The sequence below is a fragment of the Equus asinus genome, chromosome 2, assembly GCF_041296235.1.
Source record: "Equus asinus isolate D_3611 breed Donkey chromosome 2, EquAss-T2T_v2, whole genome shotgun sequence".
In the NCBI taxonomy this organism is placed as follows: Eukaryota; Metazoa; Chordata; class Mammalia; order Perissodactyla; family Equidae; genus Equus; species Equus asinus.
Window position 1 is genome coordinate 5,409,503 of NC_091791.1, and position 245,576 is coordinate 5,655,078.

Here is a 245,576-nt window from a genome sequence, read left to right on the forward strand (position 1 = left end):
TTATCATCTTTTTCTTCTTTCTTTCTTTTTTTTAGTGAGGAAGATTGCCACTGAGCTAACATCAATTGCCAATCTTCCTCTTTTTGCTTGAGGAAGATTATGCCTGAGCTAACATCTGTGTCAGTCTTCCTCTATTTTGTATGTAGGACACCGCCACAGCATGGCTGGATGAGCGGTATGTAGGTTGGCACCTGAGATCTGAACCTTGAACCCCCCGGGCTGCCAAAGTGGAGCGCGTGAACTTAACCACTATGACACCCAGCCACCCCCGGAAAAAACTGAATGCTCATCATTTTTATATTTTAGAAATAAACTTGGTCATTATTTCTAATTGAAATTAGTATCCAATTACAAGGAGACATTGCTAATGAAAAAAGAATATTTCCAAAATTTTAACTATATGTCTATTTATTTTTGTGTGTATGAAGAAGGTTAGCTCTCAGCTAATATCTGTACCAATCCTCCTCTATTTTTTCTATGTGGGTTGTAGGTCTGTGCCAGGAATCCAAACCCACTACCTGGGCCACTGACGGGGAGCATATCAAACTTAACCACTACACCACAGGCCAGCCCCAATGATGTGGTTATTCTAAACATCAAGTACCAAGTGAGATGTTCTGAGTCTCTACGTGCCCATGTCATGCAAATAAAATGCAGGCTTCCCTGCTCTAGTCATGTCCTTGAGCCTGTTCCAAGGCAGGTGTACTCCCTGACAACCCCAATGCTGATGCCAGAGGCTCTGGGTCCTCCTCATCATGTCCTTACTCGCCGGTAGCATGATTATCTTAGCTCCTATTTCGAGTTGTTCCAGAGTATCTTTAACCACTTCATCCACCTGCTTTGTACGTGCCTTAGTGGAGCATCATCCTAACCACAAAAGGGCCTCCTGCCCTTAGAAACACGTGAAGACGGAGGCCCTTTACGCACAGAAGCTGCAGAGAGGGTGTCTGGAGCAGAGGAATCCATGAAAGACCCTCATGTCATCTGCTCTGCTGCAGACTGCTTGTGGGACGTGGACCAAGCCACTCCACTCTCTGAGCTTCAGATTCTCATCTGTGAAATGGGGACGATCCTTCTCCCGTGAGACTGCCGTGAAGGTTAATGAGCTAGTGCATGAAAAAGAGGACTGTCATGCCTGGCTCACAACTGATGGGAGATTTTGCTGCGATTTTCAACATTATTAGCATCATTATTTGTATTAATTATAATGGGAAGTAAAGCTTCAGTCTTTGATAAGTGGCAAGAGGCGAGTGTGGCCTCAGTTGGGAGGTGAGAGGCAAGCAGGGCTGGTGTGTGCAACCAGGCCCTGTTCAGGCTGGCTGCAGAGGCCTTCCCCTGTCGGGGGAGGCTCGGCCCTAAGGCGGCCATTTGGCCGTGGCACCTGAGTCCTGACCCACCATTCCCAGGACAGGCAGGGACTCACGGCTGGTCTTGTCAAGCATTCCCACTGAGAGCTCCTTCTCCGCTGCTTTCTAGCCAAGTAAGCGGCCAATAATTGAGGTATCTGCAAAAAAAAAAAGGCAAATTAGCCTTAAGACAAAATTAATACCGTGGGGCCCAGGGACGCCTAGAGCCATGGAAGAAACCATAGAACTTAGGTGTCAGGAGTAAGGATGCCAGAGTCAGACAAAGCCACAGGGTCATATCTCCACTCAGAAACATCCAAGCTGTGTGATCACAGAAGCATTATTGACCTCTCTGTGCTCTGGTTTCCTCATTTGTAAAATGGGAATCAGGGCCAGATAAGAGAGGCACCAGGGGTGCAAAATTTAAGGAGGTACTCATCAGGGTCATGCAAGTAGAGGATCGGCCCCTGAGAGCCAGGACTTCCTTAAATTTTGCATCCCAGATCCTGGCCTCACCCTGGTCCTAGGTGTGACAGGAAAAACTACAGTATCTAGGGCAGAGGAGAAACAGAGTCTGACACAGGGCAGCCCCTCAATAAAAATTATAGTTACATTAACTAACTCACCACTCAGTAAGCTCATGAAGGAAGATGCTAACTTCCCACGCATCTCTGTCAGTGCAGTCTTTCTCCAGTCTGCCTGACCATCATTTGCAGCAGCACGGAAGTAGAACTTAACCAAATGGGGTTCGTTCCTGTCCATACCCCAGGGTTACATTGTCGTGGTGGTTATTGCAGTCTGATTACTGAGAATTTCCTCTAGATGGCATACTGTCCTATCACTCTAAGTAACACGCGACCGGCTACCATATGCTTCACACCATATCAGTGAGTCTCTTGGGTATTTTCTCCCTGCAGGCTGTGTGCCTGTTGCCAACATGAATTGTCTTATTCATCTTTTTAACACACTGCCTGACATATAGTAGACACTTAATAAATGCTTAAAACACAGCGTGGCTAATTGGGCATATGTCTCAAGCTTCCAAAGCAATATGTTTATAATAAAAGGTTAAAGTTTCCAAATAATAAATTATTATTATTATAGCAGTAGTAAATTAATCAGAAAAATTAGCTCCACGTTGTAATATTGATCCAAAGGTTTCATGAGACGATTAAAGGACATTTCTCCCATGATATTTTGGAAGAGACTTGCACTTAACTTCACTCACAGCTTTTCAGTTGACAATGGCTTATATCCCCATCAATCCTATTCCACAGCACTTGGTTTGGGTTTCGTTTTGAGGAGAAGCCTTGATGAATCCGAGCAGACAGGACCCTCAGTGCCTCCGGGCCCCCTCCTTGGGCACTCTGCAGCCTGCCTGGGGATACGGCGCGGCCGGCGGGTTGGCACAGGCTGCCAGGTCTCCATCCCCTTGGGTCTGCACATCTCTGAAAAGTGCAATGACCTGAGGCACAAACGCCAGATGGAAACCTGGAACTGTCCTCCTTCTAATGTCACATACCCGCGGCCCTGTCTGGTACGTTAGCATCAGTCCCCACGCCGCAGGGCGCAGCTCGGGTCCGCCCCGGTGCTGACCTCAGCACGCTGGCACACCTAGGGAGCGGGCATTTTTACCCGAAGAGCGCGGTGACTCGGCTTGGTCACCAGATGGCGCTGCGGCCCCAGCCATCGCGCTCGGGGTCCGCGTGGGGTCCGCGGGCGGGACCGACGGGGGCGGGGCGGAGCCGAGGACGCTGGCACCTGGGGCCGCTGTGGCTCAGAGCGGTGGGTTCCGGCAGATGGTGGAGTCCGGGCCTGATGAAGGTGGCCTGATCTTTTGCTTTCAAGAGAAGCCAAAAAGCTGGGTTTTTGTTTGAAATGCTAGCAGTTAATATACTTTAAATTTTTAAATAGAAACCCCTTTTCTAAGGAGTAGATAGGGGCGTGGCTTGGCACGTGGTCCATTTGGCTGCGCGGGAGGCTGGCTGGGGACACAACAGGACTGAGGCTGCCAAGGTGCAGGGAGGCACATCCGGGCTGTTGCCCAGAGCCTGAATTTAAGTCGAGAGGACCCAGGAATTACCCGGTCAGGAGGGGGGCGCGTTTCCATTGCCCCCTCTAGGCTTAATACACGCGGATCTCTCTGCATCTCCATGTGACATCTCTGCCTCGCCTGCTCCACTCCCGCCAAAGAGCCCCATTCCCACCCGTGAGATGCTTCATGGTGTTCTTAATGTTAGAAACACTTAATTTTGAAAACTTTTTCTCATGGAAAAGTTAAGCGTATACAGAGTAGAAAGAGTAACATAAAGAACCCCCGTGTACCCATCACCCAGCATCAAAACTTGATATTCATGGCCACCTGGTGTCATCTGCTGCCCCAGGACACTTCCACTGCGCCTCTCACCCCCACTGGGTTGTTTTAAAGCAAATCCCAGATATGGTATCTCTTCCTCCATAAATATTTCAGTATGTATCTGTAACAGATGAGGCTCTTTTTAACATAACATTATCATTGTCACTCTAATAATACTATTATCACACCAGAAATATTTTCTTAATATTATCAAATATTCAGTCAATGCACCAGTATCTCACCTGCCTCATAGAAGCATTGTTAACAGTTGTTTTTTCCAAATTAGGTCCAAAAAAGGCCCATAAATTGCATTTGATTGATTTTAAATGCTTTGTTAACTGAGGTAAACATTTACACGTGGTGAAATGCACAGTTAACGTATAGCTCTAAGAGTCTGATGTGTATGTAGCTTTACAAGGACCTGCCTGTGAGTTTTGCCCCATGGCGGTACTGTTTATGTTCCCACCAGCATGGTTTGAGGGTTCCACTTGCTCCACATCCTCCCCAACATTTGCCGCTCTCTGTCTTTAATTTTAGCCCTTCCTGTGGGTGTGTGAAGCTATCTGGTTACGGTTTTAAATTCGGTTTCCCTTGTGTGTTGGGAATGAGTTCTAGTTCTCTCAGTTTTTACCTGAAAATATCTTTATCTCACCCTTATTTTGATAGGATATTTTCTTTGGCTACAGAAATCGAAGGTGGACAGGTTTTCCTTCCAGTGGCTGTTTCCTGCCTGGCATTGCAGCATCTCGCCCTGGACTTGTGAAATCCAGCCCTTGGCTAAGGACCCGCCGCAGCCTTCAGGCCCATCTCTGCCTGCCCTCCCTTCTCCATGCAGCTCCTCCTGCTTACGGTATCATGCCCCACAGATCCATCTTTCTCAGCAGCCCCAAACTCCGATCTCTGCTCTCTCTGAAGAGTGAGGTCTTTCTGCTTGGTCTCTCCTCCCTGCACCCCCACCGAAATCGGGGGTTGAGGGCGTGGGCACGTGGAGCTTGCATAATGTGCTTCCTTCTCCCAAGGATGCCAGCCTGTGCTGGCTGTAGCTCAATGCCTGCGAAGAGCTGCCTGGCACCTTGTGTCTGCTTTACAATAGTTTGCAGTGGGAGGGTAAGTCTGACACTAGTTACTGCATCATGGCTGACGTCTAAGGCCTTCTGATCTGTTCTTCAACATGTAGCTTCCTTCGCCATCTCTTTTGTTTGCTTACAACGTATTAGAAACCATGCTCATTGTGCTGCAGAGTTGCCCACATCTGGATTTTGCTGACCACATTCCACTAGTGCTGTTTAAGTGGCTCCCCCGTCCCTCGTGTTTCCTATAAACTGGTAGTCCCGTCTAGAAGCTGAATCCCAATCTGGTTGATCTTTTTCCAGACCACTGGGAGGTCCAGGTGCATCTCCCTCAGGCTGCGTGTCATGCTCAGCCTCTTTTTGTGATGTGAACAGCCTTTGATGGTCATTGCCAGGGTTAATTTTTTATTAAAGATTTGCATAGTTATGATATTCTATTACAATTTCCCTTCTCTGTTCATTCACTGAATATATCTGTAAAGAGAAACTTTCCATATTCAGTGGTGTGGTTGCACTGAGGCGAGATTCACACTAGAAAGCCAGACACAGCCTTGATCTTCTCTCCGTCTTTGCCAGGATGGGCTTGTTTCCTGGCATCATGTGAAGAGGTCTAATGAATTTCTTCCCTTTCCTTTTTTAAAGGATCATTGTGAACTTGAGGAATTTAAATGTGTTTCAACTCTCTGTAGCTATTTTTTACTGGAGATCAAAGTTTCCCCACTTTGCACAGAGGGGGTTCTTCCCGGTGGCTCCTGGCCCTTTAGTTGTGGATCCCAGTAGATCTGAAACAGCGTCCCTGCTTTCCAGTGGGACAAAATGTCCCAGGACCATCCTGCACTGTCCTGTCGGTGATATGGAACCTGCTATTTCTATAGAGAAGCTGGGTTTCTTTTCGTGGGAAATGGAATTGAGAGACCACGATGTAGGAGGTAAGGACACTCAACACTTTTGGGTAATTTCAAGGTCTTTTTGGTGACTGTATCAGGAAATTTGTCTTTTCTTTTAAATTTGATAAGAGGTTATACACCATGAGTTCACACTGTTGTTTCTAATTTGGAGTTTACTTAACGTAACAAGGAGTCAGACTCTATTTTTGGATGTTTCACAGCTGACGGTTTTGACCCCCTCCCCTTGCTGCCCCCTCCGCCCCCCATCGGGGTGAGCTGATAAGAAAGCCCAGTGCTCCCTCCTTCACACCAGTGAGCACCTGCCACCACTGACTCTCACGCCGTCACCCCACCTCCTGACCACAGCAGAACCCCAGGCTGTCTCCTTTCCCGGCTCTCTCAAGCCATTTCAGACTTGGGTGAAAGGCTCCCAGAGACCTCAGTTACATGAGTCATGAACCTTCTCATGCCCCCTGAGGGGTGGGGGTGGCCTCATCAGTCTCCACCTGCAAACCAAATTTCGAGTGAGGGTCATTTGCGCCTTTGCAGGTGTAGGGGAGGAGGACATTTCCTCTCCCCAAATGGGGGTTCATCTAGCTGGAGAACGAATTAAATTCACATGAGACAGAATAGCAAGAGAAAATTAAACAAAGCTTTATGAGGAACCATGGCCCGGGGCCTTTCTTCCCGAAGGAAGAAAGGGCACCGAAGAAGTGGGGTGCACAGAGTGGTTATATAGCCCCAAACAGGGTGTTTCACATGTGATTGAAACGTCCCTCCCACAATAGTCACAAGATTGCCCTGTTGGCACAGTGCTTGATGGACACAGCAAATAGTGGTCGGCTGTCTCTGAGGGCATAGCAGGAGGCAAGCCTATGTCTGGAGCTGGGCGGTCACAGGTGAGCGCAGCAGCAATCGGTTCCTAGCCTAAGGAAAGATGCTTAATCCTTAAGGAATGCCAAAGTTGGGAGGGGGAGGGAAGTCGGTTACAGGAGGTTACCAGACTAGCACAATAAAATGCAGATTTTAAGTCATTGCCTTTGGTATTGATTAAGAGTTTTTAGAGAGAAGGTCATCTCCTTTCTTCTTCCTGGTACAGAGAGGGAGGCAGCTTTTACAGATAGAGATTTACCTTACAAATGTAAATGTGTCCTAAGGAAGGGCAAGTTCCATTCCTCAGAGCCTCCTTCCCTGTCCCAGTTTATCAAAAGCAATCAGCCTCAAATAATCCTGATGCCAAAGTGACATATCTTGGGGTGGCCAATTCCAGGTCCCCACACAGGGAAGCCATAGAACATGTCACTCTTTCAATTCATACTTACATCCTTTTTTCTTAGGCTGAAACTTTCTTCCTACTGATGTTCACATAATTACTTATTTGCTTCATCCTCTTATAATATGTAAGTTCAGAATAATGGTATCAATATTACTACCAATGCAATTATTGAAAACTGCTTGATGTTACTTTCAGTTCATTTCATCCTTAGGGAATGAATATTTAGGGATGTACATTAAATTATTGTATTTTAAGTGACTTTAACTTATTATCCTCTGTGTGGCTATGTTGCTGCCTGATATACAGTTAGTTTCACTTTAATTTCTACTTTTAGGGTTTTCTCTTTTTAAAATTTAATTGGTTTTATCCTTATGTAAATATTAATATGGTTCACGAGTCAAATCTATTAAAGAAGGTAGCTTCAGAGAAATCTAGCTTCTCTCCCTGTCCTGCCTCCTTAAGCTTTACAGTGGGTGGCTTATCTTTCTGTTGTTTCTTTTTAATAAAAGCAAATATGATGTATATTCATAAGCCTATTTCTTAGATAAACATAGCATGCTACATACAATTTTTTCCACTTTACCTTTTGCATGTGATAATATTTGGAGGTATCACTCCCTAGCAGTACACAGAAATATTAAGACTTTTGTCTTAATAGGTTAATTAAGGCCACTTAAAGCTATTGAATCAATTGATATGTTGTATTTTTAAAGATATGTAGCTATCGCTACGTGTCTTTCACCATGCTGTCTGTGCTGTCTCTCCTTTCTGTACATTTTGATATTTAAGAGTATTTGTAGTCATGGTCTGGTGGTTACACTTATGGTTATGTCTTTATATAATACCTTAGTCCCTGCTTTGTCAGTCCATTGGTTCCTTAAAATGAATATTCTTGAAAATTAGCCGAAACTTCTGTCACAATATTTGATTTGAAGTAACTTTCTTTTACTCCCGGTTCAAACCTGAAAGGCGATCAGAGAGCTTCGTTTCTGTCCATAAAGGCCCTCCCTCCACTCCCCCTGCCCGCATTGCTGTGGGTTGTGTTATGTCCACACTCTCAGAGCACATCCCCTCTACTCAAGGTACTCTTTTTCTTAACACCACCATTTAGTCTTAGTTGTGCATTTATATTCATATTTAATATTCAACACTGAAACTTACTAGGCACGTCTCAGGCTTTGGTTATTTGAAACCTGACCTCCACTAGTTTCCCAAGTAAGGAGGAAGAACCACCGTCATGGGGTTCTCCCAGGCTCAGGCAGTTTCCCTCCAGCCTTTATTCTTGAAGGTGTCCTTGGGGTCCTATCTTCCTGGTACGTTTTCATTGCTCTCTAGGAAGTTATTCTCTTCATTGTTGTCTCTTATTATGATAAACGTGCAGGACATTCCATTGCAATTTGTTTCTCTATTACCAAGGTGAGGGGGCTTTTCCTACAGTGTTAGGATGGGGGCTTAGGACAGATGGGTTTTTTAGTTTCAGAGTTCTATTCTATTCTTACCAACAAGTGTTCAAGATCAGCCTGTACTTTCTTCAGTTTGCCCCATGCCGTGATTTACATATGGACCCTGTCTTACTTTTGCCCCCGGTGTCCCCGTCCTGCTCAATTTGGATTCTGTCCCCCAAGGGGAACTGTCACACCTGGAAACTTGACTGCTTGTCAGTGAGCTGTGTTTGTAGAGGAAATTTCCAGACCTTGCAAGTTACTAAGTTTTCGGTACCTCACAGAACAAACTTCCTTGACAGGTGGACGTGGTGAAGGATAGTTTGTTGTTTTTTTTCAACTGGCAAAAGAGAAGAGAATCTCAAGGAAAATTACTTTTCCCTACCAAGAAATTTCCAAGGTTTCAAAGGCAAAATTTTAGTTAGGACTCTAATGAGAGCTTTACCAAAGGTAGTAACATGCTTAGAATTGTGTAATCGTCTAATAACTACATATAAATAGTCACTGATCATCTCTAAAGATTTTGTTAAAGTGAAAAACAGTTACTATAGGTTAAAAACTTCTCTGAACTAATTATTAGAGCACTGATCCTTATTGTTGAAATTCTGATCTCGGGCAATTCAGATATCCCAACCTAAACTCATAGATCTTTGTTGTTATTTTGTAAGAACCAGATACTAAAAAACGGTTTGTGAAATCTCCTTTCCAGATGAGTTTCGAATGAGCCACCCCTTACATTAAGGCAGGAGGATCTACAAGATGCTCTCCATGGCCACCCTTGGGCCCTGGGAGTCTGAGAAGTATGAAGACCACAGAATTGAAAGTGTCGGATTGTTAGTCACTCACACATTTGACAATGCAAAGAATGATCTTTTGTATCAGATATCAATTACCTATTGAGTTCAACTGCTCACACAGTATTTACACCTGGAGGTAACAACATTCTCCATTGCATAGCTTCCTTCTCTACCAGTTGCCTGTGGAGCAGCGACTTCATTCAGGATCTTCAGAGTATCCGTATAAGCTGGCAGAGCCCAGTGCTGTCACTTGCCTGTGGATATTGCCAGTGTCCCCCACTTGAAGCAAAGCCATTCCTGCAGAGATTGAGGTGCACCCAACATCCTTTCTAATCTTATTTTACCTTTATTTTCCTGTTTTACACTCAAGTGACCCTTCTCTAGGAGTTTCACTGTGGGCTTTTGGGTTATCTTTGAAGAAGGCTTTTTTGGGGTCCCCACCCCTACTATGTCAGCCACACATAGAATTTTCTTGGAAAGCTGGTGAGCTTTATTCTTTACACACATTTATCCAAGGAATCCAACAAGTGGCTTTAAACATTCTTTGGCTTTATGACTGGGTTTTAAAATTGTACTAACTCTACAGAACAAGGATTTATATATTGTTAAATAAATTGATACAGAAAACTGTAAGAAATTAACAGATAACTAGACAAATGGCACAAAGAGACTATTGTCAAAAAGATGAAAAGTTTGAACGGGTCAGGAAAAGAGTTCAACCTTACTAGTAATTTCAAAATTCAAAATGAAACAATATTCCATCTTTGGCTTATCAAATTAGCAGAGAATTTAAAAGGTGAATGCAAAAAGCTGGTACTGAAAAGGGCATTGGGTATTGAACTGGGCAGGCAAATTGTTACAATCCTTTTGAAAAGCAAGCAATTACATGATATAAAGCAAATATTATTGAACCCAGCAACTAGATTTTGGGAGCTATAAACTAGGAACATTATTATACTAAAAGAAAAGTTTTACCCAAAATGTTCATCTCAGCATTATTAGTAATAATAAAATGTTAGGAAAACACTTAAATGTTCAAACACAGGGAAATACGGTTATCAAAGTGATATTCACCAAAAGTGAACGAGAAAATGCTTATTTTTAAATGCTAAATGAAAGCATAAGAAATAAAACGTGTGTATACACAGGTATGTACTGCTTCTCATGTAAAATAAAGATTATACAGACAAAAATATGATGATTGCTGTGCATCTTTAGGCGACTTTTTCCTCCTTCTACATTTGTATATTTTCCAAATATCCTATAATGAAAATATACAGCATTAGCTTCTGAAATTAAAAAATGTTTTTCAAAATTTCTTTCTTGTTTTTCAATGCCATGTTTGGTTCCAATTTCTTTTTCTAAACTCAGAGAGTGGAGATCAGCGTCCTGGTTCCCCTTTCCTCCAGGCTGTTCTGTCCAGCGTGACCTGCAGGGTTGATGCAGAAACCCCGAGTCACTGCAGGGCCTTCACTGGTCGGACACATCCAGCGTGATTCCGCTGCAGGTGGGGCCTTATGCTACCTGTTCTAGGGCCGATTCATCCAGTCTGCAGAGCTCGTCTCCTCTCCTTGCCCAGAGAAGTGTTCCAGGGGGAGGGAGGGGCAGAAGCAACAGCCCTGAGGCCAGAAGGAACTGGGTGTCTTTGAGGAAGGAAGAAGCTCAGACAGTTGGAGCACAGAGAGAGGACTGAGACCAAGGAGGCCAAGGAGGCAGGAGGCTCAAGGTCATATATGGCCTCATAGGTCCTGGCGGGAGTTTGGATTCTATCCCGAAAGTAATTAGCAGCCCCTGAAAGGTATGAGCCAGGAAGTCACGTGATCCGGGGGCAATTTGAGGCAGCTCAGTCTGTCTCTGGTGATCGCCCTACAGAGAGGCCTGAGTTGAGGTCACAGAGGTCAGTAGGGTTATATCACATCATCTTAAAAGTTGGGATTCAGGGAATGGGGAAGTACTGACAGAATTTGGGGAGGAAGACGGACAGGGAGGGGCATGCCCACAAACCACCTGGTTGCCTCACCTGTGGAACGCTGGCGGAAGAGGAAAGGGAATAGTGGAGAAGGAGTCCAGCATCTGACCTGGGTGAGAGGCCATGGGATCCTGCTCCTGGAGCCCGGAACACAAATTGGAGCGACCCAGGCTTGGGGTTCTGGAAAGCAAGCCCACCTTTGGTGCTGGTGGTTGAAGCCAGGCAGGTATCCTGGGGCCAGGTCGGTGCCTGGGCATCGGGGCTGGACCTGACATCTACCGGGCATCCAGGGGTCTCCAGGGCCTCAGCAATGCTGCTGACCTCCAGGAGGGAGAGCTCGCAGGATCCATTTCAGAAGGACCCCAGCCCCACTCCTGGGCCGCGTTTGCCATCCCCCACCCCCATTTTCAGGCAGTCTCCCCTGATTGGAAAGCTGGGGGGAGGGAAGTGAAGTTGGGAGTCTAGGGGCCTGGCTGATTGGCACCGTGACCCCTACCTGCAACCATCCAAGGGTCCCAGGGCCCGAACGCCTGGCTGGAACCCGAGCATCCTGAGGACTTGGAGCACCTGTCCCGTGCGGGTCCGGGGGTGCCGGGGTCCCTGACTGACCGCATGAGCAGGGGGTGCAATCTGCACAGGAGGGACCCCTGGATGTCCTGCCCGGCGCCTCTCTGACCACCCCTTCTTCCTCACCACCGTTCAGACCCGGTGTCAGGGATTACAGAGTATAATATTTACTGGAACACAGATGAACAGACAACATAAACATTTCAAATGTGATAAATATTTATTAGACACATACGCAATTGATTGGAATACAGCCACGAATCAGATGAATGGGCAAGGGGCTTAACGGATTGTTGAATTGTCCCTGGGGGGGGGGGGTGGGCGGTGCCTGGGGCAATTCCCCGTAGTAAATTTCAGGAGGGTGAGATTGCCAGGGGAGGAGGAAGGGCCGGGAGAAGGAGGCAGGGGCAGGGAACTGTGAGGATCTGGGAACTGGTTCTCTGAAAACCCCCGGGGTCCACATACTGGGGAAAGCCTTTTCTTGCCCGTCCTGGGTCGTTGGTGCTCTAACTACAGGGTCGCTACTCCACGCCCTATTCAAGACTCTGACAGCGCTGGGGAGGAGCCTCAGGTCCAGATGCCAGCCCTGCTGATCGTGCATGGATTCCCCTCCCAGGAGGGAGATCTGTGTTTTAATGACGTCGCAGGCTGTGGGCCAAGCTTCAAATGCAAAAGAAACGGGCTCTGCTAAAGTATATCATTAACGATTTGAAGAGGGTTGTCCCACAGATCTAAGATCCACCGCTTTGACAGTCCCCTGTCTTCCCTTTAACTTCCTGCTCTCTCTTGAGAACTGAACGTATGTGCGGCACAGTGTTTGTAAGATTCTGTGACAGGAAGTCTAGCACCTCCTGGCTCTAAGTAGGGGGCCCGGACCAGGGTCACGGAACAGTCTCCGATAACAAGCGGTAATGAGAGTGGCAAAAGCAGCATTTTATCCGGTTGTTCAGAGATGAGCTTTCTTGGATAGTGTAAAGGGGAAGGAAATGGAAACTAATCCCCTAAAGAAGGTTAATAGTATCCACGCATTTAAATTACATCAGTCTCGTTACGGAGGATTAAGAGTTGGAGATTCTGCACATTCACGCTGTGAAATTCCAGGAGCGTTTCCATCTTCTCAGAGGCAGTCTCTTTCTGAGTTGTTGCTCAGGAGCAGGAAGGCTCAAATTTTGGGCCTCAGGATCCCTTTACGCTCTTAAAAATCATTAAGGACCACTAAGAATTTTTGTTTATGCAGCTTATTAATGAATAATTTTAAAAACTTCATTTGTCAATTCATTTTAAAGCAGTGATGAACCCATTTCATGTTAACATAAAACATATTTTTATGAAATATATTTATATTATCCGAAACAAAAAAAAATAGTGAGAAGAGCAGTATTATTTTATATTTTTGGAAATCTCTGTAATTTAGTAAAAGACAGCTGGATTCTCACATCTGCTTCTGCATTCGGGTAACTCCGCCCTACGCTCAAGAGAAAACAAGGGTGAAAGGGGCAGGAAGGTCTGGCGTTGTTGCAAACATGGCTTTGACCTCATGGACCCCTTGCAAGGAACGACCTCAGATGTCCTTAGGGTCCTCAGGCCGGGTTGTGAGAACCGCAGCAACTGATCAAGGACAGCCGAGCTCCAAGGGGTGGGGGGGGGGGGAGCGGGAGAGAGACGACGTGGAGGGCGGGCATTGCCAGGGCACGTTTCCGCTCCAGCTTCACACCAGGTTGGTCCCCCGAAACCTCCCCGCCCCCCCACCAGGCAGGTGGCTCCAGGGAGGAGTCCTGCGGTTATTTTAGGATTCATCCATTTTGTAATGCACAAGGTGTTTTAACTGGAGTATTTTTTTCTAATAGGAAAACATTGTGAACCTAAATGTATAGCAACAGTAGTGATTAAGTAAATTATATTTTCTAAAGCCGAATACTCTGCAGCCATCAAAAAGAAAGTAAAAAGGGAAGATGTACTCAATATTAATATTCTCAGGGTTTGTTAAACAGAGAACACAAAGTATAGAACGATGTGTATATTATGATCTTTTTTTAGTGTATTTTAGAATAAGACGTGTAACCGGGAAAAGACATAAGAAATTGCCTATGAGGATTGGTTATCTTTGGGCCGATATAGAAATTTTAAAAAATTTAAACCTTCCATGAGGAAGATGGGCACGGATGTTAGCTCAGGGCCAGTCTTCCTCAGAGAAAAAGAGGAGGATTGGCAGATGTTAGCTCAGGGCTAATCTTCCTCGAAAAAAAAAATTTAAACCTTCCAGCACTGAGTAACATATTGTGTACAATTGTATTAGGTCCTTAAAGAAATGGGGACAGGAGAGGTTTCGCGGCGGCGGGAGCAGGTTCTATTTCCGCCCTTTTTGCGCAGTCCTTGGTGGGAACCCCAGGAAGACTTCTGCGGGCGCTCAGACCGCCCCTCTCCGCTGAGCCCGCCGCTTCCTTCCCTCTTGCCCCGCCCACGCCCCGCCCTCGCCCCTTCCCATTGGTCTGCCGCCTCTCCATGGCTTCCAATCGCAGCGGTCAGCGCCAAATTTGAATCGCTGTTTTCATTTGAATCGGGAGAGCGAGGCGGGCGGGCTTTCCGCGCCCGTACCGCTGACGCCGGGCATCTCCCAGACGTAGCTGGGCAGGGCCACCTGGTCATCGGCGAGGGCGGCGGCGGGGGGAGTGGGGACTGCGGCCGCGGCGGAGGGGGGCGCGGGACCGGGCGGAGTCCCGGTTCCTGTAGAGCGTGGCGGGCGGTGGACACAGGTGGACTCGTCGCCGGCTCCTCAAGGTGCGGACTTGGGTTGCGCCTTGACAAGCAGTGGACCCACTGGTGACGGTGCGGGCGACTCGTCCTTGGTGAGCTGCGGCCGGGGCGCCTCCAGGGGGGGCGCGAGGGGCGGCTGTCCGGACGGAGACCGCGGGGACTCCTCCGGGCTCTGCGGGGACCTGCGCTGGGAGCGCGGCATGGGCCGGGCTCATCCCTGTCCCTGTCTCGGTGGGAACTCCCGGGAGACGCGGCGCTAGTGGCCGGCGTCCTGGCCGCGGGTCTTGGGGGACTGTAGGTGCTGGTGGGCAGCCCCCGGGACCTGGCTGGGGCTTCCACAGGGGTCAGGTGAGGTGTGGGCCGGGGCGGCAGAGGCATGGTGAATTGTACAAGCCACCCCAATCCGTCACTTACAAGTGACTTCTTAGCTCTTTGCTTTCAGCATAACCTCCCCCCAACCCACCCCGCCGCGTGTGTTATTCAGTTGTTTAACTCAGTGGCTGTTCCTGCAGTGCAAGAGTGGCTTGTAAGTTTGCTGCAGCAAACCTTTTGATGCCTGACCTTCCCATACGGATTATACTCCAAATCTTGTTTAGAAAATGGGTTCTACAGGACGCCTTGTTACCATCAAAAGGAGCGGGGTCGACGGTCCCCACTTCCCTTTGAGCCTCAGGACCTGCTTGTTTGGAAGGTGAGCCCTGCGCATGTGTGGACAATTCAGTTTAAAAGACTTTAATATCTTCATCACAGATTTAACAGGCTGGAGGCTTGGCTCTAGGAGTATTTCCTGCCTTCAGGTTTTCCTCCAGAGGCCCTATGTATAGTCAACTGGACATAGTTGTTTATTATGAAATAGAAGCTTGGAAACAATGTTTATGTAGTTATTTTTCTAATCAAACACAAATTTTAAAATTGATTTGATAAAGTTCTCTAAATGGAGGAAAATGCAGACGATTCTCAAATCCTGATTCACTTTAGGCAGTCTTTAGAAGACCAGTGTTCATCTGAAATCCCTCCAAACTTGGTCTTCCGTGGCTCTTGGAGGACGCTGTTGAGCAAAGGAAGGAAGGAGGCTCTGCAGATGGTTTGCGGTCTTTTTGGAAAAATTAAAATGGGAGGGAAAGCCCTCCTGCTAGTGTTTTGAGAACTCCTCTTTTGTTGCTTTCCAGGGTTGGTGGCAATACCTGAGGACCCCCAATAACAGGAAACATTGTTAATTGCACCCTCTTTCATTTTCTAACAAATGACAGGTCACTTCCCCCGGAGTCCTGTGTGGTGGGATGCCCCACTCCCTTCTACCCACAAACTGTCTTACCTGCCTCATCCCTACCATGTTTATCCCACCTTAGAAATTCCAAGCTCTTCTCACCTTGGTGCTTTTAGCCAGTTTGAACTTTATGACTGGAATGTTCTCTTTGCCCCCCTGTGTGGGTGATTCCTTTCTAACTTTCAGATATTGGTTTAAACGTTACCTGAAAAGAAGCCTTTAAGGAAAATTGCTCTTGCCTTTCCTGGCACCATACATGGTGAAGAGTCTTTGGTTTGTCTGTCCCACTGCTAAGCTCTCCAAGAACAGGGACTAGCTAGTTAGTAATTATGTACTGAGTGCCTGGTATGGGGTCTAGGAAGTGAGAGGTGATGAATACTTAGTACTCTCTAAGTGTCCGGTAGAAAGGTGGGCTGGATTTGGAATTTGTAGCAGTGGTTCTCAGCCTAGCGCCACTTTGCCCCCCAGGGGACTTTTGGCAAGGTCTGGAGAGGTTTTCCTGAGTCACATGTGGGAGGCTAATGCCACTGGCATCAGTGAGCCAAGATCAGGGATGCAGCTGAATGTCCTACAATGTACAGGCCAGCCCCCACTTCAAAGAATCACCTGGCCTGAAATGTCAACAGAGCGGAGGTTAAGAACCACTGATGTGTAGTGATTCTGTTTGGTAGTTTCCTGCCAAACGAATTCTAAGTTCTAATGAGATAGTCTCTCTCTCTTGCTGGAATGTTCTTATACCTCCAAATCAAATTCTCTTCTTCGTTTTAAAGTCGCTGTTCACTTTCCATAGCTTCTTTTCTCCTCAAAGGAAAAAAATTAAACATTTTGGTATCAAATGGCAGTAATTCTGGTTATTATACAGCAGTGAATAGGTATATTTTTAGGTAAGATTTTGTAATTTAGAAACCCGTTCATAAGAGTATGGTCGGATGACATGGGTGGGAAGAGAGAGTCTCAGACTCGGGAGCTTCCTGCTGAGAACAGAGAGGAGAGTATATAGTTGTTCAAACTTACGGTAACGGGGACACCAGAGACCCGAGGAGCCTCACTGAGGCCTCTTGATTGGTTTCCCTGTGGGTTCGAGTATTCTTCCTTCTGGCGCTTCCTGTTGATGCTCTTCGTGTGCAAAGACAGGTTGAGTCAAACAATGCTTTTTCGTTGCATACAGATTAGTATTTTTAATGCTAGGAGGTTTGTGAATCCGTCCTTTAATATAGTGTAGTTTTAAAACAACAATAAAACCTCACAAGTCATGAGCTTTGACTGTGTGCCAGGCAAATGACAGACACGTATACCTCATTTGATTGTTTGAACAACACCATGGCATGGGTGCTATGTAATCCTCCTTTTGTATATGAAGAAACTGAGGCACAGAGAGATGCCAGCATAAAACACAGCACTTCTGGTGGTGATTAAACCTTTAAACGTTCATAGCATTACAAATAAACATAGATAAACTTTTTTTATAGGGAAAAAGCAGAGTATTAAAAATAATTATCATTATCCAAGCTGATATAAAGTACTCCTTTATTTGGGTCTGATAACCATAGATATTTTAGTAAAAGGCAATTCAATTTTGTATTATATATACAAATACGCAATATATAAAATTTTCTATTATAATTATTTTTAAGTACTCTAAGTTTTAAAGATTTAAAATAGTTGTTTATTCAATACTTGTAAAAATCCTTTGCAAAATGCAAAGATCATTTACATTGCCCAATTTGTTGTCCCTTTATGTCATTATATTTACAGATAAGCATATAGTCAAATGTTGTTTTATTTTGAAATGTTGATGTAATTTTTTAAAAAAATTGCAACAAACTAAAAAAACCTTACTCTTTTCACTTAAGGGGTGTGGAATGTGACATCCGTATCCAGCTTCCTGTAGTGTCAAAGCAGCATTGCAAAATTGAAATCAATAAGCAAGAAGTAAGTGGGCTTTTAGAAATCTATTTTTTAGAACTTTTCATTTCACTTTTTGTCTATTTATTAGTTACATCTTTTTCTCCCTTTTTCTACTTGTAGGCAATATTGTTTAATTTCAGTACCACAAATCCTACACGAGTAAATGGATCTACTTTTGATAAACCTGTACAACTAAAACATGGGGATGTGATAACCATTGTTGATCGATCTTTCAGGTAGGTAAAAACTAATTGGGCTAAAACTAAATGGATCTTTTGATGCACAAAAAGCTAGCCTCGCACATCATCTGTGACCCTTTAACGTTGGTGAATGTCAAAGTGTTTAGGCTGTCCTTCTCAATGGTAATTCTTCATCTGAAATCATACGGATCTAGAAGGAAAGACAGATCGGGCTTATGTGATTCAATTCAAGGATTTGAGTGCACATGACTCTGCCAAAGCGGAGGGACCAGATCCTAAAACAGTTTTATTTTGTTGTGAGTGTTGTGAACCTGCCTACATTTTCTAGTTTCTTTCTTATTTCAAAGTAAAATACGCTCGTGGAGAAAGATACAAAACAAGATGTAAGCCTAATTTACCATGAGGCGAACACCCTTGTGAGTACCACCTGTTATGGACTGAATGGTGCTCTCCCAAAATTCCTATGTTGAGGTCCTAACCCCCCAGTACCCCACAGTATGACTGTTTTTGGAGAGAGGGCCTTTAAAGAGGTGATTAAGTTAAAATGAGGGCGTTGGGCTGGGTCCTAATCCAGTCTGACCCATGTCCTTATAAGAAGAGGAGATGAGGACGCAGAGAGAGAAGCTAGGGGAGCCGGTGCTCAGAGGGACCTCCATGTGAAGAGGTGGCAAGAAGGCGGTCACAGCAAGCCAAGGGGAGAGGCCCAGAGGAGACCAACTTCCCGACACCGTGGCCTCAGCCTTCCAGCCTCCAGAACTGTGAGAAAATGAATTTCTGTTGTGGAAGCCACCAGTGTGTAGTGTTTTGTTATGGCGGCCCTAGGAAACTAACACACCACCCGAACCATAAACAGAACATTTCTAGAGGTTTCTTCCATGAAGTCTTGTAATGACTACTTCTTTCGCTCACCAAGAAACCACTGGTCTGGCTTTTCTGATAGCATCAAAGTCTTCACAGTTTGGCCACCTGAGCACGCATCTCTAACCACTGCCACTTTCTCTGTCCTTATTAAACTCCGTACATTTGAAACGATGAAGTATGGATTTGTAACTGACTCCTGCTCTTAAGGTTGTGAGATTCGAGCATGGATGTTACAGTTTGTTCCTTCTCACTGCATGGGTATTGCATCGAAATAATAGATGCAGTTATATACACAATTATTTGCCATTTATCCATTGTGGATGGACCTTTGAGTAGTTTTCCATTTTCTGAAGTGAGTCAGGGCTTGCTTTATGATCAGATATGGTTAACTTTCTACTCCTCTGTGTGTTGGTGATAAGAAGGTGTATTCTACAGCTGTCGGGTGTGGTGGTCCACCTGTATACGTCCTTTAGATTCAAAATCCTAACTCTAGTATCACAGTAGTTTTTTCCCCTGCTTCTTAGTTACTCAGGCAGGTAAGTTGAAATCGTGCATCGAGGACTTTTTTCTTGTTTTTGTTTCTTAGTTCTGTCAGTTTTTGCTTTATACATTTTGAGCCTATACTTTTCTGTTTAAATTTAGCATTATGTCCTTCCCGTGGCTGAAGCTCTGTCGTTTATCATTTTGACATGCCTTCCACTTTTGGTAATATTTTTGATTAGTGGTTATATACTATAATTTTTCTATCACATTACTTTTAACTTTTCATAATCTGTAAGGTTAAGTTGTCTCTTAGAAGCGGCTGGTAGGTGCACTTTTGTTTATAATTGGTATATCTTGATAGGTTGACCCTTTTGTTCTTATAAAATGTGGCCGGTCTCTGTGAACAATGTTTATCTTCAAGTCTACTGTGTTTGAGGGTAGTGTAGCCTCCTCAGCTCTCTACTGGTTGCTGTTTGCATGGTGTATCTTTTCCCATCCTTTTAACTTCATTCTATTTGTGTCTTTGAATCTAAATTGTGTCTCTTGTAGACAACATATAGTTGGATCAGTTTTTTTCATCCGTTCTGCTAAGTGGAATTCCGCCTTCATTTGTATTAAATGGGTATTTTCTAATGTACTATTTGAACTCCCGGGCCATTTCTTTTACTGTGATTTTTGTTGAGATGCTTTCATTTTTAAAGGATATTTTTATTGAATATAGACTTCTAGGTAGGAAGTATTTGATGTGGAATGGAGACCAGAACTCTCTCTCCAGAAGGAGATGCTGTTCAAACTGGGATTAACTGAGATGATTAAATACCTCCCAGAAAGAACAGCAAATGGCTCTTAGGGGAGGGACTTGAGTCAGAACTCTGCTCCTTGAGAAGCAACTCCAGATGCCTGACTGCTCCACATCTCACTGAGGGGGCACCTAAATTCGAATCAGGCCACCATACTGAGATACCCAAGTTCAGTATACAAAATAAAAGGTTGCTCTGTGAATTGCTACCCGAGGTCTGTTAGACTCTGTTAGAACTGTGTATCTTTCTAAACGTGGCCTTCATGAGATGTGCCTGTCTTTGTTCAGACACACATGGAATAAGTGGGAGACTGGAGAGATCGTAGTAGTCTTAAGTGAAAGGATAGCGATATAGTGTCCCTGTGGTAGGTGACATCACAGAGTGATTAAGGGGTTGGGCACTAACAGGTTTGCTGGTTGATCTTCCAAGCCATCAGATTTTCAGGAACATAAACTAGTGGAAACCCGAGATGGCTCTCACATGCCGTAGGTTCGCACACGGGCGGTGCTCAGGGATGCTGTCGAATCATGCAGGCTGCTCAGTATTCAGAAATTTATCTGGGACCCCAACTTCTAACAACAGCTTTCCAAAAGAAACTTGAGGCAGCTTATCTAGATTTTTAGAGTAAAAACACTTTCCTAACTCTAAATTTATTTCCATAAATAAGGTAATAGTTTGAACAAAGCCTGAAGTTTGTTCTCTGCTCCTTGGGCGTTAACCAGATATGGAGTCTTTACCATCAGTTGCAGATCTTTACTCTAAACATGTATCTCATTCTATGCACTTCAGGTATGAAAATGAAAATGAAAGTCATCAGAATGGAAATGAGTCAACTGAGTTTCCTGGACAAAGATGTGAACAGGTGATGGGGGAAATTCTCTAACTTTGGGCATGACGTGAAATCGTGATGTGCACTTTGATGAATGGATTCTCACAAAGGAAGGGGACTTGGCAGTTTTGGTGGGAAAATGTAACTAAGGTATTAAAACAAGTTGAACTTAGACATATAAAAATAATTTAAAACTATACTTTCTCTTTGTTTTCAAAATGAGAGTACCAAGGCAGCCTTAACACTTTTGGTCCAAAAAGTTCCCAGAGTCTCTCCTGATCTGATCTTCTTGCAAACTTTGGCTCGGACAACTCCAACACATAGAACTGAAATTAGGAACTAAGTTGTCTGTTGGCTCATTTTGTCCCCCAGTCAATCTACTCATCCATCTTTATGCCTCTGAAATAATCATGTCAGAGTTGTGAGTGTCAAAGATGCTTCTCAGTTTTGATATACAGATGACCTGTGACCCTGGAAGAGCCCGTGTTGGGTCCTGTGAGAGAATCTCATCACGTGTGTCTATCAATAGAGAAAACGTGTTCCAAACGGTTCAGCTTATGAAAGCATGATTCTGGGGCCGGCCGGGTGGCGCAGCGGTTAAGTGCGCATGTTCTGCTTTGGTGGCCTGGGGTTCGCTGTTTCAAATCCTGGGTGCGGACATGGCACTGCTTGGCAAAAGCCATGCCGTGGTAGGCGTCCCACGTATGAGGTGGAGGAGGATGGGTAGGGATGGTAGCTCGGGGCCAGTCTTCCTCGGAAAAAAGAGGAGGATTGGCAGCAGTTAGCTCAGGGCTAATCTTCCTCAAAAAAAATAAATAAATTAAAAAGCAGAAAACAAATCCAAATAAATGTTTAAAAAAAAAAACCAAAACATGATTCTGGACCTGTCGTTGGAGATTTAGTAGGATTTAGTAGATTTAAGGTAAATTCTGAGAATTTCTGTCTTTCCTGCTTTTCAGGAAGCTACCCAAGTTAGTCTCAGATGACCAGGTTGGAATTCACTGATTTAGGACAGTCGTCATAGGTACGCCTGAAATTAGCAACAGGCCCTTCAATGGAAGGCCCCTGCTCCCGTTGGATGGTGCTTCTTCCCGGGAGAGTACCCTGCACGTTGACCCTCTGCTCATCAGCTTTGGGGGAAGCTAGCTTTTGAGGTATCCCACACACCAGCCACCGTCCTAACTTGTTAGTAGGTGGAAGCAAACTAACCAAAAAAGCTGCACTGTGGGTTCAGTAAGTGCCACTCAGGGGTTTAGGAACTGCTCGTTATCTGGATTGTGAAAAAGTAAATATTGAAACGGAATGCTTAGAACATAGAGCAATTTGACAATGATTTTTATGGCTATTGAATATAACAGTACAAAAGATATGGGCTTATATTTTGTACATATTTTTTTTCCCTGAGGAATATTAGTCCTAAGCTAACATCCACTGCCAGTCCTCTTTTTGCTGAGGAAGACTGGCCCTGAGCTAACATCCATGCCCATCTTCCTCTACTTTATATGTGGGACGCCTGCCACAGCGTGGCTTGACAAGTGGTGCATAGGTCCACGCCTGGATCTGAACTGGCAAACCCTGGGCTGCTGAGGCAGAACGCGCGAACTTAACCACTGTGCCACTGGGCCGGCCCCTATTTTGTACATATTTAAAAATTTCAATTCATTTTTATTTAGCCATACAATTCTTGGTCAACTTCAGCTTGGAAATTAAAAACTGATCCTTCATGTGGGAAATTTCTGAAGCTAATGAGATAGATACCAAGAAATCTGAAACTGATTTAAATTATTTGCCTTGGCTATATTTTGTGGGTTTTTTCCCCCTGACAATTCAGATATAATTTTCCTCCTTTGAAACAACATTGGACTTTTATGTCTTGCATACGTGTAATTCTGTAGCTCTTCCTTGCCGTCTAAGGTAAGTTCCCTGTGAAACATTGCGAAGGCGCTGTTAACGGCGTGTCGAGGAAGAGTGCTGGGCCTGGTGGCTGTGCTCTACACCGCTGGTGCACTGTTCTGCTTGTGTTAACTTCTGGGTTTTCAGATCTGCCCTCAGTACCTGCCAGCCAAAGAGCCCACGTGCCCAGTGGAGCCTCGGTTCCCGCCCAGGTCCTATAGCCGATTTCCGATACAACTGAGTCTAAAGTCAATGATCCTGGGCCTTTGGTAGGTTAATCGATACTGCGTGTTGTGAGGGTTAATTTTAACTTTGCTGCTTCTTTCATATGGTGACAAGAAAGAAGTTTGAGGAAGTTATAAATACTTAGTGAGCTTCAATTTAAGCAATTGTAAGGTTGAAGTTTGTTTCTTATTCCATCAAATTTTTAAAAATCAGCCGAGAAATACTTGTATTATGACCACTAGCACCTGAACGTCTTGGACTCGCTTCTCAAAGTCTCTAAGAGTCATACAGGAACAGTTTGGTAAAGAAGATCATCAATAGGAAGAATATTTTAATAAATATGACTGTCGGTATTTGAAAAGGCGTCTAAATTGCTATTCTTATTTTGCCAATTCACAGGGATCTCTCCGTCGGGCCTCAAGATCGAGCTTCTCTTCAGACCCTGGTTAGTATTTTGGTTTTGTTATGGGATCCTGGAAGATCAGTTCTCTGTAACATTACAGGAAGGAAGGGACAATGAGAACACAAGTGTTACATATCTAGGCTCACAAAAATTAAGAGGTTGTGTCATTTAATATCACAAATGTAGTCAGACACCTGAGTTAACTTTTCCTAAGTGCTGTATGAGGCACCATGCTTATTGGAGAGTCCACATATAATACATTTTCTTGCTCACTTGTGAGGTTAAATTCTGAATAGATTAATAGGATTTGATGTCTCATACTGGTTATGAGAGGCTAACGTGATTTTCAATTTAGACCAGAAAAATAGTATGAGAATACCATTATTACACGGTTTGGGCATTAAGTAATTTGTAGGCTACGTGAAAAGCTAGGTTATAAGACAATTTGAAACAGTTTTCAAATTTGAATATTGCTCATGTTAATCATTAAGAAAATCTTGAACTTCCGTTTCTTATTTCCTAACTCAACATCAAGACGGGAAAGTTCAAGATTCTGATGCCCGTTCAAAACTCACTGAAGAGGGTGTTTCAGGAAGGGCTCTGGTACGCGTGAAGAATGTCGAAGCAGCTGATACTGTCTCCGATGATTCAGAAGATCATGTTGCCAGGAAAACACCTACTGTTCTTCATTCTTCAGGACTTCCTGGAGACAACTGCAGAAATGCAATGGATCCCCCTCCTGGGGATTTGAAAGAAGATTCCAGTGTGACGTTAGTGAGCCGTAATGGAGAAGTGAAGTCTTTTCTGTCTACACAGTGTCTTAGGAAGAGTGAAAACAATGACTCTCCCTTTAGGAAGCTTTACGAGTCAATGAAGGAAGAGTTAGACGGGAAATCAGAAAAAGAAAATGTTCTGTGGAGTCGTAGAAAATCAGGATCACAGAGTCATTGCCCAGCAGAAAACAAAAGCGCTGGTGGTTTACAGGGCGGGACACGAGTGTTGGTCTCACTTAAATCCAGACCGAAATCGGGTGGGAGCACCCAGATTAAGGCAGACCCTGCTTCGGCAGAACAAGGAAGTAGCCAGACTGAGGAGAAGACAACTTACGAGCAGCCTGTTCAGACTCCCCAGGAGACCACGAGTCCCAGCGGTCCCCACCTGGAGACGCCGGGCACCAAGACCCCGGCACAGCCTTCACACCGGAGTTCCTCACGGAGGCGTCCGAGTGAAGACCGGAGTGTTAGCCAAGGGAGCGAGTCTGTGAATCCGGGTCAGAGGGAAGGCTTCAGGGCAGATAATAAAACCTTTACTCCTCGGAGGTCCTTAACTAGAAATCAGACACCCACTAACGTTGAAAATGCTGGTAATTTTGGAAATACTCCAGAAAAGCTCTTTTCCAAAAAGAGGAAGAGTCTGCCAACAAATGTTGACGTTCTTACTACAGAAACAGAAATTCAAAATCAAACTATTTTAGCTTCATTGCTCGTTCAAGTTGAAGGGAAGATTCAAAACGATGCCCTCCACAAGCCTGAGAAACTGGACACCGCGGCTGGACAGACGCGCTCCGGGTCACCTGACCTTAGTTCAGTCGATGTCGGCAAGTTCGGTGACTCCATTAGTAAGTTTATTTAACTCAATTTATTTTCCCCCAAAAGTTCACACCTACCTTTTATTAGATACGAATGAAGGAGGGCTTCCTTCAGTCAGGAATGATCTGCTCTGTGGTAGAGAATCTAGGAGCTGCTGGGAGTACAATGATGAGACCGCCATATTTGTTGTCTCCTCTGACAGATTCGCACTGAACACCTGGATAATTATAACACGGAGGGACCGAGGAAGTGCAGGTTGTCAGGGAAGAAAACGGAGGAATCTAAGGAGATAGGGTGGTCCCAGAACATGTTTGAGTCTCCTGGTCAATCTCTGGCAAGATAGAAAGGAGAATAATCATAATTGCTTTTCACAGGAGGTTTAATTCTGAACTACAAGCGCCTGTATCCTGTGAGTTTGATCCACTGGATTAAGTCAAGGAGAATCCCTTGGAAATCTTTTAATATAGAGTGGCTCTCAGATATTTCTGCTCTGTTCTCAGGGTCTCCTACGAGCAGTTTCTTACAAACACTGGACTGTCCCCATGGCTTTATGTGCCAGGCGCTGGTCTGCCAGCTTCACAGACATGCACACTTGATCCTCCTGTGGGCAACAGGAGTGCCCACGGGACAGGAATTGTTGTTATCTCCATTTTGCAGACGGAGAAACTGACAACCTAATGTCACACAGTGAGTGGCAGAGATAGGATCCCTGTGGCTGGCTTAGTAGCTCCTGGGCATCCTCCTACCCTTTCAGGGGTCTCCGGGCATTTTCATGCAGTATGCTTACTGTCAAGGCTCTGCTTCTGCAGAGGGCCCATAGTGCAGAGGTGCGTGCTCTCTAAAATTAGATTGGCACGCATCAGTCGCAGGGTGCCTGCGATCTCATACAGGGCACGTCACTTAGACAAGGATTTATGTTGACTAGCAGTTCATAAAGATGTGTAGTGGGGGTGGGACTCATGAGTGGCCTATCAGAATCACCTGGAGAAGGTTTCAAGTTCCTAAGTTCTGCTCACTCGGTAGGTCTGGGTGAGGCCCAAGTATGTGTCTTTTGGAAAAGCTCTCAGGCCACTGGGAAAGCATCCATCTCCGATATGCCCCCGCTTCCGAGTGAGAGCTGCTGCCTCAGACCAGTCCCTTCACTAAGCTTTGCCCACAAAGGACTTTTCTGCATTGTGAAGAAAACCTTTGTTCTGTCAAGTTGGGACTTGGTGTTCTAGTGGTTTGACCCCAGATCCTTCAGGTGCTCTTGAAGCAGCTTTCGCTTTGTCAGCATGACAAAAGAATGAAGCTGTGCGCTGACTAGGTTTCAATGAATTTTACAGTTGGTTTGTCTTCGATTGCAGTTTCAAATAAGTCAGCAGTGTTGGTATAGGTTTTCTCACCGTCCTTTCCACGTGTGTCTTCGTTACTTTAGATAAGGTGGAGGGAGTGTCCTTGAAAAGAAGGAGGGTGTCCTTTGGTGGTCATCTGAGACCTGAACTATTTGATGAAAACTTACCTCCTAATACGCCTCTCAAAAGAGGAGAAACACCGATGAAAAGGAGATCTCTTGCTACCCACACTCCAACTGTCCTGAAGAAAATCATCAAGGTAGGTTTAACAGCTAGTATTCTCCCGCATGTTTAATGATGCACGTCCTTGGTACTTATTCTTACCATAAGCCTCACACTAGTGGAATTGCAATTAAGACCTTTTCCTTTCTAATAAAAAAGTAGAATAAAATCGAAATGAGAGCTCATTCACTTGGGTGTTGGAAAACGAACACCTGGGTTCCTGAGCACATGCCGGGCACAGGTGAGTCCTCAGCACATGTCTTTTTCCTGCTGAGGCCTCCTGCTCACCCGGCTTACAGGGCCAGGTGATTGCTCCAGGGTTACAGTAAAAACCGCCAATTGAAAAGAATCTGGAGACATCATGACACATAACCATAAGGTTTTTTTTTCTTTTAGAATTGTAAGGTGAAAAGGAAAATCTTGGTTGGCAACACACCTATGATTTTCACCATCAGCTATTCAGAACTTTTAACTGGGGCTGGCCTCGTGGCCAAGTGGTTAAGTTCTCTCGCTCCGCTTCGGCGGCCCAGGGTTTTGTCTCTTCGGATCCTGGGCGTGGACATGGCACCGTTCCTCAGGCCATGCTGAGGTGGCATCCCACATGCCACAACTAGAAGGACCCACAACTAAAATATGCAACTATGTACTGGGGGGACATGGGGAGAAAAAGCAGAAAAAAAGCCTCACAAGATTGGCAATAGTTGTTAGCTCAGGTGCCAATCTTTAAAAAAGAAGACTTTTAATCCCCTACGCTAGGTTGTGTTGTCCTGCTAATTTTAAATCCTAGAAAGGCCCCACAGCTCAGCTTCATCACAGGGCCTGGGTCATCTTTAATTTCTTTTCATACCAAAAGGAGTGTAAAGTAGGTCTGGTTCCCTTCCCATTGTACCCAGAAGTGCGATGCCCTCCTCCAGTGTAGACCAAAGGTGGCTAGACTCCCATGGATGGTATTCCCGTGGGTTCCAATCAGAGCACTTGCCTTGCATCAGGAGGTTCCTTCCATCTTTTCACCTGAAATACCTCACTTAAGACTTGTTTGCTGCCGTTTTTCCCTTAAATGAGGGGGGCAGACTCCCATCTCTGCTCGTGACAGAGAGTGGTTGAAACATTTGGGGCTTCAAGATTTAAACAGCTAAAATGCTTAATTGGGGAGGGTTTTTGCATTCATTCAGAGATGTTATATTTGTGGTGAGGTTTCTTATGAACATTTAAATCTTGTCAGGAACAGTCTCAACCATCAAGAAAAGAAGATTCTCCTTCCAAAATCCATTTGGAAGTGACCGCACAAAACGTGGTTAAGAGCTCTCCAGCTCAGAATCCTACCGAAACTTCTCCAGTTGCAAATGATCAGCGCCGTACGTCGTCCAAGGCGTCTTCTGTCTCCAGTGGCAGCAAATCTCCTCGTCAGACAGATACTCCTAAGAGAGGAAGGAGAAGGAGCAGCAGCTTACCTTCAAAGAGAATGTCCACCGATCGCAGCCAACATGAAATCTTACAGATGATTTATTCCAAAAGAAGGAGTGGTGCTTCTGAAGCCAATTTAATTGGTTTGTGTCGTATTAACAAAGATGTTTTGAGGTTAATTTTCTCCGTAATGCTAGTTTTGAAAAGTTTCAACACTTTTTTCCTTTTGACAGTGGCAAAATCGTGGGCAGACGTGGTAAAACTTGGCACCAAACAAACACAAAGTAAAGTCGTTAAACGTGGCCCTCAAAGGCAGCTGAACAAAAGACAGAAAAGGATAAATACTCCACAGGTATGGGTTCCAATAGGAATTGCTCTTGACACATATTACTTAAGATTACATTAAGTGTGGATTTATGCTTTGATGTTTTGTTGATCTCCTAATTTTTTTTCCAGAAGCCTACTGGCAGCATTCACAATCAATTTAGTACAGGCCATGCAAACTCTCCTTGCACCATAGTCATAGGGAAAGCTCACATCGAGAAAGTAAACGTGCCTGCTCGTCCCTACAGAATGCTGAACAACTTTGTCTTCAACAAAAAAATGGACTTTAATGAAGATCTTTCAGGTAAAAACTGTCAACTTAAAAAGCAAATTCGCTAGTTATTTTACCCTGAAAATAAATCTTTTTGGGGAATAGCCAAAAGAGTTACAAATCAGGATGTGGGTGCTATGGTGAACCACAGGCAAATCTGGAGAACAAAGGATAGGAGCTGCTTTTATAGGGAGAAAGGGGGACTAGGGAGGGGCTGTTCCAACCAAAAGTCCATTGTGTGGAGAGTAACAGTTCAGGGTGGCAACAGCTTCTCATTGGCTGAGCTGCAGCATTTCTCATTGGCTGGGCTGTTGCTGGATGGGGAGAGAAATCTTCCCCTGAGTATAGTAGTTGTACTTCCTGTTGGAGATGCAAGCGTCTGTCTCTTCCTGTCTGGAGTAATGTATGATGTATGATAGGGCTGAGAGCTCCCCCTACAGGCCTTTGTGACTCTAATTTAATTGAGGTTTCTTCTATTAATTTCCACAAAACACACTCTTGGCTCTATAAACCATAGTTGTTGATCCTCCTATGTGTGATGGTGTGGATGGCTGCTAGTTTTGTTTATCTTCTGTCAGTGGGACAGGAGAATAAACAATCCTGTCACCTTCCTGGGTCATGATCTTCAAGGAAGAGAAAGCAGGATTGGGGAACAAGGACAGTTCCCCTACATTTGGGGGTCCTGTGTCCTGCATGAAGCGGGTGTGAAAGGTAGGTCCACATCTTTACCTCAGAGAGCAGCATAGGTGGAGAAAACTGGAAGCTGCTTTATGGTGAGGAAAGCAGGCTTGCTCTTAAAATTGCATTTTCCTGCATTTATGCTAATAGATGGCCCCAGACGCGGAGAAATTGGTTTGAGCAGTATTTTGCTTCTTCATGATTTCCTTTACTTCTATGTAGCTTAACTGTTTCTTGAAACAAAGTCTTGTGAAATGGTTTCCTGTAACCATCAATAGATGAGCCAAAGTTGTCATTCTCAGTAAAAGTGTGATGTGACTTGCTTATGGTTGTGCCAGATTAGACTGTGGCAAGAACCCAGGTTTGGATTTTATGTGACATAGTTTGACCAGTGGTTTCCACTTTGAACTCTTTGAAGGGAGGTGAGTCTTGAACCCATTAGGTGGAATCTTGTTTTATTTCCTGGCAGATTTTAAGATGGAAGAATTGTTGTACTCCTCTGTATAACCCATATAAGGTATGCTCTGATTAGAGTCACATTTGAATCAATACATTTAGCTTCCTAAAAAAACAACCACAAAAATGTAGAACAATGGTAGCCAGAATTTTGATAACATGCTCCATGAATAAAAACATTTTGAGCATATACCACTCAATATGCAGATATATGTATACTGTATATCCTTGTAAATTATGTGCATGTCTGAGTGGGCTAGTATATATGTTATGAAGCATGAAAACAAATCCTCAAAGGTATTTTTAAGATGAAATAAATAGAAGTTTAAATACTCAGTCCCCAGGACAGTGGTGTTTCTCAGCCTTCCTTTGAGACCCTTTCCTAGAGAGTCAGCAGTGTCCACCCTTGCTGTGAGTGACTTTCATGACAAAACATCAGTGTGTGCTGAAGACTAAGTCCCGGATATTTTAAGGAAGGTCTCAGCGGCGGCAGAGGGATAAGATTTGTAAGTGAGTTGGCTGGTTTGGCAGCCTTAGGGACAGGCATCCCAGATGCATTGTGCAGGCGGGTGGCAGACTGAAGAGAGCATTTTGATCCACTGATGGCAGAGTGAGAAAAGTAAGGAGAACGTGGGATAATGTAAGTTTTTCACAAAGTTAAATCTTCCATTTAAAGTACTATGTGGTTCTTTCTTTTCTGAGATTATGTTAATACTGCTTTTTGGTGTTAAATGAGAAGATGGTCATATTACCTGACACTACAAAAAATGGGCAGCCCTGTGTCATTTTTAAAATTGGAGGACATTTTATTTCTACTTAAGATGCAGAACTGCATAACTGAGGACTTTCTGAAGGCAGCGTGAGGGCAGTCGGTTTGCTGGATGCCTGGAGGGGAGGCCCTGAGGGCTGCCCCTGTCCTCCGGCCAGTGCTCATGACTGGGGACGGGGACGACTTTGGAAGACTGCAGACACCAACTTCCTTCATTTGATTTTCTTTCCAAGAGGAAAGGTGGAGAAGAGGAGAGATGAATGTAACTTCCCATTGCCCTCTTTTAACAAAACGAGTTCATTACGGATGCATCATTCTCTTCTATGAGATCCTGTCTTCCACGAGGTCTAGAGAGTGACCTGTTGTCCACATGCTGCCATTGCCTTTGTTTTCTGAGGACTGGCGTGGTTGTTTGCATGTATGAACAATATGTTAACTGCTTTTCCAATATCTTCATTTAACAGGGCTCACTGAAATGTTCAAGACTCCAGCAAAAGAGAGGCCACAAAGGAGGAGTGTATGTCCCATCACCTTTTCGAATTCAGAGGATTTGCTTGGAAAAAAGTTTCAAGTACCTAATTCAGAAGAAAATCCTTTGCTATGTGCTTCAGAAAATTTTGGTTGGTTTACTGTTTTTTCCTAGCACTTTGATGTTTTCAACAGGAACTATAGATGCTATTATTTTCTTTACAACAGATATTGTGTTATTTCCTTACAACAGACACTCCTGATAACATACCTTTTCCAGCTTCTCTGTTTTGTGGTTTTAGGGGAAATTCCTGTCAGCAGTTGAACTAGCATTGGCATTCAGTGACTTCCTTAAAAAGGAATACTTGTTTGATAACCATGAACTCCCTGTGTACATTTGCCTCATTTGTTTACTATCAGCAAAGAGGTTGATAAGCAGAAAACTATAATGATTTCTCATCATACTTATATGTAAATTACTCAAACTCAAAATTATTGTAAATTACCAAAGAGAAAGATAGCAGTGTGTACACTGTGCAAGTATTGCCCCTGATCTTCTGGATGGGAGCGTGCCCTAGTTCAAGTGGGAAATGGGACATGTGAGTCTGTCTTGCTCTCTCGTTTGGTACTGGTTGCTGAGTTCCTGTCATAGGGGAAACAGTTTGCCACACTGAAAGTGTATTCTGTGGCTAACGGGTGGCTGTTTCCTGTGTAACATGGACCCTCAGCATCCTAAGTATAGACCATGTAATTGCATTGGTGGTTCAACAGAAAAAACAGCTTGTTTGTTTCTCATGTTTCAAGAAAAAAAATTGCTGTGTTCAGGTCACTGAGACATGGCATGACAGCCTTCAGGAGACCCTTCTTGAGGAATTTTATGTTTTATCTAATCTCTGTAGAGCCTAACCACCACCTCTGTATGACCCCTCTATATATCACCAAATACGTTATTCTTTAGTGTACGCGGCTCATACATAAGACAGGTTTATGGCCACATAAGCAGTGTCATCTCCTTAGTCGGATGGATAGGAGCCTGAATTATTGGCTCTTACACAATATTTCGTGACAATAAAATACCAAGTTGGCATAAAACAGTGAACAGATTATATTTATCGTGTATGTTTTTATGTCTTATAGGAGAGAGTATGTTCCCCAGTACTCAGAATGCACCAAAAGAGCTGTCGGATAAAATTTCTGCAAGCCCTGCCTCCTCCAAACAACAGAATATGAAAGTAAATGAAGATATGGAGAAAACTCCCAGGAACATGCATAAAATGACAGGTGCTGAGATGAAGACTCCAGTATCTGAGGCAGAACCTCTGCAGGCAGTAGCAAGTGCAAACACATCTAGAAGGTCTGTGGGGCTCAGAAATAGACTGACGCCAGGCACAGAGGGTAAGAACCAAGAAATGGAAACTGACAGCACGGGGAACATCTTGGGACGACGTCTGCGGAAAACACCACTACAAGAACAGAAGCTAGAGGGAGAGATGCAGGAGAGTGAGAGATCTTTTGAGATGTGTAAGAAAATCATTGAGTCAAAAGAGAACTCTGAAAAGATGGTAGCTGTGAGGAGATCAAGAAGACCTTCAGAGCTGAAATGGGAACCAACAGCAGACCTGACTGCCCTCAAGAAATTGCAAGAGAGAGAACCGAAGGATGACCTGCTGGACATCCATAGTGTCCTCCAAACCCCAGACCATGCTGTGAAACTCGTGGATGTGGAGATCATAACCACAAAGATGCGCCGCAAATCTCCTAAACCAGAACCAGCCAACACGCCAACAAGGAGAAATATACGGCTCCAGACACCTCCCCACAAAGTGGATGTAGAAGGCCTCTCAGCACTCAGCAAGGCCACACAGACTCCAGGGGAAATTACACACACACACAGAGAACCAGTAGATGATGAAAAAAGCATCAAATTGTTTAAGGAAACTACAAAGCAGGAAGTGGATCCTGCAGCAAATGTAACTGGGAGCAAGAGGCGGCCAAGAACACCTAAGGGAAAGACTCCACCCCTAGAAGACCTGGCTGGCTTCAGAGAGCTCTTCCAAACGCCAGTTCACATCAAGGAACCAATGACTGATGACAAAACCACTAAAATACTCTACCAATCTCCACAACCAGAACCAGTCATCGTATCAACCAGCATGAGCAGACAACTCAAGACACCTCTGCGGAAAGTGGATGTAGAGGAAGAGCTCTCAGCACTCAGGAAGCCCACACAAACACCAGGAGAAAGCTCACTCTCACACAAAGAACCAGTGGGTGGTGACAAAGGCATTGCTGTGTCTGAGGAAGCTCCAGAACAGAAACTGGACCCTGCAGAAAATGTAACTGGAAGCAAGAGGCGAACAAGAACACCCGGGAAGGACACCCAGCATTCCCTGGAAGACCTGCTTGGCTTCACAGAGCTCTTCCAAACCCCAGATCACGCCAAGGAACCAATGAGTGATGACCAAACCACTAAAATATCCCGCAAATCTCCACAAGCAGAACCAGTTGACACACCAACAAGCAGAAAGAGAAGGCTCAAGACACCGTCCCAGAAAGTGGACACAGAGAAAGAGCTCTCAGCACTCAGGAAGCCCACACAAACACCAGGAGAAACTGTGCACACGCACAGAGGACCAGTAGATGATGACAAAGACATCAGATTGTTTAAGGAAACTCCAAAGCTGAGACTAGATTCAGAAGAAAATGTGACTGGAAGCAAAAGGCTGCCAAGAAGACCTAAAGAAAAGGCCCAACCCCTAGAAGACCTGGATGGCCTCAAAATGCTCTTCCAAACACCAGATCACACCAAGGAACCAGTGACTGAGGAGAAAACCACCAGAACACCCAGCAAATCCCCACAAGCAGAACCAGTCAACACACCAACAAGCGGAAGGAGAAAGCTTAGGCCACCTCCCCAGAAGGTGGAAGAGCAGGAACATCTGTCAGCAGGCAAGATGCCCACACAAGCCCTGGGGGAGACAACGTGTTCACACGGAGAAACAGTAGGTGATGGCAAAGACATCAGAGTGTTTAAGGAAAATGCAAAGCAGGAACTCGATCCTGCAGCAAATGTAACTGGAAGCAAGAGGCGGCCAAGAACACCTAAGGGAAAGACTCCACCCCTAGAAGACCTGGCTGGCTTCAGAGAGCTCTTCCAAACGCCAGTTCACATCAAGGAACCAATGACTGATGACAAAACCACTAAAATACTCTACCAGTCTCCACAACCAGAACCAGTCATCGTATCAACCAGCATGAGCAGACAACTCAAGACACCTCTGCGGAAAGTGAACGTAGAGGAAGAGCTCTCAGCACTCAGGAAGCCCACACAAACACCAGGAGAAAGCTCGCTCTCACACAAAGAACCAGTAGGTGCAGTGTCTGAGGAAGCTCCAGAACAGAAACTGGACCCTGCAGAAAATGTAACTGGAAGCAAGAGGTGGCCAAGAACACCTAAGGGAAAGATCTGTTCCCTGGAAGACCTGCTTGGCTTAACAGAGCTCTTCCAAACCCCAGATCACACCAAGGAACCAGTGACTGATGACCAAATCACTAAAATATCCTGCAAATCTCCACAAGCAGAACCAGTTGACACACCAACAAGCAGAAAGAGAAGCCTCAAGACACCTCCCCAGAGAGCAGACACAGAGAAAGAGCTCTCAGCACTCAGGAAGCCCACACAAACACCAGGAGAAACTGTGCACACACACGGAGGACCAGTAGATGAAGATAAAGACATCAAATTGTTTAAGGAAACTCCAAAGCTGAGACTAGACTCAGAAAGAAATGAAACTGGAAGCAAAAGGCTGCCAAGAAAACCTAAAGAAAAGGCCCAACCCTTAGAAGACCTGGATGGCCTCAAAATGCTCTTCCAAACACCAGATCACACCAAGGAACCAGTGACTGAGGAGAAAACCACCAGAACACCCTGCAAATCCCCACAAGCAGAACCAGTCAACACACCAACAAGCGGAAGGAGAAAGCTTAGGCCACCTCCCCAGAAGGTGGAAGAGCAGGAACATCTGTCAGCAGGCAAGATGCCCACACAAGCCCTGGGGGAGACAACGTGTTCACACGGAGAAACAGTAGGTGATGGCAAAGACATCAGAGTGTTTAAGGAAACTGCAGAGCAGGAACTGGAGCCTGCAGCAAATGTAACTGGAAGCAAGAGGCGGCCAAGAACACCTAAGGGAAAGACTCAACCCCTAGAAGACCTGACTGGCTTCAGAGAGCTCTTCCAAACCCCAGATCATGCCAAGGAACCAATGATTGATGACCAAACCACTAAAATATCCTGCAAATCTCCACAAGCAGAACCAGTTGACACACCAACAAGCAGAAGGAGAAGCCTCAAGACACCGTCCCAGAAAGTGGACACAGAGAAAGAGCTCTCAGCACTCAGAAAGCCCACACAAACACCAGGAGAAACTGTGCACACGCACGGAGGACCAGTAGATGATGACAAAGACATCAGATTGTTTAAGGAAACTCCAAAGCTGAGACTAGACTCAGAAGAAAATGTGACTGGAAGCAAAAGGCTGCCAAGAAGACCTAAAGAAAAGGCCCAACCCCTAGAAGACCTGGATGGCCTCAAAATGCTCTTCCAAACACCAGATCACACCAAGGAACCAGTGACTGAGGAGAAAACCACCAGAATACCCAGCAAATCCCCACAAGCAGAACCAGTCAACATACCAACAAGCAGAAAGAGACAGCCTAGGGCACCTCCCCAGAAGGTGAATGAGAAGGAAGATAGATCAGCACGTAGGAAGCCCACACAAACCCTGGGGAGAACGACGCGATCACGCAGAGAACCAGTCAGTGGTGATAAAGACAGCAAAGTGTTTGAGGAGACTGCAAGGCAGGAACAGGGCCCTCCAGCAAGTGTAACTGGAAGCAAGAGGCAGCCAAGAAGAGCTAAGGAAAAGGCCCAGCCACTCAAAGACCTGGATGGCCTCAGAGATGTCATCCAAACACCTGATCACACAGAACATGAGATCAAAATGACTGAGGACAAAACCACAAAAATGCCCTGCAAATCTCTACAAGTGGAGCCGGTCATGGTGCCAACAGGTAGAAAGAGACGGCTCAGGGCACCTGCCCAGAAAGTGGATGTAGAGGATGAGCTCTCAGCACGCAGGAAGCCCACACAAATGCCAGGGGAAACCACACACACATACGGACAGCCAGCAGGTGATGATAAAGACATCAAAGTCTTTAAGGAAACTCCACGGCAGGAATTGGACCCTGACGAAAATGTAACTAGAAGCAAGAAGCAGCCAAGAATCCCTAAGAAAAAGGCCCAGCCCCTCGAAGACCTGAATGGCCTCAAAGAGCTCATCCAAATGCCAGATCACACAGATGAACCAATGACTGAGGACAAAACCACAAAAATGCTCTGCAAATCTCCCCAAGTGGAACTAGTCATGGCGCCACCAAGCAAGAAGAGAAGGCTCAGGGTACCTCCCCAAAACGTGGATGAGCAGGAAGTTCCATCAGCAGGCAGGAAATGCACACAAACCCTGGGGAGAATGACACGCTCACGCAGGGGACCAGTCGGTGGTGATAAAGACATCAAAGTGTTTGAGGAAACTGCAAGGCAGGAATTGGACCCTACAGCTAGTGTAACCGGAAACAAGAGGCAGCTAAGAATCCCTAAGGAAAAGGCCCAGCCACTCGAAGACCTGGCCAGGTGTAAAGAGGTCCTCCAAACAACAGCTCATGCCAAGAAACTGGGAACTGATGCTGAGACCATTAAGGTAACGCCAACGCAAACGCCAGACAGAAGAGAACCTGTGAAAATGTCCAGGAGAGTCCTTAGGGTCCGTAAGACAAAACCCATGGACGACCTGGTGGGCACCAGGGAGCCTGTGCAATCACCAAGGGAAAGCAGAGTTTCCCCGTCCCCCAAGAGGAAAGGTGGGAAACATGGAAGTGTCACAGGAAGGAAGAGGCTGCGCTCCGTGACGACTCCGTCGGAAATGGCAGAAGAGAAGCCACTCCAGAAGAAACAGAGGACAGCTCCCGGAGAGACACTCACACCCTCTGAACCCTCCATAGCAGAGAAGAGAATTCTGAGGATTTTGGCAAAGAGGATTGAACCTGTGGAAGAGCTGCCCAGCAACACGGAAACTGAAAAAAAGGGCCAAAGAGTGGAAGATGCGACCGCTCCAAATAAGGTGATGGTAGATGTTACATAATCATTATATGTCATCTTGAAGGGATGGTCTCCTTTTTGGTATAATATTTGGTACAAATTGTGTATAAACTGAATTTATATGTGGATTACATTTCCCAAAGGAGTCTGCATGCAACACAGGGAGTAACTGCAGACCATGGGAAAGGGTCCTTTTAGGATTTACAGAGACAGTTGGCTAATTTGGGAAAATAGCTAGTCACAATTGTTATTACAAAGTTTGGCAAGAGTTTCTCAGGAACTGAATGAGTTAGGTTCATCTTCGAAGGTGTGAGGCATCGTGCAGAGAAGGGGGCAGCTTGGTCCTGCGTTCCAGACTCTATAGCCAGGAGTGCTGGGTAGAAGCTCTAGATGCTTCAGTATTTAAACAGAATGGTGTACGTGGGAGGGTGTGTTCTGAGAGCAACAGAACTGTCAGATTGTTGGATAGAGAGGTTACTACTGCGTGGAGAGAAGTTTCTAAAATTCCAGAAACCAAGATTTTCCTGTCTGCTTTAGCAATGACTGTTAAAAGACTGGGAATTCATTTCCTGCCTGAATAAAGGGGCATTTTTCTATAATGCCCCTTTCATGCTTGTTATGATCAGATTTGACATTTATGACATCCAGACACTGATTGAAACTTGGATTACTGGCATCATAGAAAATTATTCAATGTAAAATTTTCAAATGAATCCCCCTTTGAGTTCACTTTTGATCGTTTTTCTCTGTGTTGAATTTTGAGATTTGTACGACTCATTGACATGTTGTGGACGTCTTTTGGATTGTTTAGGGAATGTCCCTGCGCTCCAGACGCCCAAATAAAACCGCTGTAGAAGAGCAAAGAACTGAGTTTCTCATATCAGCAGAAAAGATTAAAATAAAGAGGAATGAAAAGAAGCCCATGAATACCTCCCAAGAGATGAAGCTACAAAACCCAGAAGATGGAGCCAAGAATTCTACATCTGGGGGCCAAGTTCATGAGAGTAGAATGGGTTTGAGATCTGGAAGACAGAATAAGATGCCCTTGCCCAATGTAGCAGAGGAGAAAGCCAGGAAGAAAAGGGTGGAAATCCATGTGGAGAGTCAGAAGGAGAAAGAAGCAACAGGACATTCGGACTCCAAGAGTTTGAGATCGAGAAAGATTACAATCCCTCCTAAAGGAAACACTCTAGAGGGTGAATCGGAACAGAGAGTGACTCAGAGGGCCAACAGATGTGCCGAAACCACGAAAACGGCAAGTAAATTACTGTTTTTCTTTCTTTAGGAGCATAGAATGTTTTGATAAAATTTTGCCTCACGTTGCAAAAGCAAACAAAACATTATATGTGATAACACACTGCCAGCTCCCAGTTATACTCACGTACGAAGTGTGACTCTAAATCAGATATTTTGTCTTTGTAGCTATATTTAGTTGTATCTGTCTTGGGAATCTCACTTCAAACAGTAAATTCACAGTATGAAGACATCATTCAGGAAGAACAAGGAATGTATCCAGTCAGCACTTTCTGACTGCTCATGCCGTAGCCCATACTGAAATTATAGGTAGATGTCCTCAGTCCCTCGTTAGCTCAACAAAACTTACTAATGTGAGTGAGGTGGTCCTGTCTGGATTGCAGAGGAGTTCCTTTGGAAATCTAGAATGAAGAAAAGTTGGAGGGGTAGTAAATAGTACCACAGTTATGGGCTGCATAACGACGTTTCAGTCAGTGATGGACCACATAGACCACGGTGGTCCTATAGGATTAGTACCATACGGCCTGGGTGTGCAGTAGGCTGTACCATCTGGGTTTGTGTAGGTGCACTCTGGTGCTCGCACAATAGTGAAATCGCCTAACGACGCATTTCCCAGAACATGTCCCCTTTGTTAAGCAACGCAGGACTGTATTAAAGGTTCGTATTCAGTAGGAAGTGCTTGTGTCCTTTGGCCCTTCCCAAAACAAATAACATCTAAGTTTAAGGACTGTCAGTGCTACGAACGTCATGTCAACTTCAGCAGCGCCATTTGAATGAATCTACGGTGCAGGATTGAATTCACTCGGTGTTCTGGGCAATATGTGATTTTGCTAGTTTGAAGGAAAGAGTGGTTGAACAGTCTCCTTTTTGTGAGTGGTGTAAATTTGCTTCTGAGTGTGCAGTGAGAGCCCGTGAACGCCAGTGCTGTGGGCCATTGCTCTAACACACGTGTGTGAATTTACTGCTTGACAAACAGTTGTCTGATGTGGTGTCAGCTGCAAAAGCAGAAGAGATTTATTTACTGCTTGCTAGAATGATGGTGGGGACACTGGCCTAGGTCCACATCCAGGACCTCAGTGCGTGTCCTGCCACCCTTAGAATCATGAAGGAGCAGCTACAGGGCAGGCCGAGTACATCCTGGGGTCAGCACAGATGGAGCGTGCCCCACGCAGCCCTTCATGAGCTTGTGTTTACCATTCATTCTGTTGTCTGTAATGTGGATGCCACACGTTGCTAGCTCCTGATAGAGCATACGTCTCCAGTTTGGCCTTTTCCTGATATCTCAGTCATTTGATGAACATTTGCGTTGCACTGTAATAAGGCGATAGCTTGGGTCCGAATTCAAGTATTTCAGGTCATTTGCATTCACACTCAGCCTTAGACTTTTTAATTCTTGGCTTTTGTTCTCCTGACTCTTCCCGACCCCAGTCTTAAAGATCACTGGATAAGGTCACTGGTGGGGACTGCTCCTAAAGTATGCTCAACAGACATCACAATTAGCTTTTTCCCATGAGCTGTTGGGTTGGGGGACCGTGTGTAGTAGAAGCACAAACACCTGGCCTCTCACCTGTAAGCACAGCGCAGACACCCAAGGCTCCAGGGCACCGGTTCTGAAGACGCAGAACATCTGCTTCCTTTTAGATTTTCTCGAAGTGTCTGGATGGGTGTGCCTCTTCCCAGCTCCCGCTGGACTGCGCAAAGCAGGTGGTCCTAGGTCACACTCAGGGAGTATTGAGCAATTGTCCGCTTCATACACATAGATTGTTTGGAAGACCCTGAAGATTTCGCCCTGATTGTACATTTGAATTCACTTTTTCTGAGTGGTATTTTTATTTTATTTTTATTTATTTCTTTTCTGCCTTATCTCCCCAATTCCCCCCGGTACATAGTTGTATATCCTAGCTGCACGTCCTTCTAGTTGTGGCATGTGGGACACCGCCTCAACATGGCCTGACGGGCAGTGCCATGTCCGCGCCCAGGATCCAAAGCGGCGAAACCCTGGGCCGCCGCAGCAGATCGCACGGACTTAACCACTCGGCCATGGGGCCAGCCCCTGAGTGGTATTTTTTAATTAGTGAAAAATGCATGTAATAGTGTGGCAATTTTCTTCCTTTTTTTAAACTATGTATTAACTTAAAAATAGGTGACAAGTCTTTCTATCAAAAGACAAAATATATAAGATAAAAAAGCCAAATGGTAAACATGGCTTAGCGGGCCGGCCCCGTGGCCGAGTGGTTAAGTTCGCAAGCTCCGCTTTGGCAGCCTGGGGTTTCGCTGGTTCGGATCCTGGGCGCAGACACGGCACCGCTCATCAGGCCACGCTGAGGCGGCGTCCCACATGGCACAACTAGAAGGACCCACAACTAAAATATAGAACTATGTACTGGAGGGCTTTGGGGAGATGAAGCAAAAATAAAATCTTAACCCAAAAAAACGGCTTAAAGAACAAAAGCAACTTTCCCAAGCTATGTCTTATTAAACCCATTTCCAACCTCAAGATGAATTTTCCAGAACTAAAGACCTGCGTCACACCTAGTAAGAATTGGGTTTTTGCAGAGGAGAGTTGGTTACAAAAATTTCTTTTAAATGACTTAAGAGTTATATTTTTGTTTCCAAACAGGATAATGACAATGTGTGCATCAAGAAAATAAGGACCAGAAGTCGTCGGGACAATGAAGATGTTTAGCTAAGAAGTTTAAAAGGGGTAAAAAAGTAATACATTTAATTTAGTGATAAGTTCTAGTATAATATTTGCTGTAAATTTAAAAGTGAATTCTGTAAATAGTGCTATCTGGTTGTTTAAGAGAAGAAAGCTTAGAAATTTCTAGGTCTGAATTGTCTATTCAAAAACCCCACATGGAGATTATGAAGGGGACAACTGGGTCTCATAAAATGACAAAAATTTAAAACTTGGGGGTGGGAAGTGGGAGTTTGGGCCAAAGGATGCCCTTTAACTCTGCAAATGAAGCCGGGAAGTTTATCCCCCAAGTCGATCCCCAATAACTGTGGGCTCTAGCACTTGCTTTGTACATGCTTCTGTGTTTGTCTGTGTCCTCCATCAGAATGTAAACGGCAGAGGCTTCTATCCTTGTTGTATCCCCCACACCAGGCAGGCACTCAGGAAACGTTCATGAGTGGACGGATGAGTAGATTAATGAAACTTACAAGATCTGTCTTTACAATGGCGGAGACATTTGGTTCATACACTAGGGCTATTTATCATCAGCAGGACAGTCTGATCCTTGGTGTCTTTATCCCTTAAGGGAATGAAATTGTAGATTGGAGGATGGTTTGTGAGCCCATCTTCAGCATAAAGGTGTTACTTTATTTAAGGAATGTCTGGTGGCTTGCCTTTTTCACTTTAAAAATATTTGTCTAAACTGGACTGCTTTCGTCTGAGAAGCCATCCACTCACTAGCTCTTAGGGCCATGGGCCAGAGTGCCCCTCCCTTCCAAACTGTGACACCCCTCTTAGCTTCTCTGCTTTGGCGTCATTTACATCTTCTGAGCTTTCTACTGGATCTGCTCCCACCTGTGCTTTTTCTCACCACACCTGTTGACCTGACTTAGTGCCCAGCATGCCACCTCGTACAGGAAGCGATACAAACTCTCCCCCTAAAGCACAGCCGTTTCTGACAGCGGCAGAGCACGAGGCTTCTTCACCCACGGTTTCCAAATTGCTTACTCGCAAGCAGTTGCCTCCTACATCTCATTTTAAGCCCAGGCTTCTTTCTTCAGTTTCAGACCCATACATCAAACTGCTGGGCATCTCCATTTTTATATTCCACTTGTCCTCCTGTTCTTCTTGCTCTGCTCCCTAAATCAGAAGAGAGCACACCTTCTCTCCAGTCACCTGTCTGGAGGCCTCCCCATTCACCTGCTTTCCAGTTTGAGCTGAGGATGGAAAACAAGAGAGGGCGGCCGTCCCCTAGACTATGAACTGCAATGCCCAGGCCCTGTCTGTCCACTCTTGTATCCCCAAAGTCTGGTGTGGAGCCAGGTGTACACAGTAATAAATATTTGCTGAATAAACATATGAATCTATGCGTGTCCGTCTGCATCAGTGGTAGTTGCTTTTGCTATTTCGGCTGCCATAATAGAGTGCTGGACAGGGTTGTCTAAGATCGTGAGGAAGAATGACAGGTTGAGGGAGGGCTGTAGGATGGAGGAGCCTCCCGACCCAAGTGACAGTCAAGCCGGGCCATAAAGAGTGGGAGCGTGGCAGAGCAGAAGAAATGAGAGGATTTTAGAAAGTGAGGCCCTCATTAGAAAAGGCACTTTATTTGAAGGTGTGAGTCACAAATGTGTCATTTAGATAGGTGAAATTAAAGAAAATGTAAACTAATAGGATTTTTCTCTGATTAAGTTGTTCTGCCAACACTCCAGATTTAGTAGTAATTATGAACCTCAAATAGAGAAAAATTTCAATTAGCCGTATGCCTGGGGAATGAAATATACTGATTAATTAAAAAACCCTTTAGGGTTCAGTTCTAACCAAATATCTTGCTGAAATGTATCAGCGTATTTTCTCACCTTAGGAAGTACCATGTTTCAAGAGCGCAGGGTGGTTCTCCTTCGCCAGGGCTGTAGGTGCTACATTAGAAAAGCTCATTCAAGCAAGTCTTTAAAAAGCTCGTGTCCACGGGATGCCTCTTTCATTTAGTATTTTTGTGACGGAGGGAAGCTTCAGACAGAAATATGAACCATTCAGCTAGGCTAACTATTTGAGAGCAGGGTGCAAGAAATAAATACTCACCTACTGGCTGTGTGGTTTGGTAACTTCTCTGAGCTTCAGATTCCAAGTAACATCCCTCTGATGGAAAATTCTCAATAAACAGAAGCTAGTTTTACTTTTAGCCCCCAGGCCTTTGCGTGACCTGGCTGCCAATCTGTCCTTGAATTTCTTTGCTGTAATTCCGTACCAGCCAACCCTTGCCTTCTTTAGGGAGGACATTCCCCCCACATGCACATAGACAAACACACTCCTGCACACACACACTCATTCATATGCATACGTGCATACACAGACTCTTCTGCACATATTCATACGCACACACAAGCACACACGCATACCCCCTGCTCTCTGCCTGGGAATTTCCCCACCTCTTGCTTCACTAGATGCTTCCCTCCAGGCCTGAGCTCAACTCCAGCGAGGCTCCCTCAAGGAAGCCTAGGTCACCCCCATTCCTGTCTCCCTGGCTGGGTTGGGTCCCCCGTTTCATGCTCTGGAGTCATCCTGTGCTTCTTTGCTGAATGTACTGCAGTGGAAACTAGACCACTGATTGTGTGTCTGCCTCCTCTGCTAGCACCCGGCTTTGTCCAAACGTGAGGGCAGACCATGTATTTACCGGTCACCGTATTCCAGCAAGCAGGTGCAGGAGGTACCCAACCAGGTGTGTGTGAGATGAAGTGATCTTAAAACTCACCATGTTTGTATTAGCGGGAGGGTAGCAGAGAAGAAAACAAACTAAGAGTGGGCAGCGGCAGTCAGGCAGAGGCGGAGGGGCTGGTTCATTGGCCTCCATTTTGACAACTGATGTGGCTGGACAGTTACTTCCTCTCCTGGCCAGTAAGCCGTCACAGTCATGTTGGTCCCTCAGAACGGCCCTCATATTTGGAGAAGGGGACTCCCCAAACCCTGGGTCATGTCCACTTTATCTAGACAGAAGTGATGGGTCCAGGGACAGAGATTTGACCCAGCGCCACCAGATTTAGCAGATGAAAACATGTGTTGCTTCTTTCATCTGGTTGCCCTAACGTGACGGAGATCCTGGGAGAGAACTCACAGGCGAGTCCCAGGCCGGAGCCCGTGGTGCGTCTGTTTGTCCTGAGGAAGAAGTTTTCCCTCAGGCAGAGAAAGGTTTTGGGGTGGTGCATGTTGAGTTCACCACCTGGCGGGGCTGAGGGCGGAAGGAAGGAAGGAAGGCCACCCTCAGTCCTAAACAGTCAAGACAGAGAAGTTTAGGCCTCGACTGACAGGCACGCTCGGTTGTGCTGTTCCAGGTTGTAATGGAGAGACAACATTGCCAAGTCTACTCCATAAAGTAAACTAGCTACTTCATTCAAAACAATTAGACACTATGGCTGGGACTCTACCATATGCTAGACTTTCTAGAAAATTTCTTTAAACCAGCTGCTGGCATCATCTTCCCAGACATGGATCTGGTACTCCAGCCACAGCTCAAAGGACCCTGATTCAGGTGCCGTGCAGACCGCCCGGGCCCCTGAGGCGTCTCCAGGCCTTGGTCACATCTCCTTTTCCTGGTGCCTCCAGCACTGAGTGCCACGCTGGCACCTGAGCATTCAATAGTCTGCAAATTGGGATTTCATCAATCTTGCTCTTCACGAGGGAGCAAGAAGCGCCCTTGATCACATGAAGCCTCTCCTGGTGTCTACGTGATGATTTCAAAGGAACGAAGGTTTGGTATTGCCATGCGCCGCAGAGTGCTCAGCCGTCAGGGTGTGGCAGCCTGTGCTCATAGAGCCATCTACAGACGGGCAAGTCCCAAAGCTCCCTGGACAAGGGACATTAAATAGCCATCAACAACAGTCTTTTATGAAGAACTGACGGGAAATATTTTTAATATGAATACAAAGGATTGTACCTGTGACTTAAAAAGAATTACAATAAACTAATGAGGAAAAATCAGGTAACACAACTAGGAAAGTGGATAAAAAGTATGAATTTGTGCTTCACAGATGAAATACAAATAATAAACATGTGCAGAGATGCTCAACCCACCAGAAGTTAAGGAAATGCAAATTGAAATGAGTCATGATTTTTTTGCCTATCAGTTTTGTAAAAACTAAAAGGCTTGCCAATACCCAGGGTTAGTGGTGTGTGGGGAAGCGGGTGCTGTCTGCACTGTCGGTGGGCAAATGAGTTAGTTGGGAGATCCTTTGAACGGCAACTTGGCAGCTCCTACCTAAATTTAAAATGAGTCTGCCCTTTGACCCAGAAACTCCTCTTCTAGGCAGCTCTCCCATACAAATGCTTTGCACATGGGAACAAATACACACATGCGCAAGTGTATTCATCACAAAGATGCAGTAGAACCTTGCAGGCCAATGGAAATAAGCTGATGTCCATCATGGAGGAATGCCCATCAGAGTTTGTTAGGTTTATACCCGGGAATACCAAGGAGGCTTTAAACAGAAAGGAAGCTGCATGTGTGCTGACAGGGCCAGATTCTAAGGCGGAATGTTGAACAAAAGGGCAATTCGCACAACTGCCCATAGGTGGCATATTTCCTCACTTCTAAGACACAAAGTTTTCACATGTTAACCTCTCTCACATCAGGATGTATCTCAAAATTGATGGCGTCCTACCAGGAATAATTGGCAGTGTGTTTGCTTTCTCAGCAGAACATAAAGTGGACTTGACCATTTTGTCATCCTAGATTTGAAGATATTCTGGCAGTTTGACCCTGACGTTCTTAAAAACAAACAAGCAAATGAATTATTCACGTGTTTATATAACCACACAAGTTTAAACCTGCAGAAGCTGTCTGGAAGGACGTACCCCGGAGTAATCAATGCACTGAGATGAGGGAAGAGTCAGGTGACGGGCCAAGGTCATATATACTCTTTGACATTTCTGTTTGGTTTGAACTTTGACGACAAACCTGGCTCCCTGGGTATTGTTGGGGTACCACCACCCTTCGTGACCAGGGGCTGGCACCCCCAGAGACAACGTCCATCCTGGGGACCAGGAGTGGTGGGTCAACACTCCAGCGTCCTGCCCTTCAGGTAGATTCAGGGATGCCCTCGGGTGTCACGGCAGAGTGGAGTCCCCGAGGATGGTCTCTGTACTGCCCCTCTGGGTGGCTCTTCCTTCCTCCTGCCTCATCTCTCTGCTCCCTCACTCCTGCCTCCTGAGATTGCCTCCCAATTAAACCACAGGCACCGTGTCCTTTGTCAGAGTTTTCTTTTGGATAAACTCAAACTAAGACAGACACCTCTGGCGTAGGGGGCAGGTTGCCAGGGATGCCCTACCAAAGTGCCACAAACTGGGTGGCTCAAACAACAGGATCTTATTGTTTCACAGTTTCAGAGGGCCGAAGTCCCCGTCAGGGTGTAGGCAGGGTTGCTTCCTCCTGCGAGCTGTAGAAGAGAAGCTGCTCTGAGCCTCTCTCCTAGTTCCCTGCAGCCTCGGGAGTTCTTGATTGGCAGAAGCATCACTCCAACGTCTGCCTTCTTTTCCCATGGTGACCTCTTTGTCGTGCACATGTCTATGTCCAAATTCCCTCTTATAAAGACACAGTCCTATTGCGGTAGAGTGGGTCCACCCTCACGGCCCACCGGAATCCAGCATGAACTCAGTTAATTACAGCGGCAATGACCCTATTTCCAAATAAGGTCATAGGCTGAGGAACTGGCAATTAGGGCTTTACCATATTAATTTGGCGGGGGGGAACAATTCAACCCCTAACAGGGGGCCCCCTCTGGCTGGAGGTGGCAGAGTCAGCAGGATGCCCTGTCGGCTGCCTGGCTCTCCTCAAGTATGGAGCCTGGATTTGGGGGCAAGGCCTGTTTCCCTGGTTGGAAGACTCACCCATGAGTCCTCTGGCGTTTGGAAATACCACATAGGCTGCTAAGAGGCACTTCTCTAATCCGTGCCATCCCATCCCAGGGAGGCGCTACCCTCCCTCAGCTGTCGGCTCTCCTGCCCATCTACCCTGAGGTCGGTTAGCATGCGGCATCCTGTTGGTGTGTTTCCATCTGATGTGGGTCCTCTGAGACAGGCCCAGTGTTTCTTTCTTCTCCTAGGCTGTGGGCTCAGTCAGCTTGGTCGAGTCACTTGGTCCCTGATTGGTGATGCCTGCTCATGCCCTCACAGTCCCTCCTCCAAACCTCCTCTTTCTCCCATGCCTCCTCCCCTGTCGGCTGCCTCAGGGCATGTCTGCACCTTCACATCTCCAGTTCCGCATAACCCAGAGGAGGGCCCCCACCATACCCGGAGCAGAAAAGGGACATGCAGACAGACAGACCATAAGGAAACCCAATAACTAAAGGGCCCACAAAAGCAAAAAGCCTTTCATGGCAGGTGATCTGGTTTTTTCGGAGCGGAGAATAAAGGTTTTCAAGTCATCCATTTTAACAAATATAACAAGGCTCATAAAATTTATTAAATAAATACAACAAATGATAAAAAGCATATGTTAACTTCCACATGAGGCCCAGAATGTCTGAAGGAGGAAGCCGGTGTGTGGGGCAGGGAAGGGAGGGGAGGGGGGAAGTGGTGGAGGGAGAGTTGGGGATACCCAGAGACGTAAAGATGTGCAAAAGGAGACCTAATATGGTTTTAGATTTTAGCAGGAACACAACTGTTAGAAGGACTTTCTGATTCCACCTGGCCGTGGACGTCTAGCATGCTGTCATCTTCCCTGGAGATTCCGAGAAACCAGTGCTCATGGCTCAGTGCCCTGTTTGCACTCTAGCGGGAACATGGGCTCCCTGAAGGGGGAGTTATCACTCAGTGCTTCATGCACAGCTCATGCCTTCTGAAGGCCAGCTGAGAGCTGGGGCCAGCCCAGTTGGCCACCATGTCTACTCAAGCCTTAGGGGCTGCTTCTATGCCCGGTATGAGCTAAATTTTAGAGGTCCTAAAATTAATTGTCTCTATAAACCAATGTTTACCGCCTAATGAATGTCTTGTTTAAAAGGACTTAAGACACAGGAATGAAATTAAGAGATTTCACTGAAGAAAGAGAAGCAGGCTGGAAGTCAAAGTAAGATTTATCCTTGCATCAGAATGTTTTAGATCTTGCAATTTGCATATACAAAGAATTCAGCAACATTCACTGGCATTATAATCAGAGCAAGATCAAATTATAAATGTAATAAAAGAAAATGATAGTTGAAACCAGAATACATACATATATTATAAAGATTGCACATAAATTAAACACAACTTAGTTAAACAAAAGTATCAGTAATCATAGATTTAAAAAAATAACATGGACATGTCTCCAAATGCTGAAACAGATGTGTCAGGCTCATTTTAAAAAGTTTTTAAAAACACATAAAAATACCTTTTAAAACACTGGTACGCATTCTTCATTCGTAGAGCACATGGAGAGAAACCATAGAGTCACATAGTGACCAATAAAGCACATAGATCAGAATGGTCGTCTTCCAATCGCTATTTGGCATTTGAATGCAGCTGCATGCAACATAGAAAAATGTGGAAGGAAAAATGACCTTGTACGTGTGGCGCTGTTTTCTTATGTACAATGGACTTTCTTTGACTGAAGGGGAAGAACAGATCAACTTTCTGGGTTGCACAGACAGGATAGTGCGTCCCCGATTGCCCACCGAGACTGTTGGAACTGAGGGAGCCTTGGCAGAGGCCATGAGGCCTGCAATCCAGGACCCTCCTAGAAAGGCAAGTGCTGTGCCCAACTGGGGAGGAGGGGCCGGTGTCCAAGGGACGGTGGCTTCTGCTTTGTTTCTGGACCTGGAGGGCCCAAATCGCATGCCAGGATGCTTGCAGAGGACACTGGTGGACGGCCAAGGCAGCAGAACACACGAATGGGGCACTTTGCCGAGTTCACCCCTGAGAAAGTCTACCTTAATCTCGAGACAAGAGATGCCAGTTAAGACCATTAAAGGGCCTGAAGGATTCTGATGAAGGTCGCCTAAATTCAGACCTAAACCCATGCCCCCTGACTTTGACTTTGACCCCTCAAATAAAGACTAGCTGCCTTCATCACAACGAGTGGCTCTGTTTCTGGATTGCTGCAGAACAAAAGCTCACTTCTCTCTTCTCCTCCAGTCAAAGAAAGGCCTTGGGCTTGGAATTTTAACAATTGAAACAAATGGGACCAACTGGTGCATGTTGCAAAACTCGCTGCATTTTCCTCTTTGACCCAAATGCATACTCATTGTACCGAGAAGGAGAGGGGCACGCATTGCGTGAGTGTGCAGCCCAGGGAAGCAGCTGGCGGGATGGCGGTGGTCACAAAGTTGTGCTTTGTCCTTCCAGCTGGGTGCCTCCTCTTGCCCTTGGGTGGGGCTCAAGGGGTGACAGAAGCTTGATAACCTGCGAGCCTATTAGAACGCAGCCTACCCTGGGGTTGCGTTTGTGCACACTAGACATGAACACAGGATAAACAGTGCAATAGGAGGGTGCAATTGGTTACCAGTGGAAATGTCAAATAAGGCCTTTATATCTCTTTTAAAAAGCAAAAAATGTACCAAAAATGCACAGGTTAGATGCTTTCAGTAAGCAGACCAGATGTTGCCAAAACATTGTGCTCATCTGCTAGGTACCTAGTGGCCATAGAAGGATCACTGTTCTATACTCATCCCTCCCCTCTTTTTGCCCCATAAGCCAATCCTGTCTGGCAGTGGGATTGTTATCATCCAGTGTCAAAAGTCTCAGTAGGACTTCCATTCAAAAATAAGTTAGTCTCTAGATTAAGGATTTCTCTTTCTTTTTCTTTTATTAAATATTGAGGCGTGGGACTTTAAAAAAAAGCTGTATAAATCTAGATTTTAAGATTTCTTTTCTTACAAACAATCTTAGCTTTTACAAGAGATCTTTAAATACCAAAATGCTTCTCAGAAAGTTTAAAGCATAATTGCTGGCGGCTGCCCTTCTGTTTCTACCCAAGCGTGTGCTTCTTGCTCCTGTGTGTGTCAGACGTTCGACTTTATCTGAACATTTGGAATGGGAAGTGGTTTTGTGTTGAGCCTGTAGGCACAGCTCTGGACCAGCACGGGCAGCTGCGGCAGGGTGAAAGGGGAGGGTGAGAAATGCAGCTGGTTTGATTCTCAGAGGGTTATCTGAGTCAGACAGACAGACAGATGGACAGCCAGTGGTGCCGTGGGAGCACAGCTCCAATAGCTAGTTTAGCTGTACCCAAGGCCATGGGCGAACTGGGCCACTGGCATTGACATCTCTTGTCATCTAGCCAAGGTGGCACGGACACGGCCTTGAATATTGCATGTTTAAGTATCACTGTACAGTCACTAACTAGTCTCATCTGTTTCAGACCAGGATTCAGGTTGTAAAGTCTCTGATCTTCAAAATGCAAAGATAAACCACATAGGTTGACACTGAGGACTTTAGAAAATTCCCTGTTTACATTATATCTTCATGAACAGTTTGACTTCAGAAAAAATGCTGCTGCTCAGGGCTATAAAATCAGTGTTAGGAAAGTGAATTTTCAACTGATTTCTGAGTCCTTGACTGTTTTCTTGACAATGAACTTTGTTTAGAATCTTGCATAAGCACACGTGGCATATTAAGATTTGTAACATTTAGAGGAGCTGAATGTGTGAAGTTAAATGATATGAATCTAATGAAAATGAAAATAGTTAGCGATATTAGCAGAAAGACATATTTTATGGGATAGTACTTGACCTTAATACATGATTTCAGTTTTTAAAAGGGGTATTTAAGATTTAATAACTTTATAGCAGGTTGCCTTGAAAGCATAACAAAATATATACAAAGAAATTAGGAAGGATATTAATGTCAACTACGAAATAAATTAACATGATTTTTACAAAATATACTGACCATTAAATTAAAAAATATTTTAAGGCAGGAATTTTCATTTGAAATTAGCATAATCAGAAAATATATCAATAAAATCTTGTACCACTTTGTAGCAGAATTCATACTGTTCCTGAAAAAGAAAACCAAGAGTACATTAAAATGATGTTTAAACAAATATGATTCATTTAATTAGGAGAAACACTTTAAAAAGACATAAAAGAGTCTGACTAGTTATTAAAATATTGTATACTCTTATATACATCAGCTTCTGTTACATAATTTAGTTTTCAGGCACATGAACACTTCCAAATAAAGCTGTTTTCCTACAAAGAAAATAATGTTTAGTTTCAACTTAGCTTATTTTAGAACAGTTTGAGTAAAAGGTCTTTAGTTTTCATATTTAAACTGGAAGACAACTATTTTTGAACTGAAAAGAAATCAGAGTACTTAATATCATATGAACTTCATAATGTAACAAAGACGTAATCTGTGAAAGTTAAATAAGATGAAAATCTAGATTATTTTTAAGTCAAAATTTACTCTACAAAAGGGACATTGTTTTACATAAATTTTATTAGAATTCAAAAGAATAATGCGTTACAGCTGTGTAAGGTCTTGAACTTACTAAAACACTTGCACATTATTTGACTCTTGTCTTCCTAGCGGCTCTTGGAGGTGACTAAGACCAGAGCCAGGTTGGTGGGTTGACAAGGGACCAGCTAGGTGGGACCTGTGGTATCCACCAATAACGGGCATGCAATAGGAAGAAATGAAAGAGATGGAGAAACGGCAATTGCAGGACACTCTGGGAAACCACGTGTGCATAATGGTCAGTGGGCAGGGGAGACGACCGCAAAGGTTTGAGTGACAACAGACGGAGGCTAACCTGCTTCTCAAGTGCAAGGATCTGGTCACTTACAAACTCTGGTAATTTGCTGGCGCAGTGGGGCACGGGAGCTGGGACCTGGGGTGAAGGGTCTGGGAAGCAGGAGGGACCAAGTTTGGCCCCCATCTCCCTCCCCTCCTCTTTCACAACATGTTGGGTTCAGCCACTTCTCTAAATACACATTGAACAAAATTCTAAAGGCTTTTGGGTTGAAAGATGTCAAACAGTAGTCTGCCTGGCCCTGCCAGAGTCTCAGTCTGGCCAGCATGGGATGGAGCTTGGCTTTCCAGTGGGAAAAAAGATGGAGCAGAGGCTTTGGTCCTGAGGACACAGTGAAGTTACTGGGAGAGCCGAGGATGGACTGTAGGGGTCCTCACTTCAGGCCACTAAGATTCCCACCTAACCACCCGGTCCTTGGAAGGAAAAAGAAAGTGAATTTTTGGAGGAAAATGTTAATAAATATATAGGCTACGATGACAGCCGAGGCCCAAGCATCACAGGGACTCATGGCTTATCTTTTACACTTAGCCTCTGGCCAGGCAGGACTAAAGCTATTCACTCTGCCTGGGGGAAGCCTGGAGTGAACTCAGAAACAGTCAACAAAGAAAGTGAAAGAGTCTGGCTCATATCTAAAACCAGAATTTTTTTTTGAGGGAGTTCCTGTTATTATTAATGATTATTATTTTGATCTAGAAAATCTCCTGTAGAGTGGTCTGCCTCTGTTTTTTTCCACACCCAAGGTGGTTCTAGTTCAGATGCTCCTAGGATGTATCGGCTGTCAGGAGGCAGGCATTACCTTGAGGAGGCAGTAACGGACCTCACTAGCATCTTCCCTGAGCCCTAGCAAGAAGGATCATCCGTGCTGGGACCCTGGCTCTAAGGAGAGGTCCCACTGCTTTCAGCTCTTCAGGTGTCCAGCACCGTCACAGCCCAAAGGTGGGTGGGCAGGGGGAGGGGTCTGGGGGAGCCAGCAGGAACCCAGTTTCCTTCCAGTCTGGCGGCTCTCAAACCCATACTCACTTTGGGACCACCTGGGGGGGCTTTACGTATGCTGATGCCTGGGTCCCACCCCCAGAGACTCTGCTTCATTGGTTTGAGGGGCAGCTTGGGCAGGAGGAGGAATGTGAACACTCTCCAGGCCCCTGGAGGATGCAGTCAGGGAGGCCAAGACCTAAGATAGGAAGCCTTGGGAAAATGATGAGTTATAGCAGCCTTTAAAATTGTACTTGCTGGTGTAGAACAATTACCAAGGATGGCGAGGAGGCCTCTCTGGAAAACCAGAAAGTGTACGTTTTCACCACAGAATGAAAGAGAATGTCTGGGGCAACTGTGCATTACGCAGATTTGTTAAGCGTCCTGGACAGTATCTCGAGGTTGAGTGAGACCCAGCCAAGGACCACAGACCAAATGGAATAGTGTAAGGTAAAAAAGCACAAGTTCCAGGATCGTAAGTGTCAGCGCTGCTTTTGAACTTGGTGACAGCACATTTTTTTTCATGCACATTGGAATCTGGTAGACTAGTTCACTATGTCAAAGTTGGTGTCATCAGTTGGACCCCTCTGTCCAAGGGGTCTTATAATTGAAAGTCATGGGTGAGCCCCTCCTGTGTCCTGCCCAGGGGACAGACCCCAGCCAGACTCAAGGAAGGAAGGGTTCTGTAAAGCTTTACTGTGAAAAGTTCCAGTTAGCTCTTTTTCTTGGGAATTTTACCTTATTCCCTCCGCATATATCTGAGCTCCTTTAATGAAACAAACATCAAATTCAACATGAGATAATGCTCGACTCTTCTGGAAACAACCTTATCGTTCAGTTTCTTACCAGGGTTTGCACCATATGTGGCCTCTGAAGTCGTAAACTCTTCACAGCTTGGAATACGTCTAAAAGTCCCTCAGCTTTTACTCGTTCCAGAATGTTGCTGAGTGCTATGAATGTACCTGTTCGCCCAGCTCCAGCACTGTGGAGAAAAAGTGCTTAATGCAGATAACCAAACTCGCCCACGGGGATGGGAAACGGACAACCTACACCAATATCGACACATCAGTACTAAAGCAGCCATCACTGAAAACGACAGGAGTCTGGATTTCTCATGATCACTTATATGTAACTTAGCTTTTGACCAAGACTCAGCAAACATAAAATTCCTAAAACACTTGCCTAATTACAGTAGACAGATTTCTCATGAGTGGATCAGGACCAGCACAAGCTTTTAAGCTGTAACCACTCCCCTGCTTCCTGTGTAGACCGGTGGTTCTCAGAGTATGGTCCCTGGACCAGCAGCATCAGTATCACCTGGGAGCTTGTTAGAAATGCAGACCCTCCCGGTTCAGGTTTAGGGAGAGGTAATCCTGGCCCAGACTCTCCTCACTGTGCCGAGTCAGCCTTCCGAGATGTTGAGACAGAAGACGTACACTGCCAGGAATGGTCAGATATTGGACTCTTCTCAGCAATGAAGATCTGAGTCTACTTCATTTGCTTGACAAACTGAATAAATCCCACAAGAGCAGACTGTCTTAGGGGAGCCCAAGTGAGCAGGCCTAAAGGAGGCAGCCTTGGCGGGCCTCTTCCAGAGAGCCCTCTGGAAATGCAGGGCTGCCCCCTGGGCCCCAGAATCCCCACGCATGGGCTGCAATGACCTGTCCCCATGTCTGCCTTCCCAGGGTGGGAAGCCCCTGTGGGCTCTCACCCACCTTGGCATCCTTAGTGCCCGACACATGTTGAGCTCAGTCTGGGTTTGTGAGGGCAAAGCACAAGGAACTCATTCCTAGTTTATTCTAAACGATGTCTACAAAGGCACCCGGGACTGAAAACACAAGGCACGCTCTCCACCTGCTGGGCAGGCCGCAAGTGTGCCCAGGTGGGCCCCAGGCGAGGGAGGAGTCCCAACGCTCCACGTTAAGTTGGGCTCTGCTGTTTACCAGGGGTGGGGCAAATGGCAGTGACAAAAATGGGAGCCACGCGTGCAGAAAAAGAAACGGAAGTGCAGCTTCAGAAGCAAATTAGCACCTTCCAAGGATAAAAGCATCCCAAACTCCTGCAAGGAAGGCTTTGCCAGCAGGGGGCGCTAGCCAGCTCAGCCGGGCACGGCCAGAACTACACGGGCACAGACAGGAGGGGGACCGGCGCGTCTTTGGATTCGGCCAGATTCACCCTTCTACCCTGGTTAGGCTGCTTATCAAAGTCCTTGTGGGGTGCCCAGCTCTCTCCAGACCTACCCCGGACGTGTCTCTCCGCCCTGGGGCCTGACTGGGAGCCAGCTGAGAGCCTTCAGGATGGCAGGGGCTGCGGGCCTCCCCGTAGTAGCGACCCCTGCCTAGACGTCCAGGAGCAGCTGGAGAGCCCTCCCACCGTGCTCGCGGTCAGCGGGGCCTGCTCCGTGCGTCCACACCCAGGGAGAGGGGTGAGCACCTCAGCCAGAGCCAGAGCACTTTCAAAACGAAGACAAGAAACTTGAAGTGCAGGAGTGGGTTTGTCTGAGCTGTGCTTGGTGGGTTTTTTTTTGGATGACTTAAAAAGCACAAAGAAATGTGTGTGTGAGTCGTGTCCTAACTCCTCCCCACAAAACGCATTCTGCATGTATGATAAGATGACCTTTATGCATTTGTGTAAAGTTACGTGCGTAAGAAAAGGTAAAAAATACAGTCTAGGGAAATGAAGCACCTGGGAGCAGCGAGGCTGGGTGTGGGGTACGGTCCGCCCACAGGAGGGGGCGCCCGGCGGCCGCTCACCTGCAGTGCACGGTGATGGGGTGGTTGCCCGTCTGCTGCTGCTGCTTCTGCACGGCCGCGATGAGGTCGATCATGCCTTTGCCCTCGGCTGGAATCCCGATCTCGGGCCAGCCGTGGAAGTGGAACTGGCGCACCACTCGGGTCTGCTCCTCCTGCCGGGCCATGGGCTGCCAGATAGGGAGGGGTGTCTCAGTGCTGCCTGGTCACCCACCACGCTACCCAGGAACAGGTCCCAGGCCCACCTGCCCTCCCAGGGACTCAGGCCAAGGCTTGGAGCCCTCCTGGGCCTTCAGTGGCGGGCAGAGTCCCTACCTGGCCGGCCCGAGGGTCCTGGTCAGGTTGTGGTCACCCTGAAGCAGAAGGCTAGCAATGTGTCCCTCTGAGTGGGGAGCAAGGCATCCAGAGGACATCTCCTGGAGCCCCCTATAGGGCCCGCCAGACCCCTTTACAGGATCTGCGGCAGCTTTGCTTGAGAGAAGGGGATCATCTCTTTAAGAAGTCAGGACCCCACATGTCCCCTCAAGGCTCAAGATGAGCCAGTGGCCTCAGACTAGAGGCCCTGGTCATTCTGCCACTGGCGTGGAGGAGAACAAGTCTTCGGGTAAGTAGGTTTTCTGCTGTGCTGACCATCTTGAACTCAAAACCAAGTCCCACAGATGAGTCCCTTTTCCCATGGTTGACCCACAGAGTTCCCATTCTTTGCCAGGGAGCAGAACCTAGGACCCAGTGGGGACGGGGGATGGTTGGAGGCTCTGAAAAGGCCCCGGAGAGGCCCCTGTGACTTCATCCATTCCCCTTATTCCTCCTGCCCCGGCCATCATCATTTCTCCTGAGTAGGGAGTGGGTGGTGATGTCTCTTGGAGTTCGCCACTCTGCCCCACCATCCTCATGCTCCAGCAAGGAGGCAGGTGACTGTGGAGGTCCAAATTTTATAGGAGATCTGCCACTTGATAACGTGGCTCCCTATTCACCACGCGGACCACTGATACCAACGTGGTCCCTGGAAAAGGCTACAGGAGCAGGACATTCTGGTACAATGACAAGTGGACTCCGAGTGATGGCCGCAGTGCGTTCCGTCTGCAAGAGTTAAAAGACAACAATACCTGATTGAAAGTGACCAGGAAGTCTCGCACGCTGATGGCTTCAGAAAGGGTATCGTTCTTGATCTCGATCGTTATTTCTCCATGAGTCACTGAGCCCTCTGTTGGCCAATACTGGTAGCATTTATCCTTGGGAGATCAAACAAAATTTTAAGTCTTGTAATAAATAATTTTTTGCTAGCAGTTTTGATGATATGATGCAGAACTGCTCCAACACCATTTAATGCATTTTGTCTGACTAAGAAAACAGCATATGAATACAAATATGAATGTCTATTAATGCCTGTTGACCAGGGAGCAGAATGAAGAGTCCAGAGACAGACACATGTGTATTTGGAATTCTGATATAGGGCAGAAGTGACATGAGAGAAAGGAGAGATTATTCAACAGATGGAGCTGGAAAAATTGATTTTCCATATGGGAAAAATGAACTGGATCCCTAACTCACACCCTACCAGGGCTATTATGAATGCCCCAGCCCCTCCTGGAGTTGGGCAGTGTACAACCTGCACTACGGTATGTGGTAGCCTTGAACCTTAATAGAAACGATCCTAGACAGGTTAAGACTTAAAGTGAAAAACAAAACTGTGAAAGCCTTAGGAGAAGAAAGAACAGAAGGATTTCCTAAACAAGACCCCAAAAGAGCTAACCAACCATGACACTAAAAATTGCAACATCAGATTACAGTAAAATTAACTTCACTTCATCAACGAATGTCATTAAGAGAGTGAAGATAGGCCATCAACTACTACAAGATATTTGCAATACATAAAACCAACATGGGATTAGTATCAAGAACATGTAAAGGAGCCCTATAAATCAAGAAGAAAAACAGGGAGAGGCACGAGCAGGCCCTCTGCACAGAGGAAACATGCCATATGTGAATATATGAAGTGATGCTGACCTCACAGGAACCAGACATGCACATCAAAGCCACAGCGATGACATTAATACCCATTCAGTCAACAAAGATGAGGCCGCCTGGCAACCCTAGCTGTGTCGATGAATGATCTCTCTTACATGGCCAGTGTCCACTTTGGAAACCACAACCAGCCTGGGAAGCAATTCGGAGCTAGCTTGCAAATTCACAATTGCACACGCTCTCCACTGTGGCATTGTGTCTCTTTGGAACACACTGTTCCTCGTTCAGCATGTGACATGTATGAGAATATACTGTCAGCACTGTTTGTAACACAACAGAATGGAATCAACCCAAATGCCCCTGACAGGAGGGGGGACAAGTCAGCAGATGTAGGATGTATAGTCTGTGTAGTGGAACACAACGAAAGAATGAATGAAGCGCGGCTACCGGCAGCAACACAGAAAAGAATCAAAAGCATAATTTTGAGTGGAAAAAGCAAGTCCCAGAAGAGCAGAGACTGTGATGGTACCCTTTATATGAAGTTCAAAAGCAAGCAAAACTGAACATGAGTTTCTTTAGGCACTGATTAATGATATAAAAAGGTTTTTAAAAAAGCAAAGGAAAGATCCGCTAGGATGGCTTTAATCAAAAAGACAAATAATAATAATGTCAGCAAGGAGATGCAGAAATTGGAACCCTTGTACGTGGCTAGTGGGAGCGTAAAATGGGGCAGCCACTTCGGAAAAGAGCCTGGCAGTTCCTCAGAATGTTAAATGCCTTGAGTTTGCAGTGTAGAGTTATGATATGGGCTGGGAATCCCGCTCCTAGGTATCTACCCAAGAGAAATGAAAACATACGTCCAAGCAAAAACTTGAACATGAATGTTCATAACATTATTCATAACAGCTGGAGAGTGGAAACAACTCAGACGTCCATCATCTGATGAGGGGATAAACAAAGTGTGGTCTGTCTATACAGTGGAATATTATTCGTCAAAAAAAAATGAAGAACTTATTCATGTTACAATATGGTCAAACTTTGAAAACATTACACTAAGTGAAAGAACTCAATCACAAAAGTCATGCTGAATGATCCCATTTACATGAAATGTCCGGAACAGGCAAATCCACAGAGCCAGAAAGCAGATTAGTGGTCGCAGGGGCTAGGCGGAGGGAGGAATGGAGAATGATTGCTCGTGGGTGTGGGGTTTCTTTTTGGGGTGATGAAAATGATTTGGAATTAGTGATGATGTTGCACTACTCTGTGAATATACTAAGGACAACTGAATTGTACACTTTAAAAAGATGAATTGTATGGTATGTGAATTATATGTCAATAAAGCTGTTTAAAAAATGCAAAGAAATCAACACACAAATTCAGGGCAGTGCTTACATCTTGGGGAGCACCAAGATCGATGTACAGTATTGGTAAAAGTTTGGTTTTCCAGTTGGATGGTGGGTTCACGAGGACTTATTATGTTATTAAATAAATACAATACCAGAAGGCCATGGATGGATCTCTGGAAAAAGGGAAACATTTAACTCAGTACAACTAGGACAAAATTAATTAGGTACATATATCAATGCCTATGTTTTTATGTCTTGGAAGAAGTGAGTAATGTGTTTTTCTTCAGCAGGTTGTGATCAAATTTGTATTTGTGGCACATAGAAAATGGTGGAATCTCCAGGCAGGTGAAATAAAATGGAGGTTAAGCACAAAAGCCAATGGGTAGTAATGGTTGACCAAAAAGGAAAGAATGGGTGAAACGGAATCTTTTTCATTTCTGAGCTCTCTCCCTCCTCATCGGTTATGGTCCGGCCTCACCAAGGACAGCAGGAGAGATGCTCGCAATGAATGGGTGCAGTCACATCAGGTCAGCTGGACCTCAGTGTGCGCGCACTACCCTGGAGGGCCCGAGCTGGGCGTGCCGCTGACCTGCTCTCTCTCCTGGACCTCCGTCAGCATCACGATCGTGTGGCACTTCCACTCCCACACCATCCTCCAGAAGTCCTCCACCGTGTGTGCCAGGGGCCCCTGGGTGGCGATGAAATAGTCCTTCTGCCGGTAGCCCTTCAAAAGGGGAGCAGAGATTAAGGTCTGACTTCCATCCATCCCGGTCCCACTATAGGACACGTGAGTTTAGCACAGCCTGCGGCAGATCAGGGAAAATATTCTCCAGGCTTCCACAGCCTGAGCCAAGCCCCAGCTGGCACATGCACAGGTGCACACACTCAGGGGCAGGTAAGGACGCCCACTTTATCTCACCTGCAGCACCTGAGCCATCTCTGAATAGGTATTCCAAGGCCACCTGAGAAAGCACCTGGTGGCTTTGATTCTATGGTGTTCCTATGTGTCTCAGCTAAGTTAGCACCCTTGGGGTGCAAAGAGCCTGGGCGTAGAGTTACAGGAAGTGGGTTCAAAGCCCAGTTCCTCCACTTGGGCCCAAGTGACCTTTGGCCCAGTTTTCTCATCTGCAAACAGAAATTCTAGCACAGACTGGGCTGCACTGTTCTCTCCCACCCACCCTTCAGCTACCTGCACCGCACACGGAGACGGCCTGTGACTGCGCCCTGAGCACAGAATCGCACCGTCCGCGCGATACGTGTTACACAAACCACGTGACAGAAAGCACCAATGTACAACTGGTGCCTCACAGAGACATAAAAGAAAAATCACTATGTATTAAAAGCAGAATGAAAAAACAGCAAATTAACCTAGCGGTGGGTCCGTATCCTCTATTCCCAAAGTCCATTACTGTTTGTTAAACCAGTAATTCTCCTCATGCATTGGTTTGGATTTCTGGAGGGATGTCAGTCCTTTGTGATTGTGAAAAGGAGTTAATCAAGAGTCTGTGTGGTCACAGATGAAGGACCCATGCATCCTCGCAAGGCACAGCCGGGGCCCCGTACTCACGTCTATGAAGGACGCGTTGATGTAGTCTGTGTATTCTTGACCCCTTTTCATGGAAAGGATCACGCGGTTGAAATCATCTGCAAAGAGCATGTTCCTTTAGTCAGCACAAACACCGTCTCGCCTTGCAAGCTTGAATCTGTCACTGCAAGCTCCCAGAATATAAAACTTATTAATAAAATCACCAAGGAAAGTCAACTCTGGACGGTTTACTTCATAAGAGAGGTTAATTAAAGTGGCCCAGGGAAGTTGTGTTTTGTTAGGAGGCCTCTGAAAATAATCCAGTTATCATTTTCATTTGTCATGAATTGCAGTAATCCATACCAAAATATAAGCATTAAAAATGCTGCATTTAAGGAGTAAAAGGAGTGTGGCCAGGCAGGCACCCGGAGTAGCCGGCCTGGGACATCACGGCCACAAAACCACCCCGGGTCTGAGGGTGAGGAAGGCTTCGCTCAGCCCCACGCACTGTCTACACACAGTGTGACCACAGAGGCGAGTCTGTGTACGATCACGCTCGTGTGGCAAGCTGGGAGTCCACGGAGAGACGTCTGGAAGGAGGCACTCCCTCTCTCCTGAAGGCGGGGCCCTCCCGCTTCCCTCCGAGGTTCCTCAGGTGCCTGCTTTTGCCTCTGCTCCTCCGTGGCCCTGCCAGGCTGGCCAGCTGTCCCTCACCCAAGACCTCGGGGCAGGCCAGTGTCCCAACTCCACCCCGCCCATTTCTTGCCTGCCCTGGAACCTTTTCCTGGAACGCTCAGCTGAGTTCGTTTCAGGCCCTGCTGCATGGCCTGGCCAGGGCCCCCGCTCTGTGTCAAGGGGGTGCCGTGCCTCCACTCAAGCACAGGGGAGGACTGAATGAGATGCGGATTCAGGAGGCCCTGAGTCATGCCTGACGCCACTCTCTGGTTCCGGGAAGTCCTCCCTCTCCCGCCTCTAAGCCCTTGTCCCACCCTGCTGACCTGACACACACAGGACCGTCTGGGTCAGTCGTTGCCGCAGGTGGATGTTCTCTTCCCAACACTGGACAGAGCCCCCAGGAGCTGTTAGCCAGGGCCCAGAGGGTGCCCTGCCCTTGACCTCTGGTTTACAGCCATGGGTGGTTAATGAATTCTCAGCCACTGAGCCGAAGGGCACTGCCCTGACCCCGCCCTGCCTCGAGGGTTGAATTCCTGTGGTCTGCCTTACACGGGATGATCTGGATGACTCTGGCCTTCTTCATGTTTGCGGGCAAGTTGCCTGTCCTCATGTTCTCCTTCATGATCCGGACGTTCGTCAGCTTCTGCAGCCAAGAAGGACGCAACCACGCAGTTAAAACGCTGCCCCTCCTGAGCAATGGCTCAGCCTTCTAACAGTACTGCTGTCAGGGCACCTGCTACGAGGAAACGTCTGTCTCCATCGCCAGACATTTCCTGAACTGTGGGAAATAGAAATGTATGCACGGCACATTTCCTGCATGGGCTGCTGCAGAGCTCGGAAAGCCACTGATAGCTCTTCCCTGCACAGCCCCAGGCTGGGACAGCTCCCCTGCTTTCTCTGGGGTCGGTCCCTCAAGAGGGGAGCAACCGAAAGCAGCTTCCTTTCAACGGCCGCCCGTCTCCCGTTAGAGCCAGCGGACACTTACCCTGAACTCCTCCTCCAGCCCGATCTTGTCGAAGTGGGTGGCAGTGCTGTGCAGCGTCTGCAGGTGCTTTTCCAGAGAGGACACGTCCAGCTCGGTGTCCCCGTAGAGGTAGTACTCCAGTAAGGCTTGGTAAATGAACGTGTACTGCATCTGCAGGGGACCCAGAGGAGGCAAGGAAAGGCGGTTTGGGGACAGAAGTCAGATGAATGACCATCCAGAATGACCATTTATGGCCCTCAGTAAGCATAACCTTCCAGTTGGCATTACTGAGGATGCTCCCCCCTGCAAGCACCCTCTGGGGGAGAGTCCCGGGGTGGCAGAGGCGTCTGGGTTTGCTTTGCGAAGCTCAGACCAGCGCAAGCGGCTGGGCCAGGGGAAGGCGTTACTCACATCCGTTTGAACCATCTGAGGGCGCTGATTGCGGATTCTTGACACAAACTCGAAGACGTCCACCTTCTGCTCGGTGTGCATCATGTCCATCATGGCATCAATGACTATGAAGGTGCCTGTCCGGCCCACGCCCGCACTTCGGGGAAAGACAAAGATGCCCTGTCGTGAGTCACATCCCCCACAAAGTAAATGACGGGGCCTGACAACATGCGGACACATCACCTAATGCAAACTTTCCTTGGTTAATAAAGGGCAAATCTATAGTGAGGCCACCAGAGGGCACTGCGGTCTTAAAAAAATGATCTCAAATGGCTCCTCTAATAACTGTAGAAACTCTTTAACAGGCACTGCAAAAAGAGCTGTTCTAAGAAGCTTTGAGTGAGACTGTATGGATCGTTTTTCCTCTATTAGCAAATATTGTCTTCTTGTTATCACATAGGTAATGGTTTTTTAAAAAATGTCACACTTACTGTAGCTTTTCCAGATTCTTTCTAAGAAAGGAGGCCCGGCAGCCAGGTGTGCTGGCCCTTGCCCCAAGGTCATGCGGAACTGGAGGCACCAGCTGCTCTCTCTGCAGTCCCAGACCTCACCCCTGAGCTGGCTGAAGCAGCTGGCCCTTAGGTCTCCACTGCGAGGTCTCCTCCCTCGGGAAGCGGCCTCGACGACACTCTGGATTTGGGTTTCCTTCCTCCCAGTGCAGCCCCACGGGGCTTCCAGGACACTGCAGCCCCGCCTGCTGCTCAACTGGGTCTCCAGCAGCCAGTGCGGGCCCTTCACATTTGTCTCCCCCACACCAGGACCCAGCGGCACACAGATGGGCTCAGCAAACATTCGCTGAACGAATTAACCCCTCACGGCCCAAACTCATAGGCACAGCATCTAAAAGACACAGTTGGGGAAGCACGGAGGGCAGTCCGGTCCGGTTGGCTGAACTGAGCTTCCTCCTTCCAGCCCCTGAAGCATGAACCTTTAATTTTTTCTTTGAGGAAGATTGGTCCTGAGCTAACATCTCTGCCCATCTTCCTCTACTTTATATGTGGGACACCTGCCACAGCATGGCTTGATGAGCAGTGGGTAGGTCCACGCCTGGGATCCAAACCAGTGAACCCCAGGCCACCGAAGCAGAGTGCACGAACTTAACCACCACGCCACCAGCATGGGCCTCTTTTAAAAAAAGGAAGTGATCTTTTTAACAAAAAGGCTCACAACTTAATGAATGAAGTCCCCCCAGTTTCCCCTTTTGGGGGGGGAGGGTGGTATCGTTCTTCCCAGCGAGGCTCCAAGCGGTGTGAGGACAGACAGTGAAGACCGTTCCCCTGGGGTGGACTCCCCTGTCATCCCTCCCCTGGGGAGAGCTGGTGACACATGGGAGGCCCTTTGAGGAGTCTTGGTTCTTCACGCTATGACTTGGAGAAAATCCTCAGGGCAGAGCCAGGGAGGACACCCACCCCACAGGCCAGTGAAGGCAGCTAGAACACAACCAGCTGGAAGGCTGTGGGAGCCCAGGAGCTGCTCAGGGACCCCTTTATCCGCCTGGCCCAAGGGCATGTGGGAGAGGGCCTGAGAGGCGGCCCTTGGTGGGGGGTTGGGGGGTGGGGAAGGGAGCCTGTTGGTTCCGCCATGAGAAGTCCAAGGCCAGGTGGCCTTTCCTGCTGGCTGCTGGGTGCTGGTACGGGGGCTCAGAGCTGCAGAGAGAAACCCCACCCTGCTGTTTTTACAGGGACGTCATGGTGTACACTGCAGGCTCTTTTTAAGTGATTGGGAATCAGAAGTGGAGGGCGAGTGTGGCAGCACGGATGGAAATCACAAAGCCAAGGTTCCTAGGCTGTACTTGTCCTTGAGCTGTGGAGATCCTGTGAGGATGAACGTGGAGGGGTGAGGGGGTCAAGTCAGCCCCACCCCCAGTCTTCAGGGGCTCAGCCCACATGAGCCTTCTCCCTAATCCTGGGTGGCTTTGGCTGGCCTGGACTCCTGGTGGGAATTCCTGTCACCACGTGACCCGCCATCAGGCAGTGCCCAGAACCATGCACCTGCCCACAGGGGGCCCGGGCGTCTCAAGAGGGCTCAGCTGGGTGGGGAATGCACACCCAGGAGAGAAGGGCTTTGGGAAGCCTGCGAGGGAGGGTACCACTCCTTCCATTTCCCATACATAAAAACCTGGTGGCAGACAGAAGATAAAAGAAGGAAGGAGAACCCAGGAGCTGCAGGAGCAGCTCTGAAGAAAAACATTACCACCGAGAGGCAGCTTTTGTGTTCAGTGGGAAAGGCTGAGCTTCATGGCCACGGAGGGAGCCAAGGATGAAAAAGGATGAATGGCCAGCGCACCTGCCGCGGGCACCTCTGGTAAGGAGGGGGTAGGCAGGAGGAGAGACAGTGGCCATTCACTAAGATTTCACATGCACCACAGATCTGGAGGGATCAGAACAGAGCTTAACCCGCTCCCTGCAGCCCCCTGACCCACACAGTGGCCACCCCTTTGTCTCTGCCATCCAGAGCTGAGCCAGCTGCCCATGGCAGGGGCCTGAGGCAGGGACAGGCGGGGCTGTGAGGGACTTGCAAAGCCGACAGGAACTGAACACGCAGCTCCCCTGCCAGTAACTCCTCCCGCTGAGGGCAGTTCCGACTCTGCACCCTGATAACATGCTACCCAGGGACGTCTCCACCATCTCAGCTACCGCAGGACCCGATCTTTGAGGGGTCTGACGGAAATCCCTGTGCATGGACTCAGGCCTGCCAGGCACTTCTGTGCAGGGTTGTGTCCGCCTCCTGCCTCTTGAGGGAGGCCCTGCTCACTGGGGTGGCACTTTGATTAGATACTGAGTTTCCAGCTGTACAGATGGGTTTGTTCTGAGCATCTTGGCACCGCCAGGGACAAAAGACACCTGCGCACAGTGACACAAGTGCTTTGAATCTGCCACACAGGTGTTCAGCAGAAGCAACTCGGACACGCTGGCTTTCATAAAGTCTGAGCAAGAACATGAGCTGCCAGCAAGACCTGTGGGCGGGGTGAAGCCCCAACCCCAGCCGGTTCCAATGCAGCTGCTGGGAGGAGTGTGCAGGCCCCGGAAGAGTCATCTTACAGACCTCACTCACTTCATGCGTAGTTACTCCAGCATCTCCCAGCTCCCAAGGGGCAGATCCAGGATCCCATCCCTGGCCAGGATGCCAGGGGCCTCCCCCGCTTTCACCCCCAAACCTCCCTGCCTCTGCAACTAGAGACACAGCAGAAGCCACTGAGGAAAAGGGTCTGGGCTAGGGGTGGAGAAAGGTCCCAGCCAGCGTTTTTGGGTTCTAACCATGCATCTGCAGGAGGACAGGGAGTTCAGCAAGGGGACCCTCCTGGTCTCTGTGTCTTTGTATTAAAAAACAAAACGTGCACAAGCCAGTCAACCAAGCTGAAGTCCAAGGCCTTTTCAGGTACACGATTTTCTGCAGAAGCCAAACTGGGCATTTAGACATGAGCCACAGAGGGGGTTAATGTGCCCTGTCTCTACGGCTCAGAGAGCCCGGAGCAAATAAATCTCAACGTGGAAACAACCCTCCGGTTGACACCAGGGCGTGCACAGGTAGGGGGAGACGTGTTCTGGTAAAAGTGATCGTTTTCAGAACCTGCTTTTCCACAACCTAAGGAATAATCACAGTGGTGGGGGCTTACGAGGGCGCAGTCCTTTCTATCATGGGAAGGCCCCCTAGATGCGAGCCCCAGGCCCTCCGAGGCTGTCCGTCCCATTACAGACCAGGAAACCGCAGCTGAGAGGTGACACTGCAGTGGCCAGGGGCAGCCTGGGCCGCGGACCCAGGCCTCCAGGGCTCCCTGCCCCGATGGCTCTGTGTGGGGCTGCTATTTGCTGTGCCAGGGGTGCGGCCCCCAGCCCCTCTTGAATAAAGACTTAGGGGCTCCCTGTAGAAGCATGGTGTCCATCTTTTCCCGGAGGTGACTTGGGGGGGTCCCCAGGGGCAGTGGAGGGGAGGACACGTGGACCCGCCTAGAGCCCCACCTCCACCATCCACCCGGTCTTCTCTCTCGTCTGCTTTGGCTATTAGGGTCTCCCTCAGCTGCCACTGAAGAAAGAGCTCTGCTCCCACAGAATGGGCTGGATGTCCCTCCAGCTCTCACCCTGTGGGTTCTCTGAGCTGCCACCTAGTAACTGTGGGCTTGTGTTCACAGTGGGCGGGGTGCCGTCACCTCACCCTGTCTGCCCCTCTGCCAACCCCGACATATTGGTCTACTGGTCATTTTCCCACCAGCGGCCAAGTCCTCCCTGGAGGGCCCTGTCCTGTGGCCCCAGCCCGGACGTACCTGCAGTGCACCACCACGGGCCCAGCATGTGCTGGGTTGAGTGTCTTCACCTTTTTCAGGAACTTCAGCATCCCAATGGGGGTGAAAGGCACTCCGAAGTCGGGCCAGCTGGTGAAGTGCAGTTGGGAGACGAGCCTAGGGGCTTTGCAGCCGTCTGGGAGCTGCTGAGGGCATGCGGGGAGACGTGAGTGGGACGGCACGGCCCCACCGCCTCCTCCCCCCAACATCACATTCTGAGGATGCTTGCTCGGGGTCCCCCTCCACCATCTAGGCCATGGGCAGCTGTGAGTACTCTGGCAGGGAGGGGCCCGTGAGGGCAGGATGCCCTGAGCCAGACACAGCACCACAGCTGCCAGGAGGGTCAGCAGAGCAGGGCCCCCCCCACCCCGGGCACTCGTCCCAGGATCAGGTGGGGCAGGTTCTGGGCAGCCAGACACATCCTTAAAGCCAGCCCCAGGGCTCATGGACCCCAGTGGTAAGCAGGGTGGCCACATCCCAGTTTGCCTTGACGGTCCCACTTTACGCCTGTGGTCCTACCTAATTACCAACAGCACATGCTTTCACTCCCAAAAGTGTCTTAATTTGGGGGAAAAAGATGATGTGGTTGGCCGACCTGTAAGAGACCCTCCCCCGACCCTCCCTCAAAGCTTCACTCAGCTTTCATGACCGAGAGCCCATGAGTTTGGTCCTCTGCCCCAGACCATGGAAGGTTATACGGTGTATTTGGAAGTGTGTGTGTGTGCACGTGCGTGGGCACGCGTCTGGGAAGGAGGCAAGAGGGGACACTAAGACTGATACTCTCATCTTCACTTCTTCACTGTGGCTTCTAGGAACCTCAGACTCATATTTTGTGATCTAACCACGCTCATCATTCTACCTTTGATTCCTGATAACATGACTTTCTGTTTTTTCTAGGTTTTTTTTTTTTTTAATCTCTTAAATCTCTATTTCATCTGCCTTGTATACAGGCATCTTTATTGAAGACTGACAAATCCTTTTGGAGGGGGCAACTAGCAGGAAATAAGTGTGAAAAATGAGGAGCTTCCGATATAATTTCGAAACTGTTAAAAAAAACCCCACTTCACTAGTCCAGTGTGTGAAATGATAATGTGCTACTAAGTGGGGACCCCCCCACCCCTTACCCCTCCAACTGACTCGACTTCCTCCCCCAAGAATAGTCCCTGGGAGCCAGGAGCATCCAGCACTGTCTGAAGACTCATGTGCCCCTGTGTCTGGTCCACCTCTGTAGGCCCACGTCCTCGGCCCACTAATGCCTGCTCCTGTGCCCATCTGGCACGTCCTCCAGCCTCAGCTCCCACTCAGCAAGAGCCACTACAATGCTGGAGGGCGAGGCTCTTCACGTTAGAAAATGCAGACATGCGCTTACTCTCGACACTGCACTCTCGACGAAGTGCCATTCCAGAAAGTCAGGAACTTAAAATGCTTACTGATTGGATGCAGAACTTGCGGATGGTATAGTCCACCAGAATCACGCAGTCCTCCACACACACCCGGATGTTGCCGTAGGTCCAGCAGCCCTGGTCCGGCCAGTACTGATAGCACTTCTCCTACAGGGAATAATTTAACAGATTCAATAGCTCTGTGGGTGCCTTTCATCGCCTCATCACCCCGTCCCCGCCACTGACAAGGCTTCACACTCACCAGGTTTGAGTTAAACAGTTCTCGGAAGTGGGACAGTATGTTTTCCATCTTACACATGGGGAAACTGAGGCCACACGACTGGTTAAGGGCAGCCCTGAGACTGTAACCAGAACCCTCTCTGATTTCAACAGCAGTGATGGCTCATTTATTCATCCATTTACGAACCCCACGTATTTATTGAACCATCTTGCTGAGCCCGTTCCTTCCAGAGCCGGGAACCTGACTACAGTGGCCCTCAGGCTGGGGCAGGGCTCACACCAAGGCCCTGAGGACTGTGTGTTCCCCAAACACTTCCCATCGGATTCAGCTGCCTGGGTTTTTCTGCCCAGCTCACTAAGGACAAACTTATTTTGTATCACTCTGGTCCACTGATGAAGAGTAATGAACTTGGGTCAACTTAATGCTCTTCCTTTTCTCCAACAAGGATGAAGCTGATGCAGAGGATGGGCGCAGTGTTACCAAGAGGCTGATTTCTTTCCCTTCCCTCCCTTCAAACTACAAATGGCCCCTACACAAGCTCCCTGAGGGTGAGGACTGGGGCACCACTGCGCCTAACCCATAGTAGGTCCTCCCTGAGCACGGAGTACGTGAATGCACGAGGACCATTGACCGGGGAGGAGGCCTGCTCAACGTGCCTCAGAAGAGGCCCTGGGAGCCCACAAGCCTTCCAGACATCCGACAGTTCATCCTGGAAGCTGCCACGAGTGGCAGAGCCACGGGGTTAGTCACAGGATCAACAACCTCATAAAACAAAAGGCAGCTGGGTGTTTATCAGAGCCCAGCACTCGTGTTATGACACCCACTGGACAACTTTCACAGGACAAATTCCCCTCCTACATCCTGGCTCTGGGTGTCTCTGAAGCACCCAGAGGAGAAGCAAACTCCTAAAGATCCTGGTTTGGGCCAGTCTTGGCCTCCTGGGGACCTTCAAGACCCTCCCAAGATTCCTGCCTTAAAAGACTCTCACTTGGGACCCGAGAGCTGTTTCTGAGGCCCCACAGGGCTTGGTGTTGTTGGCTGTGTTCACAGCCCTGGGCTTCTCGTCTGCACAGCAGACACCGTCCCCTCCCTCCATGTCAGATCATGAGATGCCGGAGCAGCTGCCTTTCACAACCTTGGGCAGGATGTTGAAGCCAAGGAGACCACAACAGAAGTAGAAGCAATCAAGAAAAAGGGAACTCTATTGAGAAATGATTTCATCTGAAATGGTGAAAATCCAGATACAGAAGCAGGCCAGCTCTGAGTCACAGAAATGGAAAAATCCAGTAGGAGGCTTCAGAGACTGATCAGAGAGAAAATGTCACGTAACGTGGCAACAGACTAACTGAAGAGGAAGATGGGGGCGTTCTGGGCCCGCGTCTGTGGCTTCTGCTCTGGTCTCATGTTTGTAAACAAGACCCCTGAGAGGCCAGTCCCAGTGGGCTGTCGGTGCCAGGGAACCCTCGGCCACCGGCGAGGCATCTGCCTCCCCTTTGGGGGCTAGGTCCTGCCACAGCCCCTCCTCCACGGCCCCTCCAGCAAAGGAAGGGTTAAGTGTTCCTGCTGGGAATCCCCTGGCCCCTCCTGTCACTCTTTCCAGTGAGAGAGGACAGCCAGGGCAGGATCACGCAGAGAAGCGAGGCCCTCCCCAGCCCTGTCCCAACTGCCTGGAAAACAAAACAAAAACCTCCCTCCCATCCCTCACCGGAAATGGTGGTTGGAGGTTTTTTCCTGTGCTTTTCAGCGTGGAACAAATTAGTGAAGGTGGCACCACTGGGGGACGAGGGCCCTTCATGACCTGCCCCGCCTGCGGTCCCGGCCTCCCACCTTGCACCCCAGCTGAGCTCCCCACAGCCTGTTACTTCCCCTGCCCTCAAAGGGCGGGGTGGGCCCTCCCCCAAGCTCTAGGCACGCGGCCTGGGCTTCCCCGGGGCAGGCCAGTATCCCACACCAGCGAGTGGCAGCGGGGTGCAGAGGCAGAGAGCAGCACCTCTGTTACCTAGCCTGGTGCCAGCACCGGCAGGCCCCAGGCAGGGACCAACAGGACAGACATCTCCTACCAGGCCCAGCCTTCTTCTTGGCCTGCTGTCCACCACTTTTGTTCTGGCCCTCACGCTAGAACACGAGAGAAGAGTCTCCCCACCTCTGGCGAGTCTACCTCCAGCTCCCAATTCTTCTTCCTTCTGGAGAGTGAGCTTACTTCCTAGGACACAGGGCCCTGCTTACTGCTGGAAAACCCTTCAAGGGTCCCCCACTTCCCAGCCCCCACAGTCCCCATGGGAGCCAGGTCCCCTCTCCACAAAGCACTTCTGGTCATTCTGCCCCCATGTTCTTTCTGGCTGTGTTTAGTAACATTCCTTCTGGTCTTTAAGAGGCAGCACCACCATCACCCTCTAAACAAGCACTCCCACCCCTGTCCTCTCCCAGGGGGCTGCCCTCCCCCACACCTCCAGAACTGCAGTCACACCGTGTCCCAGTTTATTCCATAGGCTCTGTGTCCCTTCAGCTAAAACGTGGATGACTGGAAGGCATGGAAATACCTCTGCATCTCCGCATGCCGAGCTGAGCCCCGTGCCAGGCACACACCAGGCCTTAGCCCGCTGGGCCCTCTGGCATGCCCCTCCTGGACCACCGCTGTCTCTGTTCCTCTCCGTTACTTTCTATGTTACCTCCTGATACAGTCTACATTTCTCTGCTTTGGGTTTGGCGCCTGCCCCTCACTGTGCACTAGAAACGGCAGGAGGTGGGGCTGGCCCGCTGGCTCACTGTGTGCACCCCCACCTGGGGCAGTGCCTGTCCGGGAGAGCAGATGCTCCTGAGTACTGGTCACAGGTAGAAAATGAAGCCGCTTAACTTTCTTCTTTAAAGAGGTTTCAAGTTCTTATAATGTACAAGTATTGCTTTCTGAATTAGAAACAGCTAATTAACTGAATTGGGATGACCGTGCAACGGTCTTTCAAGACAACTTGTTTTTCAAATGCGTTTCTCTAGTCTGGACAACAAGCAGGAAATCATTTTTACTTACAGTCTGAGGCCCACCATGTTATAGGCCCAAAATATACTAAATACAAAACCTAAATTCTGAAATCCATGGTTCCCACCACAAAGGGGGCTGCTAGGCTGGCCAGGGATGACCCTTGGCTGAAAAGAGGAAGCACTTGCATCACTTTTGTGTCACAGTCTGGAAGAGCGAGACATGCGCAACACAGGGAATTTATCTCACAATAAAAATGCTGTGAGCTACCGAGGGTTAGTTTCTCCTTCTGCAGTGACAAGAGGGAGAGAAACAGGAAAAGGAAGTGGTGAGCACGCCCCCAGCGAGCCGTGGCAGCTGGAGGCAAGGCCTCAGTGAGTCAGGCTGGGCTCACCTCTTTCCTTTCTTTCAGGTTTGTCAACATGACGATGGTCGCAGACTTCTGCTCCCAGATCATTCTCCAGAAGTCATTAACCGTTTCCTGTTTAGGGCCTGTAAGCAGAGGATGTTCCCAAAGTTAGACACAAGGGAGTCACTGCGGGTCCCAGCCCCTGTCACCCCGGACTTCGGGCTGTGGGACGGCTGCTCCCCAACTTCTTGGAGGCATGAAAGGGCTGGTTGGCCTATTTCATGCCCCATAGAATTCCAGAATTGAGAGGGCTGGGGGGGACCAGCAGGTCGCCAGCCTCCTCATCCCATCCTGCCACAGTCCCACTCCCCCGCTGCAGCTGGGAAATCCTCTGGAGATAAAGAACTGGACCCAGTCGGGCGATTATATTCACAGGCAATAAAGGGGTGTTCGGACGGGAGCCGGGTCTAAAGCTGTGTGTCAGAGTGGTCTCTGGTCACTCAGGGGCTTGGGAAAGCCTCAGAATATGACCCCGCTCCAGAACTGCTGAATCAGAATGGACATGTGTGTCTGTGCCTGTGTGTGTGACAGACAGGCACCGAGTGCAGGCTGACCGCCTCCCGCTCCACATCTAACCCCCTTCCCTCTGTAACGGTCTGTCTCTCAGCTGCCCTTGCAGATAGATAGTGATAGTTCCTTGCTGTCCAGTGAGATGTGGGCTAAGGTCCCTGGGGAGGGGATCTGAACAAAAGATAAAGTGTCCCTGGAAGAAATTCCTCTGCCCTTTGCTCTCCTTGCTGCCTGAATACAGGCACAGTGCCTGGAGGTGCAGCAGCCATTTTGTGGCCCTGAGGATGACAGCAACATGCTAAGGAGGGTGGAACAGAAAGATAAAGAGGTCCCTTTCCCTTGAGCTGCTGCCCGAGCCCTGGGGTGCTTTCCTCTGGATGTCTGCTTACAAGAGAGAAGAAGATGCTTCTATTTGTGTCAGCTAATGTTTGCCAGGTTTTCTGACATTTACAGTTCATTCCTGATGTACTGGGTGCATGTGCATGTGCATCTCCCTGTCACTCAGGGAATCTGCATTTTTAACAAGCTCCCAGGTGATTTTGATGTACACTGAATTTTAGGACTCATTGCTCTGGAGACTCTTGCCTAAGAGTGAGGAAACCTGGGAAACCTAGTTTTAGGGCCACTGATGCCTGAGTGCCCCAGCACCAAGTCCTGGGGATGACAGCCTCTGGGTGATGGATGATACGCTGGATTGAAGGTACTCAAAAACACAAGGTGATTATATGCAAGGTTAAGGGCATGCTTTCATGTCTAGAGCATCCTCATCGTTATGGCCGCATCTGAAAAGCTACTCACTTCCCCTCCCCCCAAAATACCAACAACTTGGGAAGCACGTGGAGCTCAGCAGCTGAGAGAAATTCGGAGTTATCTAATGCAAGTGGCAACCCTCCGGAATGGCCGACTGTTGGACCACGGGGTGCCCTGAGTTTGAATCATGCCGGTGTGCAAATGGTTATGCGTCTGTTTGTCTGTCTACACATGCACATGGTGTGCATGCAAGTCCAACATGTCTGTTACACCTACACTTGTATACGACAGATGCCCCACACGCTCCTGTCTGCCTGCCGTGACCACAGGAGGGGAAAGATACTCTTGGGGGTTCCAACTCTTCTGCTCTTTTGAAGCCGTGTTCGTAGGATGAGCTTCACCATCTCACACTACGCTGCTTCCCAAACTCTAATGTGCAAAATGACCCGGGAATGCTCGCTAAACTGCTAATTCTGATACGGCACGTCTGGGGTGGGGCTGGAGATTTGCTTTCCTCCCCAGCTCTAGGAGAGGTGCTGCCCCTGGTCAATGAGACAACCTCTCCCAAGGCTCTGTGAGATTCAGGACATCTTTGCATCCCATGGGCTGTGGGGAAGGCTGGATATACTGTGATGAGGCTAAGTGAATGTAGCAGGACACACACACAGAAAGCTGAAAGAAATCCGCTGCATCGCTGCTATCAGACAAGGAAACAGCCATTGCGCCATTCTACCAAAACTATGTTCTGAAAGTAACTTAATAAAAACCTTACCCTGAGCCGCTATGAATTTATTCTTCTCTTTGTAACCCTGGAAAAATAAAATCAGATTTATAATTTTTCAGAATTATCGTGGCTGAAAGGATTTTTTTTTTTTTTGGTGTTTTTAGGAAAGTAATACCTCTTCATCATGGAGAACTTGGAAAACACAGAAAAAAGTCATACGAAAACTCACCAGTAATTTCAGAAATAACAAATGCTATTTTTGTATACTCCTCTCCAATCTTTCTTCTGTGAATACCTTATCAGACACACACACAAGCAGACACACGGACATTTATCTATTGTTAATTGGTAAATATGTACAAATTCTGTTATATCATATTTTTATGAGAATTTTGTAATTTATATTAAATGATCTTTTAAGGTTCAATTTAAAATGGATTCTTAACAATCCCTCGCATATGGTTTTACTACAACTTATTTAACTGCTCCCTCCTGTTCTGTTCAGTCAGTAGCATAAATAATGCTGCAATGAACATCCTTGGTGCCTATCCCTGTTTTCTGAAAATGAGTGGCTGGAGATAGCTGCTAATTCAAAAGGCCTGGAGGCGTTCATGCTCTCTGTGCTTGTAGTCAAACTGCCCAGGGAGGTTGTGACAATTTACATCCTGGTCCCAGAGAAGAAAGCGCCCACCGGTTATGTTTCACTCAACCCCCCAGTGGTCCAGGCACACGCTCCACGTTGGGCAGGGGCCGGGCGGAGGGCAGACTTACATCTATGTATGAAGCATTAATGTAGTCTGAACAGGGGGTCCCATCCAGCTGGCTCAAAGTCACCCTGCAATGATCATCTGCAAAAACCAAACAAACCCATAACATTAGAGGAGGGAATCCCATCTTCTGGAGATTTCTCTCATCTACATACAGTACTAAATGCTACAAAGGTCACAACCAGGTCTTCCCCGGCCACCACGTAGGCAGAGACACGCTCCTTTAAACATTCCCATGAGACCCCTGGCATCGGAGGGTGGGAATGTATCTGTTTTATCCCACCCGGTATCTTGGCATCGAGCAGGGTGCCAGGCCCCAAACGAGAGCTCAGTAAAACCGGTGGGACGACAGCAGAGGTGAGAATTTCAGTGTCCAGGAGTGGGGCCTGCTGAATCATCACTAGAAAGAGGACAGCAGGATGTGCTGGGACCCTACGCTGTGATGACCATGTTCTCTGGACCCCCGATTGGGCACCAATGTTGAAAAGTGAAGGTGCACTTTAGGGGAACCTCAGAACAGATGAACTGGAGTCCACTCTCCCGGGCTGTCCAGACTTGGGGACAGGTGCACATTAGGGTCCTGGGTCTCCGACCCCGTCCTCATCTTTAGGACTGCCCCATAGCTGGATGGTAGGCAGGACTCACACAAGCCTGGACTGGGCATAATGGGCCACTTGCTCTGAAGATTTTGGCTTGTGGTACAAGCAGTTTTCCAGAGTGGGAGGACTGACCAGCAGTTGCTCATGTGTGTGTGTGTGTGTGTGTGTGTGTGTGGTTGTGTGAGTGTGTGAATATGGTGTGTGTGTGTGCAGTGTGTTATGTGTGTGCGTGTATGGCGTCTGTGTGTGTTTGTGGGGTGTGAATGTGGTGTGTGTACTCTGTGTGTGAGTGTGTGGCGTCTGTGTGTGTTTGTGGGGTGTGAATGTGGTGTGTGTACTCTGTGTGTGAGTGTGTGGTGTCTGTGTGTGTTTGTGGGGTGTGCATATGTATGCATACTTTGGGGAGGTTTCAACCAGGGTCTCATTATGACATTTTTGGGCCCTTGTCACTTCTGCCCTCATGGACCCCTTCTTCTATAAAAATATTAAGAATTTTATTTTATAACTATGTTAGTACAAAGATGAACGTAATCCAGGAAGGATTAGGTATATACTTTTTTCTGCTTTTAAAAGAAAGTAGATGGCTTCACAGGCCCCTAAAGGTGTGGTGGCCAGCCCTGGTCTCCGTGCTGGTGCTCAGGCGCTGGCGCCCATCAGGAGTAGAAACCCGAGGGCTGTCCAGACTCAGCCCAGGACCCAGGGCACAGCTGCTTCCGGGGGGCACTTACTCTGCTGGGCACAGAGGCTGGGGTACAGTGGGGACTTCACATGTATTTATTGCATTAACTTTTGAATAATTCTGTGTCCTTGTCCCTGTGTTGTCCCCTCCAAGTCCCCACAAGACTAAAACTAACTGAGGAGGGTGTGTTTGTGGTGTGGGCCTGGGACAAAGACCCCAGATCACGGCTGTCTCCCATCTAGCCGGAAGGCAGCTGGTGACCTCAGACACCCATTGTCTGGGCATCATATCACTGGGCCGGATCTGTCCTGCTGCTGGCTCTCAGGGACAGTCACGGCCCACACAGGGCAGTCAGTGTGAAACCCCACACGTACAGTCTTCGTGGACTTGGCCGGCAGACCCTCCTGCCCAGGGCTGACAACCCTGAGGCAGAAATAGCTCTGGCTGAGCATGCATCAAGCTAGTTGAAAATGATTTGGAATAATTTACACTTTGAGGACAGCTATAGAAAGCAGAGCGTAAAAAATAGCCTTCTGGGTAGATTTAGAATCTTGCAGTTTCTAAGAGCTTCCTGTCTTTTTATTTTAAAAAGTCACACTTCACTTTCAAAACATTATTTCCTAAAATTATCAGCTGGTGGTGTTCTTCCAGAAAAGAGGATGCTCTCTTGCCACTGGCCACGGAGCCTTTCCATTGTCCAGCCTCTTGGACACACGGGGCGTCCTGACCTCTGTCCTCAGGGCTCCCTAGAGCCACATCAATGACTGGGCTACCAGCCCAGGGGCGTCTCATCAATCTGGTAAATTTACAGCCAGTCTCGGCTGGGGAAGGTGGGCAGAGGCAACGAAGGCGCATGGGCTGCTGTGGACCCTAACCCCACCCTGAGTCCGAGCAGGGTCCTTCAGCCCTGGGGCGTGGGGAGCAGACCCAAGTGCCATCTACATGAGGTCCCATGATGCAGCCCACTCCCATCCTGGGCCCACAGTTGGGCCGCGGCATCTCTGGCCAATGGCTCGGTTTAATCAGACATGCCTCTCTTTCAGTCTGTGTACTGCTGATGTCAAATGCCAGATGCCACCCAGTTGGCCAACCCGGGCACATCCTGAGCATCTCCATTCCACCATTCCATAAACCCAACGTCCCACCAGTGTGAAATGCGTCACATCCTGGCAGAGTCCCCTGTCCCTGATGACGGCTGGCACCTCACTTGCCTCTGGCACAGTGCTCCTGGGCCAGGAGGGGCTGGGCAGGACCCTCACCCTGGGGTAGAGGGAGAGAGAATTTATGGGGGAGGTTGGAAAGGCCTGTTCTGTATCCTGGAACAAGTTTGTACCTGGCAGAAAGGCTCACTTCCACAGCACAAGCCAGAGAACACGACTTGGAGAAGATGTGCAGGAGGCTGGCCCTGCTGTTCCAGGCTGGTGACCCTCCAGGGAGGCAGTGCCCAACCTGGGCCATAACATCTGGGAGGAGGGGGGAGTGCAGGTAATTGCTACATCTGGTCATTAATTCTGCTGCCATGGAGTTTCCACCAAAAATACTCTTAATTAACAATGTAAATATTACCTTTAAAGATAACTGGTTTAGTGATTAAGAGAGAAATGCAGGTAAGGAACACAGCAAAGTGCTTGGCACTGAGTAGGTCCTCAAAAAACATTTGGCAGGTCAATGCATAAACTAATTAATTAAACTAATAATAGATATTAATTTATAAATATCCTGATTTTTATTTGGTGCAAATTATTCCAAAGATTCCAAACCTCCTGCCATGGTTTTTTTTTCTTTTGAGCTGCTCGAGCCACCTACCTTGTGTCGTCCCTTTCTCTGATAACCCACAGGCAAGCTGGCAGCAAATCCTCCAGGCTCGACCTTCCCAGTGTGTCCAGAATCTAACCGTGGTCCAAGCCACCCTTACGCTCAGCTGCATGACTACAGCAGCTTCCTGACCTGCCCCCTGCTCCTCCCTTGGTGCCTCTCCACATACGTGCTGGAGGAAAGATATGGGCTTCATTTCTCTAGTTTTAGTTGGATCACAGGCTCACAGTGGGCTCTGCAAAACCACATATACATCCCATGAATGCAGGCAAAATTGGAAAGAATTATTTCTATCGAGTGCTGAAAATCCAGAGACCACACAAATTGGCCAGTCTTCTCTTACTATGAGCAGATGGACTCGATTCTAATTCTAAAAATGCAACCGAGAGCTTACCTGCTGAGGCCCGCAGCACAGGAGGACCTGCCTGCCTGGGAGGGAGGCCTCGGGTTCAGGATTCAAACCTGAACTGAGTGGAGCCTTCCTAGGCTGCCATTCTGTCAGCCTGATGGGCAAAGCTGACAGGAAGGGTCAGGCTGGACGAAGGATGTCCAACCCTCCCTGGGCCAGATTTACAAAGGCAGCTTGGAACTCTGCAGGTTTGTCTTGGTGCCAGCAGGCTGTGAAAGCTGCCCCCAGGACACAGCCCATCCAGTGGTGCCCCTGGACAGATCTGTCTGCTCCCAGACCTCCCACCTCCCTGACCTGCCACCTCCCTGGCCTTGCCACCTCCCTGGCCTTGCCACCTCCCTGACCTGCCACCTCCCTGGCCCTGCCACCTCCCTGGCGCCCATACTCCCCAGCCTATGGCCACCTTTAGCTGTTGGGGTTAACATCAGGTTGATTCTAAGCCTTCCTGCAAAGCTGCCAAAGCCCTGCAGGTTTTATTCTGTCATTTCTGTCCTTGGTCCCGGGGACTTGCTGCTGGTGGTCAAGAGAACTGAGTCTGAGACAGGGAGATGCCCAGGGCCACGAGCTGCCCTAGACCGAGGCTCAGGATTGGAACCAACAGGAGATGCCCTGCCAGCTGGTGCAGGCGGCACCCCTCTTGGCCCCCGGGCAGCCCAGGTCTCCACGGTGACACAGGCTTTGCCGCCAGACCCATGATAAAACAGGCTTTCCAAGCCCCAAGTGGGGGCGGGTGCCTAGGCTCCCAGGGGCACCTGCTGAGCAGCTATGCAGACACAGGTCCCTGATCTCCTCTGGGCACTGGAAGGCCATGCTGCCTGGACAGGCACAGTCACCAGGAGCTGCAAAGGAATGGCGAGTTTAGTCACAACACCACCCATCGTGCAAAAAAGGAAAATCTTACTGGGAAGGATGTTGGGATATCTGTTTTTTTCTCTGTTTTCTTCTTTATTGGCCTGTTCAAAAGTTCCTTGTATGTGTCCAGATGGCAGAGACTAGAAGAAAATGCAGAGTTAGCATTAAACGTGATGAATCCAAACGCGGCGTTTGTGTCAGCTTCCCTACTGAGCACAGGCATTAAGAAAACATGTCTCTGAGCAAACTACCTCCTGTCCATCGCCATCTCTGCCTCAGGTGCTGTGCCAGGCACCGGGCAGAGACCTGACGGAGACACAGACCCACCTTCCCTCAGGGCACCCTGTGTAGTGGGGTCAACTGAGATGGACAAAATGATGACCCCATAACTGGACCCTAAGCTGCATGAAGGCAGGGACTGGCCAAAGCATTGCCACCAAACCCCAGGGGGCCCAGTGGTCATGGTCCAGAGCAGGCACTCCACAAATACGACAGAGCTCTGACAGGAGATGGGAGGAGCAAGGATACCTGTGGGAGGAGTTAGAAAGGGGGACTGTGACTTTGTGGGGGGATGAGGGAGAAAGGATCTTCACATGGTCCTCCCCTTGCTGCAGTCTCAAAGAGCGCTCTGTGGCCCAGCACAGGCATAGCTGGGGGGGGGCTGAGAATGCAGACCCTTAGCCCCACCCCAGATCAGCAGAGCATTTACTGAGGTCCCCAGGGGACCTGCATGCACACTGAGTTTGAGAAGCGCTTCAAGGACTCCTCCTTTTGTCTCGGATGAGGAAGTTGAAGCTCTGCAGGGACCCTATATCTGATGTGCATCACAGTGGCCGTCAACTCAAGTGTCCTGACTTCTAGCTCTTTCCACCACTTGGAGACCCTCAATTCTTGTTGGCTCCAGCTGTCCTCCTGCGTTTGCTCACTGCTGGGACCCCCTCTGCACTCAGGTGAGCTCCTCGCTGCACACAGTGGGAAAGAGCCTTTTGAACCCCAAGTCACATCCTTTAACATTCAACCTGACCATTGGCTGGACCGGGGGCCACCAGAATTCAAGTCAATAGTATTAATATTTATCGAGTGTGTATGATGTGCCAGGCACTGTGGGGGGAGCTGGGTCACCTGCTCGGCCTTCACAGCTCACCTATTATTAGGCGACACTAGGATCACCCGTTTTATAGATAAGGACACCGAACCCCCAGTGGTTGCAAATTTGTCCACATTCACCTGGTTAGCAAGTGGTAGACACTGGGTGGGAACCCACAGCCTGGCCCGAGCTGGCACCTGGACCACGAGGAGGGTGCCCACTTCTTCCAGTGGGCAGAAAAGCAAGGGCCTCCATGTGTGCCCTGTAAGTGCCCAGGAGACAGGCACAGGCCTTGCAGTGCACCCTGGGGTCAAAGCCCAGGCCCTGGGCTTGGTCACGCCACAAGTCAGGCCCATCAGACCTACTGCCCACGGGTGCCCAGAGCTCCCATCCCGGGTGGGGCACTGCTCCATCACAGACTCAGCCCCTGCCAACGGGTGCTCTCTTTCCTCTGCTTTGGGGCCACCAAACCCGATGGCCACAGGTAGAGGCCGGTGTGGAAGATAGCCTGGTGGGCACCTTGGCAAGGCTGATGGGCAGTTCTCCACCAGACCAGCACCTCCTCCTCCTCAAGTTCTCCATTCTTCATTAGAGCTGTGTTAACACTGACCTTGAGTTAACCTAAACATGAAATTGGTGATAACATTATAGGGCCTTCTCTTTTTCCACCCTCAAAAGCTTTTTTAACCCCAGTCCTGAAAATAAAAATGAGGCATGATACAGTAATGGTGGATGCATGACCTCATGCATTTGTCAAAACCCAAAACCCATAGAATGTACAACACTGGAACTCTGACTCTGGGCTTGAGTTAGTAATAATGTATCAATATCAATTCACCAGTTATAAAAAATGGAGCACATGAATGCTAATAATCCGGGAAACAGTGCACGGAGAGATGGGGTCTATGGAAACTCTGTGCTTTCTGCGTAACTTTTCCATAAACCTAAAGTTGCTCTAAAATAAAAAATAAAGTCTATTAAAAATAACAAATTTAAAAAAAAAACCCCAAGAAGCCCCACTCTTCCTTGGAAGGTGAGGTGCTGTGGTGTGGAGGGTGGCATGGCTGTAGGGGTCTGAGTATCGAGGATGGACCTGGCTCTGACACCTGCCTATTGCGTGGCCCCACCAGCTGCTCGAGATCTGGAATATGGAGATGGGGGGTCAATACCCAGCCCTGTGGGCTGCTCAGAGCGTTGCTCAGGATGAGGCCAGCAAAGTGCTCTGTGCATCAGACCTAGAGCCTATATGCAAGCACACAGAACAACTGGCTGCACGGAGCTGGCCCAGCACTTTCTCCTGCTGTCAATCTACCCGGGGACTCACACCTTTGAGCTGCTCAGGGCTAATGCGACAGCACCTGCGGAGGGCTCTGCTGTAGCTGGGTCACCCTGCAATGCCCCATGAGCCATGCATTTAATAAGTGGTAGATAAATACCCTGTGATTGGTTGTCTGATTACATAAATTGGCTGAAGAAGGTTTATTTTTTTGTCCGAGGTGAGATTTCATTTTAATGAGTGCACACGTGAGCCTTGCTCCCTTCCCTCCCCTCCTCGCTGTGCTGGGCAGGCAGCAGCAAAATTAAAAAAATAGACAAGGAGTCAGGGGTAGGCAGGTCCAGCAAGCTCCAGGGGCCGGTTCTGGTTTGTGTATTGTGCTGGGACCTCTCCTGGTGACACCTCCTCTATGGTTTTCTGCGACATTTATGACTGGGTTGGGTCCAGGTACTGGGCTTGAAGGAAACTGCTAGGACGGAGGCTGAGAAGATCTCGCTGGAGAGGGGATTTTCCTTGCCCGAATGGCACTCACTGGCAGGGATTTAATCAGGGACCTGGGAACGGACTCTGCTAAGACAGCGTTCTACCACTGCAGGGTGAAGACTGCGAAAAGGGACATTCACAGAAGCCCTCCTGCAAATGTCGGCAGCTCCGGACGACCCTTGTGCAGACACTGGGCTAAGCTGGGCACAGACCTCACCTCCTGCACATGTGATGACAATCTATTGGGGCGGGGAGTGCCCTCACTTCACAGATGAGGAAACTGAGGCAAAGTTAAGTTGCCCGAGCCCTCCAGGCTGGTAGCGTGGACCTGGGACAGGCACTCAGGCAGGCTGCCTCCCGCATTCACGCCTTGATCATCCGACCGCAGCACCAAACCCTCTTTATCCTCATCAAGTTCACCTCAGCTTTGATTGGCAACACACAAATGTCCACGCTCACTTGGATCGACTACTTTGAGACCCATCTGTCTCCCTGTCACAGTTTCTGGGAGAGTTGCTCAGGGCAGTGGGCGAGAAAAGAGAAAGAAGAGGAGTGAGGGCCTATCTCAAGTGTGTCCATCTTTGGGGCCAAGAATGGGCTGGTCCTGGCAGCTCCAATGCTCTTAGAATAGGGATGCCCCACAGAGGTGACTTGGGACACAGCTGCCCCTTGCTTGAGAGAGAAACAAACTGGGGTCCAGAAAGTAACAAGCAGCTTGCCTACCATGCCGCGGAGCCAGGACCAGGCTCCAGGCTGCTAGAGTGGAGCCCACTGCTCTCCATCACGCCATACCTCTACCCACCCTTCATGGAGCCAAGGGACTCCAGTGGGCACCTGGGAAGGCAGGGCACGGCGAGGGGAATGAGGCACTTGTTCTGGGTGCAAAATTGAAAGGGGTACTCCAAAACTCAGGAGTCAAGATAAAATGCTATTTGAACACCACATTAAATAAAAAATCAGAATTAATGCAAAAAATCCATGATGACCAAAATCTCAAACTTAGGACCCGTAACAGTGTGGTGAGAAGCCATGTTGGAGCCTGAGGCAAGCGGAAAACTCAGTCATAGTGATCTTATCTTTATTTGTCATTGTGCATGGACTTCTTGCGTTCATTTTGATATTTTTAAATGTTGCATCAAAGTATTATTTACCCTGACGACTGAGTGTTTTGGTGTCCCCTTAAATTTTGCACCTGGGGCCAGCGCCTCACCTGGCTGACCCCACTCCTGGCCCTGCTCCCTCGGAGCTGCCCTCACTTTTGACATGGCAACAGAGCCAGCAGTTCCGACTTGGAGCTCCACTCTTCTCCACATGGAGAAACACAAGTGCAAAGTGAAATAGGACAACAGGGAGGGGAAAATGTCTTGTCACTGAAAACCTGGATAGCTATTTTGAAAATGGAGAATTAGTTTCTCTTGTCAGGATGAGAGATTGCAAAACAATACTGCTTGGAGCTGTCTTTCAATATGACCTAATTTCTCAAAAAAGGGGACACATTTGGAAACAATTAAAAGGCAGCTAGATAAAGGCAGACAAGACTTGTGCTAAAAAAAAAAAACAAAAAAGCAAAGTACAGTTGAAATGCGCCATCACCCTCCGTGCCCTCACAGGTTTTGTTTCTGTGCAAAAAGTTATGTCTGCAGCAGAATTCACGCCGTCTTTAGATACAACAATTGCACAACACGTTGCTATTGACAAAGTCCACTGTTTGAGCCTCACTTTTGAGCTGTAAAGTCATTAAGACAGGCCCCCTCCTCAGCCCCTTTCACAGAAGCTGGAGGCCAGCTTTCAGGGGCCTGACTGACGTGCCAGGGCCAGGGCGGAACAGGCAGGGCAGGACTAGTCAGCTGTCCCGCGGGAAACCGTCCTCTCCAAACTCAAGACTCGGCACAGTGATGTGTACAAAATGAGGAAGATGCATAAAATAAACTCAAAACACCATCAGGGAGAAACACTGAACAGCAAAATCCAAGACAACACTTTCCAGTGTCTGTCTGTTTGCCTCCCTACCCATCCATACATCTGTTTGTCTGTCTGTCTGTCTATCCATCTATCGGGTTCACAATTCATAGGACATTAAGTTAAAAATTAACACAAGGGAGGTGTCATTAATATAGATTTGCATGCTTTCTCGAGAGTTAAGAGAATCACTTTGCTCCCAGGGGGACCATCCCAGTTGGTTAAATCCGTCTTAGCTGCTGCCGTTGCTAAATTCAGGGGGGTAATGCATCCAAAACAGCAGGAGCAGGATTAAAACCAGCAGATACTTGCGCTTACGCTGACCCAGCAGACACCAAGGGCCGTCAGAAGCAGACCTGCTGTCCCTCAAGGTGTCCCCGCAACTGTTTAATTGCTGTTGTGATGGTGGTTCAGAAGAGGGACATTTCTCCCTGCAGTGAGATGCTCCAGCTCTCAGAAGCCTAGAAATGGATGGTTTGGGGTTCCATTGCTTTCAACGAGAAATTGTCACGCTGTGGTCTGCTCAGGCCCTGGTCTTCCTTCTTACTGAGATGACAGATGACAGTGCTTCTGTCACCCTTGACTTTAGAACATGGCACCCAGTGTGTCCGAGTGGGAAGAAGCCTTCGGGAACATCAGACTCAACCGTCTCATGAGTGACCAATGAGTGTTAGTGAAGGTGCATTGCAGTGGAAACCAGGTGTCCTTGGACCCCCATTTTTGGGACAGTGCGCTGACACAAGAGTTCTAAATCTTTGGGATAACTTATCCTGAAACATATAACATTATGTTTCCCAATTCTCTACCACATGACATGAAGACGAAGGGGGTCCCCCCAACTCACATTGAACTCCTCGCGGAACCTCTTGCAGTCATCGGCCGATCGGACGCGGATCTCCTCCTCCAGGTGCCCCACGGGGATGGGAAAGTACTTCTTGGGCCCAGAGGGGGACCTGCTGAGAAGCATGACTCTTTGCTGCTCTGTGAGATCAAAAGAAACATGGGGGCCGTTTGGCCATATTCCATGATGGGTGATTCGTTAACCAGACTGACAACATTTCTGGAGAAATGACACAGCTGGAGTCGGGGATACTCCTCTCAGATACTGTAGCCTGGAGCCAAAGGGCCCTGAGCAACTGAATGAAAAGATCTGTGTCCTATAACACACCCACTTCATTGTAAGTGATGGGCATCCCTCTGGCCGTGTTACCTCCTCTTGCAAACCACAGATGCCTCATCTTCCCAGCTCGCCCACCCCCCACCCGCCGCTCCTTCCCTCCGGCCTGGCCCCTGCTCCTTAAGAGATTCAGGCAGCTTCCCACTCCAGCTGTTTCCAGCTTTGGAAAGAGAGAAGAGTAATTATAGGCTTCTGGATGCAAGTTGGGAACAGACTGGGAATCAATTAGGATATGAGTCTCCCTCAGCCTTGTCTTCTTTGTAACAAATAGTCCTGGTTACTCAAACCCCATAAGGCCCAAGAGGAATAAGTGAAATCATCCTCGTTTTTTTGGGGGGGAAGTCGGGGGAGGCAAGGAAACGTTGAACAGGAGAAGGGTGGGCTGCAAGGGAGTTCCTGGACAAATGGCTTCCACAAATTCAGAGTGAAAAAAAAAAAGAAATCACTCGCACGTGCTTCTCTTCCTGGGGAACAAGCTGATATTCTTGACAAGGTCAACATGATAACTTTGCTGTCACACTTGCGAAAGGGCCGGTCCCCACCTGCAGAGCTGCTCTGCCAAGAGCTCCCTGCAGGGCTTACTCCTCCAGGAGATAGAGCGTCAGAAGAGCATGGCTGGGCCTCACCCCTCACGGGCCACACCCTCTTCCCTCCCATTCAGGCTGTGGAAATGTGCAGGGTGGGACAGGGTGCCTGGAAGGTGGCGCTGGAAGCCACATGATCGTCCAGAAGAGTCCCCAGTCCTCCAAGCACTGCCAAACTGCTGTCCACAGGCTCGGTCCTCCGTGTGACTCATATTCATTCTATTATTTCAGGGTCGGTTTTGCAATTCCGCCTGAAGTCTGACAGCACTGTTAATTCCCCCAAACCATGGCACAATTAGGTAGCGAGCTGACTAGAGGAAGCCGTAGTCACTGGTGTGAACAAACATTTTTAAAAGCCTCTGCTTCACACACCTTTCTCGGCCATCTCGACGTGAGGAAAGAAAACCAATGGCTTTGTAAGTAGCATTTACAAGTTAGTAACTGAACTTAGAACCTAAAAGAAAGGTTGGAAATGCCCCCAACTGACTCAGATCCTCCCTAAATACCGAACATGTGAGCAGATGGGGTCTCCTCTCAGCTCGACCGTAAAACGGTGCGATTCCAGGGCCCCTGGGGAGCACTTCAGGCTACGAACCAGACTGTCTCCCCTTAGAATGATTTTAAGGACTTACTGAAATCTGTTATGTCAAAACCCTGTAGAAACGACAGGATATGAACAGTGTCTCCAAAAAGCCACAAACTGAAAGGTCTCAAGCATCTGTTTCACATCAGAGAGCAAATGAGAAAAGTTTTGATAGGGTGATATTCTACGGTTATAAACGACAGCATTACACCAGGTAAAACGAGATGGAAGCCCCGACCCTGGATTTCCTGAACACTGAGATGCTAAAGGAGGACAGCCCAGTGTGAGTGAGGAGAGAACACAGCCTCCCAGCCTCCGCCCCGAGGCTTCTGTACCTTGTTCTTCCAGGATCCCGTTGGGCATCTTCTTGTCGTTGGCGCTGACCACTGCTTTCCTCTGCTTCCTGAACCTTAGAGACACGGACCCGTTAGGTTTCAGCAGAGGGAGGTTTCCAAGAGTCCAGAGCCCCTGGACCACCATACCCACCAGGTGAGCCGGGAAAAGCTACTCCTGTTGCTCATGGCTGAGCCGTGCTGGCCGCCTGCCGCCTTCAGCCCCGCCACCCGCCACCCGCCGCCCTCTGCCGCCCCAGCCTACACCCCGAAGTCACAGCCTCGTGGGTGCTCATTTCCTCATTCGAGCCGGTCGGGGCAAGTCAGCAGGCGGACACTCCTACCTGAAGAAGTAGGCGGCTAGGAGCAGAAAGAGCAGGAAGAGCAGCAGCGGCAGCAGCAGCCAGGCCAGCAGGGGCTGGGGTGCCCTAGGGTCCGGAGGGCCTGGGGGGCAGAAGCGGGTCCCCGTCAGGACACGAGGCACGAGGCAAGGACTTGAGGGTGGGGCAAGTGGTGTCTTGGCAAGGAAAGGTTCCCAGCACCAGACTGCACTTTACAGTTGACAAATTAGTTCCCCTTCCAGCCTGTCAGCCCTTCTTCCCACACGCCAGAACCTCACTTTACAGTTTGCAAAGTCACTCCTTCATCAGCCCTTCTTCCCTGACTTGTCCGAGGTCCCCGGGCCAGGGGCAGTGAAGGCACCACGGGGAGTCCCCCAGACCCTCGCGTGGCCTGCTTCCCGGGTCCCAGGGTGCCTGCCTCCCCCCAAATGGGGAAGTGGAGGTACAGACCCCCTGTTGCTCTGTCCCAGGACCAGTGTGGGGAGCTCCCAGGGCCCCGGGCTGGGGTGAGGCCTGCAGTCACTCCGGATCCCACTCGCCCAGAGGAAAGCTGGTCCTCAGGCACCCGCCTCACTCTTCTTTCATCTGTCCTTCTCACCTGCCAGGTTGAGCTTCCTCAACCTGAAGGTGCCACATTCCTGGACCCAGCACAGCCCCCTTGTGGTTACCCAGGACCTGCTCCATAAGCCCAAATTCCGAGGGGCTCTGGTGGCCTGGCAGCCACTCTCAGACCCCACTCCCTCCCCCCATGTTCTGACTTAACTCCTGCCTCCCCATACTGCCATGCTGCCCTGTCCTCGCCAAATTGCCCTCACTCCCCAAGGAGTACTTCAAAGGCCTCCTCCTCCATGAAGCCTACTGGGCTCCCCTGCTGTGGATCCCAGAGGGGCTCTATATGTGAAGCACAGACGTGCTCTCCTGAAGTGAATGGGCCCTCCGGGTGACTACCTTCTTTCCAGTTCAGTGGAAGCCCCTCAAAAGCAACCACTGGGCTTTCATTGCTTTGAGTTCACTGCGCACAGCCTCGGCCCCTGAGCCCAGTGGGGGCTCTGCAGCCCTGCAGTCTCCCTCACACCCCTTCCCCATATATTCTAAAAGTTGCAACCTCCATCTCACCCCCTAGGATGTAATCTCCCCGGGAGCAGGTCATCCCTGTACCTACCAGGCCTCGCATTGACTCTGGCGCTCTGTAAGCGGTCAAGCATACATTTCTACTAAATGAGGAAATTTTACCCACTCGAGCGACTATTAGATATAGCAGTGTACTGAGGGACAGTTGATCTGTGATGAGGAGGTAGCTCTGCCACTGTAAACCTGGCCAATCTACAAAACACCCTCGTTCCATGCTGCACAGTGCCTTCCCCACCTGGCTAGTGACGTTCACATGCCAAGTTGTAGTGTGAGGCCAGGGTGACACAGGCTGAGCCACTAGGAGCGTCTGCCCCAGTCCTTCCATGGGACCTCACCTGCTGCAGAGCTTGCCTGGGGAGCCAACCTGGCCTGAGGCTTCCACACCTGCCGCTCCACGGAGTACCCCTCCCCCTCTGCCAGGACCTTGAAGCAAACTCAAGCCCAGGCTGATGGAGGAGACGCTTGACACCAAGGGGCAGAGCTGGGCCCAGCCCTGGAGGGGGCCTGGGTGCTCCACACCCTGGACTGGGCTCCATCCCTTCCTGGCCAAATGCAGCCACAGAGCGTGGGTGGGTGCTCTTCGCCTCTCCCAGGGCGTGGCCACTGTGGAGCTCCCACTTCTGCATTTGCACAGAGGTCAGGCTGCCTGACTCAACTTCATCTTTGGCAGTGACTGACTGGCCAGCTCATGGGTCCAAGGGTTGGGTGGATCTGGCTGGGGGTGTGGGCCTGCCCTGGATCTTTGGGGAGCACCTACACCACTGACATCCCATCCTTGGGGGCCTTGCCGGAGGGGTCCAGGGTCCAGCCTCCACGCTCATGCTGCCCGAATACGGCTGCCGTTATGGACATGGATGATTCCATAGCACGCCCTTGAGGACCAGGGCTGAAATGGCCCAGGGTCCCAGAGAGGGCTGTGCACATGGGCAAAGTGAGAGAGCACAGGGGCAAATGGGCTCCCCTGCTGGGGCTTCCTGCCATTCGTCAGCAGCTGCCTCTGCTTTGGAGGGCAGAGGTCAGATGGGAACACCCAGGGGCCAGCAGGCCGAGTAGCAGCCTGGGGAAGTGGAGAGTGCACACCCTGTCTCTGAGGCGTAGCCTCTCAGCCTCAGCCCACCGGGCCCAGCGGAAGATGGGCCCAGAGTGCCCAGTTCTTCCAAGTTTCCAGAAGAAGTCCATATTTTTGTGTAAAAATTATCTGAGTTTTAAATATTGGTAAGTAATTCAACCTAAATACAATTTTGAAAAACACTGTGGGCCAGAAAGAACCCCTGCGGGCTGGGCTTTGTGCCCTGGGCACCGAGGTGCTCTGCACAGGAATCAGGGTGACAACTGAGAGGAAATCCCGGCATCACTTTCTGTTTTCACTTCATGTGGATAGGCTCAGACTGGGCGGAGCAGAGGCTCAGGGTGGGAGGAGCCGAGGGGAGCCTCTCCTGGCTGTCAGTGCCCAGAAGGTCAACCGGGAGCAGGCTTCTGCCCAAATTCCACCCAGCTGATGCCCCAAGTCAAGGGTGTGTGGATGTTCATGCAAACTGTGTGCACATGCACACCTGGGAAGCAAGCGTATACATGTGCACGTCTGCGTACATGGAATCTGGTCCTGGAGATGGAAAGTCACAGGCTTGAGTGTGAGTTTCAAGCTTAAGCCGTGCATCTGCACACCTAAACCTGGGCAGATGCCTGCCATGCTGGAAGGCCCTGCGAGGCAGGTGGGGGCAGCGGGTGGGTGGGGAGGGCCCCTAGGTTCCTGCCTCCACCCTAGAGAGCTGTGTGTGAGGCCCTGCTGAAGTGACCCCTCTCTGGGTTCCTCCCCCACTTATAGTAAGGGCTCTGGACAACGGCCCTCCAATGAGGACATGCTCTGCCTTGGAGGTCCACGGGAGAGGAAACAGTTGGGGTGGGGTGGGAGAGGAGAAGAGGGAAGGAAAGAATGTGGGGGAACAGTGAGATGAGCTGTGTTCTGGGGGGCCCCCGCAGTCCCCAGAGGACCCAGCTGCTCATGGGCAGAGGGGGCTGGACCAGGGGGGGTCTATCTCTGTGTGCTCCTGTGCTCTCTCTCCCCTCTGCCTTGTACGTTGTGCTGGGTTCTAGGCTATTCGAGCAACACAGGGATCCAGGCCTGCTGCAACATGTTCAAACCAAACACAAAATAAACGAGTCCTCCCGTTCCCTTTCCCAGAGTCACACATGGTTACACTTTGGAATGGATCTTCCCTGACGTTTTCCTACACGTTGACATTCCTAAATCGACAGGCTGGGTAAGCAACGGGAGTCCCGCTCCTCTCTCATCTCATCTAAGACTCCACGGACTGTGGGACGCGCTGTTATTTTTATGAACCACTAAGGCAGAAAAAAGGGATGCTATTTGTAATTGTGGATACTATCAGTTTTAAGGCACCTAACGATATAGCAACGTTAAATCCGAAAAGGAACAAAAACAGACACGACACCCCATCTGGGCAGCTCTGTGACTCGCCTGTCTCATCCAGTCTGCCATTTTGGAATTTCCCCATCAGCACACGTCACACTCTTCCTTTTGTTGAACCGCCGCTTAGACTTCCACTTTTTGGATAAACCAAGATTTGGATGGACATTTAGGTTGTTTCCAACTTTTTTGCTATTACCTACAATTTTGCATCTTGTATCTCTCTTTGTGTATCTCGAAAGTGTTGCTGTAGGACAGCTCCTGGAAGCGGACCTTCTGCATCAGTGTGCACACATACGAAATTGCCATAGAAACTGCCAAAACGCCACCTCGGAGTTCCCAGTGTCCACGCTCACCTACAGTGTGTGACAGAGCCTTTTCTCCTGGACAGCAACAACCCTTGTGAGGTCTGTCCATCTGATAAGCAAAATAATACCATTTCAACTTGCATTTCCCTGATTTCTAGAGAGTGAAGCATCTTTTCCTGATTAGTGAAACATAATTAATTAGATATTTGTATTTTGCCTGGTCATATTCTTTACCATTTTCACAGTGTGTGGTGTTTTTCTAATTAATTTTCAGGAATCCTTCATATAACACGGACAATAACAATAAAATTTTGCTATACAATTTGTAAATATTTCCCTTCAACTCCTTGTGTAAAAGAACGGCTCTTGATGATTATTAACACGTGCTGTTCAATGAGCAAACGAAATGATTTCCGGTTATTCCGGCCCACTACAGCAGTGTACTGTTACCACAAACGATACTTTAGCCTAATTTCTGGAAACAGACGAAGCTTCAGAGGGCACTTCACAGGGCCAGGTTCCCCTCCAGAATTCTAGGCCCACGGAGCCCGGCTATACCGCATAACTGAGGCCTTGAAGTGGGGCCGGCCTGTGTTTCCTTCTCCGTCATGTGACCAGGTGCAGCTGCTACGCTGCAAGGAGGTGGGAGTTTCACATGTGTGCTGGTGGGTGTGAGATCACACAAGAGCCCCTCTTTCTGAAAGGAGCACCTGACCTCACAGCAATGTTATCACTTCATGTTCAAGAAGCTGAAAAGGCCCGGGGGGGAGGGGGTCACCCTGACGGGCCCACGGGGCCATCTGCAGAGCTCCAGCACTTCTTCCCTACTTTTGGGCCAATGATGCTCTGCCTGGTTGAATGTTTTGGTTAAATGTCCCCACAGATGTTGGGCATCAGGCTAGCAGAGGCCAGCTCCTCTCTGCCTGGCACAGGGAGGTACCATCCTCAGGCTCCCAGGCTGCAGCACACTGCAACGACCCAGCACCCAAAGGGCCTGCTGGGAATGAGGCAGCAGGACGAATGCAGTTTCTGTTTGCTGGGGGCTCCTGTCTTTCCTTCTTTCTTGTTTTTTTTGCTGAGGAAAATTGGCCCTGAGCTAACATCTGTGCTAGTCTTCCTCCATTTTATACGTGGATCACCACCACAGCATAGCTGACGAGTGGTGTAGGTCCACACCCAGGATCCGAACCTGCAAACCTGGGCCGCTGAAGTGGAGTGTGCTGAACTTAACCACTACATCATGGGGCCGGCCCCTCCTGTCTTTCTTTTGTTGTGGTTTCTGGATTTCTCCAGGTTTCAACGTGAGGAGATGCTGTTCATTGCAAAGACGAGCAGGCACCTAGAACGGCTCCCCTTGCTCGAGGGCTCACGTCAGGGACGGAGCTTCATCGGGGGGCCCACAGGTACATGTAGAGGGCGCTTGTCCAGAGTTAGGAAATCACATGAAGTTCTTGAGCTGGGTAGAGATTGAACCCCTGACCCCATGCTGAATGGTACCAAGTCTAATCGCCTTGTCCAACATTTTTTCTGGAGGGAGGTTGAAGGGCTTTCACGAAGCCTTGTGATGACCAAGTCTGATGCTTAATTTCATGTGTCAACTTGACTGGGTCACAGAGTGCCCAGATATTTGGTCAAACATTATTCTGAGTGTTTCTATGAGGGTGCTGTTTGAATGAGATTCAACATTTAAATTGGTAGTCTGAGCAAAGCAGACTGCCCTCCTCGTTGTGGGTGGGCCTCACCCAGTCAGTTGAAGGCCTGAATAGAACAGAAAGGCTGAGCCTCCTGTGAGAGGGAACTCTTCCTGCCTGACTGCCTTCCAACTGGAACATTGCTCTTCCTGGCTCTACAGTAGCCTGCCAGCCTTTAGAGTCAAACTGGGACAGTGGCTCTGCAGATTTTGGACTCACTAGCCTACACAGTCATGTGAGCCAATTCCTCTTAATAAATATAAATATAGATATCAATATAAGTATCTATCTTATTGATTCTGTTCCTCTGGAGAACGCTGACCAATACACCAAGGGATCAGAGAAGTTCTTGGGTTTTATGTTTGGGCATCTTGGGGGATGGAGGGGAAGGGGGTGGAGCAGGTGTGTGGGGGCTGGCAACAGGCCCTGGTGTAGAGTGAGGGGACCAGCCCTTGCTGGTGACAGACTCCTGCTAACCCTGCCATGGGAAGGAGCCGGCAGCCACAGACCAGCCAGGAAGTCGACCATGGAGGCATCAAGGTTGCCCAGGAAATCCATATCAACTCCGTGAGGACCCTGAACTCACCTACTTGGGCCTCTCTCTACACTGGGCACCTGTCCATGAGGGAGACACCGAGGGGGAATGGAAGAGCCAACTCTCTGGGTAATGAGAGATTGGCTGGTGACAGGCCTCCTGTGACACACTCTCCTCTAAACAGTAATGACCAATGTTGATGAGCCTTCCACACCCCAGGGAGGTTACTCCTCTAATCCTCACAGCATGTCAAAAAGTAGGTGCTATTACCACCTCCATCTACAAATGGAGATACTGAGGCACAAAGAGATTCAGTAACTTACTCAAGGTCACTCGGCCAATAAGTGGTGGAGCTAGAATTGAATGCTGGGGGTGTGAACCAGGAGCATTCGCTCTCGTTTCTTCTTCTCCTCTCCTCTTTGCTTCAACTTAGCAAGGTATTTATTTTATTAGGGTAAAATTCACATGTTATAAAACACACCTATTTTAAGCATACACTTGTCAATGATTTTTAGGAAATTGACAGAGCTGTGCAGCCATCACCACAATCCAGTTTTAGAACATTTCCATCAACCCAGTAAGATCGCTTCTGGCCTATCTGTGGTCACTCCACATCCACCCCCTGCCCAGCCCCGTCAACCACCAGCATCCTTCCTCCCCTCATGGATTTGCCTGTTCCGGGGCTTTCACATAAAGAGAACCACACAGCAGGTGTCGTTTGTGTCCAGCTCCTTTCACTTGGCCTGTTCCCACGGTCCATGTATCAATGGATTCTCTTTCCTGTTCTCCTAACTTTCACAACGTAAAAGGTAAGAGAACAGAATGATGAACCCCCATGTATCTGCCACCCAACTTTCTCAACAAGACGAGGCCGACTGTGCCCATCTTTACCCCCCCACCTCCCGTCCCGCCACTTACTCTTTGCCAAGTCACTCCTAGACATCACATCATTTCACTCGTAAATACTTCAACACGCATCTCTAAAAGGTAAAGACTCATTTTTTTAAATAAATCTAACTCCTATACCAACATCTCACCTAAAAATATTAATAATAATTTCTAAATCTTGTCAACTGTCATGTCAGTGTTTCAACATCCCCGACTGACTTATGACTTTGTTCAGGGCGGGTCTGAATAGACCCTGCACGATGGGGTCGGGATTGCTAACCCTCTGCTCTCCTGTCTCCCACCGAAACGGACCCCACCTCTCAGCATGGGGCTACGTCTGCTGCCTCCAGAAAGCTCAGCTTTGCTGGGGTGAAATGCCGAACACCTGGCTCTTCTAGCCAGCCTGTTTTTAGAGGCGTAAAACAGTAACAGTGCAGTGAGCCAGCCGACCCGGCGGCCAGCTCCCTCCGGAGCTGTTTCACCCTGGACGGTCCTGAGGGCTTGTGAGGAGGTCCGGGGGCAGGGGGCAGCGGTGAGGGCAGGCGAGGAGAGGCAACCGCCTTACCTGGGGTCGCGGAGGTCCAGTTGCTCTCGGCTGGGGTGGTCCCGTTGTCCTTGAGAGCCTTGGCGAGCGGCAAGCTAAAACCCGCCAGCAGGAGTGGACGGAAGGGCGCCATGGCGAACCTGGAAGAGGCAGGGACAGGCTCAGAGGACTCGCCTGCCACACGCCTGGGGCTGGCTGGCCCTCCACGGAGGCGAGAGAACCCTAGAGGACACAGGGTGGGTGGGGACGGGGTGGCGGTGGGTGCTCTGGGAGCACTGTTTGGTCATTCTGAGTTGGGGAGGTAGTTTTTGCACTACTGCCAGCCCAATTTATATTTACACTTGGAAAGTAATTTCACCTTAGGACAGGTTAGTACTCCCTGAGCTAGCCCCAGGTTATGCGGGCTCCCACTGTTCAGGTTAATTTCCTTTCTGTTTGTTCGTCTGTTTTGGGCGGGAACAGGAGGTGAACAAGGACTTGGAGGTGCCTGGGAAGGATAAACTCTCAGAATACCACCAGATCTAGGACTCTGAGAGGCAGCTGCACAGACCCTCAAAGAGGCCTGTTGGCTATCACTTCAGGATTGCCACGGGACAATAACTCGTGGAATGTTGCATTGTGCCCACCGTGACTGGGGATGGTATTTCTACTTTGCATCATGAAAGCTCAGAGAAGTATCAGGACCCTCAGGAAAAATCGCAGGCTCAGGAAGGAGTAGGTTAATCAGCCTGTGGTCACAGAGGTAGGGGGTCTGAAGCGGGGTCTGCCCCCTCTGCACAGGGTCCACCTCCACTGTCCCCCTGGCCACAGCCACAAGCCACACCCCTGCTCCTTGTTCTGAGCACAGGCCTCGACTGAGCTACAGGAAGAGCTCCTGACTGTCTCAGCCCAAGCCTTCTGCCTTTCTCACACCCTGGAGCCTGACGAATTGTTTTAAAGCCCAGCTCCATCCTCTCACCCCTGAGGTGTTACCAGTGATGCCAGGGCGGAGAAGAGCTAACCTAATGTCAGTGCCGCTCTGAGCCAAGCACCTGCTTGCTGCCTTCATGGATTGTCTCGTTTGACCTTCACAGCTCCAGCTGACGGCCCTGCATCTGATTCTGCTCCTGTCTGAACCCTCAGGCGAAGCAGAGGGAAGCTCCCTCCTCCAGGAGGCAGCCACGGTCAGCTCATCTCTGACAGCCGCTCGGGCACCTTGGGAATGGAGGTAGTGTTTATCGGCAGACGGGTGGATGCACTGGGCAAACCAATTGCAACGGGGCTCAACCCAGAAGAAGGCCCTTCACCCAGGAGACCTCAGGTCCCCACCTGGTGCTCTGTTTTGCCAAAACACCTTACATTCTCAGGAAATGTGACAGTGACCGCTTGGTGGTGTAGAAACCCTTCCTAGAGGACTTAGTACAGGTGCACCACTGAGTGAGATCAGGTGGGGACAGCACAGACACGCAGTCGAGGTGTAGGGTCCCTCCCTCCTGCATGCCCCCTCCGTTTCCCATCCACTGAACCCCGTCCATGCTCAGCCTGGGGGGCCCATCCTCATAGACAGCACTTTCCTGCAAAACACCTCCCTCGGGGATATGAATGGACCGAGGCCAAGAAACACTGGTCCCTTGTAATTAGAGAAGAGCCTGAATGAGAGCAAAGAATCCTAATCATTTTTCAGCCATCACCACTATTAAAATGAAACCTTTAGGAGCACTTCATAATAATGAGCCCAGAACTCTGATAACCACAATCAATGCTTCCACTTCTTTCCTCTTTGTGTTTCTAAAATACACATTTTAGATAAAGTGAGCTGCACACAGGAAATAGCTCCCGTTCCATGAGCACCTACTATGTGCTAGTCCTTGATGTGGGTGCTACCCTCACAATAACCCCTCAAGGACTGAGAAACTGAGGCTCCATGAAGATAAGGAACTGGCTCACAGGCAGTTCAGAGGAAATGGAGGGGCCACAATTTGAACCCAGGACCACTGGAGACAAAAGCCCTCAACCCCTGACAAGCAGCTCTGTATACACTGAATTAAAAAAAACCCTGTTACTGAACACTGCTACAATGCTTTTAATGTATCTGAGTAAATTGCAGAGTAATTGACTAGGAAGTATTAATTGGTTTAATACGACTCCAGACATTCAGAATTCCTAGCTGAAATATTTTTCTCATCACATGCATTAATTCAAAACTCCTCTTCTCCAAATGCTCAGTGAGCTAAGAGGAGACTGACGCCCTTGAGCCAGACAAAGGTCATCTCATCATGCCTCAAACACCATCAGGTCTCTAAGTGCCTCTGGGAGCAGCGGGTGATGTACCCAGTATGACCAGCAGAGGGCACTAAACTTTGAAGAATTCAAACCCTACCTACCATCTAGAGTCCCCTTTTATTTATTTATTTATTTATTTGTGAGGAAGATTAGCCTTGAGCTAACACCTGCTGCCAATTTTCCTCTTTTTGCTGAGGAAGACGGGCTCTGAGCTAACATCCGTGCCCATCTTCCTCTATTTTATATGTGGGATGCCTGCCACAGCATGGCTTGCCAAGTGGTGCTAGGTCCGCACCCGGGATCCAAACCGGTGAACCCTGGGCCACTGAAGCGGAAGGTGTGAACTTAACCACTGAACCACCATGCTGGCCCCTAGAGTTCCCTTTAGTGCGGCATTTACATTGCAAAGCCAATGACAATGTGCCACTCCCTGGCCATTCACCCTCAAAGGGCTTGCACAAGCTATCTGATAAGCACAGGCATGAATCAGTACAAAAATAATGCTTGAAATACTAATTAAATCCATGTTGAATTTTAATGATTTGTATTTAATCAGCATTTGTTGTGCGCTTACTCACTGCTAAGTACTGTGGGGCATAAAATATGTGTGATCTCCAGAACTGAGATTATCAAAATAGTTTGTTTACAATAAAGCAGCCCTTGTTTTCACTCCCATAAAAAGTCAGCCAGCTATCAATTTAATTAGAAACCTTCTATTTCATTTGATACCTTTTTAATTCTCTTTGTTGAGCAACTATACTGGGACAGGCAGCCCATGAGATCCAGGAGATATAAAGATGAATGATGCAGTTCCACCCCTGCCTTAAAGCCCCTCCATGGAGCCAGAAGGACAAGTGGGAAAATAGCCACCCTAAGACCCTAGCTCTTGTGCTCTGGAGATGTGTGGCCACAGACCCAGAGAAGGAAGGTAAGGACCAATGATTCACCCAGGAAGGTCACCAAGGCTTCCCAGAGACAAAGTGCTAAGCAGGGCATCCAGGACAGAAGGGTGGAGGGACAGAGGCTTGAAGGAGGCACACACATGACCTATTGTGCAGAGAGTGGGTGGTTTGGTCTGCTGGACCTCTGGTATGTGAAGGCAGCAGAAATGAGCAAAGATGGAAAGATCGGGGCCGAACTGAGAAGGCCCTCAAATGCCACGTTAAAAAGTTTCATTTTTCATCAATAACCAACATGATTAGAACCACTTGGGAACATTAAAAAATGATGCTGGAGTGATGTCAGCATCATGGCAGAGTGAGTTGTTCCCTTAATCTCTCCCCCACTAAGTTACAACCAAATGGACATTCATTAACCAACAGAGGATTCCCTACAAAGCACAACAGGACATCTGAGAGATCCATGCAGCCATACATCTGCAGGTGGGGATACTGGATCCACAGGAAGCAGTGGAAGGAATTGAGTGGATCCTTTCCCCCTCGCCAGTGGTAGTTATTTAGGTCACAGGTCCTCACAAAGCAGCCGGTGTGTGACTGTAAGAGGAGGCAGGGGAGCAGGCAGACTTGTGTGCAAACACTTTTTGCTTTTGGAGCTGCAGCCCAGCCTGCAGGAACACTCCACATCGAGTGGTGCAACTCAGTCACCACGGGGGCACCCCCACCAAGTGCAGCAGCCCAGGCAAACCACCCATGAGTGCAGAGTGGGCCCATGTGCATGAAAGAAAGCGCCTCTCCCCTCCTGCCAAGTGCACCAGCTCAGCCAGTCCCTGACCAAGGCAGCAGTTCCACAACAGAGTGCCTGCACATGCAAGTGGGACCTGCCAAGCAGCTGTGGTCAGTGGGCAAATGCAGATGAATCCTATTGGCACAACTTCCAGCAGACAAGGTGGGCTCAGAAAACACAGGTCTCAAGCCAGCCCTGATAGCCTAGTGGTTAAAGTTCTGCGCTCTCTGCTTTGGCGGTCCAGGTTTAGTTCCCAGGAGTGGAACCACACCATTTGTCTGTCAGTAGCCATGCTGTGGTGGAAGCTCACACAGAAGAATTAGAAGGACTTATAACTAGAATATACAACTATGTACTGGGGCTTTGTGGAGGAAAAAAAACAGAGGGAGATTGGCAACAGACATTGGCTCAGGGTGAATCTTTAAACAAAAACACAGAAAACACAGCTCCTGCTCCCTCCCCCCAGAGGTGGCAGATGGCATCTGTGACCTAATACCATGACAAATGCCTCAGCAAAGGATCACTTCATCAAACACCGTGAAGAACGACATTAACACTTCAAGGTAGAAGGTAAATGACAAGTCTCCAGAAATAATCCTGAAGTCACAGAAATTTACAATCTAAATGACAGAGAATTCAAAATAGTTGTCATAAAGAAACTCAATGAGTTACAAGAAAACTCAGAAAGACAGTTCAATGAACTCAGGAATAAAATTAATGAGCAGAAGGAATATTTCATCAAAGAGATTGAAACTCTAAAAAAAAAACTAATGGAAATTCTGGAGATGAAGAACAAAATGAATGAGATAAAAAACAATCTACAAACCTTAAAAAACAGAGATGACATTATGGAGGACAGAATTAGTGCTTTAGAGGACAGAAATATAGAAATGCTTCAGGTGGAGGAGGAGAGAGAACTAAGACTTAAAAAAAATGAAGAAATTCTTTGAGAAATATCTGACTCAATTAGGAAATGCAACATAAGGATTATAGGTATTCCAGAGGGAGAAGAGAGAGAGAGGAGCAGAGAGCTTGTTCAAAGAAAGAGTGGAGAACTTCCCAAACCTGGGCAAAGAAGTGGACTTACAAGCACAAGAAGCCAATAGAACTCCTAATTACATCAATGCAAAAAGACCTTCTCCAAGGCATATAATGGTAAAACTTGCAAAAGTCCACGACAGAGAAAAAATATTAAGGGCAGAAAGGTAGAAGAGAATAACCTACAAATGAACCCCTATCAGGCTTTCAGTAGATTTCTCAGCAGACATATAGGCTAGGAGAGATTGGAATGATATATTCAAAATACTGAAAGACAAAAACTTTCAGTCAAGAATACTCTATCCAGTGAAACTATCCTTCAAATACGATGGAGAAATAAAAGCTTTCCCAGATAAACAACAGCTAAGGGAGTTCATTGCCACTAGACCTCACTTACAAGAAATTGTCAGAGATGCCTTCATACCTGAAACAAAAAGGCAAAAGTTTACAAAGCCTTGAGTAAGGAGATAGACAGACAAAATCAGGAAATTGCAGCTCTATATCAGAACAGGTTAGCAAACACTTAATTATAACATAAAAGATAAAGGGAAGGAAAGCACCAAAAATAACTATAACCAGTTCAATTTAGTCACAAACTCTCAACACAAAACAGAGTAATTTAGGACAACAATAACTTAGAAGGGGAAGAGGAAAGGGATGGAACCTGCTTAGGCTAACAGAGATAAGAGGCTATCACAAAACAGAGTGTCTCATCTACGAGGTCTTTTACACAAAAGTCATAGTAACCACTAAATAAAAAATTAGAGCAGAGACACAAATCATAAATAAAGACAAAACTAAGAAAATCATCACAGAAAACCACCAAGCTGAAATTGCAGTCAGAAATACAATGGAAGAGAAAAAATGGAAATACAGACAACCAGAAAACAAGAGATAAAATGTCAGTATTAATCCTTCATATAGTAATAATCACTCTAAAAGTAAATGGATTGAATTCTCCAATCAAAAGACACAGAGTGGCTGGCTGGATTAAAAAAAACAGGACCCAACAATATGGTGCCTCCAGGAAATACCTCAGCTCTAAAGACAAACACAGGCTCAGAGTGAAGGGATGGAAGATGATATTCCAAGCCAATGGCAAACAAAAGAAAGCAGGTGTTGCCATACTTATATCAGACAAAGCAGACTTCAAGATTAAAAAGGCAGTGAGAGACAAAGAGGGGCAGTATATAATGATAAAAGGGACATTCCATCAAGAGGACATAACACTTACGAATGTATATGCACCTAATATAGGAGCACCAAAGTATATAAAGCAACTATTAACAGACCCAAAGGGAGAACTTAACAGCAACACAGTAATAGTAGAGGACCTCAATACCCCGTTTACACCAATGGATAGATCATCCAGACAGAAAGTCAACAAGGAAGCAGTGGACTTAAATGAAAACCTAGTCCAGATGGGTGTAATAGACACAGAACGTTCCATCCAAACACAGCAGAATACACTTTTTTCTCAAGTGCACATGAAAGATTCTCAAAGATAGACCATACGTTAGGAAACAAGGCAAGCCTCAATAAATTGAAGAAGATTGAAGTCATATCAAGCATCTTTTCCATCCACTATGCTATGAAAATAGAAATCGACTACAAGAAAAAGCTGAGAAAGCCACAAATATGTGGAAAATAAACAATATGCTACTGAACAACTACTGGATCAATGAAGAAATCAAAGGAGAAATAAAAAATAGCTAGAGACAAGTGAAAATGAAAATACATGATACCAACTCTTAGGAGATGCAGCAAAAGCAGTTCTAAGTGGGGAATCTAGAGCAAAACAGGCCCACCTCAACAAAAAAGAAAATCTCAAGTAAGTAATCTTAAACCACACCTAAGAGAACTAGAAAAAGAAGAACAAACAAAGCCCAAAGTCAGCAGAAGGAAGGACATAATAAACTTAGAGCAGAAATAAATGAAATAGAGACCAAAAAAAAAAAAAAAAAAAAAAAAAACCAAACAGTAGAAAGGATCAATGAAACTAAGAGTTGGTTCTTTGAGAAGATAAACAAAATTGACAAACCCTTAGCCAGACTCACTAAGATAAAAAGAGAAAAGGTGCAAATAAATAAAGTTAGAAATGAAAAGGAGAAATTACAATGGATACCACATAAATATAAAGGATTATAGGAGAATATTATGAAAAACTATATGCCAACAAATTGGGCAATCTAGAAGAAATGAATAAATTCTTAGACTCATACAACCTCCCAAAACTGAATCAAGAAGAAATAGAGAATTTGAACAGACCAGTCATAAGTAAAGAGATTGAAACAGTAATCAAAAACCTTCCAGAAAACAAAAATCCAAGACCACATTGCTTCTCTGGAGAATTCTACCAAACATTCAAAGAAGATTTAATACCCATCCTTCTCAAACTATTCCAAAAAATTGAAGAAGATGAAATGCTTCCTAACTCATTCTATGAGGCCAACATCACCCTGACACCAAAACCAGACAAGGACAACACAAAGAAGGAAAATTACAGGCAATATCACTAATGAGCAAAGATGCAAAAATCCTCAACAAAATATTGGCAAACCAAACACAGTAATACATTAAAAGGATCATACAGCATGATCAAGTGGGATTTATACCAGGGACACAGGGATGGTTCAACATCTGCAAATCAATCAATGTGATACATCACATTAACAAAATGAGGAATAAAAATTACATGATCTTCTCAATGGACACAGAGAAAGCATTCAACAAGATCCAACATCCATTTATGGTACAAAAAAATCTCTCAATAAAATGGGTATAGAAGGAAAGTACCTCAACACAAAAAAGGCCATATATGACAAACCCACAGCTAACATCATACTCAACAGTGAAAAACCGAAAGCCATCCCTCTGAGAACAGGAACAAGATAAGGGTGCCCACTCTTGCCACTCCTATTCACCACGGTACTGAAGGTTCTGGCCAGAGCAATCAGGTAAGAAAAAGAAATAAAAGGTATCCAAATTAGCAAGGAAGGAGTGAAACTCTCACTGTTTGTGGATGGCATGACCCTATATATAGAAAACCCTGAATAATCCACCCTGAATAATCCACCAGATATTGCCTGTAATTTTCCTTCTTTGTGTTGTCCTTGTCTGGTTTTGGTGTCAGGGTGATGTTGGCCTCATAGAATGAGTTAGGAAGCATTTCATCTTTTTCAATTTTTTGGAATAGTTTGAGAAGGATGGGTATTAAATCTTCTTTGAATGTTTGGTAGAATTCTCCAGAGAAGCAATCAACAACTATAGCAAAGTTTCAGGGTACAAAATCAACTTACAAAAATCAGTTGCATTTCTATACTCCAATAACAAACTAATAGAAAGAGAACTCAAGAATACAATCCCATTTGCAATCACAACAAAAAGAATAAAATGTCTAGGAATAAATTTAAACAAGGAGGTGAAAGACCTATACACTGAAAACTATAAGACATCATTGAAAGAAATTGAAGAAGACACAAAGAGATGGAAAGAGATGCCATGCACATGGACCAGAAGAATAAACTTAGTTAAAATGTCCATATTACTTAAAGCAATCTACAGATTCAATGCAATTCCAATCAGAATCCCAATGACATTCTTCATGGAAATAAAACAAAGAATCCTAAAACTTATATGGAACAACAAAAGACCCCGAATAGCTAAAGTAATCCTGAGGAAAAAAGCAAAGCTGGAGGCATCACAATCCTTGACTTCAGAATATACTACAAGGCTATAGTTATCAAAACAGTGTAGTACTGGCACAAAATCAGACACACAGATCAATGGAATAGAATTGAAAGCCCAGAAATAAAACCATGCACCTATGGACAGTTAATCTTTGACAAAGGAGCTAAGAATACACAATTAAGAAAGGGGAATCTCTTCAATAAATGGTGCTGGGAAAGCTGGACAGCCACATGCAAAAGAATGAAAGTACACCAGTATCTTACACCTTACACAAAAATTAACTCAAAACAGATTAAAGACTTGAATATAAGACCTGAAACCATACAACTCCTAGAAGAAAACATAGGCAGTACACTCTTTGACATCAGTGTTGGCAGCATCTTTTCAAATACCATGTCTACTCAGGCATGGGAAACAAAAGAAAAAACAAACAAATGGGACTACATCAGACTAAAGAGCTTCTGCAAGGCAAAGGAAACCATGAACAAAATGAAAAGACGACCCACCAACTGGGAGAATACATTTGCAAATCATATATCTGACAAGGGATTCATTTTCAAGATATGTAAAGAACTCAGACAACTCAACAACAACAAAACAAACATCCGGATCAAAAAAATGGGCAGAGGATATGAATAGACATTTCTCCAAAGAAGATATACCAATGGCCAACAGGCACATGAAAAGATGTTCAACACCACTAATTATTAGGGAAATGCCAATCAAAACTACAATGAGATATCATCTTACACCTGTCAGAATGGTTATAATTACCAAGACAAAAAATACCAAATGTTGGAGTGGATGTGGAGAAAAGGGAACCCTCATGCACTGCTGGTGGGAATGCAAACTGGTGCAGCCACTATGGGAAACAGTATGGAGATTTCCCAAAAAATTAAAAATAGAAATACCATATGATCCACCTATCCTACTACTGGGTATTATCCAAAGAACTTGAAATCAACAATTCAAAGAGATTTACGCACCCCTAAGGTCACTGCAGCATTATTCACAATAGCCAAGATGTGGAAGCAACCTGAGTGCCCATCAACTGACGATTGGAGAAAGAAGATGTGGTATATATATACAATGGAATACTATTCAGCCACAAAAAGATAAAATCATCCCATTTGCAACAGTGTGGATGGACCTTGAGGGTACTTACTATGTTAAGCGAAATAAGCCAGACAGAGAAAGACAAACACCGTATGATTTCATTCATATGTGGAAGATAAACAAACACATGGATAAAGAGAACTGATTAGCGGTTACCAGAGGGGAAGAGAGTTGGAGGGAGTGGGCAAAAGGCATAAAGGAGCACATACATATGGTGATGGGTAAAAATTAGACTATTGATGGTGAGCACGATGCAGTCTATACAGAAACTGATAAATAATAACGTTCACCTGAAATTACACAATGTTATAAACCATTATGAACTCAATAAAATAATTGGAAAGAAATATTATGACAACATAATAGAAAGCTTTAAAATAATAAAATTAGACAATCTGCTATTCCTATCTCACAGAGCAGAAGAATAAAAATGTCATTTGACCCACAAATATTGAGATATTCTCAATAGTACCCTATTTCAGTGCCTGAGGCACAACAATAGACTAATGCAATTATTGGGGAGAAAGAGTAATAGAAAGAAGCAATAAAAAAAAACATGATGCCAGTTCTTGGGCCCAACTCCAGACACACAAAATCCAAATATATGGGGAGTGATGGGTTTTTAGAGACTGAAGTTGAAAACCTTGGCTATGAGCAATGAGCTGCCATTAAAGTTGCAAGATGGAGTGCTGGAAGCCAGTCATGAGCCACATGAGATAGAGTGTTAGCCTCTGCTGCCCCCGAGTGGTCCAGGAGCATGGGTGTCACCTGGGGGCTTGTTAATGCAGAGCCTCAGGCCCTGCCCCAGACCTCCCACATTGTAAGAAGATCCCCAGGTGGTTCCTATGCACGTTAAAATTTGAGACTTGCTGGTCTAAACAACAGATTAGGAAGGACTGACCTAAGCCAGGACAATGGGAATGGAAAGGAAGGAGGGATCTGATAGGGATTTCAAAGGCAGAATTCACGGGCATGGTAATCAGTTGGACATGGCTGATTAGTGGGGTGTCAAAGGTACTAGGATTTCCATCTTAGGAAATGGAGTGGGACAGAACATCATTCATTAGCTGAGACAGGGAGAAGGGAGGCCCCAATTTGGGGATAAAGAGATTTTAGCTTGGAGCATAAAACAATAATATAAGCTACCGTTTACTGAGCTCCTGTGAAGCGTAATAAGCCAGCTGAGGTTCTGAGATAAATTACCTCACCAAGCTTCATTGAAATCCTATGAGAAATGTCCTGTTGTCCTTGCAGTGATGACAAGTTGAATTTCAGGGAGCTGTGGAACATTCTAGTAGAGACTGCCAAGAGGAGTTTTGTTTAGGGCCTAGGGGTTGGCTGGAAGGGAGGGGTGGGCTGAAGGGTCAGTGTGTGGGTGAGCTCACCCTGGGGGCTGAATGGAACGGGGAGAGGTGAGGTCAAGGTGCTGAGCTGAAGGAGGCCACCAGACTTGGGGATAAGAAGGGAGCCGAGTGGGAGGCTGGGAAGTGGTGGCGGGGCCAGAAGGAGGACAGGAGGCAGGTGAAGGAGAAGAAACCACGCAGGAGAGGGATTCTCCCCACCCCGGCCCTCCTCCCCCCGCCCTCTTCCCCCGGCCCTCGCTCACATGCCTCCCCTCACCGGGCGATCAATCCCCAGTCGCTCCTTTCCTTTTACTTGGTCCCACCAGCGTTTGAGCTCCTGCAAGTTTGAGACAGGCTCTTTCCCTCTGGGGTCACTCTGCCTGGTGTGGTTTAAGGTCATTTGTGTCTTGGGTCTCCTAACCAGACTATGAGCCTCCTGAGGGCAGGGGACATCTTATGCCCCACGCCCACTCACCTGGTCACTCCAGATAATGGGGCCTTTGGGATTTTGAAGGTGTGGGTCCCTCCCTGAGCCAGCGTCTTTGAGGAGGAGAGGCCTGGCTGACCCCTCCTGCCCCAAGGGACCGGAAAGTGCCCTGCCCAGTGGCCCCGGTGTCCTGAGTGAACTGAACCAGACTGCCCCCTGCAGCTCCAAGAGACTAGTGTTTTCTTTCTGCAGCTCAAACCCCTCTCCCATGGTTCAAACACCTGGTTCTTCTGCTCTCAATCATAAAATAGACATGGTTCCTTCACAAGGGAGCAGAGAAAAGATTTAGGAGGAGGAGTCATGCTCCGGATTTGAAGCTACTGCACTTAAAGAGAGCCCCTGCAATGAGCGCCATGGAATTTCTCATCCAAACCAGGATTCTTTAGAGAGTGACAGGCTGAGACAATTAAAGCTCCAAGCTTTTCTACAACATTTAATGATTAATCAGCATTTTGGTTTTATTAAAATGGGAACCCATTAAGTAGTTCTATTCAAAAATTATTTTTAAAAATTAAAAAGACTTTCTAGAAAACAAAAATTAACATATCCACATACATTATGGCAATTAAAAAAACCTTTTTATATTGATTATATGAAAATAAAATGAGAACATGAACAGAATATTTATCCTCAATACACATTCACCCACTCTAATCACTTTCTTAGCCTTGTCTGTTCTCAATGTGTTTCACTTTTGATATATTTTTCAATATCCTTAATATTTAAATTTTTTCATAAAATTGCCTGCAATTTTTTTCAAATTAGCATCTTGTGAACTATCATCATTTAATTTGCTTTATTCCTTTCTTGCTTTTGTAGGCATAAATCTTAGTATCTTCTTTTCATAATCTATATTTTCAATAATTGTAATTCTATAAAAGTTTCAACAGCTAAGAGTTTTTGTTTTGTTTTGTTTTGTGGTTGTGTTTCTTGGTGCTCCATTTGTTGAATATGTCTATTAAATATTTTCAACTAATTTAGAACCAGATGCCACCAACACTTAGGGCCGTGTTTCAGAAAAGTTCATTATCTTTGTGGACTTTTAGTTTGATTTACAAAGTAAGCCTGTGAAGGCCCAAACATTTCTGAAATTGGATGATTAGCAGGGAAGAGAAAATGCATGCTACTATGCTGAAATATTTTTAAAAAATTCAACACCAGTTTCATTACCACAGATTTGTAGTTCAATTACTCCATGTTTTTGTACAATTTGACATCTACAGTTTTTATTTAACTAATAGAATATCCAGTCAGTTTGGACACAATTATAAATTACTGGTCCACCACGACCAATTCCAAGTGTGATACATTCACCACAAACACTGAGCTTTACCAACACTTACATATTTATATCATCCCACAAAACAAATAACTGTATCATCAACGTTGAATTCTATCAGTGCATTTCCAGCAACATTAGTGATCATGTCAGACGCTCACCTTCGATGGAAGGAACTTCCTAGTTGCACTTGGACTCCATGGAACGGGGGAAAAATAGAAGAACCGGTGTTGGAACGAACTGATTGTCTGAGAATGACGCTGATCTAAAACTGGCATCATTTGATGGTTTGTGAAGTTTGTCCACTACTGGGAGTATTAACAGCTATCACTTCAGTTTCTGGAAGTGCACAATGAAACTTGGAATCGAAAACGAGCAAAATTAACGAAGAATAGTCATTTGATCTAAATGAAAAGTCATGCTTCACAGAGCAGAATGTAATGCATGTCCCATTCATCATCCTAGGCACGGAGCTCTTAAAGTAGCCACCACACAGGTGCTGAAGCGCTCCCAGCAGCTTTTCTCTCCTGGCTTCTATGTGTCAGTGGCACCATTATAGCCTTCAAAAGGGGCGGTAACTGTTGATGAATATTCTGTGCAAATTACAGCTGAATCATCAACTTTCTTGAAAACAGAAACTCAGTGCTTAATACGCCATTTTAAAGTTTATTCCCGAAAAATGGGTTTTACACAAATTCAAAAAGCATTACTAAAAAATAAACGACAAGCTGTAGATTTACACTGCAGAGTCAATGCCCAAGCACGTGCAGTGAGTTCAGACTGTTCTCTACAAGTTCTCTGGAGAAATTCTTCTGCCTCTATTCCTCGCAAATATTTCAAAAACGCCTACCCTGTAATCTCTCATGTTTCCCGCTGACCCTGATGACCAGTGGCACCTCATGGGCCACGGTGTGGGCCACCTCTCAACTGGTGGTTGTAACAAGTGGCCAGGAGGGGCCCCAGCCTCGAATGCTTCTCCCACCACATCGTGAGGCCAAAGGAGTCACCTCCCAACTCACTCTCGTCCAAGCGCACTTTGCCTTTCCTAACCAGCTGTTGTCCTTGAAAGGGCAGTGCTGCCTCCATTGTGTCAGGAAGGCTGGGGAAGAAGGAAGAGCATGGCTGGTCATCTCCCAGATGTGATCACTGCAGACAGAGGTGGTCCCTGCCCGGAGGTCTCACATTCTGAGATGAAACCAGGGCAGAAGCTGGGAGCACCACATGGCAGGCGGCCAAGTCCTTCCTGGACTCCTTTAACACAAACATCATTTCATAACTAAAATTTTCATTTTTAATTACTATAAGATGAAAAATATGGAAGAAATGTGACCTGGACAGGACACAGCGACATGAAGCAAAAAACAGATCCCAGTGAAAGAGGGAAATATGTTCCCCCCGAGAGAAAGTAGACAGAAGGAGTAGGGCGTGGGCACTGAGCCCAGGCACCCCAAGATCTCCATCCCTGAGGCCAGTGTCATAGGATGAGCTCTTGTTCTTCCCTCTCTCACCAAAACACATCTTGGGGCTCACCCCATCCAGTCTCTTCCACCATTTTCTGTCCTAAAATTTCACAGCTGAGCCAGGTAATGAACACAGCTGTGCTCAGATCTGACTGATGGTTGGGCACGCCCCCCATCTGACAGAATCACTCCCACAGGTACTTCACGCTCCCCAAAGGCCTGGTCATCCATCACTCAGCAGAGATGTGCTTTAGCAGAGGCCCACCGGAGAGGCCCATCAGGAAGGTCAATGTGGGAGGCAGAACCACTGCCCAAAGCACCCTGAGCAGGAAAACGGCAGGAAGCACACGACAAGGCCCCGTCTTTCTGCCTGTGGGACTCGGCAGTAGTGGGGTGAAAGGATAGTGCTCATGTTGGAAATGCAGAGACCCCTGCATCTCTCACTAAGAAGAAGGTGCCTAGTGGAGGAGGGGCCACCCGCTCCACTGACCCTCCTCTCAGAAGTGTGGACAACAGAGGAGAAGTTGACCACCTCCAGTGGGCTGGGCAGCTCCTCTCTGGGTGAGCCCCAGGCCACGCTTCCTCCACCTACCTTGGATCAGATGTGGAGGTGTCCAAAGACGATGATGGGTGGACTGAACTTTAGTGGCTGGGTTTACAGTACACTTTTGATTTCAAAGAAATGTGTTTACTTGCTAGATGAGTGAACTCTGTAGACTTACAAGTATCTGTTGGTTTGAGTATTTGTTCATTCATTCCTTCATTCATTCAGTGATATTTATGAGGGGTGACTGTTTTCCAAAGTCTGGAGAGACAACTGAACCAGACAAACACTGCCCTTGTTCCCTTGGAGCTTGCGTTTTAGCCGGAGAGATAAAAAAATTAAATAATTACAACGCAACTGAGACACGCCAGGACAAGGACGTACACAGTGAGGTAGAAGAACCTAGCAGGACACCTACCCCCATCCAAAGAGGTCCGAAGGGTGGCCTTGGGAGAAGGGGTGTCTTCTCAGATGAGGAGACCACCAGCCCAGGGTTGGGGATTGAGAGGAGAAAACAGAGGGGCAGCATGAGCTGACGGGGCCATGGCGCCTCCAGGAAGCCCTGGCACCTGCACATGATAGGAAGACCAAGAGTCTCCCCTGACAATGCTGACGATGGCAGTGTTTAAGACACCCAGAAAAGCTTTCCAGCAAGACCACTTTAAAGCTAACTACACCGGGCAGAATTATCCTTGCCCTGGGGCTTCTTGAGGCTGGGGAGCGGCTCTCATGCATGTCTCTAACCAGCACAGGGGAGATGCTAAACAAATGTTCTTGAAGGAAATAAGTCAAATAAGCTGTCAGGGACTATCAGGGGAAATTTGTCACCATCTCCTCAACCAACATTGGTTTCCTAAGAGCCCAGGCCACTGAGCCTGAAGACCCAGCTGGGTTCAGTGTCTCTCCGTCTCTGTTACTCTCATCCTCTCTCTCTCCTTCTCTCTTCCCCTCTACCCGGATAAGGGCCTTTACCAGAAGGCTTCATCTCTCTGACCGTGCTTTCTGATGAGCAAAGCAAGAGGATCCAATGAGATAATGAGTGTATCTTGTTAATTGTAACTCATCAGACTGGCCTGGTTATTAGAAGTACTCGGCCCCACTGTGAGCCAGGACACCAGCCGAGCGGCGGGGAAACTTCAACTCCGCCGAGCGACTGCAGGTATTTACTGAGAGGACATGCTCCCCCATCACTTCCCCTGGAATCAGCCAGAGCTGCGGTGAAGCCCAAGGGTGAGCATCTGCTGTTTCCACCAGTAAGCCTGCGGCCCTCGCTGAGAATGTCTGTGCCCACGTCTGTTCTGTCTGTCTTCTGTGGAGGCCATGTCCTCCTCTGATGGTCGATGTAGGGGGAGATAAGAGCCCTCTCCTCTTGCAGAAGAACAACTCTGCAAATGACTTTCAGAAGCAGATTGGACAGATCAGATTGTTCCAGGCTGGACGCCCGGGAGCCACCAACGAATGCAGCCAGGATGCCAGCAGCCCCAGAAGCCTCAATCCCAATTGTGTCCAGGTGCGTGCGCCCAGCCCCAACTTTGCAGGGGCCGTAGACCAATGCTAAGAGTCTAAACTCAGCCCCAATCCAGACACACATTGTCTCTCCCTCTTCCTCTTCTGCTTTATCGGCTTGTTATTCTGCTGGAACATACGCGTGATTTAACACATTTTACTCTATTCAGAAACAGACTAAAGCTTCTGTGGGAATCTGGCATTATCAAGAAAGGAGACCACGGGCCTTGAGTAGTGCACCTCCCAGAGGGATGTGCGCCTAGCATCTCTGGGCATTGAGACTCGGGAGTCCATCGTGTCCATCTCATGGGCAATGACCATGGTCAGGGACAGTACCCTGGGATGGTGAGTGCCAATGCCGAAAGGGTCAGTCGTGAGGCCTGTTTCCAGATGCCCCGGGTGCCCAGTGACTCTTCTCATCTTTGGTGTGGATGCAAACACTGGGCCTGGCTCACAGCAGGCACTCAATCAATGTTGGTGCAGTGATGGTCCCCATGGCCCTGCCTGCGGACTAGAGAAAGGCAGCAGCTTGGAGAACCACACGTTTCTCCACTAAGTCTCCAAGAACTAGTAGCTGAAGTTGGTCCAGAGATGTTCTCGGGACCTGGCCTCGGGGCTCCTCTCCCTCCAGCCCTGACACCTGGTCACCAGAAGGCTTCAGCAGGGGGCATCTCTTGACAATTCAGACCCACCAGATCTCAGAGGGTCTCCAGGCTTCCCAAAGGCGGGGACTTGCCCCCGGAGCAGATCCTCCCCTCCTGGCCTAGGTTTGCTGCTCTCTGAATGAAAGTGCTGGAGCCGACAGCTGGGAACCCTGGCTTTCTGGTTCTCGCATTCTAGCAGGTCCCTCAGCCATGCTGGGAGCCGGGCCCCAGGGGCAGAAGAGGAGCCCCTTCCACTGGGCCCTGCGGTGAACTTCCTCCAGTTGGGCAGTGGTGGCAGCCCTCTGATACCTGTGCACATGGGACAGAGCTAGGGCCCAGCACATGGTGCACCCTGGTCCCCCAGTCTTCAGGGGTATGCCAGTCACCGTGACCTTCAGAGGCAGCTAGAGAAAGAAGATGCTGGGCCACTCACAGCCTGGGCGGCTGGAGGCTCAAATCTCTAAGCACGGCTGCTTGCGTGCCCAGAAGAGAGGCCACCTGACTTCACAGGAAAGACCCAGCTAGGAGGCAGGCACAGGGTGACACAGATCCCTTATTTATCTGCACTGCGGACAGCTCCTCACTTCCCCATGAGCCTGAAAAAGTGGGTACGAATGTTAACCCCTCCTTTCTGGATAATGTCTGAGGATAATGTCTGTGACATGCTGGTGGAGCCCAGTGTTCTCAGGAATCCAAGGCCTTGTATTGTCAATGTACTGGGCTTGCTGCCTCTGGTCTCTGCAGCAGAGGGAAGCTCCCAGGCCACCCCCGCCAAAGTCGGAATGACCCAAAGGCACTGACTGACCTGACAGGCTCTACTTGAGAAGAAGGGGTGCTGAGGGTCCACACGTTCCTCCACGTCGTGCTTCTGGGCTTCTTTGCTTCTGCTGCAAGTATAGGCCCCTGAGCAGCCTCCTGTCATTGATCCTGGCTCAGGGGACAGCCAGGAGACTCAGCCTGTCTCAGCCAGGTCTGCCTAACTGGTAGGGACGGCATCTCTGGTCCAGACCAGGGGCTCTCTCTGCCACTGCTTATCTGGGCCTTTTCAGTTGAAGGTAAGCAAAAAGAGAAAGACCAACCACTGCCCCTTTCAGATGATCCCAAACTGCTTTATAGATCCCTCGAGGCGCACCTGTGCACCGAGATAACGTGCATGCGGATACGGAAAGAGTGCACAACCCCTTTCCCGATGGGCCCCACTACCCACCCTCCAGGCAACCATGGCTACGCAAGCACGCTGCCCATGCACCTGGTCAGGAAGCAAAGAGAAGGTCAGGAGGTCCAGTCAAACCCTTTTGCCTACTGACAAATCCCAAGAGCAGGAAGCCAGTCAGCTAAAGGAGGAGAATCACAGACGGGACCCAAATGTTCCCAGAAAACCGACAGGCACTGCTTTTCACCCACAGCTTGGGGTCCCCCCTTGGCACCCCTGGGGTGCAGTCAGCGAGGGGTGAATTCTGGGGCCCCGGGCAGCCCTCCACCGGCAGGCCGCCTAGAACGGACTGTGCTCAGAAGACAGCAGCCTCTGCAGGCACAGACAGCCGAGCTTCATCAGCCTGCTGGCCCAGGAAACAGACCGGGAAGGACAGCACCAGTTTTCTGCAATCATCCCTAATCATAGAAGTCAAGCACTTTCTTCCTGCAGGCACTGAGCTAAGCACCACCCCCCACCCCCAGCCTCCCTCCCATCACCTCCTGATAACCCCTGAGGAAGCGGGGGCCACTATGGGCGTTGGGGACCTTGACAACCCAATGTCTGGCAGTGAACACCACTGTTTTAAGTGTTCCTGGTTTCTATAAAACCAGGACAATATTACCCATATGGCACAATTATTATTTTTTATGCATTGCAGAAGAACAAAAACTCAAAGAATAAAGATGTGTTTTCATGGTAAAGGAGAAACCAATCTAGACCTTTTTCGAGCTTCAGGTGTGAATATGCTTACATGGGTGAGAGATGTAAATAATCACAATGAAACCCCTGAAGCAGTAAAATGTGCAGACTCAGCATGTTCCAGATGTAGCCCAGCGACCCTGCCTTTTCGGAGAAGGCTATGCGTGTTAAACAGGAAAAGATGCAAAGGGCATGCTTTTTATCTGAGCTGGTGAAGGTTGGAATGTAATTGCTTTTGAACAAAGGTAATTGCACACGTCTAAACGTAAAACCATTGAACCATCATTAAAAGGAGACTGGAAAAGAAGTCCAAGCGTTAGAGAAAAAGGGGAAAAAACAGGTGGAGAGAAATGACAAGGAGAGGCTGGCCAGTGTCCCCGGCCTGGCTGACTGTCATGGGGCAGGAGCCTGCGCCGCTCATAGTGTCCTCCAGGGTCCCCTTGTCTGACCCTCCTCTGACAGTCACCCAGAGAGGGGGGTGCCACCTCTACCTTGACAGACGAGGACGGGAAGGTCAGAGACGGGGAGATGCTCGCTGTCAGGGCAGCAAGTGCAGGGGGAGCAGGAGCGATGTTCCTTCTGCAGCCTGAGGCACATCCTGGGCTCTGCGGGGTGGGGGTAGGTGTATGGGTGGGGGTGTGTCAGGCCCCATGGCTACCTGCTGTGCACACATGTCCTCCATACATGCAGAGTCCAGTCGGGGTTCCCCACCACCCACAGAAGAATGCTCAGGGTTCAGAAAACTGAATTCTGAGCACACTCCAGTTGGTTGTAAGGCAAAAGCACCAGGGTCGGGGAGGCAGATGGAAGGAAGCCAGGGACACAAGGATTTGTCTCCCCCTCTGTACACACATGTCCCCCATCCCCCATCCCCACAGGCCAGGTGTGTCCAGAGATCAGAGATGTCAGAGGTCCTTGGGAATCCACAGAACGCCCTAGGGAAGGGGTGACTCAGGAGGCCGCTGGGAGCTGGGGAGGGTTGATCCCCCAGAGTCCCTGCCGCAGGTCCTGGTGGGAAAGGCTGGCTGGACATCCAGGACTGCAGACAGCCGGGACTGCCCTTGGACCCGCATGGGCAGAGGAGGCCTGGGGTGGCAGTTTCTCCTGAGTAGACCTCGCTGTGACTTGCATGTCAGCATGTGGCTCTGCTGCTCCACAAGCAGCAGCTGGTACAGTCTCTGCTACGAGCCAAAGCTAAGGTGCTCTCAGGTCTTAGCAGCGGCCATGTCTGCCCGACCCACTGCAGCCGCCTGTCTGCTGAGGCCAGCATCTTCCACTCCCTAACTCACTGTGTGTCCCTCATTGAGTCCTAGCTAGCTCGGCCCTGAGCCTTGGGACCACTGGGTACCAATGCCACTGAAATCCAGACAGAAACATCAATACAGCGACCATTTAGAAAATCCTCAGATCTAGTCCCCTCCTCAGTTAGGAAACTACCCATGATAAATGAAACGACGTTCCAGAGAGCTAAATATTTTTGTTTTGCACTTTCTCTCTCGTTATACAAGTACCAAGTGACAGTTTTTCTTAGAAGAGAAATGAGGAGCTGGAAATTATTTTCACAAGTTGGAGCTGATTGCATTATACGTAAATAACTGGGCATGAAAAAGCTGTGAGACGAACATTTTATATCATAAAAAGCCTCATAGGCCTTCAAAGAAAAGTGTGTGGATAAAATTTGTTTTCAAATAGGCGGCCCTGCCTGGATGCTCTCTCCAGCTTCACAACCTTGCCATGAGCCCTCACACAGGTGAGCTGCTCCTCCTCAGGTAACCGTAGGCTCCATCAGCCCTGGGGTGGATGGAGTGCCGGCCCAAGGACGCCGTGGGCCAAGCATAGGAAGCAGTGGAGATAAAGAGGAGAGCTTCTGGGTCTTGATTTTTCTTCCCCGACATGGGAAGTACGAAAAGGCAGTTCTGGAAGTGGAACTATTGGGCTCTCTTCTGGGAGTTCATCAAGGACTTCCTGGGCATCTTTCCTGCATCTCCGTAAGTCCCCAGGTCAGGCTGACTGAGACAACTAAAGCTTAGAGGGGGGGCCACAGCTCAGGGAGGCGGGGCTGCTGTCAGGGGCTGATGAAGGAGCCCCCAGAGCCCACACTGGCCATGCTGGAAGGCCACGGAATAGTGGATAACACTGTATTCTTAAAAACCCAAAGCTGTTAGTTCTCAACCCATTAGGAAAAAATGGCTCTTCAGCAGAGCTCATTACTCTTCCTTTTAATTGAAGGAAATAAGCAAAATAAAATCAGCTGATGAAACAGCGTCTGAAAATATATTTTGCCGGTTAAGTAACAAGGTGATATGTCTAGAAGACAAAAGCACTGCCTGTTTGTAGGTGCAAAGAGGGCTTATCTGGTCTCCACTGCCTGAGTTTTGTTTCAAGCTTCCCCAGGTCCACAGGTCTCACAAGGAGAAGTGGCTCCCGGGAATCTGGGAATTTTCACAGCAGAACTGGGAGTTTTCTTTCAAACATCAGGCTTGGTGTGAGGATTGCTTGAAGTAAAATTAAAGCCTCAGCGAGGAATCCTTTTTGCTTAATCTGGTCAATAGAATTTGACATTGTGACTAGACTCAGATCTTTATACACTCAATTTGTTTTCCTAACAGTAGGTAATTTGTCCTCCATGATGGGGCAGTGGCTACATGACATTTAATTTTACTTTCTCTCTTGCTTTGTGTCATGTTATTCTTCTCTTGAGTCCATAAGGTTTTCGGGACTCCAAAGCGACAAGGTGTATGAAGACACAGAGGGGAGGAAAAGCCACGGGTCTGTGGGGAACGTGCAGAAATGGGGCTGAAGGTCTGGCTTCCACTCCCAGGTCTCCACCCCACTCGTCAGTTTACCCCTGGAATTTGAGCTTTCAATGGTTTAGTCTTTCCATTCAAGAACAAGAATGATTTGTTGAATGAATGGTTAAATTTTGGAAGAAAGCAGCCATAAAATGTGGGAGGTACGAGGCCTGAAAGTTCCACCTCTGCCAGAGCAGGATTGACCTCTTGGAAACTCAAGTTATTAGAGTGGAAAGAAAAAACAAAAACTGGTGACGGTGGATATGATGTCTCAGTTTACTCATCTGTGAACCAGAACCAGGACAATAAAACCTATCGTTTCTCCATCCTCAGCTGGCTGGCCACATGCTGAACTTACCTCCCTCATGCGAGGCTCAGAATCTGCAGATGGCATTTCTCTGAGAAAAGGAGGAGCTCTGTCAAAGGAAAGGACAGAGAATGCCAAGCCAAGTGTCCTCACAGGGAGTTCCTCAGACCCTATACCCTGATGCTGACGTAACAACAGAGGGCAGAAACTGATCTTCAAAGAAGTCAGGAAACCCATATGTCAAAGAGTAAAAAGCCCTTTGTAATTCATTTCACTGCTTTAGTATATTCACGCTGCTAAAGACCTGTGTGCACACTTGTGGATTATATGCTGAAACTGATTTCATCAAAGAATTAAAAAAAAAAATCACAAGAAAATTCCAAAGCCCCAGCGTATCCCAACCTCTGATGTGCTGGTCCACACTGGGTTTCCTGCCTGCTCGGATTGAGCTGAGCCAGATGCTCAGGGCCTGATCAGCACAGGCAAGGGGCCCTCCTGAGGACCCGGCTGCACTCTGCCCAGGCTGCCAGGAAGAACCCATAAGAATACTCCCCTGTCAGTAAGTCTGTTAAGGGATAATTTCAATTTCCTATGGACCACGCACTAATTTGCATAATTCCAATTATGCATCTTGCCCTCTTGAAGATGAATTAAAAGTGAAGAGCTTATTCTGTAAGAATTAAGTCTTTCTTCACTGCAACAAAGATGACAGACCCACAGATAGCGAAAGATACAAGGAAGCTTCTTGAAAGCACATTTTCACCAACCGGGAAGCCACACCTGCATTCAGTTGACCACCAACAGCGCCCAGTGACCAACCACCCATTTAGAGAACATGAACCTTACCATGTTTCTATAGTTGGGCCAAATAAGACAGTGGAACTATAGCTAGATTTTTCCCCTATGAAGAAAACTATCCTTCTTATCTTGAAAGAACAACAGAAGAAATCCATGAAAACCTGTAAGTGTAACTTCATCCTGAATGGGGGTCACATGAAACCAAAGAGGTTGGATGAAGGTCTTGTTGCCTAATGTCAAGTATTGTAAACAACGTACAGCCTCTCACAATTTTCCATGTGCTTCAAAAATTACTAGATCATTTTTCCCACACTTGTAGCAGCTGATTGTCATTTCACATAAGACACAACATCACCGAATCCTGCATTCATTAGAAATTACCACCTGATCAGCGACAAGACAGGTCTGTTGGGACAGTGTTTGAATCTTACCAAAACCAGATTATTACTATAGAATCTGTGTTCCAGGAAAAAAAAAGCCCAGAAGACAGCAAGTTAACCTCTGTGCATACAAGTGAACAATAGTTAAAAGACACCAAGGACCCTGCCCTCGATTAAAAGACACCAAGGACCCTGCCCTCGATACTTTCTCAGTTCTTGTTACTTTTCAATCAGAAATTGCCATGGCCCTGATGGAGGATACTATCAATTTATTTGTAGCAAATCTGAATGGTAACCTTAAGTTCCTGGGAAAGGCGTTCAGATTATTTTTCATCCTCATCATATTGTATTTTAATATTAATGGAGATGGTCGGATGCTATAGCCTGCCCAAAGTACTACAGTTTGAAGGGTAACTCTGGAGCGATGGTGGTTCTTTCCATCTCAACCATCATCTCTGGGCCCTGTTCACACGGCTCTCTGTGGACACCATCCTTGCCCTCCTCCACTATCGGCGTCTCTCCCACCTTGAGGGCCTGGCACCTGCCACTGCCCTGGGAAGCCACGCTTTCTCCACACCAGCCCCCGGCCCTGGAGGTCTCTCCTGGTGCCTGCAGCTGGTGGTCTCTGTTCCATGTGGTTTCCGTCCACTCCTCCTCCTCTGAACTTGAATGTGAGCTCCTAGACAGTCAGGTCATCTCAAGGTCTGGCATTTTCTGGAGGGGCCCTGCATGGGGAGAGCACAGTCCACAGCAGCACCTAGTAAAACTGTACAGGTGTTGCCAGGAGAAGACCCCGTGGAAGCCTGGGCCTCTGACTGGGGAGACAGCCTGGGGTGGGGAAGGACAGGCCCCATTGCCTTTTCCTGCAGGGTCCGTCCATTCTCAAACCACCAGGTGCCTCCCTTTCTGGACCTGCATTTCACTAAAAGCCAGAAGAATGCCCATTGGGGCGTTGAAGTTCCACCTGCCAATGCAGGAAGGCTGTCGGTGGCACAGACACCATTCTCACAAAGCCTGAGGTAGCCCTGGCCTGCCTAATTTTCTCACTTGGGCCTCATCTCAGCTCCTTCCGGAGAAGTACACCTGCAGGGAGCAGGTATGCTGGATGCCCCTAGGGAGCTCAGGTGCTGCTGACAGAGGAGGGGTCTGTGCTTTAAGAGAGGCCTGTTACGTTCTCCAGGGCTCCAGAGTATTCAGAACACCTTCGAGGTGGTAATCAGGTAAAGACCACTTCCTCTACCTGTGACTTTCACTTGACTTTATCCGGGCTGAGTTGGTAAATCAATTTGTAACGTCCTTCAAACAGGATTCATAAATAAACCAAGACTTCCATTCCTGCCTCCAGGGCAGATGCTGAGGCTGGAGGACAGACCAATGTCCTCTGTCTACGTGCTGAGATATTCTTGCTGCAACCTTGGGTTAACTGATCTCAGCAATGTGCCAATCACCTGGGCATATGCTCTGTCAATGATCAATGACTAAATGCATATTCTAGAATCGTTCCTGAAAATTGTGGCCAATTAGACTGGAAATCAAAGCCCTGGAAAGGAAATGTATAATCAACATAAAAGTCAAATGAAGATGCTGAACTGTCATCTAAAAGCAACCTCACGGGAAGGAAGTGGTAAAAGATCCAGTAAGAAACTGGGAACTCCAATGTTCTTTCCTTTCTTTGTTTCCCCTTAAGAGCATTTTAAAGATGCCCGTGGACCTTTCTCTTCTCCTTTGTAGCAGGCTCTGTAGGTTCTGTAACAGGTTGTGGCAAGTCTGTGGGGCACAATGCAGCGAGAAGAGTTTTCTGTGGCCCTGGGTTCCTACAGGAGCAGGTGATGGAGTATTAATGACACACACTTGGCGCTGGAGGGCATCATATCCTTGGGGAGGCTGACAGCAGTGGTTTTACCTTCTTGAGAATGCTCAGATTGTGCCAATTCTGGAAAGAGCCATTGTGACTGTGCACCTCCTCCCTGAGGAAGTGGGGCTGGCCAGAGGAGAGCGGGTGCAGAAACCATCCTGAGACTGCCTGTTGCTGCAGAACAAGGCACCAGCCAATCGCCATCCTTTAACTCCCACTAAATTCAGCCTCACTCCATTCAGGAAGCATCTGCCAAACACAAGGGGGTTTGCTCGTGCTGCAGAGACTCTCAGGATGTCGGGGACCCATCCCTGCCCAAGCAGGGTGCAGACTCCTCAGCGGCCAGCATAGCACCCAAGGAATGGACGCCCTCTGCAACCTGAGACGTGGTAGTGACTATGCTGACATGCAAAAACGTTCTCTGGTTGAGTTTACTACAGCTCCACATGAAAAACAGACACATACCTGCAGGCCTGAGGTACAGTCCAACCACGCCTATCAAATCACGTGGCTCCCAGTAAGTTCCATCACTCCCTGTGGGGCCCATGCTGGAAACCCAGGGCCCCTCCAATGCAGTAGGAACCGCAGCTGCTGTGAGTGTGTCCAAGGTGCTCTCAATTATTTGACCCATGTGAAACTGGGAGGAAAAGCACCACCTGGCCGTCATGGGGAGGACAGCAGGGCCAGGGCTTCCCACGAGGCTGGCCAACGGGCCTGCAATCAGCAGAAACTACTGGCCATTGTATTATTCCAAAACCCAGTGTTTTTCTCCTTTAAGTACAAACTGAGGGGCTGGCTCCACGGCCGAGTGGTTAAGTTTGCGCGCTCCACTGTGGCGGCCCAGGGTTCGGATCCTGGGCGCGGACATGGCACTGCTCATTAGGCCACGTTGAGGCAGTGTCCCACATCCCACAACTAGAAGGACCTGCAACTAAGATATACAACTGTGTACAGGGGGGGTTTGGGGAAATAAAGCAGAAAAAAAAAAAAAAGATTGGTAGCAGTTGTTAGCCCAGGTGCCAATCTTTAAAAAAGAAAAAAGCATAAACTGAGGAGAGGATAGATCCAGATTCGTCTAGTTATCCACTCTCTAAAACCCAAATACTGAGCCATAGCGACACCAGGCAGTTTTTGTTTTTATGTTGAAATGTTCTTAAGTAGTTTCTGTGGTTGGCAACCAAACGGCAGAAATTCAGTGAAAAAAATTTTACCTGTGCGATCTGATCATATATCTGAAACTGGGGTTAAGAGGTCAATCAGCAAAATCAAAATCAGGTAAAAAACGGATTTGCATTAGTGCAAGATGCAGCCCTGGGGCCAAGAATAAAGTGGGATTCTTCTGACGCACAATTGTGCACCTCAGGATGTCTAAACGTACGACATCGTGCTGCTTAAATTCTGACACCTTCATGTGAAGATCCACTGCCAATTATCAATTACCCTTGCTCTGAGCACAATTCCTCTGCCTCCCAATGCCACAGTAGCCCCTTGCAGAGCACAGAGTCGTACACAGACAGACAGACAGACACACACACACAGAGCCTCCTCCACCTCCCAGCAAAGCCTTGGGGAGTCCAAGGAGAGAATCTTGATCTTCCTGAGACAGACTCTTGGTGCTTCTTGAGATGTAACAAGGGTCCCTGCACAGGATCCATCACCCCGGGCTTTGGCAAAGCCAGACTGCTCATCCTGACCATGTGTCCTCACAGCCCACATGCAGAGGGGCAGGGGTCCTAGGGGGGCATGGTGGATGCTCTGCACCCTGCACCACCCACAGGACCCTGGCCTGGCACCCCTTCCCACCCTCACCTCAATTCACCAACCTGGCTTTCATCTGAGTGCCCTGCCCCAGAGGGGCGTTGGGGACAACCCCAGAGCACATAGTGGATGCTCAGGGCTGTTTGGTGAACAAATGGTTAGATGAATGCATGAATGAATGAATGAGTGAATGAAAGGACAAGGCTTAAGCTGGACACAACATCAAAGAGCCACAGAATGGCAAACCCATGTTCTGGGCTAACACTCTTTGTGCCAGCTCTGGCTACTCAAGGCAAACTCATACAGGACCCTGGCTACTGGGTATTTTAGAGAGACAAGAAAAACCTGGAGCTGTGTCCGGTGCTGACAGCTCGCTCTCTGTAGTTTTAGGCCTTTTGGAGACTGAGGGCAAACCTCGGGCGAGAGGGAGGTGGTCACGCAGCAGGAACAGCAGAGTCGTGGAGGCCTTGCGAGCGCTGGATGCCAGCCACACACTCCACGTGTGACTTCTTGCTCTGTCCTCACAGCAGAGCTGAGGCAGGTACTGACACCTCCACTCTCTCAGCTGGGGAAACTGAGGCCCAGAAAAGCCAAGCACTGGGCTCAAGGTCACGCAGCAAGTGGCAGAGCTGGGATTTGAAGCCAGACCTCCCCAATTCCTCCCCGGTCCTGCTTGAACGGCTGCACAAACCTGCCTGGCGGGTGGGAGAGGAAGGAGGGGCCAGGACCAGGGGAGATCCCCACACCTGAGATGCAACCCAGCCCAGGCTCAGCACAGGGTCATTTTAACGTGGTATCTCCCCGGTGCAGCGTGTACATGAAATAAGCCATTTCTCTACAAATCCACTAAAAACACTGTGTTTGTGAGAGGGAGAGTACCGGATATGAGGCTCCAGGTGGACTGGGGATGGGAGAGCCCAGGGCACAGCACACCTCCTACGGCTGAGAGGCCCCTCGCTTTCCAGCTGTCTTGTTTTTCAACTTCTGTCTTCTCTGGAGGGGCAGATACCAGGAAGGCTAGTCTGGGGACATGGTGCAGGGGGCGGCTGGAAACTCAACCCAAGAGGAGACGGTCCCAACTGCAGACGAGAAGGTGGCTGTGGTGAGGCAGCTCTCCCCCTCTTCCCCTCTCTCAGAGCCCGTCCACCAAGGAGGGGGTGTGGCTGTCAGCAAGGGGCTCGCCAACTGTGCCCCAATCCTGCTCGACCTCCAGGAACAGAAGAAACATGTGCACAGCCAAGGCGACACAAATACAGAGTTTGGCTGGGTCAACGAGCCCTACCATGCAAGACTGAACCATGAGACGGAAAATTCTAGAGGAAGGAAGACAGGGAGCTGAAGAATGACAGGAACGTGCTTGACTTAGAGCTGGAGGCCACTGCGCAGATTAATCGATCTATCTGTGGCTTGAAAGTGCCCCTGGAAGATGCGTGTGCGACTAGGAGCTTCAGGAAGTGGTGTTGGAGGAGCTGGAACACGGCTTCCTGTCCAGCGGGAGTCAAGAAGGACTGTGATGTAGATTTTCAGATGGGACCCGATGGATCTAAGACGGCACTCTCACCTTCTCCTCCCCAAAGCTCCTATCACCTCCAGAGTACACCTCTGTCAGTCATTCACTCTCTGGAAATTTCCAGAATCCATTCTCAACCTGGGGATTAAGTGTGGAGGGCACAGTGATTTTCATGAAGCAAGAATCTCGCCACATCCTCTTCTTCTGTGGCTTCTGCTGTCCTCAGGGTTGAGCCCCGATTCCTCGGGGGACCAGCTGGGATGGTGGCTGCCGTCCAGCCTTACACCTCCCCAAAATGTGCCCAGTACCCCCCACCTGCCCTGCCCAGCAAACATGCCAGGCCTCTTACGCTCTGAATTCCACAGTTCCCCAGCTCTTAATGTTTAGGACATCCTCCCCACTTGCTCTGCCAGGTGAACTCCTCTCTGTCCTTCACCTCTCTGACCCCAAATCTGTGCAAATCTGTGCTCCCAGGCAACTGGGTGCCCTGTTTCCAGGCCACCTCCTCACCGCCATGCAGCCTGGCTGACTGACTTGTCTGTCTCCCCTTGCATCTGAGCGCCCTCAGCTCTGTAATCTGACAAGCATACAGCAGGTGCTCAGCGTATGTGTGTTAACATGTCTGCCTTCCATTTTCTTGAATGCGCATCATCCTCCGCCCACATTTCCTAAACTCTTGCAGAGTAAAGGAGGAACAGGAGGACCTCAAACATGCCTGGCTGTCTGGTCCAGGGCATCGGGGGACATGACGCCCTCTGTCCCTATTCTGCCAGACCCCGGCTGGCACAGGCCCCTCTGCAGCAACTGGTCTCCCCATCAGGAAGGCTGATGTGCCACTGTCACTTTGCTCTAAACAAAGTGAGCATGTTCCTCTAACCTGCATCTGAAAAAAAGACCAAGTCACAGCAATAAATTCAAAACGGTGCCATTGCAGGGGCCACTGAGTGGGTGGCAATTCGATGGGATAGGGACCTTGCTGCCTGTACACCCACCCCCATCACACCACACAGATACCTGCTGGTGAGGGATGTGCTTCTCCACCTGCGGGCTGGGAGCCAGGGGATGCTGACCTAAGGTAAAGATTCCCTGTATCACAGAAGCAGCAATTCAGAGCCTGCTGACTGAGTGAGCCACAGACAGGCTGAGTTTGACCTGTGCTGTGTTTTGAAAGTTTTTTCTCCTTTTAGAGTTATAATTACATACAGTTAAATGCACAGACCTTGAGCCCATGGTTTTATGAGTTTTGATAAATGTATATCCCCATGCAATCCACACACACCCCAATCAAAATGAAGACCATATGCCATTTCTCTAGAAACTTCTTTATAGTCTTTTTTCAGTCTACTCTCCCCCGATCCCCAAGAAGCATGCACTGTTCTGATTTCTATCTCCAGAGATGATTAGCTTTGCCTGTTCTTGAACTTCCTATAAATGGAGCCATACGGCACATACTTTCTCTTTTGTGTCTAGTTTCTTGAATTCAACAGGTTTTTGAGACTCATCCACGTTGCTGTGGGCGTCAGAGGTCCATTCCTTTTTACTGCTAAAGACTCTTCCATTGTACGACTCCCACAGTTTGCTTACCCACTCTCCTCTTGATACACATTTAGGTTGTTTTCCATTTTTTTTTTTTTTTTTTTTGCTGTTATAAACAAAGCTGTATGAATACTCAGGTACAAGGGTTTTTGTGGACAAATGTTTTCCATCGATTCAGGGAGTAGGTGTACGCTCATACTTGGAAAGCTTTTAAATTAGTCTGAAATATTTTAAAAGTGGGAGAGTCACCTAAATACTGGAGATCTGGCTTCTTTGGGAACGCCAGGTCTGGCCTGCCTTCCTGTGTGGTTGCGTGGGTGGGTTCCTCAGCACGAACCTGGACTTGCCGAGTGCCACACGCCCCACCCTGCGCCCTCCCCGGCTGGGTCATCCCCTCCTGTCTTCATCACACAGCCTGTGGCTGCCACTCCCCAAATGGACACCCAGCCCCATGTCCGGATGTAAAGCGGTTCTCCATCACCAGAAGCCTCACTCAGAACTCCAACCAACGAATCTGAGACTGGGGGGAGAGGAGAAGCCTGATCTTTTTCCTGACTCAAAGCAAGAAGTTTTAGTCATTCCAAGCGAAATACTTCCTTTTCGGGCCACCACTCTCCACAGCTGTGGGAGGACTTAATTTGGCTCAGTCTTCCTTAATATGTTGCAGATACACAGGTTTTAATCTTCTTTTATTAAAAATAAATCCACCCTCCTCGCTCAGGTCTCCTGTGTAAATATCTAATTAGGGCCGAAGCTTGGTCCAGCCCAACAGGGTGGGTCTCTGTCCCTCAAGAAGGGAAGACTTCAAAGCATTGCCCCATCTTCTGAAGAATGTGAATTGGGCCAAACAAGGCACATGAATTATTTATAACTGCACCTCTGGTTATTTGGAAGAAAATCTGCTCCCAAATTGCAAGTGAGGAAAGAACTCTGTATTTTATAACTCAGAGAAGCTGCTTCAGAACTCCCTGGACACACCAACCATGAGGGGCACATACAACCTCGCTTGTGCCTCGAGGGGACACGGGGGCCAGGGTCCCTCCGAAGGCCTGGCCCACTTCACGCCTGGCCAGGGAGGCACGGCTCCTGTTTCCCCACCAGCCTGTAAGGTGCACGGGCACCACGGCTGTCCAGCCTGGATGCTTCTGGGGTAACGCTGCCCACTGGCATGGCAGGGCCTACTGGGTGCCGAGCACGTCATGTGCCAGGCGATTTCACGGCCCCTCACCCTATGCTCGGCCATCTGGGGAGGAGGAATGAGGATCCTCCCAGAGCTGAGATGACCACAACCCAGAGTAAAGGCAATTTGGCCCAAGTCACACAGCTAGAGAATGGCTGAGGCCGGGTCTCATTCGGCTGTCACGTAGGTAAGTCCACGGTAGCTTCATTCATTCATTCATTCATTCATTTACTCATTCATTCAACTATTTACTGGCACCTACTGAACAACGCCCTGCCCTCAAGGATCCCCTTCACACGTCTCCTCTGTCTCTTGGGGGCCTGGTTGTTTACAGGCTTGCTCTTCTCAATGGGCGCCACCCCTTAATGTTGACGCCTATCAAAATCCTTCCCACCGCCAGCCCCCAGCAGCACTCAGAAACACGATTCTCCCAACAGGTTCCCTAAGAGAGGCCCTAACCTGCTCTTTGTTTGACTGCACAAATGCAGACCTGCGGGGCAACTCGTGTTTCCTCTACTCACAGTTGTGGGGTAGAATATTCTCTTTGCTCCCTTGGCCCAGCTAGCGGATTAGTTTCCATGTGGTAAGGCTAAACACTTTAAGTAATAGAGTTCCAGGGTTACATTTTTCTTTATTGATACTCTGTCAGTAAACTACAATCTACACCTCATAATTATGGAAAATTATATCAGCAGCACAGCAGCAAACCAAAAAGGCTACCCTTTGGGAATATTAATAAATAGATACTCTTCTCTATAATAGAAAATTCATGCCGATTTCATAAAATGGCTTGCTCTCACACTGGGAAACACTATGGCACTCATGAATTTTTCAAAGAAACAATGATTTTAGTACAACCAGGAGTCAGTAATAGGATTTGTTTATTCATTCAACAAATAATTTCTGCATGTCTTCTGGACACAGAGAATGGAAGGAAGCCTTGCTTAATCGACAAGATTAGACAGAGAGGCTGCCTTCAAAGGATTTCTACTCTGACTGGGGAGACCAGCCGTGCCCTGAAAAGAACTTCAGTGGGCTCCAGGTGGGGGAGTGGGGAGTGGCTGGTGCTTGACTCCTTGCATTCAACACAGAAACACTGGGTGCTGGGGGTGCCTCTGGGACTGAGGCCCCATTCCTGCCTTTGGGAAGCTCCCATGGGCAGGAAATGATGCCTCTCCCTTGCCCAGCATGCAATAGTTACACCATGATGAATCCTGAATTGAGCAGAAACTCAGACAGTCACCGCACGGCTGTCAGAAGAAAGCTGACCGCGAGGCTCCTTCCTGAAATCGGGGTGTCTCGCTGGTCCTCCTTGGTGAGGAACTCTACCTGGGGTTTTTCAGCAAAGCCAGGGTAAAGGGATCAGCGGATATGACAACTGTTTGGGCTCCTGGAAATTCGGCATCTGCTCTCATGGCAAAGGGCAAGGAGAAGCTGGGTTTATGGGCAGGAAGCTGCTGGGCTCCTGAGTGACCATGACCTCAGAGCTACCCTCGAGGCATTTACTGTCCAAGAACAGCCCTTGCAGCTCCCTGGGAGGCTCCAGGAGGCAGCCAGCACAGCGAAAAGAGCCTCAACACGAGAGACAGGTGGACTTGGGTTCACACCTGGGCTCCTCTGCCTGTCACCCTGGGGAAGTCACTTGCTTCTTGGAGACTCTTTCCTCATCTGTGATCTGGTAGCACAGTGCCTGTCTGTTAGGATCCGTGGGGACACAGGTGGACTCTGGCCCAGGTCCTGCTCTGAGCTGGTGGGAGGAGGGCAGCAAAAGCCACATCACAGGTGTTCAGGGTGCCGCCTCCGCACTGGCACGTTCGAGGCATCCAGAGTCGCTGAGCTCCTCCTTGGGCTGCGCACCCACCGTGGTACCCTCCAGGGGTGAAGAGGTGCCCCCAGGATGTTCACTGCCCAGTGAGGGCAGACGGGGACATAATAACAAGCATGGTGTTAAAAAGAGGAAGCCCAGAGTGACAGGAGTGTCCAAGAAGGGGATTTTAAGTGATGAAAGTATTATACTTTCACACTTTGTTTTATGGGCTCAACTTGCACCCGAATTTGATAGCATCAGGGATGTAAGCCAGGCGGGCCCGTCTCCACGCATGCGCCACGCTCGAAACCTGGGTACGATGCCAGAGACCACCAGCAGGTGGCGCAGTCTGGGAAGCCCGAGAAACGTCTACTTGCACCTGCCGGGGGGGGGGGGGGGGGTTCCCAGATCCGAAACCGGAATGTTCTGAAAGCCTATCCTGCTAGGTCAGGCTCTCACCCACCCAGCATCTTCCCAGGACCACTCCAGACACATGGTTTCTGGTACCTGCACCTTCCCCAAAAAACGCCCCCACCAGCGCCAGAACAAACATGCGTTCTTCAATAATTTTTCTCTCCATTCATTAGGTCCAAGTGACTAGTAACTGACATCATAGGATGCACTTGAATTCTCCTATACAGGCACTCTCACGCCCATCCCCAGCCTGGAATTGTATTTTCTAATCTGTGGATCCATTATCTCTACCTCAGGCAAGAAATTTAACACTTGAACGGACCCTCCTTGCCTCAAATAAGAAAGAGAAACTGTAAGTCAAATGGCACGCCACGTGCAGGAAACCGGCTCTCTTCCCACAGTAGCGATTCTCCCATACCTATTAAAATTAATTATACTGGGGGGGAAGTGGTATACCCACAACATGACTAACAAAAATGTACAACTGAAATCTCACAAGGTTGTAATCTATCATAACATTAATAAAAAAAAAATTAATTATACTGGAAACTATAACTCAAACTATGTACAAATACAGTAACGTACCAAGGGCAGAGGTGGCAATTAATTAAAACAGAAGACTTCCGGGACATGCCGCCTTTCGCCTGCTGCCGGCTTAATGGCCCGGATATCAGTTATTTAATAAACTAACTGATGACAACTCCTAGGTTTTGACGTTTGTGTCCAGGGAGAAAGGAGGAGGGAGAAAAAGAGGGCAGGGAGGAAGGGAGAAGGGGACTATGAGGAGCAGAGGCCAGGACCTGGACGGGGTGCGGCGATGTGGCCTCGCCCCCACGTGCTGTTGGTACCTGTGTGTGTGGGGGGGGGTGGTGGAACAGCTTCTCTATTCCTGCAAAGGAAAAGTGCCAGTCCCCCAAGCCAACCAACCCACCCTCTGGCCTCTCCTGCCTCCAGGGCTGGGTGTCAGTGGGAAGCTGCCCCGGGAGCCGCCTGGCTGTGCAGCCCTCTGTCTGAGAGCTCGAGCAACCTGCCTCACCTGTGAAATGGGAGTAATCTCCAGCGTGAGGACCACACGAGGCCACAAATGAGCACCGTCGGATGTGTGGACGTGCTACGGACCTACCGGGTTTCCCAGGCTGGGATGGGTGGGCCTGGTTCACAACCAGCAGAGGGCCTGGCAGCAAGGGGCTGCCCAGAAGGGTTTGCTGATTGAATGATGGAACGGATGCATGAACAACCCTCATTCCGGCAGCCTGCGTGATGAACAGAGTGACCACACGTCCTGTGTGGTTTGGCCTGTCTCAGCTCGTGCCCTCTGCCCAGCCTAATCATCAGCAGAGTCCTCTTTCCCCCTCAGAAGCGTCAGGCTCCAGTGATCCACGGTGTGTCCACGTGACTAGGAGAGCCGGAGGGAGGTGAGGCCACCACGCCCAAACAAGAAAGAAATGTGGTTGTTTTAGCATAAGCCCGGACCAAGCAGAAACAAGCTAAGTCCCTCGCAGTCTAACTAAGGGCACTGAAACAATTATGGAATTGAGATGCCCAAGTTTTAAAACTCCAAATAATTGAATTCTTTTCAGCATCCTTCAAACCACAGCTGCTCTCCCAGAAGCATGGAAGGTGAAAAGAGCCGGGGCCACCAGTTCAGGCAGCCTCAGCTCTGCTCCACTAGCTGTGTGGCCTTAAGGAGTCTCTTTCCCTCTCTGAGTCTGTAAAATGAGCAAAATGGTGGCCTCACCGAACCTCTGGGGAAAGTCTGGAAGATAAGAAGAAAGCCCTTCACACCCTTTCTGGAATGTCAACAAACAGTGTAAAATATGTTCCACTCAAGGGCAACCAAACAAGAAGCACGAGAATCCATTTCACTTCGCTTATTATACACTGGTGCTCTGAAGGGAGGAGGGACCCCCAGGAGCGGCCTTGGCTCCCAGGCCCAAGGACGTAAAGCCCCACAACTAGCAGGCAGTCCTGGGACAGGCGGAAGCCTCAGGTTCATATACACGCCCAACAGCATTTATGGAGCCTTGGCGGCGGGCCGTGCTCTCCCCTGGTCCCTGAGACCCCCAACACTGGCTTCCTCCTCCAGCCCAGACTGAGAAGGCTCATCCAGGTAAGACTTGCAAAGGACACATGAAGTGTCCCGGCGTCACCTCTGGTGCTTAGCACTGTGCATCGAATTCACACAGGGTTTGTTGACTGACTCATCAGTTGGATACGTGAGCGATTTAAGGAGCAAGGACTGTGGAAGGATGAGAATGCAGCCTGGTTGACTTGTGCCTTTGGAAGCATTTATCTTGCTTAGTTGCTTCTGAGAAAGAGCCAGAATCTTCTAGCTGCTGCTCCTGTGTCTCCTCCTGCTCTGTCTCCTCACATCCCTTTTACTCCTGGCCAGTGGCAGGCGTCAGGACAGAAAGTCCTGTGAAGACGTGACCTCAGCCCACTGGAGCTGAGAAAGACCAGACAGGCGAGCCATCGGAGGGACGCCCGCATCCCCCAGCCCTCCCATTCCAGAATCCCCAGCCTCCCAGGGGGAAAAGGACACTGATCAGCTGGATTGACAGACTGTAGGGTTGCGTTTAACATCTTTAAAGAGGCCTTTTTAAGAGGCTTTAACGTCTTTAAAATTATCCCGGGCTCTCAAAACTTTTGCTAAGAATCTTCAGAATTTCTGCCTCCTGACATGAGGCTATTTCAGGCACAAAGAGAGCCCTGCATCCCGGCCACTCCATCCCCACCTTCCAGAAGCTCCAGGGGGAAACCGAGGTTATAAAGAGGTGAAGGCAGGGGGCCACCACAGCACTGAGGGAGGGAGGCGGGGGAAGGCAGACCACAGCAGGCCTCCCAGAGACCTGCCTCGGCGCATTGTCCCTGCGGTGCGGCTTTCCCAGAGACGCGTGCACAGCCGGGGAACCCTGCAAGCACACAAGGCACGGAAACTGCCGTGCTCTCCCTTGGGGTGCGAGGGCAGCCTGCTTCCCCGGGGGAACGGCCCACACCCCCGGCGGGCCCTGGGAGTGGTCGAGAGGACGGCAAGCTCTGAGGTCCAGCCCTAGGGCAGTGCTGAGATTCAGGACATTTACCTGTGTAGGAATTGGGTACCTGAAGCAGAACATGCGCTTTTATTTCAGAGACAACCATTCCTAGGAGCAGGGAGAGTTGTGCAGATGGGTGACAAGTAACGATGCGGATGGTGATCATGACAGTAACATTCACAGGGCGCTGGCTCTGGCCGTGGACATTGGTCCACACACTTTACTCATAAACACACTGGACCCTCATGTCACGGCAGCTAAGACAGTACAGGCTCTCATCATGCCTGCCTTACAGCAGATGCCTTTGAGGATCAGAGAGGATGAGTAACCTGCCCAAGACCACACAGCCAGTAAAATGTCAGAGCCTGAATTTAAACCTAGGCAGTCTGAAAACAGTCAGACTTTAGAAAGCCAGTCTCCACAGTCCTAGTGAGCTCATCAGACCTGGGAATTATTCGGAAACACTTAAGATTTTATCAGGACGAGCCAGGGAAGCATGGGACCCTATCTAAACCGAAACACATTTCCTTTCAGGACAAATGGACACACATTCTGTAAATTCCAAAAGTCGCTGAAAATATTTACTTTAACCCCCCTCCCCACCTCCCAAAAACCCATGAATCGTTTTGGCACCAACAGATGTTAGCATTTTGTGGGTTTTGGATTCCAAACACCTCGACTCAGAACTTCATTTGGACGCTGGTCTACCTGGGAAATGCTCCTGCCTCATAAAATGAGTACTTAATAAATGTTTGTTCAATGAGTGAATGAAATGGCCAAAGGGTTTACCCAAAAAAGCCTGAGTTGAGCTTTATTTTTCCCCAACCAAGGACTCTATAAACACCAGCTGCGTCTACTCAAATATTTATTAATATAGAACTACAGAATTTTATGTCCTTTGAGAGAGAATTCCTTGTTCTGTTACCAAAAGAATGGAAGAGGAGAAACCTCAAAGGAAATGAATGTCACGTCCTGGTAGAAAGTCAGGTAATAGGAAAAGAGGAAATAGGCCATGAGAATTTATTTGTGTTTATTCAATTGTGTTTAGAAATGTTTGGGTCAAATCAAGGTCGACCCCTTTAAGAACAGTGAAACTGGACATGGGCTGTATCAAACTTTGGAGTCTCTGTTGAGCAAAGAGCATCCTTTTATTTGAAATCGATCAGGAGGAGGAGGAGGGAAGGAGCAGAGAGGAGAACCTGTTAGGGCAGAACCATCACAGAAATGCTTTCTTCTGCTGAAAGAGTCTTTCGTGGACTTGACACAGTCTCCAGGGCTCAGGGAAGCCCCTTCCATTGTCCTGGGGTAGCCTTCTCCATTCTTTTATCCACCCAAATCTTTACTGGTCTCCTTTCTGCTGTATCCCAGACCTGGCAGTCACGAAAATGAAAAGAGAGGACAGGAGGCGTCTTCTGCGTCAGATGTCTTTTTCAACAAAGATATGACTCTGTACTGACATTGTATAAATATTGCTCCTCCCTTTTGTACCTAGAAACTACGTAAAACACTTTAGCAAGCTTGAAAGACTGTAAACCTCCTGATTTCTATTTGACTCAGATAGGAGGAAAGAGACTTAAATTAAGCAACGGTTTTTATGACAAAGTTAGTTAAGGAGCTAAGAGGCACCTAGAAGTTGATTATGTGTAAAATTCTTGTGCTCTGAGTTAAGCTTGCCTGTGAAAATCCCGCTTCTCCTTGGTCTGTGAAATTGCACCCAGGGACCCTGGGGGCCCCAACTCCACCTGAGGTCAGAACTCGAGAGAGAAGGTGGACGGACGAGGTTTGGTCTTGGGAAAACCAACAGTATCATTACCGCTCCCAAGACCTTCAGCGGAAAAGGACACACAGCCAACCTGCAACAGATACTGGGTTGAATTGTTGCCCCCCCAGATTCATGTCCATCTGGAACCTCAGAAGGTGACCTATTTGGAAGCAGGGTCTTTGCAGATGTAATTAGTTAAGATGAGATCATATTGGATTAGGGTGGGCCCTAAATCCAATGACTGGCATCCTCGTAAGAAGAGGAGAGGACACGGAGAGAGACACACACACACAGAAAAGGCGGCCGTGTGTGATATTGTGATTTATGATAAGAAATAGATATTTGATCATCGTCTCCGTGCCAGAGATTGTCTTGATCTCTGGCACAAGGCTCCTAAAACCCTTGGAATTTCCTAAGTGATAAGACCACTAGGAGCATCTTTTGTTCAGTTGGTCTTTGACCCCAGTTGCTGACACAGAGCTCCTGAAACCCTTGTAATGTCCTGGGTGACAGGAGTGTCTTTTGTTCTAACAAGGCAACTCTGGGTGGACTCCTGGATGGGGTCTGGTCACTGGAAAGACCAGGCCATGATTAAAAGCTTGGAACGTTCAGCCTCAACCTCCACTCTCTTGAGAAGGGAGAAGGGCTGAAAATGAAGTTAGTGATCAATCCTGCCCACAGGATGAAGTTTCCATAAAAATCCCAGGAGTATGGGCTTCAGAGAGCTTCCAGGTTGGTGAGCACATCAACATGCTAGGAAGGTGACACACCCCATCTCCACGAGGACAGAAGCTCCTACACTCAGGACCCTCCCAGACCGTGCCCTGTGTATCTCTTCACCTGTATCCTTTATCATTTCCTCTAATAAAGTGGTCAGTGTAAGTGTTTCCCTGAGTTCTGTGAGCTGCTCTGGCAAATTAATCAAAGCCAAGGTGGGAACCTCAGATTTAAAGCTGATCGGTCAGAAGCACAGGTGACAACCTGGACTTGTGATTGGCATCTGAAGTGGGGGGGGGCAGTCTTGTGGGACTGAGGCCTTAACCTGTGGGATCTGATGCGATTTCCACATAGACAGTGTTAGAACTGAGTTAAATTGTAGGACCCCCCAGCTGGTGTCGCAGAGAATTGCTTGGTGGGGGAAAACTGCCACACGTTTGGTGGCCAAAAGTGTCAGAAGTGAAGTGTTCTGTGTAAAAGCAAAGAAGGCATATAGGAGGAAGGGAAGACTGGTGTTTTCCTTTCCTTTCTGTAAACGCTGGGTGAGGCAAGGAAGGGCGCTCCTGTAGAGCCTTCAAAGGGAGTGTGGCTCTGCTGACACCTTGCTTCAGACTTCTGGCCTCCAGGACTGCAAGAGGATAAATCTCTGTTATTGAGCCACTCGGTTTGTGTTAATTTCCTACAGCAGCCCCAGGAAACGAATACAGATGCTGAGCTAAGAAAGCGGTGAAGGAGTTTCTGAAATGCCTCTAGTTCCCATCTTCCCCTTCACTGGCTTCCAGATCCTTCCAGACCTTCCTTCCTCCTCATCTCCCACATCCAGCAGTCACCAACCTGCCCCACGCTCCTCTCAGTCAACTGTCACAGCTTTCACTTGCTCTGTCTGCTCACCCTCAAGGTTCAGGCCTTCTTCACCTTCCTGGGCAGCTGTGAGGATTAAGTGAGAAATAAAGAGGAGCAGTGTCTGGAACGACTCCTGGAGCACACCAAGGAGTCAGCACCGGCAGCCCGAGTGCTCTCTCATGGCTGGCCTGCCCAGCGCCTTCCTTGCGCTCTACACCCCATCAGACTGCCGGTCCTCGCCCCCGTCATAGGTCTCCTGCTCAGGAACGCCCAGGGCCCCAGCAACAGTCCTCACACCCAGATACTCTTACCACCTTCATAAGCTCTGTCACATCATTTGCTCATTTTCTAAGAATGCCATATAAATTTAAAAGGAAACTCTTCTTCATTAATTCTAAGTGGGAAATCCAGCATGGCTAGTCATGTATAGAGATGACCTTAACAATCAACCCAGTGAGGATGCGGGAGACAGGTTATGAAATTCTTGCAAAATGCTGACCCTGAGGAAGGCTCTTGGGCCAAAGCCTGCTTTCCGTTAAAAAGGTAGACTAGCAAGTGTGAGGGAGACGTTAAAGACATGCTACATCCAAACGGAGCCTCTCTCCTCGCGAACGAGAGAGACTGGAAGAGAATGAAGAAGGGAAGGACTTTCTCCCTTGATGATGCAAAGGTTTTCACTGCTAGGCTCAGTTTCCACCTAAAAGCACTGCAGAACTTGGGTGCATCAAAGGACACTACCAAGAAAGTGAAAAGACAACCTATAGAATGGGAAAAAGTATTTGCAAATCATCTCTCTGATAAGGATCTAGTATCCAGAATATGTAAAGATCTCTTACAACTCAACCACAGAAAGACAAATAACCCAATCAAAAAACAGACACAGGACTTGAACAGACATTTCTCCAAAGACATACAAACGGCCAACAGGCACACGAAAGGATGCTCAACATCACTAGGGAAACGCAAACCAAACCCACAATAACGTACCACTTCACGCCCACAAGGATGGCTATAATTTTTTTTGAAAAGCAGAAAATAACAAGCGTTGGTGAGGATGTGGAAGAATTGGAACCCTCATACACTGCTGGGGGAATGTAAAATGGTGCAGCCGCTGTGGAGAAGTTTGGCAGTTCCTCAAAAAGTTAAACACAGAATTACTGTACCAGCCAGTAATCCACTCCTAGATATATACCCCAAAGAATTGAAAACAGTGTCCAAACAAAAAATTGGACACAAATATTCAGAGCAGCATTATTCACAACAGCCAAAAGGCAGAAACAACCTAAACATCCATCAGCTGATGAACAGATAAAGAAAATGTGGTCTATCCATATAATGGGATATTATTCAGCCAGGAAAAGGAATGAAGTATTGATACCTGCTACAGCATGGATGACCCTCAAAAACACACTGCCAAACGAAAGAAGCCAGACAAAAAGATCACATCCTGTATAATTTCATTAATAGGAAATATCCAGAATACATAAACCAAAAGAGGCAGCAAGCAGATTAGAGGTTGCTAGGGACCTGGGGGAGATGGAAATGAGAAGTGACTGTTCAGTGGGCACAGGGGGTTCCTTTTAGGGAAATGTGTTGGAACCAGGCAGAGATGATAGTTTCCCAACACTGTGAATGTACTGCGTGACAGTGAACTGCAGTCTTTAAAATGGCTAGCTTCACGTTACGTGAATTTTACCTCCATAAAGACCAATCATCCCAGGACTACCACAGACTGTGCTTTGGCATAAAAGGCACTCTCCCCAGCCTGGCATCCAAGATCCGCATGGCTAATCACATTTACAGAAACCAGAGTAAGAACACTGGTTGAGTGCCATGTGCTCAGTGTTAAGTACTAAGGGCTTTCCATCAGTAACTCATTTAATCCCCACAACAAAAAGAAGAGATTGGGACCATCGTTATGCTCACTTTACAGATGAGAAAACTGAGGCACAGAAAAATTGAGTAACTTGCCAGAGTAGCTCAGTAGATGACACAGCTTCCTCTGGTGGACCTGGCAGATGCGCTGGCGTAGGGGTGGGTGGGGCAATGGAAATGGTGCCATAGACAGAATGTCCCAATGGGCACATGGGCCACCTATACAGGCTTCCAATCTCTAAACTTCATCCCCTTCTGCATTAATCATTTCTCTTGATTGAACACTAGTCCTACATTCTATGGGTCCCATTGGGTTAAATTACATGGTGAACAATGCACTGCAAATCACACTCATTATTAGAAGTTACATGGCAGCATTTATACTAATTAAGTCGGGTCTCACTTCTTTAGCTCTAATTTTAAAACACTGGCAGAACTCCAGCGCCTTACGTCCGTATGTGAACTGCCACAAGTGGATGGAGTAAAATGGACTTTTAATTTTCCAGCTATTCGAGATTATTTTACACTTAAAAACTGCTCGGTGACATTACTATGCTACTCTCTTTTTCCTTTTTTTACATTATTAGGCTGAATGTAACAGAGTATAGTTTTAAAATACGAACCATAAAGCACACTTCTAAAATTGACAGTGCTGATATTTTTCAATGCATTAGAAAATGTTTCAGAAAGTTTGTTTTTCCAGAGCACAGCTGACATTTTAAACTTATTTCCTAAAGAAATACAAATGACTGCGATGCAGGGTAATTAGGAGAACACGAATTAGGGTGATCCCCACTCCCAGCTTTCTCCTGAAGAACGCCCTCTTACCTACGCTCTTCCCCTCAGAGGTCTCCTATGTGTCACCTTTTAACAATCTTCCTGAAAACACCATCGTCACCCAGTTCCCCGGGCTCAGCTCCCCCCAGCTTCCCCGCTGCACCATGCGCATGGTCACAGCACAAATAAACGAATGGGAGAGCAGTCCGGGAGCGGAACCTTCACACTCCTGTCACAGCTCAGCTGTCCCCTCCCTTGGCAGACACGTCTGCTGTGGATTCCAGAGGGGCAGATGGCTGGAGCGTGGCCGCCCAGGAGCAGGGCCTGGGCCTGGACACCGGAGGCAGCGGCCAGCGCTTCCAGCCTGCAAGCATCGGACAAGCAGGAAGGCTGCGATCAGCCTGCTTCTTTTGGAAGAGGGCATGGGGAGTTTATTTACAGGGCAGGAAAGAGGAGAAGCCAGACAAGACCGCAGCCTCCTCAGCCCTTAGATCCTTGGTCATCTGTTTCAAATACTGACGGCTTCTTACAGATGAGCATCGAGCTGCCTCGTGTTTGCCCTGCTAGCCAGGGGCTGGTTGTCACAGCCTCTTGTGGGCTCCTCACTCTAAGAACTTTCCCAGACACTATCTCCCCAGAGCCTTCCAGCCCCCTGCGAGCCCCTCCCCCCCCCCCACCCCGCCCAGGGGCAGGAAACGGAAGGCACAGTCCTGAGTCTGCTTCTGTTATGAGAGCGTTTCCTCAGGAGAGGGGGCCTGAGCCAGCCGCAGATTTGTGGCCTGCCGGGTACAGAAGTGGGGGCCACCCCCAGGCCACCTCACAGCCCCTGAATAAGAAGCAATACCGAGAGGGGGAGGACTTAGATCACATCAAAACAGAGCAAAATCTTACAAAATGCTCAGAATTCACCTTGTGCATGGTTGAGATAAAATACAACGCAAGAAAGCCCAGGTTTTACTTACTCTACGCCTGTCTCCAGCACACCAACAACCATGCAGTCAACGTGAAAGAATGCAAATTTAAAACCCAATGCTTTTCCAACTTCCATAATGGTAGTCCCTCACTTTTTTCTGTATTCTGTACACACACACACACACACAATCAGATTTTTCTTTAACAAAGAACAACCAGATGGCACATGAGTTGACTGGAAGCCCTTTCACATTATAGGAAAATACAATTAAATTTCTTACTCCAGCATTTCTAACATGAAATAGTCGAATGTTCTCTCTTAGTGCAAACACGATAAAGCACGTATTTAAAGCAAATGGTAGATGCCATCCGTGATGCTGTTCGCGGAGGCCCAAATGCACAGGGATCTCCTTCTATCTGGGCTCCGAGTGAAGGGAACGTGCGGCCTGGCACAGCCTTCCTGTCCCTGGGCACCATCACCTCCTGCGGCGTGAGGTATCGCAACACTGCTGAGCATCTGGGGACAGTGCCCCGAGGGAGCGCTGGTGGAATCCTTATGGGAACATGGGATGAGCAGCCGTCATTCCAGTAGAGAGCAAGAGTTTGTGGGGGCCCCTCAATTTGCAGGGGAAGACCGACACTCCGACACTCCAGGATAAGCTGATTTACATGAACCACCTCACAGAACCCAACCTAGTATTTTTTCTCAGGGGGAAACCTGTTCTCACCATATGTATCCAAAATAATTCATAGGGGAGTTGTATCTGAGTTTACCCACATAGTAACATTAGCAACTGAAATGTAATTTGAGCGTTTATCAACATATAGTTTCTGTGAGAACATATGCTATTCAATATGATACAGCCTTCAACCAAAAGCAGTTATGTTTAAAAAAGAAGGAAAAGAAATGCAGCAAGAGAAAAATCTCTTCCTTCAGTTTCATGGTGTGACGTTTCAAACAATTGGTTAGTCAGCTTTCACGTCAAATCTTTCCTAAAATGCCTTTATGATTTTCACTCTAGTTGGAAGATTCAGGTCCAAAATTTTGAGCACGTTCTCTTTGCTTAAAGAACGTTTACTTACTTTATTTTAAGTGAGAGAGAAAGTACTTATAAGTTAAAAAGCAATTTAATGAAGTAGGAAGACAAAACCGGTGTGAATCATTTGTACAAAACTGCTAAGCCACCACCTACGTGGTTACATTTTACAAACTGACAGAGCAAGCTCACACGCAAACTTGACAAAGCGTGGAACTGCTGTGACATTCCTAAAATAGCAGCGAGCAGCAACATTAGACTCTAAATTTTAAAAACTGTTGGAAAATGCATTTTTCTTACAACCTAAACCAGCGACAGGAGGAACATTCCGGAAATCCCTTTTCATGTCTGTATTCTGCATCCATGGATACTTACAGAGCACCGCTTTCTGAGGGCAGCCCCTGGGTGATCAACTCGTTCATACCCATGTCCACAGCACCGGAGTCTCGCTGGCTGATAACTGGAACATTTTCAAGCAGGCTACCGATGCAACGGGCAATCCATTACTTGCGTGGGTATTCCCTTTGTAATTGTGAGGCTAGCGGCTGCCGGTCCTCAGACTATGTCATCAGAAACCAGAGCCAAAAATCCAGGCGGAAAAAAGTGATAGGAGAGTCCCTCATCCCTAGTTGAAATAAATACTTAAAAATAAATTTATCATTCGCAGCCGTCTAGTGACTTTTTTTCTTAAATATTATTCAAATAAATCAGCAAGAAAGGTGGAGAAGGATCCAGCCCGGCTGCTGGGAACGATGTAACCTGGCTGCTGGCTGCTGCAGTCGGCAGTCCCAGCTGGGTAATCAGAAGGCTTCGGTGCACTGCGCTGGGAAAGGAAGAGACAGGGGGAGCCCCAGCTCCCAGGACAAGCTGGACTCACGGCCCCCAGGGAGGAAGGCTGGGTGAGGGACCACCTCCATCACGATCCCCTCCCTCGCTCCGCTCCAGATTCAGTTTTCAAATAAAAGTTACTGTTAATGTTATACTTTCAAAAGCATTCTTTCAAGGCCAAACTAGATGGAAGTGCAACCGAAACGGAAGAAAATGTGACGGAAGAGGCTTCTCAGCACACAAATAACTAGTGCCTTCCCCTCAACAGGGCTTAAGGGTTAAATCCTTTTATTCTGGAGTTTCCCGCTCGGCTGAAACAGAACAATTCTCCTTCCGGCATGATGCTGCTTTGAAGAGAGAACTTTTCATATCAACAATATTTCTGTTTTCTTCTACAGCACTTCCTAAAATAAAAAGAGAAACGTACCCTCCAGTTTTACTCTCTAGTTTGTTATCTGCAAAGCTGAAGCTCACTGTGCTGCCTGTTGTCACCAAGTTCTCCTTCTCCTGCGACAAAGCGGGGGTTTTTTACAGAGCTTCTCAATTTCACATTCTAAGAGTCAAACCCTATCTGGGAATGTGGCAGCTTCATAAAGAAAGTGCCCTTCCCTGTGGATGTGCTTATGGGCGCAGGTGTCACACATGAGCGCAGACAGGTCTAACAGTTTCACATCCTTCGGAAGGAACACTGACGTAAGCGCGCCAAGGCAGCATGAGATGCCCGGAGAATGGTCTGCTGCGATCTCTCACATTCTTTTTTTTAATACTATTACAATTCCTTTGACCAGCCCACACTTAACTTTCATTTTGTCCTGAGAATTCGAGGTGCTATTTATGGACTCTTTTCTATGTGCCAAGGACTGCGAGAGATAGTTACATACTCTTTTTCGTTTCCAATTATTTCTGCCTCCAATAAAGAAAAAGTCCAGACAGAAATCGAAAGGCTGTAAAAGATGGCAGCCCAGGTCAACAAGAGCACTAGAGAAGAGTTCTGTGTGGCAGGAACAGTGACCAGGCCTTGAGCAGCTACTGGAATAACAGCGTGCACGGAATGCCCTTGGCTTCACCACTGGCTTCTCGAATCACCGCCTCGCCTTCCTTGGTGACTTAGATTATCACATCAGTTGTCTGTAAATCCATTTATTTTCTGAAAACGCCGCTTCTCATTCATTTTCTGTTGATAAGGAGTTTCTGAAACAATCATCAAAAAACCATCTCTACTGCAGACAGCCAAGGCTACTCGCCTGCAACAGGATTGGAGATCTCTCTTATTCCCGAAGGGGGCCATTATTTCCACCGGTTGCCATGGTGATGCTGCAGCATTGCTGCTGTGTGCTCGACTACTTCCCATTGCAGTCACAGCGCACACTTAAATCAAATCATTTGTTTCACACGGCACGAGTTTTTCGCAAAACAAACACCTGGCTATGTAAAACGCAGTTAATCGAACCCTTAGCTTCACCTCATGGTGGTGATGAACGGGCACAGATGGAAGTGTCCACACACGCCGGTGTAAACGCGTGCAGCGAGATTTAAACCCAGGCGAAGGAATGTCTTAAAATACTTTAATTTATTCCCCTTCGTTAATTTAACGAGAGATTGCTTACTATTTCCAATGACTTGAGAAATGCTTTTCAAAAGACAAAAGTAACAGGACTAAATACGGGGAAATACAAGTTTTTGCTTGTTGGCAGTTCACATTAATTGAACCTCTGCCATATTCTGCTATTTTTGAAGCAACAGCTGAGTTCTCCTATTTGTACATCTCTTATATTGCCTTTTATTTGTAACTAGTACACACACACACACACACACATATGCAAATACGTGTACCTGTACTTTTATAGATTCCTGAGGTCTCTAACCTGTGAAGTCTGGCTTAAATAAAAAAGGCGAATGTTATTGATTCGCCAGTTCAAGCTAGTTGATTCCAGTTTTCAAGCTAGTTTCCTAAGGGATGGATTAAACTCGCCTTGATCTCAAGGATGCTGGTACTCTGAGGTTCTAGCCCTTGCATCCAGGTTGTGGGAAGGGTGTCTCCCCTTCACAGCCCCGCAGGAGGGGAGGGACACCGCAGACTGCCTTGAAATGGTAGGTGGGAGCCTCCCTTTGGAGCACACGGACTTCATCACTTTACCTTCTGGGCAAATGCGAGTCTATCTGGACACTCAGGGCCAGTAGTCAGCGTCCTTAGCTCTATAGCAAATGGGCTTGAGAGCTGGCTTGGCCTCCTGACAAGGCGATGCTAATCAACACGGGAGAAATCATCTGGATTCGACTTCAGAGACTGCTACTTGGAAAACGCAGGTAATTTACTAAAGCCAAACTTCAAGGAAAATGTTAAGTCAAAGTTTGGCGGAAATTGGTGAAGTTAACCTGAGTCTGAGTCGTGTTCTCTGTGCACTCTCGTCTTTTTTTCTGCCCCTGTATTTGTTTGCTGTTTGCTTTTTCTTTTCTTTTCTTTTTTTGCCACAACACTATTAAGATTGGACAGGCTTGGAGCTGAGAAGGTTTGTTGTTTTAGAAACAGAAAGAAAACTCTCTCTACATAGGAAAGAATGCCGTGGGGGCCTCAGACCCTGAGGCTGCAACAATGAATAGACACACTTCTTACAACACCCACTTATAAAGAAATGATGTTGCGACATTTACAGTAACTCCCAACAGCCAGGATGTGTCAGTCCCGTTTTTGTGAGTGCAGAGCCTGAGTGCATGTGGTTTGAGCCGTCCCTGCACCTCTCTGCCTCTTTCATTGGAAAGAAGAGTTTTCATGAGCTCAGCTGCTGACATGAAGTGACATGGAGGGTGGAAGCTGACGGCCGAGCGGTGCACTGGATGGATGGAAATTCACTGACATGTGTTCCAGTGGGAGGTGCCACAGTTACAAAAACTGGGGAAGCCTCAGGTAGAAATGTTCTGAAGGAAATTCTTAAGCTGGAGATTCTATGGTTAGAATCCTGAGCAATTTGAATATACTTTAACCCAAAGTTAGTATGATACAGGAAAAATGGGGTCCCACTGTTCTCTTTCATTCTCCATCCACTGGGATGCAACATGCAGCCAGCTCTCATCCCAAATCCTCTCTTGGGTGATTATTTTCTAGTGTGGAAGCAATGACTTTAACAGGGCAGGGTTTGAGATTGTCCCCTTCATATACTATCATATAACTGGGTGTCTTTAGCCCATTTAACTGCCTTTGGAGAAATGTAGGTAAAGCTATGTGTTGCTGAGTAACAGAAGCTTCTGACACCGGGTGTGCTTCTTAGAGGAGCTCTTGCCCTTCCCAATGATTAGACATCATTCACTGCTCCACGTCCACACTGGGAATAACACACGAGACTTTATATCATGCTGAAATGAAAAGTGAATTGCTCTGGTTCCTGGCAACAACATGTCCACGACATGAATTTTCTCAGAGAAACCAGATTCTTTAAGAGTAAGGCTGGCAGCTAAGACAGGAGCAGGTGGAGAAGATCGCTTGCTGGACTCTCAAAGAAAGCTCCCTATTTCATGCTAACACACATTTTAGAAATAGAGGTCAAATCCATTTAGTTCAAGGTGGACTGGGATTTTTTTCAGTGTGTGTGCGTGTGTTGAGTGGGTGTAAACATGGACAGAATGCTAAATGAGGCACGTAAGAATGATTAGGTTCTTGACCTGACAATTTTCCTTTGATGCTTAGCAAATTCACCACAACCCCAAGCAACACTTACTTTAGTCATCCTGTTATGCCATTCAGAAGAATTAATCAAACAGCGCAGCAACAGTGGAAAACAAGCTTTTCATGTAGGTGCTTATAACAATCTATTGCATGAAGTTATTTACGAAACCACAGAAAGCCTTGGGTCCAGTCCAGTTTCACACCCTGCTGGCAGGCTCTGGGCCATCAGCTAAGCACCAGCTGGATAATTCTGTGGTGCTATTCTGGATCCACAGACTTCAAGAATTCAGGGGCCTCAGGGATCCATTTAAGACCTTTAAATGGAGGCCCTAGAATTCACATGACTCATTTGCTGTCAGGTAGCCCCTGAAGGGCAGAGCTGGTGTTTGAATTTGGTATTCTGGCTGCCACAGGCACATTTTGGCAGGTCCTCATTCTGCACTCTGTCCTTCTGGAGGTGAAGATCACCAGGGACTAACCTCCTCCCCTCCAGAAGGGAGAAAAATGGCTTTATCCAGTACAGATGGATTCCCAGGAGCTAAGAGATATGCCTACCAACCCAAACCACCTACTCGCATTGGAATTTCGTATCTTGAAAAGGGACAGGATTTAAATCAATCAATTAAACATGGAGTCCAAAATGAGGACCTGTCATCAACCACAGGTTTACACACCCAGAAGAATGACCAAGGTTCAAGTTGAGCACGTCACACGTAAATTAGCTGTGTGATCTCTGGCACAGCACAGGACTGAACACTAGCGAGTGGTGGCCAGACCCTGCTCTCAGGGTGGCTCCAGGAACCAAGGAGTGAGGCAGGCAAGGGCTTGGCATGCACCTGGACCCCAGAGCTCTCAGCACCTGGGAGCTCTTATAGCATCTTCTTACATCAACTTGCTGGCATCACTGTCTTACCCTCCAAATCCTGGGAAATTAGGTGACATGAGTGATTGAAAAAAATACAAGGAAGTTATGTGAAAAAGACCTGTATATGCAAAATAAATCATGCTGCCTGAACTGACCCTGTGCCCTGATACAGGATAGGATCTCAGAATTAACACCGTGTTTTTTTTATCCCTGAGTTTGGTCAACACTCTCTGAATTTCAAGCAGGGAAGCTTCTGGTGTTTCTGCAGCCTATTGTCATAGAAAGCATCATGTTCAGAAGCTGAGTCTCACCATTTTGCTGTTCTTCCTACAAGAGTGAGTGCACCAATACCTCCACAACTCACAAGATTCGTATTAGCCCTGTGACTTGGACCCTTAAAATTGGCTCTGTCACATCTCGAAAGCTCCCAGCTGCAGGGGCTATTCTAGGGGGAATATTCCACGCCTCTTCCTGGGTGCCTGGGCTTCAGACAAATTTAATAAGAAGCAAGGCACACCATGCTCTCCAGGGAAATGGATGGAGGAAAAGCAAGAAAACCAGGTTGCACGGTGCAGTTGACATTTCATCAATCTCCTGCTGTCATCAGCCAGGTGGACTGGTCCATCTCATGAGTAGACTCAGTGCCTATCATAACCCCTCATCCTCAGAAGCCAGAACACCATCACCTGGGAGACATACTTTGGATTCTCCTCTTTGAGAAGAAAGATCTCAGATCTGAGCAGCTGGAGATTGAATCCTGGGTCCATCCTGTCTCATGAGGGGAAGGTGGGGGCTCTCCTGCCACGTGCTGTTGCTCTGCTCTGATGGAATATGACACCACGGGGCTGGTGCTGAGGCCAGATTCATTCTTCTCGGTGTGTAAACCTAGAGTTGATAACAGGTCCTCACCTTAGACTACATCTTGGGTTGATTTAAAACATATCCCTTCTCAAGACGTGGAATTTCACTGCTCATAGGTGATTGATTGGTGGGTGATCCCCTAGCAGTTAGGAATCCTGGGGATGGGGGTGGGGGTGGGGAAGAGAACGGCCATCAAAAACCCAAAGTGAGCTGAAACCTGTAGTTCTGGCCCGGTTTGGAGGCCAGTGCAGACCTAGAATGCAGCTCTCCCTGAAGTTCAGGCAGAGAGTGAATGAAATGCACCAAGATGCCCGTTTGACATCTGCCTGTACGGCCACAGAATGAAATAAAGCAAACTTGGCCTCATCCATGAAAGAAATCACTGAAGCCAGTCTGACTTTGGACAGAGAAAACCACCAGAGACTTACTGAGACACTTGGAGGTGTCTTAATTGACTTTATTTATTTATATCCATCTTGTGCCAAAAAGGATGTAAAGTAGTGTAAGGAGTATTAAATCATATCCATTCATTCGACGTGCCAGGACTCGTGTGCGAGCACAGAGAGACAGGTCCCTGTTCTCATGGGGTCTACATTCGGATGAGGAGGAAATGGATAAATACAACTGTTCCAAACAGCAGAACGTGTTTTAATGACAATACAAAGAAAGTGAAACAGGGTGGCAGGAAGTAATCTGGGAGTCGGGTAAGGAGAGCTGGCAGCACTAGACAGGGTGGGCAGGGAAGGACAATCCTTCCAAAAATTAATAATGGAATCAGAGAGAATTAAAGCTCTAGCTGGAAATGGACCATGTTCCTCTGGAAAAGAAATCTCTTATTGCGAAACCACGGGTGAACGTTCCAGTGCTCTGACCATTGTCTCTCAAGCCAGGGTTCAGCTTCAGGGGTGTGAGAACAGAGAAACTGCCCACTCAGAAGGGGCTCAGTACCTGGGGCTTAAAGCTCTGCAGCCACTGTCCGGAAATCTGTAATAATTTTCTCTCTGAATTCCTGTTTTGTAGCTGAAGTCTGATGGGACAACAGCTCATTGCATCAGGGGTTTGGAGCCCTGACTTACACCTGGTCTGCCTCCTGCTGCCTCCCCAGGATGGTTCTTGACTGTCCACTTCCTGGTCCCTGATATGCACACCGCACTAACCAAGCTGCAAGGTAGAGGCTGGGGCAGCTATGAGGGTCCGCACCGTCTGAGAGCACCTCCGTACCCCAGAGAGCAGGACATTAAGTGGAAGGTAAAAAAACACCATGACAGGTCTGGAGAGAGGCCACAGAAGAAAGGAAAAAGCTTTTTTCCCTGCTCTTTGAACAAGCAATCCAGCATTTGATGTAGCTGGCTCTGTTCATGCTAAGTGCTGCCCCAGGCGCTATGGAGAATGCAAAGATGGAATTCTCTTTCTGCTAACTGCCTACTTTCCCCCACTCTCCATGCCTGTCCATTCATTCACTCACTCATCCATCAACCATACGTGCAGTTCCTGAGATCTGCTAGGTGCTGGGCGACCACTGGGGATTCAAAGACAATTAGGATGCTCCTGGTCCTCCAGGAGCTGACACCGCCCCACATGTCACAGTCAGGCACGCCAGGCACGGGAGCCAAATCCATTGTTCTCTGTCCCTCTGCAAGGATCCAACCAAGCATTGGTTTCAAGTTATGTGTCACACATTATATAAATCATGGATAAAGAAGAAAATAGGAGTTTGAAAAAATAGGCATCTTCTATAGCTCAACCGATAGCTCCAAATCATCAGGCCATTCTTTGAATTTGACTTTTCATTTCCCAAGACTAGCATTTAATTCTCTTTTAACCATATCCTTGAAGAAAACCCTTTACCGTGGACTTAAGAAACTTAGAGAAGCATTACCAGGATTGCTGAGACACCACTGACCCTGGTTTCTGTATTCCATGGAATCTAGATTAGAAATTTCAATGAACCCTCTTTCATCTGCTTACCCTCCACCAGGCCCACTTGGTTCTGTGACTAGGGGCAATTTCAAGTTTTTTTTCAAATTCCCCACGGACACTGTGATACATACAACAGACACATTTTTATAAAACACGTTGTAGCCCAGCTGAAATAAAAGTTAAATTTTTTTACCTTTAAAATGAATTTTCAGAAAGGGTCAACGTGTTCCAAAAAGATAAAGACTCCCATTTGCAGCATTATTACAAATGCCCGGACGTGGTCCCTGACCAGGTATTTGGTTTCTGACCAGGTATTGGGATTTGGGACCTGGTACCTGAGTTTCTAGAGGAGGTACTTGGATTTCGGGCTCAGTATTTGGAGTTCTGGTGCAGTACTGGGATTTCTGACTTGGGACCCGGATTTCTGACGGTGGCGCAACAGCACACGGGCGGAGGCATCAAGGCTGCAGCTCCAGGCCTGCAGTCTGGCCCTGAGAGAGCCCGGGTATTTCCTGAGCTTCACCAGGCCTGGGAGGCTGCTGAGCAGCCGCCCTGATGAACTGTTTCTCCTTTCCAGCGAAACAGCCTGAGGAAGCCCTGAGCCCAGGTCTGGGAAGTCAGTTAAAAGCAGATCGTCCTGAAAGCAGAGAAACACCCCCATCTGCCATCGCACCCTGAACTTTTTAGAGTCCTCATCTTGAACACAGACACCTTGCCGTGCGATTAATGTTGTACTAAAACTTTTCTATGTCTTCCAGAGTCTCATCTTGTAAGGACAGAATTCTAGAGCCTTGCAGAGGTGGGCGGCTAAGGAGACGGGTGCCCTTAGGAGGTGGGTGACTTGATTAAGGCCACACAGCCAGTTAGGATAGATGCTGGGCCTCTTGACCCCTAGGCCGGCTGGTCCTCTGCTCCTCTCCTGGTCACTCCACTGAGCAGTCCGCCTGCCCCCACCCAGTTTCCTTTGTTGTTCTTCTGTGGTTTGTACTGTCTCTGCTGCCTCTGGACCTCTTTGGTCTCTGTGCTTGCCATCCTCGTGCATACCCAGCTTCTCAGGCAGCACCGTGTAAACCCGATGCTGGGCGCCCTTGGGGCTGGGTTAGGGCACGACTTTCGACTGCTTGTCTGGCAGGCTCACCGCTCTGCGCTCAGCCAGGCAGAGTGCATCACTGGAGAGACAGAAGGCCTGCACTCCTCCTTCACCCAGAGGAGTAGCACTGAGGTGCCCATGAGCGGATGCAATATAGCAAGGACTGAGCCTGAAACAGGAGTTAAACCGCTCCGGCAGCCAGGAAAACCCCCCAGTGATATTTCCAATTAAGGTTATGGACCAGAAGGGGTTATCAGATCCCAGCTGGGTGGACAGAGGCCACCTGGAGTAGACAGAGTGGACACAGGAAGTGTGACAAACACTGCATGGAAACTGATTACATCACTAGGCTCTCCACTAGGGAAACCTACCACGTGGCTTCTCAAGTGGAATGGATTTGTTGAAACACGAAAAAAGATGTTTAAGAAAATTACACAACTTTCAAAAACATTTTTATAGAAAAATGTATTTGGATGTGTAACGAGGCACAGTCTCCTCTAAGGGAGAACACCACAGTGGTAGGATGACGTCATCACTGCCATTTCACAGGAGCCCGGGGGAGGCTAAAAGCCTTCTCTTGATAATATTGCTCTGTCCCCTTGTCTCAAACACTCTGAGTACCACATTACTCAGAGTATATCAAAAATAATTTTTTAAAGGAAACATGACTTAATCCTCGGCTCAACAGGAGGAAAACACACAGCTATGGATAGTGAATCACTCATTAAAAATTAAATAAATCCACCCACAACGGGAAACAGCATAACAGAATGTCGCTGTTGGCTTCATGTTGGAAGGAAGCCAAAAATAGGTCTTGGAAACAGTGATGCCTCTGAATTGGATCTTGCTCCAATTGTGTGCATTCAGGATCTGTAACTCCATCTCAGCAACATACCCTCTCCAGTCTCTCTTTCATTGAGAAGAGGGGAGCAGAGCGGCCTTGGGGGTTTCCGTGGTTTCTGAGAAGATCAAGTGACCCGCCTCCCCCGTGAATCACTTCTTCAGGTAAAATAAACAATGACACAGCCCCCAAAGCCATTCACCAGAATGGTTCTCAGAACCACGGGGAAAGTACCTTTGTTGTATTAATTAATATTTCTGCTTAAGTTTTAAAGTCAAAGTCTATGGATTCCCAGCGTTTACTTCCTGCATGTAAGCAACATCGTGGAAAGAGAAAGATCGCTTTTCAAAACATTGTTTTCCATTAATAAAACCCTCCTTTACATGTTCCTGCTCCGTTCAGAAGGCAGTGGGAGCGCAAACACAAATAAGAGAAGGGAAAGAGAAAGGGCCAAAGACAGCTGCTTTCTTTCCAAACTGGAGATTCTAAGACATTTACATCACGATGCACAAACTTCATCCCAGAAGGGAAGGCGATGAACGCAAGTGGCCCCAGACATGCCTGATACGCAGCAGTGGCCTCTTTGGAGGGATTTCTGTTGTTAAGTCAAAATCCAGAGAAGCATCCGCTAGATCAGAGAACTTGACGTCTGGAAGGGACTTTTAAAAAAATCTCATCCGGTTTTTACTTTTTAGACAAAGAAGGTGTGACTCAGGGCATGAAGGGACACGTCAAAGTCATTCAGCTTTCTAGAACTGAACTCTATTTCTGTCCAATCCCTTCCCAGGCTCCCTTGCAAAGCACTCAATCATACTTGCTAAAGAAAGGACTCGAATGTCAGCCCGACAGGCCATATTTCCTGAAATCAGAACTAGGACCTACCGCTTCATTTTCTCAGACCTTGCACAACTCCACGCCTGCAGGAGATACCTGATAAACGCGGGGTGAGGGAAAGCAGCAACTACCGACTGCGCTGAAAGGAAGCCTGGCAAGTGTGTGAAAAGAGATTAGAAAACTGGATTTGGTCAGCAGATAACATGCGGAAATGGTCGGAACCCCGGCCAAGATCAACTCAAGTGATCATAAAATTGTTCCAAAATATAATTATCTACCAGCAAACTGTTCGCAGAATCCACGGGATGTGTTCTTATTTATGAATGTGCTCTATTCCTTGCGTAACTCTAAAATACGACTTTTCACTATGGGAAACTTTAATTTTCTTTTTGGCAGGTCTGCACCTCACCCTCGGTGGTGGTAATGAGAGCTGGCTGGCTTCTAGGCTTGAGAGGAACCCTGGCACTGTGTAGGGAACCTGAGTGTCCCTTCCCGCTGTCCTGGCAAATCACTTCTGCAAGCCGGCCTGGGTCTCTGTCTTCTCATCTTTAAGGTGGAGGTGAGAATGCACACTTGGACTGCCTCCAGGTATGTCTGAGGCCCAAATGAGACAATGAACTTGAGCATGCTTGGTAAACTGTAAAGTGCTCCACATGCATGTGTGTTATCATAAATGCGATTCATGTTTTCAGCAGAAGGCATTTAAGTTATCTGGCAGAACAGGAAATAGATCAAGTCTTGTTTCTGCGAATAATAATTCCCACCAACATGACGTTTTTAAAAACTTAATTTCTCAGCAGCAACATGGTAAAGTGGAAGTTTTAAAAATATTTTAATGCACAGCACCTGAACACAAAATCCGCACCATTTCTGACAGCAGATCAATCTCGGTAGAGTTGTTTGAAATCAGTTAAAAACCATCAACATATTTTTAAAAAGCTGTTAGAATTCAACCAGCCCCTATGATAAAATAAGACGAATCCAAACTTTGTTTTTGCTTGTGCTCATTTCTATTCAAAACAGGGGCAAATCCATTATGTGACGCATTTTTGTTCAGCAATTCCACAGGGATTTTTCCTTTTCCAACACTTTAAATACTTTACACCAAACTCTGCATCATAATAAGCAGTTTTAAAGTCACTTCAAATTGGCAATTTTTGAAGAGAATGCATCAAGTGTCCTGTTGCTCAACGTCCCGATTCACACAGGGACGTCCCCAGTGGATGGGCCTGAGGCTGGGGATGAGTTCCCATAACAAATGGGGGTTGGTCCACGTCCTTCCAGTTGACAACAGAACTCACTCCCGATTCTGCGGCCCAATGGGTCTGGGAAATCTCTCTAAGGACCTACCCAGAGGGCTTTATAATGTCTTATCTTCTCTCCCCCGTGTGAATGACGCCCGTCCTCAGGCAGCGGGCCTGGGTCTGCAGCTGAGGACACCTCAGCTTCTACAAGGTAATCTGCACCAACAGGAAGGCCTTGCACACAGGTGGGCCCTGCCTCGTGACCCGCACTACAAGCTCTTTGAAGACCAGCGCATTGTCCTGCTATCCATGCGCCTCCCACTTCTCACCCTGCCATTTTTAACTAAAACGCCACTTCACAAATCTAGTTGTTAAGGACAATTAAGAGGGTGAGTTTGATTATAAAAAGAGGAAATGTCCAACTTAAAATGGGTGGGACTTTGATGTGTCATCCAGCCAGCGAAGGGTCCCAACAGTAGCTGGGGGTTGTTTTCCTCAAAGGTGAACCCCACTTGGATTCCTGGCAGTCTGACAACCCACCGGGCCCACAGCAAACGGCTCCTCTCTGCCATCCCCGTGCACGACTTGGCTGAGCTGTGGAGCATTAAAACGGCTTCCTGAAGCATAACTCCCAGATTTCCTGCACAGGGCTGGACAAAGCTAACTGAGGTGCCTGCCAAATTTTCATTTAATGAATGCTTCCTGATAATATTCTTTAACCTAATTTTTAAATACCTTCGGAATTATACAACAAGCAACCATGACATCAATTCCAAATGACAAGAAAGGCTCCCCTTTACCTCTTTTCCTACGGGGATGCCACTGGGGAGCCATCCTGGCCTGCGAGAATCCATGTTTTCCTGTCAGCTGAAAAAGGATTTCTAGAAAAATTCCAGCTCTGAAGTGGGTCTGCTGGAAGCTCGGGGATGAGACATGAGTTTATATAGGAAAGCTGTGTTCCTATTTCCTCTAGGTGGAAACCGTGACGGCTCAAAGTCCACGCCTTTGCTCTATGACAAACGATTACCTAGTAGCCTCTTTTAGGAGGTACTTCTTGGAAGAATGCTGAAACTTTCCTGGGGGGAAAATGGAAATGGAAATAAATGAGGGATTAGTCTGTTTGTCACCATCAGGTCCAGAGGCCTTCTTCCAATTTACTGTCAGCTTCTAATTTCAGCCTATGGGAGACTAACTCCGTCACCATTGGGAGAAACACATTTTGCTCAGATAGGAAACTCGTGGAACCCACTGATGCTAATAAAAGCCCAAGAACAGGGCAAAGGAAGGAAACAGGAATCAAATATCCTAGAAGGTTTCAAATCTTCTGTGCTGTGCACATCATGCATCAGGCTTCTCATTTGGTTCTGCAAATTCAGAAAACCAGCACAGGGCACAGGGGGCCTGTTCCACCAGCAGAACCGTAACCCCAGCTGTGGTGGGCGGAAAGAAAGTGCGCTCAGAGTGGTTCACCCTGTCCTGGCAGAACACAGACTAGGCCCCTGTACTTTATTTTTTAAAAACCCTCAGATTCCTTTATTTTTCTGCCACGGCGGCCATTCAAACCAACACCAAGGAAGAAAAGTGACTTGGAAGAGAAAAACCACACATATTGAAACTGATAAAAGAGGAAGCTTAGATTGTTACAGAGGACAAGGCTAGTGAATGAATATTCTAAGTTAGTTTTAAAATTAAATTCACTGTTACTTAATATTAGCACTTAATTTAGTTTTCTTTTATTCCTTTGGTATTTCCACGAAGCACAGGGAAGTAGTCAAGCTACAGTATCACTTAATTTTACTTACTGGTGGTTACCCTTTGGTATGACAGTATAAGACCTCCAAGAGCCTGAGAAAATATTTAAACCTTAATTATGTGCCTTCCTTAAATTCTTAATTCTGAAACTCCATTGCATTATTGAAATACTATGCACCTGAGGGCCACAGGGTTGCAAGCCCGCTCCGGGTGAGGGCACTTTGGTCATGCTGGATGATCAACAAGAACTACAGTATTGCTTCCCAAGTTTACTTGTAAATACCCCCAAAAAAAGAAAAAGAAAAACATGAGACTGGGTGGCTGTGCTAAAAAGACTCCTCTTAATCCAGTTAAACAGGGGAAAAAATTTGACTCTTTTTTAAGGTGAAATATTAATATAGTGTTGGTTTTGTTTTTGGTTTTTTGGTTTTTTTTTTTGAGGAAGATTAGCCCTGAGCTAACATCTGCTGCCAATCCTCCTCTTTTTGCTGAGGAAGACTGGCCCTGAGCTAACATCCGTGCCCATCTTCCTCTACTTTATATGTGGGACACCTGCCACAGCGCAGCTTGCCAAGTGGTGCCTAGGTCCACACGCTGGGAACCAGCAAACCCTGGGCCGCCAAAGCAGAACGTGAGAACTTAACGGTTGCGCCACTGGGGCCAGCCCCTATAGTGTTGGTTTTTTTAATGATAAATCAGGGATTATTGCTAGAAAGGGGAACTCCTTTTGATATCCATTATAGTATCGGCATATATGTCACTACCCAGTTAAATGCTTTCTTTAAAAAGTTGGAAACAGTTGCCATAAATTTGTGATGATGTTAGTAATGACAGTTTTATTAAATGCTTACTTTGGGTCATCTCCCTTAAACATCACAATAATCCTAGGAAGTGACTGAAAGATGAGAGAAAAGGAGGCTCACACAGGGTCGTGTGTCCACTCAGTAGCTACTGACCACGCTCCTGTCTGCCCCAGCCCACCACATGTGGACGGTGGCCTGGGACAGTCTCCAACCTCGGGAAGTTTACTCTCTCCTGCCCTGCCCAAAGCGAGCTATTTAATTAGCTCTAACTCACTCAAAGTTTCCATTCTTACAAATTAGAAATAAATTCCTTTCTATTAGTTGAAATCCTAAAGTTCTGGAACAAGTCTCAAATGTTGAGCAATGAAAATGCCGTGGGCTAAAAGACAAATGTGATGTTCTACTCTGATGCCAGGGGGCAGGTTCCAAACAAAGGCAGTGGATAAGGTAGCTACCGTGGGGAGGGTCACACTTCAGACACCCTTTCCTCACACTGAAGAGGATTCCTGAAATCAGAAGCACTCTTAGTCTAAAAACATACAGCTTCCTAAAGCAGAACTTTACTCTCCTGTTGAAATGGAAGCAAAGGATGGAACCAGGTGGAGGAACATGCTGCCAAAGCTACTCTGGCTACCAAGTGCCTGTGGTGGACACAGAAGTAAGACGTCGACTCCTGGACAAACACTCAGTCACCTTTGGATGGGGTACAAACTTCTCAATCTGTTGCTGGTGTTGAGACGATGCTGGTGTCGGGGGGAGCCCTGGAAGCACATCATAGGATCACTCAGCTGAGAGAGCTGCCCACCCATTCACACCACGTAGCAGGTCAACTTGCCAAGAGGTCAGGAAATCCTACAGTGGGTGGATGGCAAGACTGAGTGTGCAGGGCCGGTGCTGAGAAGAGAGCCAAGGACGGGGAAGGTCAGACACTTTTAACAAATCATAATCTGTGCCTTGTATTTCGGAAGGACATGAGTCTGTGGGGGCCTGATCCCCAAATATCTCATTCCACAGGTAGGGATCCACTGCTTTTGATGAGCACCATGTTTAATACCCATTCAAACCAACATGAACAAACCAATACTCCTCACGTAGGATGCTGAGGCAATAACGGATTGCAGACTTCTTGTAATTAAGTCTCTATTCCATTAACAGTATTCCAATAATGATCCTTCTCTTTGATCCCACCATTGACAACTGCCCAAGTAGATCACGCCATTCAGAACTGACAACATCCAGTGATAGTGCAATGGAGAACATGGACAACAAAATTGGTTTAGAAGGTAGCAAATGGAAGCTTTCCTATTCTCCATCCTGATAAATCAATCACTGACTAAACTTCCCATTCCTTCGGACAGGGAGAAACAGTCCATGCACCCAAAACGCATTTGATCACATCAGGAATAACCATAAACATTTATGCCCAGAGGCAATAGTGCCACAAAGGGCACATCCCCTAAAAGAGGGGGCCAGCCAAGGCAAAATAATTGACCCACTGACCTTAAAATAATTCAGAGCAGAGTCAAGTATTTCAAACAAGATAATGCATTTAACAAATACAGCGTCCTAGACGCCCACATCCTGGAAAACACACTAGAGGTGAGCATGGACACCACAGCACACCATGCACTGTCTACCCACATGCTACAGCTACTTCAAAACTCCTCGATTTTCTTCCCTCGATTTCTTTAGGGAACTTAACACCATTAAGTTGATTAAGTAGAACACAAAAAGGAGATGGTGTTTCTTTTTCTAAGTACGAGGACCTCAAGGCCAAGGAAGGTTGCCTGGACCCCAAAAGGCAAAAAATTATGTGGTGACGACGCTGGGTTTTTTTTGTACCAAAAGTGCAATCCAGAAAAGCTCCTTTTCAAAAGTTTTCTCCACAGCAGATCAACTTAAGAAGCAATTAGCATCAATGCAATTATGTGCCACTGTGCTCCCTAAGTGTCATTGAATGTGTGTCACCGAGATAAGGCAAGGCCCCTTTAAAGGAAGGACAAGTTGGTGAAAGGAAAGAATGTGAAAATTGTGTTCTCAACAATACATTTCAGGACACTGAACAGCTGAGCCAGATTTTATACGCAAAAGAAAAAAATGATGTAACAAAAAGTGTGATAGGAGCCTGTTCAAGCAAGTTAAGGCATAAAATTCAAATATAACATGCTGACCACATGGCCTTCTTTCCCTAGAAGACAATGCTTCGCTAATAAAGTCCCACACTTTTTTTTTAGCCAGTTAACTTCATATCAGAAATAATTTTTAAAAAGTTTTTGTACTCACCAAGGGAAAACGAAGGCTATAGTCTGAAAAAGAAAAAGAAAAAAAGAAAGAGTTAATCTTCTGGTTAATAGGCATTAGTTGCCACTTCTTTCTCTACAGCACTAATTGAATGTGCCCATTTTAGCTTCATTGTTCGGGGTCTTCTTGAGGCCTTCTTATCTAGATGACAATAACTTCTTTTCCTTGCAATCACCAGCTTTCAAAAGTGTCCTGCCCCTGGGGCTGGCCCCGTGGCCGAGTGGTTAAGTTCGCGCGCTCTGCTGCAGGCGGCCCAGTGTTTCGTTGGTTCGAATCCTGGGCGCGGACATGGCACTACTCGTCAAACCACGCTGAGGCAGTGTCCCACATGCCACAACTAGAAGGACCCACAACGAATATACAACCATGTACGGGGAAGCTTTCGGGAGAAAAAGGAAAAAAAAAATAAAATAAAATCAAAAGTGTCCTGCCCCAAACTCTCCTGTCAGCTGATGGTGGGGCTGACCTACATCTGAAGTGTTTGGCATCTAGCCCCCGAGGTGCTGCGACAGTCAGTGGCTCCTTCTGTACCTACAATGCCCCCTCCCCGTGAAGTAGTCCCCTCAGCCCATCTTTCCCAGAGACAGCCTCTTGAAACCTGCTGGGGTGGCCCCCTCACCCCAGTTTTCCAGCTTAATCATTATCCAGCTTGCTCATTCCCATTAATTTAGTTCTCATGTTCTTTTTGTTTTTAACAGCCTTATTGAGATACAATTTACATACCATAAAGTCCACCTGTTTAAAGCGTACTTTATGGTTTTTAGCAATGGTTTTTATCAGAATCACAGAGTTTTGCCACCATCACCATAATCTAATTTTAGAACATTTTCATCATCCCCAAAGAAACTCCATGCCCATTAGCTCATTAGCTCCCCAGCCCATCCTCTCCTCACCCCTTGGACCCCAGCAACCGGCAATCTACTTTCTGTCTATGAATTTGCCTATTCTGGACATTTCACATAAATGGGATCCTACAACACGTGACCTTTTGCAGCTAGCTGCTTTCACTTAGTATAATGTTTTTGAGGTTCATCCATGTTGTAGCATGAGCCAAGACATCATACCTTTTTATGGACAAATATTACTCCATTATGTGGATATGCCACATCTTCTTGACCCATTCCTCAGCTAACAGACATGAGCCTCTTGTTCTTGACTGAGAGGCCAGTAAGGCAGCCTCACACTAGAGCTGTTAGTCTGCATCTATGCATGGCTGGACACCATGCTCAGCTGTCATCGTACATCTGCACTGCTAGAAGGTGGATCTTCTGATCACCACTATTTTTAAATAGCTAAAGCGGTACACAGTGTTTTGCACCAAAATAGACTATTTCTTATCTTAGTTGTGGCCAGGCTAGACAGTCTAAACCAAAGACAACAGTCCCAGGACATAACTATAATAAATTGTTGCACTAATTAAAAACTTGAACTGTGATGTAGGCTTGAAGCCCAAAAAGCAGAAGAAATAGTTCTTCTAATACTAAGGGATTTTAAATCTACTTGGGCAAATCTATGGCCAACGTTATTCTTAATGGTGGAAGACTGAATGCTTCCCCCTAATACTGGGAACAAGGCAAGGAGGTCCACTCTCACCACTCATATTTAACATGGTATTGGCGGTCCTAACCAATGCAATAAGGCAAGAAAAAGGAAAAAAAGACAAAGACATGGGAAAGAAAAAAATAAGACTTTATTCTCATAAGACATGATTATCTACACAGAAAACTCCAAAGACTCTACAAAAAAGCAACTGAGGATCAATCTGAGTAACATAGTCAAAGAGTCCCACGGTGCAGAGGAGCCCAGTTCAACTCAAAGCAAACAGCAGGAAGTGGAGGGCGACATTGAGTGTTGGGCAAGAGGTGATCATCAGAGGTATGTGGAACTACTTTTCTGTAAGAATAACTTATTACAAGAGTCCACCCCTTCCAATCCCCCAAAAGAACTTGGGAAGATGCTGGAAAGAGTGCCTTGTGGTATTTGCCTGGGGCCAAGCATGGGGAGAAGCCAGAAGTGGAAGGCACCCTCAGTATTTCAGGAGGATTGATAGAAATGTTCAAAGCTACCTTCCAATGTAATTTTGAGTCATTTTAACATAAAATAAAGCCCAGTGATAGGCAGAAGCACATCCTTTGCAGAAGCAGAGCTGCAGGTCTGAGTCAACTAAACTAAAACCCATGAGGAAAACACCAGTCAGGCAGAGCACCAGGGGGCACTCTGTCAATGGCTGGGTAGGTAAATGAATGAGCGTGACTGACTAAATCCCAGTCAAACACAAATAATTTTGAATTAAACTTTGAACTAATTTCTTTTTTAAACAAAGCAACACTACATGGAACAGCGGGCTCTACAAATAGATCAAAAAATGTATTGGTATTGGTTTGGGGCTCACACTTGTTAGCATGAAACCACAACTGTCAGTTTCTCTAAGTACAGAATTAGAGCAAAAACCAAGCCACCCCAGGATATCCTCTAAAGTCAAGCTTTATCAAGTGAACACCCTCATTTGGCCCAAGGCCTTGGGGAAGATGGTTACTGTAATACTGAGCAAAACCTTCGAAAAGGTGAAATAAGCACATTACAAAAATGGGGGTGAGAGAGGGTGGTTCCCGTGGATGATCTGCTCCTCTCAGGAGGGGGTTGTCCTTGAGGAGCTTGCACAGCACAGTGCCACAACTGGAGAGCTTCTTGGTCTTACCTGGAAGGGCACTGTCCTCCAGAAAAGGGAAGGAGAGAAGCTATGAGATCAATTGGGCCTTTCGAGTGCCTTGGCGGCTGCTTTCGGTGCCTCTCTCACAGTCTGCAGCCAATCCTAGGAGGCCAGAGGAGTTCCATTTTAAGGATGAGAAGACCAAGGCTTGGTGAGCTCCTTGATCAGCAATTCCCAGAGCAAGGAAGCAGGACAGAAGGGATGCTAGCCCAGGGCTGCTGAGACCATGCTTTGCGGGGCACACAGGGGAAGCCAGCCTACGTTGTGGCTGACTTTTGTTTGCTTGGTTTTTTTCTTTCTGTGTCTCCATTCCCCCAGGGAAGCTGTATTTCCTCAAGAGACAGTCTTCCTTTCCTTTACGTGTTTAGTGTCTGGAGCCCTGCCTGCCAGCAGGAGGGCTCGCGAAGGACATTCTGTGCAGGGCAACAGGGATACCAGAAAACTCCTTAAAATCCCTTCTAACTCTAGAAAGAGCTGCACTGTGGTCTATGCACCAGAAAGAGCTGGAAGGGCCCAAGCTGGCCACATACTTCCTCTGGGGAGAATTGAGTCTGTAGCAGTGGCTCGGCTGACAGAGGTCTGGCCCAGCCTGACCATGGAGTTGCTGCGGCGGGTCTGTCCCCAGAGCATACAGGTGCAGCCACTCTGCTGCCAGGGAGCAGAGGTGAGGAGGACACCCTGCCAGACCCTGGGAAAGAGGCAGTGTGAGGACATGGAAAAGGGGAAATCCACCCTGGGGCGGGGGGAGGGGCAGGCAAGGTCAGGAGGGCAGGCAGGCAGACCGGTGCTCCTGCAGGAAGCGGCTGGGCTGCAGCAGGGTTTGGTCCTGATCACTCACAAGATATGAAACACCCAGCGATATTATTGTGCATCCAAACGTGCAAAGAAGAAAATAAAACTACAGCACTTAGAATCAATCCATTGGAACTGTTCCATTTAAGGGAAAAATTAAAATCATTTCTGACTTGTCAAGTTCTGAGATGGACAGAAGTGGGCAGTCTTTCCAAATTCAGACAAAAGTGTGACGTCTTTTATATGCATCCTTGGCCTGAAGCATCATAAAGATTCGACCAGGCGGAATGGATGTTACTGAGGGTGTATCCACAAACTGTCCTTTTAAATGGGCAGCAGCATTTAAAAAACGTTTGCACATTTACATTTTATTTTAAAATACTTACATACGTATATGCATGTATACTGTATCTAAACTGTGAACTTTTTCTGATGGGTTAAAATTTTATAAAGCAAGGGCACACAAATAAAAATCTGAATTACGCAATTAAACCCCACGGACTCTGACCTCTGGCCTTGAAGGAATCTTATCAGGAGTGATCAGAACCCCCAGAGCGAAGCTCCTCTATCCTGGCGGCATTCTCTTAGGCTCCCGTGTTCCCCAAAAGACACCGAGTTGTCCTGACCACGTGGTCAGAGCACTTGGATTAGCAAGAAGTGTCGTTCACTCTCAGTCATAGTGACACTCAAGCCTGATGACGAGGATGATTAACTTAGACGGACTGCCCAAATAATAAGAAAAACGCTACACGTGAGAAAACAACACAGACCCCATCACACAGACCAAGTGCAGAGGAAGAAACCTCAGCAAGGGCCGTGGGCTGCCTCGGCGTTCTGTCAAGGAACCAGTCCACTCTGCTTCCAGGTGGTAATTCACAGGACGGGGAAGAGCACAAAATGATTCTGAATCATCTGGGCTCAGATGCTCACTGACCTCATCCTCTGCCAAGTCTCACAGTCTCCTTGTTTACCTTCCAGGCATCGGCAAAGCTGTTAATTTCCATACTTTCTAATGCATGAAAGAAAGGCTGGAAGGAGCCACTGAACTCACTGGGGGAGGGAAACCTCCGCGAGTGACGAGGAGTTTGGCACAATCTTACTCGGCCCACGCCACAGCAAGCCACCTTCAAATGGCGGGAGGGGGAATCCTTAAAACAATGTTGCTAAGGTTGGAAAAAAGATTCATTTTCTCAACGACCCATTTTGTCAATCTATGACCGCCAAGTTGGCCTTCTAAATATTTGGCAACTTTTAAGAATTATTCATGGGCAGCTGCTCAGCAAAGACCCAAGTGCATCCCTGCCTGCTTCTCGAGAGCGTTTTCTGGAGCACAATCCCCAGCTCCCGAAGTACACATAATAGCACCTCTCTAATTACTCGCGGTTGGGGGTCCCCTCTTTGGATTAGAAAACTATGCAAATTAGCAAACCTGATGACTCCACTCTGCAAGTACAAATGGCTACTGGCTTCCATACTTCCATGTCTGTCTATGCCACTACCATCACCATAGAACGCAGAAACACAGGACTCTGATGCTCCGTGCTCCCTTCCGAGGGGCAGGGGTGCTCTTCCAGCCCCAGAGTGGAGGGTGGCCTCCTCTGAGCTCCCCTCCTGAGGGCCATTATGCAGGTTTAGAATAGCCATGTGTGCCTCCCCCCGCCCGGTGCCAGCATAAACCTGGCATGAAAAAGGTGCAAGGTGAGGGCTCCCTGGCCTTGTCCTCCCGCCCCCAACTAGGGTGCTATTAATTCCCGTGCTCACCTCTTGGCACCCAGCACAGATGCTTCTCAGATAGTGACAGTTGGTCACCATCACCTTTCAAAACCCTTGGCCTCATAAGCAGCTTCTTTGTGGAGGCTCTAGTGCTTGAGAGAAGGGATGGTGTGAACAGCTCCGCCAGCACCCACCCTGAGGACAGGTATCCTGCCAAGAGCTGACTTAGCCAGACTTCCTGCCAGGCGCTCACAGGAATCCTCTCAATGCTCCGATCAGGAGTCTGCTTTAGACGTGCTCTGCAGACGGGAAGACTGAGCCCAGAGGTAAAGCAACTTGCCAAAGGCATCCCTCCGCCAGGCAGGGCGGTGGGACTCCAGGGCTGGGTACAGTGCTCCTTGCCTCCTAGAGCTCGCAGGGAACAGCACTGGCTGCACTAAGTATTTAGAATACAAAGTGCCCTCTGCCTGGGCCATGGGGTTCACCTGGGCCATGGGGTTCCCCTGGGCTGTGGGGTTCTCCTGGCCCATGGGATTCTCCTGGGCCATGGGATTCACCTGGGCCATGGGCTTCTCTTGGGCCGTGGGGTTCCCCTAAGCTGTGGGGTTCCCCTGCACCATGGGGTTCTCCTGGGCCATGGTGTTCACCTGGGCCATGGGGTTCACCTAAGCTGTGGGGTTCTCCTGGGCCGTGGGGTTCTCCTGGGCTGTGGGGCTCTCCTGGGCTGTGGGGTTCCCCTGGGCCATGGGGCTCTCCTGGGCTGTGGAGTTCTCCTGGGCTGTGATGTTTCTGCAGGTCCGCAGGTCAACCTATCGCGTGACCCACCCCGGCTCTGAGCAGGGCCTAGTGCCCAGAGCCCACTCAGCTCAGCCTCTGCTGGAGGTTATCAGGCCCCGAAGGCGTGAGGAAGGCTGTCAGTGGGTTCCACAGCTTACCCTCGGACTCTCCCTTCCCTCCTCTCACTCTTCACCCCACCAGCCAGCACTTAACGCTCCCTCGCCCCACCCAGCCCACCTGGGTGGAACCCAGAGGACTAAGTGGGCCTGGCCCCACCAGGATGTGGCCTCTGGGCCCTCGGCTCACTGCACCCAGGTTCAACATCCAGTTCTGACTCTGAGGACCCAGCTTCCCCTCTGCCGTGGAAACTGCCTAGGGCCCCTGACTCTCCTGACGTTAGGGGCTGGGGTGGGGGGGGGTGTAGATTTCACATTTTCCCTCAAAAAATCCCCTTTTCTTCCATGAGGGGAAAAAGTGGCTATTGTTGGAAATGCACTGGAACTGTCAAAAATAGGTAATGCCCACTATATAAATGATGGTTCTATCTGTCCTGTAAAAGCATATGAATGAAAACTTCTCGTAGATCAAGAAAACCCAAGAGCCCTGTGGCTTGTCAGCAGGTGATGTTTCTCCAGCCATGCCACCTCCTTGGAGGCCCACCCCTTCACCAGGGGGTCACCTGGGAGCCCGCCCCTCCTCACCCGTGCTTTTAGTTACACACCTGTGCCCGAGCTTGCTACACTTTGCCACACTCTTCTCATGAAACAAGGTCCCACCCTGAATGCCGGCTCCACAGACCTCTTGCTTCCTGGGTGCCGGCTCTTGTGCCCCCCATCCCATCCCATTTGACTGTAGTAAACTGAGTCACGCTCACCCATGTCCCAGACAATGCCGGCCAATTCCCTTCCCCGCCCCCCTGGGCCCCGGGGTCCTGTCTGTGGAATGGGGACCTCGCCCAGGGAAATCCAGGCTCCTCATGCTGGGTCAGGACTTGCTGCCTAAAAACATCGCACAGCAGCATCGTTCTCCAGTTTGCAGAAAAAGAAAATCAGTGGGTATAATTCGATTGCTAGTTTTTCTCCACTACTGCTTGTTTGCTGGTAGGCACCACCTGGAAGAAAAGGACTGAAACACGAACCATTAATGGGACAACTGGGCACCAGCTGCCCACAGCTGGGTTCTCAGCCTGTTTTTGTGGACTCACCTGCCTGGAGATACAATTTTATAATGTGTACACAGGGCTGTTTTTCCTAATAAAACTGGAGAGCAATGGCCCATGTGCGTTGAGTAGTGCCTGGCCCAGGGGAGGCATGCACAACCCCTTGCTGAACGGAGGAATGAACCTCATGGTGCTCTGAACGAGGGCCAAAGAACATTGTGATTCCAAAAGTGCTGCTGCCTAAACAAGTGTGAGCACCTTCTCACCATCCAGCTGATTCTCTAAACTCGAGTTACCCTCAAGGTTGGCACTAGGGGTCAGCTCTAACATGACACCAGTAGAGTATGAAGGCATCCCAGTGACGACCCCTGAACACACCTAGATGTCTTCACCAATTGGGTGAGGCAGGGGAGAGGGTGGGGCCGAGAACCAACTCAGAGTGGGAGGGAGTCCTTACCCAGGAACTTCCTCGCCTGCATGCCCTGTGCCTCCTTGGTTGACTGTGCCAGAGCCTTGATCACACTTTACCTGATGCTGTTTTCTCCTAACTTGTGTAGGGTGGATAGGACTGTCAGGGGTGCATCTCTTGAGAGCAAGGCCTGTTTTACTCCTCCCACTGGGCTCAGACTATGAAAGTTACTCAGGATGGGCTTATTGGGTGCATGATGCTAATGGCAACTGAACACTCTAAATTCGATTCAAAAGACATTTTTCTTGGTCTAATTAATGCTCAGTGAACCTCAGAAAAAATGATTTCTCTCTAATATTCAGACAGTAAACCAGGGTTTGTAGGTGTTATTTTCTAGGGTGGCAATTTGAAATGTTCCCGCCTGTCACCAGGGGACCCCAGGCCTGTGACCAGGCTGCTAACTGTATGTGTGAAGGGCTTGGTTAGTGATCATCCTTACGCTCAGCTATAAACATCAGCGAACTGCAGAGGCTCCAGGCAAAGCGACATTCCCCAAGGCAAATAACGGATGAGCCATGGCATAAAATAATTATTCCGGACCCAGAAAGGAAGGGAACTTATAACATGCTTCTTAATTTAAAAATATCGATTGTTGCTGTTAATTAAAATGCTAGTTACCACCAATCCTATACAAATGGTGAAGGGACAAGTAAAATGTGCCACTTCGTGATATTAATAAATCCAATTCTATTAATACATTAAATCATAACTATTGTTAGCGAATAAAGGAAACAGGATTTTTGCAGATCAGACTGGCCTAGATAAGAATGCCTGGTAAGCAACCCTGAGGACTGCTTAACAGAGCCTACAGGTTCCCAGGGAAGAGCCTCAGGACGGGGGAGGCCACCAGTGACCAACACACGGTTCCCGGACACCCTGTGACCCAGGGGGTCCGCTTCCTACTGCTGACACGAAACTCCCCTTTCAACAGCCCCTATGAAAGCCATAGCCTGCTTCTGCTCACTGGCGTCAGGGCAGGAACTTGCTACAGGTCCCTCACCCACACCACACCGTGTGCTATCATCCTCCAGACCCGCCTTGGTCATCCCCACGTGAGTCATCACTTTCCTTACGCTGCTCCCTGACCCAGACAGCTTTCCATCTCACCCCAGCCCGCCAGGTGCTGCTCCAGCCCCGGCCCAGCCTGACCCTTGTCCAGCCCTGCAGGCTCCTCTGCCTTTATCCCTCCTGCTGCTCCTGAAGCGGAAAGCTGTCCTTGCTCAGCGGCTCCTTCCATCTGTCTGTGTTGTCTTCTCCACCCGCACCTTCAGAGCAACATAACAGAGCAGGACGGTGGATTGACTTGAGGCCACGTCTGTCACCATCTCAGCTGCCCCATGATATGCGCAGGCACAACATGTCTTACAGATGACAAAAGCAAAGTGCAGACACTCACCCAAAGATAGTCTGAGGCTAGTTCAGTGCTTTCTGAATAGAAATCTCGTCATCTCTAACTTGAACTTCTTTATTAGATAACCAGTTCTGTGCACATACCAGCAACTCAGAAAACCCTAGTGGATGAATGAATAAATGTGCTAACCCAGTCATTACTGTGCATTGAGCAACTACTGTGGGCTAGTGCTATGCCACATCCTGAGGATTTAGAGATTAAAAAAAATACGTGGATGGAAACTCAAGGTTTCCACCCCAAAAGATGTCCAAAAGACAGTCTTAGAAAGAGATAGTTGAAATGTAGGGGTAAGCGCTATGATGGCGGCAAGCCCAGGGCCTATGGACAATGGAAGCAGCAACACCTAACCCGGGTTTGGCTAAAGTCAGGGCATCTTTCTCAAGAAGGAGATTCCCAGACAGACGACACAACAAAGGAAAGGAAGCTAGGCAGTGCATGGAACATTCTGGAAATGGCAAATAATCTGAATCCTGGCTCTAACCTCGGAGTAAGTCACATAACCTTTTAGAGCCTTAGTTTTCTCACCTGTGAAATAGAGACAATAATCCTTATGGTGCTGGGTTAAAAGAAGAGATAATCCACATAAAGGACCCCATACTGAGCTCAGACGTCTGCAGGCCTGGATGTCCCTTTCTGCTCTCTGCAAGGAAGGTCACCATGGTGGCTGCAGAGAGAAGGAAGGTTAGGACTGAGCCTGTGTGTGGGCGGTGGATCCGTGAGCAACAAAGATGCCATGTGGATGGTCCGGGGAGGTCCATCTGAGGGCAGTGGCAGTAGGGATGGAGCTGGGGGCAGGCGGCTGTTTAAAGATCAAGGCAGCGGAGCCCACCAGCCCTGGGGAAGGTATATGAGGAGGAAGGAAGGGGAAGGAAGAAATAAAAGGTGACCTCCCGCCTGACTTGAGGGCTGGGTAGAAGGTTTGCCATTTCTCGAGGTGACGTCCTGTCCAAGAGTCCCCAGGAAGTGACTTGTACGGACATCCCTCAGAGACACTCGGAGGAGGACGTCACTGACAGCCTAAGAAAATACATTAGCATCATAAGAAAAGGAGAAAAAATCTGTCTGAAAATGGCACCAATCCCTTTCAGGAAAGTGGTACCCAGAGCAGAGAAGTGTGTTAGTTTCTAAGAAAAACTGAAAACTAGTAAACCAAATATCTGAAAGGTCTGCTAATCAACCACTTATTTTGCCCAAAAAACCCTCAAATATTTTGGTTTAATGACTTCCCCCCACCTAACTGGCCGACCTGACCCATCTAAACTAGCTCATTACTAAGAATCCATGTAAAACGCACAGGGAAGAGGCCAGCTTTAAAACAACGAGAGGTGGCAGGGAACATCCGCATACGCTGGCAGAGGTTTTACCATCTTTGGACGGAAAAGCTAAAGGTCTCCATTAAACGTAAAGTTCATTAGGAAAGGTGAGCTTTCGGGAGATTCATAAATCTCTGAACTATTAACAAAAATGTCTCCAGGCTTGAGACGCGCTGCCGAGGGCCCGTGCCCACTACTGACAAGTTCTGTGAGCTTGTAGCGGATCCCTCCTCCACACGTAAGAACACTGCAGTATTCATGTGAAAACAAAAACAGCATTATATCCCAAATATGCAGCGCCCCATTCTGGAACAATCTACTGCCACAGAAGTGTAATGTTTAACTGGCATTCTGCGTGTCTACCTATAAAGGTCAGCCCTCCTCTTCCACTGGAAGGCAGTATTTTGTTTCTTTACAACTCAAGGAATCATCTTAAAATGTACAGATTCCATCCGCTCTGACAATCTTTCTAGTCCCAGCATTGGTGTGAATGAGATGTCAGAGGCAGGAGGCAGAGAGGGGCTAGTGTGTTGGCACGCACTGCGTGTGCCCAGGGCCCTCACCCACCTCATGCAGAGCCGGCTGGCGGTCTGTCCTGTAATCCCAGTCTGAGGGAGGGAGGAAGACGCCGAGCGTAAGCTCCCCAAGCCTGAGCCCTGCCTCCTGCGCTGTGCAAGGCTGGGCGACCTGCCTAGCTGGTGACTTTGGGCTGGCTCTGTGTCCTCTCTGTACTTCAGTGGCCTCCACACAGGAGGTCATGGACAACTTCAGATGATGATCTAATGACACAGCGTTGTGTGAATGAGCTTGTGAAGGGGAGAGGGTGAGCGGGGCAGCTCTGCCAGAGGCAGAAAGGCCACTGCTTGCCCTGGGCAGGGGGGTGCCGTGAGGTGGGGCCACATTCACAGGGATCTGAGCAACACTGACGATCTCCATACAGGGGTCCATGTAATCCTCCAGACAGCCTTGAAGCGAGTCACACGAGACACATGGTCAGTAAGAGGTTGAGCCTGAAATCAGATTCCACTGGACCTCTGCTCTTGGGTGCTGGGCAATAATGCCCCCAGCGTTTGGGAAATCCAGTGCTTTGATGTGGGGCCAGGAATCACATCCTGGGAGACAAGCTGCATGCAGAGGAGCGGTCCCCAGGCTGTGTCAGAGGAAGTGGTCTCGACCCTGCCGACCAGAGGAAGGACACTCGCAGTGACACTCCCTCCCAACAGTGTCCTTGTGGTCAAGAAGCACCATTTCCTTAAAAAGCCAACAGTTTATCTGACATGTCAAGGCCGAGGACACCGAAATACCATCTTCCCCCAACCCCAAACTCAGATCCAGTAGTCACCAGCAAATTCAAAGAAAGGCCTCTGAAACAGTAAAAGCTCTGGAAGTTGAACTTGGGAAAATTGCACGGAGTTCAAGGCTGAGCCTGAATTTGACAGGAGGCCTCAGAGAAACGAAACCTCTCATGGTCCCCTCGCGAGCCCAGCAGGTGTCCCCTACTGGCCTGCACCAACCACCCACCCTCCTGGCCTGTATCCTTGGCCATTGGAGAGTTGAGAGCTTCATTCAAGAGCCACCAAGTTTCTAAGAAACCCCCTTTCCTTTCAACTAGACTGGAAATCATGGGCCCTGGAGATCCCCCAAGAACAGCCTCACGCGGTAGCTCCCAGTGCAGGACTGGATGGGGACGTGACCTCCTCCCCAGGGCTCCTTCTCAGAGAACTGAAGTGCACCATAACTGTGATGACAGCGAGGCCAGGGCTACCACGCACAGGCTCTCGTGCCCAGGGCAGCCCCGTGTGTCACACATCAGGCAGGCAGCATCTCGCCAAACCCTGGTCACAGAGCGGAGAGCTGAGAACAACCCGCCCTGCCTTACAGGTCAGGAAACAGAAGCCCTGAGGACACGGGTGACATCCCTCAATTTCATATCACACCTCATCCTCAACCCACGTCTCTTACTGTAAGACCCCTCCTCCCAACAGTTCCCTGATCCCTCATCCTGGGCTGGACCCCCTGTGCCCACCGAGTCCTTCTGTAGGTGGACTTCCATCGGGCGTGAACATTTGGAGTGATCATTTGTGTCATCACACCAGCCTCAGCGAGTACCACATCAGCACAGTGTGTACACATGGTGAACGGAGCTCACGACTCACGTCATACAAGGCCCTTCGTAATAGTTCAGTTCAGCATGACTTTCAGGTAGGCCCTCTGTACATGACAAAGGATACAGAGACCTTTGCTGCTGTGTGTCAGAAGGGAGGGCTCCAGTTTCATCACAGATACAGGACAGGAAAATGACTCCAGCTGATTTTGCTACGTCAATTAATTTTAATGACATAGAAGCCTATCTATCCAACCAGGGGCCTGAGATAAATTTCACCTGGGGGGATGATTTATTTTAAAAATGACTAATCATTCGAAACAGTCATAATCAAAATGAAATGGTCTTTCTCCAATAAAAGATTCCTATGACGTGAATAGAAATATCATCCACCTAAAATCTTCAACAAGGGAAAAATATCAGGTTATCTCGTTCATGAATGTCGTTGTAATTAGCGTCCATTAGTAGGATTAATGAACAAATAATCAAAACCGCCAAGCTTCAGAATTTAGAATGGTGAGTGGTTTGCAGGACGCTCAGAGGCCTCGCTCCATCTGTGGCTGCAATACGGAATTGGTTGACCAGCAGATATTTATCACATGCCTACGGTGTCTACTAGGTGCTTGGGGCCACAAAAAAAAGTACGACAGATGAGTTATCAACGGTGGTGAGGGGAACTTCCCCCCACCAGGGACAGGCAAAGAGGGAGAACAGATCAGTCGCCTCAAAGGACACACGTCTGGTCCTGGGGTGGGCAGAGAGCGGGAGAAGGGCCTTCCAGGCTTGGAGCCCGGATTCCCGCTAATTCTGCAAGTGCAGACCTTCCATCTGCAGAGCTGTGGTTACCGTGACGGGGCCCCTCACTGCCCTTCCATCACACTGCCTAGCTCTGGGATCCGGGTGTCTCTCGGTGCCACGTAGCAGCTCCGTTCCTGAAGGCCACTGGGGGTCAGGTTCCCCAAGAACGCCAATATGAAGTAGCCCCCTGCTTTTCACAGTTCCCTCACCTCGCCTCTCCCAGCCTAGAGTCTGCAGGTGTGTGAGGCCCCCTGGCCACTCAGGGCTGGGAAACACCTTGGCTATATGCTATTCTTTATTTATGTGTGTGTAAGTTCCTCTATGAAAAAAGAACTCAACTGAAATGTTTTCAACATTCAGCTTGCATTTGCAAACGAATCCAAATTCTGGAGTTTCCAGGCAGGAGGAGAGAAGGAGACATCCACGCCTCCCTGTGGCTGGCATCCCTGTAAGGCTCCCGGCTCAGCATCCCGACGCCCAGGGAGCTTGGAGCAGAGCCCCACACTCACGAACCGGCACACTTTAACAAAGCACTGGTGACATGTGTCAACGGCCCACTCAGTTCTTGACTAACCAGAGTTTAATTTTAGGGCAGAAAAGCTTCCCATCTATCTCCTTTACAGATGCTGATGCCAAGAACGTGCACAGCACTTTTATGGATGTATCTCCTTCATCGTCACAGCCACCCTGCGAAGGTGCGAGAACTTCTGTACATCCCCGACACATAGCAGCGGCATCAAGCACCCAGTGAAGAAGGGATTCCTCTCATACTCCAGACTTTGTGCCCTTTTCCTTTATGTCATTATTATAAGAGGTCCACTAAAAAGAGATGGAGAAAGAAATGGAGAAACAGAACTTACTTAATCCTAACGCCAAGGCATTAGCTTTCCATACTTAGTACTATATCCTCAGGTCAGTATTTTTTAATTAAAGGATTAATACATGCTATGGCAATAGAAAGGTGATTTCTCCATCTTCTAGAGGAAAAAAATAATTGTTGCAAACCCTATCAACTGAATTACTCAAGCTTTCAAAATAAAATTGTCTTAGAATCTAGCACCAGGAAAGTGTTTATATTTCCTGAAAAACTGGGAACAATCTTTTAATCTGACTAGAACAATACAAGCCATCGTGTTTTCATTTTTGCCTTGTCAGCCAGGAAGCTTAGGATCGAATTTAAGGCACAATTGAAATCACATCTTATCTCCAGGGTGGGGGAGCCGGCATTTATCGAATGCCTATTTGTGCAAGGTGCTGCCACAAAATATTTTCAACTGACTGCTTGCAGCGGCCCAGTTATTATTATTCCAACCTCATAGAGCAGAAATCGGAGTTAAAGAGGAAGAAGTCAGGAGCTCAGTCACTCGGCCAGCACATGGTGAAGACAGCATCCAAATCAAAATCTACCTCAGTTATGTCCCATCCTGACACAGCGCAGCCTCCCTTCCACAAGCTGCCCCAAGCCCTTCTGGACGGTAAAGAGCACAGATTACCAAAACATAGCAGCAGTGACGCCAGCTTGCAGGACAGACATGGTGGGAGCTTCCTGCCCTGGGCACTGACTGACGATTGCCAGGACGTTAGAGGCAGGGGTCCCAGAAGGCCAGGATGGGCGAGCATTTTTTTAGGTAGACCTTGGCCCATGAAGGGGACTGTCTGGAAACAGCTGTGCCTTCACTGGACATCAGGTCTCTGCTGAGCACTGCCATGTAGGATGACTTCTGAATGCTACCTCCCCCTCCACCCGCAAACCTAATAGTGGCTTCCTGTCTTCATTGTCCCAACTTGTTTGCTGGAGCCCATAGTGCAAATGACTTCGGCATTCAAAAAACTTCCCAACAACACAAAAAGAAAATTACTTTGTTGAATTCACAGTCATGCTGAATTTTAAATGACTGACTTACACAGCACGATGCCTTCCTGAACACAGACAGGATGTGAGCTGGTCATTGGGTGAATATGGACTTTGAGGACTGACTGCCAAGACCTCTGCAACCTATATGGGGACACAGGTGCATCCATAAGAGCAAACTGGGATGCATTCAAAGCCAAGTCATTGAGATTCATTGGAAATCTACATAGCAACTTACACATCGTCAGTGTTTAATAAACATTAAAAAAAGACTTTGCACACTCCATTTATATAAAGTTTAAAGGCAGGCAAAGCGAATGCCTGGTGTTAGAAGTGGGGAGTGTTACCCCTGGCAAGGTGAGGGAAGGGACCGGGAGCGAGCACCGAGAGGCTGGAGTAGGGGCTGGCCATGCGGACTCCTTCGTCTGGGTGCTGGCCACACGGCTGGCTCGCTTCGTGAAGACCCAACGCTCTCTGCATGTATGAATTCTGTACACTTTTCTGTACGGATGTTTCAATTTGATCTACTATTTTGGATCACTGCTGGTATAGCTTTTTACCCTGAAGAAATAAGCAAACAATTTAACTAACTCGTCTAAAAAAAATCAATTTACAAACATGGGCAACTGAGAAACGTTCTCGCATCATCTGCTCCTCACACAACAGGGGACAGACGACCATGAGCATGCAGAGCCTGAGCGATCGAATGGAACAGTGCTTCTGGCCTGCCTTTACCCTGAAGTGTTCGTTCGTTTGCCATCAAAAGCCTGATTTCTCGTAGAACAAGCTTGTTTACCTTAAGGCATGAACTTTATTTGAAAATAATTTTCTGATTTTTACCCTATTTTTTTTCCAAAAGGAAATGGGAATCTCCAATTTGCAGGTAAACCTTTTTAGGGTGTGGGTCATACGGATGACCTTGAGCCTCCAGTTGCTGGGGACGGCCTCACAGCCGTGATAAGGGTGCTGTAGTCAAAGCACGCGACTTGAGGTCCGACATGCATTGGTCTTCCTGCGGTCAGAGGAACCTGGGCAGGTCACCCTGACCTTTCTGAGCCACGGGATTTCCATCCACAAACTGAGGGACGTCCACCTTTACTCGGGGTAGTGGGGGCATGACTGGCTTGTCCCACTTTGCCCCGGACCTTCTTGGTTTTATCCTGAAAATCCTGCGGGCCGGTGAGGCCCTCATGCCCTGGCAAACTGGGTGGTGGTGCAGGATGTGCAAAGCAGTGTCCATTACGCACCTTGTATGGTGTCTGGCATGGATAATGCATACTCAGTGCTTAATAAATACTGGCTTTTTATCATTACCATGACCACTACCTTCTCCAAAAAGTTTCCCTCTACATGTGTTTTGGCTGTAATATCTGGCTGTAATATCTGTCAATATATTATTACTGAGAAACCTCCCACAGTCCTACCTTTCCTTCCGTTTCCTGACCCACTTTAAAACATACATGATGGGTAACCTTCTAGCAATTCCTTTCAGAACACGAGTGTCCAGAGGGCTCCACACAGCTGCTGAGAGGAGCAGATGCCGCTCAGATGCTGCGAACCTGCTGACCCAAGAAGTGGCGTCTGGCCTCCTGAGCATCCACTCCTCCTGCTAAAATGGGATAAAATGCACGCCCGCTTCGTGGGGTTGTCGGACATTGAGAGAGGATCATGCTTACTCCCTGTGAGTGTGGGCGCCTACAGACCACCCTGGGACCAGTGACTCTGCAGAGGCGCCCAGGGCCCCGGGTCCTTGGCACTAAGGTGGGGAGGAGGGCAGTGCAGAAAGATGGAGACCACAGTGTCCAGGGGTATGGCCCACTGCCAGTGAATTCAGTGTGCCCTGTCCAGTACGGAACAAGGTGAGAGGCGGGCGGGATGCTGAGCCAGCCAAGGTCTGAAGGCTCTCCAGTAGCTCCAGGCAGAGACAAGGTTTCTGGGCTGAGACCCTCACTGCACCCGAGGAGGGGTCCCCCCGTTTAGCTCAAATTAAGCCAGTTTTATCATCTAACATCTGGCCACTAAAATACATTTATATTTACACCTTAATATAAACTGTAAGAGGAACACGAAATGAAGTTGTGCATGTATTTATGTTTTAATGTAAACTACAGAAGGAACACAAAGGGAAATCCTGACCTCTTCCTAATTTAGGGAAATGTAAGCACCTCTGATCAGGAGCCAACTCTTACCTTCTACTGCAAATACCCGGGAAGGAATCAAAAGAAGAAAACAGTTTACAACAGAAATCCCCCCAAACTCCCGGCGGAGTGGACGTACCCCTTCCATGCTTTTTTCACATTTCCACAGGGACGTACATCAATTTAGGTACTTAAAATAGCCACAGAAAGGGAAAAAGAAGAGGGCGCTCTCTTAGTTACCATGGGAATTTCTAATTGGAGTGCTTCTTTTGTCTTCTAAAGATCCTTGCCATTCTCGTGACATTTAGAATGATACAATTAAAGGAGCCAGCATCTATTTCCTGCCACTTGATGACGATAGAAATATCACTATGGAAGCTCGAGTTAAAAAAGCTTCTTAAGACGTAAAACCCGCTTATTGTAGTAGTGACACACTTACTACGGAAATCAGCTTGGATAGAATTTCACAAGTCGAGTGCAGGACCTTCAAAGCATTCTAAGAGATTGGGAAAAGAGATGTTTAAAGCCCAAACGTGTTTGTGGCATTTTGGTGGGACTAGCCAAGAACAACCTGCTGGGTGGACCCTGTCATTCACCCAGACCGAAGTTTCCGTGCGATCCAGGGAACTCTCCAACCTTCCAGCAAAATGCCAATGTCTAGGAGATTGCTGATGGGCCTCTGTTCTGAAAATTACACAACTGACAGCGAATGCTTATTGAAAATGAGACTCTTCACGGCATCACTGGGGCAGAGAGGTATTTTTTTAAATCACTACCTGAAGAGTTTGCATTCCCCAAAGTAATATTCCCAAATGTTACCAAACTGTATCTTGGCAAGAAGGATGAACTGCCATGTCACGCAGGTGCCCTGGACTATGAAAGGAACTCTTCAGGCACCTGGGTTCATTAATGGAGAGTAACTCTTTCCCTTAAAACTGAGAATTGTCCACAGGTAGCCACGGGCTGGAAAAAACAGAATTAAGAACTTCCTTAATTCTTAGAGACAACTGGAAGCATCATCTATAAAAATATATTCCTCAAATTTTGAACTTAATAAAGGAAAAGGACACCTTGCCAGCTGGGAGTGGGTAATGAACTGCAATCACACCGGGTTCAACTTCAGATACAATTAGCTTCGCAGGAGTGGTCCCAGCAGGAAACAGGCTGGAGGACCCCAGAAGGAAGATGGTAAGACTGAGCGGCCAGGGCTAACTCTGATGCTTGCTTTAAGAAAGTACCACTGAACACTTTTACCAATGGATGAAAAGTCAGAGAGATCGAAGGCATGGGGCCTGGGTCTTCCTCCAAGAAGGAGAAACCATCTTTGTGCCTCAGGCTGAGAGGCCAGGCGGCTCTGAAGATCGGCCCTGGAGCTGGAGATGCTGCCCGGGCCCAGAGCAGACTCTCCTTCCTGCCTCCATACAGAGCTCCCGGTGCCCAGGGCCTGGGCTTCCCCAGAGGTGAACCTGACCGCGCTCAGCAGTGGGCCAGTGGCCTTGGACTGCTGGAGACCACCCCCAGGCCAGAGGCTTCCGCACTCGTACATGCACACATGTGCACTTGCACACACACACAGCAGCCCCCAGGTGAGGAAGGAGGGGACTCATCTGTACTCATTCCAGACTGCACCTCTCCGGGATTGGAAATTATTTCCTCCTCCACTTTGGATTTGTCAATTTAACTTTATCATATAAGCAGAGCAAAGAGGACTCAGCTATCAAGAACAAAGGGCATTCATTCATAAAACATTTCCTGAGCTCCTGCCACGTGCTGGCTTTCAAGATACCATGATGGGCCAACTCAGACGGCCCTCTGGCTCTCACGCAGCTCATAGGGTGGTGGGAGAGACAGACGGGAGGCGCATGTTCACATTAATGAACACGGTGCTTTGAGAAGATGCAGTCTGACCCAGACTAGCAGCCAGGGAGGGCTTCCTGTAGGAAGCAGCCTTGGCGGAGAGCTGAAGGAGTGGGAATTAATTAATGCTAGAGTGCTGGGGGAGCATTCCAGACATTTCTGCCAGCCAGTGTGTGCATGCAGCATGGAGACTGGGCCCACACCCTTTGGTTGTGTCTGCTCCCCCCAGCCCCTGTTAGGCAGGAGAAAGATGCTGGGGTATTGCAGGTTATCTGTATTTTCACACGTCTCGGTGGGGCCTAGCTGCCATCTCAATGGCTGTCCTCCACGGAACCCCTTCCTTGGATGCACATCCTTCCTCCAGCCTCAGCCAATGTTTCTCAGCCCGTGACCCCCCAGTTGAGGTCTCCAGACACACATCTCCACTTCCACATAGGAATCTGAAGGCACCCCAACTGGATATATCCGAAGACCACTACCTCTCCAGGCCCTGGTTCTGTGGATGGCCAGACTCCTTCCTACCCACTGAGGCATTGTCCTAGCCTGGGATTTCTCTGCTTTGGCACTACTAACATTGTGGACCAGATAATCCTTGTCGTGGGGGGTCTGTCAGGTGCATTGTAGAATGTTTAGCAGTATCTTGACCTCCACCCACTAAACAACAGTAACACCTCCCACCCGAGTCATAACAATCAAACTTGTCTTCAGGTTTTGCAAATGTCCCTTGGGGGCAAAGTCGCCCCCAGCTGAGAACAACTACCTTAAGCTGTTGCACCCCTAATACGCATGTGGCATCCTTGGTGTTGCCCCACCCACTGTGAGAGCACTGAGAATTCATCTTTCCTGACCAACTCTGGTCTCTGTTCAGCTCTGGTTACTTTCCTCTGGATTCAATCAAAGGCATCACCATTTCCAATTCATCCTTCTAAGTCAGCACAAGCCCGAGTATATAATTCATGTTTAATAAATGTTTGCTTGTGTGATGAATGGACTCTTGTAGTAGTGTCCCAAATAATCCCCAAGCCTCAACTCCTCTTGGCCAATTGCAATCTTTTAAGATGCAGATCTGATCAGGCCACGACCTTGCTCTAAAACATTCTATGGTTCCCCATTGACATCTCAGGTCCTCAGGCTGGCAAACTACTTTTCCAAACCATCTCTGACTCATCCCCATGTCTACCCTGAACTGACCTTAACCTGAAACGAACTACTGCTTTTTCACAATACACCTTATCTTTTCCCAATGGTAAATGCTTAAGATGCCAGAGACGCTTGGGCAATGGCCTGGCACATGTTAATGGGAGGATGGATGGAAGGATGGGAGGGTGTCTGGAGACTCTTTAGGATAAACCTTTGATGTCCTTGTGCGGGCCTCGAGGATAAATCTTAACCTGCAGCACTGACCCCCATTCTAACCAGCCAGGTAAAGGAAACACTTGCCAAGAGTACTTGCTCTGCCTGGATCTATCAAGCAGTGCAGCACAGACTCTCACAGAGGCTTGACTCCAGAGATCAGATTGCAGGGAAAACAAATCAGCCGTCTTAATAACTAGCATGAGTCTCTAAGGGACAGTGATGTGAGCAGTCAGAGGGCTTCTGAGGGACAGGGCTTCATTCCTTCTTCCCTGACAAAGTGTGAAGACCCCAACCCTGAGCACAGCTCACGCCTTACAGGACACTGGGGTAGGTAGAGGTCCTAGCGAAGGAGCCGGCTCTGTCTGCCCCAGGCCACACAGGGCTGTGCCTTGAACAGGGCCCATGCCCTATAAACATTGAAAGCTGTAATTTTACTGCAGCGGATTAAAAATGGTGGGTCTGGTTTTGACAGGTAAGTAACAAGCAGCACGGGGACAATGCAGGGGAAAGTGGAAGTGCTGGTGCAGAACTGGGAGGGATGCCCGCAGGCTCACCAGTCCTCAGCCCAGCAGACCCCGCCACCAGCCCCGCCCCTCCAGGTGAAGGGGGCCTCTGTTTCACCGGAGTGGGTCTGTGCCCCATGGAGCAGAGCAGCTGCAGGCAGTGGATGCAGCAGTGGCCCTGTGCCCGCCGTCCAGCGAGCTGAGCCACTGGGAACAAGTTACCGCACCTTCAGGCCTGGGCTCCCTAACCTACCTGGCGGTGCCCTGAGAGCTGTAAGACAGGGTACGTGAGACCTGGCACGGTGCCCGCACTCCACTGGTGTTGGCCTTCCTGCAGGTGCAGGGAGCTGTACCCGGGGCCACCTCCCCCATCAGGGGTTGAAGGCGTGTGCTCTGGGTGGCCAGACTTCCCTCAACCCCTGGGTCCCAGCAAGAAGGAAGCACCGAACTCTCACTGTGTTTCCTTGCTGGTACCCAGAACCTAAAAAGAAAAAGGTAATAAATGCCTATTGTTCAGTGAAATTAAAACAACCCAGTAACACACAAAGGAAAATTGAGAGTCGCTCTCCCATCCCCAGAACGAGCATCTCCTCAGTGATCACTGTATGCCAGCATCATGCAAGGCACATTTCATGTCTTCTTTCACTCATTCATTCATTCACTCACTCATTCATTCATTCCACAGGTACCTGCCAAGTACCCACAACGTGCCTGGACCTGCTAAGCGTGGGGACAGAGCATGAGCACGACAGTCAGGCCCTGCTTAGCGTTGCCTACAGTCAGGAGTAATTACATTAACACACAAACAGATGTACATGACTACCAAGCACACACAGGATATGCCAAGTGCATACTAAGTGACACAGAGGAAGAGACAGGTGCCGGGCAGAGAGGGAGTCAGGCAGCTGTAAAGGACAGGCTCCCAGGGTCACGCTTTCTCTCGCAGGGCCTGGAGCACTGTGGGCACGGGTATCCCAGAGCAGACCAAGGGGCTCCGGCTTAGTCAAGAGGCCTGCACTCTGCATGTGCCAGCGTTAGTCTGTCTTAAGTTCCAGGCCACCCGTGGCCTCCTGGGAGAGTCCCACTCCCCCTCTTATCACTGTCTTGTGGCACAGTCCCTAGGTCCTGGGCAGAAAGAGAGGCCTCTTCCTGGAGAGGGAGGCCGAGGTGCCGCTGGCCTTCACCAAGGCCCAGTCCTCCCCAGCCTACCCTGCCCTGGAGAGAAGCCTCTGAGGAAGTATTTTCAATTCTCCATGCTGGGTGCTTCCAAACAGCTCCCCAACAAGCCAGCACTGTTCTCGTCTCACCTCCCACCAGCCCAGCTCCAAAAAGGGGTGACTGTCACGGATAGTGATCTGAAAGAATCAGACTGCAGCTGGGAGATTTCACTGAATGTCTGAGCGTGTTCACTTGTGTGAGCTGAAGAAAGCGCTTACATGCCCCGGAGAAGGCCACAGACATTCTGGGCACGTGGGGGTGAGCGGGATCCCTCTGAAACCCTCAGCTCTGCCTCGAGAAGCCAATTCGTTGGCATCATCTGAATGCGTGCTAACAGCAAAGACGAGGAGCAAGTGGGAACCACTTGTTTCTGGATAAGAAAAAGGCTCACACTTGGGGGCTGCTGGAGCTAAATGCTCATCAATTCATGAAATGTTTGGGTGATGGCAAATTTACACACTGATTGAGTTAGGGGTCTAAAGATGACTTGGACCCACTCTGAGCTCCGGAGGCCACAAAGGTATTTTATGAAAAGATGTGTCTGTGTGTGTGTGAGACCCCAGGAGCTCAGGGTCAGAGGGGACCAGGTGAAGTACGGGGAGAAACCAGACCCCAATGAGACACAATTGCTGGAGCTGGATGCAGAAGAGCAAGAAAGCATCCCATGAGGCCTAAGTGTGAAAGGCAGAGAAGTTATCCAAGGGCCCACAGCCAGGAGAAGTTGATAAAGGACCTTAAAGTGAACAGATAGGAAACCTTGGCTCTCAGCAAACAGAGGAGGCTTTGCTTGGCTGTGCTCATCCTTGACCTGTTCTCTCTCGCTGGAACCCGCCTCAGCCCTTGCTTCCTCCGTTTCTGCTCTACATGGAGCACAATGCCGGTGTGTAGACTGCAGGGGAGAAGCTCGACTCACCATGTCCATCCCACCTCGCCCTTCTGAGTCCACTTCAGGTGCCACTATCTGACCCAGGGCCAGCACGCCGGCAAGCCTGCACCCACCTCCTTCTTGACTGGCTTCTGCCATTCGTTCCCTTCCCTCATCTCTGACCCCCTTCCATCTTTGGCAATAAGAAGCTTCATCCATCCTGGCTTCTGGAGCACAGAATGTCCCCTGTGAGCAGAGGCACTAACTCCTGTGTCTGCATCCCCTGCATCCCTGAGCAGACTCTCCCCACATCTGCCCTCGATGGATTAATAAAGACAAGTCCTACTGCTGGTGGCCTGCCAAGCCTGGTGCTAGAAGCTCTATAACATTATCTCATTTATCCTCACAAGCAGCCTGCAAGGTTGCTATTATTATTATTTGCATTTTAAAAATGAGAGAAAGGAGGATTAAAGAGATGAGGAGGCAATCCTGGGTCTCCCAGCCACCAGGTGGTTGAGCAAGGGTCAAAACCACAAGGGTCTGAGTCCATAGCCGTGCCCTAAACCACTCTGGAGAAAGTGCTTAAGGCCATTTGAAAGTGTGTGGTTTAAACACAAACATCTTCCCGGACTTATGTTCTAATTTGCTTGGCAATCACTCCCCCTGCAAATTCCGGAAGTGTGCCTTCCATCAAGCTTATTTCAATGATTATTACAAAATATAGACTAATGGAGGATGTGCAGTTACACTTTAAAAACAAAAAACGTAAGTTATCCAAGGAGCAGCACACGAAGGCATAAGAAATGCATGTGCTGTCATCTTCAGGCAGGGCTTATTCCTGGTAAACCAGTTCAGTAGGTGGCTATTGGATGAGCGAATGAATGAATATGCAAATTAATGAATGAATGAACAGGTGAGTGAATGCATGAAGTGGGTAGAATTTTAGGACATCCATGCACTGTCTTACTCCACTCCCCTCAAGCCCCAACCTGTAGTTAACCTGGATTTATGTTTAAAAAAAATAGAGGAACAGGCAAGTTGAACAGGACTATATCTATTAAAGAAATTGAATCAATAATTAATAAGCTTCCAAACAGAAAGCACCAGGCACAGACGGGTCACTGGTGCGTCAAACACTGAAGAGAGAAATTGTACCAACCCTCTACAATCTCTTCCAAAAGACAGAAGGAGAGGAAATGCTTCTTAACTCATCCCATGAAGTTAGCATATTACCCTAATACCAAAATCAGACAAAGACATTGTAAGAAAAGAAAACTACAGACCAATATCCTTCATGGACCTAGATACAAAAGTCCTCAACAAAATATTAGCAAATTGAATCCAACAATGCATAAAAAGAATTAAAGGGGCTGGCCCCATGGCCCAGTGGTTAAAGTTCTGCGCATTTCACTTTGGTGGCCCAGGTTCTCAGGTTCGGATCCCTGGTGTGGACCTACTCCACTCATCAGCCATGCTGTGGAGACATCCCACTTACAAAGTAGAGGAAGATTGGCACAGATGTTAGCTCAGGACCAATCTTCCTCAAGCCAAAAAAAAAAAAGAGGAGGATTGGCAACGGATGTTAGCTCAGGGCTATCTTCCTCACACACACAAAAGAATTATATACCATGACCAAGTAGAATTTAGCCCAGGTATGCAAAGCTGGTTCACCATTTGAAAATCAATTAATGTAACCTATCATATCAACAGGCTAAAGAAGAAAAATCATGTGATCATATCAATAGACACAGAAAAAGCACTTGACAAAATCCACACCCATTCATGATAAAAACTGTCAGCAAACTAAGAATAGAGGGGAACTTCCCTAACTTGATTAAAAACATCTGCAAAAAACCCCTACAGCTAAAACCACACATAACGACACAGAACTAGAAGCTTTCTCACTAAGATCAGGAAGAATCCAAGGACGGCAAGTAAGAAATAAAACTGTTTTTGTTCACAGATGACATGATTGTCTATGTAGAAAATATGAAAGCATCCACAAAAAAACTCCTGGAACTAATAAGCAATTATAGCAAGGTTGCAAGATACAAGGTTAACATAAAAAAAGTCAATTGCTTTCCTACATACCAGCAATGAAGAAGCAGAATTTGAAATTTAAAACACAATACCATTTACACTAGCATCTGCCCAAATGAAATACTTAGGTATAAATCTAACAAAATATGTGCAAGATCTACATGAGGAAAACTACAAACTCTGATGAATGAAATCAAAGAACTAAATAAATGGAGAGATAGTCCATATTCATGGATGGGAAGATTCAATGTTGTCAAGACATTAGTCCTTCCCAACTTGATGTATAGATTCAATGCAATCCCAATCAAAATCCCAGCAAGTTATTTTGTAGATATTGACAGTTTATGGAGAGAGCCAAAAGACAGAATAGCCAACATAATACTGAAGGAAAAGAAGAAAGTTGGATGACTGACACTACTTGGCTTCAAGACTTACTATAAAGCTATAGTAATCAAGACAGTATGGTACTGGCAAAGGAAAAGAGAAAAGATCAATAGCACAGAACAGAGAGCCCCAAAACAGACCCACATAGACATAGTCAACTGGTCTTTGACAAAGGAGCAAGGGCAATACAATGGAGAAAAGAGACTCTTTTCAACAAAATGATGCTTGAACAACTAGATATCCACTTGCAAAACAATGACCATAGAACAGATCTTGTACCCTTCACAAAAATTAACTCAAAATGGATCACAGACCCAAAGGCAAAAATCAAAACTATAAATCTCCTAGAAGATAACATGGGAGAAAACCTAGATGACCTTGCAAATGGTGACGGCTTCTTAGATACAACACCACAACAATGGTCCATGAAAGAATCAATAAGCTGAACTTTATTAAAATTAAAAACTGCTCTGTGAAAGACAATGTCAAGAGAGTGAGAGGACAAGCCACAGACTAGGAGAGAAAGTACTGCAAAAGACATATCTGATAAAGGACTGTTATCAATGATATACAAAAAACTCTCAAAACTCAACAATAAGAAAATGAACCACCTGACTAAAAAATGGAGCCTTAACAGATACCTTACTGAAGAAGATATACAGATGACAAATAAGCATACGAAAAGATGCTCCATGTATATGTCATCAGGGAAGTACAAATTAAAGCAACAATGAGATGCCTCTACACACCTATTAGGATGGCCAAAATCCAAAACACTGACAATACCAAATGCTGATGGGGATATGAAGCAACAGAAACCCTCATTCGTTACTGGGAATGCAAAATAGTGCAGCCACTTTGGAAGACAGTTTGGCAGTTTCTTACAAAACGAAACATACTCTTACCATAGGATCCAGAAATCAGGTCCCTTGATATTTACCCAAATGAGGTGAAAATTTATGTCCACACAAATATCTGCATACAGGTGTTTATAGCCGCTTTATTCATAACTGCCAAAACTTGGAAGCAATCAAGACACCCTTCTGTAGGTGAATGGATAAACAGACTGGAACATCTAGACAATGAAATATTATTCAGCACTAAAAAGAAATGAGCTATCAAGCCATGGAAAAGACAGAGGAAACTTAAATGTATGTTACTAAGTGAAAGAAGTCAATCTCAAAAGGCTACACACTGTATAATCCCAGCTATATGACATTCTGGAAAAGGCAAAACTATGGAGACAATAAAAAAAGATGAGTGGTTGCCAGGGGTTAGGAGGGAGGCAGGAACAAATCCAGGGAGCACAAAGGGTTTTTTATGGCACTGAAACTATTCTGTAGGATACTATAAAGGTGTGTCACTACAGATTTGTCAAAACCCACAGAAGGTACAACATCAAGAATAAACCCTAATGTAAACTACAGACTCTGCCCTAGGATACCACCCAAACTCCTGGGTGTCGCATGGGAAGTCTTTCACCATGTGATCCTCACTCACCAGATGAGCCTCTCCCATCCCTACGCCCATTCCCCTGTACCCCAGGGACACTGAACTTGGGTAATCCACTGCCAACCATGGTTTTGCCAATCCTGGTTTGGGAATAATGTCATTTAGTCTGTATACTAAATTTTAAAAGTCAGGGGCTTTTCTTGCCCACATGTGGTCCAGGACAGATCCTTTCTATAGAAGAACATGAGAATTGGTGTTCTTGCATCCCACGGGTCCTGTGGGTGACTACGGGTGGTCCTGTGAAAGGAGATCTCCTTTACAAGATGGCAGGATGGCCAGGCACAGAAAAAGCACGCTCTTAAACTCAGTGAAAATCTGTCCCAAGGCAACATAAAATGACAGAGGTGTTAGAGTTTGTAAGCATAGACAAACACATAAAATTTAAACCCAGAGGACTGATTTGAAACATTTAAAAAGAGAAACAGACTTCTAACATAAAGCGTGAGGGATCCTCCAGTTCCTCCACAGTGTGTCCTGACACCTGAAGAGGCAGTGCAGGACAAGGATTCCTGGTAGAGGAGCTTCTCAATGTAGATGAGTCTGGCTTGCTTTAAAAGCAGATATCTTTGAGAACTTTTACTTATTCTGTTCAAAAATCTGTATTTAGTTTTTCAAAATTAAAATATACCTATTTTTCCTGATCACATAAATAAATGTGATCACTGTAAAATGTTCATTGTAAAAACAACTGAGAAAGAGAGCGAACCAGAATCCAAAATGTTAGTGGCCGCCCCATGGCATAAATTCTTCTCTATGCAGATGCGACTTTTACCTCAGTCATAGTGTACGTGATCACTCAGAACACACAGCTTTCTGCAGTCCTCGAGTACTTTCCTCCTGCCTGTCCCCTTGTACACTCCCCAGTGTACATAATCCACGAGCTAACCTCCAGTGTGTCTGTGCACACCTTTCCCTATGCACACCATCACAGACAGACAGGTGCTCACAGGTGTAGGTTCTGTGGAGATGACAATGCCCTCACACATTTGGTTCTTCTCACCTATGGATGCATCACAGAAATCCCACCCTGGCAGCCCTTAGGGGTCTCATGTAACCCCTGAGGGCTGCATATGGTTCCATAATGCAGAAGCAGAACCATCTTTTTTCAACCTTTCCCTATCGATGGGCTTTCGCATTTCTTGTTTTATCTTATTTTTTGCTATAATAAACATTCTTCTGCATATGTCCTTACTTATTGGCCCTGAAATGAGGGCAGAGTCTGACTTCCCATCTCTTTCCTCCCAGGACCTTAAGCAGGATCATCTACTTAGAAGGCGATCAATATCAGTCAAACGGTATAGGCACGGATGCCATTCATGCTCCATGTATTTTGACACGTTTTCTCTTTGTGCTTAGGCCCTGTTGCAGAATCTCTGATTAAATAATTTAACTCAATCACTCAATTAAATAAATACATAGGTTTATTTTCAATTGCTTGAGGATTTCAATGCATTTTATGTATTTTTATCCTTTAAGACAAATAAGGAATCATTTAGAGGAAGAATTATAATTTCATTGACACCACTATAATCTGTCCCAGAAGCAATTTTCCCAAAGTAGAGCACAATATTACCACATCTTTGGGCTGATATATCAAGAAAGCTGAAATTCCTTTGAAGCTACATAAGGAAAGTGCAAGAAATAAAGTTTTACATTGTGGGTTTGTTCAGAATGCACGGAGCCTGTGGACTCTTCCTAAGTGGACTCCGACGCCAGAAGCCCACAAAAGCAGCTGGACTATCTCATTGGGAAGGTCAGTTGCCTCTGGCAGTCTCAGAAGGGTTGAGGGAAACACAGCTATTTCTGGGATAATAGTAAGAAACCAGAGGGTCCCTCCTTCGCCTGTCACAGCATTCAACCGTCAGTTTGACTTCCCTTCACACACAGGTCGCAGAAGGCACCCAGGCCTTCCCGACATGGAAGGGAAGACCAGAAGAAAGAAGCCATTCCTCCTGCAGCCCGTGCCCAGCCTCTGTCAAAACTCAACACACCAGGCACTTCTCTGTCAGGCACTAACTGACCCTCAGTGTCTGAGGGCGCTTCTCAGCCACCTCCCAGATCCACCCCAGTCCGTCTCGGTCCACCCTCACCTCAAGGTGAAGCCTCAGCACGCACCGAGGCTCTCTCAGAAGCCTGTGGGCTCCGCAGGGGACCTTCCACGGAGGCACGGCGGGTCAAAGGCAAGCGTCCCACAGAGGTGAACTACCACCTTCTCTTCCTCTTCAACTCCATGCAGGACCAGGAGAGAACCCAACACTGGCAGGTGCCTCCCAGGGGTGAGCCAACATCATGGATAAAACACAGATTACACTTCTGTGTCCGTTTACCTCAGAGCAAGCAGGTGAGGAGGGAGGGGTGACAAATCTTGGGGAAGGAAATGCATCACTGACAGGAAAGGAAAACGGCTCTGGACCTCACCCTTTGAAGCTTTGAGAAAAAGACAGCTCCCGCTCTGCCCAGATATCTCACTCTCGTTGGCCCCTGTGACTGCCCTGGGGACACATGACCTATTTCCCCAAGGACGTGTCGTAACAGTGAGTCTCTGGTTTATTGCCAAACCCTGTTCCTGTGGAGGAAGGCAGCACGCACTCCATCCACATCAGCTTCCTCTGCAGCAAGGCTGGCCCTCAGTGTTTGTGACATTTGTCATGAGAAAGGGGCCTCCTCAACAAGAGCTGGGAGCAGACAGTGAAACACAGGTGCCCTGGGCAAGGAGCTGAAAGTCTGGCTGGCACATTGCAGGCTTGATGCACAAGGCCAGACAGGGACATCTTTTGCCCACTGCCAGTTCATTCTGGAAGCTTCCCCACCTGCCAGTTCCTCAAATCACCTGGCTCCGCCCTGCACACCTGTCACAGGAGCGGCACAGCTGAGAGGGGAGGCTTTTAGAGATTGTGTGATCCCAGCTCCAAATTCGCTCGTTAGTCCAACGAGTTCAAACACCAACCATGTACCAGTGCTGAGCTAAGTTCTGGGGATGAGGGGAAGGAGTGAGGAAGCCGCATGGCCTCCCCTCATGTCCAGCAGAGGAGAGGGGCTTGCAGGCAGATCAATGCCACCAAGCGCCAGAGGCGCTGTGACAGCCACAATAAGCCCTCCCCCTTCCCAAACTGACCCTCTTCCTTTCCACTACCCAGATAGAATGTGCTGCCAACCTCCCAGCTGCCTGATCACCTGGGGGCTGTCCTGGCACCTCCTTCTTTTTCTCCAAACATCTACCTAAGTCACTGTTTCCTGAAAATTGTGCTTTCTGAAAACTTGTGGAACTGGCCCACTTTCTCCATCCTGTTGCCACTCACCTAACTCAGGGCCCGATTATCTCTCACTGTAACAGCTTCCCAACTAGTCTCTTGCTTCCAGGCTTGTACCTCTATGAGCCTGTTATGCACATGGAATCAGCGGGATCTTTCATACATACAAATCCATCTGTCACTCTCCTGCGTAAACTCTTTAAATGGCTTTCCACAGTATGCTCAAATTCTTTATAAGGACTTCATGGTCTGATCTCTGCCTACTTTTCTAGCTTCATCAACCTATCCATCCATGGGTAGATCAATCACCTACTATCCATCCACCCACCCACCCATCCATCCATCCACCAACCAATCAATACTTACTGCCTACCTCCCAGAGCTGCTCATCTGGCCCTAACCGTCATACTGTCATTACGACATCACAGCTATGGTCTTACTCTTTTTTTTTTTTTTAAACTGCTGAAGCTTCAGTCTCTTTTTCTTTTTTTAAAGATTTTATTTTTTTCCTTTTTCTCCCCAAAGCCCCCCAGTACATAGTTGTATATTCTTTGTTGTGGGTCCTTCTTAGTTGTGGCATGTGGGACGCCACCTCAGCGTGGTTTGACGAGCAGTGCCATGTCTGCGCCCAGGATTCGAACCAATGAAACACTGGGCCACCTGCAGTGGAGTGCGCGAACTTAACCACTCGGCCACGGGGCCAGCCCCCTATGGTCTTACTCTTAATCGCCAGTCCTGCTTAATACCCTAGTCTGGTCCCTGGATCATCACTGAGCCCTCTGTGCAAGAACTTACCCTGGACTTCAGCCCTTCTGGCAGCAGGGCCCTGATGTGCTGTTGCCCTCCACCCTGGCCATTTGCTGACATATTTCCCTGATGGGAACTCCTTTGCCTGCTCTTGGGTTCCACAGTGCTGAGTTCCCCAATTTGTTGGGACAGTCCCATTGCTTCTTATTAGATTCCTCAGCCCCAATAAACAATGGGAACCCCTTCCTCCTCCTTCCCCAAAGTCTGCAGCCAGGTCAGCACTTCCCGTCCACACACACCCCCCAGCCAACACTGCCCACCCCAGTGGGTAGGCCCAGCTCTGGGCAGGGTCACTGCCAGCCTGCCTATCCAGCAGCTGAGGAGCAGGCCTCCCCAGCTCTGTTCTGGGACTGGTGGAGGTGAGGGCTGGGGAAGCTTGAAATTAAAAGGGTCAAGGGAGGACAGACAAAATCCCTCTGGGAAGCACTGACCAACTGCAGAGTCAGGTGGTACCAAGACCGCCAATTCCCTTTGCCTGAGAGAATGAAATCGGGTACACCTCTCCTGCCTGAGAGGCCTCCAGACCACTCCAGGCAACAAGACTTCGGGGGCTTGGGTCCTGGTGGGTAAGTCCTCACGTGACACTGGCACTGCCTACTGTGGAAGGGGCCTTCACCGTGATCCCTCCAAACAGGGCAGGAGGCTGCTCCCAACCCCGACCCTTCTGTGTGGGAGAAGACCTCACAGGGAACTTCAGGAATCAACAGAACCCTGGAGGAAGGCCCAAGGCCCTTCAGGCTAGTGGGAGAGAGCTGCTAAGAAAGGACTAGCATGTGTTATTCCTCAAAACAGAGGTTACAGGGCAGCAGAGACTGGCAGTCAGGCAAGGGTGGGGGTTCCTTACAAATAGTTATGGGAAAAAGTGTAAATCTTGATATAGCCCAGATTTTTATTGATGAACACATACCACTGCAGTATTCAGAAAAACGTAAATTTATAAAACGTCGACATAGACACGAGCATGTTTTGCTCTGAACTACATGTATAGGGAAGGTTTCCTTAAATGACCTCTCTCAAGTTTAGAGACTCTTATTGTTTTCGTTAGGACAGGATGTGGCGATGCTGGCGGAGTTAACAAGGGAAGGATAAAATCATGAAGAAATTATCAGGGTTTCTGTTAGACCAAAGAGATAAAAATATGAAAGTCATTCAGGAATCCTGGCCCATGTGATAAAAATTAGCTCTGAGTTCAAAGACGTCTGGGCCTTGTGATCAGAGAAGCAGCCCTCAGGTTCCTGCTCTTGTAGGATCTTTCAAAAATTGTGGTAAAATATACTTAACATAAAATTTACCATTTCCACCCTTTCTGAGCGCACAGCTCAGTGGCATTAAGTACATCCACAGCACAGCCATCACCATCATCATCTCCAGAAGATTCTCATCTTCCCAAACTGAAACTCTGTCCCCAGTAAACAACAACTCCCATCCCCACCCCCAGCCTCTGGGGGCCTCCACCCTGCTGTCCGTCTCTGTGAATTTGTCACTGGCTTATCTCACTGAGCACAATGTCCTCAAGGTTCATCCATGTTGTAGCCTGTGTCAGAACGTCACTCCTTGTGAAGGTGGAATAACGTTCCATTATATGGATACACCACATCTGTTTATCCATTCATCTGTGGATGGACACTTCGTATGATTTGGCTTTCAGCTCTAAAGACAAAGGATCAAATTGAATTTGATCAAATTGACCAATTAAAGGCATAAGTTTGTGAGTTGATTTGCTTCTTTAGACCAAGGATATTGTACAACTTAAAGAAAAATTTTATTTTATAAACTTCCATTTTAGACAGGTAGGTACACAGCATCCAAACCCCTGACTCCTCATCTCCTCAACAGTCTTCCATTCCTCATGATTCGTACAGCCTCCGATGGCGAGCAGATGCAGCAAGATCCTCGGTTCCCTTTGCTTAAAACATCCTCCTGGAATTGAAGGCTGTCTTTTCATTTCCACTCATTCTCATGACTTCTGACACGTTGATCGCAGGCTTCCTGGCATGTCAAGCCACGCTTCTACATGCTCTTGATTGGCCTGCAGGAGAGCTGGCCTGCATTTGGGGCGATGATGACCTATTTTTCCCTGTGAGATATTATGAGAAGACACCCAGTTTCGCAGATAAGTGTCAACATTTCACCCATTTTCTTTGCCTTTTTCTCCACTGTTGACACAGTCTGGGCTATGCTGATGAGATCACCGTGTGTCCACATTCTCGCCGTGGCTCTCCACTCAGCCTAGAGGGAGAGATGGGCTGCCCTCGACTAGTCCAGGGAGACTGGACACAAAGGCAGAGCCCTCAAGTGTGCCCATGGGGATCTGGCTCAAGGAGTCTTAGCAAGACGGAGGAGGTGGAGCTGTATTCTGGAAAAGGCAGGGGAACAGACATCTGAAAGTAAAGAAATGAGCCAAGAATGCATCAGTTGGGATGGAGAACCAACCTCCCAGAGACCAAACGCAGCCAGGAAGCACATCCTAAGAAGTCACCTGGTGCATAAACAGTATTTTATTCAGTTTTCCACATTTTTTAATTTTAGCATTTGACAATGAAATCTAGATGCCCAACTTCCCTTGAAAAACCGGAAGATGTGCCCCTGGGGCCGCACTCTGTGCATCCACGTGGGCTGACCCTGAGCAGGGGCGCCCCCTGTGGTGGGGGTAGGGGCTGCTCCTCCCAGCTCAGGCAGGCCCAGCTCTCCTGGTCCACGGACCGCACCTGCCTGGCATGTGCCTTTGTGACCCCTCTTGGGGCTGCTGTGCGAGCGCACAGAACAGAATGGGCACTCGGTAAATGCACTGTTCCCAGGACTGCTGAGGAATCCCGAGACGGGGAAGGAGGAGGCAGAGGGTTCTAGTTGGAAGGAAAGTTTAATCTGTAGTCCCTGATTTTAACACTTGGAGACATTCAAAATCAGAGCGCCCTCTGCAGCCTAGCACAAGCTCTGCTTTTTCAGTGGCACTGACCTTGACCTCTCTGACATCCCAGGGCTCCTCCTTCCACCAACACTGCCGCTCTGCAGTTTCCCATCCCGCCCTCTGTGCTTTGCTAACCTACTGCTCTCCGTTCCGAGAGGGGCTCAGAGCAGAGGCCCGGCTTTGCCAGCTCAGTGCCTCCTCCTGGCTCCACGTTCTGCTCCGCTCAGGCTCAGGTGGGAAGCCCTTCACCTGTTCATTCCCTAAGCATGTGCTAGGCCCTTCTGAGTACCAGGGACTGCCAGGCACCCAGGGCACAGGGGAGAAGCTCACAGCCTCTAGGGGACACGAACAAGTGAACTGGGGGTCACACACTGTTGGACAGGTGCCATGACAGAGAAGAGGCCTGTGGACTTGTTCATTCTATCTCCCAATCCCAGACATGGGGCATGGCAGCATGCCTGTTGCATGGTAGAAGGCCTAGTGCTCAGAACCACGCCTGGCCCACAGCAGGGGTCGCAGTAACACCCAGTGAAGGGAGGAATGACCAGGTGCAGGGGAAGCAGGAGGGAGGAAGTCCCTGAGGGCTTCTCGGAGGAAGGCATGATACTTGAGCAAAGACTCGGATGAGGGGTGCATGCAGTGGGGGCATCCCAGGCTGCACAAACAGCATGCTGAGTGGGTGCAGTTCATCAGGAGGAGCGTGAGCCAGAGTGCACCCGGGGGACAGCGGGATGGGAAGTGTTGCAGGTGGGCAGGGGTCCGGTAAGTGCTTTGTTCTCTAGGTTAAGCAGATGGGGCTCTTGCAGGAAGACGCTGAGGAGCTTCCAGGATGTTTAACCAAGGAAGCGCCAAAGTCAGGGAAGGGTTTTCAGAAAGACACTCTGGGGATGGATATAGGATAGACCAGAACTGCCTCTCCTTGCCTCTCCTTCAAGGGCCATCTCTGCCCTCTGGGCCCTGCCTCTGCTTGGGGCTCACTCACCTTGGAAGCTCTTTCCAGGAGCCTTGGCCCACCATGGCTGGGCGGAACGTGCCTCCTTGGGTGCCTCCTTCACTTTCTGTGTATTTGAACTGCCTCCCCAGCTGGACTGGTATCCCAGTGAGGTCCAGGCCATGCTTTCTCTCTCTACATACCCCCTTCACATAGAGCTACAGGGACCTGCACCCCACTGACCCTTCAGAAATGTGTGTCACAACTGCTAATGATAACAATGAATCCTATGTTTGGGCCTCTGGCTTGTTTTTTCTGGAACAATGAGAATTCAAATGTGAGACTCTGCACTCATCTTTCAAAGATAAAACTTAACATGTACTGGATATTTGCTATTGAAGAACAGGAAGTTTCTAAAAATAAAGAATAGTGTAGGAATAAAAAAAAAGGGTCCCAAGAAAAATTCTTTAACTGATGGAATGATTCCTTTTTATTAGTAAAGGAAAAAGTTTTAAAGTCATATTTTACTGAAAAAGCTATAATGTGAACCACAAACCAATGATTTCACTCGCTGAAACATCTGGAAAGGCTCGTCACTGGAATGTTATGCTACTTAAATATAATGAATGACGGGGACTAGCTCGCAGCCTGTGTTCAGAAAGGCATTCATGAAATTCCGTTCAAAGGGAGGGGAACAGTTTGCCGCCGTAGCAGGCTTTTGCGTGTTGGGCGCCTCCAGTTCTTCACGGAAGATGTGATAACACAGCATCCTAATTCACTCCAACGTGGAGCTCCCTGGGATTTTCAGGTCCAGGCAGGGTCAGAGAGAAGAGATTTGGGGTCTGAGGATGGACATATTGCCTTCAATCAAGGTGGCCGGCTCAGTTTCTATTTTACCAATTCCAAGCAGTTACAGTAGCAGTGACACTAATTTTATCAACTTACTCCCAACAGTCCCAAAAAAGAATATTAAGAAGGCATATTGTGGGAAATGTGTCTTAAAACTGTAAAAAGTAAAAAGTAATATCCATCCAGTAATCCTACTTCTGGGTACAGAGCCAAAGGGAATGAAATCAGTATCTCAAAGAGGGATCTGCAGCCCCACGTTTATTGCAGCATTACTCACAACAGCCAAGACATGGAACCAACCTAAGTGTCTGTCAGGGGATGAATGGATAAAGAAGATGTGACGTACACATACATATACACATCATGGAATATTATTCAGCCTTAAATAAGAAGGCAATCCTGCTATTTGCAACAACACGGATAAAACCGGAGGACACTGTGCTAAGTGAAATATGCCAGATGCAGAAAAACAAATACTACGTGATTTCACTTCTACGTGCAATCTAAAAAAGTCAAACTCATAGAGCAGAGAGTAGAATGGAAGTTGCCAGGGGCTGGGAGGTGGTGGAAATGGGGAGATGTTGGTGAGAGGGGACAAATTTCCAGTTCTCAGGTGAATAAGTTCTGGGGGTCTAATGTACTGCATGGTGACTATAGTTAATAACACTGTATCATATACTTGAAAGTTGCTAAGGGAGCAGATCTTGTATTCTCACCACACATGCACACAGAGGTAACTACGTAAGGTGATGGAGGTGTTAATTAGCTTGATTGTGGTAATTATTTCATAATGTACACGTGTATCAAATCATCATGCTGTACACCTGAAACATATACCATAAAAAAGTAACATCCACGTGAAAAGTATTTGGAATGGAAGAAAATATAAACTTACTTTTTTAAAAATGTGTATTTAACCAACAATTACAGTCACAACTGAGCAGTGCTCCGTGATTAGAACTAAGAGAATTCCAGCTCGACGGTACACACTCCCTAATTAAAGGGCTGCTATGCAGGCTGGTTCACAGCAATTATCTAATTTAGAGATTTTTTTTCATCAATTCCCTTCACAGTGAAGAAACTGGGTCCCCAACACGGAAGCAACCTTGCACACAACCAGTCATGGCAGGACGAGGCGAGAGTGCAGATCTCTTGACTTGTAAACCAGTGTCACACCCTGCTAGGCTGCTATTCTGAAATAGAGGGGAATGAAAGCTTTACAAATATATATATATATATAAAATGGTATTATCTACTTGAATATTATTCATTCATCTTTATTAATACGTCTGTGTAAGAGCCACGGAGTTCACACACACACACACACACACACACACAAGCACACAAGTAGCTTATTAAAAAAGGCTTGGGCAAGGAACTCCCCCTTTCTTCCCTTCTGATATTGATTCTGCCTGGATGAGAAATGACCCTGGGGCCTCTGTTTCCTCATCCGCAAAACGTCATCCCTGGTTTGGGCAATTGCTAGAACCTCATTTCAGATCAGAAAGTCCAGGATTCTAATTATAAATTACTCTCACGGTTTAATTGGGACAAGTGTGAAGTTTCAAATCAGCTGATTTTCAACAATTCCAATATGACTGAACTATACAGGGTGCTGGAGAGGAATTTTAACCAAATGATTCATGAGGAGGTGCCTTTTACTCCTTCCTGAGGTGGGGAAAAATGTAGATTTTAAAAAAGGCATCGTCATGTGAGTAAACACACTTAAGTCACATCTTTAAAACCTTAATCCCACTAAGAAACGTTTTGCAGCCAGGTCACCAGAACCAGCACCTTCACTTTTTCATTTGGTTTGCTTTCCAAGCATTTTCAGGAATAAAGCTATCGGAGTTATGTCTGCACGAGAACGTAATTGCCTACAGGAGGGAGGAGCATATAAACACAGGGATTACGAGTCTCAGATCTCAGTACCCCTGTCACTCACCTCCGTTGTGCCAAGAATCAGTATTTATATCTCTTCAAGGACGACAACAACAAACACTTGGTCATCTTTAAACTGAAGTGGAATTAGAACTTCTCAGCGAATTGGCAGCTAGAAAATCATCTGGGGGAGCAGTTCCAAACACTCAGTGAGCTGGCATAAGCAGTTTTACGAGTTACAACACTCACCGACCTGGGTTTCAGAATTAGCTCCTCAGTACGATTACAGATTCTGGCAAACCCAGACATAGATAGATAGATAGATAGATAGATAGATAGGTAGCTAGATAGAAACTAGCCACTATTAATTACATACCATGAACATTAAATTAGCTCAAATAAAGTCACTTCAAATTACATTTTAATTTAAATGATAAACCCCAAATCCAAACTCATTTATGAAACAGTCTTGACACAAACTTCACTATGGGATTGCTATTCTGTGCCACGATCAGTGAGGTTCCTAAATTTTTTCTTTTTATTTATTTATTTACTTACTTATTTTTTAATATTGGCACCTGAGCCAACATCTGTTGCCAATCTTTTTTCTCTTCTTCTTCTCCCCAAATCCCCCAGTACATAGTTGTATATTCTAGTTGTAGGTCCTTCTAGTTGTGCTATGTAGGACGCTGCCTCAGCGTGGTTTGGTGACTAGAGCCAGGTCCATGCCCAGGATCCGAACCGGCGAGACCCTGGACTGCTGAAGTGGAGTGCACTAACTTAACCACTGGGCCACAGGGCCGGCCTCAATTTTTCTTTTTAAGTATGAGGTAGAAAACAATTCTGTCACCATTTAAAAGATGACATCAACCCCTAGGAGACCTTATAAATAGAGAGTAATTTTCAAATTTAAGTATGAAATAAAAGACGTATTGTATTCAGTGAAAAGCGAAGGGTTGGCTGCCACTTGGGGAGGCGAAGGAAGAGCGTGTCCCCCATGCACTCATGCCAGATGAGTGTGTCCCAGGCACTGCAAACCTGAGCCTCAGAGGCCACTGCCACCTGCACATCAAGGAGGAAGGTGACTGGGACGGGGCAGAGGGAAGGAGGTCTTGACAGCAGACATCGAAAAATCTCTACTTATTTGCTTCACGGCCATAGTAAGGAATCAGGCAATTTGGGGCTTGGTCTAAATGACCAACACTGGGCGCTCCTTCCAGGACCTTCTACCTTGGCGAGGACCCTGGGGGAGGTCCCTGTGCCTGTCTGGGTTCTTAGCAGACCCTGTCTTGGGCACTGGAGGGAGACTGCAGCTCCCTACTGCCTCCAGCTAGCCCTGCAAGGGGGCGGAAGCATCTCCAAGCCAGGGTGCTCTGCAAAATGGATCAGAGAAGGTGCCCTTGGGTGGAGATGGGGTCCTGCTGGGAGAAGGGGGGCACCCCTGGGGCAGCACTGGGAGGAATGGATGGAGCTTCAGGGCCCAGATGCCAGCTCAGGCCAGAAGGGCCTGTGTCATAAACAGCTGCCACAGAGCAGGTGGCTGCATCTGGGCATGCCAGGAGGAAGGACAAGGAGGAAGGCCAGAGTGCCCCCTGGCAAAGGGACTCGAGCCTGGGAAGTGGGCTGGCTGAGTGATCTCACATGCCTCACCAGCTCAGAGCCTGAAATGCCCCCAGGGCTGATTTTTGTCACAAAAGCTCTGCCTCACTCACGGCCAAGCAGCAAGCTGCCTGTGAGCAGGGCCACCTTGGTACCATGGGAGCAGGAAACCACAGCCTCCTGGGCAGAGGAGGAACGAGGAGGACTGGACAGCACCCAGAGGGGCTGCTGGCAGGGGTTGGGGGTGGAGAGGATGGCATTGTCAGTCTGCATTGTCAGTCATACGTCCTTGCCGCCAGCCTCTCCTTGGAAACGGGAGGAGAGGAGGGCAGACACAGATGGGCACACCCACTAATTAGAGGGTTGGCAAATGCCACAGAGGTATGTAGAGGCAGAGGCGGTGATGGGGAGGACAGAGTCAGGCAATGCAGGGTGGGCCGGAAATTTCCTTTCAGGACAGATGCTCACAGTGGGGTCCCGTGTTCAGTGTTGCCGCCGAAGAACAGAGTAGCCCCCTCCTTCCAGGTCTAAAGGAGGAGGCCTCCCAGTGGGTGCTGCCCCTGGGATGTGGAGCCTCACAGATACCCAACTCCGGAGGCTGTGTCTTATGGATGGGCCACCACCCCACAGCTGAGCCAACAATTCCCACACACACGTGCTGAGCCCTTCTTGCGGCAGACATGTCAGGCACCCCAGACGCAGAACGGGAAAATGCAGGCCCCTGCTCCTCAGTGCTCCAAACCCTCAGCAGAGCATCGGGCTAGTGGGGTGGGGATGAGCTTCTCTTTGTTTCCCAAGAAAGGGAACACGGGACCGAGGGTGTCTCGTGTAAGCCGGGTCAGATCGGCCCCCAAGTTTCCTAAACCAGGTCTGAGCCAAGAAGGTGACAAACGTCCAGCATCCAGGGAGCCCACCATTTCCTAAAGTTGTGCTTATCCTTGGGGAAGAATGCAGCCTTCAGGGAAATTTAAACCATCACCAAGCTGGCCACGAAGTAAATTAGGTTTTCCAGTTTGGAGAGATAGCCAAGCTCAATTTGCAGATAGCGTCTTCTTTCTTGAAGAGTGGATTTCAAAGACAAGTCCCAAAAGGTAAATGTGTGTGACTCTCTCCAAAGCAAATAAATATTCTAACACTTTAAAGGACAGGAACATTGTCTTAACGCAACATTCACACTCGGGCTTTCAACAGTGAAGCCAGAAAATGAACACCAGTGAGCTGAGAATGGACCTGCAGGGGCGGCTGGCGCCTGACACCTTCAGCGAGCCCATGTACAGGGCTAGGAAAAAAAGGAAGCTGAACCTCATGGCTTTTCATTTTGCTTTCGATTCCAAGATTATCCCCTGCAAAGAACATTCATTTCAGAAACCTCATCTATTCTTTAACGGTCCTAGAATTTTTCAGACCAAGTGTGAGAAAGAAAGCTGAATGAGTTACAACCACCAGAATGCTTTCTCTCTCTACCTCTGTGTGTGTGTGCGCACACGCGTGTGTGTGTGTATTTGGTTGTTTAACCAGCAGGTGTCTAGCTCTTCCTAAGTGACAAATTGTTTTCTTAGACATTACTTCATTAAATCCTGCTATTGAGATGATCGTTTCCATGATGGGAACATTGAGGCTTGAGACCACAGGACTTGCCAAAAACGGCCCAGCCTGGAGGGGTGGGGGACTGGAGAGAGAAAGGCTAACCCCACGCCCTCTGCTCTGCCACATGGGGTAGACCCATCTTTCCAGGTGAGAGAGGTCACCCTGGGCAACCCCATGGAGGAAAATAATGATGTGTGCTTAGGATTACTTTCTCCATTAAATGCCAGGAAACCTCAGACACAGTCTTGATGTTATAATTAAACAGCTTTTTAATATTAATTTGTGATTATGCTTGCAAGAAAATTCCTAGGAAACTTAAAATATGCCATACATTTGAGCAGGTTTTCCTCTATCATACATCAGAATTCTCTCAGAGTTTAATTTGGCCCATGCTGTAAACAATTCCTCATTTTCATTCAGAATGTGTAGCATGTTGCTATGTTTTCAGGAAGGAGAAAAATCATCTTAATTTATGTAAAGAGTATTCCTAAAGATATGTATAATAGAGTCCGTGAGGCATAAACACCAAATGTGTAAACATCACAGAATTATCCCAGCACATATTGTCTGGGAAACGGAAACAAATCCCTTTGCTACAAATAGGCACTCGGGAGAAGCTCGAATTTTGTTATTTTGCTGTTAATGCGTGTGCCAGGGGGTGGCAGGCAGAAACCTAAAAATATCCCCCAAGATTCCCACTCCTCAGCTTTGTCCATCAAACGCTAAGCTAGGTGCTGCTGGGAAGGGACTGTGCAGATGGAATTAAGGTTACTAATCAGCTGATTTTAAAATAGGGAGATTTTCCTGGATTATTGGGCTGGGTTCAATATAAGGACAGAAGAGGAACAGAGGGAAAGAGACATGTGGCAGAAGGAGACGGCAGAGATATCTGAAGCATGAGAGGGACTCCCCCAAACACTGCTGGCCCGAAAGATGGAAGAAGGGGCCCAGGAGCCAAGGCATGGGGGCATCCCGGAACCTGAGGACCACCCCAGCCGACAGCCAGCATGGAAACAGGGAGCTCGCCTGAATGACCTCGGCAGGGGAGTCATCCCAAAGCCTCCAGCAGGGAGCCCAGCCTGCAGACACACCGAGACTCTAAGCATAGAGCCCGCTGAGCCATTCTGTGCCGACTTCCGGCCCCGGGAAAGTGTGGGATAAGAAATGGGTATCGTGTGGTCATTTGTTACAGCAGCAACAGGAAACTGATGTGGGTGAGTGGGAGTATGGCCATGGGCACACACATGTGCAAATGACCAAAAGTGTCCTTTTTCCACGCTCCTTTCTTTATAGCCGAAGAGAAAAGCAGCGTAGAAGTGATACCAGCAAACTGAAGCTGCAATGATGTGTGTACATGAGACTCATGAGACTTGCAGTGGCCTCCACATGGCTCTGCTTTATAACTGTTCTTGTCTTTTCATCCCTGAACATCTTCATTTTCCCACAGGGACTGAACACAGCTGGAAGGCAAGAATCCTTTTTTTATAACTCTTCTTCCCCAAACCATAAGCACTTAACACATATTTACATAGGCTAAGTGTGCCAAATATAAAACTTAAGCCATCTATTTATCACTAAAGCTCATTCTAAAGCAATAATTAACACATGGTGGAGTTCTTCACCGTGGTATAATTTTTGTGTGTGTGCCAAACATTAATTTTCAACATGCACATGGCATTTACTTTTCCTTTTTAATTTTTTTTCTTGCTGATTGGGAAAGAATAGAATCCTAAGTAAGGCCCTTTGTTGAATTAAAAAACTACAGCACAACATTTCTGTATCTTATATCTTCCTTATATTCCTTAATAGAAGAACTACAAAACAAAACTAATAGACTGATTATAAATAAGCATATGGTTCCTAAAAATGTTATCCATTAAAGACTGTACTGAAATTTGACTCAAGATTCAGTTATGACTAAGTTGAAATTTAGCTGCCCACTTAAAAGAGTCCATAAGGGACTTTTCAAAAAATATCTCAACGAGATAAAAAGCATTTTTGCTGGGAGATGGGTTCCCCTGGGGAGCTGTGATAAAAAAAAAACAGGGATCAAAGCAGAAAAATACGCTAGTCCACAACGTTGTGGAGATAACCACAAACAGGATAAAACACACATGCATACTTTTATTGTGAGTTAAGAGAGAGCTCCTAATTCTAAGCTGGAATAGGACCATTCTCCCGGAACATGCTGGTTCACATTTTTCTTGAAACTTAAGATTACTTCTATTTGGGTAAAGAATCAAAGAGAACCAAAGAATTTCATAAATAAAAATAAAAGAAATGCCTTACTGCTCACTGAAGAGAAGGGAGGCACAGGGATCCTGCCCACACGTGAGGGTGATGTTTTGAAATCCCTTTTTATGTACACAGAACAGAAAGACAGAAGGAGGGGGCAGTGGTATATTCCATTGTGGGCAAGCTACCGCCTTCAAAGTCGTGCGTGGCAGTCTTTGAGCAAGGTAGATGTGCCACAGGAAAGTGCAAAAATGTAAAGAATAAAGACATTTTAAAGCTAGTGCATCTTCCAAGGGTTCTGAACCTTCCTGGTAACATGGATGACTTTGGCCAGCTAGTGAGCTTATTCTCAGCATAAAGCTTATAACTGCATAACATAAAATATATAGGACCAAAACCCCAGTTTTTAAAATGGGCAAAAGATTTGAACAGACACTACCAAAAAAGATGTACAGTTGGCAAATAAGCACAGGAAAAGATGCTCAATACCACCAGTTATTAAGGAAATGCAAATTAAAACTGCAATGAGATACCACTGCTTGCCTATAAGAAAGGCAAAAATTTAAGAAAGGAAACAACTGACAATATCAAATGTTGGCAAGGGTACAGAGCAAGTGAAACGCTTATAGACTGCTGGTGAGAAAGCAAATGGTACATCTACTACGGAAATAGTCTGGAAGTTTCTTATAAAGTTAAATATACATAACACGCAATCCAGCAATAAATCCTGCTTGCTTATCCAAGTGAAGTGAAAATTTAGATTCACACAGAAACCTACACGCACATGTTATAGCCATTTTATTCATAAGTGTCCCAAAATAGAAACAACCCAATGTCCCTCAAGTGGGGAATGGTTAAACACACAGTGGGACATCCACACAATGGCGTACAACTCAGCAATGAAACAGCATGAACTATCGACACACACCACAACGAGAATGATTCTTAAATCCCTCTGCTAAACGAAAGAAGCCAGACGCAAAAGGCTACACATTGCATGATTCCATTTACATGACATTCTAGAAGAGGCAACGTTATAGAGATGGAGAGCAGATCAGAGGTTGCCAGGAGTTGGGGTGGGTTGGAGGGTCTGATTCTAAAGATGCAGCAGGAGAGAACTTTTCTTTGGGGAGGTAACAAAACTTGTGTGTCACGATTGTGGTGTTGGTTACACAACTCTACGCATTTGTCAAAACTTGTGGAGCTGTACACCAAAAAGAGTGACTCTACTGTGTGTAAATTAAAAGTAAACTCTAAAAAGATTTTTTAAAATTGTTCCTACCAGAAAAAAAAAATTCAAGGTATGAGGGATATAGGATTACAAAGAAAGTCAATGATATGGAAATAAAGGCATAAATCTTTTCCCTATCTAAATTTACAGACTCTCTGAATTCTAGCCACAAACTCTCAAGAGACCCCCGGTTAAGAATCCCAGAGTCCAGACCAACATGCTGAGGAAAGCTATGGAGAAAAGAGTCCCTGTGGCCAAAACAGTTTGCCATGTTGATGTTCCCTGCGCCTTCTCAAGGGCGCCTGCTACTGGCCACAGCTCTCAACTCATGTGACCACACCTGGCAGAGCGCCTTGCAGGATGCGATCCAGGGAACGCTTTGGAAAGGTAATCTGGATTCTTGAGGGCAGTGACCATGGTTTCCAAACATTTGTGTCCCTAGCACGTGGCCCAGGTAGAGACTTGATAAACTCCTGTATTTGTTAAGCAAATGAAATAGCTTATCTTTGCTGATTTCTAAAAAAAATCAATTTTACCTATTTGCCATACAACTCAGACTTCAAGGAATTTACTCAAAATACTTTATTGCATTAATAATAAGGATTTACATAATAATTTAAACATAGAAAGGAATTTATAACTGTACTATTTACACAGCATACATCATAGAAGAAATTAACCTGAAAAATTACAGTTGATAGAACCCAATTCCATAAGCCAACATGAAGGCAAAGTATTTCCTAGTTTTATTTTACAATTCATATTAAACTCCTTCCCCCTAATATAACAGCTTAATGTTGTAACTTGAAATGTATACCAATCCAATGCTTAATTTTGCTTTTAAGATTAAGTAGAATATGTATAATTTAAAAGTGATTTGAAACAGCAAGCAGTGTCATTTGGGCTTACAATTAATGAGGTTTTGACAAATGCAAACAAATTGAATGCATAAACCCATCCACAACATTCTCTGTATTTAACAGACATGTCACTTTGCATGGCCAGACAGCTAATTTTTGTTTTCCAGCGTGAAAGCTGATGTACGGTGACCTTGACCTCTGACACAGCTCTCAATGTTTTGTTCAGCTATAAAAGTTGAGCTGAAAGGACAATATGAAACCAAATGCTATGATTTTTTTCTAATGTGACGTCATAGACACAGCCCTAAGCCACCAGATATTGTGCTTTCCAAAATGTTCTTTTGAAGGTAGACACACATTTCCAGTACACAATTCTGAGTCTGTACCCAGGATAGGATGTTTACTAGTTTCTCCTACTTAGTCAGCCTTGGAGATAGACTCAGGATCAGACAAGCATGCTAATCTCACCCAGCACAGCAAATCTGTCACACACCCAGAAGAAACGGTTCTAGGCGCACAGAGAAAAACCATTAAAGACATTGGGAAAAAAGGACATGGATCGACACTGGAAAACTTGCAAAATAAGGATGGACAGAATCAATACAAACCAATGATCATGTGCGTGTTTAAAAACAGTCAAAGAATTGCCATATCTGCATTGAGTTTTGTACTATTTCCTTCCTGCTCAGATATTCCAGGCTCCAAGGAAACAAACACAGGCCTGTCAATAACAAACACGATTTACTGAAGGAGGGAGCGGGCCAGGAAGTGAGTACACGGAAGACGACCGGATAAACAAATGAAAGGCAGCTCAGAGAAAGGTTTCTTTGTTAAATTAAAGGAATTTTAAAGTTTGTCCAGATGCTTCATCTGATAGGTCTGAAAACCAGCAAACATGGAGGTTGGAAGGTGTGTGAAATCCTCAAATTAAGTTTCTTTGAAGTTTTGCTTTAACTATAAATCTGAAGGGTACCACTAATGCAATTTATGAATCTTGAGAAAAAAGCAATCCAGGATTACTGTATCTGGGAAATCAATATTCTAATAGGTTTTGTAGAATGCATCAATCTTAGTCAAAAAATGATGTTGTTTCTGTGTTTTATACCCAGAAACAATACAAAATATGGAGAAAGCCTTTTAAAAGGAATAAACCATGGTGCTTTACATAATAATAGTTCTATAATAATATTAATAGTAAATGCAGTAAAATGCACCAGGTAAATAGGAATTCTTTTTCTTTTTCTTTTTTATTTGAGGAAGATTAGCCCTGAGCTAACATCTACCACTAATCCTCCTCTTTTTGCTGAGGAAGACTGGCCCTGAGCTAACATCTGTGCCCATCCTCCTCTACTTGATATGTGGGATGCCTGCCACAGCATGGCTTGATGAGTGGTGCTAGGTCTGCACCCGGGATCCAAACCAGGGAACCCCAGGCCACCAAAGTGGAGCGAACTTAACTGCTACACCACCAGGCTGGCCCCTTATCATTCTCTCTTAAAAGGAAAATCAAATCAGGAAAGTGATTCAGGATTCGCTTTATGCCCCAACATGGAATCAGAATCACCTGTATTCTGATATAAATGACTAAAATAACCCACTCAAAAATGTTATTTATTGGGACTGGCCCGTGGCCAAGTGGTTAAGTTTATGCGCTCTGCTTCAGTGGCCCAGGGCTTCACTGGTTCAGATCCTGGGCACAGACATGGCGCCACTCATCAGGCCACACTGAGGCAGAGTCCCACATAGCACAACCAGAAGGATCTACAACTAGAATATACAACTATGTACTGAGGGGCTTTGGGGAGAAGAAAAAGAAGAGGAAGAAAAAAAAGAAGATTGGCAACAGATGTTAGCTCAGGTGCCAATCTTTAAAAAGAAAAATGTCATTTACTGTATTTTCTTTAGCCACATCTTTTACTCAGAGATGTGACCATCTCAAAATCATGGTCTGGAATTTCAGAAGGAGGCACAAAACCAGCTGCCGAGATCCGCGGGTAGCATGTTCTTCAAGCTCCTCCTTCCTCCTTGTCTGGCAAGATGCCCTGCTTGGGGAAGCAGCTCTGCCACCTGCTAGATACATGGCCCTGGACAACTCATTTGACTTCTCTGATCCTCAGTTTTGCTAACCATAGAATGGGCTGACATCTTCTACACATTAAATCTGAAATCCAGCCACACTAAGCGAATCCACCACCTCCTCCTGTGCTTTCTCAGACTCAGGCACCTTGCCACAATGGGTATGATTCCAGTATTTAAAGGAATGTGTTTTTGCATAACACAGTACCTGAAAATGTAAGCCAGCACTTCATCTAGTGCCAATCAATGACACCGATGGGTTCCAATGCTGGAGAAAAACGAAGCCAAATTAGACTTATGAGACATTAATACACTCCAGGTCTCTAAAAAGCCACCTCCCTAAAGGTGTGTGAGAACCTAGCGCCATGGTAGAAGCCACTCCAGTATAGTGGCCTGTTCCAGGAACCCTGTGGGTAAAAAGCGACAAGAGCTATGAATGTCCCTGACCCTTGGAGGCACCTGAATGGCAGCTATCATTAGCTCTCAATCTCTCAGTCTCTCTCTGTCTCTGTCCCTCTGTCTCTGGTCTCCCTCCCTCTCTGTTTCTCCATCTCTTTATTGGATTATGACAGCAGCCTCCTGACTGGTCTCTCTGCCTGTTCTTCATCCTTGTCTGATGATTATTCTGCTCCCGTGGCCACCAGGACTGTTCCGGACACACAGAACCTGTCACCAGACTGTGTGGCGCAGAGTCGGAGTCTCTCCGTCCTGCTCACCACGCCCATCCCGTCCAGGCACCTGCCCGATTTGTAGCCTCAGCTCCCTGCACCCTGTTATTCAGGAAACAGGAACACACCTCCAGGAAACCGAACAAAACATTTCTACTGTAATGTGAAAGCCTCTCACAGAAGAAAAACATGTCCAAGGTGAATTTCCAAATGTGACTCATGAGGTATAACAACTAAAGATGCTGCTCCTGCACTCATGCAAATGCTCCCATCCTTAGTTCTTAAATACGCTCTTAAAACAGTCTTGCAGGTAAGAGAAAACAAATACTAGCTCTTTAAAAAATTTAATAGCCCATGCTTCCTTCCAGAAGACAATCAATTACAATGGAGAAAGAAAAATGAAAAAAACCCCAAACTCAGTGGTTTTTTTCACACAGTTATCTATAAAGCTGTTCCACTTCCTCACTAAGAGCAAAAGGAAATCTAAATATTGGATACGCTGCCTCGAGACAATGCAACAGAGAGTCTTGATCTTAAAATGAAATGGTTAAGAAGCGGTTGTTTGTTCTCTAAAAGGATTAGCCGCTTTACAAAAGGATTATCTGCAGACTTCTAAAAGGTATTAAGCTTAGCCGGTGTATATAAACCTTGATTCAAATTAACATAACTGTTCCGGAATATATTCATATTGTAATACTGGACATACTCGCAGACAAAAATAACCCTTGAGCTCAGCAAAACCGGGTGCGGTGAGTGTCTGCTGTTTGGGGGCTGCCCTCAGCAACATGAACTCTCTTCCCGCTTTTTGGCATCCCCCTCACGTGAACCCTCGGTGGCTCAGAGCACTCCGCCTCCCAGGGTAGGATCCCCAGCTGGACCCACCCTCCATGCACCTGCAGTCAGAGTTTGGCAGGGAGGCGACACAGGCTCCAACAATCAATTGTACCCAAGACTTCGACGCTTCAGGGTGAGTTGCAGATCCAGAGATGCTTGAGAACTATTCAAAGAGGCCACAGTTTCAAGGGTCCAGTGGCAGGAGTGCCCAGCAGCATCGGCCGCCATGAGCCACAGGCCAAATCCTTACCAAAAGCTTCTGTGGCCTGGCCTTGACTGTAGTTCAGGCTGCCAGCCTCTCGGGCTCCTGCCCCTTTTCTGAGCCTAATTCTCCAGGCTTTCCATTGACTCTGAGAACTATCCAGGAACCTTCTGTCAAGTTTCTTTTCTCACAAAGTGAACCAGAGTCACATTCCATGGTGTACAGCTAAAAGCCACAACTAATACACCCAGGAGAATGAATGAAGATTTCTCACTGACACCCACTCTTTGGAAAGGGCTGGTCATTCTTCCCTGCATGAATAGGGCTAACCTGTGTGATCAATGGGATATCATGGAAAGGACAGTGTGACTTCCAATGCTAGGTCTTACAAGATGTTACAGGTCTGACTTGCTTTCTCTGAGATCAGCCTCTCTGGGGGAAGCCAGCTGCCAGGTCAGGAGGACGCTCAAGCAGTCCTGTATGGATGGGTCCATGTGGCAAGGAACTGAGGCCTCCTGCCCACAGCCAACATCAGCTTGGCAGCCATGGAAGCAGGTCCTCCAGCCCCAGCCAAGCCTTCAGGTGTGCTGGCTTCAGACAGGTGAGATGGGACAAAATTGCCAATTCTGTTCCAGATCCGAGAAAATGGAGGTCCATGCTAAAGACTGCATTAGCATAGTTCATAGGAACAGCCCCATCAGTGCCTGGGAATGTGCATTTCCAAGTATCCCAGGGGCCCCTCCGAATGCCTCTGCTTAGAATAGGAGTGGTACGGATGTCTGAGGTCTTCCCGCTTTGCTGCTTCATTACAACTGCTACTTCCTAGCAAGCTCAGCTACACTTGGATCGACACACTATAACTAAGCATGTATATATTTATTTAAAATAGATTTTAAAATCATGTATTACTGAGAGTTTTTAGGAAAGATGAAAGTGCCAAGTTCTGCGGGTCCGTGCCAATTCTTCCATGTTCTGTAACCCACTGGGACCCTATTGAACACTGAGCCAGCTTGTCCTGGTTAATCTTGCAGTTTTTCTTGCTTGATCATCAAATATTCCCCGAATATAGGGAGGGAAGACATGCAGAGGGGAACCCACTGGCTGCAGGCTGATGGCAAAATCCTGCTGATAACAACATATCTGCCTGATCTTGTTTCTCCAGAACATCTCCCCACCCTTCTCTTGCCCTTCCTGATGAGAAGAATCACGCTTTTGCCCTTATAACTCATCCCCATTTAGGGCACCAACTCTTCCTCGATGAAAACGCTTAAGAGTTCATTCTCACATCTTCCTGTAATTTGCTCAGACACCCAGTTTCCCAGAGACATCGTCTGCCTCACACCGTGGTTAATTTCCTTTTTTATGCATCTTGACACAGTATTTAAGCCTCCACCCAAATGCACCTTGTACTCGTCATGGATATTTTCCAGCTTAAGGCTTCTGCAGGGAAATCTTCCCCTCTAGCACACAAGACAGCCCAGCATCCACACACATTTCACTCAGGTCTGCGCTGCTTGGTCAAGGGGCTCAGCTTCCACAGCCCTGAAATCAGGCAGCGGGAAATGAGAGCAAAGGAGGGGGCGCCCCTTCTGAAGGTGAACCCCAAATTCCAGATTCATGCAGATCCCACCAGAGTTACCTAGAAGTAACATACACCTGGTTTGGACACTACATTAAAGAAAGAATGTGACACCAACACTAGGGTATCTTGAGAGAATTTTTCTCAAAGCAGAAACTCGCCAGGGGGCCCTTTAAAGCTAATTCAAAATGATTTTCAAATCAGGAGCCAACGTGCAAATCATTCCATTATTCGGCTCCTCCCAGACTTGTAGCACTGAGCCTTAAGTCAGGGTCTCCCCGGCAGGCCCCTGAGGCAGCGCCCAGTTCCAGGAAGGCCGTCCCCTTGGACCGCCTCCTGCGATCAGGCACTCAGATCATCTCTTTGACATTGGGCAACAACAGGGAGAAAACACTGGACATTTCTTGGACCAGCTCTGCTATTACTCATTTCAAAAGAATGACATGCCAGCCACTCTGACGGGTGAAGTGCCAGCTCCAAGCCCTCTGGCCTGGGCAGGAGGGCAGGGCAGGAAGGCCACCAGAGGCACGAGGCGGCCCCAGCTGCCGACAGAGCCACAGCCACAGCCACTGGGGCTGGTGTCCGGGGTGCGGGCCCTCACTCCGCCAACTCCAGCAGAGGCAAAGGGCCTGCAGGAAGGTGAGCTCAGTGAGGTATAGAATTCTGGAATAAGAAGCCGCAGCAGTGAAGCTGAGAATGGGAAACACAAGAGAGAGCAGAGGGCTCAAGATGGGAGCAGGGAGGGGAGCCAGGAGAGGGCAAGTCCCACCAAAGCCGCTGTTGGTGAGCCTGCTGTCCACCCACCTGGCCCTTGAGTCAGATCTCCTTTGTATGTTAAGGTTAGGAATGGAGTTGAAGGATGCAGATCTACTATAAGATGGCTGGAACTCCTTATGAGAAAGCCTGGCAAAAGTGCCACCCCACTGGTGTTTCATCATGTGCAGAGGCCGCAGTTCTAAGGGCAGAGACACAAGTGGAAATAGGGCTCCTCACGATACACACTGCTCCAGATCCACATGAAGGGAAGAGGACACGAAAGCCCCTCTCAGTCCCATGTAGCTGACACGAGGACCGCAGGGAAGCCCACGAGCTGTGTCCCAGGCTCCCTCACCACACAGAGCCAGGCTTAGCTCAGCACAGCTGGCCTCCTGGGGGCATCCCAGGAGCAGACAGACAGACAGACATGGAAGCCCAGGCCCCAAGAAAAAGACGCAAGGGCAGGACCCATGCATTTGTTCCCCGCTGGAGCCTCAGCACACAGGAGGTCTCCCATCGATATCTGTGGAATGAATGAATGAACGGATGGATGGAAATGACTGGCTGCCTCTTCCTGGGGCCACTGGGAGCACCTCCATCAGCGCAGCTGCCAGAAATCCTGCCATCAGTTCTTTGTTTATCTGGTTTAGGCCTTGTCTTTCCCAAGCCATCACCTTTTAAAAAGCAGCCCTAGAAACTGGCCTTCATTAAGTCATGAACACCTTGTCATTGGATCAGTCTATCCAACTGCCTTCCCTTAGGACAGAAAGGGCCAGAGCAGGAATTGAAAGGGGAACAGAGCACACAGGAAGAAGACTCACCGAGGACAGAAGTCTCCCTTGGGTAAGTCTCAAGACCGGTCACCTCCCATTGGCCCCATTTCGCTCCCGAGAGCCCCCAGTACCACCCAGTACTGCTGTCTGCCCTACACAGCATCAACGCCTCTTCTCTGCCTGCCTAGTCAGCCACCATGCCCGCCAGTTACTCCTGGGCTACCCCCCTGCCCTTCCCAACAGCAGAAAGTCCTGACCTCATTCTTGGGCCCCTGAAAAAGTCCCTAACTTTCTCCAGGTCTCCACCTGGGCCACAGGTTGGATTTCCCTGGGAGCTTTGCAAAATGCAGCTCCCAACCTCACTGCACGCAGGGGTGCCCTGGGACTTCCCCTGGTGATACTGATGCATGGGCCCCAGGGAGCACTGAGCACCTCTCCTGCCCTGGCCCTGCGCCCCCAGCCCACCCCCTATCAGCCCATCCACATCAGCACTTCCCTTCCTCAGAACTTCCCATCACCTCCTCCAACCCCAAGATGGAGCCCAAGGTCCCTCCCAGGTAGGCCAGGCACCCTCCCACCTCACTGCCGCCCACCAGAGCGAACCTGGGTCCAGTGGACCGGCCTCTTCCTTCCCCTGTGAGCCTCATGGCCCTGTCCCCCTGCCCCACAGGCACCTTTCCTCCACCTGGGGGATGAGTGGTCCCAATCTAGGTTCAAACCCCAGCCCTGCACTGCCCTCTCTGGGCCTCGGCTTCGTCCTCTCCAGAATGAGCCTGTTGCTGTTCTTGCCTCACGTTGCTGTATGCACAAGCGAGTTCACAGGTTAGACCTGGTACAGAGCAGGTGCTCAGTCAACATCAGCAATTACTAGTGTTATCATAGCTGTCATTTTACTTACTGCCATAACCCCTCACTGAAAACAAGACCTTGCAAAGGGAGAGCTGACTGCTCTAAGACCACGGGCTTTGTGTGTCCACGGACTTGGTGGCAATCAGGTCTGAATTTTTCACATGACGTTAGGTCACAGAAAAGGGGTCAGGGATGCTCATCCTGTGTGCCCCAGTCTTGCACATGCACAGACAGAAGGAAGGAGGCCCCTGCTGTGTACATCGCAGGTGTTCCCATCATCTTTTCCCAAGACTACCCCAGGCTCGGCCCCTGCTGGGTCTGAGGGCAACTCCAACCTCGCTGGGCCCGTCGGTTTTACCTGCTAAGAACCATTCTCCTTTCTTGGAGGAGCAGCCCCCGGGTCTCCTGAGGGAACCACAGTGCCAGCTTTGGGGAAGGCACGTTGCCCACGCCTGGCTCATCAGCGCCAAGGAGACTCACTTCTGGGTCTAAGTGGACCTGTTGGGAAAGGCTCTCTTCGGCAGGGAGGGCAGGATGAGAGGCTGCTGGAGGCATTGTAGCAAAGAGCCTGGCAGGGAGAAGAAAGGGAGGGAGGGCCCTGATGGCAATGTTGAACCACTGAATCCAGTCTGTTCTTGAACCCTCGGTTATGTAAATCAATGAGGCCCCTTATGAACTTGAGGGAAATTGAATCATATTTCCATCTCTTACATCCCTAAGATCCCGGATAATATGCAGCCCCACCCCTCCCAGTATGTGTGGTGACATCACACCTTCCTGTGCACTGAGGACCCCTGGGAAGACCAGGGAAGTCAGTGAAGAAGAGGTTAGATCTAGACTCCTGTGTAGGCTCTCAAGCAGAACGTGCCATAGACGGTAGCCTGGAGGGCTCAAGCTAAGTCAGTAATGGCGCTCACTGCCCTCTGCCCCACCTCCAGGCTCCCCACCTACTGGCACTGTTGACCAGAGGAGAGTGTGGTGGCCCCGTGGGTGGCTGCACACCCACCAGCTCTCCAGGGACAGGAAACTGACTGGTAGTGGGAAGCACAGTGGATCGCTCGCTGACCAGACTCAAAGGAAAGGCAGCAAGGAGCTCCTCCCAGAAGGCAGGCCCCGCAGGCTCCAGGGACTGCCCCTTTGCAGTGGGGCCCCGGGGCTCTTCCCACAGGGCCTTAACCAATGTCTTGTATCATTTGGTGACAGAGGGGGAACCTAGGTTACCAGATACCAGTCACTTCACATGTTTTAGTGCATGTTCTTACCATAGATTAAGCCCATGATGCTTACACAGTCAAGCAATTCCCACCTGACATCATGCTAGCCATCAGCTCAGAGCAGTCACCCCGGGAAGCATGGCCTGCCGTGGCTAAAAATGGACACAGCACGCCAAGCCTGGCTGCTCCAATTGCCAAGACACCAAGTCACTAAAGAAAGCATAATCTCTTTAGAATACTTATAAATCACTGCTATACTGAAAAAAAATCCATTGCAAAGTAACATAACCAGGACTGACGTCATTGATCTCTGCCCGGCACCACCCACCCATTCAGGAGGTGCATTCTAATACAGCAAATAATAAATCATTTGCTAAACAAAAACATGCTGCACACAGACATACAGACATGCAACTGCCTTCTTAAATACCTCCTGGAAGCAATTTGCCGGGCAGAAACCACACCCAAAGGAACAGGCTTGCATGACTCAGGCCAAGCAAACAGAATACGGATGCGCAGCAGTGAGGTAATAATTTCTCACCTTCGGGCCCCGCTCCAGGTCAGGAAGGCACACAGCCCGATCAACTGGGCTTTCGTGTTATGGAAGCCAGCGAGGGGCCTCAACTTCCAGAGGCCCCAAACATGAACATCGTGTCAGACACCAGGGGGAGGATGAGGGGTCAGTCCCCAGGGCAGTGAGAACGGGAAATAGACACTCCACTGGGGTCCGGATATTGGTCCCCGGCGCAGGCAATGTGACCCCAGCAGGTCTACTGCTCTTCACTTACAGCCGCAAAGGCTTGATTCTAAGCAGAGAGATCGAATTGTTTGCCAACTTCTCAAAGAGGCCATATACAAAGCAAAAAGGCAGAATGTGGATTTGGTTTTCGGTAAACTGAATGACTTGGACAGAAAACATATTTCTAGTTACCTTAAAACATATGAGGAAGGTTACTGAGGAAATAACCAGAAATGCATAAAAGCGTTTTCTTTATTTGATGATAAATGTAAGAGGTGGCTCTTTGGTGTGCAATGAATTCAGTTTCCTGAGCACAAAAATACGGTTGAATTGAGCCAAGTCTCGTGTCGTCCTGGTCACTGTTCTGCTGCCATTGGCCGGGGTCAGGCTCAATTCGTAAAACCAAGGAATTGATGGCTTCACCATCGCTCTGACCACTGGGACTTCCGGGGATGTTTTAGAGTCCAAGGAGCTCCCAGTATAACCCCCTCCCGCCAGTGGATGACAGAACTGGCATTTCCCAGTTGGGCCAGCTCCCTGAAGTCTCCAGGAAAGGCTCTCTTGCACGCTCCCTGGGAAATCCGCAGAAGCCCTTACCCCCATCAGAGGCTCCTCCTTGGGGGCAGCCTCCCTGCTTCGCTCCTGCTGTAACCATGCAGCTTTCCTCCTATTCTGCCAGAGGGACAGCCGCCAGGATGCCGACCTGGCGACAGCACCCAACCACAATGAAGCCATCCTTCAGACGTGGTTTGCATAAGCGACCACGACCCTTTCGGCCTCTTCCCCAGAGAAATATTTTCCACCCCTTCAGTCACTGTCATTGCTTCCATATGGATTTTCTCCATTTTAAAAGGAAACTTCAAATGTGGTGCTCAAAGCTGGACTAAGGTGTTCAAGACAAGTGTCATGGATGCCAGAGAGAGAGAGAGCACGGTGACTCCCACTGTGTACCTGTCAGAGGCCAGTGGTGACCAGGGGGAGCTTCACGAGACCATTCCCACTAGCTCTGAAGATGGCAGTACAGGACATCACAGTTCCCAAGAGCCAGCTTCTCTGATAACAGTAGCCATCGTTAAATGATTTATTCATGTTATTTTATTAGGAATATTGTCTAATCCCCAACAATGTACATTGTAACCAAATTTTTAACAAAAAGCAAGATAAACGATTAGCACGGTGAAGCAGAAACATTGTCACTGCCAGTTTCTTGATGAAAAACTCTCTTCATGCCTCGTGGGACACACCCTCCTGGTAGAATCAACGGCTTGTATTGGACAAGTTCGCTGGGCTCCCCCGAAGGCATCTCAAACTCAGCCCACAGTCTGGGCTCATCACCATGCCTTAACCCTGCATTTGGTCCCGATGCATGCAGCCTCCCTAGCTGAAAACTGTGAGGCCTGGGTCAGGCAAGACTCTATTAAAACAAACTGTGTGCACACATGTATTTTTCTATGGACTGAATCCATAGTCTTCCTTAGAATCTCAAAGGCAGCTGTGATCTCAAGCAGTTTAAGAACTGCTGGTCAGTCAGACAGAATCCAGACTCTTCACAAGTGTCTGGAGAATCCCAAGCTTTCCCACTTTCTTGCCCCATCCTCTCCATCCCTGGGCTCCAGCTCCACTCAAACACCTGCTGTTCTCCAGACAGGTCATGCTACTTTTCACTGCTGGGCAAGCACATGGAAGCCCCTCTGTCTGGAATGTTCTAGCCCTACTGGCTGCCAAGAACACATCCTCGAAAACCAAGCCTGCTGTATTTCGGGAAGCCCTTCCGGGCTCCCCCTTCATAAGCCCATGCCGGCAGCTCTGTCCCACTCTGCATCTGGCATCACATTTAATGGGGCCTTGAAGTGATGAGTTCTGTCCTCCCACGGACGTGGAACACCCATAGGGCATGTGTCTGGACTCTTTTGTAACTCCAGTGCTAAGCATGGTGCAAGTATACAGTAGGTACTCAATAAATGCTTAACATTTCCATTTGTCCCTTCTAAATGATCTTACAGACTCTTTTAAGTCTACCCACATTTGATGAAAACCAAGAAACATCCTTTGAAAGAATATTGCTGGCTAGCTAAGAATAGGTATTGCTTGGCACAACGCAGCACCAAATTATTAAATTTCTGGCTCTTGCATTTTTATATTACACTGGGCCAAAATCAGGACTTTGCTCAAAGGAATTTAAATGGGCAGACTGATAACATCTCCAACAGATGACTGAACTTTAGCTGATGCTCGCAACATTGGCAAAAAGTAATTTATTGAATTCCTGATGCACTTCATAAAGCGCTGCCACAAGCTGAAGAGGAGAGAACGCTGAGTCAACCGCACTTCAAAATTAAGGACGAGTTACTGTTTCAAAGTATTTTTATGTCCAGTACTTAACCGTTCAGCTGTTTATGAAACTAAGGCCACTTTCGGAGCCAGAAAAACCATATGCTGAAAACAAGCATTAATTACAAGAAATAATTTTACTGGTAGCAATGTAGGTTTTGAGATGACTTGAAATAAAGTGGCTACAAATGAAAAGTTTCTTTTTGATTAGCAAACGTCATAGTGCAACGAAGACTGCAGAGGGGTTCATTTTTACATATTTAGGAAGCTACAGTATTTTATTCTTTTGGAAGAGCACTGGCACATTTGCTAGTCATTAAAGTACGTGCCTTACGTCAACATTTTGTTAGCCCAGATTGAGTTACGGTAAATCCTTGAATGTAATAAAAGGACACAAATATTCTGGCTTTTTGTTAATGCGTACTGATTTTTATCCTCCTGAAATTGTGAGAGAGTTTCTGCTTCAAAGATCCAGGGTGTCTGCGTCTGCATATTAGCTCCATGCCCTGATATACGTGAGCATATGTCACCCCTTTGCTCTCTGAAATTGTCCCAGGCCACGCCCTGGTCCTGAACTCTTGCCCTCATGTGCCCAGGATCCAGAGCTCCCCGTTCCAGCTGGAAGAGAACCTGGAGGCCTCCTCAGCTGACAAACACTGAGGATGAAACTCGGCCTCTGAGAGTCTCAATCTCGCCCTCTCGCCCTCTTCTCTGTCTGTTTCCGTCTCTCTCTCTCTGTTTCTGTCTCTCTCTCTGTCTGTTTCCATCTCTCTTTCCGTCTCTTCTTCTCTGTCTCTCCCTCTCTCTTACTTTTTCTTCTGTATGTACAATAGGAAAGTGTTCTGAAGACAGGAAAGATCTGGAAAGAAATGTGAACATCCCTAGGAAGAATTCTGTGCTAAATACCAACCTCTTAGCTTAACTCACTAGCAGGTCTTTCTGGAATCTAGAAAATGTGCCAGAGCATTCTGTAAGGAGGATTTACCTTGTCTCCACGACACATCCCATCATACCTCTAAAACAGCCCAACCTTTCCCTGAAAGTGTGTTTCGTAACAAGTGGGTTGGTATAGAATGGCTAAGAGCAGGCCAGTCCCGGGAAAAATAGTGACATGAGAAAAACTAACCACCAGTGTCCTCAAAGTCCCTTCTGAGCCTCTCTGCCTCCTTGCATCCTGCACTCCAAGCTCCCCAACAGGAAGTGATTCAACCCTAGCTTCAAACGTGAGCACTCACTGAAGACACAGCCCTTCTCAAATACAGATTTCCACCTATGCCGTATTCCAAACAACAAAATGAAAGCCTCATCCCATGAGAAGAATCCAGACAGACAGACTGGTAGGTGAGTTGGGGGCAGACCCCAGGGCCGTGACATCAAATCATGCACGTGGGTGTCCACCTCTGAGCGGGGCCTTTTGAACTGGAGAAGAAAGGAAGACCAGAGGTCCTGGGGTTTAACTAGGAACCCGCCAGGACAGGAGCTTCCTCAGGCTGTGCTCTGCTCCACAGGGTGCACCCCCACCCTCCGAGGGCACTCATGCATCTTGGCAAAGGAGTCAGGGCCAAGTTGGCTGAAAGCCAACTGAACAGCCCCACTGAAAGTCCTACGGCAGCGACACAGCCTGAAAAACGCCAAGTCCTTTTGGGGTGAGAGAGAAAATAAAAAGGCTTAGTACAAAGGTCACTTAGAATAACACTGTAATCAAGTAGCTACGTGATAAGACATTCAAAAATCTCAGTTGAGCAGAAAAATGGAACTAATTTGCTCCCTAGTACAAAAATCGGTGACTAATGTTCAGCTGGAAACGACCAAATAGAGTGAAGGACATTAATAGCCAAAAATTATGCCTGCATTTACAGCACAGAAATTAAGTGACTTTCCCTGAGGACAGAGCAAGTGTGGCAGAGGAGAACTCAGAGCTCAGACCATCTCAAGACTTTGATTCTAGTCCAGCTGGCCCTAGGCTCCTGGGCGCCATGTGGCACCAGTGACCCTCAGTGAGCACTACCCTGGGCACTCTACACATTACCTCTATGCATCCACATGACAACCGTGTTTGGGAAGTGTCATTGTCCCCATTGGAAGGAGCAGAGATCACACTGGGAGAGAGTCAGTCTCTTGCCCATAGCCTCATTGTCACCAGCCCCAATCTAACCCCATCCTTCTGCTCTAAAGTCTGTGCTCTGAGCCCCAAGTTGGGGCGCCTCCTACTGGAAAGCAAAGCCCCAGGGGTTAGATTTGCTGCTGGTATTCAGAGAGAGAGAAGTCATCTGCACATGGCCTCCTCCACTGCTCCCTGCACCACTCACACTGAGGTCCATTGCTTCCATCCTTCCACTCCTCCATTTCCCTTACAAGCACTGGATGCCCTGTGAGCTCCAGGTATCAAGTGAGCATCCTTCCATCCCTGGAGAGCATGATGCAGCCACGCACCTGCCTGGGGAGCAGGATCGAACACTGAACACTCATTCTGGCACAAGCCCTCCTGCCAGATCAAGTTTACTGTGGCCGGAACCCAGCCCTGGGGTCTGGACAAGTTTTCCTATCAATTCTTCATTCTTTATCCAATAAACACGAACATCAAAACACTTTAGGTTTTTAGCACATAAGCAAGGACGACTTTTTTCTTCAAACTTTTCCCTACCCGCTGATGGAGTTTATATTTGTTTCAGGGAGAAAGAAGACTTCCTCACCCTTTTGGTTATCTCATACAATACAGATTAATTGACTATATTATGTGGACATTCTTGATTGTATTTGAAACCTATTTTAAAATACACGTCCTTTAAAAATATTTATTTGGTTCCTATTTGACTGGGAATCAATATAAAAGGATACATTTATTTGTTTTTCTGACCCATATTGTTAAATCTTTTATTTCATAAGCTTAATCAACTCCTTTGAAGTATTTGTGTAGTTGAAAGAAAGACATGAGGCCCGCAGTCCTGGCTCTGAGCCGGGTGCTATGTGAGTTCAAAGAGGCTGTGAACCACATCAAAACTCCCCGAGTAGAACACCTGGATGGGGCGGACCTTGACAGATGAGATTTAGGGACTGGCAGCCAGACCAAGGGAAGAAAAGGAAGCTGGCTTGGTAATCCCCAAACTAGGGATCTCCCAGCCCGCATCCGGCAGGAGCCCCGCGCCGACCCCACTGCACACCTGTGTCTACTTGAGGATTAGTAAAATTCTATGAAACCCCTTTACCTCCGAGGCAGCTGATCTAAAACCCCAACCATCTAGACTATTATCCAGCACTCTGCTTTTGGGGAAAAATGCTAGTAGTAAAACAATGAGACATTACCTCTCCAAAAACAAAAACTTTTGGTATGTCTGGAGTCAGTATCTAAAATTAACAGCATGCTAAATGTACCCATGAGCCTAATCTTACTCCAGGTAGATATGGTGCCCAGAGCAGAGACAGACGTGGCCCGTGGGATGAGCCGAGAATGGGAAGCAGCCCCGGCCATGGATTCAGCCGTGCACAGAGTCAGCAGCACTGCCTGGAACGGCATGCAGAGGGTGACATTGGGCAGCACACTGGAGCTAGGAGGGGCTCACAGATGGCCTGGGGCCACACTTCTCTCTTTGGTGGTGAGAAAAGTGAAGCTCTGAGGGTTTGGGGGGCAGCCTTCAGCTTCATAGCTTTTGTGTTCTAGTCTGGAAGTTAATCTCTTGACCCTGGGTCTACACACCTGGTTCTAGTCCACACTACTTGGTGCTGGGCTGGCTCATTTGCCAGTTGTCTCGCAAGCAGCCTGGTTTAATTCAGCCCATGAACCCAGGTTAACGTGCACACAAAATTGCATTTATGCCTCATAGACCATTCTAACATTGAAGAGTCAATGGCGTACATTAAAGAATGGGTTTGCTCATGGAGTATAGGTAAAGTTATGAGATTAAAACACTTAATCATGGAAAATTTACATAATCATTCAAATTATCGTGCAAAAAGTAAAAACGATCTAGCACGTCACACCATGTTGATTTGACCTAGCACTTTGGATGACACACAAAAGGTATATATCTATTAATATGGATTCTGACTCTGTTCATTTACTCATTCAAACTTCGCTGGTTCTTGATGAATGTAACACAGCCTCGGGTGTTTTAGGAGAATAATGACCACAATTTACTGAGTGCCAGGCATGTGCCTTGTACTCTGTATGTATCATCTGTCACTCTTACAACAACCATGTGAAACAGAGGTCATCACTCCCATTCTAGAGAAGAGAACACTGAGGCAGGAATTTGGAATAACTGAGTCAAGGTCACACCAGAACCAGGATTTGAATTCACACCTGAACCCAAAGTCCAAGCTCCCAGAGACACACCTTCCACCCTAAAAGCCTAATGACCTGGTAGAGGAGATAAACAAGTCAACTAGAATCAAAATAGAGTCTGATAAGGATGGGCACGGAGAACCTTCTAAAGACTAAAAGGAAGACAGATTATTCTCAGGTGGAGGTGTTGGGAAGGCTTTGTGGAGAATAAGGCATTTGAAGTGGGCTTTGAGGTATGTGCAGGAGTCCTTAGGATGGCGATAAAGGGAAAGGAGATTCAGAACAGAGGGCTGAGCAGGCTCCACCTCCAAGGATCTGGAAAGCACGAGGGTGCCTTCAGGGAGTATGGAGCCACTGGTTTTTCAGGAGATAGCATGCCGAAGAAGGACCAGAGATGATCTTGGAACTCACAGTTTTTTCCTAGTGATAATCAAATATTAAGAAGGCCCATCTCTATCCTCATGGATACATTTGTTCCCTTTTTTGACAGCAGGACCTCTGTCAGTGTAACTCAAACATTATAAACGAAAAGGACATATTCAGTACAGGAACGGAAGGCAGCCTCCACGGTGTTGCGGTCTCTCTCTGGTCAGAACATCATTCCGGCAAAAATGTTCAGTCCCTCCAAAAGAACTGGCAATGTAACCCCTAGATGGACCTCTCTCATCTCTCCCTGATTCAGTTCAATCTACATCAACACAAATGTGTGGCTGCCTACCAGCCACAACTGACATCCACTGAAAATACTCAGACTCATCTACTTCAGCAGACGCAGTCCTAAAATGTCACTTCGTCACTTGTTCATCCATCCAAAGACAGTCACCAAGAGCCTACTGTCAGGTACTTGGCTGGGTGCTGAGGACACAATAATGACCTCAGGCAAACTGCAGTCCAGCATATCTTTCCACAGCAGGGCGGAGGCTGGTGAGATTTGATGGGGAAAGTGTCAGGGTGGGTGGGGGAGACCACAAGTTTCATCTGGAGCATCTTGAACTGGGGGATACCCCAGGAGAAACGTCAAGCGGGCAGCTGAGCCAGAGAACTGCAGAGGAGTGGTCTGGGCTAGAAATGCACCTCTGACCTGGAGGGAGGGAATTTCGACAGAAGGGGGTACCTTGGACTGCGATGATGGCGATGGAGATAGAGCCAAGTGGACCAACGGAAGCACAGTTTGGAGGAGAGGTATATTTTGACCAATTGAAATTCACATTTCAGTTTCATTACTAACCAACTGTCAAAGGCTGTTGATTCCTCAGGCATCTACCTTCAATATGCCCCCTCTGATGCACCCCCCCAACCCCTACAGCCACTGCAGGGGATGAGGATCTGTATACACATATCCCTGGAGGGAAGGGGGTCACTCATCACAACACAGAGCTCCAGGACCTCCTGCAGGCTTCGGTGGAGGTACTGAGCCAGGGAGCACATCTCCCTCGGCCAGGTGTCCCTCCCCAGAAGGGAGAAGTGGCCTCTGTGCATGACCCGTGGATCTGACTGCATTGCTTCACACCCACTCTGTGCCTCACAGGGGTCCCGGGAAGCATCACAGTGACAGTAATCCCCTCATCCACTTCCCACAACCGATCTGGCAGGGGGGACGATGGGGTTTGTTTTTAAATTTAAAACCATCCTAATTCATCCAACGACCTGGCCTTCTCAGAGATAAATCTAGCTCCTAGCTCATGTCGACACATGGAAAGTCTGGCTTGTTTTTTGGGGGGGGGTTGGAAGAAGTGCTGATTCACAGGCATCATGAACACTATTGAAGAACAACTTTGGCCCCCAGGTCACGGCCAGAGGCTGTGCCACGCCTGGGAAGGGCTAGGTGCTGCTCCAGGTACAGGCCCCTCTGACTGAGAGCACAGTCTCCACCTCCTGGGCCTGTTCCATGTCACCAACTGGACTTTTGTTCAGAACATGCCTAGAGCCTGTGCTCAGAAAGCCCAGACCCCAACCGTACTCACACCCAGAGCTCTGCCCCATTCCATGGAGGCCAAGTGACCGTGGCGGTCAGGAGCCAGCCTCGGCCAACCACTCCCCACTATTTCATGCCCTCCTTTGGCTTAGACCACTGGTTTTGGAAAGACACCCCCCCTTCCCATACACACAGTTGAAATGGGCATTGCTCTTCACTTTGCAGAAGCAGTTCACTGACCTTTGGCAACCCTGGGTCAAAGGGTAGCTGGGGTCAAGAGCTGACTGGACTTAGACACGGTGACTTCTAAAATATGTGACCATCCTTTGTGGTTTTCATTCAACTCAATCATCTACCACTCTAAAATACAAGCACAAAGCCACATTCCTCTTGCCTCGAGTTTCTTGGACTGAAACTCTGATACAGTGGTCCTAATCCAAGAAAAATCCATATCAGAATTCTGCAAGTACAACTGTTTAACCTTTCTAGAAAGGTTTGCCCTGCCAGGAAGGAATTTAGGTCAAGTCCAGCACAGGCACTCAGGACTTGGCTTGACCTCTCTATCCTATGGGCTGTCGGGCCTTCCCCAGATGGTCCCAGGGAGCTGCAGGCTTGGCACTGCGCTGACCTCAGGTCCAGGAGCTCTGACAGGCACCCCACCGACACTGCAGTCCGGCTTGGGCCAGCCGGGGCCTGCCCACTTCCCCATGTCCTCTCTGCCGCCGCATCTCTGAGCCCCCCAGCGGCGCCCTACTCGGTTCCCCTCCCTGGGAAGGCAAAGGCGTCGGGATCGCGGGGCAGCATCGGAGCAGCGGCCCCGCTCCTCCTGGAGTTGGAGCAACTCAGAGTCACTTTCTCAAAGGCTCCTGCCTCAGTCCCTGCGTGCGCGTTGCCCCCAACACACCCGTTGGCACCCCCTCTCAGTCTCGCCCGCTTTCACACACGTCCTCCTTGTCGCCACCGGTAGACACACACGCTCTGCTGGTCCGTTTACCGAGAGAGAGCGCGAGAGCCGCTGCTGTGGTCGCCAAGTTGGGCTGGGGCCTCAGGGAGTCCGAAGCCCGTGGTCGCGCGGTCCCCAGCCGCTGGCACCGGGCGCGCCGCGGACCCGCAGGAAGCCAGCTCGGGGACCCGGCACCCTGGCGCGGCCCCTCCCTCCCTCGGCCGCGGCCGAGGCGGCGTCCCCGGCCTATTCTGGCCGCCCGGGGCGCACGTCCACCTGAGGGGCGCACGGCCCCCGCCCGCACACAGCGTGCCGCTCACCTCGGGGGGGCCGGTCCGGTCGCGCCGATCCCGCCTCCGCGGCGGCTCCGCATCTCCTGGACGCCCACCCGCCGCCCTCCGGGGCGCCTCGCTGTCCCTGCTGGGCGCAAAAGAGGGTCCTGGGGACGCGCGGAGGCCGCGAGCTCCGGGCCCCGCTCTCGCCACCTCTTGCCTCCCGCACCGGCGCCGCCAGCTGCCCGCAGCCGAGCAGGAAATTTGTCGTGCCGGGTCCCGCCGCCTCCTGCGCTCGCGCTCGGGCTCGGGCTCCGCGGCGGGGGCGGGGGCCCGGCGCTGCGAGGAGCGGGGGCGACGCCTGGTGTCCGGCGCGGGGAGCGCACCCCGGGCGCCCGCCCCGCTTGGGGCCGCGGCCCCGCCCAGCAGCGATGGCCTGAGGCCCTGGCAACACCCTGCCGCCCTGGTCGTCCGTTTACCCAGGCTGCTGCCCCTTCTGGGGAGACCCTGGCCAGGCCCCCACTGCACCGACCCGGGCGCACATGGAGGGTGTCAAGGTGTGACAGGCACTCTTACAGGCAGGAAAGGCCCTTCCTACCCAGCCTTGACCCTGGGCGCCAGGAACTGGTCTGGCTGGGGACAAGCTTTCCGTCATGCAGTCCGTACAGGGGAGCGCACGCAGGACACCCCGTTCCACTTCTGGTTCGGAGAAGGAGGGAGAGCCATGAAATCTCCTTAGCCTGTGCCCTCTCTGTAAAGGGCATAAGGATGCCCACTTGGTGGATGCCGAAAGGGCTTAATTGCCATCAAGGCAATATCTGAAAAGTTAAACACCACGTGCACACGAGGAAGACTCCCCTCTAGGAAGGGTCTGGACCTGCTGTTGTCCTGGACTGCTTTCCAGGTGATCTCCTGTGAGCTATTTAGGGAGGTTTCAGAATGAAGGGAATTCCATCAGAGGGCCAGAAAGGATGCATGTTGCATCATCTTGGTTCTGAACTATTTTGCTGTGCCCTCTGGGTTGGTCCAAGGCCTGGCCCTCCTGAGGGACGTTGTATCCCTGTCTAGGGACCTCACTCATAAACGGTGTGAATGAATGAACAATGGTGACATAGCAGCAGTTAGTGTATGTTACCCTACCTTGCTTCATTGGCCAGTAGACAACTCTTAGGGCACTCAGGACCTGTTTCAGACAGAGCTGTAGACCCCAATGCTGAAAAGCATTGAGCACCTACTGGCTGAGACCTTCCAACGGGCACCTACTGGCTGAGACCATCCACAGTTGACTGGTCCAGGGTGCAACTTCCCTTCCACAGGGTGTAAAGAGCAGTGGAATCAGGGGAGAACTTGAGCTCAGCTTTCCTTCCCTGTCCTCCGCGCCCCCCCCCCCCCCCCCCCCCCCCCCGCTGTCCCTGGGGGATCTTGTCTGGCCCCAGGGTTTTAAACACTATCCATATGCAGGAAATTCCAAAACAGCACAGCTCCTCCAGACCCCTCCTCCAAGCTCTGCTCCTTCTGTATGTCTCCCACCGTCTCAGGTCAAACTCTCGCACTTACTCAGTTTCTCCTCAGGCAGGATCTCTATCTCTACTCCTGCCTCTAATCTGTCTCCAGGTCCACTTCCTGTCTAGCTCCAAAAACACCTCTTGAAAGTATCCCCTTTTCTCCTCTCCACTGACTTCATCTCTCCAGTGACTGCAATGATGCCCCAACTTCAGACTCGCTCTTTCCCAGACAAGCCTTTCTTCACACGCCATCCAGGATGACCCTTACAAATGAAACCAGGTCACGCCAGTCGTCTGCTTAAGAGGCTCCATTCAGCATAAAACCCAAACTCCTGGGAGGCTCTGCCTGATGTCTCAGCCACTCCTGAGCCCCTTGCCCCTGTTTACTGTGCTCCAGCGCTCAGCTGGTTCTCTCAGTATGAGAGCCCAGCTCTTCCCCTCCTGGGGTTCTTCCTCTTTCGCATCTGGCTTGCACCTTCTTACTGCCTCTGGAAGATTACCTCTCACCCCTCCCCTCTGCTGCTCTCTCACAAAGTATATTCCCTTGTTTCTTGTCAGCCATTCTGCCCTCCCCTCCCGCTACCCTCAGGGCTTTGAGCTCCAAGATAGTCCACACAGTGCTTGTCTCCATCGCTTCTCCATCTCGAGCTCCTAACACAAGCCCGAGAGCCAGGAGGTGCTCAGTAAAAGCATGTGGGCTGACAGATCAGAGGAGGAGGGGCCCAGCAGCAGTGCCAGGCAGCCTTGCTGCCCTGCAGCCTAGCGGGCCGATGGCTCCCTGCTGAGCGTGCCCTCAAGGAACAGCCCAGGTTGGGTGGGGCCAGGTCACCAGTAATGTCACCCAGCTGTCATTTTTCCTCCTGTGATGGCCTACAGGGCCAGACTTGTGTACATGAAGGCGATCATTTCAAAGCTCTGATGAGCACAGTTTTGCTTGTTAACGCTGCAGGGCTGTGGAGGCAGAGACTGTGATGCAAGTAGAGAGAAACAAGTTGCCTTTGTCAGACATCTGCTGTTAGAAAGTCAACAGCCCTGGTAACATGATGAGGGGCAGATGGCTCTTCTCTCCCAGTAATATCCTCTCTGTTGGACCCCAACGATTCTTCCAGGAGCTGAGCAATATCCCTCAACTTCTTCTAAAATCTAAAGACATTCATCATTGTCACACAAAAGCGTGTTCTCAGAGTATTGATGTCGGGATTGTGTTGATTCCCATATGGAAGTCTCTCCATCCTTTTTTTCTACCTTTGTTCTGCCTCTCTTAGGCTCAAGGCCCCTACTGACATCAGAGTCAATTTCCCTACTCTTATCCTAGGCTTCAAGAAAAACCCCCCAACCCCTCCAGCCTCTTGCTGTCCTGAACACCTAGCCCTCCTCATCTTTTAGGACCCCAGAACACAGCCCTTGTTAAGTCCACGGTTCCTCTTCAGCCTCCTTATGCACTTGCTGTTTGATCCCACCTTAGGCCTGGCCATCCTCCTGCTTGTCTCGCACCTTCTCCTCTTCACCAGGCCGTGCAGCTCCTTTCCTGTAAAACAGAGCTGGAGGCATTTTCCCCGGGACTCTTAATATTAACTGTTGTTATGTGTCTTATCTTCCATTTTACTCGAGGTCTGGGCTTGTGGATTTCTCCAAAGAAACCCAGATAACGCTTATCATGCTTTAAGGCCTCTATAAATGTCAGTTAAAATTAAAACACTCAGGACAGAAATGCTGTCTAGCAGGATAGGCAAAAAAAAGAGGCAAAATTGGTATGTAGAAGGCAAATAGGCGTTTGCTTTTAAATATTGTACAGAAAAAACATAACATAACATAAAATTGCTCAACTTTAAAAGATAAAATCAGAAGGTCTTGGTGATTGATTGACTACAGGGCAGTGCAAGCAAGAGAAGACTGTCTTTGTGACCTGTCCCCACAAAGAGGAGACTCAGGATGGCTATTCCAACCTCGAGAATGTGCCAGAATAAATACCACTAGTGGGTCCAGAACTTTCTATTTTTACATTATCCAACTATTCTTCTCCTTCCTTTTTTCCAACTTATGCCCAAGTATTAACAGATATTAGCCAGTGAAATCAAGAGGGCAGATCCTTTGCCGGAAGGTTCCTCTACCATCCCAGAAGAACAGATGGTTGTTCCCTCCTCCAGGTCCTGGCAGCATTCTGACTCTTCCTTTTTCTCGGATTTTCATTGATGAATAATTCACATGTGTTATACTAAGTGTACAGTTTAATGAATAAATACAAATGCATAACCTAGTGAATTGCATATTCCTATCAAGATATTATTGAACATTTCCCTCAGCCTAGAAAGTTCCCCCATGCCCCTTCCCATAAAATGCCCCACTCTCACCAAAGCCAGTCACTGTTCTGATGTCTATTACGTGGTTTTATCTGATCTAAATCTTCATATAGATAGAATCATACAGTGTGTCTTCTTTTATTTCAAGTTTCTTTCACACAGCAAAATCTTTTTGAGATTCATGTTTTTTTACCTATATCAGTAGTTTAGGTAATATATCTTTTTTCTCTAGTTGCTGTAAAGATTTTTCTCCTTATTGTTGTTTTTTCAGAAATTGACGTAATAGTCAATAACTTGAATCGACCCAAATGTCCATCAACTGCTGAATGGATAAACAAATTTTGATGTATCCAGATGAATCTCAAAATAAGCCAGATACAGAAGACTACATATTGTAATATACCGTTTCTATGATAGTCTAGAGAAGGCAAAACTATAATGACAGAAAAACAGATCATAGAATTGTAACGTAATGCAATATTATCTCTAAAAATGGTCACAATTTAAAAACTTAATGGCCAGCATTTTCCACACTTTAGAAGAGAGAGCTTTCTCATACATTACTGGTGGGATTATGAACGGGAGGCCAATGTGCATTTGGCATCAAAAATCTAAGTGTCTGTTTGAACCAACAATTCTTCTCTAGGAATTTATCCTAAGACTATAATTAACAATCTGTATTCAAGCAAGTTTATAAGGGCAAAAAACTTAATAGTATCCAAAATAGAACCATGTTAAATGAATGGTGGTAAATCCATAAAATGGAATAACATTGAGTGACATAAAATGTTGCAAATATTTATAAAAATGGAATATACATTGACTACGAAGAAAATATCAATAAAATCCAATGAGTAGCTATTGTAAGACCACATTCTTTGATCAAAATTACAGAAAAGTAGAAATAAACAACAAAAATAGAAACAACACTGTCATATAACTATTTTATAAACTTTCTCCTCAACAAGGAAAAAATAAAAATTTCAATTAAGATGTTAAATGACAATTTGCAAAAGACTATGTGTAAAATTTGTGAGAACTGGCCAAAGGTATATTTAGAGGAAAATTCATAGTTTTAAAGACTTTCATTATTAATTCAAAAACAAAATAATTAAGAAAATAAAATATTTATCTCAGAAAATTAGAAAAAGGAAAGAAAAATAAATGTAAGGACAACAATAGAATAATGATAAAAACAAAATTAAATATTTTAAAAATAAACCCAGAGGAATGAAACAGATATGTAGAAAGGAGCAGAGAACAAAATAGAAATCACCAGTTCTAGTAACTTCCTGAGTTCTAATTGTCATCCTTACCTTGGGAACTGTGAGATGACCCTGTATCCTTATAAAATGTATTACTTTTCTGTTTTGAGGAAGCTTGAGTTGATTTTTATATGTAAAAAGCCTTAATGACTTTAGCATTGGGATACCAAACCCAGAAAGTATAAAGTATGAGACTGAAATATTTGACTATACATTTTTAACTTGAGTCAGTAAAAAAAAATCTACAAATATGTAAAAAAAAATCCCTAGAAATATAAGTAAAATACAAATAACAAAATGAATATCATATATCTATATGTTGTATATCTCTATATACACAACATGTGGAATTGACAAAGATTAATATCCTTACTGTACATAAAATTATATATAAAAGAACATCTCTATATAATAAATGGACCAACACTGTGAACAGAAAACTTGTGAAAATTAAAATACCAGGTGATGATAAACATATTAACATGTGTTAACTTTCACTGATTCAAACAAAAAAATACCAGCAAGCTAGTTCTCTCTCAGCTTGTGAAAGATTAGCAGGATTAACAGTCCTGGGTGGTGGTGAGCCTGTGGGAAAATGAGGTCTCTAACACACAGCACTGTTGGAAGGTATTTAAATTGGCCAATCTTTCTGCAGGCATGCTCATATTTGTTGACTCAACAATTCTGTTTGTAAGAATTTATCCTCCAAAAAAACCAACTGGAAAGGTTAATAAAATTATATCTAAGGAGCATCATCACATCATGGGTACCGCATTGAGGAGCTGGAAACAACTGAAATGTCCACCAAAAACGTTATGTTAAGTCAATTATGCTTACTTTGTATAATAGTAAACCCAATTTATTGACAGGAAGAAGTTCCATGAGAAATCGTTGAGACTTTTAATAGTAGATTATAAAGTAGAACACGGAGTAGAACTCAATTTTAATAAAAACGTGAATATGGGCATAAGGATATGGATATATAAGTCTTTGCCCAAGTTTAACAAAATTATTTCTTCTAGGGTGAAGTTTTTATTATATTTGCTTTCTTCTTCCTCCTTTTTTTTTTTAAAGATTTGCATCTGAGCTAACACTGTTGCCAGTCTTTTGTCTTTTTTTTTTTTTTAATTCTTCTCCCCAAAGCCCCCCGGTACATAGTTGTATATTCTAGTTGGAGGTCCTTCCGGTTGTGCTCTGTGGGATGCCACCTCAGCATGGCTTGATGAGTAATGCCGTGTCCACACCCAGGATCTGAACCAGTGAAACCCAGGCCACTGCCTAACCACTCAGCCACAGGGCTGGGCCCCGGCTTTCTTCTTTATTTTTATTAGTTCCGTTTGATATTTTTTCTAATGAGCATATATAATGTTTTTATCACAATATAAAATTATTTTCACACTGGAAAATGGGCTAAAAGGAAATAATTACAGAAATTCTGTCCCACCTCTTAAAAATGTAGTCAAAATAAGTAGACTTGAATAGAAAAAAAAAAATCGGTTTTCTCAATAACATGCAATGTTGTGAAGCTATAGTAAAGCAGGCACATTCACTGTGTTAAGGGTAGGTGATCAAATTGAAAAACTTTTCCTAACAAGCAACTGGGCAATGGGTAGCAACAGCTTCAGCGAAAGCTCACATGCTTTGACTCACTTCCAGAAATCTAAGCAAGGAAATACTCAGAGATTCGGACAAAGGTTTATGTAGAGGGATGTTCATGCGTTGTTCTTTTTCAGTCATGATTTAAAGATTGAAACAACATGCCTGTCCACAACAGTGGGGTATTTGTGCACACATCTCCAAAAACTCAGTTCAACCATAATGCTGAGCTTCTGCTCGGTGCCAGGCTCTTTGACAGACCCCGGGATCTAGTGATGAACCAAACAAACTTGTTCACCTCCTGAAGCCCGTCGTCCAGTCACTCTAGTGGGAAAGACAGTCAGCTCCTTCCACACATGAGTTAGATGCTATTCAAGAAAAGTACAAGGTGCAAATGTGCATATGCAAGATCACTTTATAATCAGACAAAGAAAAAAGAGTGCAAAACGTGTTGTGAACACCTTATTATCTCAAGAAATGATCTGCTTGCCAAATGGGGGAGTTTCTCTGAGGGCCAGAAATGATCATTTATAAACTATTAGCCACCCCACAGAGAGGATGGAGAGTAGGCATAAAGACCGAACGCAAGAATGTTCAGAACCGCTTCCATCAGAGTACGGAAGAGAAATAAAGATGAGACCTCTCAAGCTATCATTTAAATAACGTGCTAATATGGTCCAGTTTGAAAGGCACACCTCTCTAGTAGGGTCTAAAAATAAGGAGGTGTGAACTTTTCTCTTTCCACTCCGCGGAACCTTTAGCAAAGGCTTAATCTCCTTTAGGATTTCCTTTTGGAACAATGGTTAGGATCAAGTCGTTAACCAGTTAAGCAATTCCTGAGCGAGTTGGGACCCTATACTGTTGGCTGTTAGAATCAGCAGCATTTTGGGGGTACAGATTCTCTGCGCCCTCACTGTTTAGGAATTCTTGTCCTGTCCTAATATCGTAGGCTGAACTTGCTTCCAAGGCACTCGACAAAGGGTTATAAACTAGTTGTGTGGTTGAGGAAGTCCCCGGAAAGACTGTGCGCACCCCTTGTTCCTGCTGGTTGACTATAACCATAGCAACCCCTTTACTCCAGACCAAAGTCCAGCTCCTGTAAATCTTTATGACTGTGTTCACAGTCCAATGTTCATTAGAATAACCCTTGCTGAGAAGAGCGAGGTTTTATATTTGACAACAAAGTATTTGACTCCATTTCTAAATACTGGACTCCAAATGATAAAGTCTAAAAATATTATAAAAGATCTTTGTTTTTTTACCTTAGGACCCTTATTTTCCTGAGAAAATGCCTACAACAGAGAAAACATTGATGTTCTTAGCAAGCTTTTTGGCAAACTTGGCATCTTTCATCGTAATTTGCTCTGTTCTTGGGACTCAAGAATGGATGAGCAGTGCAATTGCCGTTAGCGACTCTTCTTCAAATGGCAGTATTGTTATCACCTATGGACTCTTTCGTGGTGGGAGTACTCAAGACGGGAGTGCTGGACTTTTAGAACCAGACAAAGAATTTGAAGGTAAATGACAGACTAATTTGAATAAGTACCATGAGATTGAACTAAGTGGGTAGGACTCGTGTCATTCTATATTTGGGCCAAATAACCGTTCAAAAATAATTTCTTTGTAAGCTTTAAGTTGGACTGTAGATATGAACAGATTTTTTAATTTTGAAAATTACCGTATTATTACTTCAGCTTCCTCATCTATTTGTGTCAGACAACAGTCTGAATCCTTCTAGCAGAGGCTATGTTTAAATGGGACTGCCAAGTTTATGGACAAGTAAATAATTAAGTAATAATGTATAGCAGCAATATGGTATCCAACAGCCAGTGGGAACAGCATTTTTGACTGTACTGACTGTGGATTTTTGCTTGGAGGGGCAGCTTCTGTCCAGAACTTCATCAGTGGCATCTATGCAAGGAAAGATCATAGTGAAAAATATGGTCAATTTCTTCTTCTATATCTCAAATTCATTTCTTTAACTGATTTGAATTCACATTCTTACTTCCAAAACATCTCATTGTCGTTGGACGTAATATCGTTTCCATTAATTCTAGTAATAGTATATTTTACAGGAATACCTAATTTTTTTCTGATTTCTTATGTAATAGTTTCCTACTCTCAAGGTATTGAAAATAAAAATTAGTTGAGAAGTGATAAGTTGAATTTAGCTACTTGACTTTTGAAGTTTGAATATATACCATCATGTTGTCTAAATTCAAAAGCAATGTTGGTAAATTATTTAGCACCTTAAATGGACTTTGCTTTGACCAGTGTAGCACACAGGTATTATACAGGCATTTTCCAGTATTATGTAGACATTACCTCTTGACTTATAAATGCGCATCATTTTCTAGCTTATACAACATGGTATTTAGTCCTCGTGCCATGAGTAATGGTAGGAGATTGAGTCTTAGACACCAGCTCTAAGTCCTAGCTCTAGTTTGTGCCTTTATTAATAAGATGATTTCCTGAAATCTGAACAACATGGTTATAGTTCCAAGCTGTAAATTTGTCTTTGTGACGTTAGCAAAAGCAACCACTGCCTTGGTGTTTCAGCCGCGTTACACACGTCCTCCAGGGCCAGCCTCAGCTTCTCAGGAAAACAAGGGATATTCGCTTTGCAGCAACTAGAAACTAAGACTTGCAAAGATTCAGTCACGCTTCAGTTATGTGAATAGCATCTTTGAAAACAAAAACTGTGCTAGTTCCTGAATATCCAGACACATTTAAAAATTTTTAAATATGAGATAACAGCATGTGAATTTTTTTGATTTTCATACAGTGTCTGTTTGGAGCCAGTCGGTTCCAATTTGAGACAAATGGCTTCAGCGAGAGCCCTGACTACCCATATCCAGGGCAGCACAGAAGTGGCAAGGGTACGTCAGAGTCATGTGTAAGCAGTGTAAGCACGGTGGTGCTGAGACAGCAGGGATAACCGTGTTCAAGGACGGCCCTGAAGGCAGCAGGGCCACATAGGCCTGCAGCTCTGGGGAGCAAGGGAGGTGGAGTATCTGCATTTGCTTTGCCTGGCTTTCTACTTTTATTCTTTGTTACCGGAGACCCATGTTCCAGCTTCCTCAAGTCACTGCCCAGCCCCTGGGTGCTGTAGAAGGTAAAGCACCTCCCAGCCAGTGAAAGTGTGCACAATTGCCCTGGTGGCCATCTGCTAAGGACCCCTTGGGGCCTAAGGGGGTCTTCATTGCCGAGGATTTTGGCAACCATTGAACTTGGAACACTTGTAAACAGTTCTCTTAGATGGGAAAAGTCACATAGCTAGAACGTCTGTCTCAGCGTCCAGCCGCTGCAGGTCCATGGATGCTTTCCCTGGAGAGCAGAACTGCCACATTACAGTGAGACGTGGCTGCTTTCCTACTGGTTTCTCATGATCACACAGGACTCATTTCAGTTTCAGAAACCAACAACTGGCAGTACAATAAAATCTGTATCAATGCCCCTTTCCTGTCCAGCAGTGTTGGATTGACTTTTCCATATGAGAAGTCAACCATGTCAGTCTCTTGGCTGGGATGAGGTCGCACTGAATATTGCACAGCTCTGCTATCCTTCTGCATAGGGTTTATCTCATTGTGCCAATTTTGGCTGTGGATTTTGAAATGAAACAGCAGTATGAAGTGATGATAGCTGATATCAATGTGCCAAAATAATTCAGTCAACAATAGGTCAATTGGTGGGGAAAATAATCAGTCACACCTGGTAAGGAGACTCTCCAGTGTGTAACTAGATGACTCGGGCAGCTCAGGCTGACCAGAAGGTCTGCTAGCCTCACCTGGAAGCATCCAGTCTGCCCAGCATCCAGAGGAAAAGTACAGGTCCACCAGTGAACTGCCTCACTGTGTCTACCGGTGAGCATGTTGCCTTAGCTACCCCAAAAATTTCTGGATATTTGATTTCAGTTCAAAAACCTTCCCTGGGTAGCTGCTACGTGAGTGAGCGGCTTGGATACTGAGAGGAACTACGCATAGTTCCTGGTCTTGGTGGCCTCAACATCTAGTCTTCCTAGAGAAAGACCCCCCCCCCCCCGCCATCAGTTAAATCCAGCAGCCTGCACTAATTGCAGGGCAAAGGTGTGCGCAGGGCGCTACGAGAACCAGGGCGGTTCACCCCAGTCTGGCTCCCCAACACTGTTCACAATCTCTTTTCTTCACCTACCCCCTTTTGTTCTCAGAGAACTCAAAATTGTGCTGTTAGCCCAAGCTAAACATAATTAGGAAAGTAAATATGCTGCAAAAATCAATTAATTGCAAGAAGAACAAATGAGGTTTATTTCTCCGGAATTTACAAGAAACCCCTTCCTTATGACTCCTAGCCATCCACCCCTACCCCGTACACATCAGATAGTTTTCCTGGGGAGGAGTGACTTATCGTTTGTCCCCAAAGATGTGACCACACTGGGAGGTGTAGGGTGGGAGGGCAGAAAAAGCATTTCCCCCCAACATTCTTCTCCTCAGAAATACCGATAAATTGACCAGAGACTGGGGACAGTAGCTGGGACATCCTGGGAGAGCTCCCAGACCACATTCTGGGATCTATGGATTTAATGAGCTCTTCCAGGGACCTACTGTGGTCCACGGATTGAGGAGCTCCACCAGGTCAGGCGCCCTGGTGACCAGGTGCTGGAGGAAAGGGTGGAGGCAGCAAGTGCCTCCCCATCCCAAAGTCATCAGCTCTCCCTCGATTTCTGAGGACTTCTGAAAACCAGAGCTAGAAGGGACAGATGGCAGGTGGCACCTGAAGGGTTAAATCTCTGTGCGGAGAGCCCGGATGTCCACATGACCCCATTTATTCACGCGGCCCCGGTGCCCCTAGCACATTTTGCCTCCCAGCTGCAGGAGTCGTGGCCTCTTCCCTGTGACCGCCAGATTCCGGCATTTAGTTCCAATTGTGAGGTGGCTTTCCTGATTCCAAAGCTTGGCCCCTAAAAGGAAGAAAAGAGAACGGAATGTAATTGCTAATTTTGTAGGCAGAGAGCAGCTGTCAGATGCTATGGAGGTTTATTGTGATTTCATCCTTGCTAACTTTCACTGAGTTTCCAGCTTTCATTGCCTGAGTTCTGAGCCAGGAGGGGGAGGGGAGATACAGCTGTCATACCTGCGTGGCAGAGAATTCAGAATGCTGAGGTATAATTTCACAATAGAGCAGCGAGAATTCAGATAAATCGTCACATTAATACATGGAAAGTATGAGACGAGTCAGTAGGCTCCGAATTGACTGCCTTTTGAAAAATCATGTCTATTACATCTTCCCAACAGTCAGAAACAAAGTTTCTCTTTTTTTTTTTACTCTGAAAAAGTAGAATATTTGCCACTTGAGAATTTAACATCCATTTACGGCTTTTAATAAGTGTATAAAGCAGAAACATTCTCCAGGGCATTTCAGGTGTCTTGGCCACACGACATCTTCCCCACACTGAAATTCCTATTTTCTAATTAATCAGCCAAATTATCTCCTACTGGCTGAGGAGAGAGTTCCTTCAGTTCTCTCCTGACTCGACCCACGCATCTCCTTTGCGCGCACGAGGAGCAGGGGAGGGTGGAGCGGGAAGCCGGTTTTGCTGGTGGTGACTGAGTCTGGAACCATGGGCAGCATTCGACCTGCACCCCCGAACAGATGGATCTGACTTTCTGTTGTTTTTCCTGCTCTTTCTCTGGTGTCACCTTCCACTAGTTTCAAGAGGTGTGTGCTAAATTGTAGCAAAATCCCTCAACCACAGCATCTCCACGAGCCAGACAAAGAAGCAAGAGGCTCAGCCTGAGGTCAGTCCCAGCCAGGCAGCCACCCCCAAGGGCAGACAGCTCCTCGGTCCCCACCCATCCCCATCCAGGCAACAGGTGGTGGCAGTCAGGTCTCCATTTTTAGTTTAACCAATGGCCTGTTAGAGTTCTTGCCTGGGACGTGTAACAAAGAGGGCTGTGCTGAGAATTTCACCGGGTCTATGGGTCCTTAACAGCAATTGAGAAAACAGCCTGGTCACCACTAGCTCAGAACAGACTGGAATGCGGGAGTTGGACTTTGCTCCCAGCCTCTGTGAGCCAGAGGCGATGAAGTCATCATCTCCCAGTCCTGGTCCTGAGTGGCTGCTTTCCCCCTCCTGTCCTCTCTGGTCTCCCATGGCTTTCAGGGCCTGTGTGGCAGTACTGACACCAGGTTCCTTTCTCCTGCACTCTTTCTTTCCTCTTGTTTTCTCTTCTGCGTGCTCTTAGGGCCACACCTCTTCTCTCCCCTCAGCTCTGAGCTCCTGGCCTCACTCCCCTCCTGCCTCCTCTGGCTGCTGGTCCAGGAGCCTCTCCTTGCCCCCTGGGCCACTCCCCACATGGCCTGCTCAATCCAGGGACCCTGGCTCACAGGCATCAGGATATTCTCACGCATGAGGATCTTGACCATAAGATCCAATACCTAGCGATGTCTGATGGCAGACTTGCCGGCCAAATCTCTTTCATGTACATTCCATCCAATGACAGGACATTTGGCTCCCTCATAGACTACTACTGATTTTTTAAAAAGCTGAACTGATAGAATTTAGAGGTTCAACAGTGGAGAGAGAATGGACCCTGGGGAGGTGGTATCAGATCGCATCGGCAGTGCTGTGCTGCTTCTGGCCAGCATGCTTTGAGAAGTAGAGTCGGACTAATGTTTGCAAAGCCAGGACCAGGCCAGCAGGAGCTTTGGAATCGCATCTTACAAAGAACCTTTGGGAGACGTGGCTGTTCATCACGCTGGGGTTTTATCCCTCTTCAAATATTTGGGAAGCCTGTCAGGCAGGAGAGGAGCAAGTGGATTCCGTGTTGCTCCAAAGGGAGCATAAGGACCCTGGGCAAAAGTCATAGAGGCGCAGATTAGAACCAACACAATGAAGAATTTTGAAATAATTAAGGTCCCACAGGGATGGAAGGGATGGCCTTGCAAAGAGAGGGCCCCTGGCTGCCAGGACACAGTTCCACAGGAGGCTTGGTAAGAAACCTTCCAGGGCCTTTCTGGTTTCTGTTCTTTAAAGCTGCTCTGGGGTGAGGATGTGAGTGGCTCCCCACTGTCTCCCTGGGGCCTGAGAAACAAGAATGGAAAGAGGGAACCTTTAACTTTTTCTTGCCCACCCCCGTCATGGTCCTCATACCTTGCAATTCCCCACAACTTCGTTAGTATATTACTATGGACTCTGAAATCTTTTTCCCAGATTATCTTCTTTATATCACTGTGACTTTCACAGAACACCTTGGCAAACACTTTATTTAATGTGGCAGCAACTTCCTAAGGGCTTACAACACACTGGTGGCCCTTGGAGATGTTTTATACATGTGTGGCTAGATTTACCCATCAGTGTGGGGACAGCAGGCCTCTGGTGTCTGTCTATTTTGTGATGTAAATAAAGGAGTAAGTAGAGGAAACCAGCGCATGGGAGGATGTCTGGTGGTGGTTCGAAACAGGATGGCAAAAGCAGGAACTGATGGCTAACGGCCCAGGGCATCTGTGTTTCACTTTACACAAGTGCATATCCATGTCTGGAGCACCTTTGCACTTAAGAAACACGCAAATTTTTTTTTAATGCTGTTAGAGTGCAGAGAAATTTAGCTTAGAAAGAAATCTGATGATTTACCCAAGCGTCTGATGGTTTCCAGCGTTTGAGCCACATGGGCATTGGATCCTCTCTGGCTCCAGGGAAGGTAAGCCAGGAAGTGTGGCAGATGCCTCAGTTTGTACACACAGAAGTCACTTTCCTATCTCCGGGGCCAGCCTTCAGCTCCCACCTTCCCGGTCACCTTCGTGAGCCCTACGCCTCCTGACCTTCTCTGTAACGGACACCCCTTGCTCTCTGGCTCCCTTCAGAGATCTCAGGATTGACCGGATCCTCGCTGTCACAGGTTTTCAGGGCGGCCCACCCTGTAAGTGTCTCCAAGTGGAAGCAGAGTTGGTGCTCAGAGCAGAGGACTCCGACTCTGATGAAATTGTGATACTGCCCACTAGCGAGTCGTCTGAGGCCAGAGTGTATGATGGGAAGATTGTCCAGCCGGCAGCAGCTTATTGAGGAGGGCACACTCTTTCCTAGGGGATTTTAAAATGGGGATAGACATCCAGTGATCCGCAGTGATGCAGTTACACTCACTCAACCTCAGATTCAACAACTGGTCTAAGTGAGGAATGAAGCTCCTGAGTCCTGGTCCCTCCTGTTCTTGCACGCCTGAGAGATGCCTTCTGGCAACTTCTACCCAAACTCCTATGCGGATAAGATGTGGAGGGAGGCTGGGTTGTGTGTGGAGCAGTCCTCGGATCTAGGGTCAGTATTTGCATTTTGCACTATGCACTTACCAAACGTTGTTTTAGTTCTAGGGGTATTGAAAAATTCTTCCCAAAAAACTCTGCATGTGTTGGTTATCGTCTTCCTGGTCCTCAGTTTGCTCGCTTCGCTGCTGAGTTGTGCATTTACCCTCTACAACAGCATCAGCAACCCCTACCAGACGTTCCTGGGACCAGTGGGGGTGTACACGTGGAGCGGACTCAGCGGTGAGTGAGTGTCCCGGAGCTCTGCCCAGAGGCGCGTTCTCTCTGTCTCTACCTCTCTGCCTCTCTCTCTTGCACATGAAACACACACAACCACAGCGGAACCTGGGAAGTCGGGAGGACCTACCAGGTGCCGAGGCATGTGCTGAGGGCTGGGATTTCCTTTCGTAAATGTACAGCATTTATTAAGCATATTTGGAAATAAAATTCTGTTTTAAATTCACTGATGAGAGGTGAGGAGTAAAGTGAGGAGGGGACGTTAGGTTTTAAAATACATAATATACGCCAGTCTCTGCTTTTGAGTATCTTTGGTTGAATGTAGGGAGTTCCACCAAATGCACGTCAATCAACAGAATAGTCCCCGGGCTCCTGCTTTGTGCTTAACTCCAAATTAGCCTCCATGTGACGTATAGAACACACACGCACACACACACCCACATGTGCACACACTTATTTACTCTCCTTCTCTCCTCCATTCAACAATCATCGACTTGGGCTGAAACCTAACACAACACGTTTGTATCATTGTGCTACAGAGAATCACAAAGCATGTCATTTAGGAGAATCTTGGGTCAACGCCCTTCTCGTGGGTGACCTGTGAGCCCGGGCTGCTGCTGTGTGGTGTGGCTAGGTTATTTTATTTGTTGTTGGGCGAGGTGTTGGGGTGGGGATGGAGCCCAGATGGGAAGTGGGTTACAGCATTGAGTCACGGTATTTCTGCCTCTCACTGGGTCTCGATGAGGCTCAGCCACATGTGCCCAGAGGTGTGGTGAAGTGAGTGCCTCTTTGCCCCTGCCAGGCTTCCGGGTTTCCCCTGCACTTTCCCTCTCTCCATCACGAAAACTCGATCTCAGGAAAGGATCTGCAGCTCATCCTACTAGTGGGATGCCTCTGGAGGTGGCTTCACATAAGTTCCAGATACGGCAATTTAACACAGTGCAGAAACTTTCAAGCACAGGAAAGGTGCTGTGGAAATCAGGCAGCCTTGGAGGGGAGACTCTGGGCAGCTTCCTCCTGTCCTCTGTGAGAGGCCAGCCTCATGCTAGCCCAGAGCAGGTGGCTGGAAGAGGCCCCTGTGTCTCTATGCCGTGGCTATCAGCAGTGGTGTGCTGGAAAATGTGAACAACTGGTTCTAGGAGGAGGGGAGCCCTGACTGTAGCACTGGCTGATGCGAATGGTGTAGACATTTCCACTATGGCTGTTTTCATGCTAGTTGTGGAGGAGATGTGTGAACGGGCCCCAGCACAGTGTGGATCTGAGGGAGAGCCATGCAACTCACTGGTCAAACAGGGATGCTTTTAAAAATGCGATTCGTAATCGTTAATCCAGGACAACGGATGGAAACTGGGACTGTCCTGGGCAAACTTGCATGTATGGCCACATTGCATACCTCAGCTCTGAGGATCTGGGCTCAGGCTGGTTTGGCCGCATTCACACATGGTTAGCCTTTTCCTTTCTCTCTGTGCCTTTGTTACTTGCTGGTAAAAAACAAACAGACCCCCCAATTTAATGGACATCCACTGTGGGCCAGGAAGACAGCCCTGTGGGATGACTATTTCTGCTTCCTGTCTCCCAGTGGAGCTGAGTGTGGGAAGGCTAGAAGACTAGGTTGCAAACTCAGATGCCCTTACCCAAATGCCATGTTTCCTTCGCCCAAGCTGTTTCTAGGATTATAATTCACTTCAGTCAAGCAAACAAAAGGTGAGACTCACTGGCACTCATTGCCAGGGTAAAAAATAGAGTATTTTAATTTTTTCTCTTGTAATTAAGAAGCTAAGAGGAGCAGTGGCTTCAGGTACAGCTGGATCTAGGGTCTCAGCCCTTGCCATCAGAACTGTGTTTCCCCCTAGTGCTCTGTCTCTAGATTTCCCCAGTGTTTCCTCTGTCACCAAACAGCCCAGCTGGTCCTCTTGAAGGCAAGATGGCTGCCAGCCAGTCGTGGCTCATGGCTGACGGCAGCAACCCCAGGAGAAAAGACTTCTGTTTTTGCCCAAATCTGACTCTCCCTGGAATTGCTGTTCCCCATCCCTGGAGCAATCTCCCTGGCCGGCAGGGTTGAATCCACTGATTGACCCACCGATTGGCTGAGGACGCCTACCCACCTTGGAGCTGGGGGAGGGGATTCCGAGAGGAAAATCAGGCACTAGGACCAGGGAGGAGGGCTGGAGGTGGGGCCCTGGAACAAAATCGTCCACTATGTTCACAGGATCAGTGTTCAAAGCCCATCCCTTCTTCTAGGCAAAAGGGACAACCTGTTTTCCACAAAGTGGAGCTTCTGGTCTCTTTTCCGCCACAGTTGAGTATAAGCTGACTTTGCACAGGGCCGAGGCCGATGCACGTTTATGGAGGAAAACATGAAAAAAAGGGGCCGGCAGCATTGCCCCCAATCCTCACCTACTTCTAACAACAAAGAATTGTTTGACAAGGAGAGAGTTCATGCCACATTCCTTTCCTGGCTCGGGGCAAGTTCTAACACAGAGAGAGGCCTTAGGTGGGCGGAAAAACAATCGGAGACGTTGATGTGTAAGGAGGAGGTTTGCTTCTGACAGGGGTGGAGGAAGGTCTTTGTTCAGCGTTTGGCTTTGCCTCCAGCCTCCCCTGAAAGCCCCTCACGGCCTCTTGATCCCAGCACTGTGACAGGCAGGACTTCTGCCCTGGGTTTGCCTCTGGGGTCACCTGATTTTCTTCACAGGAGCCTCGAGGGTTGGAGAACTTAGTGAAAATTCAGTTTGTGCAAGGCTCGGCCCACAGGAAGGTTTTGTGCACGAAGATGCTGTTGACATATTGAGGCAGGAGAGCAGGGGTCGGGCTGACTTCCGGGGTCCTGGAGCCAGAGGGAAGTGCCACAAACGCCTGTCCAGGCTGGCTTTGAAGAACCTCTCCTTGGCTACCGGGAAGAAGAGGAAGTGGGTTTCCTAGCTTGTTTCTGAAGGAGCAGGAGTCATTCTGGTTTGAGGAGAAGGCAGCGTCACTTCCCGGCTCCTGCGCCCTCTGACCCCGGCCTGCCCTTTGTACCACACCCGCCTGGTGTGGCCCGACTGTGAGCGCAGGGTAGATAATTGTAGACTGAGAGAATGGTGGAGCCAGAGAGAACTTTGCTGACTATCTGCTCCAACACACTTGTTCCTGAGGACACCAGAGAGCGGAAAGTGATGGGGCAGAGCACGGTCACACAGTTTGATAATGACAGGCCAGGACAAAAAGCCAGCGTCCTGAGCCTTTGGGGGCTCCTCCTTCTACCATGGGGCCACCTCCAGTGCCCTCTCTTCCTAAAGGGGCTCAGGTCAGCATTTGCGTCCGCGTGGTAGCCCCTCCCAATTCAAATCAAAGCCATGGGCATGCCACTTTAGAAAATGTATTGAACCCTGTGTTCCTCCTGCCCCTTTATGACTAAGCTTTTCTAAGAAACTTCACAAGAGCATAATGAAGGATAATTAAGAGGTGTGAGATGCACAGAGCATCAGAGGAGGGGGTTTTATACGTACAAATTATTAAGAAATAAAACCATTACGTTGAGGATGAAAGTCTGTCATCAAGGACAGTTAGAGCATTCTCCTCACGCTAAAGCCCTGTAATTAGGGCCTTTTAGAGGGCTGTTTGGAAAAGTTCCCTGGGTGTGGGTTATAGCCAGGACACGGTTGTCACCAAAATGTCCGTCTAGAGCTGGGTAAATCTCAGCAGACGAAGAGTCACACGGCGGGTGTCCGGAAGGACTTCCCTCCCCAGGATTCCCAGATGGCAGGGTCAGGCCCCGATGTCGCTGGATGGCTCACCTGCCACATCGAGAGTCCGGGAGCATTTGCACCCTTACCCTCCACCCCCTCCTTTTTAAACAGCTTTATTGAGGTGTGATTGACATGCCATACAATTCACCCTTTTAAAGTGTCCAATTCCAGGCTTTTAGTATGTTCACAGATACGTGCAACCATCACTGCGGTTTTAGAATATTTTCAACACCTGAAGTAGAAACGCCTTGCCCTTTAGCTATCAGCCCCGTCCCACTCACAGCCCTAAGCAACAAGGAGCCTACCTTCTCTGTTCATCTGGTCCCCTTGGGAAGATGAGGAATAAGGTTTGGAGAAAGACAAGTCGCCCGCGGCCGCATGGCTTGAGCCCTGGAGCCCTGCTCTCTCTGACTCCAGAACTGTTCTTTACACCACGACGGCTTTCCAAAGTCAATACCAAGGCATGTTCTCTGGCGGAGGGCATTGTGAAGAACAAAAAAAGGGAAGATAGAAAAATTTTTAATTCTCTTATAAATTGAGTTTAGTAAGGAAATCCTTCCTGATTAAACAGTGTTCTCCATCATGTGTAAAGTGAAATTCCAGCTCCTGAGCTGGCAGGGTGGACTCCATCCTCTGTGTCTGGTGGTAAGGACCCATGGGGCCACCCTCCCTCAGCTGGACTTGTCTCTCACAGTCCCAGATGCTCTAAACTCACCATCCATCATGCATCTTTATTTAGGCTGGCTCTTCTCTTTGAAATGCTGTTGTCCTTCCTCAGCCTCTCTGGTCTTTTTCATGCATTCAGGTCTCACTAGACAGTTTCCCTATTGACTCTCCTGTTCAGCCATTCATTCGGCACACCTGATATGTACAGTGCCCTAGGAAGTGGGCTATGCGATATTTTAGTTGCACAGCAACTCCTTCTGCAAGGATTGGGGCCAGAATGTTTGCTCCTGGTCATATACTGCCCTGCACCATCTGGTGTTTCATGCCTGGCATCTGCTCTTGTCTTACCTTTCTTTCACATTCTCCCCATTTCCTAAAAGAGTGTAAGCCCCAGTGTAGATTTGCAGTAAATGCCCTTACAGTACATGTTTGGTAAAGAAAAAAAGTGACGTTAAAAATGTATCACCGTATCATTTACAAACTTACCCTTCTTTTCAGCATCCTTAACTTTCGTGACCATGATGCTGTTTGTGGGGAACATACAAGCCAAACATCTCTCGCAAGAGCTGATTGAGGCACTCTACTCGTCCTATCCAAGATCCACTCACAAAGGAGTAACTCACCATTATGGATATTCATTTTGGCTCATGCTGCTCATCATTCTTCTAAATATAGTCGCCGTGGTCATCATCATTTTCTACCAGAGGGCCAGATACCAGCGGAAGCAGGAGCAGAAAAAGCCGATGGAATATGCTCCAAGAGATGGGATTTTATTCTGAATTCTGTATTATGCCGTTTTGTCAGTAGGTCTGTTCTGTTGTACCTCAGCTCCCCAAGCAGTAACTGGCCCACTCGTCTAACAATCAGCGTGGGAAAGTGTGGTCCCGATTGACTGTCATTTTGTGATAGTTTTTGTATCTCATGACCTATGTTCTTCGTAAATGATCTGCCCTTGTAAAGGTTCTTTCCATGAGGGCAAGGAAGGTGAAAGGAAAGCTCTTCAGTCCATGTAGTGTTCAAAGTGGAGTGATGAGGAGCCTATGGGTCCTTCTGGCCCGGTCTCACTATCTGAAATAATAAAGGTTTGTGTTACATACTTTAACACCTATGGTCTCATTTTCCTCAGGAGGGACCAGGTATCTTTATTCCACATTATAAATGAAGACAGAGGGATTCAGAAATCATCTTTCCAGGACCAGGGGTTGGAGGCAAAGGTGAGACTTTGGGGTGAATGACCTGGTCCTCTGGACTCCTGGTTGCTGACATAACTCAAACCCAGTGGTGGGTGGTAGTGTGGATAAGTGGCCCTCAAACCCATTTTTGAGGTTCTAAGGTAGACGCTTGTGTGGAAGAGATTAGGAAGTGAAAATATCGAGGAAAGATAAAAATTATAAGCCTGCAGTTTATATGCTAAAGAGGCTAAAGGTTTTTTTGGTTTAAAGGGATTGTGGTGAATTCAGTCAAAATGGAAATGTAACATTGCAAGAAGTTCTAGCAACCACCCCACAAACCAACTCTTTGCTTAGTCACTACGGTGTAGACAGAAGTCTATCACCCAGCAGGAGAATCGTGCCCAACCAGAGGCCGAGAAGGAAAGGGGGTGAGCACATGGCTTGCAGGATTCCCGGAGTCAAGGCCAGGGCAGACACAGAGCACAGGTGTGGATTGCCCTCTAAAAACAGGTGGGTGAAACTGGTTCATGGTCCCATGAGAAGACAATGGGCAACCAGGAAAATTTAAAAAGGCACCAGAATGGATTTGACCCACTTTGCCTGTAGGATATTCTTCTAGACAGTCACTTTCAGGATCTTTTGCTCTTGAATACCCCACAAATCAGCTGGTTTGAACATTGACAAGATTCTGAAATAATCACCTTCCACGTCTTGATGGAACCAAAGCCAAACAGAGCAGAATTCCCTCAGTGTACTTCACAAAGCAAAGGCTCTTTAGACAGAAAAATCCTTTATGAAGCTATCAGGGATTAATGACCTTCTTACCTATTATTTTTTAAGAATTTGTCTTAGAAAGAATATTTTCCTTCAAGAAGCACATCTCGAATCCCTGTGACATGCTTAGCACCGTGCTAACCCGGGGACCTGCCCCCATGGAGCTTACTGCGAAGCAGCCAAGACAGACATTAACAAGCAGCCACTAAATTCCATGTCAAACAGGTACTTAGTCACAAAATTGTGCTCATTCTTTGAAAGGACAGTTCTCTATAAGCTCCCACCCCAAAGTCGTACTAAGTCAGGGTTACTCCAATAAATTAACTTACTGCGAAACTTTGAACATATTAAAATTCTGATTATCAACAGTGAAAATTTTCTAAATTCTCTGAAGCCAGAAACATTTATGTTCCTTGAAGGTTTGAACTTTATATCAGGTTTTGCTAACGTGGACAGGTAATGAAGAGGAAACAGATACAGGTAACAAATCCATGCGAATGATGGCTGAACAGGTGGGCGCTGGCATCATGTGTTGGTGCAGAGGATGCCGTGGGATGTGAGGACCGCATGCATTCATCTCAGCAGCTGAGCAGAGCTTGGTTTATTTAGGGGACAAACTATCTTAATCCTTATATCACAGAGGGCCTTTAAGGAAGCATTGAAAATATAGGAATCCAGTAAATGGAACTACGTTTCACAGTTCGGGAGATGAAGAGAACGGCTCCATTGTTATGTCTGAAGGCAGAAGGTAATGAAACTACGTGTGTGTATTCAGTGGAAATCTTGTTAAGGAAGAGCAAAACTTTAGACTGTTCACAAATGCAGACGGTGCTGAAGGGCCCAGCTGGGCCTCTCGGCCCCAGCCTGCAAAGTGGGCTTTTTGGCGAATGTTGTGGTGCAATGAGGGTGACTGACTTGTTTTTCAAGGAAAAAAACGCCGTTGCAGGGCAATTTGCTGTTCTAAACTACTTAATCGATGTGCATTACATTTGTTGTAATGGAACCACCTGAAACACTATTTTGAAGGTCCAAACTCGTCTACGGAATTAGAACATTTCAGGGATCATGATATGACCCCCAAATTAGCCCATGTGGTCCCTGGGTGACAAGGTTCATCCGTATTTGCAAAATAAAGAAATCATATAAAATATCGTGCTCTTCAATTTTGTAAGAACCCAGGGTCGCTGATGATAATTTTAGGGAAATTAATACTTTATACTCATGTCAAAGGGATCGGGCCCCCCTCAAAGAGCTGATGTTTGCAGAGCGCCATGGGAGACAGGTAACCTCAGGTGAGCCCTCCCATCATCATTAGAATGTTATTTGATCATCTCATGAGACCCTGTGGATTAGGCAGGGCAGGAGGAGTTGTCTCCTTGGATATGATGCTTCCCAGGGTCTAAATAGCGACCCTCCAGCCGGCCCCACGTGCCTGTGCAGTATCGATACCCGTGTATGTGGCGTGTGGTCATACATGTACGCGTACCGTATCAGCAGCCTCCTGCCTCCTGAGGCTGCTGGGCCTCTTGGCAGCCCTTGGAACCTGCAGATTCTGCAAAGGGCAGGCAGGTGCCCAGCACAGTTCTAGAGCAGGCTCTCCGTCCACCTGCCCAGCATCTGCTTAGCGCCCACCCAGTGCCCATCTTTCTCTTTCGCTCAAACCAGCCATTGAGTGCAGACTTGAAGCCAGGTTCTTAATTGCCTAATCCGGTGTTTCTCTACACACTGGACAAGGATGCCAGCACGGCCTGTGTGGGACAGGATGGCTCAGAGTCAGGAGCCTGTCTGATTCTGAAATTCCAGCTTGGAGAGAGGCCGGGGCGCCTTGGTCCCTGAGCCCCTCTTGGGCATTCCTGACCCCAGCACCCAGAACCCCTAGGGTCCTCGGGCAGGTAAGTCCTTCAGCTAGGGGTGTGGAGGGCTGAGGCCTCCATAACATCAGGGGGGTGGTCTGGCTTCTGGTCCTCCTTCCCTGTCCTTACCTCCCAAGCACCACCCCCCCACCCCCCAGGACATGGGGACACAGCTGGAGGCTCCATTTGCAGACTGCTCTAGCATCTCATAGCCAGAGATGAGATGAGAGAGGCCAGCAAAGTCCCTGCCCCTCTCTGAGCTTCTGTTTTCTCATAACTGAAAAATAGATAATAAATAATAGAAATGACAGGGTACCACTGAGCAGAGAAAGTTCTAGAGAGTCAGGCAGTCTGGCATGGGGAAGCTATTTAATCTGAGTCTCAGTAAACCTCATTCTAATCATCTGTGAAACGGGATAACAGTAGCAGGTTTCGCTCCCTCTCAGGGTTGTGAGAATGAACCCTGACAAAGTGTGTAAAGGGCCCCTGGCCCTTGAGGACGGATGGCCCTCTCCCTCCCTCTCAGAACCGTGAGTATGGAAAAACTGTAAAGGTGAGACCAACACACCCCCTTAGCTACTGCAGGCCACATTCCTTCTTTTGGTTATAAAGGAGCAAGCAACAAACAAAAGCTTAAGCCCAGGGAGGGTAATAAACTCGCCCACGCATCCAAAGGTGGCAGGTGGCAAAGCAGGACTATAAACAGGTCTCTGGGCCCTTGTTCTTTTTACCTATGTTTGTTTCAGTTCCACGAACACGTGCATGCATCAGGCTGACGGTGACGGCGCAGGGACAAAGGACCAAAGGTCCCTGCTCTGGGAGCTCCGTCCTGGACAGGAAGTGTGGCCTTCCTGGTGTGTCCCCTAGGGTTTAGGACCACATTTCACTATATTTGTGGGTCTCACAGTGAATCTCATTCACAGAGAACAAAAAGGGGCTCCTCCCACAGGCAAAGACACCTCATCTGTTTCAAATAAATCCTCACCTGGGCTTGGGTGCTAACCTGAGCCGGAGAGGGTGGGTCTCCCCAACATGACCCTCCCACACCCAGAGGAGGCAGCAGATCCCGAAGGACTTTGTGCTCCTTAAAATAGAAAGCGAGGCCTGGGTTACTCATGGTGACCAGCGTCACTGGTTTACTGAAGCTGCACGCAAGGAGGAACTGAGATACGTGGCATGTTTGTGAAACATTAGATGCCCTGAGCAAGGTTGCATGGAAGGATGTCGCAGGTTCTGTCCATGCTCCTCCTGTTCTTCCTGCCGTGTGTTCTCGGGCCACGAAAGACTGAAAAATAATCACAGCATCAGAATTTCAGACATCGCCCTAGTTCCAAAATAATGCATTTGTATTTGTGACAGGCTTCAGACCACAAAAGTTTCATTTTTAACATGTTTACATGTTTAGTGAAAAAAGAAAAATTTGGATAGAAATAGATTGTATTTTATGACTACTAGTTTTAGCCAAACTGCTTTAAAAATGAACACTCCTCCTACCTCCCACCCCCCCCCCGTCACCAGGAGGAGTAGATTTTTCATTTTTAACCGTGAGCCTTTGTGGACTTCCTCATTCGTCTGCTTATCTTGAAGCATACGACTTCAACAAAATGTCCGACTTGTAAATCACTCTTCTGGAAGGGGAGTTCTGCTTTTCTAACTCAGGGCTCAGGAACAGTGGAGCCCACAGCGGGTCTTCCAAGATAGAGGGCAGCGGGCGAGTCATGGTCCTCACAGCTTTATCAGCAGTGGGGACACAACAAGGTCGCTGTCTCTCAGGGTGTGCTTCCCCTAAATGCTGTACAGGGGAAATTTCGTTGAATCCTCACGGCAAAAGAGTGTGTTGGTTGCTAATTAACCCTGTTTTATAGATGAGTGACTGAGGCTTAGACTGGTTGTGTGGCGTGTCCACCATGCCCCAGCCAGGGAGAGGCCGAGTGGAGATGCCCGCGCAGACCTTCTGCCCCATCTCCTGAGAAGCACGTGGCTGGGCCCACAATCTGACAGTGGCTCCAGGTGCGCATATAAAAGGGTTGTAAAAAGTCTCAAGTACGCATCCCAGCACTAGACCTTGGCCTCCACTGGGCATCCCCCAGGCATGTGGCTTTTGGAGTTAACAGTTTGCTGGATTCTTGAAGTATTTCATCAGGTAATCATTCACCCTTTGATTAAAAATTTAACTGTTTTCGCCAGACACTACACACTGCATCTTAAGTTTATGTACTTCAGATAGACTGTCCTCTTCTTGGTGGCTCTATCACAATCATAAGTGGGGATTAAGTATTCTATTGAAGGCAGGCGGTGCAGTGCAGAAAGCAGATGCTTGCGTGTCAAGAGACTTAGGTTTTAGCAAGTACTCATTGAACAAGTATTGACGTAGCACCTAATCTATTTAAT

General features: G+C 47.7%; 3 protein-coding genes across 16 annotated transcripts; 2 read left to right on the forward strand and 1 right to left on the reverse strand.

The window, feature by feature from the left end:
* Window positions 1-14,303: 14,303 nt before the first annotated feature.
* Window positions 14,304-42,305, forward strand: MKI67 (marker of proliferation Ki-67). 2 transcript variants are annotated; one of them, XM_014832537.3, is made up of 15 exons: window positions 14,304-14,556; window positions 14,977-15,155; window positions 17,585-17,663; window positions 17,760-17,875; window positions 20,773-20,845; window positions 23,330-23,375; window positions 23,869-24,951; window positions 26,340-26,515; window positions 27,701-28,025; window positions 28,116-28,234; window positions 28,339-28,510; window positions 30,845-31,000; window positions 31,986-37,027; window positions 37,817-38,260; window positions 40,880-42,305. In XM_014832537.3, exons 2-15 carry the CDS (start codon window positions 15,064-15,066, stop codon window positions 40,943-40,945), a joined length of 7,989 nt encoding a protein of 2,662 aa, XP_014688023.3. In that variant the 5' UTR covers window positions 14,304-14,556; window positions 14,977-15,063; the 3' UTR covers window positions 40,946-42,305. The 2 variants fall into 2 exon arrangements, with proteins under 2 accessions (XP_014688023.3, XP_014688024.3); XM_014832538.3 differs by having other exon boundaries at window positions 14,367-14,556; window positions 15,061-15,155.
* A 5,048-nt stretch (window positions 42,306-47,353) lies between these two features.
* On the reverse strand, window positions 47,354-220,135 carry PTPRE (protein tyrosine phosphatase receptor type E). Of its 13 annotated transcripts, none has more exons than XM_014832534.3 (21): window positions 219,867-220,135; window positions 155,258-155,280; window positions 94,059-94,177; window positions 86,516-86,615; window positions 86,175-86,248; window positions 84,340-84,476; window positions 78,740-78,830; window positions 74,341-74,417; window positions 73,618-73,654; window positions 71,571-71,668; window positions 68,010-68,129; window positions 66,562-66,725; window positions 62,262-62,397; window positions 61,872-62,021; window positions 61,436-61,529; window positions 60,254-60,330; window positions 59,276-59,410; window positions 56,482-56,607; window positions 55,379-55,545; window positions 53,472-53,607; window positions 47,354-50,897 (listed from the first exon to the last, which is right to left on the reverse strand). In XM_014832534.3, exons 3-21 carry the CDS (start codon window positions 94,168-94,170, stop codon window positions 50,823-50,825), a joined length of 2,106 nt encoding a protein of 701 aa, XP_014688020.1. In that variant the 5' UTR covers window positions 94,171-94,177; window positions 155,258-155,280; window positions 219,867-220,135; the 3' UTR covers window positions 47,354-50,822. The 13 variants fall into 13 exon arrangements, with proteins under 13 accessions (XP_014688020.1, XP_070337075.1, XP_044604624.1 ...); XM_070480974.1 differs by having other exon boundaries at window positions 66,562-66,722; window positions 219,867-220,134; XM_044748689.2 differs by lacking the exon at window positions 219,867-220,135 and adding an exon at window positions 219,598-219,799.
* Window positions 220,136-227,622: 7,487 nt separating this feature from the next.
* On the forward strand, window positions 227,623-240,488 carry CLRN3 (clarin 3). The gene is made up of 3 exons (XM_014832540.3): window positions 227,623-228,001; window positions 234,819-234,998; window positions 239,885-240,488. Exons 1-3 carry the CDS (start codon window positions 227,773-227,775, stop codon window positions 240,163-240,165), a joined length of 690 nt encoding a protein of 229 aa, XP_014688026.1. The 5' UTR covers window positions 227,623-227,772; the 3' UTR covers window positions 240,166-240,488.
* Window positions 240,489-245,576: the final 5,088 nt, after the last annotated feature.

Coding starts and splice junctions, on each gene's coding strand:
- MKI67 (XM_014832537.3), top strand. CDS start 15,064: ATGGGTTCTACAGGACGCCTTGTTACCATCAAAAGGAGCGGGGTCGAC. Junction 17,664..17,759: donor TTGAAATCAATAAGCAAGAA/GTAAGTGGGCTT, acceptor TTCTACTTGTAG/GCAATATTGTTTAATTTCAG. Junction 31,001..31,985: donor ATGTGCTTCAGAAAATTTTG/GTTGGTTTACTG, acceptor TATGTCTTATAG/GAGAGAGTATGTTCCCCAGT.
- CLRN3 (XM_014832540.3), top strand. CDS start 227,773: ATGCCTACAACAGAGAAAACATTGATGTTCTTAGCAAGCTTTTTGGCA. Junction 228,002..234,818: donor ACCAGACAAAGAATTTGAAG/GTAAATGACAGA, acceptor ACGTTGTTTTAG/TTCTAGGGGTATTGAAAAAT. Junction 234,999..239,884: donor CACGTGGAGCGGACTCAGCG/GTGAGTGAGTGT, acceptor CCTTCTTTTCAG/CATCCTTAACTTTCGTGACC.
- PTPRE (XM_044748678.2), bottom strand. CDS start 219,919: ATGCGGAGCCGCCGCGGAGGCGGGATCGGCGCGACCGGACCGGCCCCC. Junction 94,178..219,866: donor ACCGGACCGGCCCCCCCGAG/GTGAGCGGCACG, acceptor TGCCTCTTCCAG/GTTCGCCATGGCGCCCTTCC. Junction 74,418..78,739: donor ATATCCCAACATCCTTCCCA/GTAAGATTTTCC, acceptor TGGTTTTTGCAG/ATGATCATTGCAGGGTGACT.